At 35.6% G+C, this 288,358-nt stretch overlaps 2 protein-coding genes and 1 non-coding gene across 7 annotated transcripts in view; 2 read left to right on the top strand and 1 right to left on the bottom strand.

Annotated features, from left to right (window-relative positions):
- Positions 1-578: 578 nt before the first annotated feature.
- Vdup1 (arrestin family protein Vdup1) lies at positions 579-217,987 on the bottom strand. Of its 2 annotated transcripts, XM_089094026.1 has the most exons (6): positions 217,772-217,987; positions 163,516-163,632; positions 150,335-150,552; positions 112,296-112,478; positions 43,832-44,017; positions 581-1,166 (listed from the first exon to the last, which is right to left on the bottom strand). In XM_089094026.1, the coding sequence occupies exons 1-6, from the start codon at positions 217,941-217,943 to the stop codon at positions 993-995; spliced, it is 1,050 nt and encodes a 349-aa protein (XP_088950152.1). In that variant the 5' UTR covers positions 217,944-217,987; the 3' UTR covers positions 581-992. The 2 variants fall into 2 exon arrangements, with proteins under 2 accessions (XP_088950153.1, XP_088950152.1); XM_089094027.1 differs by lacking the exon at positions 163,516-163,632 and having other exon boundaries at positions 579-1,166.
- Positions 217,988-228,161: 10,174 nt separating this feature from the next.
- TRNAL-CAA (transfer RNA leucine (anticodon CAA)) lies at positions 228,162-228,244 on the top strand. The gene has a single exon. It is a non-coding gene; the product is annotated as a tRNA-Leu (tRNA).
- A 15,272-nt stretch (positions 228,245-243,516) lies between these two features.
- The window catches only part of Mef2 (myocyte enhancer factor 2), a 192,528-nt gene continuing 147,686 nt past the window's right edge, over positions 243,517-288,358 (top strand). For 3 of the 4 annotated variants that reach the window (XM_089094553.1, XM_089094560.1, XM_089094556.1), the window contains exon 1: positions 243,517-243,556. The gene's annotated coding sequence lies outside the window, so the exon portion shown is untranslated. The remainder of the gene's footprint in view (positions 243,557-288,358) is intronic. The other variant, XM_089094557.1, reaches the window with a different exon arrangement.

A 288,358-nucleotide genomic window follows, 5' to 3' on the forward strand; every position in this document is an offset into this window, starting at 1 on the left:
AAGTGATTATTACCGTAATTCTGATTGTTGCATACAAGATTGGGACTCTTCATTTTTGAATTGAGCAATTTGACCAATTATAGGCTAATTAATTGCTAAAAAATCATCTCCGTTTATTTAGTGATAGAGGCTATATATATATATATATATATATATATATATATATATATATATATATATATATATATATATATATATATATATATATATATATATATATATATATATATATATATATATATATATATATATATATATATATATATATATATATATATTTATATATATATATATATATATATATATATATATATATATATATATATATATATATATGTATATATATATATATATATATATTTATATATATATATATATATATATATATATATATATATATATATATATATATATATATATATATATATATATATATATATATATATATATATATATATATATATATATATATATATATATATATATATATATATATATATATATGTATATATGTATATATTTGATAGAAATACAAATTTCTTTAGATTCTTGTAACAACAGTAAGAAAAGGAATGGAGAAAAAAAAAGTCATTTCGATGAGAATTATTTTGCGGAATGAGGTATTTTCAAATACAAAACAGCAACATCTTCTTATAAGTTTAAAAATATATTATTATAATATGCCTAATTTCAAGAAAAGCAACAGTATAAAAGTTATAAGAATACTAAATGTTAAATGCACGTTATATTAACAAACTGAACAATGTAAATGGAGAAAAAATAACTTTCGCACATCATATGGCTATAAATGCACTGGGATCTGTTCACATCGACTCGTTTTTCTTTATGTGTATTCACTGGTTTTATACATTTTCTAGAAGGATGTTCCTCTACCACTGACGTAAGACAAACATCTTAGCTTCTTTAAACTTATAAGAAAGCCTGTGGCTGCCAATTCTCGTATTATGAGCAGCGTATTTAAACTAAGACAGTCACTCAATAGTTTTTTCTTCTACCCATGGTCGAAAAATGGGGAGGGTTGCTGGATATTGTGCACCTCTTTTCCTCCGTAAAGTTCCATCAGCACCTCTTAAGGGGTAAGTTGCCAACATAATAGGTAGCTGCAATTTAATGGGACGGTCAACTCCTTTGGGTTCAATTTGAAACTAAAAAAGAAAGTAGATTTGAGAAGGCAATTCCAGCTGTACTAGAAAGATGAGTTAATGGTAACCGTGGTAAACCAGCATTTTATCTGCAAATAAACTCTGTAAAGTATTGCCCATGAGATATCTAGTGTGTAGAACTGTACTGAGAAGCAAGGAGTGTCAAGTTGCAGTGAAGGGGAGAGTGAACTTAAAGGCTGTAAGATGACAGATAAGGAGAGTGTCAAAAGTAAAGAAAGTGAAAATGAGAGTACTTAAAAAGTAAATGGCTTAAATTACCATCTTTTAAGCAGTCACTGCTAGGTTGGCGCCGCTAAGCAGTTTTGCATATTTTTGTCTCGACGGATAAGTATTAATTTATGAAGCATACAGTATGTACAAAATCTGCTAAATGTCAATCATTCAATGATTCTTCGAGTTCTGAACTTGCTTCCGCTGTGTTAACATCTAATTGGCGTTTTCACTCTTGGTATTTGCCAGTCGAAATTCTCCGTGTGTAACTTGAACATTTACTGACCGTACATGTCCCTGGACTTTCCTAAGTGATATTAGTGACCTCGGTTCTTGTTAATTTGATAATAGGATTTGTATTATAGTTCAGAACAGTGAAAGAAATCAGAGGTGAGATATTTAGTTCCAAATAGCTCATGTTTGACAAAAAGGAACCTCCTGAAAAAGACATTGATGTCTCACCTTTCCTGCCCTCAAAAAGAAACTTAAATATAACCCCCCCCCCCCGACTCCTATGTCTAAATCAACCACACATATTAAGGGGATATTAGCCCTAAACATCCTTCAAGCTAAAAGTACTGGTGAAACCCTTGGCAAAAAAATAAAAATGATGCAATTAGATCACCCCCTAAAGAACCCCAACCTCAGATTATATCACTCCCTGATGATTTCCCACCAATTGATACACTACCTAGCTCTTTAGATCAGCCATACTAGTACATTGTGACCATCAAGAAAACCAATGGTCAACCCTTTACTAGAGATCAGTTAATGGATACTAGAAAGCCTATATTTCTACTAGCTAACTCAACTTGGGAAGTAGTCTTACTAAATGACGGTTTGATAGTTCTATATTTTACCTTTCACTAGGCCGCGGAGTCAGCCCTTTCAAAATACAGGGAACTAATCGTTGAGGGTTTAAGAATCTTTGTCACTTCAAAAGAAGTAGAAACGTCGTACAGATACATGGTTTATGTTGTTGCCACCAGTATACAAATAGAAGAATCTACAGCTGAACTAATGGATTCTTCAGCTCATCCCGTCCAACCAACAACAGCCACAAGACTCAGCTTGAAAATGATGGTAATCTTATACCCGGTCGCTCTGTGCTCATTGCATGCAAAAACCAGTTGAAAAGAGAAGTTTTTTTTTGTATGGTCCTCTTAAGTGCTATAAAACAAAGCCTCTACAATACACGATTTGCTTAGCCCATGTTCATAGTAAAAATAGACGTAAACAGTCACTCCAATCAAGTCAAAAATGTAGAAAACCTAACCATGTTAAAGAAAATTGCATTAAAACAAACGCTTGCTGTAAAAATTGTAAAAATAAGGGGCACACGGCACTTGAGAAGCAACTTTGTCCGGCCAATGACAAGAGAGCCGAGATCCTCCGAACCTCTGTGAGATTGAACTTGCTCTACTCCGTCGTAGCCACTACAATCCCTAAACAACCAACTCCAAGTCGACCCTTCAATAGCCAAACTGAAGTTTCAAAAAACCAGAGGAAACAGGTCCCACTCCCAATAGATAAAGGCTTCTCATTTACCCAATGTTCCACTCAATTTCCTCTACTTAACGCCAAATCACAGCCTTCCTCTTCCCAACTTCTAGTTTTATCACATCCCCAAGTTAATTATCATTATAATCAAGAATGGCAAAGGTTAGCTATTTATCTCGCAGTTTCCCATCTTATCGAGGTTGGCAGTGAACCGGTTGAACTGAAAAATATCCTTAAAAAAAGGCCATTACTACGCTCCTAGGAGAGGAAACCTTACAAAAAGCTCCGGTCCCACTTTTATCCTTCAAAGAAGGCATGGAATGCCATTCTAACTCAACATATCCTACGATCCCAACTGTTACCAAGTCCCCCAGAAATTCGAAAGAATCCTCTGCACCTGAAACGATGGCAGAAGCCCCAACCCAAACAAAAAAAAAAAAAAAAAAAAAAAAAAAAGCCGACCAACACAGTAAAACAGAAATTGACGACCCCTCACGAAGTCTCTTCGGGCGAGGATGATGTTCAAAGCAAAACCAAGCGATAAGATACCCAACAAGAATACCTGACGACTAATTAATGTGTGATTTTTCGTTTTAACTAATTTATCCCTTTCTAATAACATTGCTTTTAATTATTTCGATATAGAAAGTAACCAGTATGCCAACCCTATAAGCAGCCCCGATGATACCTTAACTCATGCTAATTGTAAATACCTTGATAGTCTCGATCAATTATTCCCTTAATGTTCTTTGTTTCAACATCAGAAGCATCCGGGAGAAGTGGCTCAAGTTTAAAGATTTAATTTCATTCAATGGTGTCTGCCCTTTTGACGTAATAGGATTAACAGAGACATGGCTTTCCGATAATGATGACACTAGTGATTTTTTACCCCCTGGTTACCAAATAATCCATATGCCCAGGAGATTGACTAAGTGTTCTGGGGGCATCTCACTTTACATCCATTCGAATATAAATTTTACCAGGCTGTCAGAGAGCGAATCTATTTTCTCTGCACAAATAAATCTCAGATGTATTTATTCAATAATTGTTAACATAGTTATCGGCCAAAACTCCTATATGCTCTACTTGTTTTATAAACCTCCTCCTTTTCCGACCTCATGTTTTTGTAACCTGTTCGATGATTTCTCTAATTTTATTAGTCTACCCCATAAAAAGGCAATAGTTCTAGGGGACTTTAATTGTAACCTATTCAATGTTGGTAAAAATGTTGAATTTGACACCTTTTTTGAATCAGTAACCGCGAGTGGTCTTCTACCCACAATTTTTTTTTTTTCCCGGTAGAGTTGATCCTGTGAGATCAACTTCAGCATTAATTGATAATATTTTTGTATCTACTTCCCTGGAATATGACCTGTCCTCTAATATAATATTTTCGGATCTGTCAGACCATTTTCCTATTTACTTGTCACTAACTTCGCAACCCCTACCTCTACGCTCTAGAATTAATAAACCAACACCTACTAGAAATTACAGCTCTGCAAATATAACCCATTTTATCGATTGCCTAAAAACCACTGACTGGTCTGATGTTTTAAATTGTCAAGAGGTAAATTCTGCCACAAATGGTTTTGCGCAACGACTAAGTGAGATTATCCATTCAACTTTTCCTAAACCTAACCGGAAAACTATCCCTATATGCCCCTACACACCTATATGCCCCTTTACACCGCGAAGCGAAGAAAAATTGTTATTATACAAAAATTCTCAATTGCAAAGGAAACCTGAAAAAGATTTGATCCACCATTAATGATATACTCTCAAAACAATAGAAAATCCAAGTCTATACCTATTCGCCTTAAAGACACAAATAGCAGATTAATTGACCCTTTACATGCACCTGACGCATTTAATAATTATTTTTCTAATATTCCTATTACTGACTCCCGCTCCTCCTTACAGGCTATACTCCCTTGCTTCAATTCTAGATCCAGGTTTTTCTGCCCAACTGATAGCAATGAGGTACTTCAAATTATCGGTTCTCTCCCTATTAGTTTTACACCTGACTGTCTTGGATTAAGTAATAAGCTCATAAAGACCATATCTTCTTTTGTTTACGAGCCCATCAAGCACATTGCCAACCTATCTTTAATCAACGGAGTTTTCCCCGATTTACTAAAGTCAGCCGTTGTTATTCCAGTTCTTAAAAAGGATGATCCAACTGAGAAAGGTAATTATCGTCCAATCTCAGCTCTTCCCGTTATATCCAAAGTGCTCGAGAGAATTATCTTCAGACGTCTGTCTCCCTTTCTGTTTGGCAGTCAGCACTCCGTTTCCTTGATTTCTCCTCACCAATATGGCTTTTGGGCGAAATTTTCAACTTCTCATGCCCTAATTGACGCCAAACAGTTCATACGCTCACAACTCAACCTTAAAAAAACTGTATTGGGCTTATTTTTGGATCTCTCTAAGGCCTTTGACACGGTCGATCATAGTATTTTAATAAGTAAATTTAATAGTTATGGTATTCGTGGCGTTTCCCTCTCTTGGTTTGATTATTATCTATCTGGAAGGGTACAGAGTGTGAGCTTAGGTGGAGTATCCTCTCAGGGACTCAGCCCTTACCTGTTCGGAGGGGTGTCCCGTAAGGCTCCGTTCTAGGCCCAATTTTATTTCTCCTATGTATCAATGATCTTGTTATGGACCTGGGCCCTTCAGTGTAACCTGTACTATTTGCTGATGACAGCAACTTCTTCATCACTGGCACCAATTTACCATCGGCAATAACCTCTGCCCAAGTCCTTCTGAACAGAGTCCAGGCGTGGTGCCCTTACGAATAACATGACCATTAATAGCAAAAAAAGTCAAGTAGTATTATCCAGGACCCTCTATCACAAACAGGTAATCCAACCTGTTCGTGGTCTCAAGTTCTCCCTTGACATCATCCTGCAAGTGTAAGCTACCATTTTTCTCGTTGTATTTATTGACTTGTGTTTGTTATTCTCTAATCAAATTTCTTATACCACGGTGATAATTTTGAGACAAGTAGTTATGATTAACCGTATAAATTATTTTCTTCCTCCTGGCATCCTAGTTACCCTCTATTATTCCTTTATTTTTCCTTGCCTTTCTTATTGCAGATCAGTTTGGGAAAATAAAAAACAGTTCTTCGCTAAAAAACTCAAATTTGCACAAAACCGTGGCATTAATGCAGTTTTTTGTCTTCCCCGTCTATATCCAACCCGTGATTTGTACTCAGATTTTGGCATAGCTCCACTAGATCAAATCTTACAAAAACTAAACTTATCGCTTGCTTATTCTGCTTTCCACAATAATCTTCCTCCTCAACTACTAACCTATTATAATATTAATAATTCGGAAGCTCACTGTCTCCGTTCATCCATTAGAGCCTTTATAGTTTCCTAAATGCGTTTCTAGTGCGGCCCAGCAAACTTCCATTTACATATCTATTATCCAATGGAACAAAATACCCTCCAGTGCTGAGCTAGCCACAAGTTTCTGCACGCTGTGCAACAATGTAAACAAACTTGATAATATAATTTAATCTTTCAACTTTTAACCAATTTGTTTTAATTACCCATGTTTTATTTTTCTATCTTTTTTTTTCAGTGTCACTTTAATGTTTTCTTTTTTTTGGTCCTTAACAAGTTCTCTTCTAGGATCTTTATTGTTATTGATGTTTGTGTTGTGTTTTTATTCAAATAATAAATTGGAATTGAATTGAAATTACGAACTACTAAGAAACATGAATTATGATATGCCCCAAGAATAGTTAAGGTAAAGTATCAGGTAGTCAAGTGGATTTTATTTAAATAATTTTTCCTTGCAGTTTAAAAGTAATATTTTAAAAACTGAATAATGTATCTAGTTCTAATAGTTTCGAAGTTTACTGTGGGAAAAACCAACAAGTAAAGCTTTGCGCGCTCGATTTAGACATAGAGTCGATGCCCCTTTTCTGCCAAAAAGACCTTTTTCGGGATTTCCATCACCAATTGGGGCCACTGACCCCTTAAAATTGAATAGAGCTCAGATGCTCGACCCTCATACACTTGATGTAATGATGTCACGTTTCCAGTTTTGGGCTATGCTTTTTATCTCTCTTTCTTAGGTTATTTTTCCGGGTTTATATAGCCTATGTCCATTCCCATAATTTCAAAAATTATCCCGCATAAATATCCTAGCTTGATTAGTTTGGCTTATTTTTCAGTGTGCACACAAAACAGTGAACCAACAAATACGCAGTTGATTTTGGATACAGTGGAACTTCAGTGGTCAAAAGACTCTACCGTCAAACAATTCAAACTCTGAAAAACATTTTGAGAAAAAAAATGGTCCTCTGTCTAGACAGATAATCAGAGCTAAAATGCAATAGCCTGGCGCAGTCGACTGCAGCTAGGGTTCGTGTCAATGGCTGGGTAACTGGCGACACTTCGTGCTGAGTGAGCATTTTTCAAGATGCTAAATAACCGTTAAAGAGCGTCTTGCTGCACGTGCCTTACAGTGTTAGTGCGATTGTTTGTGTCCTTTGGGATACTGATACCACTTTATTTCTTAGTCATTATTCTTAAGAGAGTTAGCAATGATTCCATGGGGGGGAAAAGAAAATAATTATAAGAATAGCAATAATTCAAAAAAATCATTTCAAGGTTCAAGAGAAAAACTGCATGTCTCTGATCTGACTACCCAGCATAACATGACGAAGAATTCCCCTTCGGAAAGAGGGATGCCGATCGCTCTAGCCTTCAATCCTCGGCTGAGCTTGGCAGCTTGGGCTTATTGCCCTCGCCAAAGCCGAGCACCGTCAGCCCTCGCAAATGCTGCCTGAAGTCGTCTCCCTCCGCTTGTTTGACTCTCTATAGTCGGAAGCTCGAGTCTTCAACCTTCGCGCTTTTGCTGTCAAGAGATTGCATTTGTTTCCCCTTTTTACTGTTTATTTGTAGTTTGGATTTTTATAGCCTGATTTGAAATCACATAGTTCCAGGATTATCCTGTATCAATATTCACATTTCTTTTATGAATCTTAACGAAAAACTCACTGGGAAAAATAAGTAATACATGAATAAATAGATGAGCTGTCATAAATTTCAACTTATAAACAAAGATGTACGTATATAAAACGGAAGCTTACTCGGATTGGGGAGGGGCGATTTCCTTGGACAAACAATATAGGGGATTCCTTCTATGTGCGGTTTATGTCTGAAACTCAAGAAAAATGTGATATCATGCTTATACCTATCATTTACCTATAATCGACAAAAGATAAACATTGGGACCTTGCAAATTTCATGTTTTTCTTTAAGTTAGGTAATTTTTTCTCCTTGTCGGAAATTTGATTGAAAATTCTCACACTTAAAATGAAAATATAGCTAAACTAACGTAATGACTGATTTTGTCCATTAGCACAGCAATTAGGCTTTACGAAATTTAAAAATGCGACATGTCAAACTGTACCATGAGTAAAATGCGATGTATTTAAAATACCAGATAATTCCGACTTCCTCCAATTAAGCTAAATCGAGTTTCAAAAATGAAAAGTCTTTAATCAGCAAAGAGAAAAAATTACAGTCAGTCTCAGAACGGCGCTAATCAAGCTTTAGATTTCGCTAAGATAGTGGTAATAAAAAAGGTGCCACGCACAATATTTCTAAGGAAGTTTAAACTATAAGAGCCGTGTGAACGTTTGAATCAGCAGAAATAATTAAAACAATCCATTGGACGAAGGGTACAAATCCTTGGTCCACTTGGGCTAATGGTGAGCCAGTTCTTACAGCGCAGGACTGAAGAGCTATGTTTGATAGTGGGGTAGAACTGCGTTTTAAGATTATTAAAAAATCAGAGTCAAAACCACTCAGACAAAATTATTAATTCTTCCATCCTTGTCACCTTTATTGTCATTTGAAGTGACCTATTCCTGTTCCCCTAAATATGTAAGTTTAATAGATCTTTTGCCTTTTTATCTGTGTATATTTCATTTTTATGTTTTTGCATGTCGTCTATCAGTAGGTAATTAGTTAACATGTCTCCAAAGTAAACGCTCCCAGGGAATCGTATCTCCAGATAGCTCGAGAAAAAAAGAGGCCACATTTATATGTCTACATATTCAATTTTCTCCCATTAATTGAGGGCGGCGCTAGCCTAGTTGATACAATCTTTAGCGCTATAAGCGGCACTATCGGAGTACCTTTAAAGTGTAAGTTCACAATTTAAGGTATAATTTTAGACTTGACGCGATCAATCTTCATTACCGCTATCAGGACGGCCAGAAAGCTTTTTATTGCTACAAAGAAAATTTTTATTGCTACAAATGGCACAGTCGGAAATTGGAGGAAAAATTGCGAACTAATTACGCTATAAAATTTGTAATTCGAATTTAATTATTATAGAGACATATAAGACATATACAGACATATAAGTAAAGTGATTAGGCCTATAACCGCTAGGCTACGACAGGAAACCCCTTATATCTCATAGGAGATAATAGCCTCCCCCAAAATAGGTTAAGTAAAAATAAATTTATTTTCAATTGATTCAAAAAAAAATGGACGAATTTAATAACTTATTAATAGTGCAGAAGTTAGTTGCGAAAAATATAGAGATAGCAAAATCTATACCAGAGTACAATGGTCAATCAGATATTGACGAATTTAATATCCAACTGACCCAGTTTGAACTACTAAAACAAACCGACGTTGGAGCGTTAAAAGACATGCTCCTACTACGATTAAAAGGCCAAGACTTAACCTTCCTAAAACAGATTGAACTTACCAAAGGCAATAACGCCAACTTGCCAATAAATACAGTTGATAACTTGTTAAAAGCATTCAAAGAGAGATTTATAGAAACCAGTTCCATAAATAAATTAAAACACGGAACAGTGAGCTTTGACTTTTCACATAACATAAGAGAATACCTTGATAATATACGCATTTCTGTAGAGGCAAAATACGGAAGTTGTTCGGGGCAACTGTATGAAAAAGTCATACTAAATACCTTTTTGCAAGGGCTACCCCCAAAACTATATAGAGTGGTAATATCCAAAAATGTTCAGACGTTGGATCTTGCAGTTCAGGAGGTAGAGCGATTGATCGAAGTTGATACGATGGTTGCTAATCATAGTAAAGCAAAAAAATAGCCTAGGCGATTCAAACGCGAGCCTAATCTTCAAGGGCGATCAGGCATCCCCCAATTTCTTTTCAAGGGATAACTCCCCAGTGCCACAAAGAAATAAAACGCAAGAACCCGCTAGGCAGAAAACAGTACGCTTTCAGCCTATCAAACAATCCAATTACGAAAATAACCCTACAATAATAAGGTGCTATAATTGTAATCGTGTTGGCCATATCGCGAGAGAGTGCCACTGTGTCCCCAATCGCATGCCAAGAATTGCTGTCGGTAATACGCAAAATTACGGCAACCATTTGTTCGGAAGAACAAATTTTAGCACCGGTCGTACAATAGGCTATAGCCAGGGGGGATTGCACCAATCAGAACCTTAAAACACGTACCCACCAAATTTGTATAACCCTCCCCCCAACATACAAATTAATTACCAGTTTGAAAACCCAAATACTCACCAAGGCCAAAATGCGGGAATGCCATATATAAATCATGAAAATTTGCCGATGAGAAATGAAAATTTTGCAAGCCAACGGAATTGGCAGTCAGCGCCAGCAAGCGGCACTGACACGAGACATCCACGTTACCATAATAATACATGGCGAAGACAGACAGACGTAAATCAATTAAATATGCCTACGGAAACTCATATGTCTGAACATCTATTACAGGCACCGACACATGAAATATATCCTCAGGGAAGCATTTCAGGCCCCTCAGAAATATAAATAAAACCCAGAGGGTGCCCGGAATATTTAATAGGTCCAAAACAATGTTGGTGCCGTCTTGTAGTGATATTAATAACAAGTTACCAATATTTAATGATTTTTGTGTAGAAAACATTTACTTTAAGGCTTTAGTTGACAGCGGAGCTACAGTAAACATTATAAGCTCATGCATATTTAATATGTTGCCTCTGCATATTAGGCGACAGAGGAACCCTAATAATCCCAATTTAAGCAGTGTGACAGGCCATAAATTAGACGCAAAAGGTTCAATTTGCCTAAGCGTAAAAAGAGACAATAGGACATTTATGAAAAATTTTTTAATATGCGATAACTTTCCATATGAGGCTATTATAGGCGCAAATTTTCTAAGGTCTAATAGAATACTATTAGACGTAGCAAATGAGAGGCTTGTCTACCCAGCTAAGGTAGGGGAAGAAATTTCTACGCTAAGAAGTCGTAACAGAGGTTACGAAGACAACATAACAGTAAACAGAATTTCTGGTGGTATAATGTCGCAGTATTTTGAACCTCATGTCTCGCAAAGACATGGCATAATTGGAAATTTGTTCAGTTACCCTGAAAGACATTGCAGAAATGAAGTAAATTTAAATAATAAAAGTATTGAATCTGCGAAAACAAAAATAGGAGATATGCGACAGTACAGGTCAAGCGAAATTAAGAAAATAGTGGAATTATGGAAAAACATAGTAAAACCCACCTTGACGCTGCAAGATGCTCCGATGGCGCATCACTGTATCAGTATAAATCTAATAAACAGTGAAAATGAAGAGAAATATTTCGGGTTTATGATAAGGAAAACCAGAGTCCCTCCCAAAGCGATGGGGAAAATTCAAATATCATAGTTGATCAAACCAGTGATTAGCAAATCAGAAATATGGTTGGCGACCCCATCTGAAATACCCGAAAATCTGCTATGCGAGGAACAGATTATATCCTATGACAAAGGAGAAGGTTTTATTTGGGTAACCAATAACCATGAAAATGATACAATTACAATTAAAAAAGGGACGTGTTTAGTTCAAATCCAGGTTTTAACGGAATGATTTAAATGGATGGGAAAATTCTAAAAGAAACCTAGTTAACGGTATTAAAACTTCAAATAACAAATATACTTTAACTAAATCGCAATTTTTAAACAAATTTAATATGGATCATATTACGGACTTGGAACTTAAGAAAAAATTATGCGAATTATTATGGAATTTTAAGGATGTATTCTCTACATCTAAAGATGACATCGGGCTGATACCATTTTATGAACATTCAATTTTAACGACTGGTAATCCCGTAGCAAAACAGCCATATCGTGTGCCATATAAGCACAAAGAATGGTTCAAAAATAAAATTTAGGAATTAGAAAAAAAATGAAATCATACGCCCAAGTATAAGTCCGTATAGTGCACCAGTGATCCTAGTACCAAAAAAGAATGGAGATCTTAGACTCGTAGTAGATTATAGAGCCCTCAACAAACAAGTAGGTAGCGATAAATTCCATCTACCGAGAATAGAGGAAATTCTTAACTCAATTTCAAACAAAAACTAAATTTTTAATTCTTTTGACCTGACCCAAGGCTACCACCAGGTGAAAATAGCCGAAAAGAATGTCCATAAAACTACATTTTCAGCATCCGAATATGGTTCTTATGAATACTTGAGAGTACCATTTGGCCTTAAAACAAGTTCAAGCGCGCTATGTAGACCCCTACTGCACCTGTTAAGAGGATTAAAGAATATAATTCATTTTGTCGACGATATTATATGCGTGGGAGAAAACACTGAACAACACATAGCAACGTTAGCTAAGGTCTTCGAGAAGTTCAGACAAGGTAATTTAAAATGCCGGCCTGAGAAAGTAAATTTATTTCAACCTAAAATTAAATTTTTAGGAGTAGTAATAACCCAAGGAGAAATATCCCCAGACCCTGATAAAATAAAATGTGTTGAAAACCTCAAGCCCCCCAGAATTATGAAAGAATTAAGGGGAATTTTAGGTCTTACTGGCTACTTTAGAAAATTCGAGCGCAATTATGCCCAAATTACGAAACCCCTCACGGAATTAACTAAAGGGAATTCCCATAATGTTACCTGGTCCCAGGAAGCTCAAACTTCCCTAGACCGACTCAAAAAGGCGCTCACTTCTGAACCAATTTTATCACTCCAAGATTTCGAAAACGGAAGATTTGTGGTTACAACTGATGCTAGTTCAAAAGGCATTGGCGCAAATCTTTCGCAAATAATCCCGGTAGAAAACCCTAATCCTCTAGAGGGAACGCCTAAACAAAAACAAATAGAAAAAGTTATATGCTATTCGAGTAGTACTTTATCAAAAGGTAAAATTAGCTACTCCACATCAAACTCAGAATCATTATCTATTATCCACCACTGGGACAAAATTAGACATTATTTAATTGGTAGAAAATGTATAGTACGATCAGACCAAAAGAGGTTGCAGTAACTGCGCACATTTAAAAATCCCAAAGACATTCTAGCTAGATGGATTATGAAAATCCAAGACCTAGATTATGAATCTGAACATCTTAAAGGTAAACAAAACGCAGCTTGTGACTTTTTGAGTAGATACCCAGAAAATATTCCGTCGGAAGCCAAAGAAAATGAAGTTAACGCTATCAATGCTAAGAGCAAACACAAATGTAAAAAAAACAAAGTCAAAGAGACAGTAAAAGAAAATAAGATTAACTATTGTCCCTTGTCTTTGGAAAATATAAAAAGAAAGCAAAAAAGGACGAAATGTGTGTAGCACTAATTGATTATTTTGTGAATGATGATGCGTTACCAGATAAATTCAAAACTCTTAGAAAAGAGATAGATAATTTTTACTATGATCTTCATGAAGAAATACTATGTAAAATCGTGACTGCTGAGACAAATAGAAACCAAACCTCAATAATACCTGTATTACCACAAAACTTAATAGGTAAAAATAAGTAATGCATGAATAAATAGATAAGCTGTCATAAATTTCAACTTATAAACAAAGATGTACGTATATAAAACGGAAGCTTACTCGGATTGGGGAGGGGCGATTTCCTTGGACAAACAATATAGGGGATTCCTTCTATGTGCGGTTTATGTCTGAAACTCAAGAAAAATGTGATATCATGCTTATACCTATCATTTACCTATAATCGACAAAAGATAAACATTGGGACCTTGCAAATTTCATGTTTTTCTTTAAGTTAGGTAATTTTTTCTCCTTGTCGGAAATTTGATTGAAAATTCTCACACTTAAAATGAAAATACAGCTAAACTAACGTAATGACTGATTTTGTCCATTAGCACAGCAATTAGGCTTTACAAAATTTAAAATGCGACATGTCAAACCAACCATGCAGTGGCGCTTTATCTCGCTGAATGTCTACTAGATTTCAGCTGAACGTTTCTTTTTCTATATTTTTAAACAAAACAGAGTAAGCCCTAGGCTTGTTTCGTTTTGACCTAAAAAGTTTAGGATTTAGAGCAAAGACATAACATAACATAGATAATTTCGATATACCACGTGTATTATAGGTGGCATTTCTCCTACCGAATTTCAAGCTTATATGATCTTTCAAATACTGAGGCTTAAGGATGTTCTTAAAAAAAGATTAAATGTATATTCAGTTTTGATTTTTTCCCAATACTTTTTTTTATACTATCTTAGTAGTAAGCTTGTATAAGATTTGAACGATACATTCAACTATACATTCATGCCTACAAGAATATGCTCAAAAGTGTATAAGATTTGAACGATACATTCAACTATACATTCACGCCTACAAGAATATGCTCAAAAGTGTATAAGATTTGAACGATACATTCAACTATACATTCACGCCTACAAGAATATGCTCAAAAGTGTATGAGATTTGAACGATACGTTCAACTATACATTCACACCTACAAGAATAGGGTCAAAAGTGTATACAATATGAACGGTACATTGGAATTGCGCAAGAAAAACCCATGCCTGAGATATTAGACTTACGCGTGAACATTTTAAAAAGATAATCTGCCTTGGAAACAGTTTGATGTGTTCGGGGAAATTACGTTCCTTGGCGTTGATTGACATTTGCAAAAAAGGGGTAATTAGTGATAGGATAATTTTTTAACATGAAATCTCTGAATAAAATATTTTTGGAGCATGTACTTGACGATGGAGAAAAAGGGTTAAGGTGATTAGCAATTACGAGCGGGGATTCCCCACCTGTTCCTACACATTGCAAAAAAGATAGTCAAATTGCGTATTTAGGAATGGTTTTTTAGGGAAAGCTGTCAAACACCCAATTTGCAAATACTTCAATATGTTGTCAATTTAAAATATTTTAGAAATAAAAAAATTTAACAAGAAATGACTGAAAAGTGTTTTGGGGAAGATGGAGTGATTGTGTACTGTATAATATACATGTGATGTTTGGACAGTGTTGTCAATTTAAAATAGTTTAACGTTCCCTTCGTTCCCCCATTTCTGAGGGCCGGGGTGGGGGGGAGGTCAATTTTGGAGGGAAAACTAAAAATACTCAGAATCGAAAATAAATGGGATCTGCCTCAAGGGCAAGGCTCCGAGGCCCTGCGTTCCCCCATTTCTGAGGGCAGGGGGAGGGGGGGTCAATTTTGGAGGGAAAACCAAAAATACTCAGAATCGAAAATAAACGGGATCTGCCTCAAGGGCAAGGCTCAAAGGCCCCTCCTTCCTCCATTTCTGAGGGCAGGGGAGGGGTCAATTTTGGAGAGAAAAACAATAATACTCATAAACGAAAATAAAGGTGATCGGCCGCACGGGCATGGATCAGAGGCCCTTCCTGCCCCCTTTTCTGCGGGCAGGGGTGTGGGGGTCAATTTTTGAGGGAAAACATAAAATGATCAGAATAAAAAATAAAGGGGATCTGCCTCAAGGTGAAGGCTCAGAGGCCCTTCGTTTCCCCATTTCTGAGGGCAGGGGAGGAGGGGGTCAATTTTGGAGGGAAAATCAAAAATGCTCAGAATCGAAAATAAACGGGGTCTGCCTTAAGGGGAAGGCTCAGAGGCCCCTCCTTCCTCCATTTCTGAGGGCAGGGGAGGGGGCGTCAATTTTGGAGTAGTGTTTTGTCGTGGTTTACCTTGTCACAGTTACATTCTCTTGATTTTTCAAAGTTCATTTTGAATTTCTTTGCTTGAAATGCAAGAGTTGGAATATTTCAGTAGTGTTTTGTTGTGCTTTACCTTGTCAAAGTTACATTCTGTTTATTTTCATAGTTCCTTTTTAATTTCTTTCATTGAAATGCAAGAATTGGAATATTTCAGTAGTGTTTTGTTGTGCTTTACCTTGTCACAGTTACATTCTCTTAATTTTTCAAAGTTCATTTTGAATTTCTTTCGTGAAATGCAAGAATTGGAATATTTCAGTAGTGTCTTGTCGGTGTTTACCTTGTCAAAGCTACATTCTCATGATTTTTCAAAGTTCATTTTGGATTTCTTTCGTTGAAATGCAAGAGTTGGAATATTTCAGTAGTGACTTGTTGTGCTTTACCTTGTCACAGTTACATTCTCTTGATTTTTCGAAGTTCATTTTGAATTTCTGTCGTGAAATGCAAGAGTTGGAATATTTCAGTAGTGTTTTGTTGTGCTTTACCTTGTTACAGTTACATTCTGTTGATTTTCCTAGTTCATTTTGAATTTCTTTCAATGAAATGCAAGAGTTGGAATATTTCAGTAGTGTTTTGTTGTGATTTACCTTGTCACAGTTACATTCTCTTAATTTTTCAAAGTTCATTTTGAATTTCTTTCGTGAAATGCATGAATTGGAATATTTCAGTAGTGTCTTGTCGTGGTTTACCTTGTCACAGCTACATTCTCATGATTTTTCAAAGTTCATTTTGAATTTCTGTCGTGAAATGCAAGAGTTGGAATATTTCAGTAGTGACTTGTTGTGCTTTACCTTGTCACAGATACATTCTCTTGATTTTTCGAAGTTCATTTTGAATTTCTGTCGTTAAATGCAAGAGTTGGAATATTTCAGTAGTGTTTTGTTGTGCTTTACCTTGTCACAGTTACATTCTGTTGATTTTCATAGTTCATTTTGAATTTCTTTCATTGAAATGCAAGAGTTGGAATATTTCAGTAGTGTTTTGTTGTGCTTTACCTTGTCACAGTTACATTCTCTTAATTTTTCAAAGTTCATTTTGAATTTCTTTCGTGAAATGCAAGAATTGGAATATTTCAGTAGTGTCTTGTCGTGGTTTACCTTGTCACAGCTACATTCTCATGATTTTTCAAAGTTCCTTTTGGATTTCTTTCGTTGAAATGCAAGAGTTGGAATATTTCAGTAGTGACTTGTTGTGCTTTACCTTGTCACAGTTACATTCTCTTGATTTTTCGAAGTTCATTTTGAATTTCTGTCGTGAAATGCAAGAGTTGGACTATTTCAGTAGTGTTTTGTTGTGCTTTACCTTGTCACAGTTACATTCTGGTGATTTTCATAGTTCATTTTGAATTTCTTTCATTGAAATGCAAGAGTTGGAATATTTCAGTAGTGTTTTGTTGTGCTTTACCTTGTCACAGTTACATTCTCTTAATTTTTCAAAGTTTATTTTGAATTTCTTTCGTGAAATGCAAGAATTGGAATATTTCAGTAGTGTCTTGTCGTAGTTTACCTTGTCACACCTACATTCTCATGATTTTTCAAAGTTCATTTTGAATTTCTAACGTGAAATGCAAGAGTTGGAATATTTCAGTAGTGACTTGTTGTGCTTTACCTTGTCACAGTTATATTCTCTTTATTTTTTGAAGTTCATTTTGAATTTCTGTCTTGACATTCATGAGTTGGAATATTTCAGTAGTTTTTTGTTGTGCTTTATCTTGTCACAGTTACATTCTGTTGATTTTCATAGTTAATTTTGATTTTCTTTTATTGCAATGCAAGAGTTGGAATATTTCAGTTTGTGTTTTGTTGTGCTTTACCTTTTCACAGTTACATTCTGTTGATTTTCATAGTTCATTTTGAATTTCTTTCATTGAAATGCAAGAGTTGGAATATTTCAGTAGTGTTTTGTTGTGCTTTACCTTGTCACGGTTACATTCTGTTGATTTTCATAGTTCATTTTTAATTTCTTTAATTGAAATTTAAGAGTTGTAATATTTCAGTAGTTTTTTCTTGTACTTTAACTTTTAAGAGTTACATTTTCTTAATTCTTTAAAGTTCATTTTCAATTTTTTTCGTGAAATGCAAGAATTGGAATATTTCAGAAGTGTCTTGTCGTGGTTTACCTTGTCACAGCTACATTCTCATGATTTTTTAAAGTTCATTTTGAATTTTTGTCGTTAAATGCAAGAGTTGGAATATTTCAGTAGTGACTTGTTGTGCTTTACCTTGTCACAGTTACATTCTCTTGATTTTTCGAAGTTCATTTTGAATTTCTGTCGTGAAATGCAAGAGTTGGAATATTCCAGTAGTGTTTTGTTGTGCTTTACCTTGTCACAGTTACATTCTGTTGATTTTCATAGTTCATTTTGAATTTCTTTCATTGAAATGCAAGAGTTGGAATATTTCAGTAGTGTTTTGTTGTGCTTTACCTTGTCACAGTTACATTCTCTTAATTTTTCAAAGTTCATTTAGAATTTCTTTCGTGAAATGCAAGAATTGGAATATTTCAGTAGTGTCTTGTCGTGGTTTACCTTGTCACAGCTACATTCTCATGATTTTTCAAAGTTTATTTTGGATTTCTTTCGTTGAAATGCAAGTGTTGGAATATTTCAGTAGTGACTTGTTGTGCTTTACCTTGTCACAGTTACATTCTCTTGATTTTTCGAAGTTCATTTTGAATTTCTGTCGTGAAATGCAAGAGTTGGAATATTTCAGTAGTGTTTTGTTGTTCTTTACCTTGTCACAGATACATTCTGTTGATTTTCATAGTTCAAATTGAATTTCTTTCATTGAAATGCAAGAGTTGGAATATTTCAGTAGTGTTTTGTTGTGCTTTACCTTGTCACAGTTACATTCTCTTAATTTTTCAAAGTTCATTTTGAATTTCTTTCGTGAAATGCAAGAATTGGAATATATCAGTAGTGCCTTGTGGTGGTTTACCTTGTCACAGCTACATTCTCATGGTTTTTCAAAGTTCATTTTGAATTTCTGTCGTGAAATGCAAGAGTTGGAATATTTCAGTAGTGACTTGTTGTGCTTTACCTTGTCACAGTTACATTCTCTTGATTTTTCGAAGTTCATTTTGAATTTCTGTCGTGAAATGCAAGAGTTGGAATATTTCAGTAGTGTTTAGTTGTGCTTTACCTTGTCACAGTTACATTCTGTTGATTTTCATAGTTCATTTTTTATTTATTTAATTTAATTTCAAGAATTTGAATATATAAGTAGTGTGTTGTTGTGCTTTACCTTGCCACAGTTACATTCTCTTAATTTTTCAAAGTTCATTTTGAATTTCTTTCGTGAAATGCAAGAATTGGAATATCGTTTCTTCAACTGAAAGTAAGGAGCAACATCAAAACTTAAAAACGGACAGAAAATAGAGGCTGTTAAAAGCATATTGAGCCTGTTCATGAGACACCAGTAAAAATTGTGTATGATTCAAAATGGAATAATGATTATTCTACTGATTACAAACTAAGAGAAGAAAATAACTTCATTATCAAGAGAGAACATGGTGAACTATTTTATGGAACAGATTCAAAATGTCCAAAGTTAATCATTGATATTAATAATGTATCATAATATATTTTTGTATTAATATTCTACATAGCATTATTTCATTAAAAATATTACATTGTTATGTGTTCATTATTTTTTAGAGTAAGCTATTATATCAAGCGTTTAAAATGTCCATTAAAACATCAGAGATGTAAGAAAAGGAATTTGCGTACATCTATTGTCAGACACACTATTTCCGTAAAATCTAAGCTACTAAGGGTTTTGACCGTAAACTCTAGTTTTTTGTAAGAAAATTATGGAAAATACAATTTTCTGATTCAAATGTGAAACTTAAGTCTATTTTTGGATCGAAAAATAAAACTATTTCCGTAAAATCTGAGCTAATAAGGGTTTTTTGACCGTAAACTCTAGTTTCTTGTAAGAAAATTATGGAAAATACAATTCTAATGCTAAAAAAAAAAAATGTAATTTCCAGACTTCATTTGCATGCAAGAGATACCGAGAGTTCTATGACTCCTCCCCGCAATGAATTCTAAGGGTTTTATGACTCCTCCCCCAAAATGAATTCAGGTGCTTTTAGGAGTCATCCCCCTTAGCCATAACTCCGTTCGATCTTGAGCCAAGGTATAAAAGTTTGATGATGTATTTCTCTTCTTAACAAGTACATTAATACCTTCCAAGATGATAGGACTCTATGACACAGAATTTATCGGTTTGAAAAAATCATCTTGTGGTGTTATATTTGAATGTGCATTTTTATTATTGTCAACGTAACTTGAAGAAATTGACTGTTATCATTGGATAGTGAACTACAACATGTATGAGTATGATAAAAGCTTGTGGAGTACTACATTACTTCGTATAAACAGACTGAGATTCTACGATAGAGTGATTACACCACTTAATAATAGTGGTCAGGAACTGAGAAATGTCCAGGAGGAAGTCAGTGAAATTTGCAGCTTTTTCGGGGTTGAAGCACTCTATGTAAAGGGTAATGCACCTACAGATAAAGTTTTAATTCAAAAGTGTGACCCTAGGATTCCACTTTTCAATTTAGAAGAAGTTAAGTGTCCTAAATTTGAAGGGGTTTATCATCGTCCTGAAGACGAGGCCAGGCTCTTCGCACACTGGATACCTAAGGTCATACCTGATCGTAATAAATGCATTAGACATGGTAAAAACTATTCCATATCATGGGACCATCGTTTCTGGATGTTTAAGAGTGAACGTGTGTATGACTATGTGTCATAATATAATTTTGTATTAATATTCTACATAGCATTATTTCATTAAAAATATATTATGTATTACATTGTTATGTGTTCATTATTTATAGAGTAAGCTAGCATATCAACAGTTTAGACTGTATATTAAAACATCGGAGATTTGATAAAAGGAATTTGCATACATCTATTGTCAGACACATGAGGTAACATTGACAAAATCTAGGTATCAGAATGAATAAATTCTTTATCAACATCCGTTGTTGGATATTTCATTATGTCATTATGAAAAAATTGTAAGTAGGTAAGTAAGTAAGTAACAAACTCTTTCTTGAATTCACCTCTTGGATACACAAAGAAGACATTTCATTCAAGAAAATATGAAAATATTTGTAAATAAGTAACACACTCTTTCTTGAAGTCACCCCTTGGATATACAATACAGATACATTATTCAAGAAATTATGAAAAAATTGCAAGTAAGTAACAAACTCTTTCTTGAATACCCCATTTGGATGCACAATACAGAAATTTAATTCAAAAAATTATGGAAAAAAATATAAGTAACTAAGTAACAAACTCTATGCTTTTTCTGCATCAATTGTCGGATATGTTGAATAAAATATGCAAAGTCGACATAGCTTTATTTCATTTTTTAAGGTTAATTTAGACGAGGTTACGTGCGCGCACGTAACCTCGTAAGTTTGTTACTTACTTACTTACCTACTTACAATTTTTTCATAATGACATAATGACATATCCAACAACGGATGTTCATAAAGAATTTATTCATTCTGATACCTAGATTTTGTCAATGTTACCTCATGTGTCTGACAATAGATGTATGCAAATTCCTTTTCTCAAATCTCCGATGTTTTAATATACAATCTAAACTGTTGATATGCTAGTTTACTCTAAAAATAATGAAAACATAACAATGTAATGCATAATATATTTTTAATGAAATAATGCTATGTAGAATATTAATACAAAATTATATTATGACACATAGTCAAACACACGTTTACTCTTAAACATCCAGAAACGATGGTCCCATGATATAGAATAGTTTTTACCATGTCTAATGCATTTATCACGATCAGGTATGACCTTCGGTATCCAGTGCGTGAAGAACCTGACCTCGTCTTCAGGACGACGATAAACCCCTTCAAATTTAAGACCCTTAAATTCTTCTAGAGTTAAAAGTGGAATCCTAGGGTCACACTTTTGAATTAAAACTTTATTTGTAGGTACATTACCCTTTACATAGAGTGCTTCAACCCCGAAAAAGCTGCAAATTTCACTGACTTCCACCTGGACATTTCTCAGTTCCTGACCACTATTATTAAGTGGTGTAATCACTCTATCGTAGAATCCCAGTCTGTTTATACGAAGTAATGTAGTACTCCACAAGCTTTTATCATACTCATACATGTTGTAGTTCACCATCCAATGATAACAGTCAATTTCTTCAAGTTCCGTTGACAATAATAAAAATGCACATTCAAATATAACACCACAAGATGATTTTTTCAAACCGATCAATTCTGTGTCATAGAGTCCTATCATCTTGGAAGGTATTAATGTACTTGTTAAGAAGAGAAATACATCATCAAACTTTTATACCTTCGCTCAAGGTCGAATGGAGTTATGGCTAAGGGGGATGACTCCTAAAAGCATCGGAATTCATTTTGGGGAGGAGTCATAAAACCCTTAGAATTCATTGCGGGGACGAGTCATAGAACTCTCGGTATCTCTTGCACGCAAATGAAGTCTGGAAATTACATTTTTTTTTTTATAATTTCTATATTGTGTATCCAAGAGGTGAATTCAAGAAAGATATTTTGTCATTTTAAGATATGTACAAAAGAAAAAGATACAAAATAAAAAAAGTTGAATAATTTCGAAGTTAAAAAAAAAATAGTTTGTTTTATGAAAAAAAATTTATTGAATTAACGCTATTAGTTTTAGTCATTATGAGCATCCAAACCGGACATATTGGAATTAATTGAACAATAGGCATTGTATCTCCATAATCTCTGTGAAAAAAACAAGAAATTACTGTCAAGAAACCATTATTTACTAGTTTATCACAGACATAGTTTTAGTTCTCAATCCAAAAATGGAATTAATTTTCAAATTTGGACCAGAGAATTTTATTTTCCATAATTTTATTACAAAAAAATAGAGTTTACGGTCAAAACCCCTTAATAGCTCAGATTCTACGGAAATAGTGTGTCTGACAATAGATGTACGCAAATTCCTTTTCTTACATCTCTGATGTTTTAATGGACATTCTAAACGCTTGATATAATAGCTTACTCTAAAAAATAATGAACACATAACAATGTAATATTTTTAATGAAATAATGCTATGTAGAATATTAATACAAAAATACATTATGATACATTATTAATATCAATGATTAACTTTGGACATTTTGAATCTGTTACATAAAATAGTTCACCATGTTCTCTCTTGATAATGGAGTTATTGTCTTCTCTTAGTTCGTAATCAGCAGAATAATCATTATTCCATTTTGAATCATACACAATTTTTACTGGTGTCTCATGAATGGGCTCAATATGCTTTTAACAGCCTCTATTTTCTGTCCGTTTTTAAGTTTTGATGTTGCTACTTACTTTCAGTTGAATAAACGATATTCCAATTCTTGGATTTCACGAAAGAAATTCAAAATAAACTTTGAAAAATTAAGAGAATGTAACTGTGACAAGGTAAAGCACAACAAAACACTACTGAAATATTCCAACTCTTTCCCTTCGCGAAAGAAAATAAAAATGAACTTAGAAAAATCAAGAGACTGTAACTGTGACAAGGTAAAGCACAACAAGTCACCACTGAAATATTCCAACTCTTGCATTTCACGAAAGAAACTCAAAATGAACTTTGAAAAATCATGAGAATGTAGCAGTGACAAGGTAAACCACGACAAGGCACTACTGATATATTCCAATTCTTGCATTTCACGAAAGAAATTCAAAATGAACTTTGAAAAATTAAGAGAAAGTAACTGTGACAAGGTAAAGCACAACAAAACACTACTGAAATACTCCAACTCTTGCACTTCAATGAAAGAAATTCAAAATAAACTATGAAAATCAACAGAATGTAACTTTGACAAGGTAGAGCACAACAAAACATTACTGAAATATTCCAACTCTTGCATTTCACGACAGAAATTCAAAATGAACTTCGAAAAATCAAAAGAATGTAACTGTGACAAGGTAAAGCACAACAAGTCACAACTGAAATATTCCAACTCTTGCATTTCAACGAAAGAAATCCAAAATGAACTTTGAAAAATCATGAGAATGTAGCTGTGACAAGGTAAACCACGACAAGACACTACTGAAATAGTCCAATTCTTGCATTTCACGAAAGAAATTCAAAATGAACTTCGAAAAATCAAGAGAATGTAACTGTGACAAGGTAAAGCACAGCAAGTCACTACTGAAATATTCCAACTCTTGCATTTCACGACAGAAATTCAACGAAAATCAACAGAATGTAAAGCACAACAAAACACTACTGAAATATTCCAACTCTTGCATTTCACGACAGAAATTCAAAATGAACTTCGAAAAATCAAGATAATGTAACTGTGACAAGGTAAAGCACAACAAGTCACTACTGAAATATTCCAACTCTTGCATTTCACGACAGAAATTCAAAATGAACTTTGAAAAATCTTGAGAATGTAGCTGTGACAAGGTAAACCACGACAAGACACTACTGAAATATTCCAATTCTTGCATTTCACGAAAGAAATTCAAAATGAACTTTGAAAAATTAAGAGAATGTAACTGTGACAAGGTAAAGCACAACAAAACACTATTGAAATATTCCAACTCTTGCATTTCAATGAAAGAAATTCAAAATGACCTATGAAAATCAACAGAATGTAACTGTGACAAGGTAAAGCACAACAAAACACTACTGAAATATTCGAACTCTTGCATTTCACGACAGAAATTCAAAATGAACTTCGAAAAATCAAGAGAATGTAACTGTGAGAAGGTAAAGCACAACAAGTCACTACTGAAATATTCCAACTCTTACATTTCAACGAAAGAAATCCAAAATGAACTTTGAAAAATCATGAGAATGTAGCTGTGACAAGGTAAACCACGACAAGACACTACTGAAATATTCCAATTCTTGCATTTCGCGAAAGAAATTCAAAATGAACTTTGAAAAATCATGAGAATATAACTGTGATAAGGTAAAGCACAACAAAACACTACTGAAATATTCCAACACTTGCATTTCAATGAAAGAAATTCAAAATAAACTATGAAAATCAACAGAATGTAACTGTGACAAGGTAAAGCACAACAAAACACTACTCAAATATTCCAACTCTTGCATTTTACGACAGAAATTCAAAATGAACTTCGAAAAATCAAGAGAATGTAACTGTGACAAGGTAAAGCACAACAAGTCACTACTGAAATATTCCAACTCTTGCATTTCACGACAGAAATTCAAAATGAACTTTTAAAAATCATGAGAATGTAGCTGTGACAAGGTAAACCACAACAAGACACTACTGAAATATTCCAATTCTTGCATTTCTCGAAAAAAATTCAAAATGAACTTTGAAAAATTAAGAGAATGTAACTGTGACAAGGTAAAGCACAACAAAACACTACTGAAATATTCCAACTCTTGCATTTCAATGAAAGAAATACAAAATGAACTATGAAAATCAACAGAATGTAACTGTGACAAGTTAAAGCACAACAAACGGTAATTAAATATTCCAATTCTTGAATTTTGATGAAATAAATTCAAAATGAACTTTGAAAAGTCAAGAGAATGTAACTGTGACAAGGTAAACCATGACAAAACACTACCCCAAAATTGACGCTCCTTCCCTTGCCCTCAGAAATAGCGGAAGGAGGGGCCTCTGAGCCTTGCCCTTGAGGCAGATCCCATTTATTTTTGATTCTGAGCATTTTTGATTTTCCCTCCAAAATTGACCCCCCCCTCCCTTACCCTCAGAAATGGGGGAACGAAGGGCCTCTGAGCCTTCCCCTTGAGGCAGATCCCGTTTATTTTCAATTCTGAGTGATTTTGGTTTTCCCTCCAAAATTGGCCCCCCCCTCCCCAGCCCACAGAAAAGGGGGAACGAAGGGCCTCTGAGCCTTCCCCGTGCGGCAGATCCCATTTATTTTCAATTCTGAGTATTTTTGGTTTTCCCTCCAAAATTGCCCCCCCTCCCCTGCCCTCAGAAATGGAGGAAGGAGGGGTCTCTGAGCCGTGCCTTTGAGGCAGATCCCGTTTATTTTCGATTCTGATTATTTTTGGTTTTCCCTCCAAAATTGACCCCCCCTCCCCTCCCCCTGCCCTCAGAAATGGGGGAACAAAGGGCCTCTGAGCCTTCCCTTGAGGCAGATCCCATTCATTTTCGATTCTGAGTATTTTTGATTTTCCCTCCAAAATTGACCCCCCCTCCCCTGCCCTCAGAAAAGGGGGAACGAAGGGAACGTTAAACAATTTTAAAATTACAACACTGTCCAAACAACACATGTGTATTATACAGTACACAATCACCCCATCTCCCCCAAAACACTTTTCAGGCATTTCTTGTTAAATTTTTTTATTTATAAAATATTTTACATCGACAACACATTGAAGTATTTGCAAATTGGGTGTTTGACAGCTTTCCCTAAAAACCATTCCTAAATACGCAATTTGACTATCTTTTTTGCAATGTTTAGGAACAGGTGGGGAATCGCCGCTCGTAATTGCTAATCACCTTAACCCTTTTTCTCCATCGTCAAGTACATGCTCCAAAAATATTTTACTCAGAGATTTCATGTTAAAAAATTATGCTATCACTAATTACCCCTTTTTTGCAAATGTCAATCAACGCCAAGGAACGTAATTTCCCCGAACACATCAAACTGTTTCCAAGGCAGATTATCTTTTTATAATGTTCACGCGTAAGTCTAATGTCTCAGGCATGGGTTTTTCTTGCGCAATTCCAATGTACCGTTTATATTGTATACACTTTTGACCATATTCTTGTAGGCGTGAATTTATAGTTGAATGTATCGTTCAAATCTTATACACTTTTGAGCATATTCTTGTAGGCGTGAATGTATAGTTGAATGTATCGTTCAAATCTTATACACTTTTGAGCATATTCTTGTAGGCATGAATGTATAGTTGAATGTATCGTTCAAATCTTATACAAGCTTACTACTTATCTTGTTGTCAGCCTTAATTTTAAGTATCTCTGATACCCATTTGACTAGTTCTAATTCTGTAAAGGTACTAAGAACTGCCAGAACAAAATCTGTTTGTTAGAAAAGTTAACTGGAAAACTACAGTAGAAGGGGGGGGGGGTACCAGCGCGACGCGAACCACGTGGTTTATGGTTTTTCTCATTGAGAATGAAAAACCAGGACTTTTTCTCACTTGAAAAACCATGAATTTTCTCACATTTATGTCTGTTTTCATGGATGGTTATGTGTGTTGGTCAATTTATTTGATGTTTTTCATGGATGTCAACAGCAATTCATGTCTGTTTTATGGTTTTTGTCAGTGAGAATGAAAAAATTTGGGATGTGTAGTTTGCTATTTGGACTTTTCAGAGCTTGGATTCTTAGTCTCTCATAGGTGTTTGTTGTCTGAAACTTCTAGTTTGGGATGAGTAGTTTGCTATTTCAGACTTTTATGAGCTAGGCTTTCCTAGTATATCGTAGGTGAATGTTGTCAGAAAATTATGATTTGGGATATGTAAATTACTATTTCGGGCTTTTCTGAGCTAGATTTCTTAGTCCCTCATAGGTGTTTGTTGTCTGAAACTTCTAGTTTGGGATGAGTAGTTTGCTATTTCAAACTTTTATGAGCTAGGATTTCATAGTATATCGTAGGGTGAATGTTGTCATAAAGTTATGATTTGGGATATGTAAATTACTATTTCGGGCTTTTTTGAGCTAGATTTCTTAGTCCCTCATAGGTGTTGGGTGTCTGAAACCTATAGTTTGGGATGAGTAGTTTGCTATTTTTGACTTTCCTGAGCTAGGTTTTTTAGCCTTTCATAGGTGTGTGTTTTCATAAAATTATGATTTGGGATATGTAAATTACTATTTTTGACTTTTCTGAGCTAGATTTCTTAGCCTTTCATAGGTGTTTGTTGTCTGAAACCTATAGGTTGGGATGAATAGTTTGCTTTTGGACTTTTCAGAGCTGGATTTCTTAGCCTTTCGTGGGTGTGTGTTGACTGAAACTTCTGATTTGGGATATGTAAATTACTATTTCGGGCTTTTCTAAGCTAGATTTCTTAGTCTTTCGTTGGTGTGTGTTGTCTGAAACCTTTGATTTGGGATTTGTAGTTTTGCTTTTTGGACTTTTCAGAGCTAGGATTCTTAGTCCCTCATAGGTGTCTGATGTCTGAAACCTATAGTTTGGGATGAGTAGTTTGCTATTTCAGGCTTTTCTGAGCTAAGTTTTCTTAGTATTTCATAGGTGTGTGATGTCTGAAACTTATGACTTGAGGTGTCTAATTTGCTATTTCAGGCCTTTCTGAGCTAAGGTTTCATAGTATTTCGTAGGTGAATGTTGTCTGAAACTTATGATTTGGGATATGTAAATTACTATCTCGGGCTTTTCTGAGGTAGATTTCTTAGTCCTTTGTTGGTGTGTGTTGACTGAAACCTATTATTTGAGATATAAGGCTCTTAGCTTTTCTTTGGTGTGTGTTGTCTGAAACTTATGATTTGGGATTTGTAGTTTGCTTTTTGGACTTTTCAGAGCTAGGATTCATAGTCCCTTATAGGTGTTTGTTGTCTGAAACCTATAGTTTGGCATGAGTAGTTTGCTATTTCAGGCTTTTCTGAGCTAAGGTTTCCTAGTATTTCGTAGGTGTGTGTTGTCTGAAACTTATAATTTGAGGTGTGTAATTTGCTATTTCAGCCTTTTCTGAGCTAAGGTTTCATAGTATTTCGTGGGTGAATGTTGTCTGAAACTTATGATTTGGGATATGTAAATTACTATTTCGGGCTTTTCCAAGCTAGATTTCTTAGTGCTTTGTTGATGTGTGTTGTCTGAAACCAATGATTTGGGATGGGTGGGTTGCTATTTTTGACTTTTCTGAGCTGGATTTCTTAGCCTTTCATAGGTATGTGTTGTCTGAAACCTATGATTTGGGATGCTTAATTTGCTATTTTTGACTTTTCTGAGCTAGGTTTCTTAGCCTTTCATAGGTGTGTGCTGTCAGAAAATTATGATTTGGGATTTACAGTTTGCTTTTTAGACTTTTCAGAGCTAGGATTCTTATTCCCTCATAGGTGTTTGTTGTCTGAAACCTATAGTTTGGGATGAATAGTTTTCTATTTCAAGCTTTTCTGAGCTATGGTTTCTTAGTATTTCATAGGTGTGTGTTGGCTGAAACTTATGATTTGAGGTATGCAATTTGCTATATCCGACTTTTCATAACCAGATTTGTTAGTCTTTCGTTGGTATTTGGTGTCTGAAACCTATGATTTGGGATGTGTGGGTTGTTATTTCTTTACATGTCTGAGCTGGATTTCATAGCCTTTCGTAGGTGTGTGTTGACTGAAACCTATGATTTGGGAATGAGTGGTTTGCTATTTTTGACTTTTCTGAGCTAGATTTCTTAGCATTTCATAGGTGTGTGCTTTCAGAAAATTATGATTTGGGAGGTGTAGTTTGCTTTTTGGACTTTTCAGAGCTAGGATTCTTTTCCCTCATAGGTGTTTGTTGTCTGAAACTTCTAGTTTGGGATGAGTAGTTGGATATTTCAATTTTTTCTGAGCTAAGGTTTCTTAGTATTTCGTAGGTGAAGCTTCCACGTCAGTTTTAAGTTCACCAAGACATAAAAAATTTAAAGTTCAGTTCTAATTTTTCCATAGAAGATAGGAAAAGTTATACTATGATTGCGATTATTTTCTATGAAGATACAAAGTTTCACTTTAATTCTAAATTTTCTTAAATTCAGTTCCGACTTTTCTCAAAGAGATGAAAGAATTTTAAGTTCAAGTTAAAATTTTCACAACGAAGTCAAGGGAGTTAAAGTTTTTCTCTGAATTTTCTCAATGAAAAAGAAATTAGTCATTGATCATTTCTATTTTTCCAAATAATATAAAAATTTTCCACTTTAGTTCAGATCTGTCTCGAAGAGATGAAAAATTTTAAAATACTGTTCCAAATTTTTCACAGAAGATAAAAAGTTCAAGTTCTCTTCAGAATTTTACCAAAGGAAACAATTCAATTCTAATTTCTCCAGAGAAAACAAAAATCTTCCTCTTAAGTTCTTTATTTCACAGATACATAAAGAAATTTAGATTTAAATTCTAAATTTTTCAGTGGAAGATAGAAAAAGTAATACCATACTTGTGAATATTTTCCCGGAAGATAAAAAGTTCTAGTTCAATTTTATATTTTCCAAAAAAGTGAAGAAAAATTCAAGTTCTCTTCTGAATTTTACCAAAGAACACAATTCAATTCTAATTTCACCAGAGAAAATCAAAATCTTCCACTTCAGTTCTTTATTTCACAAAGACATAAAGAAATTTAAAGCTCAATTCTAAATTTTTCGGTGGAAACAAGAAAAAGTAACACCATACTTGTGAATATTTTCCCGGAAGATAAAAAGTTCTAGTTCAATTTAAAATTTTCGCAACGAAGTGAAGAAAAATTCAAGTTCTCTTCTTAATTTTACCAGAGAACAAAATTCAATTCTAAATTAACAATAGAAAATAAAAATCTTCCACTTCAGTTCTATATTTCACAAAGACATAAAGAAATTTAAAGTTCAATTCTAAATTTTTCGGTGGAAGATAGAAAAAGTAATACCATACCTGTGAATTTTTTCTCGAAGAGATGAAAAATTTAAAATACTGTTCCAAATTTTTCGCAGAAGATAAGAAAGTTCATGTTCTCTTCGGAATTTTACCAAAGAACACAATTCAATTCTAATTTCTCCAGAGAAAATAGAAATCTTCCACTTAAGATCCTTATTTCACAAAGACATAAATAAATTTAAAGTTCAATTCTAAATTTTTCGGTGGAAGATAGAAAAAGTAATACTATACTTGTGAATATTTTCCCGGAAGATTAGAAGCTCTAGTTAATATTACAATTTTGTCAACGAAGTGAAGAAAAGTTCAAGTTCTCTTCTGAATTTTACTAAAGAACACAATTCAATTCTATTTTCACCAGAGAAAATAAAAATCTTCCACTTCAGTTCATTATTTCATAAGGACATAAAGAAATTTCAAGTTCAATTCTAAATTTTTCGGTGGAAGATGGAATAAGTAATACCATACTTGTGAATATTTTCACGGAAGATAAAAGTTCTAGTTCAGTTTAAAATTTTCTCAACGAACTAAACAAAAGTTCAAGTTCGCTTCTGAAATTTACTAAAGAAAACACGTCAAGTCCAATTTCTCCATAGAAAATAAATATCTTCAACTTCATTTTTTAGGTCCATAAAGAAATAAAGAAATATGACGTTCTATTCAAAATTTTCGGATGAAAGAAGAAAAAAGTAATGCTCTGATTGTGATTATTTTCAATGAAGATAAAAATTTTTACGTTGTTTATAATTTTTCTTAAATTCAGTTCGGATTTTTCTCAAATAAATGAAAAATTTAAAGTTCTGTTCCAAATTTTTCATAGAATATAGAAAAAGTTATACATTGATTGTGAATATTCAACATGAAGATAAGGAACTCCACTTTAATTTAGAGCTTTCTCGAAGAAGTGCAAAATGTTCAAGTTCTCTTCTGAATTTTCTTAAAGAAGAGAAAAAGTTAACTCAATTCTGAATTTTACCAATGAAAATGAAAAAACCTTCCACCTCAGTTCTTAATTTCTCAAAGACATAAGAAATTTAAAGTTCAGTTCTAAATTTTTCTGTAGAAGATAGGAAAAGTTAGACTATGATTGTGTTTATTTTCCAGTGAAGATAAAAAGTTTCACTTTAATTCTAATTTTCTTAAATTCAGTTCCAATTTTTTGCAAAGAGATGAAAAATTTAAAGTTCAGTGCCAAATTCGTCATAGAAGATAGAAAAGGTTATACATTGATTTTGAATCTTCGACATGAAGATAAGGTGCATCACTTTAATTCTGAGTTTTCTCGAAGAAGTGCAAAATGTTCAAGTTCTCTTCTGAATTTTCTTAAAGAAGAGTAAAAAGTTAGAATAATTCTGAATTTTACCAATGAAAATTAAAAAAGCTACCACTTCAGTTCAGAATTTCTCACAGGCATATAACATTCAAAGTTCTCTTCTAATTTTTCCTTGAAAATAAAAAAGTTACCCATCAGTTCTGTTTTTTTCTCAGAGAAGAAAAATTTTAAGTTCTTTTCTAATTTTAGATTTAATTTTATTTCCTTTGTATTATGGATTTACCCCTCAAATTTTTTAATTAAAAAATGAGTAACTAGTTCTATTATTAAAGACAATAGTTCAAACTTATTCATCTAACCTCCAAAACAATAGGTTAGGTTAGGTATAAATAAATATTAATAAATAAATATAAACATTTCTACATGTTTAAGTTAGGTTAGTTTAACTTATCATGAGCTCTCATTATAAGTTAACCTAAACTTTTTTGTCGGGTATGGTTAGGTTAGGTTTGAATAGATTAAGTTGGGTTAGATTAGGTTAGGTTAGGTTAGGTTAGCCTACGTATGCTTCATGTAGGTTAGCTTAGGTTAGGTGAGAGACATGCAAAAAGTTAGGTGTATGATTAGGTTAGGTTAGATTAAGTTAGGTTAGGTTAAGTTAGGTTAGGCTAGGTCAGCCTACGTACGCGCGCGTACGTAGGCTGACCTAGCCTAACCTAACTTAACCTAATCTAACTTAATCTAACCTAACCTAACCTAATCATAAACCTAACTTTTTGCCTGTCTCTCACCTAACCTAAGCTAACCTAAGTGAAGCGTACGTAGGCTAACCTAACCTAACTTAACCTAACCTAATATAACCTAACTTAATCTAGCCTAACCTAACCCTACCCGACAGAAAAGTTTATTTTAAATTCTAATGATCGCGAATTATAAGTTAACCTAACTTAAACATGGAGAAATGTTTCTATTTATTTATTAATATTTATTTATACCTAACCTATTGTTTTGGAGGTTAGATGAAAGAGTTTGAACGATTGTCTTTAATAATAGAAGGAGTCACTCATTTTCTAATTTAAAAATTTGAGGGTTAAATCCATAAGACAAAGGAGCTAAAATTTAATTTAAAATTATAATAGAACTTTAAATTTTTCATCTCTTTGAGAAAAAACCAGAACTGAAGTGGAACCTTTTTATTTTCTTGGCAAAATTAGAAAAGAACTTTGAATTTTTTATGACTCTGAGAAATCAAGAACTGAAGTGGAAGCTTTTTTCATTTTTTTTGGTAAAATTCAGAATTGAGCTAACATTTATACATTCTTTAAGAAAATTCATAAGAGAACTTGAACATTTTGAACTTATTAGAGAAAACTCAGAATTAAAATGATGAACCTTATCTTCATGTCGAAGATTCAAAATCAATGTATAACTTTTTCTATCTTCTATGAAAAATTTGGAACAGAACTTTAAATTTTTCATCTCTTTGCAAAAAATCGGAACTGAATTTAAGAAAATTAGAATTAAGTGAAACTTTTTATCTTCACTGCAAAATAATCACAATCATAGTATAACTTTTCCTATCTTCTACAGAAGAATTTGGAACTGAACTTTAAATTTTTTATGTCTTTGAGAAATTATGAACTGAAGTGGAAGGTTTTTTCATTTTCATTGGTAAAATTCAGAATTGAGCTAACTTTTTCTCTTCTTTAAGAAAATTCAGAAGAGAACTTGAACATTTTGCACTTCTTTGAGAAAGCTCTGAATTAAAGTGGAGTTCCTTATCTTCATGTTGAATATTCACAATAAATGTATAACTTTTTCTATCGCCTATGAAAAATTTGGAATAGAACTTTAAATTTTTCATTTCTTTGAGAAAAATCAGAACCGAATTAAAGAAAAGTTATAAATAAAGTGAAACTTTTGATCTTCATTGAAAATAATCACAATCATAGTATTACTTTTTCTTTATTTCATCTAAAAATTTAGAATAGAACTTTAAAATTCTTTATTTCATTGTGGAACTTAAAACTGAAGTGGAAGATTTTTATTTTCTCTGGAGAAATTAGAATTGAAGTGTGTTCTTTGGTAAAGTTCAGAAAAGAACTTTAACTTTTCTTCACTTCGTTGAAAAAATTTTAAATTGAACTAGAACTTTTATCTTCCGTTAAATTATTCAAAAGTATGGTATTACTTTTTCTATCTTCCACCGAAAAATTTAGAATTGAACTTGACATTTCTTTATGTCCTTGTGAAATAATGAACTGAAGTGGAAGGTTTTCATTTTCTCTGGTGAAACTAGAATTGAGTTGTGTTGTTTAGTAAAATTCAGAAGAGAACCTAAACTTTTCTTCACTTCGTTGACAAAATTGTAATTTGAACTAGAGCTTTTAATCTTCCGGGAAAATATTCACAAGTATAGTATTACTTTTTATATCTTCCACCGAAAAATCTAGAATTGAACTTTAAATTTCTTTATGTCTTTGTGAAATAAAGAAACTTAAGTGGAAGATTTTTATTTTCTCTGGAGAAATTAGAATTGAATTGTGTTCTTTGGTAAAATTCCGAAGAGAACATGAACTTTTTTATCTTCTGTGAAAAATTTGGAACAGTATTTTAAATTTGTCATCTCTTCGATAAAATATTCACAGGTATGGTATTACTTTTTCTATCTTCCACCGAAAAATTTAGAATTGAACTTTAAATTTCTTTATGTCTTTGTGAACTATAGAACTGAAGTGGAAGATTTTTATTTTCTCTGGTGAAATTAGAATTGCATTGTATTCTCTGGTAAAATTCAGAAGAGAACTTCAATTTTTCTTCACTTCGTTGAGAAAATTTTAAATTGAACTAGAACTTTTTATCTTCCGCGAAAATATTCACAAGTATGGTATTACTATTACTTGTTTCCATCAAAAAATTTAGGAATAAACTTTAAAGTTACTTCTTTCTTTTTTTAATAAAGAACTGAAGCGGAAGATTTTGATTTTATCTTGTGAAATTAGAATTGAATTGTGTTCTTTGGTAAAATTCAGAAGAGAACTTGAATTTTTCTTCACTTCGTTGAGAAAATTTAAAATTGAACTAGAACTTTTTATCTTCTGGGAAAATATTCACAAGTATGGTATTACTTTTTCTATCTTCCACCCAAAAATTTAGAATTGAACTCTAAATTTCTTTTATGTCTTTGTGAGATAAAGAACTGAATTGTAAGATTTTTGTTTTCTCTGGAGAAATTAGAATTGAATTTTGTTCTTTGGTAAAATTCCGAAGAGAACTTGAACTTTTTTATCTTCTGTGAAAAATTTGTAACAATATTTTAAATTTTTAATCTCTTCGAGAAAATATTCACAAGTATGGTATTACTTTTTCTATCTTCCACTAAAAAATTTAGAATTGAACTTTAAATTTCTTTATGTCTTTGTGAAATCAAAAACTTAAGTGGACGTTTTTTATTTTCTCTGGTGACATTAGACTTGACGTGTGTTCTTTGGTAAAATTCAGAAGAGAACTTGAATTCTTCTTCACTTCTTTCAGAAAATTTTGAATTGAACTAGAACTTTTTATCTTCCGGGAAAATATTCAACAGTATGGTATTGCTTTTCCTATCTTCGATAGAAAAATTTAGAAATGAAATCTAAATTTCTTTATGTCTCTGTAAAATAAAGAACTTAAGTATAAGATTTTTGTTTTCTCTGGAGAAGTTTGAATTGAATTGTGTTCTCTGGTAAAATTCAATAGTAAACTTGAACTTTTCTTCACTTCGTTGAGAAAATTTTAAATTGAACTAGAACTTTTTATCTTCCGTGAAAATATTCACACGTATGGTATTACTTTTTCTATCTTCCACCGAAAAATTTAGAATTGAACTTTAAATTTCTTTATGTCATTGTAAAATAAAGAACTGAAGTGGAAGATTTTTATTTTCTCTGGTGAAATTAGAATTAAATTGTGTTCTTTGGTAAAATTCAGAAGAGAACTTGAATTCTTCTTCACTTCGTTGGGAAAATTCTAAATTGAACTAGAACTTTTTATCTTCCGGGAAAATATTCAGAAGTATGGTATTACTTTTTCTATCTTCCACTGAAAAATTTAGAATTGAACTTTAAATTTCTTTATGTCTTTGTTAAATAAAGAACTCAAGTTGAATATATTGATTGTCTCTTGATAAATTAAAATTGAATTGTGTTCTTTTGTAAAATTCATTTATGGGCTTTAACTGTTCTTCACTTCGTTGAGAATATTTTAATTTGAACTAGAAACTCTTATCTTCTAGGAAAATTTTCACAAGTATGGTCTTACTTTTTCTATCTTCCACTGAAAAATTTAGAATTGAACTCTAAATTTCCTTATGTCTTTGTGAAATAAAGAACTGAAGAGGAAGATTTTTGTTTTCTCTGGAGAAATTAGAAATGAATTGTGTTCTTTGGTAAAATTCTGAAGAGAACTTGAACTTTTTATCTTCTGTGAAAAATTTGGAACAGTATTTTAAATTTTTCATCTCTTCGAGACAGATCTGAACTAAAGTGGAAAATTTTTATATTATTTGGAAAAATAGATATGATCAATGACTAATTTCTTTTTAATTGAGAAAATTCAGAAGAGAACTTGAACATTCCTTCACATCGTTGTGAAAATTTTAAATTGAACTTTAAATTTTTTCATCTCTTTGAGAAAAGTCGGAACTGAATTTAAGAAAATTTAGAATTAAAGTGAAACTTTCTATCTTCATAGAAAATAATCACAATCATAGTATAACTTTTACTATCTTCTATTGAAAAATTAGAACTGAACTTTAAATTTTTTATGTCTTTGTGAACTTAAAACTGACGTGGAAGCTTCACCTACGAAATACTAAGAAACCTTAGCTCAGAAAAAATTGAAATATCCAACTATTCATCCCAAACTAGAAGTTTCAGACAACAAACACCTATGAGGGACTAAGAATCCTAGCTCTGAAAAGTCCAAAAAGCAAACTACACCTCCCAAATCATAATTTTCTGAAAGCACACACCTATGAAAGGCTAAGAGATCTAGCTCAGAAAAGTCAAAAATAGCAAACCACTCATTCCCAAATCATAGGTTTCAGTCAACACACACCTACGAAAGGCTATAAAATCCAGCTCAGAAAGGTGAAGAAATAGCAACCCACACATCCCAAATCATAGGTTTCAGACACCAAATACCAACGAAAGACTAACAAATCTGGTTATAAAAAAGTCTGAAATAGCAAATTGCATACCTTAAATCATAAGTTTCAGCCAACTCACACCTCTGGAATACTAAGAAACCATAGCTCAGAAAAGCTTGAAATAGCAAACTATTCATCCCAAACTATAGGTTTCAAACAACAGACACCTATCAGGGACTAAGAATCCTAGCTCTGAAAAGTCTAAAAAGCAAACTATAGACCCCAAATCATAATTTTCTGACAGCACACACCTATGAAAGGCTAAGAAACCTAGCTCAGAAAAGTCAAAAATAGCAAATTAAGCATCCCAAATCATAGGTTTCAGACAACACATACCTATGAAAGGCTAAGAAATCCAGCTCAGAAAAGTCAAAAATAGCAACCCACCAATCCCAAATCATTGGTTTTAGACAACACACATCAACAAAGCACTAAGAAATCTAGCTTGGAAAAGCCCGAAATAGTAATTTACATATCCCAAATCATAAGTTTCAGACAACATTCACCTACGAAATACTATGAAACCTTAGCTCAGAAAAGCATGAAATAGCAAATTACACACCTCAAATCATAAGTTTCGGACAACACACACGCACGAAATATTAGGAAACCTTAACTCAGAAAAGCCTGAAATAGAAAACTACTCATCTCAAACTATAGGTTTCAGACAACAAACATCTATGAGAGACTATGAATCCTAGCTCTGAAAATTCCAAAAAGCAAACTACAAATCCCAAATCATAGGTTTCAGACAACACACACCAACGAAAGACTAAGAACCTTATATCCTAAATAATAGGTTTCAGTCAAAACACACAAACAAAAGACTAAGAAATATAACTTAGAAAAGCCCGAAATAGTAATTTACATATCCCAAATCATAAGTTTCAGACAACATTCACCTACGAAATACTATGAAACCTTAGCTCAGAAAGGTCTGAAATAGCAAATTAGACACCTCAAGTCATAAGTTTCAGACAACACACACCTATGAAATACTAAGAAACCTTAGCTCAGAAAAGCCTGAAATAGAAAACTACTCATCCCAAACTATATGTTTCAGACAAAAAACACCTATGAGGGACTAAGAATCCTAGCTCTGAAAAGTCCAAAAAGCAAAACTACAAATCCCAAATCATAGGTTTCAGACAACACACACCAACGAAAGACTAAGAAATCTAGCTTGGAAAAGCCCGAAATAGTAATTTACATATCCCAAATCATAAGTTTCAGTCAACACACACCCACGAAAGTTTAAGAAATTCAGCTCTGAAAATTCAAAAAGAAAACTATTCATCCCAACCTATATGTTTCAGACAACAAACACCTATGAAAGGCTAAGAAATCTAGCTCAGAAAAGTCAAAAATAGTAATTTATATATCCCAAATCATAAGTTTATGACAACACACACCTATGAAAGGCTAAGAAACCTAGCTCAGAAAAGTCAAAAATAGCAAACTACTCATCCCAAACTATAGGTTTCAGACACCAAACACCTATGAGGGACTAAGAAATCTAGCTCAAAAAAGCCCGAAATAGTAATTTACATATCCCAAATCATAATTTTCTGACAACATTCACCCTACGATATACTAGGAAAGCCTAGCTAATAAAATTCTTAAACAGCAAACTACTCATCCCAAACTAGAAGTTTCAGACAACAAACACCTATGAGTGACTAAGAAAACTGGCTCAGAAAAGCCCGGAATAGTAATTTACATATCACAAATCATAATTTTCTGACAACATTCACCTACAATATACTAGTAAAGCCTAGCTCATAAAAGTCTGAAATAGCAAACTACTCATCCCAAACTAGAAGTTTCAGACAACAAACACCTATGAGAGACTAAGAATCCTGGCTCTGAAAAGTCAAAATAGCAAACTACACATCCCAAATCATAATTTTCTGACAACACACACCTATGAAAGGATATGAAATCCAGCTCAGAATAGTCAAAATAGCAAACCACCCATCCCAAATCATAGGTTTCAGACAACACATACCTATGAAAGACTAATAAATCCAGCTCACAAAAGTCAAAAATAGCAACCCATACACCCCAAAACATCGGTTTCAGACACCATACATCACCGAACGCCGGGGCCCGGGGGGGGCCTTGGTGGGTCGGGGGGGGGGGGTGGGCGCCGGGGTAACGTTGGGGTACCGGGGGGTTCGTTCTGTTTTGGGTTTTGGGGATGGGAACCCTTTGGATCGGGGTAGGGCGATCGGGGCCCTTTGGGGTTGGGGTAGAGGACCTCACGACACTGTTCAAATAGAACTTGTTTACTATAACGACCACACTCAAAACCTCTTCTAAAACCTTTTCTAAAATCATCTTTTAAAATATCTCTAACTGTTTCGCCGAAATAATTCCCTAAAATGTCTAAAACTGTTTCAGCCAAATAATCCCCTAAAAGTAATCTCAGCGTGTTCCTTTTGCTTTTGGCATCTCTGTGCATTCACATTTCAAATTTCTAGGAAACCCTGTCCTAAGTTAATCTCTTCATCTCATAAATTTTCCTAGCTACACTATTAAGGTTTCGTTAGAATATCAATCTATCTCTCCGACTTAAAGCTCAGTGAAGCCGTATTTAAAAATAGAATTTTTATCTCTTTAGACTCTCGTATAATTCCAAGATAACAAGTCATGTCATTTCTAACTCCTGACACTAAACATCAATGAAGCCCTATTTAAAAATAGAATATTAATTTTTCTCTCTGACCTAAAGAACGTTTATCTCTCAGACCTAGGAATAAAGACAGCCATAATGTTTCTTAATTCCCCCATCATGAATCAATATATTCCCCTAGCGATTATGTAAATCAAGTTCTCAAGTTAGGTTAGCCTAAAGATCAAAGAAGCCATGATTGTTTCTTAATTCCCCAGTCGTGGACCAATAATTCCCCAACCGATTATATAAATCAATTTCTCAGGTTAGGTTAGCCAAACAATCTCATAACATTCGCGTCGAGCATGTACATTCTCACTGACAAAAACCATAAAATAGGAACATAAATTGCTGTTGACATCCATAAATGTGAGAAAGTTCCTGTTTTTTCATTCTCACTGACAAAAAGCATAAAACAGACATGAATTGCTGTTGACATCCATGAAAAACATCAAATAAATTGACCAACACACATAACCATCCATGAAAACAGACATAAATGTGAGAAAATTCATGGTTTTTCAAGTGAGAAAATTCCTGTTTTTTCATTCTCAGTGAGAAAACCATAAACCACGTGGTTCGCGTCGCGCTGGTACCCCCCCCCTTCTACTAACTACACAACTATGTATTACCTGACAAAAAAAAGGAAAAATCTGAAATTCAACTTAGTGAGAAATATTTCCATAAGCAATAAGCAGGTACGTAGTTTCTTGATAATAAGGTATCAAATATAGAAAGAGAACGCTAATTTTAGACGACCTGCCCCAAATTTGACCCATGATGAAAGGAGACTTGCTAGAACAATTTTTAGACTCAGAACAGGACATTCGAAAACAAATGCGATCCTCAGAGGGCAAGCACTACACCAAATTGTGATATTTGTGGTGTTTCTGATTATCAAGTTGGGTTCAGAACCAATGTTGGTTGTAGTCAAGCACATAGTTAGCTTAGTCAGCTGTTCGTCTCTGCAAAAATGCGAAAGATGCCAATTTTGTGTGTCTCGATTGATATCTCGGACGCTTTTTGTAACACTAGATAATTACAAGTACTTCGCTGCATAGTTAAAGCAGGAGTTAATTCTATCGTAGTAAAAGTTCAACAATATTGGTATTCCAATTAGTTGGTTCGGTTAAAATGGATGTGTGATATATCCAAACCTATCTCAGTAAAGAAGGGAGTCAGGCAAGGTGATGTGCTGTCTCCACATATTTTCAAAACTGTGCTTGCGGACTGTTTGCGAATGCTGTCTCCTACTGTGTTTTTAGAAAATACTGCTGTTAGTCACATTGCATATGCTGATGATGTACCGCTGGTTAGTCATGCCTCACAAAAAATTTAAATTTTCCCATTAATGCTTTGAGTATAACTTGGCTCTCTATAAATGCTTAAAAATATGAGTTTCTGTATTTTAACACTTCTAAGCTAGATCCTCCTTTACATGTGGGTACAATACTACTCAATTGTGTCTCAAAGATGAAATTGCTTGGGATTAGTTTTTCTGATACACTTTTGACTACATGCCCGTCTCTGGTTACTAGTGCTCTGCAGTGTATTCACTTCTCATATGGTAAAATCTCGCCTAATAGAGGGAGGTACAGCCGCCGAGGCTTATGTAAACTTTACCATAGTTTTTGTTCTCCTACAATTCTTTTCTTTCCTGATTGCAGCCTTTAATGAGCAAAAAAGACCGTCTTCAGCTAAGGAGAGGCTATTTTAAATAATGTAAATTCCTGCTATATTTACCAAGGTGGTACAGAAATCACAAGATTATTTCTCATTTTGGACTTATCGACCCTCTAGTGCTGTTTGACAACATCGCTAAGGACCTGAGGACCAATACTCCAAGGAACCCCCTCCCTTATTTTTTTCCAGATTAGATATTTATAAATATTGTTATGTTATTTATGTTGTGCTTTCTTATTATTTCCTTGTGGATAATATTATTTTGTTTTTTCTTTTTTATTCCGCATTTATTTTATATTGCGGGTTATAAATAAACTTACTTACTTACTTACTGATAATGTTAAGCACATTATTTTTGCTTGTTTAAAGCAAGAATTAGCAAGAGTAAAGTTAAGGGATAAATTTGTTAGGAAATTTAATGCTTTTGCATTAAGATTTATTTTATGACATGCCCGAGCCCCTAAGTGGGCTAGGAAGCCCACTCTGTGAAATATCCAGACCAGTTTATAAAGTAAACAGGTTCCGTTCAATTCTGTGATAAGGATGTGATATATTCATAATTTGACAAAAAAGAATAGTGATTAAAGGTGAAAAAAAAAAAAGAATGATGAGAGATGATATGTGCTTATTGATTTTAGATATATTTTTTATTTTGATGTATTATATTCTGAAATGTTTAGATATTGACGAAGTGGATATTGATAAGAGAAAAAAATATTGTGTAGAAATAACGCAGTTAAGAGACAAACATGTATTTGGTGAATTTAGAAGTGAAAGAAGACAATAGTGGAAATAGTTGCATATCCTCTCAGTACGAGATCTTCTGTCAAACCCGTTTACTACGGCCCTATTTTCTTTACCTTTTTGTTAAAAAGCATAGGAAAGTAACAAAGGATGGAAACCAAATCCATGCAGGGGAGGAATCCTCACTGATGTTGAATATATGAAATTACGAATTCTCTTACCTATTGATGCTTGTTTTGTTTGTACCACCGATACCGAGCAATGTGGAAATTTAAAATCGTTAGTAATATTTCTATTTGTTCTTCCTTTCTCCAACTTGATTATGAGGTTTTCTTAGTGCACTAAAATCACGAAGATGGACAGATGCAAGAAGCTTAAAATGCAAGGATTGCACAAAATCCTGTAAATAAAATACGGTCTGAAGCGGGCCCAAGAAAGGTAACCGATGCATTCGCGGGGATGAGCAGGTACTGCACAAGAAAAGTGTTAATGCTTCATCTACCGCTGGAAAGAGAGGAGAAGGGGTTGAAGGTACTCAACTAGGTGTGGACTTCTCTTACGAAGACACGATTTAATCTTGATTTACAATTGACGTTCTTTTTGTATCTTTTGGTAATTGGACTCTTAGGCAATTAAGTACTGTCTTCAGTACTTTTGCTTTTTTTTACATCCCAACTCTCAAACCCCTTTCTATTTTCATTGAGCGAATCCAGCATTAGATTCCAGAATCTGAATGAAAATGAAGACCATTCAATGAAGACCAATGAAGATGTCAATAAAGGTCTATTGTAAAATCTAGCCCTGCATGAATTGGCAGAAAAGAAAAAAAAGAACCTTGAAAGATAGAGATAGAGTGAAAAAAAAAGATTATTTGGAATTTATACCAATCGATTTTAATATTAAGTGATTACTTTGAATAGCCCTTAGTTTAGAGCATTTCTTAAAATGGCTCGGCTCGAGTGACTAAAATCATATGTCAGAGTTCAGGTCAAATAAAACCTAGAGCCCAAATCTTAGGATTGCGTCCTGCAGTCTCTTCAAGTTGTTCCGAATCTCAGATAGGCTCCACTTAGGTTGATCATATTGAATTCAGAATCCGAAGTTGTAAAACTCTGGCTAAATGTATTGATACAGGTAGTTACGATCATTTCCTGAACATATTTAATGGGCATATGCGCGTTTAAACAAGAGCTTTATGTTAGATGGGTGCCATTTTTGCCCTCACTGAAGTTGGGATAACGACTTATTTGTCTGCCTATAATATAGGTGTGTTTTTTTTTATTGATAAATAACTATTAATCAGATGAGACACCCCTGATTAAAAAGTGTAGATAATGAATCAAAGTGGTGACACCAACGAATTCAGAAGCCGTTTTTGTCTTCGGAGAAGTCTATGAGGACCATACTTTCAGCATAAGGGTGGAAAAATTGATGTATACTGCCTTTTTGAAGGAAACATACTCGACCTTAACTATTACACAAACGAGTTGATTGAAGAAATTAAGAAGGAATGAATTAACGACTTAAGATAAATGCAGGCAATTTTATACAAAGGAAAGCATTGACCTGCCAGGACAGTCCACTAGCACTGATCTATGAAATGATTAAAATTAACCAACAAGACTTAGGTTGCTCGGACTTGAGATTGGAGTATACCACCGATTTCATGGCTAAATGGAGGATTTGAGCCAAATTTTATATGACTTTTAACTTTTAACCGACAATACAAAAGCTTGACTTAGTAATGGACACCAAGAAAATTCGAAGCGAAAGGCATATCCCTAAAAAAACAAAACTGAAACAAAAAATACTTACAAAAATATCATATTGTATCCTAATTAAATGGCACCCTCTTAGATTTGTAGGGGGTAAAGGGGGGACATAAAGCTGCTCGTTCTTCCAGTCGTCCGTTTCATTAGGTTTAATTTTGCCCCGAGTCAGGGCGGCAAGCTCTCTGAGTTCTGTTTGTACAACGCGATTCCTTGCCATGTACTGGATTGTCTAAAAGAGAAAACAATTTTTCTATTGAGATCTTGTATGACCTACTGACGCATTGCACTTTATTTAAATTTGCTTTAAATAAAATTAAGTAACGATCTTGCCGCGCCAATGTGGCGTTTTCGGCCATTTTGTGGCACAACACATCAATTTTGGTCTAGAGGAAGCCAAAATGCTTTGAGGTGAAAATTCTTCGATAGAAAATCAATAGTGATAACGCTACCAAAGATATGAGCAGTCCATACAAATCAAAAGTCAATACAAACTGGTTACTCCGAAGTCAAGAAAAGCTACTAACTTTAAATAAGTATGGCGTCCTTTGATAGCTGTTGTATAACGCTTATTGCAGCACGAGTTTTAAAATGAACCAGAGTAACGAGGCTATCAATCTAGCGTAAGCAAGAGATAATTTGCTGAAAATTGCTCACTTTATAAATATTTGAGAGTAATATCCTTCATTTCAGTTGTTTTAGGCCTATTATTAAATGCTCGTCAGAAGTTCTTAGGTGTTGGATTTTGGATACAAACTTGAGTTAAAACAGGACTATTAATACACATTATGAGATCATCGATCCTAGACGTGTTGTATAATCTTTTTTCTTGGTCCATCCCAGAAATTTTAAGAATCATTTGTCAAGCCAAAAAGAAGCCGGTAAAGGAACCTGACGTAATGATGAAGATTCATCGTGGGCACCGGTCCTTGGAATGTATTTGCCAACTTATTTCGGGTTCAAATAAAAGCAGAATTGCCAATCTTGACTGAATCAGTCTTTTAATACCTCCATGTTTGTTGTTTTAAACTGTTGGCAAACATTTTTGTTCTTGTAGGTAAAGGTAGTCTACTCAGGGTGTCTCACATAAAGTTTTATAAGTCATTACGTGAAAACCATGCATTAGACCAAGAAAATTCCCTTCGAATGTTGATGGGTCTTTGTGGCCTAAGATAAAAATCCGACTCATATTGGGCTAAAATACCCTCTTCACGAGGAAGGGACTGTCATTTTTATCCTAGAGGCGAAAAGCAAGTTTTAGATGTTAAAATGTATGTTGAGATTTATTGAATAAAAAAATCATCACATAAAACCAGCAAACCCCTGACAGTATGGTAAATGAGTGCTAAAATTTTTAGTACTTATGAAGTTAGAGTTAGCACACGGAAAATTACAAATATGATTTTTTATAATTTTTTTTTAAGGGGAAGTACTTAGGGCCTACTGATTTTAGAAAAATTTATCATTAAACCCAGTGGTGTCAATTCATATTTGTGGATTGGTGCGCTGGATTTGGGATTCTTTGTCCGAGAGGGCGAGGGTTCGAATCCTAGTGTATCCAATTATTTGATTTGGGGCGGGGGTCAGTGGTGTGACTCTATAAGCTCAGCCAGAGTCAACCCAGCTCTAAATGGGTACCTGGAGAAATCTGGGGAAGGTAAACAGGAAGGGTGTGTGAAAGTATAGGGTGGTTGGCCCCCAACCCCATTGCACTTCCTGGCTGAAGGTCCAAGAAATGGGAGATCAGCACCCCCGGTAGGGACCGTAAAGTCCAATGCCGTATTCTTTACCTTACCTTTATGATACTTCTTAGCCTAAGAAATGCTATGGACAATTTGAAACAGGTTTCTGTCCACTGGTATTGGCTTATTGGGAAGACTTTTGTTTGGTGCTCTTTCTGAGAAAATCTGTTTTTCTTTTTCTTTTTTTGTCTGGCTAATGGCAACTTTGATCATGGGCGTAATTCTGGCAAAAAGAAATTAAATAAAAACTGTTATAAATTATTGTCTCTCAAATGAATCATTTCAAGATTGAACAGATGCTTCTCTTGTTCAAAGCATTGGCATTTGAAGAATGATCCAATTTCAGAAGCTAATTTGGTGTATCTGAAATGAAATTATTAATTAATCAAAGTAAAAACAGTTTTATTGCTTAAGAAGACTACGAGGATATTACAGCCCTCTAATATCTGAAGAGGGCAAGGACCCTAAGGGGATTAACCTACCAGGCCTGATACAACTTCTATCCTAAGCTTTTTGACAAACAGTTTCTGCCTGTTTTGCTACTTGTTTTATCCTAGAGATCCCTCTGCTCCTTTTTGTAATCCTATACGAAAAAGTGTCCATTTTGAATATTGTCGTTTATTAATAACACATTTATAATCTCTTTCAAAATGTAATTTCTTACAATGTATGCCCGTGCTACCTTTTCTTTCCAGGGTAGTGCACTTATTTTACAAATAAAATTTACAATCAAATTTTTAATTCGAGAAAACCACGAAGCTTTAAATATACCTTTGTATCTTCATCAACGATAATACGCCTTTGTACCTACAAATTTGGGAAGGAACCATAATATACACACACACACACATATATATATATATATATATATATATATATATATATATATATATATATATATATATATATATATATATATATATATATATATATATATATATATATATATATATATATATATATATATATATATATATATATATATATATATATTTATATATACTATCTTTATAAACGAGCAATAATTGTATATATCTTTATGTATTTTTTCTCAAAAACGGCTCCATATTTTTTCGGGATAATTGGTATCTTGGGATATGCTCGCATAAAAAAAGGATCTAGATAGGTTAGAAGTTTGAGCAAATTCGCTAAGAATCAAAACGTTAAGATTCATCAGAACGTGTCAAAATTGAAATGATAGCGATGAAGATTAGGTTTGGGATTTTGACATGGATAAGGTCATCAATGCCTACCATGCGTTTGTTAAAATAACAAAGGTTCGGCGATATGTATTTCATAATGACGAAAGACAAACCGAGGTAAAACGAACCAAACAAATTGAAAATGATAGCGATGATGGTTGGGTTTTGGATTTTAACATGGATAAGGTCATCAATACCTACTATACCTTTGAGAACTAAAAACCTGGACTAGATAGATCGTTGGAAGAAAAATAGATTTTTGTCCCACCACCTGAACGATTAAAAGAAACAAAGGTTTGGCGATATGTCTATCATAATGACATAAGACAAACCGAAGCAAAAGAAGAAGTTTTTGTCTCACCACCTGTACAATTAAAAGAAACAAAGATGGTCATCAATGCCTGCCATACATTTGAAAATCAAAAACCTGGACTAGATAATCATTTTTTTCTAACAGCGCTAGAGGGTGGCCAGATCAGCATAGAGAGGTGTGTAATGGCTCATTCGAAAGAGAATTAAATTTTTAAGTGCCCTTTTTAAGTGACCAAAAATATTGAAGAGAAAATAACCCCCCTCTCCCTACAGGCCCCCTCCCCCAAACTAGTCCTATAAAAATTTTGAGATAGCCATTTTGTTTTATAGTTCAAAGATCCAATATATATGCTTTTGATGATGAAATGGCTCTCCGTAGTCCCTGGGGAAGGGCTGTATATGGTATTGGGCGGACCTATATCGCGCGTATCGGTATCGCGCGTATTAGTATCGCATGTATCGTATCGGGAATATCGGTATCGGTATCCATTGTTTTTTTTTTTTTGTCATTTTCTAGTCTCATTTTAATGTCCCGGCAAGGTATCATTGTTGCAGCAGCAGCTGCAATCTAGTAAAGAGCGAACCACAGCCCATAGTAACCAAAAGTTAAAAAACGCGTTTTGAAAGAAAACTGCTAAGTGAAAAAAAAATTCCCGTTTGACACTGACTCAGGAATGCAACTATTATTTTGGTTCGTCTTAAAAGTAAAGGTTTATTGCGAAAAGAAATTCAAAAGCTATTTCTCATATCTACGTATTTTGTATAAATTCTGCCATCTGCAAGTGCCATATGACACTAAAATGGTACTCTTTGGGCTATTTTTCAAAGTGTGGCACTAGTAGGCTACCGGAATATCGTTGGCAGATCTGTTATAGCTCATATAAAAGATAGTGCAAATATCTACGTCTTTCATATAAATTCCCCATCATCAAGTTCCAAATGACACTAAAAACGGCACTTTTGGTTTCGTGTCTCAAGTGGAAAAGTTGAGGCTATTGGGCTAGCAGAACTTATAAAAGTGATGTTTAATGACTCATTTTAAAGCTGAACACCTGCAAGAACACCTCCTGAAACTTCCTCCTCCAGTCTAGACCCCGAAGCCGCGCCGAAAACTCGGCGGCGCGCCGCCAAAAAAAAGACGGCGGCGCGCCGCTGAGCTTGGATCAGCGGTGGCGTCACTAATACGCCGCCGCTATTTTGTTTTTTCTCTCTTTTTTGGTTATCGATATCGACCTCCGGGCTTCAACCGTTATCCCGGCTAATCTGTTTCTTAAAGATAAATACTTTCATCTTGGGCTCGCCATGTATATTGGTTCGTAGGAAGGAGCAGATGAAATTTTTCTTGAAACAAAAATTCTACCTTCCACTTTAAAATTCTGTTCATTTTTCTTTCTGATTTTTTTCGGATGAAAAGAGGTAGATAAAAGAGCATTAGGCAATTCAGGATGATATCAAAGGCAGTGCAATAGCGCTGCCTAAGTACAGAACAATGTTGGCAAAATGTATTATTTATTTTTCCATACCAGGGCACTTTGTACCGAAGGAGTTGTTGCATAAACTTCGAAAAGGACTCATTTAATTGAAAATTGAAGTAGCTAGTGCCCTTTTTAATAGTCAGAAGTGATTGGAAGGCAGCTAACACCCCTTCCATGCCCACCATTTCCCCAAACACATCCAATCAAAATTTTAAGATAGCCATTTTGTTCAGAGTAACTGATTTCCAAAGAGAAAATATGTTTTTTGAGGAGGTTACTCCCCCAAAACCCTTAGGGCAAGGGTTTTGTAGTTCTGCCCTGGGGGTATATAAGAACGATGTTGGCACAATAGTAGTATCGTATTAATTACCGCGACGCCTACATGCAATCACACATGAATTGCGCAAGGAAAACCCATGCCTGAGACATTAGACTTACGCGTGAACATTTTAAAAAGATAATCTGCCTTGGAAACAGTTTGATGTGTTCGGGGAAATTACGTTCCTTGGTGTTGATTGACATTTGCAAAAAAGGGGTAATTAGTAATAGGATAATTTTTTAACATGAAATCTCTGAATAAAATATTTTTGGAGCATGTACTTGACGATGGAGAAAAAAGGTTAAGGTGATTAGCAATTACGAGCGGGGATTCCCCACCTGTTCCTAAACATTGCAAAAAAGATAGTCAAATTGCGTATTTAGGTATGGTTTTTTAGGGAAAGCTGTCAAACACCCGATTTGCAAATACTTCAATGTGTTGTCAATTTTGGAGGGAAAATCAAAAATACTCAGAATCGAAAATAAATGGGATCTTCCTCAAGGGGAAGGCTGAGAGGCCCTTCGGTCCCCCATTTCAGAGGGCAGAGGGGGGGGGGTCAATTTTGGAGGGAAAACCAAAAATACTCAGAATCGAAAATAAACGGGATCTTCCTCAAGGGCAAGGCTCAGAGGCCCTTCGTCCCCCCATTTCTGAGGGCAGGGGAGGGGGGGGGGGTCAATTTTGTGGGAAAACCAAAAAAACTCAGAATCAAAAATAAATGGGATCTGCCTCAAGGGCAAGGCTCAGAGGCCCTTCGTTCCCCCATTTCTGAGAGCAGGAGAAGGGGGGGGGGTCAATTTTGGAGGGAAAACCAAAAATACTCAGAATCGAAAATAAACGGGATCTGCCTCAAGGGGAAGGCTCAAAGGCCCTTCTTTCCCCCATTTCTGAGAGCAGGGGAGGGGGGTCAATTTTGAAGGGAAAACCGAAAATACTCAGAATCGAAAATAAACGGGATCTACCTCAAGCGCAAGGCTCAGAGGCCCCTCCGTCCTCCATGTCTGAGGGCAGGGGAAGGGGGGTCAATTTTGGAGGGAAAACCAAAAATACTCAGAATCGAAAATAAAAGGGATCTGCCTCAAGGGCAAGGCTCAGTGGTCCCCTCCTTCCCCCATTTCTGAGGGCAGGGGAGGAGGGGTCAATTTTGGAGGGGAAACAAAAATGCTCAGAATCGAAGATAATTTCCATTCGTCTTAGTTTTTAACGATGCTCCTTATTTCTAGTTGAAAATGCTTATTTTTTAATTTAATTGGGAATGAAAAGTCAAAGTCTAACATAAAGAACAAGATATTTCGGAGGGGGTAGCTAACTTCATATACGGGATAATTTCCATTCGTCTTAGTTTTTAACGATGCTCCTTATTTCTAGTTGAAAATGCTTATTTTTTTAAATTTAATTGGGAATGAAAAGTCAAAGTGCCAGCACCAGCCAGAATGGTTGAAATCCACTAGCTCAGAAGTGGGGTCTTAGTCAAGCAGCCTGAATGGTTGAAATGAACTAGCTCCGAATTGGGGTCTAAGTCGACCAGCCTGAATGGTGAAAATTCACTAGCTCTGACGTGGGGTCCAAGTCAACCAGCCTGAATGGTGGAAATACACTCGCTCAGAATTGGGGTCTTAGTCCACCACCCTGAATGGTGGAAATCCACTAGCTCAGTATTGAGGTCTCAGTCCACCAGCCTGAATGGTGGAAATCCACTAGCTCAGAATTGGGGTCTTAGTCCACCAGCCTGAATGGAGGAAATTCACTAGCTCAGAATTGGGGTCTTAGTCCACCAGCCGGAATTGTTGAAATTCACTAGCTCAGAATTGGGATCTTAGTCAGAGTTCAGATTGGAGCGTTGGGGTCCGACTATCTGGGCTTTATTTGTCAAGACTTGAATGCTAAGCGATGGACATGAGCTCGATTGGGACCCCATTGTGAAAACGGAAAACAAAAAACAAAAAATATATTGTTGGTATGTGTGTAGAGCATAGCATGGTTACCGCTAGGGGCAGCAGTCTAACCGTTGACGGTTTTAGGTATCCGTGAATAAGTTCTAAGGCGAGAGTGGAACTTGGGACAAATTTTTGGAGGTGCCCACAATTCACTAGCTCACACATAGAGACGACACACACAAAGAGACGTCACACACACACAGATACGAAACACACATAGAGACAACACACACATAGAGACAACACACACAGAGACAACATCCACACAGAGATGAAACACACACACACACACAGCGACGACACACTCAAAGGGACGACTTACACAGAGAGACGACACACACACACAGACGACACACACAGAGAGAAGACACAGATACAGAGACGAGACACACACAGAGACGACACACACACAGAGACGACACACACAAAGAGACAACTTACACAGACAGACTACGCACACACAGAGACGAAACACACACAGAGACGACAGACACAAAGAGACGAAACACACACAAAGAGCACAAACACACAGAAACGACACAGAGACGACACGAGGTTACGTGCGCGCACGTAACCTCGTCTAAATTAACCTTAAAAAATGAAATAAAGCTATGTCGACTTTGCATATTTTATTCAACATATCCGACAATTGATGCAGAAAGAGCATAGAGTTTGTTACTTACTTACTTACATTTTTTTTTCATAATTTCTTGAATTAAATTCTGTATTGTGCATCCAAATGGGGAATTCAAGAAAAAAAATTAGACGGGGTTACGTGCGCGCAAGTAACACCGACTAAATTTTTTTTTTTTATAATTTACTGAATTAAATTTCTCTAATCTCTAAGCTAAAACTCCAAACTCTTAACTATTACTAAACTAAACTTCAACTCTAGCAAAAACTCTAAGCTAAGACTCTAAGCTAAAACTTTAAACTCTTAACTAAAACTAAACTAGAACTTCAACAAAAACTCTAAGTTAAGACTCTAAGCTAAAAATTCTGAACTCTTAACTAAAACTAAACTAAACTAGAACTCTAACAAAAAGTTGAATAATTTCGAAGTCCAAAAAAAATAATTTGTTAAAAAAGTAGTTTTTTTTCATGAAAAAAATCTTGAATTAGAACCATCAGTCCTCATCAATAGGAGTATGGGTATTGTCCAAAAAATCAGAAAAAACCTTGGGATTTTCACGAACCGTCTTATAAACTCATGTAGTTCACCCATATTTGCCTTTCTAAGCCCCCCATCAACAAAAAATTTCCCTCGCACGTGCCTGGTGATGTCAAACCTACACTCCGACATTTTTTCATCTTAATTGACTTTAGAAATATCATAACTAAACTTCAACTCTAACAAAAACTCTAAGCTAAGACTCTAAGCTAAAACTTTAAACTCTTAACTAAAACTAAACTAAACTAAAACTTCAACAAAAACTCTAAGCTAAGACTCTAAGCTAAAAACTCTAAATTATTAACTAAAACTAAACTAAACTACAACTCTAACAAAAACACTAGGCTAAGACTCTAAGCTAAAACTCTAAAATGTTAACTAAAACTAAACTAAATTAGAACTCTAACTAAAAAAAAAATAGTTTGTTTTCATGAAAAAAATATTGAATTAGAACCATCAGTCCTCATCAATAGGAGTATGGGTATTGTCCAAAAAATCAGAAAAAAACTTGGGATTTTCACGAACCGTCTTATAAACTCATGTAGTTCACCCATTTTTGCCTTTTTAAGCCCCCCACCAACAAAAATTTCCCTCGCACCTGCCTGTTGATGTCAAACCTACACTCCGACATTTCTTCATCTTATTTTACTTTAGAAATATCATAACTAAACTTACACTCTAACAAAAACTCTAAGCTAAGACTCTAAGCTAAAACTCTAAACTCTTAAATAAAACTAAACTAAACTAGAAGTCTAACTAAAAAAATTGTTTTTTTTCATGAAAAAAAATATTGAATAAGAACCGTCAGTTCTCATTAATAGGAGAATGAATATTGTCCGAAAAATCAGAAAAAACCTCGGGATTTTCACGAACCGTCTGACAAACTCATGTAGTTCACCCATTTTTTGCCTTTTTAAGCCCCCCACCAACGACAATTTCCCTCACAAGTGACGGAGGATGTGAAAACTACAATCCGACAGTTCTTCATCTTAATTGACTTGAGAAATATCATAACTAAACTTCAACTCTAACAAAAACTCTAAGCTAAGACTCTAAGCTAAAACTATAAACTCTTAACTAAAACTAAACTAAACTAGAACTTCAACAAAAACTGTAAGCTAAGACTCTAATCTAAAAATTATAAACTATTAACTATAACTAAAATAAATTATAACTCTGACAAAAACTATAAGTTAAGACTATAATCTAAGATTCTAAACTATTAACTAAAACTAAACTAAACTAGAACACTAACAAAAACTCTAAGCTAAGACTCTAAACTCTTAACTAAAAATAAACTAAACTAGATCTCTAACTAAAACTCTAATCTAATACTCTAAGGTAAAAAACAAAACTATTAACTAAAACTAAACTAAACTAGAACTCTAACTGAAACTCAACATTAAAACATCAAACTCTTAACTAAAACTAAACTAAACTAGAACTCTAACAAAAACTCTAAGCTAAGACTCTAAGGTAAAACTATAAACTCTTAACTAAAACTAAACTAAACTAGAACTCTAACAAAAAGTTGAATAATTTCGAAGTCCAAAAAAAAAATTGTTAAAAAAATAGTTTGTTTTCATGAAAAAAATATTGAATTAGAACCATCAGTACTCATCAATAGGAGTATGGGTATTGTCCAAAAAATCAGAAAAAAACTTGGGATTTTCATGAACCGTCTTATAAACTCATGTAGTTCACCCATTTTTGCCTTTTTAAGCCCCCCACCAACAAAAAATTTCCCTCGCACGTGCCTGGTGATGTCAAACATACACTCATACCTTTCTTCATATTAATTGACTTTAGAAATATCATAACTAAACTTCAACTCTAACAAAAACTCTAAGCTAAGACTCTAAGCTAAAAATTTAAACTCTTAACTAAAACTAAACTAAACTATAACTTCAACAAAAACTCTAAGCTAATACTATAAGATAAAAACTATAAACTATTAACTATAACTAAACTAAAATAGAACTCTAAAAAAAACTATAAGCTAAGAATCTAAGCTACAACTATAAAATATTATCGAAAACTAAACTAGAGCTATAACAAAAAATCTAAGCTAAGACTCTAAGCTAAAACTCTAAACTCTTAACTAAAACTAAACTAAACTAGAACTCTAACTAAAACTCTAAGCTAAGACTCTAAGGTAAACACCAAACTATTAACTAAAACGACAATTACATAGGGAACTAAATGAAACTGTTCGGAAGAACATCTAACAAAAAACTAATGCACAGACACAATAGAACAGAGAAAGAACCTTAAATATATTTCTCTAATCTAAAACTAGACTCAATATCATACACAAGCTAAACTATAAATCTAGATCAAAGTATAATAGGTTCGAAGTAAAAAAAAAAAATTTGTATAAAAAAATTGTTTTTTTTCATGAAAAAAATATTTAATTATAACCATCAGTCCTCATCAATAGGAGTATGGGTCTTGTCCAAAAAATCAGAAAAAAATTTGGGATTTTCACGAACCGTCTTATAAACTCATGTAGTTCACCCATTTTTGCCGTTTTAAGCCCCCCCACCAACAAAAAATTTCCCTCCTACTTGCCTGGTGATGTCCAACCTACACTCCGACATTGCTTCATCTTAATTGACTTTAGAAATATCATGCAAAATATACGAGCCAATCAGGTGTTACAATCCTTTTGTTTGTCTGAGTTTAGCATCCGATTTTTTAATTATCACCGACGCATTTCTAACACACTACTCTCAAGTTCAGGCAGATAAACTCATGTAGTTCACCCATTTCTGCCTTTTTAAGCCCCCCGCTGTGTGCGTGTCGTCTCTCTATGTGTGTCGTCTCTGTGTGTTTGTCGTCTCTGTGTGTGTGTCGTCTCTATGTGTAAGTCATCACTTTGAGTGTGTCGTCTCTGTGTGTGTGTGTGTCGTCTCTCTATCTGAGTCGTCTCTGTGTGTGTGTCGACTCTGTGTGTGTGTCGTCTCTATGTGTAAGTCATCACTTTGAGTGTGTAGTCTCTGTGTGTGTGTATGTCGTCTCTGTGTGTATGTTGTCTCTGTGTGTGTGTGTGTTGTCTCTATGTGTGTGTCGTCTCTTTGTGTGTGTCGTATCTGTGTGTGTGTGACGTCTCTTTGTGTGTGTCGTCTCTATGTGTGTTTTGTCATTTCTGTGTGTGTCTCGTCTCTCTGTTTGTGTTGACTCTGTGTGTGTGTATCGTCTCTGTGCATGTGTCGTCTCTATGTGTCGTTTCTGTGTGTTTGAGCAGGAGAAGGGGGGGGGGCGGTCAATTTTGGAGGGGAAACCAAAAATATACTGAATTGATAATAACCAGGATATGCCAACATGGGAAGGTTCAGAGGCCCTACGTTCCACTAATTCTGAAAGCAGGGGAGGGGGGGTCAATTGCTGAGGGATCACAAAAAAAACTAAGGATACAAAATAACTAGAATCTAGCTCCATGGGAAGGCTCAGAGGACCTTCCGTCCCCCAGGTATGAGGGCAGGGGAAGGGGGGTCAATTTTGGAGGAAAAACCAAAAATACTCAGAATCGAAAATAAATGGGATCTGCCTCAAGGGCAAGGCTGAGAGGTCCCCTCCTTCCCCCATTTCTGAGGGCAGGGGAGGAGGGGTCAATTTTGGAGGGGAAACAAAAATGCTCAGAATCGAAGATAATTTCCATTCGTCTTAGTTTTTAACGATGCTCCTTATTTCTAGTTGAAAATGCTTATTTTTTAATTTAATTAGGAATCAAAAGTTAAATTCTAACATAAAGAACAAGGTATTTCAGAGGGGGTAGCTAACTTCATATACGGGATAATTTCCATTCGTCTTAGTTTTTAACGATGCTCCTTATTTCTAGTTGAAAATGCTTATTTTTTAATTTAATTGGGAATGAAAAGTCAAAGTGCCAGAATGGTTGAAATTTACTAGCTCCGAAGTGGGGTCTTAGTCAAGCAGCCAGAATTGTTGTAATCCACTAGGTCAATAGTGGAGTCTAAGTCGACCAGCATGTATGGTGAAATTTCTATCGCTAAGTCTTGGGGTCTCAATCAAACATCCTGTCTTGTCAAAATACACTAGCTCAGAATTGGGGTCTAAATCCAACATCCTGAATGGTTGAAATTAACTAGCTCAAAATTAAGGTCTCAGTCGACCAGTCTCAATGGTTGAAATTCACTAGCTCAGAATTGGGGTCTTAGTCCACCAGCCTGAAGGGAGGAAATTCACTAGCTCAGAATTGGGGTCTTAGTCCACCAGCCGGAATTGTTGAAATTCACTAGCTCAGAATTGGGATCTTAGTCAGTGTTCAGATTGGAGCGTTGGGGTCCGACTATCTGGGCTTTATTTGTCAAGGCCTGAATGCTAAGCGATGGACATGAGCTCGATTGGGACCCCATTGTGAAAACGGAAAACAAAAAACAAAAAATATATTGTTGGTATGTGTGTAGAGCATGGCATGGTTACCGCTAGGGGCAACAGTCTAACCGTTGACGGTTTTAGGTATCCGTGAATAAGTTCTAAGGCGAGAGTGGAACTTGGGACAAATTTTTGGAGGTGCCCACAATTCACAAGCTCACACATAGAGACGACACACACAAAGAGACGTCACACACACACAGATACGAAACACACATAGAGACAACACACACATAGAGACAACACACACAGAGACAACATCCACACAGAGATGAAACACACACACACACACAGCGACGACACACTCAAAGTGACGACTTACATATAGAGACGACACACACACAGAGATGACAAACACACAGAGACGACAAACATAGAGAGACGACACACACACAGAGAGGACAAACACACAGAGACGACAGACACAAAGTGACGACTTACACATAGAGACTACACACACACAGAGACGATAAACACACAGAGACGACAGACACAAAGAGACGAATCACACACAAAGAGCACAAACACACAGAAACGACACAGAGACGACACGAGGTTACGTGCGCGCACGTAACCTCGTCTAAATTAACCTTAAAAAATGAAATAAAGCTATGTCGACTTTGCATGTTTTATTCAACATATCCGACAATTGATGCAGAAAAAGCATAGAGTTTGTTACTTACTTACTTACATTTTTTTTTCATAATTTCTTGAATTAAATTCTGTATTGTGCATCCAAATGGGGAATTCAAGAAAAAAATTTAGACGGGGTTACGTGCGCGCACGTAACACCGACAAAATTTTTTTTTTTTATAATTTCCTGAATTAAATTTCTCTAATCTCTAAGCTAAAACTCCAAACTCTTAACTATTACTAAACTAAACTTCAACTCTAGCAAAAACTCTAAGCTAAGACTCTAAGCTAAAACTTTAAACTCTTAACTAAAACTAAACTAGAACTTCAACAAAAACTCTAAGTTAAGACTCTAAGCTAAAAATTCTGAACTCTTAACTAAAACTAAACTAAACTAGAACTCTAACAAAAAGTTGAATAATTTCGAAGTCCAAAAAAAATAATTTGTTAAAAAAGTAGTTTGTTTTTATGAAAAAAATTTTGAATTAGAACCATCCGTCCTCATCAATAGGAGTATGGGTATTGTCACAAAAATCCGAAAAAACCTTGGGATTTTCACGAACCGTCTTATAAACTCATGTAGTTCACCCATATTTGCCTTTCTAAACCCCCCACAAACAAAAAATTTCCCTCGCACATGCCTGGTGATGTCAAACCTACACTCCGACATTTCTTCATCTTAGTTGACTTTAGAAATATCATAACTAAACTTCAACTCTAACAAAAACTCTAAGCTAAGACTCGAAGCTAAAACTTTAAACTCTTAACTAAAACTAAACTGAACTAGAACTTCAACAAAAACTCTAAGCTAAGACTATAAGATAAAAACTATAAATTATTAACAAAAAATAAACTAAACTAGTACTCTAACAAAAAATCTAAGATAAGACTCTAAGCTAAAACTCTAAACTGTTAACTAAAACTAAACTAAACTAGAACTCTAACTAAAAAAAAAATAGTTTGTTTTCATGAAAAAAATATTGAATTAGAACCATCAGTACTCATCAATAGGAGTATGGGTATTGTCCAAAAAATCAGAAAAAACCTTGGGATTTTAACGAACCGTCTTATAAACTCATGTAGTTCACCCATTTTTTGCCTTTTTAAGCCCCCCACCAACAAAAATTTCCCTCGCACGTGCTTGGTGATGTAAAACCTACCCTCCGACATTTTTTCATCTTAATTGACCTTAGAAATATCATAACTAAACTTCAACTCTAACAAAAACTCTAAGCTAAGACTCTAAGCTAAAACTTTAAACTCTTAAATAAAACTAAACTAAACTAGAAGTCTAACTAAAAAAATAGTTTGTTTTCATGAAAAAAAATATTGAAATAGAACCGTCAGTTCTCATTAATAGGAGTATTAATATTGTCCGAATAATCAGAAAAAACCTTGGGCTTTTCACGAACCGTCTTACGAACTCATGTAGTTCACCCATTTTTTGCCTTTTTAAACCCACCACCAACGACAATTTCCCTCACAAGTGCTGGGGGATGTCAAAACTACACTCCGACATTTCTTCATCTTAATTGACTTTAGAAATATCATAACTAAACTTGAACTCTAACAAAAACTCTAAGCTAAGACTCTAAGCTAAAACTATAAACTCTTAACTAAAACTAAACTAAACTAGAACTTCAACAAAAACTGTAAGCTAAGACTCTAATCTAAAAATTCTAAACTCTTAACTAAAACTAAACTAAACTAGAACTCTAACAAAAACTCTAAGTTAAAACTCTAAGCTAAAACTCTAAACTCTTAACTAAAACTAAACTAAACTAGAACTCTAACAAAAACTCTAATCTAAGACTCTAAACTCTTAACTAAAAATAAACTAAAATATAACTATAACAAAAAATTTAATTTAATACTATAATTTAAAACAAAAAAATATTAAATAAAACTAAACTAAACTATAACTCTAACTTAAACTCAACAGTAAAACATCAAAATCTTAACTAAAACTAAACTAAACTAGAACTCTAACAAAAACTCTAAGCTAAGACTCTAAGGTAAAACTCTAAACTCTTAACTAAAACTAAACTAAACTAGAACTCTAACAAAAAATTGAATAATTTCGAAGTCCAAAAAAAAATTTGTTAAAAAAATAGTTTGTTTTCATGAAAAAAATATTGAATTAGAACCATCAGTAATCATCAATATGAGTATGGGTATTGTCCAAAAAATCAGGAAAAAACTTGGGATTTTCATGAACCGTCTTATAAACTCATGTAGTTCACCCATTTTTGCCTTTTTAAGCTCCCCACCATCAAAAAATTTCCCTCACACGTGCCTGGTGATGTCAAACCTACACTCCGACATTTCTTCATATTAATTGACTTTAGAAATATCATAACTAAACTTCAACTCTAACAAAAACTCTAAGCTAAGACTATAAGCTAAAACTCTTAACTAAAACTAAACTAAACTAAATTAGAACTTCAAGAAAAACTCTAAGCTAAGACTCTAAGCTAAAAACTCTAAACTCTTAAATAAAACTAAACTAAACTAGAACTCTAACAAAAACTCTAAGATAAGAATCTAAGCTAAAACTCTAAACTCTTATCTAAAACTAAACTAGAGCTGTAACAAAAAGTCTAAGCTAAGAATATAAGATAAAATTCTAAACTCTTAACTAAAACTAAACTAAACTAGAACTCTAAGAAAAACTCTAAGATAAGACTCTAAGGTAAAACACCATACTTTTAACTAAAACTAAACTAAACTAAAACTCGAACTAAAACTCTTAGTTAAAACACAAAATTATTAACTAAAAATAAAATAAACTATAACAGTAGCGGAAACTCTAATATAATAATCTAATTTAAAAATCTAAACTCATAATTAAAAACAAGCTAAACAATAATTCTAGAAAACATTATAATAATTTCGAAGTAAAAAAAAAAAATTTGTTTAAAAAAATTTTTTGTTTTCATGAAAAAAATATTGAATTATAACCATCAGTCCTCATCAATAGGAGTATGGATATTGTCCAAAAAATCAGAAAAAAACTTGGGATTTTCACGAACCGTCTTATAAACTCATGTAGTTCACCCATTTTTGCCGTTTTAAGCCCCCCACCAACAAAAAAATTTCCCTCCTACTTGCCTGGTGATGTCAAACCTACACTTCGACATTTCTTCATCTTAATTGACTTTAGAAATATCATGCAAAATATACGAGCCAATCAGGTGTTACAATCCTTTTGTTTGTCTGAGTTTAGCATCCGATTTTTTAATTATCACCGACGCATTTCTAACACACTACTCTCAAGGTAAGGCAGATAAACTCATGTAGTTCACCCATTTTTGCCTTTTTAAGCCCCCCGCTGTGTGCGTTTCGTCTCTCTATGTGTGTCGTCTCTGTGTGTCTGTCGTCTCTGTGTGTGTCGTCTCTATGTGTAAGTTGTCACTTTGAGTGTGTCGTCTCTGTGTGTGTGTGTGTCGTCTCTCTATGTGTGTCGTCTCTGTGTGTTTGTTGTCTCTGTGTGTGTGTCGTCTCTATGTGTAAGTCGTCACTTTGAGTGTGTCGTCTCTTTGTGTGTGTGTGTCGTCTCTGTGTGGATGTTGTCTCTCTGTGTGTGTTTGTTGTCTCTATGTGTGAGTCGTCTCTCTGTGTGATTCGTATCTGTTTGTGTGTGACGTCTCTGTGTGTGTGTCGTCTCTATGTGTGTTTTGTCATTTCTGTGTGTGTCTCGTCTCTCTGTGTGTGTTGACTCTGTGTGTGTGTATCGTCTCTTTGTACGTGTCGTATCTTTCTGTCGTTTCTGTGTGTCTATCCTCTCTGTGTGTGATTCGTCTCTTTGTGTCTGTCGTCTCTGTGTGTTTTTTTTTTATTTTCGGGTCACCTGCCGGAGACTCTGGGCGGGTGGGCGCCTCCAAATATTGTCCCAAAATCTTCTCTCAATTTAGCACTTGTTCACGGATGCCCAGCGTCTCCAATCACTTTCCCAATAGTATCTATTCATTGTCTCAGCTCAGTTTAGAAAATCTGAGCCAATTTCCCCTTTTTCAAATTTAGGGTGACTTGCCTGAGACTCTGAGCTTGTGAATTGTGGGCACCTCCAAAAATTTGTCCCAAGTTCCACTCTCGCCTTAGAACTTATTCACGGATACCTAAAACCGTCAACGGTTAGACTGTTGCCCCTAGCGGTAACCATGCCATGCTCTACACAAATACCAACAATATATTTTTTGTTTTTTGTTTTCCGTTTTCACAATGGGGTCCCAATCGAGCTCATGTCCATCACTTAGCATTCAGACCTTGACATATAAAACCCAGATAGTCGGACCCCAACGCTCCAATCTGAACACTGACTAAGATCCCAATTCTGAGCTAGTGAATTTCAACAATTCCGGCTGGTGGACTAAGACCCCAATTCTGAGCTAGTGCATTTCCTCCATTCAGGCTGGTGGACTAAGACCCCAATTCTGAGCTAGTGAATTTCCACCATTCAGGCTGGTGGACTGAGACCGCAATACTGAGCTAGTGTATTTCCACCATTCAGGCTGGTGGACTAAGACCCGAATACTGAGCTAGTGTATTTCCACCATTCAGGCTGGTGGACTTAGACCACACTTCTGAGCTAGTGGATTTCCACCAGTCAGCCTGGTTGACTAAGACCCCAATACTGAGCTCGTAGATTTCCACCATTCTGGCTGGTGGACTGAGACCCCACTTCTGAGCTAGTAGATTTCAACTATTCTGGCACTTTGAGTTTTCATTCCCAATTAAATCTAAAAAAATAAGCGTTTTCAACTAGAAATAAGGAGTATCGTTAAAAACTAAGACGAATGGAAATTATCCCGTATATGAAGTTAGCTACCCCTTCCGAAATACCTTGTTCTTTATGTTAGACTTTGACTTTTCATTCCCAATCAAATTAAACAATAAGCATTTTCAACTAGAAATAAGGAGCATCGTTAAAAACTAAGACGAATGGATATTATCCCGTATATGAAGTTAGCTACCCCCTCCAAAATATCTTGTTCTTTATGTTAGAGTTTGACTTTTCATTCCTAATTAAATTAAAAAAATAAGCATTTTCAACTAGAAATAAGGAGCATCGTTAAAAAAAACTAAGACGGATGGAAATTATCTTCGATTCTGAGCATTTTTGTTTCCCCTCCAAAATTGACCCCTCCTCTCCTGCCCTCAGAAACGGGGGAAGGAGGGGACCTCTGAGCCTTGCCCTTGAGGCAGATCCCGTTTACTTTCGATTCTGAGTATTTTTGGTTTTCCCTCCAAAATTGACCCCCCCTCCCCTGCCCTCAGAAAAGGGGGAAGGATGGACCTCTGAGCCTTCCACGTGAGGGAGATCCCATTTATTTTCGATCCTGAGTATTTTTGGTTTTCCCTCCAAAATTGACCCCCCCCTCCCCTGCTCTCAGAAATGGGGGAACGAAGGGCCTCTGAGCCTTCCCCTTGAGGCAGATCCCATTTATTTTCGATTCTGAGTATTTTTGGTTTTCCCTCCAAAATTGACAACACATTGAAGTATTTGCAAATTGGGTGTTTGACAGCTTTCCCTAAAAAACCATTCCTAAATACGCAATTTGACTATCTTTTTTGCAATGTTTAGGAACAGGTGGGGAATCCCCGCTCGTAATTGCTAATCACCTTAACCCTTTTTCTCCATCGTCAAGTACATGCTCCAAAAATATTTTATTCAGAGATTTGATGTTAAAAAATTATCCTATCACTAATTACCCCTTTTTTCAAATGTCGATCAACACCAAGGAACGTAATTTCCCCGAACACATCAAACTGTTTCCAAGGCAGATTATCTTTTTAAAATGTTCACGCGTAAGTCTAATGTCTCAGGCATGGGTTTTCCTTGCGCAATTCATGTGTAATTGCATGTAGGCGTCGCGGTAATTAATACGATACTACTCACAATGTATTATTTATTGTTTTTTCCTTTAGACCAGGGCACTTCATATCGAAAAAGTTGTCGTAGAAACTTCGAAAAGGGCTCATTTAATCAGAGATTGGAGTGGCTTGTGCTCTTTTTAATAGTCGAAAAGGATTGGAAGACAACTAACACCCCTTCCACGCCCACCATTTCCCGAAACACATTCAATCGAAATTTTGAGATAGCCATTTTGTTTAACGTAGTTGAAAGTTCTGGAAATTAGGTCTTAGAGGATTACAACCACTCTCACAGCCCTTACGGTAAGGGTTTTAATTTATGCCCTGGGGGCATATAAGGTTTTCATAGAAAGTTTTGTCGTAGAAACTCAAAAAGGGATCATTCGATTGGAAATTGAAAAGCCTAGTGCCCGTTTTAATAATCGAAAGTGATTGGAAGGCTTGACATTTTTATAGTAGAGATCAATGTGGGTATAATGTATCATTTTGTTGTTGTTGTTGTTGTTTAGACCAGGGCACTTCGTATCGAAAGAGTTGTCGTAGGAACTTCGAAAAGGGCTCCTTAGATTGAAAATAGAAAGGGCTGATGTCCTTTTTAATAGTCGAAAGTGATTGGAGGGAAACTAATCCCCCTGCCCCGCCCCCCCTCCCATTTTCCTTTATGTTTAAAAAGTAAATTTTGCCTAAAGATTAAATCAAAATGCACTGTGTTAATGCTAATTCCCAATAAGGCATATCAGCAGTATCCCAAGAACAACTGAGGGTATTATGTTCAAACTTTCGTGGCTACTTCTGCTCTTAAAATCTGACCAAATCAAACTAGCGTAAATGTATCCAAGCTATCAAAGAAAGTAAACAAATTTTTTTGCGAATGTTATCAAGTTTTCCATTTCAGGTCAACTAGAGGAGGTATGAAACTAAATTAAACACTACTATTTGTGTCCAGATTTTATAAATTCTTAAAAAAACGAAAAGATTTAAAGTATTGTTTTTTTTTCCCTGAAAAGACTATGTCAATATAAAACGAACAGAAATTAATTAAAAAACTGCTTCCGCAAAGTAAGTTTTTCAAAGAAAAGTAAAGAACTCCATTAAACAAAAAATGAGCAAAATTAAAATCAAATAATCTACCAAGCGTGAAACTACCACAAATCAGCATCGATAAATAAACGAAACCCAAAACGAACAGAAATTACAATAAATAACTGCGTCAAACTCAAAACGATTGGAAATTAACATAAGTTGGGCTCAAAAACCCTATGCCTTCCCAAGGGCAGAACATAATTTGCACTTTACAGAAAAAATACAAATGAATATGTATTGTCAGTTTAATATACATATACTGATATTTAGTAATCAAAATTTTAATATTATTTGATTTATTAGTTATAAAAGTAAAAACATTTATATTTTTTCAGTAAAGTGAAAATCATGCTCTGGCCTTGGGAAGGCATAGGGGTTTTGAGCCAAACTCATGTTAATTTCTGCTCGTTTTGAGTTTGACTCGATTATTTATAATTTCTGTTCGTTTTGGGTTTCATGTATTGATCGATGCTGATTTGTGGTAGTTTCCCGCTTGGTATATTATCTAGAGCTAGTATAGAAATATATCTATAGAAATGAATTACATTTTTTTGCACAGTTAGCAGAGCACACTGAAGTTGAAGTAGCCTTAAACTTTGACTTGAAACGTTATAATTTCACCACTTCTTTCAGAAAAGAATTTTGGAGGGTTATTCCGTGTTGATAAGAAAAGAGAGTAAAGGTGCAGTTTAGTTCTTCCTGTAGTGTAGGGCACAGGAGCCCTATGGTAAAGGTGCAGGTTTGTTCTCCCTTATAAAAACAACTTATTTCAGCAGATACAAAGAAGAAGCCCATTTGCGGCATTCTTTGGGACCCCAAGGTCCAGTGCTAGTATCAAATCCCGCGAGTGGCAGTTTATGCTCGTCAAGTTCTGACTGTACCAGCCACAAGTGCCCCAGCTAAACGGCTTTTTAGCACAACAGGACTGATAGTGACTCCAAAAAGATCAATGGCTCCAGGCAGAGTGAACAAACTCACTTTTGTTACATCAATTGTAACTGAAGTGATGTAACCACTGATTTAAAATTGTTGGTGTTGTTAAGCCATGGTATCTGACTTGTATACAGTGTTTTTTTGATGTTGTTATTTGTTTTGTTTTTTCATTTCTTTTTCGTATGTATTTGATGAACAGGAGATGTTTGAATTTCAAACTTTGAAAGTTATACACACATTAGCCCGAATAATTAACAAGAAGGAAATGACTAAACACGGGATTTTATAGGAACAATGCGATGTTAAACATAAACACAACAAGTAAGTAAGTCAAGTAAGTCATATTGTTTCTGTATGTTTTTAGCCAACCATTTAAAAATCCTTACTAAAATCAAGGTTGAACGTGCTTGGTGAAGTGGAATTTTATTATTATTTTTAATCAGAAAAATCGGCGCGTCGTGGCGCGCCACCGGTCTAAAATCAGCGGCACGCCGCCAAAATAATTTCGGCGCGCTGAATCGCACATTCGCCGCCGTCATTTTGGCTTGGCGCGGCTTCGGGGACTACTCGAGTCCCCCTTAATAAACTACACAATTAAAGTCCTACAAAGACCAATTTATTAGATTATATTATTAGAGGCGTGGTTCTGTCAGTGCAGCGCTGGACTTCAAATTAGATTATCATGCATTCGATTCCAGCTTGGATTTTTTTTCTATCAGGGTTTGTCACTTCTTATGATTACTTTTCATATAATCCACTATTTTTGTAAGCATGATGCACTCAATTTTTAAGGCATATCCCGGGATGGTAGATTTTAAACCTATTACTCATATTTACGTGCTTTTTATCAATTTTACCATCCAAAAGTGCCATATAGCACTAAAACCGGCACTTTTGGTACCACTTCTTAAGTGGAAGAGTTTGGAAGCATAAAACGGTACCATTGCAATAGTTATGGTCCAAAGCCCTTAACTGAAGGTTTATAAGATCCCCTCACATATACTTCCCCTCCAGACCCCCTTAGTAAGTTTCATAAATCAACTAGTCACATTAAAAGTAAAAGATTATTGCGAAAACAAATTAACTAAAACTAAAAACTTTTCAACTATAAATCTTCCGAAAATTAAGCTTGATTGATCAACATTTTTGAATTGAACCTTCAAACTTCACTATGTGATGAAGCCTGTGTGCTAGTTCTAACGGCGGTAATTGAGGGGAAGGGACGTCCTTGTCCCCTTGGTTTTTGCTCTTGCCTAGGGTTTGAAATAACCTTTTTTGGGTAATTTCATTGGAAAAGGCACTTGTTTCATTTAAAGAAGTTGGGAAAACAACCGAAAGTGACTTTGTGGGAATGTGCTATCAAGTCAAATTTATAAAAAGCGATTAAGTATAAATATAAGCTTTTAAATGAGCCCTTAAACAGCTTTCTTTTGTTATAGTTGCCTTCTACTTTCTGCTAGTTACTAGGTGATTTATAAAGCCATGTCTTCATTATAGCCTTTTCAGGCAAAGTCGGCCGAGTAAAAACAGCTTTTTGCTCATCGAAAAGCAAATCTTCCTGAGAAATATGTATTGCTTTGTTACGCATGGATGATAAACTTAAGGTTACAAACTGAAAGTTTTTCTAATCGGTCAAGACTGTTTGCAGTATTTTTAGAGCTGCCTCATCTGCCCTACATTGGATAATTTAAAATTATATTAAAAATAAGTTTACAACTGAAACTAAGAAGTGACATTAAAACTTCAAACGAACATACATTATTCAGGATAGATAAAAAAGATCATGGCAGCGTTGTTTCTACATTAAATTTCAATCAAAACGAACAAAGATTAATATATATATATATATATATATATATATATATATATATATATATATATATATATATATATATATATATATATATATATATATATATATATATATATATATATATATATATATATATATATATATATATATATATATATATATATATATATATATATATATATATATATATATATATATATATATATATATAGCACTACAATTTAATTTCCATTATGCTTTAACATATCGAACATAGTACACTGAAATTTATTAACTTTGAAAACAATGGATATTTCATTTGTCAATGTGAGTATAGTTTACTGAATTTCTTAGATAAAAAGCATATATTTCCAGAAAAAAAATCTTTTTACCAGTAAATTAAAACTTCAGGGGGACTTAGCCCCCCCCCCCTCCCACAATACAAAACTTTAAAATATGATGAGTTTATTTAATAGAAAACGCATTTTACGCTTTTTTTCCATTATGTAAATTAAATCTCTCTTCCACTGCTATGTTTACAAGTTTTAATTGTTTTGAAACAGTTCTTTTCATTCAAAAATGTCCTTTTCCAATCGTGCGTTTAAGATGTGCTGTCATAAAACCATTTGTGTTTAACCTGTTACCAAGAGGGGATAATTTCAAAACAACATTTGGCAAGCGCATTATCTGAATTAAGAAAAAGGAATGGAAACGTGTAATTCTAAACGCTTTGAAGAGAGTTTGTTTTTTGGCCAAATTAGACAGATATTTTTCAATTGTATTTGATGAAAGCAAATGGATTTCACAGATGATTAAGAGGCTTTTATAAAAATATATGACAGGGAAGGGGGGGGGGAGGGAGGGGTCAATTTTGGAGGGAAAACCTAATATACTCAGAATCGAAAATAAACGGGATCTGCCTCAAGGGCAAGGCTCAGAGGCCCTTCGGTCCCCCATTTCTGAGGGCAGGCGAGGGGGGGGGTAAAATTTGGAGGGAAAACAAACAATACACAGAATATAAAATAAACGGGATCTACCTCAAGGGGAAGGCTCAGAAGCCCTTCGTTCCCCCCATTTCTGAGGGCAGGGGAGGGGGGTAAATTTTTGAGGGAAAACCAAAATACTCAGAATAGAAAATAAAGGGGAACTGCCACCAGGGCAAGGCTCTGAGGCCCGTCGGTCTCCCATTTCTGAGGGCAGGGGAGTCAATTTTGGAGGGAAAACCAAAAATACTCAGAATCGAAAATAAACGGGATCTGTCACAAGGGCAAGGCACAGAGGCCCCTCCGGCCCCCATTTCTGAGGGCAGGGGAGGGGGGGGTCAATGTTTGAGGGGAAATAAAAAATGCTCCGAAACGAAAATAAATGGGATAAGCCTCAAGGGGACGGCTCAGAGGCCCCTCCTTCCCCCATTTCTGAGGGCAGGGGAGGGGGGGTTAACTTTGGAGGGAAAACCAAAAATACTCAGAATCGAAAATAAATGGTATCTGCCACAAGGGCAAGGCTCAGAGGCCCGTTCTTCCACCATTTCTGAGTGCAGGGGCGGGGGGGAGGTCAATTTTGGAGGGGAAACAAAAATGCTCAGAATCGAAGATAATTTCCATTCGTCTTAGTTTTTTTAACGATGCTCCTTATTTCTAGTTGAAAATACTTATTTTTTAATTTAATTGGGAATGAAAAGTCAAAGTCTAACATAAAAAACAAGATATTTTGGAGGGTGTAGCTAACTTCATATAAGGGATATTTTCCATTCGTATTAGTTTTTAACGATGCTCCTTATTTCTAGTTGAAAATGCTTATTTTTTAATTTAATTGGGAATGAAAAGTCAAAGTCTAACATAAAGAACATGGTACTTCAGAGGGGGTAGCTAACTTCATACAAGGGATAATGTACATTCGTCTTATTTTTTAACGACGATCCTTATTTATAGTTTAAAATGATTATTTTTTAATTTCATTTTGACTGTACATTAAAAGTATAAAATCAATAAAAAGTTATTTCGGAGGGGGTCGCTCACTTTATATACGGTGTAATTTCCATTCGTCTTAGTTTTTAACGATACTCCTTATTTCTAGTTGAAAATTCTTATTTTTTAATTTAATTGGGAATGAAAAGTCAAAGTGCCAGAATGGTTGAAATCCACTAGCTCAGAAGTGGGGTCTCAGTCCACCAGCCTGAATGGTGGAAATCCACTAGCTCAGAATTAGGGTCTCAGTGCACCAGTCTGAAAGGTTGAAATACACTAGCTCATAGTTGAGATCTCAGTCGAACAGCCTGAATGGTTTAAATCCAATAGCTCAGAATTGGGGTCTCTGTCCACCAGCCTGAATGGTTGAAATCCACTAGCTCAGTATTGGGGTCTTATTCCACCAGCCTGAATGGTTGAAGTCCACTAGCTCAGAATTGGGGTCTCAGGCAACCAGCCTGAATGGTGGAAATGCACTAGCTCAAAAGTTGGGTCTCAGTCGACCAGCCTGAATTGTTTATAGTCACTAACTCAGAATTGGGGTCTTAGTACAACAGCCTGAATTATGGAAAGTCACTCGCTCAGACTTGGGGTCTCAGTCCTTGTTCAGAGTGGAGCGTTGGGGTCCGACTCTCTGGGCTTTATTTATCAGGGTCTGAATGCTAAGTGATGGACATGAGCTCGATTGGGACCCAATTGTGAAAATGGAAAACAAAAAACAAAATATACTGTTGGCATGTGTGTAGAGCATGGCACGGTTACCGCTAGGGCAACAGTCTAACCGTTGACAGTTTTAGGTATCCGTGAATAAGTTCTAAGGCAAGAGTGGAAGTTGGGACAAATTTTTGGAGGTGCCCACCTCACCTGCCCAGAGTCTCAGGCAAGTGACCCTAAATTTGAAAAAGTGGAAATTGGCTCAGGTTTTCTAAACTGAGCTGAGACAATGAATAGATACTATTGGGAAAGTGATTGGAGATGCTGGGCATCCGTGAACAAGTGCTAAATTAAGAGAGGAATTTGGGACAATATTTGGGGGCGCCCACCCGCCCAGAGTCTCCGGCAGGTGACCCAAAAATTAAAAAAACACACAGAGACGACAGACACAAAGAGACGAATCACACACAGAGAGGACAAACACACAGAAACTACACATAGAGACGACACATGCACAGAGACGATACACACACACCGAGTAAACGCACACAGAGAGACGAGACTCACACACAGACATGACAAACACACATAGAGACGACACACACAAAGAGACGTCACACACACACACACACAGAAACGAACCACACATAGAGACGACACACACATAGAGACAACACACACACACAGAGAAAACAACCACACAGAGACGACACACACACACAGAGACGACACACTCACAGTGACGACTTACACATATAGACGACACACACACAGAGACGACACACATAGAGAGACGACACACACACAGAGACGACACACTCAAAGTGACGACTTACACATAGAGACGACACACACACAGAGACGACACACACACAGAGACGACACACGCACAGAGAAGACAAACACACAGACACGACACACACACATAGAGACAACACAGACACAGAGATGACGGACACACAGAGACGAAACACCCACAGAGACGACACATGCACAGAGACGACACACACACACAGAGTCCACTCACACACAGAGAGGACAAACACACAGAGACGACAGCCACAAAGAGACGAATCACACACAGAGAGGACAAGCACATAGAAACGACACATAGAGACGACACATGCACAGAGACGATACACACACACAGAGTCAACACACACAGAGAGACGAGACACACACACACAGAAATGACAAACACACATAGAGACGACACACACAAAGAGACGTCACACACACACAGATACGAAACAGACATAGAGACAACATCCACACATAGACGACACACACAGAGACGACACACACACACAGACGACACACACAAAGAGACGAATGACACATAGAGACGACACGCACACAGAAACCACAAGCCCACAGAAGCGACACACACACACAGAGACTACAAACACATAGAGACACCACAGACACAGAGACGACAGACACACAGAGACGACAACACATAGAGAGACAACACGCACACAGAGACGACAAACACACAGAGACAACACACACACAGATACGAAACACACACAGAGACGACAAATCCACAGAGACGACACACACACACACACAGAGTCCACTCAAACACAGAGATTAAAAACACACAGAGACGAAAGACAAAAATAGAAGAATCACACACAGAGAGGAAAAACACACACAAACGACACATAGAGACGACACATGCACAGAGACGATACACACACACACAGAGTCAACACACACAGAGAAACGAGACATGGCGTATCTGATGAAATAATTTAGGTCGTATGATCAATTTAATTTTTTTTTTAATACAGTAGTTTTTTTTAGTAAGGACACTCAAGACAACATGCAAACAGAGAGAACACACACACACAGAGATACGAAACACATAAAGAGACAACACATGCAAAGAGACAACACACACACACACACACAGAAAGAGATGACATCCATACAGAGACGACACACACACAGAGACGACAAACTCACAGAGAAGACTAACACATAGAGACGACACACACACACACACACACACACACACACACACACACAGAGAGAGAGACGACAAACACACAGAGACGAGACACAAATAGAGATTACACACACACACACACATAGACGACAAACACACAGAGACAACACACACACACAGAGACGACACACACACACACACAGACAGAGGCGAAACACACACAGAGACTACACACGCACAGAGACGACACACACACACAGAGCCAACTTACGCACAGAGAGGACAAACACACAGAGACGACAGACACAAAAAGACGACTCACACACAGAGAGGACAAACACACATAAACGACACACAGAGAGGACAAACACACAGAGAGACGACACACACACATAGAGACAACACAGACACAGAGACGACACACACACACACAGAGAGAGAGACGAAACACACACACAGATGACACATACACAGAGACGACACACACATAGAGCCGACAAACATACAGAGAAGACACAAAAACAGAGACGACACACTCACATAGAGACGACACGCACATACACACACACACACACACACCCACAAACACACAAAGACAACAAACACAGAGAAGACGACACACACACAGAGACGATAAACATACAGAGAAGACACAAAAACAGAGACGACACACCCACAGAGATGACACACACATTGAGACGACACACGCACAGACACGACACACACAAACAGAGTCATAGTGAGAGAGATATCCAAAAATTTGGGTTGATCTAAGTTCACAGCGAGTGGCGCGGCACTCTATGTGGACCTAGATAAACCCAACTTTTTGGATATCTCTCTCACTCTGACTGTGTTAGTGTGTCGTGTATGTGCGTGTGTCGTCTCAATGTGGGTGTCATCTCTGTGGGTGTGTCTTCTCTGTATGTTTATCGTCTCTGTGTGTGTGTCGTCTTCTATGTGTTTGTTGTCTTTGTGTGTGTGTGGGTATGTGTGTGTGTGTGTGCGTGTCGTCTCTATGTGAGTGTGTCGTCTCTGTTTTTGTGTCTTCTCTGTATGTTTGTCGTCTCTATGTGTGTGTCGCCTCTGTGTATGTGTCGTCTGTGTGTGTGTGTTTCATCTCTGTGTGTGTGTGTCGTCTCTGTGTTTGTGTTGTCTCTATGTGTGTGTCGTATCTGTTTGTGTGTCTTTTCTGTGCGTCTGTCATCTATGTGTGTGAGTCGTCTTTTTGTGTCTGTCGTCTCGGTTTGTTTGTCCTCTCTGTGCGTAAGTTGGCTCTGTGTGTGAGTGTCTTCTCTGTGAGTGTGTCGTCTCTTTGTGTGTTTCGTATCTGTGTGTGTGCGTGTGTGTGTTGTGTCTTTGTGTGTGTGTGTTCTCGGTGTGTGTGTGGTCTGTGTGTGTGTGTGTGTGTCGTCTCTCTATCTGTATCGTCTCAGTGTGTTTGTCGTCTCTCTGTATGTGTGTGTGTGTGTCGTCTCTATGTGTAAGTCGTCACTTTGAGTATTTCTTCTCTGTGTGTGTGTAGTCTCTGTGTGTGTGTCGTCTCTGTGTGTGTGTTGTCTCTATGCCTGTGTCGTCTCTATGTGTGTTTCGTATCTGTGTTCTCTCTGTGTGCTTGTTGTCTTGAGTGTCCTTACTAAAAAAAAACTACTGTATTAAAAAAAATAAATTAAATTGATCATACGACCTAAATTATTTCATCAGATACGCCATGTCTCGTCTCTCTGTGTGTGTTGATTATGTGTGTGTGTGTGTCGTCTCTGTGCATGTGTCGTCTCTATGTTTCGGTTCTGTGTGTTTGTCGTCTCTGTTTGTGAGTCTTCTCTTTGTGTCTGTCGTCTCTGTGTGTTTGTCGTCTCTGTGTGGAAGTGGACTCTGTGTGTGTGTGTGTATCGTCTCTGTGACAGTGTCGTTTCTGTGGGTGTTTCGTATCTGTGTGTGTGTTGTCTCTGTGTGTTTGTCGTCTCTGTGTGCGTGTCGTCTTTCTATGTGTTGTCGTCTCTGTGTATGTGTCGTCTCTGTGTCTGTGTTGTCTCTATGTGTGTCCCGTCTCTGTGTTTGTGTGTATCGTGTCTGTGTGCTTGTCGTCTCTGTGTGTGTGTCGTCTCTATGTGGAAGTCGTCACTTTGTGTGTGTCGTCTCTGTGTGTGTGTGTGTGTCGTCTCTGTGTGGATGTTGTCTCTATGTCTGTTTCGTATCTGTGTGTGTGTGACGTCTCTTTGTGTGTGTCGTCTCTAAGTGTGTTTGTCATTTCTGTGTGTGTGTGTCTCGTCTCTCTGTGTGTGTTGACTCTGTGTGTGTGTATAGTCTCTGTGCATGTGTCGTCTCTATGTGTTGTTACTGTGTGTGTGTGCTCTCTGTGTGTGAGTAGTCTCTTTGTTTGTGTCGTCTCTGAGTTTTTGTCCTCTGTTTGTGTGTGTGGTCTCTGTGTGTGTGTGTGTCGTTTCTGTGCATGTGTCGTCTATGTGGGTGTTTCGTATCTGTGTGTCTGTCATCTCTATATCTGTGTTGTCTCTACGGGTGTGTCGTCTCTGTGTGTGTGTATCGTTTCTGTGTGTTTGTCCTCTCTGTGCGTGTGTCGTCTCTTTGCGTTTTTCGTATCTGTGTGTGTGTTGTCTTTGTGTGTTTGTCGTCTCTGTGTGAGTGTCATCTCTCTATGTGTGTCGTCTCTGTGTGTTTGTCGTCTCTGTGTGTGTGCCTTCTCTATGTGTAAGTCGTCACTTTGAGAGTGTAGTCTCTGTGTGTGTGTCGTCTCTCTATGTGTGTCGTGTCTGTGTGTGTGTGTCGTCTCTATGTGTAAGTCGTCTCTTTGTGTGTGTCGTCTCTCTGTGTGTGTGTTGTCTCTGTGTATGTGTAATCTCTGTTTGGGTGTTGTCTCTGTGTTTGTGTGTTGTATCTATGCGTGTGTCGTCTCTATGTGTGTTTCTGTATCTGTGTGTGTGTGACGTCTCTTTGTGTGTGTCGTCTCTATGTGTGTTTGCCATTTCTGTGTGTGTGTCTCGTCTCTCTGTGTGCGTTGACTCTGTGTGTGTGTATCGTCTCTGTGCATGTGTCGTCTCTATGTGTTGTTTCTGTGTGTTTGTCCTATCTGTGTGTGATTCGTCTCTTTGTGTTTGTCGTCTCTGTGTGTTTTTTAAATTTTTGGGTCACCTGCCTGAGACTCTGGGCGGGTGGGCGCCCCCGAATATTGTCCCAAATTTCTCTCTCAATTTAGCTCTTGTTCACGGATGTCCAGCGTCTCCAATCACTTTCCCAATAGTATCTATTCATTGTCTCAGCTCAGTTTAGCAATCTGAGCCAATTTCCACTTTTTCAAGTTTAGGGTCACTTGCCCGAGACTCTGGGCAGGTGAGGCGGGCACCTCCAAAAATTTGTCCCAACTTCCACTCTTGCCTTAGAACTTATTCACGGATACCTAAAACCGTCAACGGTTAGACTGTTGCCCTAGCGGTAACCATGCCATGCTCTACACACATACCAACAATATATTTTGTTTTTTGTTTTCCATTTTCTCAATGGGGTCCCAATCGAGCTCATGTCCATCGCTTAGCATTCAGGCCTTGACAAATAAAGCCCAGATTGTCGGACCCCAACGCTCCAATCTGAACACTGACTAAGACCCCAATTCTGAGCTAGTGAATTTCAACAATTCAGGCTGGTGGACTAAGACCCCAATTCTGAGCTAGTGAATTTCCACCATTCAGGCTGGTCGACTGAGACCCCAATTCTGAGCTAGTGTATTTCCAGCATTCCGGCTGGTGGACTGAGACCCCAATTCTGAGCTAGTGGATTTTCACCATTCAGGCTGCTTGACTAAGACCCCAATACTGAGTTAGTGCATTTCCACCATTCATGCTGGTGGACTAGGACCCCAATTCTGAGCTAGTGGATTTCAACCATTCAGGCTGGTGGACTAAGACCCCACTTCGGAGCTAGTGGATTTAAACCATTCTGGCTGGTGGACTGAGACCCCACTTCTGAGCTAGTGGATTTCAACCATTCTGGCACTTTGACTTTTCATTCCCAATTAAATTAAAAAATAAGCATTTTCAACTAGCAATAAGGAGTATCGTTAAAAACTAAGACGAATGGAAATTATATCGTATATGAAGTTAGCTACCCCCTCTGAAATACCTGGTTCTTTATGTTAGAATTTGACTTTTCATTCCCAATTAAATTGAAAAATAAGCATTTTGAACTAGAAATAAGGAGCATCGTTAAAAACTAAGACGAGTGGAAATTATCCCGTATATGAGGTGAGCTACCCCCTCCGAAATATCTTGTTCTTTATGTTAGAATTTGACTTTTCATTCCCAATTAAATTGAAAATAAGCATTTTGAACTAAAAATAAGGAGTATCGTTAAAAACTAAGACGAATGGAAATTATCCCGTATATGAAGTTAGCTATCCCCTCCGAAATACCTTGTTCTTTATGTTAGAATTTGACTTTTCATTCCCAATTAAATTAAAAAATAAGCATTTTCAACTAGAAACAAGGAGCATCGTTAGTGTCGTCTCTATGTGTCGTTTCTGTGTGTTTGTACTCTCTATGTTTGATTCGTCTCTTTTTGTCTGCCGTTTCTTTGTGTTTTTTTAATTTTTTGGTCACTTGCCGGAGACTCTGGGCGGGTGGGCACCCCCAAATAGTGTCCCAAATTCCTCTCTCAATTTAGCACTTGTTCACGGATGCCCAGCGTCTCCAATCACTTTCCCAATAGTATCTATTCATTGTCTCAGCTCAGTTTAGAAAATCTGAGCCAATTTCCACTTTTTCAAATTTAGGGTCACTTGCTTGAGACTCTGGGCAGGTGAGGTGGGCACCTCCAAAAATTTGTCCCAACTTCCACTCTAGCCTTAGAACTTATTCACGGATACCTAAAACCGTCAACGGTTAGACTGTTGCTCTAGCGGTAACCATGCCATGCTCTACACACATACCAACAATATATTTTTGTTTTTTGTTTTCCATTTTCAAAATGGGGTCCCAATCGAGCTCATGTCCATCGCTTAGCATTCAGGCCTTGACAAATAAAGCCCAGATAGTCGGATCCAAACGCTCCAATCTGAACACTGACTAATACCCCAATGCTGAGCTAGTGAATTTCAAGCATTCAGGCTGGTCGACTAAGACCCCAATTTTGAGCTAGTGAATTTCCACCATTCAGGCTGGTGGACTAAGACCCCAATTCTGAGCTAGTGGATTTCCACCATTCAGGTTGGTAGACTGAGACCCCAATACTGAGCTAGTGGATTTCCACCATTCAGGCTGGTGGACTAAGACCCCAATACTGAGCTAGTGGATTTCCACCATTCAGGCTGGTGGACTAAGACCCCAATTCTGAGCTAGTGAATTTCCACCAATCAGCCTGGTGGACTGCGACCCCAATTCTGAGCGAGTGGATGTCCACCAGTCTGGCTGGTTGACTAAGACCCCACTTCGGAGCTAGTGTATTTCCACCATTCTGGCTGGTGGACTGAGACCCCACTTCTGAGCTAGTGGATTTCAACCATTCTGGCACTTTGACTTTTCATTACCAATTAAATTAAAAAATAAGCATTTTCAACTAGAAATAAGGAGCATCGTTAAAAACTAAGACGAATGGAAATTATCCCGTATACTAAGTTAGCTACCCCCTCCAAAATACCTTGTTCTTTAAGTTAGACTTTGACTTTTCATTCCCAATTAAATTAAAAAATAAGCATTTTCAACTAGAAATAAGGAGCATCGTTAAAAACTAAGACGAATGGAAATTATCCCGTATATGAAGTGAGCTACCCCCATCCGAAATACCTTGTTCTTTATGTTAGACTTTGGCTTTTCATTCCCAATTAAATTAAAAAATAAGCATTTTCAACTAGAAATAAGGAGCATCGTTAAAAACTAAGACGAATGGAAATTATCCCGTATATGAAGTTAGCTACCTCCTCCGAAATACCTTTTTTTTATGTTAGACTTTGACTTTTCATTCCCAATTAAATTAAAAAATAAGCATTTTCAACTAGAAATAAGGAGCATCGTTAAAAACTAAGACGAATGGAAATTATCCCGTATATGAAGTTAGCAACCCCCTCCTAAATACATTGTTCTTTATGTTAGACTTTGACTTTTCATTCCCAATTAAATTAAAAAATAAGCATTTTCAACTAGAAATAAGGAGCATCGTTAAAAACTAAGACGAATGGAAATTATCCCGTATATGAAGTTAGCTACCCCCTCCCAAATAACTTTTTCTTTATGTTAGAGTTTGACTTTTCATTCCCAATTAAATTAAAAAATAAGCATTTTCAACTAGAAATAATGAGCATCGTTAAAAAAAAATAAGACGAATGGAAAATATCTTCGATTCTGAGCATTTTTGTTTCCCCTCCAAAATTGACCCCCCCCCCGCCCCTTCCCTCAGAAATGGGGGAAGGAGGGGCCTCTGAGCCTTGCCCTTGCGGCAGATCCCGTTTATTTTTGATTCTGACCATTTTTGGTTTTCCCTCCAAAATTGACCCCCCCCTCCCCTGCCCTCAGAATTGGGGGAAGGACGGGCCTCTGAGCCTTCCCCTTGAGGCAGATCCCATTTATTTTCGATTCTGAGTATTTTTGGTTTTCCCTCCAAAATTGACCTCCCCTCCCCTGCCCTCAGAAATGGGGGAAGGAGGGGCCTCGGAGCCTTGCCCTTAAGGTAGATACCATTTTTTTTCTTTTCTTATTAATTTGGTTTGTTTCTAAAAATCCGCCCCCCCCCTCCCCTCCTCTCATTAATGGGTGAACAAGGGGCTTTTGTGCCTTGCCCTTGAGGTCGTACTCGTGTATTTTAGAATGTGAGTGGTTTTGGTTTTCCCTCCCAAATTGACCCCCCTCCCCTGCCCTCAGAAATGGGGGAACGAAGGGCCTCTGAGCCTTCCCCTTGAGGCAGATCCCGTTTATTTTCGATTCTGAGTATTTTAGGTTTTCTCTCTAAAATTGACCCACCCTCCCCCCCCCCCTTCCCTGTCATATATTTTTATAAAAGCTTCTTAATCATCTGTGAAATCCATTTGCTTTCATCAAATATAATTGAAAAATATCTCGTCTAATTTGGCCAAAAACAATCTTTCTTTCTTCAAAGCGTTTAGAATTACACGTTTCCATTCCTTTTTCTTAATTCAGATAATGCGCTTGCCAAATGTTGTTTTGAAATTATCCCCTCTTGGTAACAGGTTAAACACAAATGGTTTTATGACAGCGTATTTTAAACGCTCGATTGGAAAAGGACATTTTTGAACGAAAAGAACTGTTTCAAAACAATTAAAACTTGTAAACATAGCAGTGGATGAGAGATTTTATTTACATAATGGAAAAAAAGCGTAAAATGCGTTTTCTAGCGAATATACTGATCATATTTTAAGGTTTGTATTGTTGGAGGGGGGGGGGGGGAGGCTAAGTCCCCCTGAAATTTGAATTTATCTGGAAAAAAGATTTTTTTATCTGGAAATACATGCTTTTTATCTAAGAAATTCAGTAAACTATATTTAAATTGACAAATGAAATATCCATTGTTTTCAAAGTTAATAAAATTCAGTGTACTATGTTCAATATGTTAAAGCATAATGGAAATTAAATTGTAGTGCATGAACGTTTTATACAGAATTTCAATGACGAATTGTTATGCAAAGGGAAAATCATATGTAAGAAGTTCTCTGATTGGCTGCCTAAAAAACAGGTGTCAGCTCGAAAAAAACACTCTGGTTGAAAAACTTGGGAGATGAAACAAACTTATGGGGGGAATCACCATTCATACTGCTATCTTTTTTGCAATGTTTAGGAACAGGAGGGGAATTCACGCTCGTTTGTAATGGTACCAACGGGACATAAGCACATAACACGTAGTTTCATAACATGTTTAATCACATGTAGAGGTCCCATAGAATAACAATGGAAGGTATATGGCACTATAGAATAGCATGGAAGGGAACATAAGCCCTTAAAATAGCATGGGAGGAAATATAAGCCCTTAGAATCATGGGAGGGAATATAACCTACGCAAATAGCACAGAATGGAACGTAAAGCCCGAGAATAGCATAGGAAGGAAAATAAAGGCAAAGAATAGCATAGGAAGGAACATAAAGGCCGTAAAGTATAACATAGATCCCTACTTACAACATCAGAATCACCCAAATTTACTCTAACAGGGGTTTCAGAACGGTTAAAATTAAGTAATATTACTTGAGACTTAGCCGCATTTAAAGAAAGACCAATCTCATTATAATTCTTAGCAATCTCCCTAAAACTTTTTTCCAAACTAAAACACAGTCCTACTTAGGTTAAGAGCGTCATCCGCATAAAATAAAACAGACACACTATACCGTTCAATATTCAGATACGCGATAAATCCCCTTGGGCTCTTAGGGTCGCGTTATTATACATATTAGGAGAGGCAATGGCCCCTTGTTTAATTCCAATATTCATACGGAGTTCTGAAGGAAGAAGCGAGGATCTAATCTTTAAACGTACACAGATGCCTCTATGAATACAGTAAAGAAATCGAATTATACTAGCAGATACCCCCTTTTTAGTAGCTTCAGCATGGTCTCAGAATGAATATGGGATTTAACAGTATTATTAATGTAATACTCACCATTAGCTAATAGGCTACCTGACCTTTCAACATCCTTTAATACTGTAAATATACACTCCTTAAAGCGTGGTAGCAACCAAGATAAAAAAAAAGAAGTTTTTCCGAGGGAAGTAAAGAGTGAATTTAAAACTTAAAACGGACAAAAATTATTACTTCACAGCCTATTTAATATACATTAATATAATTAGTACAAATAAACCAACTGATTATGTTTCCCCATGCTTTTAGGATCATTCAAAACTAGCGCTTTACTGAAAACACATACGAGTTTTGGTACAGTAAAAGCAAACATATGAAACATATACAGTAAAAGGAAACATATACGGGTTTTGGTACAGTAAAAGCAAACTAATTAAGGACACTTTTTATAGAATCAAAATATTATCAATCCCTTTTAGGATCAATCACTTTTAAGATAAAGCAACAATGCATTTTTGGATTTTCTTTATTTTTTTTTTACGTTTAATTCTGTATCACTTCTTCAAAATGGCTCAATTGAATGTCTGGATTTCGTTTTGGTCCTGAAAAGGACATATTATGATTAGGTTGTACAGTATTTCAAGTTAAGGCAATCTTGATAGTTCAGGACTATAGTCTAAGCTTTAGAATTTATATCATAGCTTGAAATTTACTCTTGTATGGAGAGAAATGATCGGATTTCCAGAGTTCATATTATGTCTCATTTAATCTTCATTTCAAGTGATACTAAAGCATATTTCTTACAATTTAAGACTGTATATTACCCACTATTGGTATTATAGCTGGTGACAGCAAAATACCGCTTGATAAATCAATCCAAAATTTATGTATGCTGTTCAATTACTTCGCAGTTATTAAAAAACAGTTAGTTTTACGCTTATGTTTTTAAGATAGCCTAATTGTAATTGTCACAATAGACAGAATATACCAGTAAGCTTATCGCAGATCATTTCTGGTCTTCGTGAACAAAAAGCTCCTCCCACTGATTTCTGGATTAGCTTGTTTCTGCATTAGCTTTATTTCCGTTTGTTGCAATGCACTTTGATGGAAACAGTCGGAAATAGACTAACCTGCATTCCCGCTAATCTGACTTCGCCTATGTTCTGCAAAAACGTTCTCCGGAGCACTCGCACCCCGGTCCGGGTTTTTATAATGGGTGAGATAGAGAATGATCATACTGGATAATATATGAACTGTGGTAATTGTATACTGAAAATTACTAGTGTCATAACTAGTGTAAGACTATGAAAAGCTTTATAGATTTGTTTAGTATTGTCAGGCTACATACTCACTTTTGACTCTTAAGTCAATAATCCTGTTTTTGTACTTGACTCTTGCGTCTTCCGTAAAGCATTGGGTTTTTATAATCCTAGAAGCATAGGTAAACATAATTAATTGGTTTATTTGAACTAGTTTTATTGATGTATATTAAATAAGCTGTGAAGTAATAATTTTTGTCCGTTTTAAGTTTCAACTTCACTCTTTACTTCCCTTGGAAAAACTTTTTTTTAATTAATCATGATACAAAAAGATGTGATAACTTGGTTGTGGAGATTGAAAATAGTGTGAGATCTGGTTGAAGTATCTTGACCGTTCTGTATGGAATTCGTTTCCTGTGAGTGTTAGGGCGGCTGAGCACCACCCACAAGCTGAAAATAGATTAAAAGAATATTTCTTGGGGAATAAGTAGTTTTTTTTTGGGGGGGGGGGGTAAGGAAATTTGAGTGGGTTATAGGGTTGAAGGGCGGAGTGGGTTGAAGGGATGGGGGTGGGTGAGTTATATTTGGATGGTGGTTGCTACTCTGAAGGTGTTGGAGAGAAGGTGAATGTTCTTATTTATTATCATTATTTTTTATTATTATTATTGTTTTAGTTCGTCTAGGATGCTTTTAGGAATATTTTTCTATGTTTTTTATTTATTATTATTAATTTGGGATGTCTCTAGGAATGTTTATGTAGTTATTCGCTACGCGTTACAAAATCTAAATTTTTGCCTAGCCTAGTGATTTATATTTGTAATAGGTTATATTTATGTTTATTATGTTAAATAAAGTCAAAAATAGCTGAAAATTCTTCTAATGAAGATGACTTAAGACCCATTCAAAATGAGGTTATTCTAATACCAAGAATCAGCTAGTGCTAATTTGAGCCAATCAGATTTTACATGTTATTTTCTAATTGGTCGAAAACTTCTATGAAAAATTATGCTTGTCTCAAATTAGCTCTTGCTAAACCCCGGTATTAGTAAAATCTTATTGTCAATGAGCATTCAGTGGGTTCGATTGCGAGTCAAATTTTAAGTCGGTGAGTCATTAAAGGGGTTTCAGAACAGTCAACCTCAGAAGCATCTTTAATGTTGAACTCTTTGATGGTCAGTTTTGCCAAATTTCACCACTTATTTCGTTTCAAATATGCCCTCGGTGCAGCTTTTGCAGAGGTTTATCATATATTTTACAGGTACTTGCATGATATACTCCCGACCACTCAAGTTATTCATTCATTGACGCATTATAGAACTGTTTTTTTTTTTGTTAGTTTTTTTTCAGCTTAGCGTGAGACAAGACAAACAGAAGTGACAGAACCGATGGAAAATATATGATTTGGGCTATATATTCGCACGTTAAGGTTGAGGGGGGGAGGAGTATTTGAACAGTTTAAGGTTGGAAGACAATTCTTACTACATAATATGCAGAACAATTGTACCTAAAAAATTAGGCATGCATACCCGCTATACTTTACCCCCACCCCTAATGTGCAAATATTTAGCCCAAATTTGTTTCTAAAATATTATATTTTTATCCCACTTGGTATTTTTCATTAGGATTGAGCGTCTGAGAAACATGTTCTGCTTAGATGAAGAATATTAGGTCGGGGGTATATCATACAAGTAACATTATAACAGAAACACGTTCTACTTAGATGAAGAATACTAGGTCGGGGGGATCATACAAGTACCCTTTTACAGAAGAAATTGCACAATCTAGTTTCCTTCAAACATTACTTATTTATGAAAGGACTAAATACGTTGCATCTCATGAACTTCTACTATTAATCAAGACTTCGGAACACTTCAGCCCTCAAAAATTCAACAGATCTACATTACAAAAACATTAAAAACCGGCGGCACACTTTTGTACCAAGCAATTTATCGGATAGACAATATACGAGGTGAAAGCACAACATGGCACAATTGAAAACGATCTTTAATCTAAACCCACGTACTCCATAGGGGTCAGAGTGCTGAAGAATGTTGATATTAAACTGATAAACTGCTTTGGCTGATGTAATCATTCTATTATTAAACAAAAGCTTGGAACTGACATATATTGTGTGGATATTGATGTGAGCAGGGCTTGACCCGAAGTTGAATTTGATTGATGTTCATTACATCTTCTACTTGGGAGCCCGCTTTGTAAGAAACCGACATAAATATAGAACCAAGAAATGACAAAAGAATGGTGCAGTAGAGACAGCAAAATGGGAATCATAAGTCTTGAATTTGCCTTTTAAATAGGATGAATGTTTTTTTGTTTTTTTTTTATTAACGTTTTCAGCTATCGCATATAGTGCAGACGGGTTGCAATTTGCGGTACGCAGTGTTAGACTCTATCTTAGAAAATCTAATGTGACAACGAGTGCCACATGAGTGATTCTCTCTCTCGTTCTCTTTATTTAAAGACTATTTACTGACAATGACAACATTTCATTGAAATTAATTTAAAAAAAACTTTTTCCACAAAATGGGTTTTTCAAAGAAAAGTTGAGAACTCCATTAAACCAAAAATGAGCAAAAATCAAATCAAATAATCTACCAATTGTGAAACTACCACAGCTCAGCATCGATAAATGAAACCCAAAACGAACAGAAATTACAATAAATAACCAAATCAAACTCAAAACGAGCAGAAATTAACTTGAGTAGGGCTCAAAACCCCTATGCCTTCCCAAGGCCTGAACATAATTTGCACTTTACTAAAAAAATTATAAATGTTTTGATTTTTATGACTTTAATAAATCAAATAATGTCAACATTTTGATTAATAAATATTAGTATACGTAGGCCTATATTAAACTGACAATGCACATTCATTTGTGAAAATTTTGATTGGATGTGTTTTGGGAAATGGTGGGCGTGAGAGGGGCGTTAGTTGCTCTCATATGACTTTCAACTACTAAAAAGGGCACTAGCCCCTTCAATTTCCAATCGAATGAGCCCTTTTTGAGCTTCCATGAAAACACTTTCTATAAACACCCTATATGCCCCCAGGGCATAAATTAAAACCCTTACCCTGAGGCATGTGAGGGGGTTGTCGTCCTCAAAGACCTAATTTCCAGAACTTTCAACTACGTTAAACAAAATGACTATCTCAAATTTTTGATTAGATGTGTTTGGGGAAATCGGGGCGTGAGGGGGGCGTTAGTTGCTATCCAATCACTTTCAACTATTAAAAAAGGCACTAGCCCTTTTAATTTCCAATCAAATGAGCCCTTTTGAAGTTTCTACGGCAACGCTTTCAATAAAAACCTTATATGCCCCTTGGGCATAACTTACAACCCTTCCCCTGTGGGCTGGGGGGGAGTGTCCTGCTCAAAGATATAATTCGGACCTTTCAACTACTTTGAACAAAATGGCCCTTGCCCTCAGGGCTGGGGGGGGGGGGTTGTCATCCTCATAGACCTAATTTACAGAACTTTCAACTACGTTGAACAAAATGGCTATCTGAAAATTTTTGATTGGATGTGTTTGGTAAATGGTGGGCGTGAGAGGGGGGTTACTTACCCTCCAATAACTTTCAGCTATTAAAAAAGGCTCTGGCTCTTTCAATTTCCAATCGAATGAGCCCTTTTCAGAGTTTCTACGACAGCGTTTTCTATAAGAACTTATATGCCTCAGGGCATAACTTACAACCCTTGCCCTGAGGGCTGCGAGGGGGGTTTCCTCCTCCCCGACATAATTTCCAGACCTTTCAAATACGTTGAACAAAATGGTTATCTCAAAATTTTATTTGGATGTGTTTGGGGAAATGGTGGGCGTGGAAGAGGTATTACTTGCCTTCCAATAACTTTTAACAATTAAAAGTGGCGTAAGTCACTCCAATTTCCAGTCAAGTGAGTCGTTTTCCAAGTTTATATGTCAGCTTCTTCTATACGAAATTGCCTGGTCTAAAGAAAAACATAATAACAAATAATAAACAATACAGTGTGCCAAAATCGTTCTTTTATTATGCAGCGCGATTGTCTATGCCTATGATGTAGGGGAGGAGGACATAATGTATTTGTTAATATCTAGGGGGGGTGCAATTTTCTATTAACTTTATTATAAAAAAAAAAAGAAGAATTTTCCAATGAAAATGCCTACAAAAGTTGTTATCAAAATCTAAGGGGCGTGGGGCAAATGCCCTTTTCCCCTCCAATTGACGACTCTGCACCCTCATCCGGATTTTGTATTATAAAAAGGAAAAGAAAATTTTAAATATCATTATCTGACTCACTTAAAGCAAACTTAGAACATATTCAAAAACTAAATTGATAAGTTGATCTTGAACTAAAAGGTATTTTTGCAGGATATTCAAATTGAATAATTTAAATTAGGCCCAAAGTATTGAATACGCACGACCACGATTGTGTGCTCCACCTGCATAAACGTTCCATTTAATTATATGTTTCTTTCTGTAGTTAGCTATTCATTGTACACCTATCGGACGCTTCGGAGGAAATTTTGGTACTTGTGTATTATATAAAACACTCGAGAAGTGAAGTTTGGTGAATGCTAATGAAATGAAACAAAATTATGATGAAAATATAATAGTTTAAAAATAAAATTGGGCTCTATATTTGCACATAAGGGGGGAGGGTGGGTGATTAAAGTATAGCATATATTAAATACGTAACCTATACAAACCTATTCTGATCTAACCTAACCTAACTAAAATACCAACTAAATACTTAAATAGAATATAGCTACAATTTATTTTTCAACAGATCCGAAGCAAATTGTCTAGTATAAAGAAGTTGCTTGACCAGTTTCTTGTCTTATGTTCGCATTATTCGCAATCAAAATTCTCGAGTGTGTTTTATATAACACACAAGAACCGAAATTTCCTTTCTTTTGGAAAGGGAATACATTACGTATAACAGCATCAAATCAATTTTATTACACGTTTCTTGATTTATTTCTTGTATTTGAACTACGTTGCAAAAAATAATATTAAGAGACCCTGCAACTGATTTGGTAATCCGATTACTTCATCACTGGACGGACTCCAGGCAAAAACATAAGAATTAATTTAAGCATTAGATTGTTGTTTCACGCTTACCAGAAAATCCACTTTGCAATCTTTTTATAAAACAAGATTTTTTTTTTCTTTTAATGGCAAACGTTTATTATACACGTACAATGAACTTTAAAATATAGCACTTGGACTTAAATGTACACGTTCTTGCTAAATATTTGCTAAAACTAAGATGCTGAACAAGACGAGGGAGATAAAGACATTGACATACAGCATCCATATGTATATATAATGATATTCTGACCATGAATACGTTGGTAATGTTGTTCACTATTTTTCATGATCGTTTTTTTATCTTAGTCTGTTTAAACTTTTTAATGTCGTGTTTTAGACAGGACCTTCATAATAATTAGTAGTTTCATTCCTAAATATTTATTCCCATACATAGATACAGAGATACAAATTCTGTCTCACAGGACAAATCCCTGGTGGTAGAGCCAATAGAACGAAAGAAGTCTTTATTCTCCCTCGAGAAAGGACCCAAAAGTTTGTGGATCCTTTGCTCTCCCCAAGTAATTTTGATAGCAGAGTTTTTTTTTTTTAATACATCAGAAAAACAATTTAAAAAAAAAATACAAATGAATGTGCATTGTCAGTTTAATATACATATACTGATATTTAGCAATAAAAATGTTAATATTATTTTATTTATTAAAGTTATAAAAGTAAAAAAATTATATTTTTTTCAATAAAGTGTAAATTATGTTTTGGCCTTGGGAAGGCATAGGGGTTTTGAGCCCAACTTATGTTAATTTCTGCTCTTTTTTAGTTTGACTCGGTTATTTATTGTAATTTCTGTTCGTGTTGGGTTTTATTTATTTATCGATGCTGATTTGTGGTCGTTCCACGCTTGGTAGATTATCTGATTTTATTTTTGCTCATTTTTGGTTTAATGGAGTTCTTTGCTTTTCTTTGAAAAACTTATTTTGTGGAAAAAGTTCTTTTTAATTAATTACCTTACAATACCAACTACGTCTACAGCATCAAAATCAGAAAATTCGAATCTGATCCAAAGATTGTTGAGTCAACAGAAACTGACGGAGTGCAAGAGGGGATTTAGGGTGCATTTGAAAAAGAAAGACTGTATTTTGACTCAAGGATACAAAGGTTGAAATTGAATTACAAGGGAGAAATAGGAGACCCAACGATGGAGGACAGAGATACAAGTGTCAATGAAAGGGTGACAGAAATTTGGGATAAAATTAGTGTTAAATCAAACAGTTCGTGGTAACGAACTGTAAGTAAGGAGCGACCCGGCTCAATGGTAACCGAAACTCTAGAAAACGGGTTTTTGATGCCAATAGATATATCAAAAGAATCAGATTTCAATGCTGATTTCAAATATATAACTTTCATCAAGTTTAGAGCTACCCATCAAAAGTTACGCGCCTGAGAAAATTTGGCTCATTTTCAAAAAAAGGGGGAAAGACCCCTTAAAAGTTATAGAACCTTAGTGAAAATCACACCATCATATTCAGCGTATCAGAGAACCCTACTGTAGAGGTTTCAAGCTCCTATCAACAAAAATGTGACATTTTCCATTTTTTGGCAGAAGAAAGATCACGGATGCGTGTTTATTTGTTTGTTTGTTTGTTTTTTTTGTTTTTCCCAGGGGTGATCGTATCGACCCAGTTGTCCTAGAATATCGCAAGACGGATCATTCGAATGTCAATCAAAAGTTCTAGGGTCCTTTTTAATTGACGAAAAACATGGAGGGCAAATAGGCCCCCTCCCACGCTCATTTTTCTACCAAAGTCACCCGATCAAAATTTTGAGATAGCCATTTTGTTCAGCATGGTCGAAAATATGATAAATATGTCTTTTGGGATGACTTAATCCCCGAAGTACCCAGAGGGAGGGCTAAAAGATATGAACTTTACCCCATGTTAACATATAGTATTGGTTATTCGGAAGTATACAGAAGTTTTCAGGAGGTTTTTTTTCTGGTAGGGGGAGGGAAGGGTGGGTAGAGGGGTCTGTTGGCCGATCGGTTCATGTAGGAAGGTTTAAAGGGGGAAGGGACATCGCCCTGAAGGGGGCGCCGGACTTGCCAGCATTATTTATTGGTTATTGGGAAGTATACAACCATTTTCAGGAAGGATTTTTTCTGGAGGGGGGCTAGAGGAGGGAGTTACTCTGGAGAATATTTCCGTGGAGGATGTTTCTTTGGGGTAAGGGACATTTCTATGAAGGGGGCGCCGGATTTCCAAGCATTATTTAAAAAACGATCAGAAATTAAATAAAAAAAAACCAAGTTTTTTCAACTGAAATGTAAGAAGGAATATTAGAACTTAAAACGAACAGAAATTATAACGTATGTGAGGGGGTTCTCCTCCAAGTCAATACCTCGCTCTTTAAGCTACAGTTTTTTTTTAGTGCTTTCAAAAGAGCTATCTATTCTAATTAAACGGCCTTTGTGATTCAGGGGTTTGTGAATCAAATTTTTTTTAACTTTTAACGTAAAGAGCTTGGTATTGACTAAGGGCAGAACCCCCTCATATACTTAATAACATATACGTAATAAAAAAAACAATAAAAAAACAAGCGATACGGCTCAATAGTAATCGAAACTTTTAAAAACGGAATTTTGATGTCAATAAATGTATCAAAAGAATGTGTTTATAATGCTGATTCTAAATATATAAATTCTATTAAGTTTAGTATTACTCATCAAAGGCTACAAGCCTGAGGAAATTTACTCGATTTTTTAAAGAGGGGGAAACATCCCCTACAAGTGGAAGAATTTTAATGAAAATCACAACGTCAGATTCAGCGTATCAGAAAACCCTATTACATAGGTTTCAAGCTCATATCTGCAAAAATCTGCAACTTTGAATTTTTGCCAGAAGAAAAATATACGAATATAGAAGTTAGTTACGTAAGTTAATTTGTAAAGACATTCATTTAGCAAAAGAAAAGTAAAATTTTTATGCAAATAAAAGCTGCATTAACTAAAAAACGATCAGAAATTAAATAAAAAAAACAAGTTTTTTAAACTGAAAGTAAGGAGCGACATTAAAACTTAAAACGAACAGAAATTATTCCGTACATGAAAGGGGCTGTCCCCTCCTCAACGCCTCGCTCTTTATTCCGTATATGAAAGGGGCTGTCCCCTCCTCAACGCCTCGCTCTTTACGCTAAAGTTTTTTATTGTTTAAAAAAAAAAAATTGTGAGACAGTCAAACTTTAGCGTAAAGAGCGAGGCGTTGAGGAGGGGACAGCCCCTTTCATATACGGAATAAAGAGCGAGGCGTTGAGGAGGGGACAGCCCCTTTCATGTACGGAATAATTTCTGTTCGTTTTAAGTTTTAATGTCGCTCCTTACTTTCAGTTTAAAAAACTTGTTTTTTTTATTTAATCTACAGAAGAAACGACGAGTGTGCAAGCCGTAAAAGCTGTTTACGTACCTCCCAGTTTGAGAAATAGAAGAAAAAAGGAAGCACCAAATCTTGCAAGTTTACAGTTATTCCCAACTCTTGGAACTGATGAAAGTGAAATCGATTGTACTATAAAGCAGACGAATGAAGAATGTGAAGGATTCACTGAGATAAAATTAGAAGATCAACACTGGCTAATAATAGGCCAGGGACAAAGGGGCGTGCTGTGATATCTGCTTATGTGCCTCCCAGTTTGACTAGAAGTAGAAAAATGGAGAGACCAGATAGATTTGCCAATGATGACTGTAGCATCCAAGGAATACCTGTGAAGCCGATCAATGAAAGGCTGCTATTGATAAGCAGGCAGAATGGCAAACAAACTCCAGCAAAGTCTCATATAAATGAGTGTGCTGGGATATCTGCTAATGTGCCTTCCAGTTTCACGAGAAGTAAAAAAATGGAAAGGCCGGTTAGATTTGCCTATGATGACCGTTGCAGCCGAGAAAAACCGTGGTTGCCAATCAATGAAAGGCTGCTAATGATAAGCAGGCAGAGTAGCAAACACACTGCAGCTAAGTCTCATATAAATAAGTGTGCTGAGTTATCTGCTAATGTGCCTCCCAGTTTGACAAGAAGTAAGAAAATGGAGAAACCGGGTAGATTTACCAATGAAACCCAAAGCAGCCAAGGAAATTATGTACCTCCCACTGTAAGAAACAGGCAAAGTAGCGAACAAACTCCAGCTAAGGCCCATATAAATGAGCGCACTGTTATATCTACCAATGTGCCTCCCATAACGAGAAGTAGAAAAATGGAGAGACCGGGTAGATTTACCGATGAAATCCGTAGCAGCCAAGGAAATTATGTACCTCCCTTTGTAAGAAGAAGCCAGAGTAGCAAACAACCTGTAGCTAAGTCTCATATAAATGACTTTGCTGGGATATCTGCTAATATGCCTCCCAGTTTGACGAGAAGTAGAAAAATGGAAACATCTGTTGATGTACCAGAGGTATTAATTCCAACACCACAAATTGCTAACGTTGAACCAGATGTAAAAGAAGATCTACACCGGATATACTGACAGAACTGGTTTCCAGTCCTTGAAACATCTGTTGCTGCACCAGAGGTATCAATTTGGCTAATACTAGTAAAAAAAATTTCATCTGTTTTAAAAATGGGTGCCTGGAATCCACTTTATAGGATATTCATGGAGTCAAATACAGAGGAGGCAATCTGCTTTGGAGGACCAATTCGTCGATTCTTCAATCAAGTCAACCGATTTGTCGATTTTTCAGAAGATGAAAATGTTTTCTTTCAGAAGAAGATGAACATATTGACTTGTAAATATTTTTGTAGATAGTAAAGTTGTCTATTGTAAATATAAATTGTCAATTGCAAATAGTTTGAAAGTAAATTTTCTGGGTCCCAAGACTCGATCAGAGATGGAAATTTATATTGTTAGATCAACACAAATAATTGACGGTTATTTCCAATCAAACCATTACCATTTACTGTTTAAAAGGTTAGTTAATACGTATTCTATCTTTTAACAATAAATGGAGGGTAGAGGACAACTTTATTGATTCCGGGATTATATCTACTTTGAAAAAAATGACGCATGAAAGAAAAAGATCGATGTTCGTTTTTATCAATTCATTGCATAATTTTTTCTGATCTATAAATTCGATTCTCCAATAAAGGGGAACTTTCCAAAGGAGTGGGTAAAAATTTTCTACTGAAAGGGGAGGGGGGGGGGATTTTCAAATACTTTTAAATTTAAAAATGTGATCGTTACTATCACACAGGGAATTTTCCACGGGAAATTCTCTGGGAGGGCAAACTTTTCTTTAATTTCCTTTCTTCTGAGATCGCAGCAACTTGCAACAGCTAAGAAAAACCATCGTGTAACTGAACCCCAAGCAACAGAACCCGTGTAACTGAACCCACGTGCATCTGAACCTTCATCCAATGGGATTCTCGTGCAACTGAGCCCCCATGCAAATGAAACTCCGTGCAACTGAGCCCTCGTGTAACTGAATCCTCGTGCAACTGAACCCCTGTTCAACTCATACCTCGTGTAATTGAACTACCGTAAGACTGAACCCCAGTGCAACTGCACCCTCGTGTAACTGAATCCCCGTTCAAATGGATCCATGTGGAACTCAGCCGACGTACAATTCATCCCCATTTAACTGAACTCTCGTACAACTAAACCCCCGTTTAGCTGGGCCCCCATGCAGCCTCATTTAACTGAATCTTTGATCAACAAATTAATCTGGCTTTAATGGTTTGTGACATACGATTTTTTTTTCTTTTATTTTTGCGACAACGAAACAGAGCTTTTTTGATGAATGATCTTAACTGGCATTTATTTCATGACTTTAAAAAACATACAGTTACAACAAGATAGAACATGTAAAAATTCTAACTTGTGTTTTAACCCATGATATCGCCTCATATTTGTAGAATATTAAAAAACTAGCGATTTACTGAAAACGAAAAGCGTAACTAAAAGAAACAGGATGTTGCTTTTTGGAGCAAGAAAGTCTTTAATTAGCCTGCACAAAATAAAAAGACTAATCTATGAAGTGCTTATTAGTCATTCACCATCTATAATATTTATTAATTTTCCATAAAACTTAAATTCTCTACAAAACTCAAGTTAAGCCAGTCTTCACACAAACAGCTAGTTTATTTTTTCAGAAATCGCCGAATATAGGGAAATGTCACAAGTCATCTTATTTTTGCTGATTTTGTAGATAGACGTTGCATAAACTGCGAAGTAATGATTTTTATTGTGTCGAAATAAAAATAAAAATAAATAGCCGAAATGGTCTTATGTTTGAAAATGAATTTTTGTCACTCGGTAGGTAGTTTTTTAAAAAGTCTTTTTTTTTTCACTTGAAAAAGGTGACTAGGAAAGGGAGTATTCAAGAAGGGGATTTTAAACAGTATTTTACAGGTTTTGGTCATGGAGATTTCAGTGGTAGACCTTTGTGATTTCAAGCCTTTACACTCCGGGAATGACACTAAAATCGTATTTCGGTACCATGAGGCATTTTATGATAATTATAAGAAAACGTTTGAATGTGAAAGTTAGCTTTCAAATGACCTTAGATAACTCTCTACAATATTTTACTGCCCTATTAGTACTGGACAAGTAACATAGAAAAAGGGAGACTTATCAGGGTTTCCACCTCTTTTTGAAAATTTTCATAAATTTTTTCCGCAATAAACTTTTACTATTAAGATGAATTTAAATAATAGTTACCATTTCTGAACTAGGGGCTAGTTTTCTCTGTACTGGGGTGCAGCTATTGCTGTGACCATGACCGTCAAGTGTGTTCAGGCCCTGGGCATGAAGTTTCAAAAAATTTAAAATATATAGGACAGAACGGTAAATTGTTTTTTTGGAGGGGAGAGTAGTTTTAAGTGAAAAAAAGAATTAACCGATAAATAAAGACCATTTTATTCGAATCAGCTTTAGTCACCTCCGAAAAATGGGCTGAATTATATTGTCTAGTTATATTGTTGATTTGAAGGGTGTTGAGCCGAATGGGTTTTGAATTGAATGGATATTGAGTTGAGTGAGGAATGAGTTGCATTGGGGTTCATCTGAATGAGGGTTCACTTAGATGGGTGTTGAGTTGTACCAGTATTCAGTTAAAAGGGTGTTGAATTGCACGAAGGTTAAGTTTTATGGGGTTCAGTTGAACGGGGTTTCATTTCCTCTTTATGAATATATAACATTCATTTGAATATATTTCCAAAAAAGTGCGTAATTGGGGTCAATGTCTAAACAGACATTTTTATTATGATTTAGAAAAAGACAAAAATGTCCATACGCAAAAGAACATTTTTGTAAAATCTTGAAATTTTAAGCTCTTGATGGCAGACCTGCTCCCAAACTCAGGGGTGTAGCTCCAGTAACTTTTATGAGGTGGCAAAAAAGGTCCACATCCAGAGAATCAAGGGGCATGGGCTGGGCTATATAATGATTTTTCCAATTTGTTGGGGGGGGGGGGGCAAATGCACCCCTTGCCACCCCCAAACGACGCCACTGCCCAAACTTGAACATGGTGTAACACGAAGAAAATTTTTATTGGTTTATGCGTGCAGGGAAAAAGAGAATGAAGCTTCACTTTGATACCTATCCCTTAGAGCACGGACTGATAAACAAATTAGGACTTCTGAGGAAATTAAGCATGGTAGGCTACTCAGGTTTAGCAACTTAAACATGGTGTAACACGAACACAAAATTTGTTGGTTTAGGCGTGCAGGGAAAAAGAGAATGAAGTTTCACTTTGACACCTATCACTTACAGCACAGACCGGTGAACAAATTAGGACTTCTGAGGAAATTAAGCATGATAGGCTACTGAGGTTTAGTTACTTAAACATGGTGTAAGTAGAAGGGCCATATTGACTCGTGTCACGCACCCCTGCTGCCACCTATAACTTTTTTTACATAGTTCATGGATGGTTATGTGTGTCGGTCGATTTATTTGATGTTTTTCATGGATGTTTAATGGTTTTTGTCAGTGAGAATTTGAAAAACAGGAACATTGTCACATTTATGGATGTCAACAGCAATTCATATCTGTTATATGGTTTTCTCAGTGAGAATGAAAAAACAGGAATTTTCTCACTTGGAAAAACAGGAATTTTCTCACATGGAAAACCATAAACCACGTGGTCCTGTCACGAGTAGCACCTGTGAACTTGATTTACATAATCGCTAGGGGAAATTATTGATTCACGAAGGGGAGAATTAAGAAACATTAAGGCTTCTTTAATCTTAGGTCTGAGGGATAAACATTCTTTAGGTCAGAGAGAAAAATTAATATTTTATTTTCAAATAGGGCTTCATTGATCTTTAGTGTCAGGAATTATAATTGACATCACTTGTTATCTTGGAATTATGCGGGAGTCTAAAGAGATAGAAATTCTATTTTTAAATACGGCTTCACGGAGCTTTAAGTCGGAGAGATAAATTAATATTATAACGAAACCCTAATAGTTTAGCTAGGAAAATTTATGAGATGAAGAGATTAACGTAGGAAAGGGTTTCCTAGAAATTTGAAATGCGTTAGCGCAGAGATGCCAAACAAAAGGAACACGCTGAAATTACGTTTAGGGATTATTTGGGCGAAACATTTTTAGACATTTTAGGGGATTATTTCGGCGAAACAGTTAGAGACATTTTGAAAGAAGATTTTAGGAAAGGTTTTAGAAGAGAATTTGAGGGTGAAACTCTGTGGTCGTTATAATACACAAGTTCCATTTGAACAGTGTTGTGAGGTCCTCTACCCCAACCCCAAAGGGTTCCGATCCCCCACCCCAACCCCGAAGGAAGCCCCCCGTACACAAAGGTCCCCCCAGCGCCCCTAGCGCCCCAACCCCCCCAAACGCCCTCCTCAGACCCTCAAAGGCCCTCCTCTGGTCCTCAAAGGGCCCCCGGACCCCCAAAGGACACCCCGGACCCCAAAGGCCCTTCCCCGGTCCTCAAAGGTCCCCCGGGCTCCCAAAGAGCCACCGGCGCCCCCCAAAGGCCCACCCAGACCCCCAAAGGCCATCCCCGGGCCCCCCAAAGGCCCATCGAGCTCCCAAAGGACCAACGGGGTCCCAAAGGCCCTACAGCGGTCCCCAAATGTCCCCCAGACCCCCAACTGTCCCCCCGGACCCCCAAAGGCCCTCCCCCGGCCCCCAAAGGGCCAACCGGCTCCCAAAGGACCAATCGGTCCTCAAGTGTCCCCTAGACTCCCAAAGGCCCCCCCTGTGCCCCAAAGACCCTCCCCCGGTCCCCAAAGGTCCCCCCGGGCCAGAGAAGCGCCGCCGGGATGCGCCGTGGGTCAGGAAAGTGCCGAAGGATGCGCCGCCGGGATGCGCCGCGGGTCAGGAAAGTGCCACGGGGGAATGCGCCGCAGGGAGGCAGCGCAGGAAAGCGCCGCAGGATGCGCCGCAGGGATGCGCCGCAAAAAAAAGTAAAATAGAAAGTAAAAATTTCGAAATGTTATCCCCCAAACTCCCTCCTCAGACCCCCAAAGACCCTCCCCTGGGCCTCAAAGGTCCCCCGGGCTCCCAAAGGACCAACCGGCCCCCCCAGGGTCCCCCAAACACCAGCCCTGGGCCCCCCCAAAGAGTCCCCGCGCCATTTTTTTTAATATTTTTTTATGGCTTTATTATATCTTTTCTGAACAAGTTCCATTCATAATGTCATTCCTAAACCCATTTTCCAACATCAAAGAGTCCCCTCCCCAATTCATAAATACTTTCTTGAATTTTTTAACATGGTATTTTTATAACTTTTTTACGTATCTTAAAATGACATGAAATATGCTTACGGCTCTACCAATCGTACTCTGTGCTTGTTCATGGACACGACGTGGCTTTTCCACTGGTACTCTATGGCAGGTTATCGACACTACCGAGTTTATTGCATGCATTAAATCAGTATTTTTTACGCAGTGGAAGGATCAACACACAATTCATATCTGTAAAAAGTGAAGATGAATTATTCGACGAAAGTATGTGCACATGAAAAAATCATTGTCGTGTTGAACGCTGACAAGGAAAAATACCTGAACTATGAAACAAGTGCAAGCGGTAACACTATTGGAAATGTATGCATGCGTTGTCATGACAGCGAGAAGTTAGATTTCTTTGGACTATCGAAATCATTCAAAATTGCTCAAGGTGGATATGCGAGAGTGAGAGCACCAGAGATGATAGCGCTAAAGGAGAATGCCAACTTAAAAATAATTGTCGATGATCGGGGACAACTTCTAGCTAATGGTTCTGGTAGCACGATACCTATTGATAGATCCTTTTCCCATCGTTCTGGTATTACTATTCAAATGAAAGCAAAGAAGAAAAGAAAGGCCTACTGCTGCACTAGTGTAATAAATCATATCATTTCTACCTGCCAGAACTGCTATCTATGCAAAAATAATGTGAGAATAGACTGTGAAATCGCGGGCAGAATAAAAAGGACATTAGCAGACAATATCATCAATGAATATAAAGATGAATTGACGGAAAGTGAAGCGCAAGTGTACTAATAATGTATAATATTGTATTTAACATATTTTTGTATCAATATTCTACATGTCATTATTTCATTAAAAATATCATATACATTCTTTTGTTAAGTGTTCACTATTTTTAGGGTATGCTAGAACGTCAATCGTTCAGAATATCTATTAAAAATGTCAGAGACGCAAGAAAAAGAATTTTAGAGATAATGATACTACTAGCAGGCTCAATGTTTCATAGAAGATAGAACAGTTCAAGATCTCTTCTGAATTTTACCAAAGAACACAATTCAATTCTAATTTCACCAGAGAAAATAAAAATCTTCCACTTAAGTTCTTTATTTCACAAAGACATTAGTGATTATTTTCTATGAAGATAAAAAATTTCACTTTAATTCTAAATTTTCTTAAATTCAATTCCGAACATTCTCAAAGAGTCAAATTTAAAGTTCTATTCCAAATATTTTCCCCGGAACAAGAAAAGTCCCAAGACATAAAAAATTTAAAGTTCACTTCTAAATTTTTCCGTAGAAGATATGAAAAGTTATACTATGATTGTGATTATTTTCTATGAAGATAAAAAATTTCACTTTAATTCTAAATTTTCTTAAATTCAGTTCTGACCATTCTCAAAGAGATGAAAAAATTTAAAGTTCTATTCCATATATTTCCTTGGAAGAAGAAAAGTTCAACTTCGATTCTGAATTTTCTCAATGAAAATGAAATAAGTTATTGATCAATTCTATTTTCCCAAAATAATATAAAATTTACCACTTCAATTCAGATTTTTCTCAAAGAGATAAAAAAATTTAAAATATTGTTCCAAATTTTTCTTAGAAGATAGAAAAGATCAAGTTCTAATCTGAATTTTACCAAAGAACACAATTCAATTCCAATTTCTCCAGAGGAAATAAAAAGCTTTCACTTCAGTTTTAAGTTTACCAAGACATTAAAAAATTTAAAGTTCAGTTCTAAATTTTTCCTTAGAAGATAGGAATAGTTATACTTTGTTTGTGATTGTTTTCTATGAAGATAAAAAGATTCACTTTAATTCTAAATTTTCTTAAATTCAGTTCTGACCTTTCTCAAAGATATGAAAAAATTTAAAGTTCTTTGCAATATATTTTCTCGGAAGAAGAAAAGTTCAACTTCGATTCTGAATTTTCTCATTTAAAATGAAATAAGTTATTTATCAATTCTATTTTCACAAAATAATATAAAAATTTTCCACTTCAGTTCAGATTTTTCTCGAAGAGATTAAAAATTTAAAATACTATTCCAAATTTTTCATAGAAGATAGAAAAGTTCAAGTTCTCTTCTGAATTTTACCAACAACCAAAATTCAATTCTAATTTCTCCAGATGAAATAAAAAGCTTACACTTCAGTTTTAAGTTCACAATGACATAAAAAATTTAAAGTTCTGTTCTAAATTTTTGTGTAGAAAATAGGAAAAGTTATACTATGTTAGTGTCTATTTTCCATGAAGATAAAAAGTTTCACTTTAATTCTAAATTTTCTTAAATTCAGTTCCGACTTTTCACATAGAGATGAAAAAAATTTAAAGTTCTGTTCCAAATTTTTCATAGAATATTGGAAAAGTTATACTTTGATCAATTCTAAATTTTTCGGTGGGAGATAGAAAAATTAATACCATACTTGTGATTATTTTCACGGAAGATAAAATGTTCTAGTTCAATTTTAAATTTTCTCAATGAAGTGAAGAAAAGTTCATTTTCTTTACTGAATTTAACCAAAGAACACAATTCAATTCTAATTTCTACAGAGAAAATAAAAATTTTCCACTTAAGTTCTTTATTTCACAAAGACATAATGAAATTTAAAGTTCAATTATAAATTTTTCGGTGGAAGATAAAAAAATTAATACCATACTTGTGAATATTTTCCCGGAAGATAAAAAGCTCTAGTTCAACTTAAAATTTTTTCAACGAAGTGAAAAAAAGTTCAAGTTCTCTTCTGAATTTTACTAAAGAACACAATTCATTTCTAATTTCACCAGAGAAAATAAAAATCTTCCACTTCAGTTCTTTATTTCACAAAGGACATAAAGAAATTTAAAGTTCAATTCTAAATTTTTCAGTGGAAGATAGAAAAAGTAATATCATACTTGTGAATATTTTCACGGAAGATAAAAAGTTCTAGTTCAATTTAAAATTTTCTCAACGAAGTGAAGAAAAGTTCAAGTTCTCTTCTGAACTTTACCAAAGAACACACTACAATTCTAATTTCTCCAGAAAAAATAAAAATCTTCCACTTCAGTTTTAAGTTCCCCAAAGAAATAAAGAAATTTAAAGTTCTATTCTAAATTTTTAGATGGAAGATAGAAAAAGTAATACTATGACAGTGATTGTTTTCCATGAAGATCAAAAGTTTCACTTTATTTATAATTTTTCTTAAATTCAGTTCTGATTTTTCTCAAAGAGATGAAAAATTTAAAGTTTATTTCTAAATTTTTCTCTAGAAGATAGGAAAAGTTATACTACGATTTTGATTATTTTTCAGTGAAGATAAAAAGTTTCACTTTAATTATAATTTTCTTAATTTCACTTTCCGATTTTTTTCAAAGAGATGAAAAATTTAAAGTTCTGTTCCAAATTTTTCATAGAAGATAGAAAAAGTTATACATTGATTTGAATATTAGACATGAAGATAAGGACCATCAATTTAATTCTGAGTTTTCTCGAAGAAGTGCAAAATGTTCAAGTTCTCTTCTGAATTTTCTTAAAGAAGTAAAAAAAAGTTAGCTCAATTCTGAATTTTACCAATGAAAATGAAAAAAAGCTTCCACTTCAGTTCTTAATTCCTCAAAGACATAAAAAATTCAAAGTTCTCTTCTGAATTTTACAAAGGAATATAATTCAATTCTAATTTCTCCAGAGAAAATAAAAAGCTTCCACGTCAGTTTTAAGTTCAACAAGACATAAAAAATTTAAAGTTCATTTATAAATTTTTCCATAGAAGATAAGAAAAGTTATACTATGATTTTGATTATTTTCATGAAGATAAAAAGTTTCACTTTAATTCTAAATTCTCTTAAATTCAATTCCGACCTTTCTCAAAGAGATGAAAAAATTTAAAGTTATGTTCCAAATATTTTTCCGGAAGAAGAAAAGTTCAATTTTAATTCTGAATTTTTTCAATGAAAATTAAATAAATTATTGATCAATTATATTTTCCTAAAATATTATAAAATTTTACCCTCCAATTCAGATGTTTCTCAGCGATGTAAAAATTTAAAATATTGTACCAAATTTTTAATAGAAGATGTTAAAAGTTATACTTTGATTGTGAATATTCTTCATTAAGATATGGAACTCCACTTTAATTCTGAGTTTTCTCGAAGAAGTGCAAAATGTACAAGTTCTCTTCTGAATTTTCTTAGAGAAGAGAAAAAAGTTAGCTCAATTCTGAAATTTACCATTGAAAATGAAAAAGCTTCCATTTCAGTTCCTAATTTCTCAAAGACATAAAAAATTTAAAGTTCTATTCTAAATTTTTCCATAGAATATAGTAATGACTATACTATGATTGTGATTATTTACACTGAATATAAAAAGTTTCACTTTATTTCTATTTTTTATTAAATTCAGTTCATTCATCTAACCACCAAAAACAATAGGTTCGGTTAGGGTAGGTATAAATAAATATTACTAATTAATTAGAAACATGTATTCATGTTTAAGTGAGGTTAGGTTAGGTAAACTTATCACGAGCGCTCATGATAAGCTAACCTAACCTAACTTAAACATGGAAAAAAGATTAAATTAGGTTATGTTAGGCTAGATTAAGTTAGGTTAGCTTAAGTTAGGTTAGGTTCGGTTAGCCTACGTACGCGCGCGTACGTAGGCTAACCTAACCTAACTTAACCTAACCTAACTTAACCTAACCTAACTTAATCTAGCCTAACCTAACCTAATTTAATCTTTTTACATTTTACAAAGATTAAAAAAGATTACAAAGATACTTTTTACAAAGATTAAAAAAGATGAAAAATTTGGAACAATGTTTTAAATTTTTTCATCTCTTTGAGAAAAATCTGAATTGAAGTGGAAAATTTTATATTATTTTAGGAAAATGGAATTGATCAATAACTTATTTAATGTTCATTGAGGAAATTCAGTCTTGAAAATGAACTTTTCTTCTCCCAAAAATACATTTTGACTAGAACTATAAAATGTGTAATCTCTGTGAGAAATGTTAGAATTGAACTAAAGAAAATTTTAAATTAAATTGAAAATTTGTATTTTCATGGAAAATAATAACAATCATAGTATAACTTTTACTATATTATATTGAAAAATTTAGAAATGAACTTTAAATTTTTTATGTCTTGGTGAACTTAAAACTGACGTGGAAGCTTTTTATTTTCTCTGGAGAAATTAGAATTGAATTATGTTATTTAGTAAAATTAAGAAGAGAACTTTGAATTTTTTATGTCTTTGAGGAATTAAGAACTGAAGTGGAAGCTTTTTTTAATTTTCATTGGTAAAATTCAGAATTGAGCTAACTTTTTTTACTGCTTTAAGAAAATTTAGGAGAGAACTTTAACATCTTTCACTTATTAGAGAAAACTCAGAATTAAATTTATGGTCCTTATCTTCATGACTAATATTCAAATCAATGTATAACTTTTTCTATCTTCTATGAAAAATTTGGAACAGAACTTTAAATTTTTTATCTTTTTGCAAAAAATCTGAAAGTGAACTTAAGAAAATTAGAATTAAAGTGAAACTTTTTATCTTCACTGAAAAATAATCACAATCGTAGTATAACTTTTCCTATCTTCTAGAGAAAAATTTAGAAATAAACTTTAAATTTTTCATCTCTTTGAGAAAAATCAGAACTGAATTTATGAAAAATTATAAATAAAGTGAAACTTTTGATCTTCATGGAAAACAATCACTGTCATAGTATTACTTTTTCTATCTTACATCTAAAAATTTAGAATAGAACTTTAAATTTCTTTATTTCATTGGGGAACTTAAAACTGTAGTGGAAGATTTTTATTTTTTCTGGAGAAATTAGAATTGAAGTGTGTTCTATGGTAAAGTTCAGAAGAGAACTTGAACTTTTCTTCACTTCGTTGAGAAAATTTTAAATTGAACTAGAACTTTTTATCTTCCGTGAAAATATTCACAAGTATGATATTACTTTTTCGATCTTCCACCGAAAAATTTAGAATTGAACTTTAAATTTCTTTATGTCCTTTGTGAAATAAAGAACTGAAGTGGAAGATTTTTATTTTCTCTGGTGAAATTAGAAATGAATTGTGTTCTTTAGTAAAATTCAGAAGACAAACTTGAACTTTTCTTCACTTCGTTGAGAAAATTTTAAGTTGAACTAGAACTTTTTATCTTCCGGGAAAATATTCACAAGTATGGTATTACTTTTTCTATCTTCCACCGAAAAATTTAGAATTGAACTTTCAATTTCTTTATGTCTTTGTGAAATAAAGAACTTAAGTGGAAGATTTGTATTTTCTCTGTAGAAATTAGAATTGAAATGTGTTCTTTGGTTAAATTCAGTAAAGAAAATGAACTTTTCTTCACTTCATTGAGAAAATTTAAAATTGAACTAGAACATTTTATCTTCCGTGAAAATAATCACAAGTATGGTATTAATTTTTCTATCTCCCACCGAAAAATTTAGAATTGAACTTTAAATTTCTTTATGTCATTGTGAAATAAAGAACTGAAGTGGAAGATTTTTGTTTTCTCTGGAGAAATTAGAATTGAAGTGTGTTCTTTGGTAAAGTTCAGAAGAGAACTTGAACCTCCCTTAACTTCGTTGAGAAATTTTTAAATTGAACTAGAACTTTTTATCTCCCATTAAAATATTCAAATTTTTTTTATAAATTTTAATAACTTCCACCGAAAAATTAGAATTGAACTTTAAATTTCTGTATTTCTTTGTGAAATAAAGAATTAAAGTGGAAGATTTTTGTTTTCTTTGGAGAAATTAGAATTGAAGTGTGTTCTTTGGTAAAGTTCAAAAGAGAACTTGAACTTTTCTTCACTTCGTTGAGAAAATTTTAAATTGAACTAGAACTTTTTATCTTCCAGGAAAATATTCACAAGTATGCTATTACTTTTTCTATCTTCCACCAAAAAATTAGAATTGAACTTTAAATTTTTTTGTGTCTTTGTGAAATAAAGAACTGAAGTGGAAGATTTTTATTTTCTCTGGAGAAATTAGAATTGAAGTGTGTTCTTTGCTAAAATTCCGAAGAGAACTTGAACTTTTTTTATCTTCTGTGAAAAATTTGGAACAGTAGTTAAATTTTTCATCTCTTCGAGACAGATCTGACCTAAAGTGGAAAATTTTTATATTATTTGGAAAAAAATAGAAATGATCAATGACTAATTTCTTTTTCATTGAGAAAATTCAGAAGAGAACTTGAACTTTCCTTGACTTCGTTGAGAAAATTTTAAATTGAACTAGAACTTTTTATCTTCCGTGAAAATATTCACAAGTATGGTATTACTTTTTCCATCTTGCACCGAAAAATTAGAATTGAATTTTAAATTTCTTTATGTCTTTGTGAAATAATGAAGTGAAATGGAAGATTTTTGTTTTCTCTGAAGAAATTAGAATTGAAGTGTGTTCTTTGGTAAAATTCAGAAGAGAACTTGAATATTAAAGATCAAATTATAACTTTCCAATATTCTATGACAAATTTGTATCAGAAATTTAAATTTTTTTCATCTCTATGAGAAAGGTCGGAACTGAATTTAAGAAAATTTAGAATTAAAGTGAAACTTTTTATCTTCATGGACAATAATCACTAACATAGTATATCTTTTCCTATTTTCTACCGAAAAACTTAGAACAGAAATTTAGATTTTTTATGTCATTGTGAACTTAAAACTGACGTGTTAGCTTTTTATCTTCTATGGAGAAATTATAATTGAATTGTGTGTGTGTGTAAAATTCAGAAGAGAACTTGAACTTTTCTATCTTCTATGAAAAATTTGGAATAGTATTTTAAATTTTTCATCTCTTTGAGAAAAATCTGAAGTGAAGTGGAAAATTTGTATATTATTTTGGGAAAATAGAATTGATCAATAACTTATTTCATTTTCAATGAGAAAATTCAGAATCGAAGTTGAACTTTTCTTCTTCCGAGAAAATATATTGAACAGAACTTTAAATTTTTTCATCTCTTTGAGAAAGGTGAGAACTGAATTTAAGAAAATTTAGAATTAAAGTGAAACTTTTTATCTTCATAGAAAATAATCACAAACAAAGTATAACTATTCCTATCTTCTAAGGAAAAATTTAGAACTGAACTTTAAATTTTTTAATGTCTTGGTAAACTTAAAACTGAAGTGAAAGCTTTTTATTTCCTCTGGAGAAATTGGAATTGAATTGTGTTCTTTGGTAAAATTCAGATTAGAACTTGATCTTTTCTATCTTCTAAGAAAAATTTGGAACAATATTTTAAATTTTTTCATCTCTTTGAGAAAAATCTGAATTGAAGTGGTAAATTTTATCTTATTTTGGGAAAATAGAATTGATCAATAACTTATTTCTTTTCATTGAGAAAATTCAGAATCGAAGTTGAACTTTTCTTCGTCCGGGGAAATATATGGAATAGAACTTTAAATTTTTTCATCTCTTTGAGAATGGTCAGAACTGAATTTAAGAAAATTTAAAATTAAAGTGAAATTTTTTATCTTCATAGAAAATAATCACAATCATAGTATAACTTTTCATATCTTCTACGGAAAAATTTAGAAGTGAGCTTTAAATTTTTTATGTCTTGGGACTTTTCTTGTTTCGGGGAAAATATTTGGAATAGAACTTTAAATTTGACTCTTTGAGAAAGGTCAGAACTGAATTTAAGAAAATTTAGAATTAAAGTGAAATTTTTTATCTTCATGGAAAATAATCACAATCATAGTATAACTTTTCCTATCTTCTACGGAAAAATTTAGAAGTGAACTTTAAATTCTTTATGTCTTTGTGAAATAAAGAACTTAAGTGTAAGATTTTTATTTTCTCTGGTGAAATTAGAATTGAATTGTGTTCTTTGGTAAAATTCAGAAGAGATCTTGAACTTTTCTATCTTCTATGAAACATTGACCCTGCTAGTAGTATCATTATCTCTAAAATTCTTTTTCTTACATCTCTGACCTTTTTAATAGATACTCTGAACGTTTGACGTTCTAGCATACCCTAAAAATAGTGAACACTTAACAAAATAATGTATAAGATATTTTTAATGAGATAAGGACATGTAGAATATTGATACAAAAATATGTTAAATACATTATTATACATTATTAGTACACTTGCGCTTCACTTTCCGTCAATTCATCTTTATATTCATTGATGATATTGTTTGCTAATGTCCTTTTTAGTCTGCCCGCAATTTCACTGTCTATTCTCACACTGTGTTTACACAGGTAGCAATTCTGACAGGTGGACATTATACGGTATATTACACTAGTGCAGCAGTAGGCCTTTCCTTTCTTATTTGATTTCATTTGACTGATAATACAAGAACGATGGGAAAAGGATCTATCAATAGGTATCGTGCTACCAGAACCATTAGCTAGAAGTTGTCCCCGATCATCGACAATTATTTTTAAGTTGGCATTCTCCTTCAGCACTATCATCTCTGGTGCTCTCACTCTCGCATATCCACCTTGAGCAATTTTGAATGATTTCGATAGTCCAAAGAAATCTAACTTCTCGCTGTCATGACAACATATGCATACATTTCCAATAGTGTTACCGCTTGCACTCGTTTCATAGTTCAGGTATTTCTCTTTGTCAGCGTTCAACACGACAATGATTTTTTCATGTGCACATACTTTCGTCGAATAATTCATATTCACTTTTTACAGATATGAATTGTGTGTTGATCCTTCCACTGCGTAAAAAATACTGATTTAATGCATGCAATAAACTCGGTAGTGTCGATAACCTGCCATAGAGTACCAGTGGAAAAGCCGCGTCGTGTCCATGAACAAGCACAGAGTACGATTGATAGAGCCGTAATCATATTTCATGTCATTTTAAGATACGTAAAAAGTTTAGAAAAAATACCAGGTTAAGAAATGCAAGAAATTATTTACGAATTAAGGAGAGAGCTCTGTGAGATTGGAAAATGGGTGTAAGACTGACATTATTAATGGAGCTTGTTCAGAAAGGATATAATACAGAAATAAAACTGTATTAAAAAATGGAGAGTGGACTGTTTCTAGAGCCCTGGGAGGGTGTTTGGGGGGCCCTAGGGGGGGGGGGGGGCCGGTTGGCCCTTTGGGAGCCCGGGGGACCATTGAGGACCAGGGGAGGGTCTTTGGGGGTCTGAGGAGGGAGTTTGGGGGATAACATTTCGAAATTTTTACTTTTTAGTTTTTTTTTTTTTTTTATGGCGCATCCCTGCGGCGCATCCTGCGGCGCTTTCCAGCGGTGCCTCCCTGCGGCGCATCCCCCCGCGGCGCTTTCCTGACCCGCGGCGCATCCCTGCGGCACATCCTGCGGCGCTTTCCTGGCCCATGGCGCATCCCGGCAGCGCTTCTCTGGCCCGGGGGGCCTTTGGGGACGGGGGGAGGGCCTTTGGGGCACCGGGGGGGCCTTTGGGAGTCTGGGGGACACTTGCGGACCGATGGGTCCTTTGGGCGCCGGTTGGCTCTTTGGGGGCCGGGGGCGGGCCTTTGGGGGTCCGGGGGGACAGTTGGGGGACATTTGGGGACCGTTGTAGGGCCTTTGGGACCCCGTTGGTCCTTTGGGAGCTCGATGGGCCTTTGGGGGGCCCGGGGATGGCCTTTGGGGGTCTGAGTGGGCCTTTGGGGGGCGCCGGTGGCTCTTTGGGAGCCCGGGGGACCTTTGAGGACCGGGGGAGGGCCTTTGGGGTCCGGGGTGTCCTTTGGGGGTCCGGGGGGCCCTTTGAGGACCAGAGGAGGGCCTTTGAGGGTCTGAGGAGGGCGTTTGGGGGGTTGGGGACTCTATGGGAGCTTGGGGGGACCTTTGAGTACCGGGGGCTTCCTTCGGGGTTGGGGTGGGGGATCGGAACCCTTTGGGGTTGGGGTAGAGGACCTCACAACACTGTTCAAATGGAACTTGTGTATTATAACGACCACAGAGTTTCACCCTCAAATTCTCTTCTAAAACCTTTCCTAAAATCTTCTTTCAAAATGTCTCTAACTGTTTCGCCGAAATAATCCCCTAAAATGTCTAAAAAAGTTTCGCCCAAATAATCCCTAAACGTAATTTCAGCGTGTTCCTTTTGTTTGGCATCTCTGCGCTAACGCATTTCAAATTTCTAGGAAACCCTTTCCTACGTTAATCTCTTCATCTCATAAATTTTCCTAGCTAAACTATTAGGGTTTCGTTATAATATTAATTTATCTCTCCGACTTAAAGCTCCGTGAAGCCGTATTTAAAAATAGAATTTCTATCTCTTTAGACTCCCGCATAATTCCAAGATAACAAGTGATGTCAATTATAATTCCTGACACTAAAGATCAATGAAGCCCTATTTGAAAATAGAATATTAATTTTTCTTAATACCTAATTTTTTCTTAAATTTTTCTTTAACCTAAGATTAAAGAAGCCTTAATGTTTCTTAATTCTCCCCTTCGTGAATCAATAATTTCCCCTAGCGATTATGTAAATCAAGTTCACAGGTGCTACTCGTGACAGGACCACGTGGTTTATGGTTTTCCATGTGAGAAAATTCCTGTTTTTCCAAGTGAGAAAATTCCTGTTTTTTCATTCTCACTGAGAAAACCATATAACAGATATGAATTGCTGTTGACATCCATAAATGTGACAATGTTCCTGTTTTTCAAATTCTCACTGACAAAAACCATTAAACATCCATGAAAAACATCAAATAAATCGACCGACACACATAACCATCCATGAATTATGTAAAAAAAGTTATAGGTGGCAGCAGGGGTGCGCGACACGAGTCAATATGGCCTTTCTACTGGTGTAACACGAAAAGAAAATTTATAGGTTTAGGCGTCCAGGGAAAATAGAATGAAGCTCCACTTTGACACCTATCACTTAGAGCACAGACCGGTGAACAAATTAGGACTTCTGAGGAAATTAAGCATGGTAGGCAACTCAGGTTTAGCGAGATTGTGAAGATTACGAAAGATGGACTCGATACAAATTTTTGTCGAGATGGACTCGGATATTGTAGGCAAGTGCTGTATTTTATGTTTTTTAGGTTGGCAAGGCATGCAGTTTAAGGGTAATAAGACGTGAGCATGGTCAACATCTATAATAAATGGACACCCCTCCTTTCCGAATCCCTTTCTTTTCACACTAAAGTTCAAGGGCTCCGGCAGAAAGTTTTCCTGGGGGGGGGGGGGAAGACACCAAAATAGAATTGGTGGTTGGGTGACAGTTTAGGGGTTTAGGGTACAAACTACGATCTTACCCCGAAGAGGACGAATTTGCAATCAATTTAAAATTCTGAGAAGCTAATTAATTTAAAAGTATCAATAACTATATTTTAGGCTTCCCAATTGTAAAAGAAAGTAATGCAAAAAGGTGGCAGTACTGGATTCAACCAAGTTGATTTGCTTTATTTGTAGTGAAATTATTCTACGTTTGGTAATCTGTAATTACGTATCAGCTATAATGAGGGGTGGGGTGAGTCATTGTTTAGATTCCTACAAAAGTACATTTTAATGGACAAACTGCTTACTCTTAACGAGGCTCCAGATAAATGTTGAAAGAGGTAGGGGGAGTAGGAATTAAAATGTCTCTTTATACAGCTAAAATGTTACATTCCCATATCTACCAGCACATAAGTAGAAAAGACAAGGCAGGTCATCATCAGCCTCACCAGGAAATTTCTTTGGGGTGGCAAATACTGCTAAGAACTTAGTTTTCAGCAATTTTAAATGGCAATATTTTTCTTTTTCAATGGATATGAAGTACTTCACTGTATTTAAACGGATTTGTGTAATTTTTTTACCGATAAGAAAATCCTATTGTAGAGGTTGTGATGGCTTCAGATACGTCGTAGATCAAAAATATCTCAGAGTATCCATCCGTCCAAACAGTAATATTCGTTTTCATCCAATTGAAATTCTTTTGTAGTAATATTAATAAGGACCTTTTACCGCAACTACTATTCTTTGCTAATTTTTCAAGTATATTCAAATATTATCCAAAATTGAAATTGCAAATTTAAACGTAGGGTGGTACTAATCAACGTACAATTATTGATTTACACATTTTAAAGGCAATTAGCCATGGATTTAAGGGACCGGTACCTGAAATTATATCTTGGTTTATGGGTAGGATTTGGAAAATAATCAGGAATTAAATAAAAAAAATCTTTTCAACTAAAAGTAAGGAACATATTTGAAACCTATTTGAACAGAATATTCTTTGTATGAAGCGGGCTGTCTTCTCCTTAGCTCCTTACTCTTTACTGTGAAGTTTAGCCTTTTTCCAAACTTTCAAGAATATATGCAATTGGAAAAAAAGATTTTTCAAAGCACTAAAAGACTGTTTGGATTTTGATGGGTAATCAAACAATTCGTGGTAACGAAATGTAAGTAAGCCACCCGGCTTAATAGTAACCGAAACTCTAAAAAAACGGAATTTTGATACCAATAGATTTATAAAAAATAAGCTTATTATGCTGATTCCAAATATATAAGTTTCATTAAGTTTAGTCTTACCCATCAAAAGCTACGAGCCTAAGAAAATTTGTCTGATCTTCAAAAAAATGGAGAAAGACGCCCTAGAAGTCATAGAATTTTAATGAAAAACGCACCATCACATTCAGCGTGTCTAAGAACCCAACTGTAGAGGTTTCAAGGTCATATCAGCAAAAATGGGGAATTTTATAATTTTTGCCAGAAGGAAGATAACGGATGCGTGTTTATTTGTTGTTGTTTTTTTTTTTTTCCTGAGGTGATCGTATAGACCCAGTGGGCCTAGAATGTCGGGAGAGGGGTCATTCTAGTTCTAGCACCCTTTTTAAGCGAACAAACAAATTGGAGGACAAATAACCCCCACCCCCCCCCGCCCAACGTCACTTTTTTCTGAAGCCCCTGGGGAAAGGGTTTTAAGTTATAAAATTTGCCAGTTCTTTTGTTATTGAAAAGTATGCACATATTTTCGGGTGGGGAGAGGAGGACAAATTTTCTGATGGGAGAATTTTTCATAAAGAGGGAAGTTTCCAGGGGTGAAATTTTCAGGGGAAATTTTACACTGGGGGAATTTGCCAGAATTCCTATACGAGATTTCTTTATGTCTTGCTTTCTCTTTAACGATTCAATTTTAAGTGTGGAGATGTTAAGGATAATTGCCCGTGGTAAATTTTCGCCACAGTTGAATTGTCCAGAGGTTGTTTCTACTACGGAGAGGGGGATTTTTTCGTAAAGGTGGAGCAATGTATCTTGGCGTTACTTAAAAAACGATCAGAAATTAAACAAAAACGATTTTTTCAACTAAAAGTAAGGAGCAACATTAAAACTTCAAACGAACAGAAATTATTACGTATATGAGAGGGTTCGCCCCCTCCTCAACAACTCGCTCTTTACACTAAAGTTTAAATTTTGTCCTAATTCTTTAAAATGACTCCTGAAACGCAAGGGTCGTTTAATTAGAACAATAAGTAACTTTTTTTTTAAGTGCCGAAAAACTGTAGCGTAAGGATCGAGGTGTTGAGGAGGGGGTAACCCCTCTCATATACGTGATAATTTCTATTCGTTTTAAGTTTTAATGTTGCTCCTTATAAACTTGCTTTTCTTTCGTTATTTAATGAAGCTTAGAGGCTAATATTCTTCTAAAGGCAACGGAAAAAGTATGTCAATTAAGGTAAAAGTATATAAAAATGAAAAAACTAAGTAGCCTAATTACAAGAAATACACAAATAATAGCCTACTTACAAAGACTAAGATAAAAACTCCCAGCATTCAGTTTTGTTAAGCAATGCCGAAGCGTTGGATGGATATTTTTTAACAATATCGACAGTTTTGAACTTGGTTATCAAACACCAAAATATTTTATGACGTTAGACTAAAATGTAACGTATAGAAAAGGTAACGTATTATCAAAGTAGTTTGTTCGAAGTAAAACATTAAAACTAAGATTAAGAAAATCAAATAAAAAGTTTTAATTCACTATTTCAATTTAAGTTTAAATACCAAAAACCAAGATATTTGACACCTTTATACTTCATAACTGTAAAAAAATTAAATCTTTTTCAAACTTACAACTAGCTAAATACAGTCACTCCTGGAAAAAAATAAATCATAATAAAACACAAAAAAACGTGCCCGTTAAGGAGAAAATACAGAAATTCTCAGCATTCCGTTCATGGAAAACATTTCTGATTATAGTGACTTCATATATAAGCTCATGGGTACTCTTGCAATGCAAGCAAAAGTTGACGGTATATTTTTACCGAAATTGCCCCTTATTAGATTATTTTCTTTGTGTTTTCTATAATTATACGAACTTTCTTGTGTTCTAATAACTGCAGTAATTACTAATAAACAAATACATATTTAGGATCACCATGAAAAGCTGATTCTTTGATTTAATGTTACGAATAGCTTGGCTCTTATGCTTTCCTTATTGACAAGTGTCGGTGTTTTCTCAACTTTCATTACTATGGAGAATTTGAAATTTTTTGTTGCTCCAACCAAATCACATCGAAAAAATGTGTGTTCAAAACACGATAGGGGTCACTCAGTCACAAGTTACAACTTATATTTTCCTTATTAATGGTCAAAATCTATGGGCAGACAGCCAAAAATGAGGCAACACACATTTTTTCCATCGTTTTTCCCTATTCTGCTCTCTTTCCTTTGGTTTCCTTATAATTACTTTATAGTCCCAAATTTCGAGGGGGGCCATGCCCCGCCAACTCTCCCTGCCAACACCCATACAAAATTTGAACTTGTGCTTAAAAATGAAAATTCCCTTTGAAAAAGGGTAACCCTGAAATTTTTTAGTGGATAGGGGTAAAAAGCAAAAAATCAATGGGAGTTCATTCAGATGTTGATGTATGATTTTTTCAAGAAAGGATAGCATTGGAGAAACATTGCTGCTGGGGATGTCCTCCATCCTTTCCACCTTAGTGCAGCTAAGCTTGTTAATATCATTACTTATTTCAGAGAATATTTTAGGAGATTCCAAGGCTCTGGAGGAAAAGAGATATTAATTTCTTTGAGAGGATTGGAAGAGGAGGCTCAAAATAAGTTTGGAACTTCTTTGTAGTCTTTACAAACTATATTGATAAATGACCCCCTCCTAGTATGCATTCAGGCCTTTGAAATCTAGAAGGATGGATTCAAAAATCGGAAAATCATGTCAGACATACCAGGTTCATTCAAAAAATACGCAGAATGATTTAGTTTTTTTTTATTACGATTGATTTTTCTGCAACCTTGTGGTTCCATCCTAGTGACTTTTGCTTTATACAAACATTTTTAAAATGTTCAGTGATTTAATATGAGTCCTTTTTATTTGGTAACAACATCTAGCATTTTTTTTTCTAACTATATAGTTACACACCTTACAAATCTGAGATAAAAAGGTTAACAGGTGATCACTTTCTTTGGTAATAAAAGAAATTTTCTGTTCGAACAATATATATATTGAAGTGACCTGAGCGGCAGGTCTCAGAGCATTTCATCGATCTGGCTGATTTTGCTCAAACCCTTGAAAGGCATTCTACTTTATGCTATTTGAATAGCTCTTGGGTAAGATTTTCCGCAATATATCGATACCAGTTTCATTTTCTTATTCATTTATTTATTACTTGCCTCTGTAAGTGAAGCCTTGGTCCTTTTGATTGTCGATCTGCTTTGATTCACAACTGAAGCCCAAACAGATATAGTTTCACCAGGAACATAACCTCCACGATCTAGTCGAACTCGGCACGCAACATGACCAGAGGTGAAACAGCCAACTCCAAGCCGATGTTCAATCTCACAATGAAAAGGTTGCTAAAATTTAATTCAACTTTAAAAAAAGATTAATATATATGTAGCCTATATACAGGGCAGTGTGCAGGATTTTGTTTTGGAGGGGGGGGGGGAGAGATTTACAAAAAAAACTTTTAAAAACACATCAAAAATTTGTTTATGTTTATTTTGTTACGTTTTTTGTGAGCCGGACAGACATTTCGGCAGGGGGGGTGGGGGGTTAAACCCCTAACCCCTCCCCCTGGATACAACCTTATATATATATTTATATATATATATATATATATATATATATATATATATATATATATATATATATATATATATATATATATATATATATATATATATATATATATATATATATATATATATATATATATATATATATATATATATATATGTATATATATATATATATATATATATTTATATATATATATATATATATATATATATATATATATATATATATATATATATATATATATATATATATATATATATATATATATATATATATATATATATATATATATATATATATTTATATATTTATATATATATACATATATATATATATATATATATATATATATATATATATATATATATATATATATATATATATATATATATATATATATATATATATATATATATATATATATATATATATATATATATATATATATATATATATATATATATATTGAGGGCTTAGCCCTCCTTGCAGTCCATAGGGACGTTGACATCTGCCCTGACAAGGTCATCGACATTTTTGCAGGGAAGAAAAATCGTCGCCTGGATTTCGTTTTATAGATATTCGCCCTTACTTTTAGCTAAAAAAAAAAAAACTAAAAAATATATAGACTACTTCTAGCCTACTATTTGGCTTCTTTTTGCGCAAAAAAAAGAAAGAAAAAAAGCTTGTAGTATTTAACTGTATGTAAATACTTGTGTTGTTTTTGCGTTACTAAAAAAAAAAAAAAAAAAAAAATGCCCCTCAAAGATACGAAAGTATGCCTAGTGGACGCGTCCTCGTTCGCAAGAGGTGGACTAACGGTCTCGAGCAAACGGAATGTTGCGCGAGGATATTAGACAAAGTCCACGGGAAAAAATCGGGTAACCCCCCCCCCGAACAAAAATCCTGGATACGGCCCTGATATATATATATATACATATATATATATATATATATATATATATATATATATATATATATATATATATATATATATATATATATATATATATATATATATATATATATATATATATATATATATATATATATATATATATATATATATATATATATATATATATATATATATATATATATATATATATATATATATATATATATATATATACTGAAAAATAAAATATACTGAAAATAAAATGAAGATTTTAGTTTTGTTCATTTTTATGTTTTAATGTCGTGCTTTACTTTTCTTTTAAACACTCCTTTTTGGAACACTTTTTTTAATTATTATAAACAAGGGAAATTCAAAGCAATTAAACTTATGTATAAGAATAGACAAAGAAAATGGATGATGAAGAACTAGAAGGAAAAGGTACAAAAAAGAAGAGTAAGAACGAGACAAGATAGAAATAAAGGCAAGTAGGTGGTCACACAGGCTTACACAAATGACTACGAATAGCACAGAATAGCAATGTATCCTTTTGTAGCAAAATAAAGCTCCTTTATTTCAGTTTCATATGCTAACTAGGCTACTTCATTAATAATGGAAATAAATGGATCCATACACAAATAAATTCCCACTACATACAAGGCAGGGCAAATAATTAAGATAGAATCCAATTAAGTAATTTTTGGAAACGTTAACTCTCCTAGGAGCCCGCCGAGTCGTTTAAAAACAGTTACTTTTGAAGTGAACAAATGCAAAAATTGACACCTAAGGCTGCTCTTTCCACGCATTTTTTCGCGCGGAATCTTCAACTATTGAGACATAATAACGACTGTACAAGGTTTCAGGACACAATTAAATTAAAAAAAAAAAAACATTTTTTAACCGAAAGTAAGGAGTAGCCTAACATTAAAACTCAAAACGAAAAGAAATTATTCCGTATATGAGGAGGCTCCCCCCTCCTCAACTCCTCACTCGTTACACGTTTTTTGTGCTGTAAATAAGCTTTTTATTCCAGTTTTTCGGCTCCTAGGTTTCAGCTGACGTTGTCGAAGAATTGGACAAAAAGTCAAACTTTAGTGTAAAGAACAAGGGGCTGAGCAAGGGGTCAGTGTGGTCTTAGTCGTTATTTAAATGTTACCCTCGCCCCTCTACCAGGGTGTAGAACCAACAGTAAAGGCGTAGACCAAAAATATTCCTGAGAATCGAGAGGGATAAGATATCAGTGTCTATCTCCCCCTCCCCAAAACTCATTCTATATTTGATTGAGAGTTCGTTGTGTTAACACCTTGCTTTTGGACATTAATCTTTTAATAAAGTAAGGTTTCAACCTGTGCGATTCCCTACAGAGATTTATAATCGGCTTATTTTATTTACTTGCTATTGACATTTTTGCAGCTTGAACTTAAATTCCCTTGGTATTTAGTGACTTAGTAAGTACTGAGATTCAGATAGAAAGATTTAATTACCTTAGAGGATTGCACTATTTGTGCATAGCAGCGATACTGATAACATATATTAGGCAATAAGAAGAAGAGGAGAGAGTTCCAGCCGCAAGCGCCGTATATACATGCTTGTATTTAGTTACTCTTAAATTGTGGAAAATTGATGATCGGGTCCCGACGCTTCCCTGGTTCCCAAGATTGTGTGATTCGATGGACTTTGGCTGTTTTTGTGTGATAGTGATGACTGCAAAGGTGTTATTCAACCTAGCTTTGAACCTTTTTAGCGGATCACTCACTGAAGGGGCGAAATCTAATTAGATTGTGAAAAGCGCAGTAAACTATTTCGAACATGATACAATCATACAAGCTAAACAGACCCTTCAAAGCGAGTTGGACATTCAAAGCCGGATGGTTTCGTATGCCAAAGATGAGGACAACATTACTGATATGTGCAAGTCGCTAGTCTCTGCGGCAAAAAAAAATGTCCAGATCCCGAAATTTGTGATATTTAGTCCGTGTGAAGTACCTGCCATCGGTGAGGCAGTTCACACTACAGTGGTGTCCAAAGTAAACAAACTCTCCAGAAAATTGGATGGATTTATGCTAAATACTAGCCGCTCTACAGTCACCCTGCCAGATAAATCTCAATTGTCCCAAACTGCACCTCCGAGGCCGCTTTACTATGTGATACTCAAAGACCCTCCAACAGGCTTAAAATGCCCAAACGAACGCAAAGCATTTCTCGACAAATTGTCTTCATGTCCAGACGGCAATATAACTGAGTTACGCCGCTCTAATACCGAGTGGAAACTCGTGGTTCGGTCCAAGAAAACCGCGAGCCAGATAGTGGATGCAGCTAAACGTGCGAAACCGTCGCTCAACATCTACCTCAAGGAACCTGCTTTTTTTAACTGCGATCAAACGAGTGCCAGAGGATTTAGACGAACAGTCTCTTAAACAGCTAATCCCCAAGTGTAATAAAACCCTAGAGTGTGGCATGTCTCGAACATTTAAAGTCTACTTTCCGATACAAAATGACCTCGATACCTTTCTCAAAGTCTCTGAAAATCGGATATGAACGCCTCCCAGTCGAAGAGTTCATGTTCTTGCCTCGGCGCTGCTTTTATTGTCACGCAATCGGTCACCTCGCCGCAGATTGTAAGAACGGTTCATTATGTTCCAAATGCGGCTCCGCCAATCACAAATCTACGTCCGATACCCCGTTTCAGATGGCAGCATTTTGCTTTGTTTGAAATAACCTGGTTATTACTTTCTTTAGTGTTAGGTGTCCGAAAAACCTTAACCCATCGAAATAATGAGCTAGTAAATAACTCTTTTTTGTTTGAAAAAACACGGCTCTTTTATCAATAAACTTCCGGTTCCGGAAAGCCTTTGTTCTGAATTTAGTGTGATTTATCTCCTGGAACATTTTGTTACTAAACATGGTCTGAACAAACTTGAGCTTGAGGATATGTCAACTTATTGTGTGCCCGCTAGACAGCTGAACAATAGAAGCCGACCCTCGGGTGGACTTATTACGTTTGTGAAATCAGCTCTCCGTTCTAGTATCTTCGAAGCAAATGATTATTATCTAGCTGTGAGAGTGGATTGTTCTGTGCGTATTAGTGTGTATCCTCCCACAGACTACAATAATGGCCAGTCCGAACATACACTTGTGCTTTCTTGTGAAAAAACAGCTTCTTGTATAGATAAAATTCGGCACCTAGGTTTACCTTACTTTATAGCTGGTGAATATAAGTTTTGTCTGCCAGAGCCGAATTTTCAAGTTTCACCACGTACAACACTAGTTAAAGACTTATTTAGTGATTTCTTGTGTGTGTTTAGATAAATCATCCGATTTTGCGTATGTTCACACGTCCTCGCGAACCTCCAACCTGGACCACGATTTAGTATCGTCAGATTGGCGAGCGGATACAATTAAGGTTGTGTTTGATTATAAGTTGTCTGATCATCTTTGCGTAACTTGCTCTGTCGGTATGCCATCTTCTGGTCACCAAACCACACCTCTTGCTCCTTCAGCACTTCGACACCGTCGTAACTGGTCAAAAATTGATCAAGCCTTATTCATCGAGTTGGTAGATTCAGTCCTGAATAAAATCAGCGTCCCATTTCATCTCCTTCAGAAGTCACTCCAGTTACCTCAAAAAGAGGTTTCGATTTGTCTAGATATATATTGCGCAAAAATCTGCCATGCTCTGGGCTTCGCAGAAAAACAAGCTGTTCCTTTGCAACGAATTTATAAAGGAATCATTCCCGGGTGGTCGTCAAATCCAGATCTCGTCATTTCATGTAGTCCAGCAAAATTTTGGTTTTCAGTCTGGAAAGAGTGTGGACGTCCGAATATGGGTATTGTGAACAGCATGCTGATTTTAACGATGCGAACGTTTTCTAAGGCCCTGGCTCGGCATCGGAAAAATCTAGTCAATCATTATTCTGCCCGTACCAAACAAGATAGAAATATGATCTTCAAGTTTGTCTTTCGTTCTGCAAAAAATTCTTCTTCACCATCCCCAGTCGACATCCCTGAAGATGAATGGTATGCCCATTGCGAATCGAGTTCTCAGCTCCTGACCACTCCATCGAACAATCTTACGAGGCTGCCTTAGATCAGTCTCTATCTTTTCATCCCGATGAAGATTTTATCGTCAGTCCCCGCTCTGTTGAAGATGCCATCTGCAGACTCAAATGGAAAGGCTCACCGAGCATTGACGAAGTCAGTGCGATCCACTTCAAACACGGAGGTAAACTTCTCGTGGCATATCTCTCTCTGCTTATGCAGAGGATTTTCTCTCGAAGGATTGTTCCTGCCTCTTTCTGCATCGGAAATCTGACTCCCATTTTTAAAAAGGGAAAATCTGAAATTCAATGTAAAGCATTCCGTCCGATAACTGTAGCTACGTCACTGTGCAAGCTCTTCGAGTTACTGTTTATACAGGAACTCGAAAAAGTATGCTACACGCCTCCGCATCAGTTTGGCTTAAAGGGAGGAACTGGATGTGCTGATGCCTTAACAGTCGTTGCTAATGTCTTGATAGATGCCGAATCTTCTGGAGAGAGCCTTTCTTTGGCAGGACACGACATTAGACGTGCATTCGACTTTCTAATCTATGCTGCGATGCTTTTGAAGGTTGGTAAACGTAGGTTGAATCTAGCTGTCATTCGTTCTCTCAGGAATCTGTATTCTAGATTACAGATCCAACTGAAGCTACCTCCTGACAAGGGTTTGACTTCCATTCCGCGCATCCAACTAGTTCCATTCAAAAAGGAGCGCGTCAAGGAGCAGTCACCTCTCCCGACCTTTTCAATAACTATGTCCTCGATGCACAAGATCAATGTCCATCTTCACTGATTCTGTCATCTGCTAACTTGTCTTGTGTATGTTACGCGGACAACATCCTGAATCTTAGCCGAAACCTTCAGCGGGCAATTGATATCTTCGAAATCCTTGAAGCCGAATACCTTAAAGTTGGACTTCAGTTCAACTCTTCAAAATCGGAAATCGTCCTATTCAACTGGAAAACTGATTTTTTTGTTCCTACCATTGCCCTTGGTTCCAGCTTTGTCCAGCCAGTGGATCACCTCATTTATCTAGGTTTACTCGTAGGTTCTTCTATCCATCACACCCGAAAACTTCTCCCCGAACAGCTTAAACGATGAATTTCAGCGTCTTACGCTTCAGTTGTATCGTGCAAACTCCGACTGGACCGGCTGCTTCTAGCAAGCTTGTATAACCCCATTGCTCTTCCTCACATTTTATATGCCACGCCCTTCTGGAAACTTCTCACTAAAACTGACCAGAATATAATCAGAGCGATGTATTTTCGTTTTGCGAAGTATTTGCTTCGTCTACCTCCGTGGTATAGGAATTCACATGTAATTGAAAATTTTAAAGTAGCAGACCCTGACGTCGCCGTCGCTAGACGAATAGCGAAGCATAATAGAAAAATAAACCGAAATCTACACGAATGGTCCCATCTGCTCATTCAGTGATTCGTTTTCTTTGTTGGTTCAGTTTGTTATAGTTTGTGTCTTCAATTTTTTTTTTCGTTTTTCTTTTAAGTGCTCCGTCTTGTTGTATGTTGATTTGACGGGTTTTTCAATAAATAATAATAATAATAATTTGTCTGAAGATTCAATGACAGCTAGGATGATTGGGCATTGAAATGTAATCTTTGAGGTATCTCCCCTCCTAAACAAAATGACCCACCGCCCCTCCTTCGTAGTAACTGATGTGCACTAGCACATCATTGTATATATTTTATAAAATATGAAGCAAATTAATTTAGTTAAATAAAGCTTTAAAATACATGTTCGAAACATTTTTTTGCAATAAGAAGGGAGGTATTACCCCGTAGTATCTTTATTCAGGCATAGCCTATATGAAGGGAGATCAGAGATTAAGGCCTACCCCCCCCCCGTTCATGCCCCTTTCAATATTTATGCGAAGACTCATGGAAAGTTAGACAATTTGTGAGTTGAAGCGCGTTCTTTAGGAATCTGCCCCCCCCCCCCACCTACACAATCACCTTTCGCCCCTCCTTCATAATAGCTGATGCGCATTTATTCATCACTAAATAGGATTCCATGAAAATTCAAATGGATCAATGTAGTTAACACAAACAGTTCGTGGCAACGAACTGCAAGTAAGGAGAGACCCGGCTTAATAGTAACCGAAACTCTAAAAAACGGAATTTTGATACCAACAGATATATTAAAAAAAATCAAATTTTATGCTGACTTAAAATATATAAGTTTCATCAAGTTTAGTTTTACCCATCAAAAGTTACGCGCCTGAGAAAATTTGCCTCATTTTCTAAAAAAGAGGGAAACACCCCCTAAAAGTCATAGAATCTTAGTCATAGTCATAGACCTTGATGAAAATCACACCATCAGATTCAGCGTATCAGAGAACCCTACTATAGAAGTTTCAAGCTCCTATCTGCAAAAATGTGGAATTTTGTATTTTTTGCCAGAAGAAAGATCACGGATGCTTGTTTATTTATTTATTTTTTTGTCAGGGGTGACTGTATCGACCCAGTGGCCTAGAATATTGCGGTAGGGCTCATTTGAACGGAAATTAAAAGTTCCAATGCCCTTTTTAAGCGACCCAAAAAATGGAGGGCAACTAGGCCCCTTCATATGCTCATTTTTTCCCAAAGTCACCCGATCAAAATTTTTAGATAGCCATTTTGTTCAGCATGGTCAAAAAATATAATAACTATGTTTTTCAGGACAACTTAATCCACCACAGTCCCTGGGGGAAGGTCTGTAAGTTTTGAACTTTGCCCAATGTTTACATATAGTATTAGTTATCGGGAAGTATACAGAAGTTTTCAGGGGAGAAATTTTTTCTGGTAGTTGGGGAGGGGATGATCAAGGTTTACGTGGGAGAATCTTTCCATGGAGGAAGTTTTCATGGGGGAAAGGACATTGCTATGAAGGGGGCGCCGGGTTTCCCAGCATTATTTTAAAAAAACGATCAGAAATTAATTTAAAAAATAATTTTTTCAACTGAAAGCAAGGAGCAACATCAAAACTTAAAACGAACAGAAATTATTAAGTATATGATTGGTTTTACCCCCCTAGTCATTACCTCACTCTTTACGCTAAAGTTTTTTGTGTACTTTCATCAGAGCTACTTATTCTAGTTAACGGCCTTTGTGATTAAGGGGTCATTCTTAAAGAACTGGAACAAAATTTTAACTTTAGTGTAAAGAGCGAGGTATTGCCTAGGGGGCGAACGCAAACCCCTTAATATACGTCATAAAAATATACGAATATAGAAGTTCGTTACATTAGCTAAGTCGTAGGTTACGTCAGATCAAAATTTTGAGAAAGCCATTTAGCGAAAAAAAATAAAATTAATATACAAATTTTGTTTTAATTATTCATGTACGGTGAGCCAAAATCAAAGCTGCATTAATTCAAAAATATTCAGAAATTAAATAAAAAAAAAAGTTTTTTTTTAACTGAAAGTAAGGAGCGACATTAATACTTAAAACAAAAAAGAAATTATTCCGTATATGAAAGGGGCTGTTCCCTCCTTAACGCCTCGCTGATTACGCTTAAGTTTTTTATTATTGTTTTAAGAAATAAAGTTGTGAGACAGAGTCAAACTTTAGCGTAAAGAGCGAGGCGTTGAGGAGGGGACAGGCCCTTTCATATACGGAACAATTTCTGTTCGTTTTAAGTTTTAATGTTGCTCCTTACCTTCAGTTAAAAAAAACTAGTTTTTTTTTTTATTTAATCAAGCATAAGGATCCATTTTAACCATTTATCTTGTAGGGACTACGTGACTTTTTAGAACGAAAGTGCCACCGTGCGCATTACTTTCTCTACAACTAGAAAGCTTAATATATACTTATTTATAGTTTGAAATCGAGTGGCTATCTTAGAATATTCAGTCGATAGCAACTTCGTCCTCGTTGCGGCAAAATCTAGCTTGGGGCCACAATGGCAGAAAACCCCACTTTCCCGTGGCACAATCTTTTTGGTATCTGAAAATAGGCACTAGAACTTTTTATTTTAATTTGGATGAGCCCTCTTTCTATATTCTGGGACCATTAGTTTGATGCGATCGCTCCTGGGGAAAATAAAATAAACATATGTCCGTAATCGTTCTTCTTGGATAAATAAAAACGAAGTTCCACATTTTTATAGATAGGAGCTTAAAATCACTACAGTAGGGGTCCTCTGATGCGCTGAATCTAATGGTGTGATTTTCATTAGGATCACTTGTCTTTTTGGGTGTTTTCCTCTTTTCTGAGAATTAAGCAAATTTCCCAGGCTTTTAGTTTTCGATGGATAACACTAAACCCAATTAGTTCTATATATTTGGAATCAGCATAAGAAACCAACTCTTCTGGTGTATTAATTGTTATCAATTTTTTCCCCATAATACTGGAAGCAGTTTAAGTTTTTCTCTCAAAACATTGAATACTAGGGTCAGTTCTCAAATCCTGTGAATAAATTTACAGTACTCGATTAATAAGTAATTTTACTTGACGAATAAGGAGAATACTAAAAAACCTTTAAAAAATATCAGAACTTGGAGGCTATTAGTCCCAAATCATGGAAAACTAGAAAAAATTGATTTTTACCCCTTTTTTAAAGTAAAAAAGTTAATTCTAATAAAGCTTGTCAAAGCGAGAGAGAGATTTTCAAAATCAAGTGGGTATACCCCTAATCTCCGTCAATTGACGCCACTGGTTTTGGTAAAAAAAAAAAACAAAAACGGCGTATTCTTCCTTTCTGAAACTACATCTCTTGCTTCTAACAAAAAAAAGTATCAAGCCCATTTTTAATTGACAACATATCCTTTCCCTGGAGGTCTACCATATAAAGGAAGGAAGGGGGGATTTAACTACTTTTTGGGGGAATGGGAAGAGGATCAACTATGGAAGTAATGTTCTTATCATAGCATAATAAAATAGCAAAATTTGTTTATATTGTTGACAATTGGCAGGGAAGGGGTTATCCTGACCAGGGCTTAGTTCTTTATCCCGACTGTGTTTACGTTCTTCTTTAGATTAGTCTACAGTACCACACGTCCTCCAAAATAAGACCAGAAGGTGCATTTATTTGTTTGTTTTTAATTTAATTATAACAGTATTCATGCAAATATTGGACTATAATTAAACAACGGCATGCATAAGGAAATGTGGTTTTATTATCAAATACTTAATCGCAGATGTTTTGGGCTTTCCGTCGTGCTGCTTGTTTTAGTGGAAGCCGCAAATTTCCAATCGGGATGTCATGGGAAAGTGTTACCAAATTATGATTTTCGATCAAATTCTCATGGTTCGACCTCAGTAGGAAGTAAAGGTCGGGAGCATATAAGAGTCACTCAAAAACTTATAAACGGATAAAGATGACCACTTATGCTCACAATTTGTTTGAATAATGAAATAATAAAAGGCTGTGGCGTGACCCATGCATAAAACGGTGCGTTCGCCTCCTTGATCTTCGTGCGAATTATAAGCTTAGTATCAGAAGGCTATGAAAAGGGGCATTAGTAACTAAAATCAAATGTAAAGTAATTTGAATTATAATAATAGTAGTTTGTATATGAGTATTGGAGTCAGGAGGTGAGCATCGTGACAAGACAATGAAGAAGAAAAAAAAAGGCGCACAACTTGAACAAGAATTGAATTTATTTTCAGCTTAGAAATATTGATACTAGCTGTTTTAAAAGAAGGGGAAAAAAGAGAAAATAAGCACATATTAGAATGGCCAGATGCTTCAGTAGTTATATACTAGATTCAGCAATTAACTGAGAAATCACAAAGACTACCATGGACTGATCCATGGACATGGATTACCTTCAGGCGATCTTTGTACGGACTGCTATCTCATCCAATGAGGGATTTAGAACTTCCCTAAAAGGTCATTGGATGAATCTTTTATCGTCTTAAGAAATATAAACTTTGAAGAGACTTGGACGTCAAAGGTGAATATAGAAAATTAAAAAGCGAAGCAGGTACACTAGATAAAATCAAGGGGTTGCCGGCTCTCAGAAATCATGTACACCAGGTGGCGCGTACTGTGCAAAGGGTGGCGTAACTGTGTGTAAGGGTGACATAAATGTACACCGTCTGGCGCGTGCCAACAGTGCCAAGGGTGGCGCAACTATGTCAAACCTGGCGGAACTGCGCCAAGCGTGGTGGATTTGTGCCAGGCAATGCGGTACTGTGCCAAACGTGGGGGATCTGTGCCAAGCATGGTAGAACTATGCCGCGTGTCGTGGAACAGTGGAAAGCGTTGTGGAACTATGCCAAGCGTGACGGAACTGTGTCAAGCGTGGTGAAACTGTGCCAAGCCTAGTACAAAGTTGCGCGGTTAATCCTCATATCGAATTACGAATTCATATTATACCTTCTTTGAGTTAATCAATATTTAGTAGAGGCTGATGAGGTAGTATCATAATCTAAAGACATAATTATTTGTATAACTTTTATTGTTTCACGTGTACAAAATTATTGATTAAACACTGGGAATATTCAACAGTGCTAAACCTGCCATTTTATGAGTTGGGAAGGATTGGAGGATAACAGGGTCTCTCTCTTGATTTTTTGACATGGGTATATGTCGTTGTAAAACGTGAAGTAAGATTGAATTCTAAAAACCTTCAAATGAAAGGAAGGAAATATCGAAAAACTGTGATTCGGGAGGCAAATTCCTAAGTTAGAAACGAGTATAAAATAAATTAAAATGCAATTTTCTTCAGAGAACAGCATTTAAACTTAAAACAAACAACATTATTCTTAGTATGTTGCACTAAATGTTTACACTATACACTATATGTTACACTTAAAAAAAATCGATCAATGCTTCAACAAAAGAATGATCTCGACACAAGAACAGCTTTATAAAAATCTTTTTGATTTTGTCATAGCCCTTTGGTTTAGGAAAGGTTTTATTTATTCGCATTACTTTAATTAGGACAGTTGTGAGCTTCGATGTGATCAAAGGCAATCTGTAAATAAAACGCTATAAACTAACAACTGGCAACAACTTTGCACTTCAATTTGCTTTCAATTTCAGCCCTAGAAAAAATTAGCGTAAATAGTTTGAGGTTGAGGGGGTGCTGAGAATCCCTGCAATCAGATTTCGCAGTAATATACCCTGTTTCTTGAAGAGGGTTGGGAAAATTATATCTTAATGTTTATTTTGTAAAGTTTGCACAGTCTAGTTTAAAAAAAAAGAAAAAGAAACGGAACGTTTAAAGTTCAAAAACTTTCATTTACACGCATTTCATTCAAAATTAAGGAAAATGAATGAGCTATACGTTTATTCTGCCATTTAAGATATTGCTCCAAATACTGGCCTTTAAACAGGGCGTAATTTAAAGCTTTGACACTTCTAGGCCCAAGCGTTTTCGCCGCTCCGTTTTTTTGCAAGATTTTCGGAGAAATTCCTGAAAATTCAGGGACAGTACAAGCATTGAACAGAACGCAACTGATGAGCCAAAAGTAATGAAAGAGAGAGGTGATATGGAACTCTTAGCTGCCATTCTTGGGAGACATCCGCCCGTTTATAAGTGGCCACGGAATTCCTATGTTGCTTTGAAATCACTTTTCTGTGAATAGGCAGCGCGGTAGCGGAGTGCACCTGACATTTTGGCGATAAATCACATCAGTCCAGTTTTTTTAAGAAAAAAATGACTCAGTGATAATTGATTGTGCCCCCTGGCATTGTGAGCCCTAAGGCCTATTGGTAAATCCGGGCCTGTCTTTAAAAGGTTTGGGGAGATAGAAAAGACACACGGAAAAGGATTTCGTGAATTACTGCCATTAAAGTGTAATATTCATAGACATGAATATTTACTTGCCGTGAATTGCTTGCATTATGTGTGTGGGTTGTGTTTTGTATTATTTATGCTTTTGCTTGTATTATATGGACTCTTGGGTGGAAAAAGTAAGAAAATCAAACTTGCATATCTGCTAATTTGGCATGGTGAAAAAGGACAAGATGTGATCAACACTCAGAGGCTAACAGCTGAGGATAAAGGGAATATTAATGCATACCTTGCCAAATTTGATGACTACTTTAGTCCTACATCTTCTCCCGATATGCATTCTAAAAACACGAACAAAGGGGAGGTGAAACGAAAGAAAAATATGCAACTGAATTAAAAGTCTTAATGCGTGACTGCTCATATGGAGCTACAATTTCTGTAGAAATGGTCCGTGATCGCCTCATCTTTGGAACATAGTCTCAAAAGATCCGTGAAAGACTACTCTAGTCTAGGTCAGACTAGACCCTCTCAGTAACTATCAAAGTAGCAAGAATATACACAGAAGCCCAGGTGCAATTAAAAAGAATGTCAGCAGAGTCAACCAGGTACAGTCAGCAGATAAAACATGAAATTGACCATAGACGTATTTTTAAAATTACTTAAAATTACAAATTTATGAAGTTGACATTGCCAAGAAAAATCAAAACAGGTTGTTGAAACCTAATCATGACCGACTTGAGAACCGCGAATGTTATTTCTCTGGAGAGAAGTAACATTCACTTCTGTTGTGAATGGTGATCCACAACAGAATCGCCAGTTCCCAGCAAAAGGGAATATCTGCAGTGACTGCAGACAATTTAACTACTTTGCACGTGTCTGTCCTAGTAGCAAAAAAAGTGAACATTATTAGTTCAGAGACTCAACAAAGTGATGGACTGTTCATCCATGAACTAGTCATGGCTGAAGCTGATAATCAGCCATATGCTAACCTAAGGATCGCCAGGCAATTCACTGTGATATTGAAGATTGAAGTGGGGGCACAGCCTAGTATCTTTACCAGACACACCATTGAAAGGCTAGACCCCAACTTTTCACATCTATAAACAAAATAGAATGCAATGGCAAATTCTTCAAAACAACGTCCTTTAATAACAGTAAAACATAACTTAAAGTCAAAAATATAATTATTTTAAGAATTACTTTTTCTTTCCTGTAACCTTGATTATTATCACGATTTTCTTTCTGTTGTTACTGATGTTTTAAGTAGTAAAAACCCCAATGGCTAAAATACTCATTGTTTTCATTAAAACACAAAATGGACTCAAATCTTTTAGAAGGTTCGAAAGGTGAGGGACTGCTTCACACTCTCTGAAGTAGCTATTATTTGTAAACAATAACTAGCATTGTAATATTATTTTGTAGTTGTGTTTTCGTTCACGTCATGATAAACAAAAGTCAGGCGCTTAAGGTTTAGGGCCTGACTAGAGTAGACTAAGAAGTACCATATTGCGCAGACATATAGCAGATATCATGTTATTCTAACAGACATATAGGAAATATCATGTTATTCTACGACGCCCCCGTACAAACAGGTTTTTCTGGTAGGTAAACAGGTCATTACACTCGGTCATTACACTCTTTGTCAAGAGGATTTACGCAATTTCAAAGTTCAGTGTCTTTTTTTTAGTGGTAAACCAAAAAACCGATGTCTCTTTTTAGTTGCCAATCGTGTGATTGATTTTTTGGACAATTGCCTTTAGTCAAGACTAGTTTGTTAGGAATGTGTCGTTGCTAAAGCTAACTCTCATTGGAAAAAAGGGGTATAAAGCTTTTTGTTTTTGATAAGAATTGCACAATGAATGTATCGTTTGACGTGGGCATTTTTTATGAGCCAATCAGACGTTGTTTAATATGTGATAACTTGATTTGTGGCTGGGATTTGAATAAAAGAAATAGTTATGTTATTTGCTTGCGTGTATAGGAATTCACAGGTTATTTGCTTGCAGGTATAGATATTCCATTGTTATTTGCTTGCATTTATAGGAATTCCCATGTTATTTTTTTGCGTGTATAGGAATCCACTTGTTATTTTCTTGCATGTATAGAAAATTCCCATGTTATTTGCTTGCGTGTATAGGAATTCTCATGTTATTTGCTTGCATGAATAGGAATTCCCTTGTTATTTGCTTGCTTGTATAGGAATTCCCAAGTTATTTGCTTGCCTGTATAGGAATTCCTATGTTATTTGCTTGCTTGTATAGGAATTCCCATGTTATTTGCTTGCGTGTATAGGAATTCCCTTGTTATTTGCTTGCATGTATAGGAATTCCCAAGTTATTTGCTTGCTTGTATAGGAATTCCCTTTTTATTTACTTGCTTTTATAGAAAGTCCCAGGTTATTTGCTTGCATGTATGGAAATTCCCATGTTATTTTCTTGCGTGTATATGAATTCACATGTTATGTGCTTACGATTATAGTAATTCCAAGGTGTTGTTAGATCCTTTAGTTATACTCAACTTGTAAATTCGATCTGTGTATGGTAATCACATTGTTAATTGCTTCCTTGAAAAGTAATACAAAGGAGATTTGATTGAGTGCATAGTAATTCACATGTTATTTGCTTGCTTTTCTAGGAATTCCCATGTTATTTGCTTGCATGTATAGGAACTCCCATGTTATTTGTTTGCGTGTATAGGAATTCCCAAGTTATTTGCTTGCATGTATAGGAATTCCCATGTTATTTGGTTGAGTGTCTAGTAATTCCCAGGTAATTTGCTTGATTGTATAGTAAATCACATGGTATTTGATTGCATGTATAAGAATTCCTATGTTATTTGCTTGCGAGTATAGGAATTCCCATGTTATTTGCTTGCGTGTATAGGAATTCCCTTGTTATTTGCTTGCATGTATAGGAATTCCCAAGTTATGTGCTTGCGTGTATAGGAATACCCTTGTTATTTGCTTGCTTTTATAGGAATTCCCATGTTATTTGCTTGCTTGTATAGGAATTCCCATGTTATTTGCTTGCATGTATAGGAATTCCCATGTTATTTGCTTGCGTGTATAGGAATACACATGTTATTTGCTTTCATGTATAGGAAATCCCATGTTATTTGCTTGAATCTATAGGAATTGCCACGTTATTTTGCTTGCGTGTATAGGAATTCCCATGTTATTTGCTTGCGTGTATAGGAATTCCCATGTTATTTGCTTGCATGTCTATGTGAGCCTCTTTTGGCTGTTTGTGTCTTTTCGGGCATGGTGTCTCTCTGTTGGATGTGTGTGTCTCTTGTCTCTTTGGGCCGTGTGTCTCTTTGAGCTGTTTGAGTCTTTTTGGTCTGTTTGTGTGTCTCTTTGACCTGTTTGAGTCTTTTTGTTCTGTTTTTGTCTCTTTGGGCTGTTTGGGTCTTTTTGGGGCTGTGTTTGTCTCTTTGGGCTTCTGTCTCTTTGGGCTGTTTGTGTTTCTTTGGGCTATGTGTATCTCTTTGGGCTGTTTGAGTCATTTTGGTCTGTGTGTCTTTCTTTTGGCTGTTTGTGTCTCTTAGGGGTCGTGTATGACTATTTGGGCTATGTGTGTCTCTTTGGGACGTTTGCATCTTTTGATCTATATGGGGCGGTAGGGGCGGTTTTTTTTTTTTGGTCTGTGTGTGTTTCTGTGGGATGTTTGGGTGTCATTTGGCGGTTTAGATTCTTTGTGAGGTTTTTGCCTGTTTATCGTGTTTTTTATATTTTAGCTTTTTTAGTCTTTTTTTGGCAGTGTTTGTCTCTTTGGGCTTCTGTCTCTTTGGGCTGTTTGTGTTTCTCTGGGCTATGTGTGTCTCTTTGGGATGTTTGAGTCATTTTGGTCTTTGTGTGTGTCTCTTTAGTCTGTATGTCTCTTTGGGCAGTTTGAATCTTTTTGGTATGTGTGTGTTTCTTTTGGTTGTTTATGTCTCTTAGAGGCCATTTGTGTCTATTTGGGCTATGTGTGTCTCTTTGGAGGGTTTGAATCTTTTTGGTACGTATGTGTCTGTATGGGCGTTTTTTTGTATCTTTGAGCTGTGTGTGTTTGTATTTGGGGTTTTTGTTTCTATTAGGACGGTGTGTATTTATATTTATACAGTGTGTGTGTAGTTGGGCAGTGTTTGTATCTTTAGGCTGTATATCTCTTTTGGCAGTTTGAATCTTTATGGTCTGTGTGTGCCTCTTTTGGCTGTTTGTGTCGTTTTGGGATTTGTGTATCTCTTTTGGATTTGTTCTTATCTTTGGGCCGTGTACGTATATTTTATCTGTATGTGTCTCTTTGGGCTGTGGGTGTCTCTTTGTTATGTGTGTGTCTATTTAGGCTGTGTGTGTCTCGTTGGACTGTGTGTCTTTTTGGGGTGTCTGAGTCTTTTTGGTCTATGTTTGTCTCTTTGGGCTGTTTGTGTCTCTTTGAGCTGTGTATGTTTCTTTGGGCTTTGTGTGTCTCTTTGAGCTATGTGTCAATAAGTTTAAGCAATAAATATATTTAAGCTTAACCCGTCTTTATTCTTTAGAATAGTTCTATTGTAAGCAAGTAACAAACTCTTTCCTGAAGTCACCTCTTGGATACACAATGCAGAAACTTCATTTAAGAAACTATGAAAAAATTGTAAGTAAGTAACAAATTCTTTCTTGAGGTCACCTCTTGGATACACAATACAGAAATTTCATTAAAGAAATTATGAAAAAATTGTAAGTAAATAGCAAATTCTTTCTTGAATTCACCAGCTGGATAAACAAAGACATTTAGTTCAAGAAATTATGACAACATTCTAAGTAAGTAACAAACTCTTTCTAGAAGTTACCTCATGGATACACAATGCAGAAATTTCATTTAAGAAATTATGAAAAAATTTTAAGCAAGTAACAAACTCTTTCATGAAGTCACCTCGTGGATAGGAAAAAATTGCTAGTAAGTAGCAAATTCTTTTTTGAATTCACCTGCTGGATAAACAAAAAAAGACATTTCGTTCAAGAAACTATGACAAAATTCAAAGTAAGTAACAAACTCTTTATTGTTTTCATGACTTAGATACACGATGTAGAAATTAAATTCAAGAAATTATGAAAAAATTCTCAGTCTAAGTAGCAAATTCTTTCTTGAATTCACCTGTTGGATAAATAAAAAGACATTTCGTTCAAGAAATTATGACAAAATTCTAAGTAAGTAACAAACTCTTTATTGTTTTTGTGAGTTAGATAAACGATGTAGAAATTAATTTAAAGAAATTATGAACAAATTCACAGTAAGTAACTATTTCTTTCTTGAAGTCAACTCGTTAGTAACAATTTCTTTCTTGAAGTCAACTCTTGGATACACAATACGGGAATTTCATTCAAGAAATTATGAAACAATTGTAACTAAGTAGCAAATTCTATCTTGAATTCACTTGTTGAATAAACAAAGAGACATTTCATTCATGAAATTATGACAAAATTCTAAGTAAGTAACACTCTTTATTGTTTTCACGAGTTAGATATACGATGTAGAAATTAAATTCAAGAAATTATGAAAAAATTCTCAGTCTAAGTAGCAAATTCTTTCTTGAATTCACCTGTTGGATAAACGAAAAAGACATTTCGTTAAATAAATTATGACAAAATTCTAAGTAAGTAACAAACTCTTTATTGTTTTCACGAGTTAGATAAACGACGTAGAAATTAATTTCAAGAAATTATGAAAAATTTTCAGTAAGTAACCATTTCTTTCTTGAAGTCAACTCTTGGATACACAGTACGGAAATTTCATTCAAGAAATTATGAAAATATTTTTAAGTAAGAAACAAACTCTTTATTGATTCCACCTCTTGGATATACACTACAGATACTTCATTCAAGAAATTATGAAAAAATCGCAAGTAAGTAACTTTTTTTCTCTTTATCACAAACAATTTTCACTTAGCTACATGATGCAGAAATTTAATTCAAGAAATTATGAAAAAATTCTCAGTAAGTAACAATTTCTTTCTTAAAGTCAACTCTGAGATACACGATACGGGAATTTCATTCAAGAAATTATGAAAAAATTGTAACTAAGTAGCAAATTCTTTCTTGAATTCACTTGTTGAACAAACAAAAAGAAATTTCATTCAAGAAATTATGACAAAATTCTAAGTAAGTAACAAAATCTTTATTGTTTTCACGAGTTAGATATACGATGTAGAAATTAAATTCAAGAAATTATGAAAAAATTCTCAGTCTAAGTAGCAAATTCTTTCTTGATTTCACCCGTGGGATGAATAAAAAGACATTTCGTTCAAGAAATTATGACAAAATTCTAAGTAACTAACAAACTCTTTATTATTTTACGGGTTAGATATACGAAGTAGAAATTAAATTCAAGAAATTATGAAAAAATTCTCAGTCAAAGTAGCAAATTCTTTCTTGAATTCACCTGTTGGATAAACAAAAAGACATTTCGTTTAAGAAATTATGATAAAATTCTAAGTATGTAACAAACTCTTTATGGTTTTCACGAGTTACATAAACGATGTAGAAATTAATTTCAAGAAATTATGAAAAAATTCTCAGTAAGTAACCATTTCTTTCTTGAAGTCAACTCTTGAATACACAGTACAGAAATTTCATTCAAGAAATTATGAAAATATTTGTAAGTAAGTAGCAAACTCTTTATTGATTCCACCTCTTGGATATACAGTACAGATACTTCATTCAAGAAATTATGAAAAAATCGCAAGTAAGTTACTTTTTTTCTCTTTATCACAAACAATTTTCACTTAGCTACATGATGCAGAAATTTAATTCAAGAAATTATGAAAAAATTCTCAGTAAGTAACAATTTCATTCTTGAAGTCAACTCTTAGATACACAATACGGGAATTTCATTCAAGAAATTATGAAAAAATTGTAACTAAGTAGCAAATTCTTTCTCTCAGTCTAAGTAGCAAATTCTTTCTTGAATTCACCTGTTGGATAAACAAAAAGACATTTCGTTCAAGAAATTATGACAAAATTCTAAGTATGTAACAAACTCTTTATGGTTTTCACGAGTTAGATAAACAATGTAGAAATTAATTTCAAGAAATTATGAAAAAATTCTCAGTAAGTAACCATTTCTTTCTTGAAGTCAACTCTTGAATACACAGTACGGAAATTTCATTCAAGAAATTATGAAAATATTTGTAAGTAAGTAACAAACTCTTTATTGATTCCACCTCTTGGATATACAGTACAGATACTTCATTCAAGAAATTATGAAAAAATCGCAAGTAAGTAACTTTTTTCTCTTTATCACAAACAATTTTCACTTCGCTACATGATGCAGAAATTTAATTCAAGAAATTATGAAAAAATTCTCAGTAAGTAACAATTTCATTCTTGAAGTCAACTCTTAGATACACAATACGGGAATTTCATTCAAGAAATTACGAAAAAATTGTAACTAAGTAGCAAATTCTTTCTTGAATTCACTTGTTGAATAAACAAAAAGACATTTCATTCAAGAAATTATGACAAAATTCTAAGTAAGTAACAAACTCTTTATTGTTTTCACGAGTTAGATATACGATGTAGAAATTAAATTCAATAAATTATGAAAAAATTCTCAGTCTAAGTAGCAAATTCTTTCTTGAATTCACCTGTTGGATAAACAAAAAGACATTTCGTTCAAGAAATTATGACAAAATTCTAAGTAAGTAACAAACTCTTTATTGTTTTCACGAGTTATATAAACGATGAAGATATTAATTTCCAGAAATTATGAAAAAAATCTCAGTAAGTAACCATTTCTTTATTTAAGTCAACTGGTGGATACACAGTACGGATATTTCATTCAAGAAATTATGAAAATATTTGTAAGTAACAAACTCTTTATTGATTCTACCTCTTGGATATACAGTACAGATACTTCATTCAAGAAATTATGAAAAAATCGCAAGTAAGTAACTTTTTTTTTCTCTTTATCACAAACAATTTTCACTTAGCTGCATGATGTAGAAATTTAATTCAAGAAATTATGAAAAAATTCTCAGTAAGTAACAATTTCTTTCTTGAAGTCAACTCTTAGATAGACAATACGGAAATTTGATTCAAGAAATTATGAAAGTATTTGTAAGTAAGTAAGTAACAATCTCTTTATTGATTTCACCTCTTGAATATACAGTACAGATACTTCATTCAAGAAACATGATTAAACACGTTTTGAAACTACATGCTATTTGCATGCCTTTCCTTGGCACCTTTCCAAATGAGCAGGGATTCCCCACTGCTTCCTACACATTGCAAAAGTGAGCAGTACGAAAACTCCACGTTTTCAACCAGACTGGTTTTTAGACAACACACCCACAGAGATGACAAACACACATAGAGACGAGACACGCACAGACACGACACACAAACAGAGTCATAGTGAGAGAGATATCCGAAAAGTTGGGTTGATCTAGGTTCACTTAGAGTGGCGCGCCACTCTAAGTGAACCTAGATCAACCCAACTTTTCGGATATCTCTCTCACTATGACTCTGTTTGTGTGTCGTGTCTGTGCGTGTCTCGTCTCTATGTGTGTTTGTCATCTCTGTGGGTGTGTTGTCTAAAAAACCAGTCTGGTTGAAAACGTAGAGTTTTCGTACTGCTCACTTTTTGCAATGTGTAGGAAGCAGTGGGGAATCCCTGCTCAATTGGAAAGGTGCCAAGGAAAGGCATGCAAATAGCATGTAGTTTCAAAACGTGTTTAATCACGTTTCTTGAATGAAGTATCTGTACTGTATATTCAAGAGGTGAAATCAATAAAGAGATTGTTACTTACTTACTTACAAATACTTTCATAATTTCTTGAATCAAATTTCCGTATTGTCTATCTAAGAGTTGACTTCAAGAAAGAAATTGTTACTTACTGAGAATTTTTTCATAATTTCTTGAATTAAATTTCTACATCATGCAGCTAAGTGAAAATTGTTTGTGATAAAGAGAAAAAAAAAGTTACTTACTTGCGATTTTTTCATAATTTCTTGAATGAAGTATCTGTACTGTATATCCAAGAGATAGAATCAATAAAGAGTTTGTTACTTACAAATATTTTCATAATTTCTTGAATGAAATATCTGTACTGTGTATGCAACAGTTGACTTCAAGAAATAAATGGTTACTTGCTGAGAAGTTTTTCATAATTTATTTAAATTAATTTCTACATAGTTTATCTAACTCGTGAAAAAAATAAAGAGTTTGTTACTTACTTAGAATTTTTTCATAATTTATTGAACGAAATGTCTATTTTTTTATCCAACAGGTGAATTCAAGAAAGAAAATTATACTTAGAATGAGAATTTTATAAAAATATATTTAATTAAATTTATAAATAGTATATCTAACTCTTGAAAACAATAAAGAGTTTGTTACTTACTTAGAATTTTGTCATAATTTCTTTAATGAAATATCTTTTTGTTTATTCAACAAGTGAATTCAAGAAATAATTTGCTACTTAATTGCAATTTTTTAATAATTTCTTGAATGAATTTCCAGTATTGTGTATCTAAGAGTTGACTTCAAGAATGAAATTGTTACTTAATGAAAATTTTTTCATAATTTATTGAATTAAATTTCTGTATCATGTAGCTAAGTGAAAATTGTTTGTGATAAAGAGAAAAAAAATTACTTACTTGCGATTTTTTCATAATTTCTTGAATGAAGTATCTGTACTGTATATCCAAGAGGTGGAATCAATAAAGAGATTGTTACTTACTGACAAATATTTTCATAATTTCTTGAATGAAATTTCTGTACTGTGTATTCAAGAGTTGACTTCAAGAAAGAAATGGTTACTTACTGAGAATTTTTTCATAATTTCTTGAAATTAATTTCTACATCGTTTATCTAACTCGTGAAAACCATAGAGTTTGTTACTTCCTTAGAATTTTGTCACAATTTCTTTAACGAAATGTCTTTTTGTTTATCAAACAGGTAAATTCAAGAAAGAATTTGCTACTTAGACTGAGAGAAAGAATTTGCTACTTAGTTACAATTTTTTCATAATTTCTTGAATGAAATTCCCGTATTGTGTATCTAAGAGTTGACTTCAAGAATGAAATTGTTACTTACTGAGAATTTTTTCATAATTGCTTGAATTAAATTTCTGCATCATGTAGCTAAGTAAAAATTGTTTGTGATAAAGAAAAAAAAAGTTACTTACTTGAGATTTTTTCATAATTTCTTGAATGAAGTATCTGTACTGTATATCCAAGATGTGGAATCAATAAAGAGTTTGTTACTTACTTACAAATATTTTCATAATTTCTTGAACGAAATTTCCGTACTGTGTATTCAAGAGTTGACTTCAAGAAAGAAATGGTTACTTACTGAGAATTTTTTCATAATTTCTTGAAATTAATTTCTACATCGTTTATCTAACTCGTGAAAAACATAAAGAGTTTGTTACTTACTTAGAATTTGGTCATAATCTCTTGAACGAAATGTCTTTTTGTTTATCCAACAGGTGAATTCAAGAAAGAATTTGCTACTTAGACTGATAATTTTTTCATAATTTCTTGAATTTAATTTCTACATCTTATATCTAACTCGTGAAAACAATAAAGAGTTTGTTACTTACTTAGAATTTTGTCATAATTTATTGAACGAAATGTCTTTTTGTTTATCCAACAGGTGAATTCAAGAAAGAATTTGCTACTTAGACTGAGAATTTTTTCATAATTTCTTGAATTTAATTTCTACATCGTATATCTAACTCGTGAAAACAATAAAGTTTGTTACTTACTTAGAATTTTGTCATAATTTCTTGAATGAAATGTCTTTGTTTGTTCAACAAGTGAATTCAAGAAAGAATTTGCTACTTAGTTACAATTTTTTCATAATTTCTTGAATGAAATTCCCGTATTGTGTATCTAAGAGTTGACATCAAGAAAGAAATTGTTACTTACTGAGAATTTTTTCATAATTTCTTGAATTAAATTTCTGCATCATGTAGCTATGTGAAAATTGTTTGTGATAAAGAGAAAAAAAGTTACGTACTTGCGATTTTTTCATAATTTCTAGAATGAGGTATCTGTACTGTATATCAAAGAGGTGGAATCAATAAAGAGTTTGTTACTTATTTACAAATATTTTTATAATTTCTTGAATGAAATTTCCGTACTGTGTATCCAAGATTTGCCTTCAAGAAAGAAATGGTTACTTACTGAGAATTTTTCATAATTTCTTGAAATTAATTTCTACATCGTTTATCTGACTCGTGAAAACAATAAAGAGTTTGTTACTTACTTAGAATTTTGTCATAATTTCTTGAACGAAATGTCTTTTTTGTTTATAAAACAGTTGAATTCAAGAAAGAATTTGCTACATAGACTGAGAATTTTTTCATAATTTCTTGAATTTAATTTCTACATAGTATATCTAACTCGTGAAAACAATAAAGAGTTTGTTACTTACTTAGAATTTTGTCATAATTTCATGAATAAAATGTCTTTTTGTTTATTCAACAAGTGAATTCAAGATAGAATTTGCTAATTAGTTACAATTTTTTCATAATTTATTGAATTAAATTACCGAATTGTGTATCCAAGAGTTGACTTCAAGAAAGAAATTGTTACTTACGAGTTGACTTCAAGAACGAAATAGTTACTTACTGTGAATTTTTTCATAATTTCTTGAAATTAATCTCTAACTCGTTTATCGAACTCATAAACACAAAAAAGAGTTTGTTACTTACTTACAATTTTGTCATAATTTCTTGAACGAAATGTCTTTTAGTTTATCCAACAGGTGAATTAAAGAAGGAATTTGCTACTTACACTGAGAATTTTTTCATAATTTCTTGAATTTAATTTCTACATCGTGTATCTAAGTCATGAAAACAATAAAGAGTTTGTTACTTACTTTGAATTTTGTCATAGTTTCTTGAACGAAATGTCTTTTTTTGTTTATCCAGCAGGTGAATTCAAAAAAGAATTTGCTACTTACTAGCAATTTTTTCATATCCACGAGGTGACTTCATGAAAGAGTTTGTTACTTGCTTAAAATTTTTTCATAATTTCTTAAATGAAATTTCTGCATTGTGTATCCATGAGGTAACTTCAAGAAAGAGTTTGTTACTTACTTAGAATTTTGTCATAATTTCTTGAGCTAAATGTCTTTTTGTTTATCCAGCTGGTGAATTCAAGAAAGAATTTGCTATTTACTTACAATTTTTTCATTATTTCTTTAATGAAATTTCTGTATTGTGTATCCAAGAGGTGACCTCAAGAAAGAATTTGTTACTTACTTACAATTTTTTCATAGTTTCTTAAATGAAGTTTTTGCATTGTGTATCCAAGAGGTGACTTCAGGACAGAGTTTGTTACTTGCTTACAATAGAACTATTCTAAAAAATAAAGACGGGTTAAGCTTAAAGATATTTATTGCTTAAACGTATTGACACATAGCTCAAAGAGACACACAAAACCCAAAGAAACATACACAGCTCAAAGAGACACAAACAGCCCAAAGAGACAAACATAGACCAAAAAGACTCAGACACCCCAAAAAGACACACATTCCAACGAGACACACACAGCCTAAAGAGACACACATATCAAAAAGAGACACCCACAGCCAAAATATACAAATACAGATAAAATATACTTACACTGCCCAAATATAAGCACACATCAAACAGAGAGAAAAGAAGCCAAAAACGACACAAACAGCCAAAAGAGGCACACAGAGACCATAAAGATTCAAACTTCCCAAAGAGATATACAGCCTATAGAGACACACACTGCCCAAAGAGAGACACACACAGGCTAAAGAGACATACACACAGTCCGAGTACACACACAAAGCCCAAAGAGACACACACACCGCTCAAAGAGACAAAAAAACGCCCATACAGAGACATACATACCAAAAAGATTCAAACCCTTCAAAGAGACACACATTGCCCAAAGAGACACACATGGCCTCTAAGAGACACAAACAGCCAAAAGAAACACAGACAGACCAAAAAGATTCAAACTGCCCAAAGAGACATACAGCCTAAAGAGACACACACACAGACCAAACTGAATCAAAAAGCCCAAAGAGACACACATATCCAAAAGAAAAACAAACCTCAATCCTCGAAGTTCTCAAGCAGAGAAACAAGAAGCCCAAAAAAGACAAAAACCTCTACTAGAGAATCACACAGATAAAGAGGCAAAAAACTCTACCCCAATACAACCCCAAACCCGATACGACCACAGCCACCAGTCCAAAAACCAGACCAAAAAAAAACCGACACTCTAGAACCCTAACGCCCCACCGAATCCAACGTCCCAAAGAGACCCACATAGCCTAAAGAGACACACACACATAACAATTTGACTCAAACAGCCCAAAGAGACACACATAGCCCAAAGAAAGACAAACAGCCCAAAGAGACAGAAGTCCAAAGAGACAAACACAGCCCAAAAAAGATTCAAACAACTCAAAGAGACAAAACACAGATCAAAAAGAACCAAACAGTTCAACGAGAAACACAAACAGACCAAAAAGACTCAAACAGGTCAAAGAAACACACAAACACACCAAAAAGACTCAAACAGCTCAAAGAGACACACAGCCCAAAGAGACAGGATACGCACACATCCAACAGAGAGACACAAAGCCCGAACAGACACAAACAGCCAAAAGAGGCTCACACAAACATGCAAGCAAATAACAAGGCAACTCCTATACATGCAAGCAAATAACATGGGAATTCCTATACAAGAAAGCAAAATACAGTGACAATTCAAAAAAAACAAAGAAATAAGCATGTCAGTACAAAAAAAGCAAAGAAAGAAAATTTGGAATACCTATACACGCAAGCAAATAACATGGGAATTCCTATACACGCAAGCAAATAACATCTGAATTCCTATACAAGAAAGCAAATAACATGGTAATTACTATACAAGCTATCAAATAACAAGTGAATTCCTAGACACTCTAGAAATTTAGTTGGGATTTCCTATACATGTAAGCAAATAACATGGGAATTCCTATACACGCAAGCAAATAACATGGGAATTCCCATACAAGCAAGCACATAACATAGTAATTAATATAAAATAAAGCAAATACGATGTGACTAACTTTTCAAGATAGCAAATAACCTGTTAATTCCTATACACGCAAGCACATAAAATCGGACTTCCTCTACATTCTCGCAAATCACATGGGACTTCCTATACACGCAAGCAAATAACATTGGAATTCCTATACAGGCAATCAAATAACAAGGGAATTCCTATACATGCAAGCAAATAACATGGGAATTACTATACCCGCAAGTAAATAACCAGTGTATTACTATAAACTACAGCAAAATAACATGTGAAGTCCTATACACGCAATCAAAGATCATCGGACTTCCTATACATGCAAGCAAATAACATGGGAATTCCTATACATGCAAACAAATAACATGGGATTTCCTATACATGTACGCACCTAACAAGGGATTTCCTATACATGCAAGCAAAGAAATTGGGACTTCCTAGACATGAACGCAACTACCATTGGTAGTCCTTTCCACTCAAGAAAACAACTTGTCACTTATTTGACATGTAAGAAAAGGACCAGGGATTTCCTATACATGCAAGAAAATAACTTGGGGATTTCTATGCACCCACGCAAATAATATGGGAATTCTTATAAATTCACGCACAGAAGAAGGGACTTCATTTACAAGAAAGCACAGAACATGGGAATTCCTATTAATGCAAGCAAATAACATGAGAATTCCTATACACGCAAGCATATAACATGGGAATTCCTATACATGCAAGCAAATAACATGTGAATTCCTATACAAGCAAGCAAATAACATTGGAATTCCTATACATGCAAGCAAATAACAATGGAATACCTATACATGAAAGCAAATAACCTGGGAATTCCTATACATTTAAGCAAATAACATAACCATTTCTTTTATTCAAATCCCAGCCACAAATCAAGTTATCGTATACTAAACAACCTCTGAATGGCTCATAAAAAATGCCCACGTCGAACAATACATTCATTGTGCAATTCTTATCAAAAACAAAAAGCTTTATACCCCTTTTTTCCAATGAGAGTTAGCTTTAGCAACGACACATTCCTAACAAACTAGTCTTGACTAAAGGCAATTGTCCAAAAAATCAATCACACTAGGATTGGTACTAAAAAGACACACCGGTTTTTTGGTTTATCACTAAAAAAAAGACACTTAACTTTGAAATTGCGTAAATCCTCTTGGCAAAGGTGTAATGACCAGTAGAAATGTTTACCTACCAGAAAAACCTGTTTGTACGGGGGCGTCGTAGAATAACATGATATTTCCTATATGTCTGTTAGAATAACATGGTATTTGCTATATGTCTGCGCAATATGGTACTTCTTAGTCTACTGACTAGTGGCTAATCAGGACCTAAGCTTTTAGCTTAGGTCCTTACGTGACTTGGGACAGACTTACTTGGGAAAATGGGGAGGGGTGCTAGTGGAAACATGCGAAAAATCTTGGCCCCTATTTTAGGCTATAGATCCAAGTCTACAAGTTTTATTTACCGTCCATTTCCCGAGAGATTTCCGAGGAACGTAAAAATTAAATGAAGATATCTAGGAGTTGATATTTTTTTGTCTTAAAAGCAGGGTAGGGGAGCAGGAGTAGCAGTAAGGGGTTATAGAGTGAGAGGTTTCGAAAAAAATAGAAATAATGAGTAAAAACACGTTTACTAAAATGCCACACTCCATTCAAAAGACATAACTTTTCATGTAAACTACCACAGAAAAAAGTGAATTAAATGTATCGATGGGTAAAACAGTCTTAATTTTCCCCGTTTCAAGAGACATATTTCAATGTACCGCTGGATTGTATTTTAAAAAGCATGAGTTTAAACCACTGAGTTTCACAAGAGCGTCAAAACAACACAATTATCAAAATAACCTAGACCCAAACAGAGTCATTCAGGGGGAGGGGGCAGCTGGAGAAGCTGCCCAGGGTGCCATGGTTTAGGGGCGCCCCAGCTGGGGTTTGCCCACTTAGATCAAATCTTTTGTTTGATTCGAGTTTTTTGCTTATATTTGAGTCTGGAAGGGGGCTGTAATTAATTTTTCCCGGGCCCCACCTGCAGTAGGAACGGCTCTGGACTGAAGGCACGAGTTTCGTACCCCATGAAGTAAGAATATACCATCCAAGCAAAGCGAGGGCCCTTCACGAAAAGGCCGAACGTTTGATGGTCATGAGCCGACGAATGCCTATTTCGCTAGAATAATTAGTAAAGTTATAATTACAAATTTTTTGAGAGGTAAAGTAATAGCAGGAGAAACATTAAGAAAAAATATATTTTCTCGCAGAATAATCTCAAGACCCACACCCTGTTAAAACTTAGTTTCCATAACAACCCTTGTACCACGAATATACGCAATATGCTCATATAAATAGAACACAGTTTGATGAATAGTCGGCACAGTAAAAGTGCCCTTTCATTTCAAGCTCACAGTAAAGGTTATGACCTCCAGTCTAAGCCACATTAAAAATATTTCATGCTATGCTGAGTGGGATCACGCCGTGTTACCGACAAAATAATAAGCGGTGGTTGCCCTACTGGGATATTGAATGATTGCTTTAGTTTCTAAATTTATAAGGGTTAAATCTATTTATGACATGGTCTATTTGATATTTGTATGAAACCCTCCATATTTCAAAATGTGAGTCGCTACATTTGTCGTGGAAAGTTTCCAGGCACAGATAATGAGGAAAACCCGCCCCCACGAAATGTAATGGTTCCCCAGGCTTTCCCAAAGTGTCTAGCAATATTTTTAATTCCTTATTTTTATTGAAATGTTTGATCGTACCTCCGCCAATAATATACCACCCCTTATGAAAAACAATGCTATGTATGTGCCCAAAATGTGTAGCTGTAATTATATCAAGAAACACAAATGTGCACACGCTTGACAAAATTGATCCCCTGGATCGTGCCAGTTCTGATTTGGTCGTTAATTGGGTGCCAAGGCTCCGCACTAAGCCAAAGAACCCAGGCTAAAATCTAAATTTTGAAAGGAACAGTGCATTCCGATCATACTCATTTTTATTCTTAGTCTGGCTTTCCTTTCAAACACATCAGAAATTACAAGCTATGCCTACGTTTCGTTTATTTACTACCAAAAAAGCTTAAAAAGGCTTTTTCTATAGACGAGTCCCTCCCCGTTTGTACCCCACCTAGATAAAAGTCCTAGAAACAACCACCTATGCTGCTAATTTGCTGTCAGGTTAGTCACCGTAAAGCGCATTTTTTTCACCCAAAACATTTTTATAAGACTTGAAAATTGAGCAGTTAAATTCAGCAGATTTGAGCAACCGCGAAAGATCAAAAATTACGAAACAGCTCATTTAATGCTTATTATCATTACATAAAACAAAGCTTTTCAAATGAAAACAAAAAGTGACACTAAAAATTATGGGTAAATATTGAGCAGTTCATATTATTGACCTACAAATAAAGTGAACATACCACTATTTGCAATTTTTCAGCAGATTTAATCTTACAGTCTTTGGAGAAACTATCTCGCCAAGTTGTCATTCTTCCAGGGTCAGCTTTCTCATTGAAATAAAAAAAAATAGTTTTGGAAACTAAAGTTCTCACCAGTAACGAGGCGGTAAGCACAGAATATTTTTCATGTAAGGGACGAAACTATAGCAATTTAAGCAATGTTCAATGCATCAAAATATATTTTTCTGAATAAAATAATCACTTTCCTCATAAATTCAATTTTAAGTCCTTTTAGGACCCTTGAAAATAATAATTTCATTCTATATTTTGTGATATAAAAATGGGTTATAACATTTGTTTCAAACTTACTATTGAATCATAAATCCATTTTGTAAAAGTTGTTTGATTCACAAACATTGATTTGTCAAGTTTAAGTTGAATAAAAAAAACTCAAAATAAATCCGCTATGTTTTCTTCTTATTCTGCTAGGCCACTTAAAAATTGCCGTTTTGCGTGTATGTCGAAAAACATGAAAGTCGACAGAAGATACATGGCAGATGGAGAAATCGAGAAATTGTTTTGAATTGTTTATTCAACTTAATTGTGTCAAATCGATGCTTGCAGATTGTATAACTTTAACAAAATGGGTTTTATAATGAAGTACTAAGTTCAAACCAGTGTTTTAACCCTTTTTATACTAAAAACATAGAAAAAAATTATCATTTCCAAGGGTACGAAAAAGGCTTAAAACTGAATTTGCGATTATCGTATTCAGAAAGAGAATAAAAAATGGCATCTAGTGGTATGTTCACTTTATTTGTGGGTCAATAGTGTGAACTGCTTAATAGGGCGCCAGGCGCCCGGGCTCAGGGTACCCTTTCCTGAGTCCCCCTGCTCTTTACACTAAAGTTTGACTTTTTATAACAATTCTACAAGAACGATTGCTCAGATACAAGGGCCAGTAAACTAGAATAAGAAGTATCTTTAAACCACTATAACATTTTTGCATAAAGGGGGGTTTTGGAGAAGCAGCCCCACTCATTTACGGAGTGATTGAAGGAATTAGAATACACAGAATATAATGCACAGATATATAAGCTCAATTTCCAGTCGTCTCGTTTCGGATTGTTCGCATACTCTTACAACAGCCTGATCTGTTAATAAGACCAGAAACTATTCTTTCTATTTTGTATTTTTTTTAAAGTTTAATTAAAAAAATTATTTCTATTTTGGAACGATTTCAGGCGAAATAACATCTTGTGTTGGCTATAAATTCCCATAATTTAGTTTTCAATTCTTTTTCTGTTTATTCTATCATGGAAATTTATTGAAATTTTATTTATTTATTGATTTTTCTCGCAATGCGTCATTTCAATTTACGCGTGACTCATTTTTCTGTGATAAATTGAAACTGAAAGTGTCACTATTTTTACTTGAAACAAAAATAAAACAGCTTAGTGGTTTTAATTATCAGCTTCATTTATAGAGAAAGTGCTGAAAATGATGCAACATAGGCCGTTGGGCGTCATAATCTTAAATCCCATTATACTCAAAACGCAATGGTATATAATTGTTTATTTAACAATTAGTTGTTACTGTTTTTATGACATTAATAATAAATCAGGCACCAAGAATGTAAACTTTGACACTTTTGTTGCATTCTATTTTGCCCCATTAGGCCCTAAAGGTAAACGTCAAGTTTTACCCCTTAAAAGCATCGTAAATTCTATCAGTCTTATCCCTTAGTCGATGTACGGGTTGGGTTGTAAAATTCCCCTAATATTCAAGGTAATCCATGATCAAAATGTTCTTATCAACAAACACTAAATAAAAAGCGACCATTGTTAATAGAAATTGATGCTCTATAAGAACAAAATTTTGTTTGCAATATAGGTCATAATATTCCACTTTATATACCAATTCCAAACAACCAAAACACACTGATTTTAAGTTTACTAATTTAAATATTTAGCATAAAAAAGTTGCACAGTTTTGAAAGAGGAGGAGCACCACTAAAGGGGAGTAGAACACTAAAACAGAGGTTTGAAGCTACTCTTACCGTTATTGCGCAGTTTTGAAAGAGGAGTAGCATCACTAAAGGGGAGTAGAAAACTAAAACAGAGCTTTGAAGCTACTCTTACCGTTATTGCGCAGTTTTGAAAGAGGAGTAGCATCACTAAAGGGGAGTAGAAAACTAAAACAGAGGTTTGAAGCTACTCTTACCGTTATTGCGCAGTTTTGAAAAAGGAATAGCATCACTAAAGGGGAGTAGAACACTAAAACAGAGGTTTGAAGCTACTCTTACCATTATTTTGACTATTATTATACCACCAACAGAAAAAATCTTCAGATTTTCTTAGCTGGGACCTAGTAAAGAACGAACCAGGTGGTCAATAATAGCTGTGCTACCATAAAAAGCACTTTTTGTCTAAAAATGTGTATCTTGTTCTTGTGCTATCACTTTAGTCACTTGTCAAAATTAGTCATAGTACAGACTACAGAGAATATGGCGAACTTCACGGGATTAGATAACATAGTCAATCAAAAATGACATCATATTCCAGATAAACAACTTTTCAAAAAACATGTGCGTTAGATTATTTTGTCAAAGGATACAGTGTTATATCATTGCATATATGAAGATGCCACTTTTATCAAAAAATTGTTTTTTATTGTAAAATTTTTTTTTTTGTTACTTACAAAAGATACTTGATATAGAAATTAGCTTTCAAATAAGTTCTAAAACACCTCTCTTTAATGTTTCAGTGCTCCACTTCCGGCAAAAAAAAAACAAGAAGAAAAAAAGAAGACATCACTACTGCCCCTGCAAAAATGATTTTATTTGTTGCTTAAGATAGGGGCTACAATGCTCCTACATGAAGTTTCCGGTTTTGGTGTTCCTAACTGTACAGTTTTCAGTCGGTCCAGCACTATTTTCGAGGAGTCTCCGGCTATTTTTGAAGTTTCTATAAATTTGTTTTCTCAATAATTTTTTACCATTAAGATTAAAAAAAATAATAGTTACCATTCCTGGATCAGTTTCAAACGTTGACTTATCCTCACTTGACAGTTTTTTTTCAAAAGGTGGTTTTAAAGTGTTGGTTACTATGGGCTGGAGTTCGTTCTTTACTAGGTTGCATCTGATGTCACAACCATGATTTGTTAGCAGTCTGAGTTAAAAACAATACATAGCATCTGATATCCATACCATACAATAACCTATGCGTAAGCGCCATTTTGGCTAACCTCTCAAATAATAATAAATAAAACAAACAAGAAAAAAAATCTTTGAGGATGACACTCCGCCCCCCAATAGCCCTCAGGGTAAGGGATGTAAGTTTTGCCCTGGGGGCATATAAGGTTTTTATAGAAAGAGTTGTCGTAGAAACTTCAAAAGGTCTCATACGATTGGAAATTGAAAGAGCTAGTGCCCTTTTTCATAGTAGAAAGTGATTGGAGGGCAACTAACCCCCCTCTCACGCGCGCCGTTTCCCCAAACACATATAATCAAATTTTAAGATAACCATTTTTTTTCAACGTAGTTGAAAGTTCAGGAAATTAGGTCTTTGAGGATGAACCTCCCCCCCCCCCTACGGTCCTCAGGGTAGGGGTTGCAAGTTAGGTCACGGGGGCATAAGGTTTTTTATAGAAAGAGTTGTTGTAGAAACTTCAAAAAGGGCTCATTCGATTGGAAATTGAAAGGACTAGTGCCCTTTTTAATAGTCGAAATAGATTGGAGAGCAACTAACCCCCCCCTCCCACCCACCATTTCCCCAAACACATCCGATCAAAATTTTGAGATAGCCATTTCGTTTAACGTAGTTAAAATTTCTGGAAAATAGGTCTTTGAGGATGACAACCCTCCCCCCACAACCCTCAGGGCAAAGGTTGTACGTTATGCCCTAGGGGCATATAAGGTTTTATAGAAAGTGTTATCGTAGAAACTTCAAAAAGGGCTGATTCGATTGGAAATTGAAAGAGATAGTGCCTTTTTTAATAGTCGAAAGTGATTGGAGGGCTACTATCCCCCCTCTCACGCCCACCAATTCCCTGAACGCATTCAATCAAAATTTCAAATAGCCATTTTGTTCAACGTAATTGAAAGGTCCGGAAATTATGTCTTTGAGGATGACAAACCCTCACAGCCCCCAGGGCAAAGGTTGTAAGTTATGCCCTGGGGACATATAAGATTTTTGTAGAAAGCGTTGTCGTAGAAACTTCAAAAAGGGCTCATTCAATTGGGAGCTGAGAGGGATAATGCCCTTATTAATAGTCAAAAGCGATCGGAGGGCAAATCCCCCCCCCACACCCATCATTTCCCAAACACTTCCGATCAACATTTTTGTATAGGCATTTTGATGAACATAGTTGAAGGGTCTGGAAATTATGTCTTTGAGTATGACCCCCCCCCCCCAACCCTAAGGGCGAAGGTTGTAAGTTATGACCTGGGGGCATATAAGGTTTTTATAGAAAGCGTTGTCGTAGAAACTTCAAACAGGGCTCATTCATTTGGAAACTGAAAGAGCTAGTGCCCTTTTTAATAGTCAAGAGTGATTGGACGGCAACTAACCCCTCTCTCACACCCACTATTTCCCCAAACACATCCAATCAAAATTTGAGATAGCAACTTTGTTCAACGTAGTTGAAAAACCTGGAAATTAGGTCTTTTTGGATGTCACCCCCCCCCCCCCACAGCCCTCATTTAAGGGTTGTAAGTTATGCCCTGGGGGCATATAAGGTTTATATAGAAAGCGCTGTCATAGAAACTTCAAAAAGGGCGCATTCAAATGGGAATTGAAAGGGCTAGTGCCCTTATTAATAGTCAAAAGCGATCAGAGGGCAAAGGTCCCCCACGCCCATCATTTCCCAAAACATTTTCGATCAAAATTTTGATATGGCCATTTTGTGGAACGTAGTTGAAAGGTCTGGAATTTATGTCCTTGAGGATGACAACCTTCCCCCCATAGCCCTCCGGACAAGGGTACTAAGTTATGCCCTTGGGGTCTATAACGTTTTTATAGAAAGTTTTGTCGTAGAAACTTCAAAAAGGGCTCATTCGATTGGAAATTGAGAGGACAAGTTCCTTTTGTAGACGAAAGTGAACAGAGGGTTAGTGCCCTCTGGTCACTTCATTTTCTCAAATTTCACGCCCATCAGTTCCCCAAACACTTCCAATCAAAATTTTGAGATAGCCATTTTGTTCACCGTATTTGAGAGGTCTGGAAATTATGTCTTTGAGGATAACAAATCCCCCAACACTCGGGGCAAGGGTTGTAAGTTATGCCCTGGGGGCATATAAGATTTTTATAGAAAGTGTCGTCATATCAACTTCGGAGGGGGTTAATTGGATCGATAATCAGACGCACTAGTGCTCTTTTTAAGAGTCAAAGTGATCGGAGGGAATCTACACCCCCCCCCACACACACACACACGCGCGTCGTATTGTCCCGAAATGCATCTTATAGAAATTTTTAGATAGCCATTCTATTCGAAATAGTCTAAATATCATATAACAAGGCTTTTGGGGTTAAAAAACAAAACAGAGATTGGGGGCAAGGGTTGTAAGTTATACCCAGGGGGTAATTAAGGTTTTTATGGAAGGGATGATTGTTTAACATAAGAGGGGGGTCAATCTTTCTCCAAGAAACCGACTATGCGAATATAAAACGAACAGAAATTAATTAAAAAAAACTTTTTCCGAGAGATAAGCTTTTCAAAAAAAGTAAAGAACATCATTAAACCAAAAATTAACAAAAATAAGAATTAAACAAACCATTAAGCATACAACTACCAAAAATCACTATCAATAAATAAATGAAACCAAAAACAAACAGAAATTAAAATAAATATCAGAGTCAAACTCAAAACGAGCACAAATTAATTCGAGTAGGGTTCTCAACCCCTATGCTTTCTAAAAGCTAGAATATAATTTGTACTGTACTGAAAAACATTCTTCTAAATGTTTTCATTTTTATAACTTTAAGAAATCAAAATTAATTAAGATTTTATTGAATATACTCATATTAATATGAATATTACAACTTATTATTGCTAGTCATATTATTTTCTGCTCGCTTTGAGTTTGGGTCTGTTCTTTATTTTAATTTCTGTTAGTTCTGGGTTTCATTTATTTATTTATACTGATTTATAGTAGTAGTATGCTTGGTAAATCATTTGATTCTATTTTTGTTCATTTTTAGGTTAATGGAGTTCTTTACTTGTTTTGAAAAACTTATTTTGTGGAAAAAGTTTTTTAATTAATATTAATTAAAAAATGAATTGAGTCGGTATTAACTAAGTAGTGAATCGACCGAGTGAGTAAGTTATACAGTGGGTGATGATGAAGTGCGTCAGATAAGGAGGATTTTCGATTTTTTTTTTCTAACGGTTAGTTGTAGCGAACTGTTAGCAAGGAGCGACTTGTGCTAATAGTAGCCAAACTTTGATCATCAAATTTGGGATCAAACTTTAATATTGAGCTCCTCGGTTTCAGAGGCAGTAATGCCGCACCCGAAGGCAGGCATTTCCCCCTGACGCAAAGTTATTGAAAAGGTAAGCGGTATTTTATGCCAAAACATAACTGACAGCCACTGCATATAAATAATATAACAGTAAGATCACAGCTCAGTTATTTTTGGCTACTATATTATCGACCCCTTCAAACAGCTCCTCCCATTTAATCGGCCATCAGCGGTCCAGTGTATATTACCCTTGAACACGTATTTTCGCAGAAACTTTCTCAAAATACCTTTGAAACCAACTCGAGATTTCGAAACCTACTTGTAATTCCTAAAAACATCCAATAATAACATTGTACTGCTAATTACCTATTTTTATATATGTATTGGAATAAATTAATTTAGAACTAGATTCTTTAAAATTTAGTGTTACAAAGGTGAAGCCAAGTTTCGCGTTCAAGAGAATGAGTTGTCTACCCGTGAAAAAACCAAATGTCACTTATGTTTATACTTGTTTAAATGTTCTCCGCAGCACTTGCATCTCTGCCCGGCTTTGTATAATGGTTGAGATAGGGAATGATCATATACCGTATTATATCTATATACAGTGCTGACAGCCAATGAAAATCACTCTTTGTCGGGTAAAATCAAAATTTGACGACCCTTCTGGTTCGAATTTGGCACTTCTGGTAGTTTCTAGTACCTGTCATACATGCGCATACGCATTGACAGTGCGCAAGGGTGCTGGTCCAAAATGGTGATACTTGGGTGTTATGCAAGTGAGAATTGTGAACCAAGGTCGCCACCCTAAATTGGACGGAATCAAAGATGGCTGAAAAATGAATGGTGTGAATATCTTGGCTTGGTCTAATTCACACCTTTAATCACACAATATTAAACTAGATTCGCTAGAACTAATTTGAATGCTGGCTTTATAATGCTGATTGTATAAAATCTATACAGCAAAAAAGCTTTAACAATTATAACTTTTATTCGGAACTTTCAGAAGGTATATGGACTTAATTTGGCCAAATACTTTATGCATAGTTCTAATCTCTAAATTAAAGTCTTTTATTTTCTTTAAATAGTAGAATACTATTTAAAAGTCACACTTACCGCCAAGATTGGAGGTTCCAAATTTAAGTCAATTGGGTTCATGACAATGAAGACCTGCTGATTTTTATGGAGTAATCCATTTGGTTCTCGAAATGCAGCCTTGCAGTAATATTGTACCCATCCATGCTTACCGAGAAATGTTGAAGGTAGTCCCAAGGGTAAGCCCAGTTTGAAAGGAAAACTGTGAATACCTGGGGATAACAGCACTGGAGACTGGCCTGCAAGAAAAAAAAAATCAAAGTCGTTTTTATACGTGAGAGCAGTGAATGACCACCCCAGCTTCGTCCAAAGAGGGAGAGGGCCCAAAAAGAAAGCTGACAAGTATTTTCTAGGGCATATTTTGTTGATAAATAGTGATAACAGTAGTCTAGACATCTAGCAGTATACAATCCTCAGAAAAACGTTTATGGTTCTTTCACTTTAACACAGTTTAAAATATGTGTATTGAATTTCGTTTTAGCAAAACATTTTATTGCGAAAGTCGGAAAGGGATGAAAACAAAACGTATATAGAATATTATAAAATAACCTGAATCTTCAAATTTGGCTGTTATAGAAATAGAGGAGATGTGAGAACTTCCCAGATAGTAAATTTACCCAAAGGACTGTCTCAATCAACATACACTCCGTCATTCACACATGAGCTTTTTTATTCAGCTCTACAATTAAAGTATGATTCTGATGGAAGTTTGCTTTGAAAAAAAAAATCAATCAGCTTTTTTCAAACAACCAAATTTTGGCGCGACATTTCTTGGCTTTGACTTTTGCTGAATTTTTGCTCGCTCTTAATATTATTAAATTAAAAAAAACCAAGAGTTTTTTTCAACTGAAAGGAAATATTAATATCAAAACTTAAAACAGGCAGAAATTATTACGTATATGAGGGGGTTTGCCCCCTCGTCAATACCCTGCTCTTTACACTAAAGTTCAAATTTTGTTCCAATTCTTTAAGAATGATCCCTGAATCGCAAAGACCGTTTAATTAGAATAAATAGCTCTTTTGAAAGTACTAAAACAACTTTAGCGTAAAGAGTGAGGTGTTGACGAGGGGGCGAATTCCCTCGAATAAGTAGTAATTTGAAAATAGCGACGAAGACCACACTGCCTTCCCATAACAAACAACAAGTGCGAAGAACAAAAGGGAAATCTTTTTGTAAGACAGTGGAGATAATTTGAATGAATATTTCGGCCCTATGTCCAAAGGCCGTCCTCAGCAAGACAAAAACATATGAAAGAAAAAGACTCACAACAACATGCGACCAATAAAATCAAAACAGTGGAATTTTTTTCAAAACAATCCTAGCATCATTACTTCAGCGAAGTTCAACCAGAGTCCTGGTTGAACTTCGCTGAAGTAATGATGCTAGGACTGTTTTGAAAAAATTTCCACTTTTTTGGTTTTATTGGTCGCATGTTGTTGTGAGTCTTTTTTCTTTTATATATTTTTGTCTTGCTGAGGACGGCCCTTGGATATAGGGCCGAAATATTCATTCAAATTATCTCCACTGTCTTACAAAAAGATTTCCCTTTTGTTCTTCGTACTTTTGTTGTAAGTAGTAATTTCTGTTCGTTTTAAGTTTTAATGTAGCTTCTTACTTTCAGTTGAAAAAACTTGCTTTTTTTATTTAATTTATGATTGTTTTTTAAATAATGCTGGGAAGTCTGGCACCCCCTTCATGGAAAAATTATCTTCCCCCATGAATTATTCCTCCATGGAAAGATCCTCCCACGTAACAGCTTCTCCTCGATCCCCCCACCAGAACCAATCCCCCCTGAAAACATCAATATACTTCCAATAGCCAATACTATATGTAAACCACTGTATATAAATATAATACAGTATGATAATTCCCTATCTCAACCATTATACAAAGCCGGGCCGAGATGCAAGTACTCCGGAGAACATTTAAACAAAACTAACATAAGCGACATTCGATTTTTTCACGAGTAGACAAATCAGATTTCTCTTTAATGCGAAACTTGGTTTCACCTTTGTAACACTAAATTTTAAAGAATATAATTCTAAATTAATTTACTCCAATACATACATAAAAATCGGTAATTAATAGTGCAACGTTATTATTAGATGTTTTTAGGAATTAATAAAAAAAAACTTTTTGCACAAAACAAGTTTTTCAAAAAACAAGTAAAGAACTCCATTAAACCAAAAGTGAACAAAAATAGAATCAAATAATCTACCAAGTTTTTTAAACTGAAAGTAAGGAGCGACATTAAAACTTAAAACGAACAGAAATTATTCCGTATATGAAAGGGGCTGTTCCCTCCTCAACGCCTCGCTTTTACGCTAAAGTTTGACTTTCTCACAACTCTTATTTTTTTTAAACAATGAAAACCTTATTCCTTATATGAAAGGGGCTGTCGCCTCCTCAACGCCTCGCTCTTTACGCTAAAGTTTGACTTTCTCACAACTCTATTTTTCAAACAATAAAAAACTTTAGCGTAAAGAGCGAGGCGTTGAGGAGGCGACAGCCCCTTTCATATAAGGAATAAGGTTTTCATTGTTTAAAAAAATAAGAGTTGTGAGAAAGTCAAACTTTAGCGTAAACAGCGAGGCGTTGAGGAGGGAACAGCCCCTTTCATATACGGAATAATTTCTGTTCGTTTTAAGTTTTAATGTCTCTCCTTAATTTCACTTTAAAAAACTTGTTTTTTTTATTTAATTTCTGGTAGTTTTTTAGTTAATGAAGCTTTTATTTTGGCTCACCGTCATTGAATAAGTAAACAAAATTTGCATAAAATTTTTACTTTTCTTTTGCTGAATGACTGTCTCTAAATTTGGTTCTGACGTAATTTACAAATTAACTTACGTAACGAACTTCTATATTCGTATATTTTTCTTCTGTCAAAAAATACAAAGTTGCAGATTTTTGCAGATATGAGCTTGAAACCTATGTAATAGGGTTTTCTGATATGCTGAATCTGGAGGTGTGATTTTCATTAAAATTCTTTCACTTGTAGGGGATGTTTCCCCCCTCTTTAAAAAATAAGGTAAATTTTCTCAGGCTCGTAGCCTTTGATGAGTAATACTAAACTTAATAAAATTTATATATTTAGAATCAGCATTATAAGTCCATTCTTTTGATACATTTATTGACATCAAAATTCCGTTTTTAAAAGTTTCGATTACTATTGAGCCGTATCGCTTGTTTTTTTTTACTGTTTTGTTTATTACTTACATGTTATTACGTATATGAGGGGGTTCTCCCCTTCGTCAATATCACGCTCTTTACGTTAAAAGTTAAAAAAAAATTAATTCACAAACCTCTTTTGAAAGCACTAAAAAAAAACTGTAGCGTAAAGAGCGAGGTTTTGAATTGGGGGAGAACCCCTTCATATACGTAATAATTTCTGTTCGTTTTAAGTTCTAATGTTGCTTCTTACTTTCAGTTGAAAAAACTTTTTTTTTTTAATTTAATTTCTGATAGTTTTTTAAATAATGCTTGGAAATCCGGCGCCCCCTTAATAGAAATATCCCTTACCCCAAAGAAACATCCTCCACGGAAAGATTTTCCCGAGTGACCCCCTCCTCCAACCCCCCCCCCCCACCAGAAAAAAATTATTCCTGAAAATGTCTGTATACTTCCCAATAACCAATACAATATGTAAGCAATGGGCAAAGTTCATAACTTGCAGCCCTTTCCCTGGGAACTGTGGGGGATTAAGTCATCCTAAAAGACATATTTATTAGATTTTCGACTATGCTGAACAAAATGGTTATCTCAAAATTTTAATTGTGTGAATTTGAGAAAAAATGAGCGTGGGAGGGGGCCTAGTTGCCCTCGTTTTTTAAACAAAAAAACTTTAGCGTAAAGAGCGAGGCGTTGAGGAGGGGACAGCCCCTTTCATATAAGGAATAATTTCTGTTCGTTTTATAAAAACAACAATCATGAAAAATATATACGCTATCATGTGTATTTGGATACTACATGATACTACATCGGTATGGCACAACTATAAAACTATTAGTTTTAATGTGGACACGGACTTTGCCGAATTATGGCGGTAGGTGCGTTTTGACATAGAAGGCAAGAAAACTGAAGAATATTTTCAAAATCAAGAAATTACAATTATGCAAAATACAAAACATAAAGAGTTCCTAATGTTTTAAAGAGGAAACAAATGAAGAAATATTCTTATATTTTTAATGCGTGTATTAGGCGGGTCACCCCCTAGTCAGGACCTTGCTCTTTAAGCTGAAGTTTGAATTCTATTCCAGCTCTTTAAATATGACCCCTTAATCACTAAGGCCGAAAATTTAAAAAAAAATTTGCATACTAGTTCTACTTTTATTTGGTTAAATGGCTTTCTCGAACCTTGTTTAATTTTATTTACGAACGTTTTTATTAGTAATAAATATACGTAACTTACGAATTAACTTGATTAACGAACTTCTATGTTCATATATTTTTAATAAGTATATTAGGGGGCTCGCCTCCAAGTCAAAATCTTGCTTTTGAAGATTAAGTTCGAATTTTTTACCAATTCTACAAAAATGACCCATAATCACAAAAGCCGTTAATTAGAATAATTATATCGTAATAAATTACTAAAAAATCTTTTGATTAGAGAGAAAGTTATTGACTAGGGGTTTAAGCTAACCACAATTGTAATATTTTCTGTTCGTTTTAAGTTTTGATGTTACTCCTTTTTCTCAGTTGGAAAACTTGTTTTTTTTAATATTTAATTTCTGATCTTTTTTTAAATTATGCTGGGAAATCCGACGCCCCCTTCTTAGCAATATCCCTTCCCCCAGGAAAACTTCCTTCATGAAAAGAGCCTCCCATATAACTCACGACACACCCCCATCCCCCACTACAAAGAAGAAATTCCCCCTGAAAACGTATGTATACTTACCATTAACCAATAATATAATATATTAACATTTGGTAAAGTTCATAACTTTCAGCCCTCACCCTGGGGGCCTCGAGGGATTAAGTCATCCTAAAAGACATATTTATAATATTTTCGACCATGCTGAACAAAATGGCTATCTCAAAATTTTGATCGGTTGACTTTGGGAAAAAAATGAGCGTGTGAGGGGGCCTAGTTACCCTCCATTTTTTTGTCACTTAAAAAGGGCACTAGAACTTTTAATTTCCGTTCCAATGAGCCCTCCCACGATATTCTAGGACCACTGGGTCGATACGATCACCCCTGGCAAAAAAAAAAAAAAAAATTAAAAAATAAGCACGCATCCGAGATCTTTCTTCTGGCAAAAAATGGAAAATTCCGCATTTTTGTAGATAGGAGCTTGAAACCTCTACAGTAGGGTTCTGTGATACGCTGAATATGATAGTGTGATTTTCATTAAGGTTCTATAACTTTTAGGGGGTCTTTTCCCCTTTTTTCGAAAATCAGCCAAATTTTCTCAGGCGCGTAACTTTTGATAGGTAAGATTTAACTTGATGAAACTTATATATTTGAAATCAGAATTACAATCTGATTCTTTTGATGTATCTATTGATATCAAAATTCCGTTTTTTAGAGTTTCGTTTACTATTTAGCCGAGTCGTTCCTTACTTATAGTTCGTTATCACAAACTGTTTGATAATCAATATTGTATTTTTTTTTATTTTTTTTTTACAAATGTGATGCACTTTCCACATCCAGTTTTCCTTAGTGTGATGCTGTGGACAGGCAAATCCGAAGTTGAAATTCGTGTAGGCTACAAATATGTGTTTGTGTCATCTTGTATGATAGCGTGAATACTTAATTTTTGGTCGGACAGGACGAAGATCCACTGCCACTTAGCTTCAATGGTGCTGGAAAGGGAAGAAGGGAGGTTATCAGAGGTTAGCAAGTGACAGTTCTATTGTTTCTCATCTGGAAAGACGAAAAAACTCAATCACTGTGACCAGCCGCAATGATTGAGACGGGTGCGGTTTCCTCTGTGAGAAAAATTGTTAATATAAGTGAAAGATAGCAAAAAAAATATTTGCTGTTCCTAAGAAAGTATCATTTTTATCGATTGCATTTTCGTTAAAAAAGAAATAAAAAATATTAAAAAAATGTTTAACCCCAGATTGTAGGCCAACGCTACCATAAGACTCCAAAGAGAGAGAAGTGGTGAACAACTTTACACCCTTTTGACCCTCTGCATGCACATAGTGTGTTTTGATTTAGTTCAAATCTCTCCTCTATATTCTCTCCAATTTTCACCTTCATACCCTTAGTCTTAATAGCACTAAAATCATAGAAGTAGTATTAGTAATGTTGTATTAGAAGAAGTAGTAACAGTAGTTGCAGTAGTGTTAATAGCAGTAGTAGTATGCCTATGCTGCCATTTGACCAGTTGAACATCCCCCTCATGATGGACTAGAAGTTTCAGCTTGATACAGTAAGCCGTTTCAAAGATTTTCTGATACGCGCTTTTGACAATTTGCATGCACATAGTATGGTTCGATTTGGTTCAACTTTCTCCTCAACATTTTCTCAAATTTTAACTTCAATGCCATCAGCCTTGGTAGTTCTCGCCAAAAAAGCAGTCGTTGCAGTGATAGTAGTATTAGTAATAGTAGCAGGAGTAGTAGCTTGAAAATATTGCCTTTATGGTCCATAGATCACCCCCCTTATCATTTCCTGAAAGTTTCAAATTGATACACTCAGTAATTCCTGAACTATTCTCTTTTGACAATCCGTATGCATATAACGAGTTTTGATTTAGTTCAACACTCCCCTCAACATTCTCTAAAACGTTCATCTGAATGCCCTTCGTCTTTTTGGACGCTAAAGGTCAAACACGCCCAGCTTTCTCAATAACAAATATTATATTAAATAATGGGCTAATCGCATAACTTACAGTCCTTGTCCCAAGGGTTTAGGGGTGGGTGGGTGGTCAGCAACATAGTTACTGGACCTTTCAGCTATGTTGAACAAAATGGCTATCTCAGAATTTTGACTGAATGTTTTGTGGATTTGATGGGCGTAGTAGGGAGCTTTTGCACTCCAATCACTTTTGACTCTTAAAAGGGCACTAGAACTTTCAATTTTCAATCGAATGAGCTCCTTCTGATGTTTCTACGACAACTCCTTCTATACGAACTGCCTTGGTTAAAAAATGTATTATGACGCCATCGCTCTTTACTTAGGCAGCGCTATTGCGGTGCCTATGATAGAGTCCCATCCCTTATGGAAGAAATTTAATTTATGCAAACAGTTTGTGTTGCCCTAAAGCTAATTTAAAGATAAAGCTATGCGGCTTACCAGTAGTCTTTAGACAACGGAGCCGACTACACAAAAATTGCAAAATTGATGAGGTTTGAAAGCAGCTACAAATATCAAAAGACTAGGGATGTAAAAAAATATACCCCCCCCCGCTGCACACAAACACGCGTGGTGCGTTTGACACTCTGAAAGAAATATATAGGCTTATCAGGCAAATATAAGAACAATAGCTCATGTGTCGATGGCATCAGCAGAAGACCTAAGAAGGCACCATTTGATGATAAAGAATGACAAGCTTGTTCCCAGACGAATAACGTTGCCTCTTCCCAAAGTTATTGCTACCATTTACTGTGATGTGATTCTAAATTTAAAGGTGCTATTGAACAAAAATACTTTACTTTCAACATATTTCTTATGGATTAAAAATGTTTTCCTGCGATTTTTTTTATCAAGCTTAAGGACCATAACTGTCAAATATCTAACAGAAACAAAAATACAATTACAAACCTCCTGAAACACTTTCCTAATGGTCATTTACTCCCAAATTTATTTTAAGATATTTTCTTAGGCTACTCGTATGAAGTTTTAAATAAAATGTGTCATTAATTTATTACCCCAAATACAAATCTTATTACTTTTTTGCCTGATTTTAAGTCCTCCTCCGAACTCTTAAACCTTTGTTTCATAGCTAAGAAATGTCACACACCATCAAAGTTGAGAAAAATTAACCTTCCTTTTGATACATTATATGTAATGTTAATTGCAGAAAATATTAAGCTGGCCCGCTCCCTGGCCACTTGCGTCCCCTGGGACAAATCGTTGCCCTTTCAGGATAAAATGCATGTTCTCCAAAGCTATTCTACAAGATAGAATAAAATATAAACTTTACCATCAGCTTGATATGATTGAGAATACTTGCAGCCGGCTATTTAGGATTTTGTATTTTAATCTCCATTATAGTGCATCAAAACTAATATTTAGTATGACAAAGAATAGACAGTGCTTCTACTTTTACAGATTTCTCCATAGATCTATGGCATTTGATGTTTGCCTACGGACAAAAGAACACAGTTACGGAAACTACGGAATACCTACGGAAAAACCGAAATCATACAGAGAATGTCATAGTCCTTCTTTCTTTATAATTAATTAAAACAAACTTTTTCCACAAAATAAGTTTTTCAAAGAAAAGCAAACAAATCCATTAAACAAAAAATGAGCAAAAATAAAATCATATAATCCACGAAGCATGTAGTTGTTGTAGACCATCGTCAACAAATAAATGAAAGTCAGAACGAGCAGTTATAACGATAAATTACAGACTCAAATAGACAACGAAAAAAAACTAACATAAGTAACACTCAAAACCCCTACGTTATCCCTATACCAGGACAAAGTTTGTACTTAACTGAAAAAAATATAAATGTTTTTACTCTTATTACTTTAATAAATCAAATAATATTAACATTTTGATTACTAAATATCAGTAGCCTATATGTATATTAAACTGACAATGCACATTCATTTGTATTTTTTTCAGTAAAGTGCAAATTATGTTCTGGCCTTGGGAAGGCATAGGGGTTATATATGACTGTGGAGGGAGTGTTCTAATCAAAGGAATAATTTCCTGAACTTTAAACTGCATGGAACAAAATGGCTATCTGAAAATTTTGATTGGACGGTTTTGGGGAAATGCTGGGCGTGGAAGGGGTGTTAGCTACCTTCCAATCACTTTTGACTATTCACAACGGCACTAGCAATTTCAATTTCCAATTGAATGAGCCCATTTTAAAGTTTCTATGACAACGCTTTCTATGAAAACCTTATATGCCCCACGGGCATAACTTATAACCCTTGCCCTGAGGGCTGTGGGGGGGGTGGGGTTGCCATCCTCAAAGACCCAATTTATAGAACTTTCAACTACGTTGAACAAATGGCTATCTTAAAATTTTGATTGGATGTGTTTGGGGAAAAGGTGGGCGTGAGAGGGGGTTAGTTTCCTTCAAATCACATTCGACTATTAAAAAGGGCACTAGACCTTTGAATTTCCAATCGAATGAGCCTTTTTTGAAGTTTCTGCAACAACGATTTCTATAAAAAACCTTATATAGCCCCAGGGTATAACTTACGACCCTTGCCGTGAGGGCTGTGGGGAAGTGTCCTCCTCAACCACATAATTTCTATCTGGAAATCAACTACGCTGAACAAAATGGCTATCTAAAAATTTTGATTGGATGTGTTTCGGGAAATGGTGGGGTGGAAGGGGTCCTAGTTGCCTTCCATTCACTTTTGACTATTAAAAAGGGCACAAGACACTCCGATTTTCAAGTGAGTTAGCCCTTTTCGAATTTTCTATGGCAACTTCTTCGATTCGAAGTGCCCTAGTCTAAAGGAAGAAATAATAAACGATAAATTGTGCAAACATCGTTCTTACGTACCCCCAGTACACAGCTTAAAACTCTTGACCTAAGGGTTGTGGGGGAGTGTCCGCCTCATAAATATAATTTCTATCTGTATATCGACTACGCTGAACCAAAATGGATATCTCATAATTCTGATTGAATGTGTTGCGGGGAATGATGGACGTTGGGGGGGGGGGGGGCTAGTTGCTCTCCAATCACTTTCGAAAATAAAAAAGGGTACTATCCAGTCCATGTTCCAAACGAATGAGCCCTTTTCGAAGTTCATACGACAACTCCTTCGATACGAAGTGCCCTGGTCTAAAACCAAGAAAAAAATAAATAATAAATTGTGCTAACATCGTTCTTTACTTAGGCAGCGCTATTGCGCTGCCTATGATATTTACCCCAAATCACCGGAAAATTCTGCTAAAAATTCCAATCTCCAGTTTGATGTCAACGGGTGGTCATACCTAAAGTTTGATGCGATCTGATATATGACTTTTTTCGTCTGTGGTATTGGCTTGTTATAAGGGTCTTGGAAAAAACCCTTAAAAAAAGAGAAAATCTATAGAACCTTATTAGCCACCAAAAGAGAGAAAAGTTTAAAATCTTGGTGAAATTCCAGTCTTGTAACTGTGACAGAAACAGAAAACATGACAGAAAAAAGGTGAGGTGTTTTCGCAGTCATTTACTTGGACCATGAGACTTTTGTGCTACCTAGTGGCTTACGGAAAATTCTACTGAATCCAAAACACGATCTACAGATTTTCAACGGAAAACTTCCGACGGTTAACAGATTCTAAAAAGGAGCTCGCGCAAACACTCACTGAATAGACTATATTACTAGACTATCGTGGAACCTGGAACCCCTTCTTTTGAATACCAGTCAGCTTCCGCGTGCCCTTTTCCTGAGTTTGAATTTTTTAAACGGAAAGAATAAAAATTCAAGCATCTAGACCACCGAAGAAGCACGAAAATGTCTGTTGTAGAGACAGAATCCAAATTCATCAATTGTATCGAATTGACTATGCTTGGTATAAGCCTATGGTTGATTCATCTTTGTCTGTAGGCAATTCCAAGCGAAGGAACACACCTTAGTCAATGAAACAAAGACAGAACAGCTTCGTTAAATTTATTAATTTTAATTTGCAATCGAAACGGTATAAATTATCCACAGCCGTCATAATATGAAGTTTCGTCAAAATCTGATCGTTAATATTGAAGGACTGCCACACAGTTGGTGTCGAATCTAATTATCTATATCTTATAGTGTGCTTTTTCAATTAAGCATAAATTTATGTTTATAGTCTGATGTACATTAAATTTGAAAATATTAACAAAAAGTGTATCCAAGAAAAGTAAAGAGTGACACTAAAACCTAAACCGATCAAAAATAGTCATTTAATAATTAAAACTTGAAACCAGTCAAAATTGCCAAATTTTAGAGTTGGGCTGCTACACATCTATTTAGTGAGTTCAATTTGCAATTTTTAGGTTCCCATAAGAAAAAAGGGCTTAACGGGCCATTGAGCCCTTTGGGAAATTGTTTTTGCTATTGTTATTTATGGAAACAAATGGAACTTGAACTTGAACAAGGCCGTATTGAGGGGAGGGCTGGTGGGTTTGGCCTCCCGCCTACGAAATGTTTGTCTGACTCGTAAAAACGTCATAAAAATGCACAAAAACACATTTTGATGCATTTAAAAAAAAATAATTTTGTACCCCCCCCCCCCCCCCCGAAAAATATCCCACACCGAACAAGAATCCTGATACGGCCCTGGGGCTTAGGCTAGTTTTTTCTTGCATTTGGGACAGTCGTATCGTAGCATTTATGTTTAGGAGTCAAAAGAAGTCAAACATATTCATGTGCGTAAACCTGGGGGTGGAGGACAGGTCGCATCCAGGGTTATTTTTTTGGAGGGTTTCACAAAAAAAAAATCAGTTGTCTGTTATCCAGAACACACTCCAGTAGTGAAGTTTGGTTAATCATAATGAAATATACCAAAATATGATTAAAATATAATACTTTAGTAACAAAATTATGGAAACTACAGCAAAGAATTATAGAAAGCAGGCCGCCCAGAACGTATTATATTAAATACCTAACCTAACCACCTCTATATATTATTTTTTACTTAAAATATGCCTGCATCGTAGCTCATTTCACGAAAGAATAAGCTAATTATAACCGAATGCTAGAGAAGAACCGGTTTACTCAGATCAAAGAAAGCAAACTTCTTGAGTGTTTTCTGGATAACAGACAAGTACCAAAAAACTTTAAAAAACCCATCAAAAATGCTTTTATATTCATTTTTTTGACGTTTTTAGGAGTCGGACGAACATTTCGGTGGGCAGGGTTCTATCCCCTAGCCCAACCCCCCTAAAAACGGCCGAGGTGGAAGATTATTTGAGAGGACAGTCTGACTTTTAGCACACTAACCGTACACGTTTAGAATCATTGCTTGGGTCTGATTTCAACAGAACGTACAACTGATTTTGGAACTCATAAATGGATTAAGAAAAACGGTTGAATAGTTCAGACACATCCGCTCTGGGACTTAACATATTCGTGGGATTTGGAAGGAGGGAGTATGTTCCTCTTACATTGATCGCAATTATATTTGAAATTTAAGACAGCCTTGTTCATTCATTGTTTAGATATTTTCTATGTTTTAGCCCTATAATTTTGGGTGCAAAGCCTCTCAATATATTATTACGGAGTGATTTATTTCCAAGACGCTAAGACTTGATTCAAAGACTAAGTTACTGAAACTAAATTTACTTTCTAAGATCCACAGAATTGGATGGTTTTTAAAGTAACGACATTTTTAGACTGAAGGTTGTCGCATAATAATCAAACATGTTACTACTTCTGACTTCTATACTAGTTTTAATTCAAAACTGTTAACAAAATCAAATGATCTCTGGGTTAAACAATCTTTTATCTCAATGGAGTACTAACAAGTTGTTTTCATAGGGGTCCAGGGCTGTTCATTCACAGGGTATGGCATTTCAATTTCCAGTCCGACTCCAGTCCATCATAAACAGGGGCATAATTTGCTGTGGGGCAGGGGGGTTAACTGCCCCCTCCAGACCCCAGTTTGCTCCCCCCCCCTCCCAGCTGAAAATTAGTTTCTGTAAAAATCTTGTAAAAATAAGATAAACCTGCATATTTGAGGCATCCAGAGAAACAGGTCAGTTTTATTTAGTATATCTTCGCATTTATAGTACTATTTGGCTCATTTTTCATTTTTCACTGTCATTTTCAGTTGATTTGGGAAAATTGGCTCCATATTTATCCCCCCCCTCCCAAATTATGACGAAATTACGCCACTGATAATAACATTTCAAGATTATCATGGTCCTCCTCATATTTTCCGCATACTTGACCTATTTTTGGCTTTTCTCTAGTTTGCGACGCCACCAATCAAATTTATTCCCAAACACGCGTGTACTCGCCGTTTAAGAATCCGAACTAGATTTAACGTTTAAATTTGTTACAATTAGTTTCCTGTTTTCTGTTTTCCTAGACCACCAAACTTGAGGAAATTTTGTATCACTATAAATATAATTTAGAATTCATAGGTCCCCTTACCTGGTTCACCTAAAAGACGCATACGGAAATCGATATAATTCTCTCGGTCTGAGTGTCTTTCTCTTCCTTTTTTAAGTACTCGGACTACGCCCTCACCAACAACATGAAAGAAAAGACCTGCAAAAAAAATAATAATAATATTTGAGGATGCTACAAAGGCAAACGTATTACATGTTGAAGCAAGGCGTAAGCCATTTCTGAACAGCGTTGATTGCGCTAAATCTCAAATTTCTATGACTCCATGAGCTTTGGAAATTTATCACTGAAAATTTGTCCGTGATTATTTTGAATTTGCCCCCTTCTTTGTGCCCCTTTTTATGAGATATTCGAAAAAAGAATATGCTAAGCTTAATCTATAATCATATCGGTAGATATTTCGTAAAAGTATGGTCATATTGCTGGTAGTGGAACGTAATTTGGGGCAAAGTATTTAAATTTGCACCATACTATATTTTAGGTTATAGTTGGTAAATAACAAATAATTTGATTTAGATTCGTAAATAAGAAAAGAAAAAGGAAAAAAGTAAAAATAATCATAGCTCAAAAGAAAAATTCTTATGGATCAGTGAAATGTCATGCAGTTCGTGCATCTACTAGAATGGTTTGTCGGATTTCAATCAGAGCTGGTCGGACGTAAGAGCTAGCTCCCTGGTTGTGCCGCTTTTGGATCTGGACCAGATCCTACCTCTAAAGAGAATGTGGAAGCGGGGGAGGAGATTAAATTTTTATAAGCTGCATATCTAACATAAAGGGTTGTCAGATTTTAACAGAACTCGGTGGAAACTGGATGCTTTGCTCATGTTGCGTTTTTTCAGGGTCCAGACCTAGGCCGACCTATGTAAGAGGAGAAGATCCCTAAATTCGTGTTGTAATGACATGTACCTGATGAAGGGGTTGGATATCAACTTAGGTTGATGAGAGATAATACCTAGTGCCCCAGTTGTGCTTTTCGGGGGTTCAAGACAAGTTCAACTTTGTCAGGACAAAGGGGTTTCTAATTCCTTGTCGTCAGGGTATCTCTAAGGTGCTGTCAGAAGCTTGATCAAAAGCTTGAATAATTTATTTTCAATGGTTGTCTCAATTATATCTTCTCCATCAATTGGCAAAAACTTCATTGTATACATCTCTAAAGTGCAATTAATTTCTAGTTCAAATAAAAACAGAAAATGGTCCAGAATTTAACGACTTGCATTTAAGGCGATGCGATACCTCTATCTCGTCCATTGTCAACTTTTTCAGTTTGTTTGGTTAATCTATTTAGAATTGTTGGGCGGTCTAACCATAACTCTTAGAGCTTGGATAAAAAAATCCTAATAAACGACAGAAAACTAAATACCCATACCTACTTCCCCGGAAATCTTAGAAAAAAACACATTTAATTTCTGCTGTTTTGTACTGAAGATGGTAATATTCCGTTTTTGAATTTTGGGAAGAAACCCAGGATCAATCATTCTTCCTTTCCCAATGGTAAATCCTGCATGTAAAAAATGGGCAAACTATAAGATTTACGTTCCTTGTCCCAGGGGCAGCAGTGGTACTACATACCAGGAGACATAATCAAACGACTTTTTGGCTATTTTAAACAAAACACATTTTTAAAATTTCTATCAGTGTTGAGGGGTGCATCTAATGCTGAGGGGTGCATCTAAAAAGGCCAGGTGGGCTAGCAACTCTCCCATCACTCTTTAACATCCCCCTCAACATGCAATAAAAGTTTCAACATAATACCCTCATCGGTTCTTTAAATATCGTAGATATATCCATATAGTGAGTTTTGATTGTATTCGACATCCTCCTAAACATTTCCTGAAAGTTTCACCTTAATACCCTAACCCTTTTTGGAGACCCAGGATCATACATTTCCCCTTTCCCAATAACAAAAACTTATATGTAAGCAATGGGCAACTTGCAAAACATACAGGGCATGCCGCAGAGGCTATGAGGGGTTATGTCATCCCTGGAGGCATAATTGTTGGAGATTCAGGTTGTTTTGAGCAAAATGGCTGTTTAAAATTTTTGATCGGATCTTATTGGGGGTCACTTTTGACTCTTCAAATGGGCATTAGAACTTTTAATTCCCAATCGTATGACCCCTCTCCGAAGTTTCTACGGCCACCCCTTCCGTATGAAGTGGCTCTTGAACAAGAAATCAAACAGTTCGCGGTAACGAACTGTAAGTAAGGAGTGACCCGGCTCAATGGTAACTGAAACTCTAAAAAACGGAATTTTGATACCAATAGATACAGCAAAAGAATCAGATTTTAATGCTGATTTCAAATATATAAGCTTCATCAAGTTTAGTCTTACCCATCAAAAGTTACGCGCCTGAGAAAATTTGGAAGATTTTAGAAAAAAGGGGGAAAGACCCCCTAAAAGTGATATAACCTTAATGAAAATTACCCCATCATATTCAGCGTATCAGAGAACCCTGCTATAGAGGTTTCAAGCACCTATTAACAAAAATGTGGAATTTTGCATTTTTTGCCAGAAGAAAGCAAACGGATGCGTGTTTTTTTTTTTTTTTTTTTTTTTTTTTTTTTTTTTTTTTTTTTTTTTTTCAGCGGTGATTGCATCAATCCAGTGGTCCTAGAATATCGTGGGAGGGCTCATTGGAACGGAAATCAAAAGTTCTAGTGCCCTTTTTAAGTGACCAAAAAAATGGAGGGCAACTAGGCCCCCACCCACGCTCATTTTTTTCCCAAAGTCACACGATCAAAATTTTGAGATAGCAATTTTGTTCAACGTGGTCGAAAATATGATAACTATGTCTTTTAGAATGACTTTATCCCCCGAAGTCCCCGGGGGAGGGCTGAAAGTTATGAACTTCACCCAATGTTAACATATAGTATTCGTTATTGGGAAGTATACAGACGTCTTCAGGGGGTATTTTTTCTGGTAGGTGGGGGGGGGGTTGGGGGTTACATGGCAGAATCTTTCCATGAAGGAAGTTTTCTTGGGGGAAGGGACATTGCTATGAAGGGGGTGAAGGATTTCCCAGCATTATTGAAGAAAGAGATCAGAAATTAAATAAAAAAAACAAGTTTTTCAACTGAAAGTAAGAGCTACATCAAAACTTAAAACGAACAGAAAATATTATGTATACGATTGGGTTAACCCTCTAGTCAATAGCTCGCTCTTTAAGCCAAAGATTTTTTAGTACTTTCATAAGAGCTATTTATTGTAATTAACAGCCTTTGTAATTAAGGGGTCATTTTTAAAGAGTTGGAACAAAACTCGAACTTTAGCTTAAAGAGCAAGGTATTGACTAGAGGGCGAACCCCCTAATATACGTATTAAAAATATATGAATATAGGAGTTCGTTGCGTAAGTTAATTAGTAAGTTACGTATATCTATTACTAATAAAAACGTTCGTAAACAAAATTAAACAAGTTTCGAGAAAGCCATTTAACCAAACAAAACTGAAATTAATATGAACATTTTTTTTTAGTTATTCATGTACGGTGAGCCAAAATCAAAACCTGCATTAATTCAAAAACGTTCAAAAATTAAATAAAAAAAAACAAGTTTTTTTTTAACTGAATGTCAGGAACGACGTTAAAACTTAAAACGAACAGAAATTATTCCGTCTATGAAAGGGGCTGTCCCCTCCTCAACGCCTCGCTCTTTACGCTAAAGTTTGACTTTCTCACAACTCTATTTTTTTAAACAATAAAAAACTTAATCGTAAAGAGTGAGGCGTTGAGGAGGGGACAGCCCATTTCATATACGGAATAATTATTCCGTTATTTAAATGTGATTTTTAAATTGCTCAGTTTTTTATTTAACTGAATCCGTTATTTAAATGCGCCTTTCATATACGGAAATTAGTCCGTATATGAAAGGGGCTGTCCCCTCCTCAACGCCTCGCTCTTTACGCTAAAGTTTTTTATTGTTAAAAAAAAACTAAATTGCTTTATTTAAAAAAGTTTTTTTATTTAAGTAAGGAGCGACCCGGCTCAACGGCAACCGAAACTCTAAAAAACGGAATTTTTATACCAATAGATGCATCAATAGAATCAGATTTTAATGCCGATTTGAAATATATAAGTTTCATCAAGTTTAATCTTATTCATTAAAAGTTACGCGCCTGAGAAAATTTGGGTGATTTTAGAATAAAGGGGGAAAGACCCCCTAAAAGCTATTGGACCTTAATGAAAATCACACCATTATATTCAGTGTATCAGAGAACCCTACTGTAGAGGTTTCAACTCTACCTATCTACAAAAATGTGGAATTTTGCATTTTTGGCCAGAAGAAAGATCACAGATGCGTGTTTTTTTTTTCCAAGGGGTGATCGTATCGACCCAGTGGTCCTAGAATATCGTGGGAGGGCTCATTGGAACGGAAATTAAAAGTCCTAGTGCCCATTTTAAGTGACCGAAAAAATGGAGGGTAACTAGGCTCCCTCCCACGCTCATTTTTTTCCCAAAGTCCGATCAATATTTTGAGATAGTCATTTTGTTCAGCATGGTCGAAAATATGATAAGTATGTCTTTCAGGATGACTTAATCCCCCGAAGTTCAGCGGGGGAATGACTTAATCCCCCGAATGTCAAATACTTTGACATTCAGCGCCAATTAAACCAATCAACTCATTTATCTTCGTGGAAAGCCAGTCTGTATTTGTGACAACCTATGAGTATGTCATTATTAAATTCATGTGCTCGATATAAATGGTAGTCTTTTTATTGTTACTTATTGATAACCATTGGGATTCCGGGTACTTTTGCATTATATGGTACACACCGCTATAGACTGTACAAGGAAACCAGAAAAACGGATATTTGCTAGATAAACGGAATGCAAAGCGTGATTTTTTATTGCGTTTACAATATTTAGACTGTTGTTTTTGGGGGGTTTAGGGAAGGGGGAAGATACCTAGGTTTGGTTAGGTTACGTATTTAATATATGTTATGTTTTACCCCCACCCCTCTAATGTGCAAATATATAGCCCCAATTTCTTTCGAAACTATTATACATTCATCCTATTTTATTTCATTAGCGTTAACCAAACCTGACTTCTTTCGTGTGTACCATATAATGTACAAGTACCGGATTCCGTTGTATTTTCTCACAATGATCACCATTTTGATGCTGCTTTTTCTGTTCATCGTATTCCCTTTTCTCTTCTATTTCAGCTCCTTTGCAATCATGAGTGAAACCAAATTACGGATAGACCTATCCTTTGTTTTGCCGTACAGAAGCTAAATAAAAAGCAGCAATATCACGATCACTGGGCTCTTCAAATAGGACTTGATTGGTCTTTCCAAGCAGTTACGTACTTACGTTCCTGTGTGAACAGAAAAGGTTGTATTTATCCTTGTATTAGGATCTAGATATTTGATCAGCATTTTTAAGATTGATGGCATTTTGTTTTGAATCAATTTTCACTAGTAGATTTTTGGCTATTAAGATAAACTATCCCAGGAATAAACTAAAATAATTATGCTAAATAGTATTGTTAATAAGATATAATCCTATCATAAAATTAGGAAAATACTTATTTAATTAAAGGTTCTTAATAGATCACTTTAATTATTTAAAAAGTGGCTAATCTTCCGATGCACATTTAATAACTAAAAATGAAAATGTACTGAAATCGTTGAATAAAACGGTAAATCTACCCAGGATAGTATTCGTGGAGGAGGTGTATTGTACAACAATAATAAAGAATGGTATATTGTGGGTGGCGCTTGGCCGTTATCTTGAGAAGGATGCTGAGTTGTCGAGGTCCTTTCTTGAAGATAATTGGTCAAAAACGCAAGAGAGGTGGTCATGGAGAGGCACCATAGTCGCCTTATTCGCCAACTAGTGTGGGAAGACCCAAAACTAAGTAAGTCTAATAATTTGATAAAACATACAAAGAATCTAAAAATACAATTATTATAGTTTAGAAATAAAAATTAACCAAAGCAGATGAATATTTTGCGTCTCTTTGTTTAGTTATAAGGATTATAAAATCCAAGAGTTTAGAAAAATGAAATTCTAAATAGGGGAACACGGGGTGGAACGGGGTAAGGGGCGGAACGGGGTAGGTGATATTTGGATGACAAGGAAGATGCTGCGCCAAGCGGCAATAGCTACAACTACTCCAGCTCGGTACGGCTGAACTGCGGCATCCATGTTGGTTTAGGTTCCGTGTGTTTGATGAGAGAACCAGTTATCGTCTAGTTATTTGCGTTGGATTGCAACTTTTATTGATTATGTAATCAAGGTAAGGTTAACACGCTTCTTTGCATTGCTTCTGTAGCTAGTCATACTTGTAATACATTCAATGGGCTTTGTTTTAGTCACCTTATTGTTTCTTTACTTGAAGTCTTTGCGTGGTCATAACTTCTAAATAATAAGGCGTGTTCCTGGGGTGGAACGGGTGGGGCGGGCGGAATGGGGAAGAACCCCATTCCGCCTCGCACTATTTAAATCTGACCAGTCGTTCAAATTGGGTCAGTAACTTTCCTTAATTGATTTTCCGATGGTCCGTGTCTATAAGAGAAAGACAACCAGACAATCCTGGTCTACTGAGGTGATGAACAATGCTGTTGAAGCGGTTATTTCTGGTCGATTTGGCAGCCTAAATGCTTCTAATGAGTTCCCCAAACTACTCTTGAAAGATATGTTAAGAAAAAAAGGAAAATCCTGAGTATCTGATTGATAAAACTACTGTGAAATTTCAAACCGTTTTTACCCAAGAACAGGAACTTTAGCTTCTGACGTACTTGAAAACTATGGAGGCACGGTTATTTGGTCTGACGATGAAGGACTTACTTACCTTAGCTTACCAATTAGCCAACGAAATGACATAGTTCATATATTTCAAAATGAAATAGCTGGTCATGACTGGGTCAACGGATTTTTTAAGAGAAATCCTACTCTGTCTATTCGTAAGCCAGAGTCAACATCTGGTGCAAGAGCTATGGGATTTCTGTGGATAGTTTTTTTTACTACTCACTCAATTGGTAGACAAGCACAAACTTACAGCGTCGCAGATATTTAATTGTGATGAAACTGGTGTTTCAGTGAACCCTAAGAACTATTCAAAAATAATTGCTTGTAAGGGTAAACGACAAGTTGGTGCAATAACTTCTGCAAAAAGGCGGAAGACCGTAACATGCCTTATTTGCATGTCTCCAAGTGGATCATACGTGCCCCCGATGTTAGTTTTTCCGAGGAAGAAAATGCAGAAGGAGTTTGAGCTGGGACTACCTCCAAGGAGTTGGGCTGAGGTTCACAGCACTGGATGGATTACCGCTGAGCTATTCTTAGTATGGTTTAAAAAAATTGTAGTATTTTCTAAGGCATCAAAGGACTTTCCGGTTCTGCTCATATTAGACGTACATTCCACCCACACCAAGAACCTAGAGGTCATACACTACGCAAGCGATAATAGCGTTTCGTTGCTTTGTTTACCCCCGCATTGTTCTCACAAGTTACAACCGCTTGATGTATCTTTCATGAAGCCTTTGAGCCTTCACTACGCTGACGAGCTTTGAAAGTGGCTCCGTTGCAACTCATGGAAATTCGTGACGCTGTTTCAAATTTCAACGCTCTTCGGATCAGCGTTTATCCAAAGCGCCTCTATGAATACTGCAATTAAGGGGTTTAAACCAACAGGAATTTGGCCACCTAAGCCAGCCATATTCTCTGATTCAAATTTGCTACCAGATGACACTACTGACACCAAACAAGCTGAATCTTCAACCCAAAAAGTCATTGAGGAACCTCGAACGATCGAAAAAGAACAAGTGGGAAAATCTTCCTCTGGCTCATCTGTTGATAAAGAAAATCCCCTCACTTGTAGTGAAACGGGTGAAGATGTTACAGTTTCTAGCCCTACTGTTAGTGTTAATGGCATCCCAGCTAAAAAGGTTCGATTTTATATGGATGACAAGGCTACTCCTGGATGCTCTTGGATGACAACTGATCTGAATGACTCTCCAACTGCATTTATTGTTCCACCCGACAATTTAATTCCTATTCCAAAAGTCAGAGGAAGTACAAAAAGGACGAATCGAAGGAGGGGGAAGACTGCAGTTATAATTGATTCACCATACAAAAATCAGTTGGAGGATGCTATGAAAGCAAAAAAAGAAAAGGAGATTGCCAAGACAGAAAGAGCACTGAAGATACTTTTTAAGAAAGAAACAAAAACAGCAACTTTAAAAACAAAGGGAAAGTGCCTGAATAAGAGTGAAAAAGTACCAAGAAAAAAAAACCAAGAAGATAAAGAAACAACCTGAAACTTACGGCAGTGATTCTGACGAGTTTTTCGACTGTGAAAGTTTATATTGTTGTGTTTTACTCAAGGTCAAATGAGGGTTGGGTTGCCTGTTCCATACGTAAAAAATGGTCTCATAATTCCTGTGCAGGAATTGACAGCGAGGACGATGAAGCTATCCTTGTATCTGAATTTTGTAATTCAGAATGAGATTAATTTCATGAAAGAATATGTTTAAACTAGTTTTGTTGGCTTAAGCAAAATGGAAAAAAAGCCAAATTATAGTTTTATTTTTATTAATCAGATTAATTAATTAATTTAATCAATCCTAATCAGATTAATTCGATGAAAGAATATGTTTAAAATAGAGTCGTTCCCTTAATCAAAAAAAATAAGAGCCAAATAACAGTATTACTTAGTTAGATATGCTGTTTTAACTACCACCCTGTTCTGCCCCGAATACGGGGCAGAACAGGGTATCTGACTTTTTTTATATTTTAATTAAATGAATAATAATTGTGTTCACTTCTTACAATATGAGTGTGAAACTTTGTTTACAACAATACAAGGTACTTTTATGAAAATTTGTAGCCTTTTATATTGACTCCTTCTAATTAATAAAAATCATTTTAAACTTAGTACCCCGTTCCACCCCGTGTTCCCCTATACAATTAAATTAGAAAAGATTGCATTTGGATGCCACTAAATTGCTAAGTAGTTAATATTTCGACACTTATATAAACTTAAAAAATGTAAGTGTTACATTAGCAATCTTTAAGAACTTAAATTTTGTAAATCAACTATTAACTTAACGCTCACGACATAAGATTAATAACCATATATTTAATTTTACCACAATTCTTCAAATCCAAGTCTTGATTTTCTATTGAGTCGTTATTCTATGTGTTCATAAATGAAATGTAATTCCTTTTCTTTAGTATATCTAGCAAATATTAGTCAATTTGATTTCGATAATTATATGTCGAAACAGCCTATGTAATATTGTGATATCTGATGAGATTCCCATGAAGTCTAATGAAAATCCTTGGTACTATTCTATTATCTGTAAGACAAGCGAGGCATCCACTCGACAAAAGCAAGGATCTGACGCTATCTGATGCTGTATAAACAAGTATTCAGGGGCTTCTCACTCTGGGAACTATATTTAAACTTTAGTTTTGGGGGGTTTAGGGGGGAAAAAGTACCTAGGTTAGGTTAGGTTACGTATTTAATATACGTTATGCTTTACAACCATCCCCCTAATGTGCAAATATATAGCCGAAATTTGTTTCTAAACTATTATATTTTTATCCTATTTTGTTTTATTTCATTAGCATTAACCAAACTTCACTTCTCACGTGTTTTAAAGCTAATAGAACAATATCAAACCTTTACATTATCCTCCATAATTCCTTTAATTTTAAATATACTATTTCAAGTTTAATTATATAATGTTCGTATATAGTTTTGTATATAAATTTGCATTTGTGTCTCCTTCTTTTTCTATAACATTTCTGTTTTATGTGGAATTTTACGGCATATAAGAGCGTATTTTACAGTTGAAATCAACAAAATTATCTTATGGCCGCTGACTACGGGTCTGACTTAGCTGATTTAGAGAAGGTTTTAAATATTATTTTGATCCCCTCATGATTTAAACCCCCAGCCCCTTCCTCCCCCTCCCGCCTCTCTCTCTTACACATACGCTAACAGACGTAAGCAAGTGCTTCACTCTGCGCTTTTCTCACTATTAAACATTTACTACCAATCTTTTAATTTCATCTTACATTACAATTGTTCTGGATTAGAACGACAATTGATAGGTGTAATCGCTACAGTCATTTTAAATCATAATAGAAACGCGCCAGTAAAAGAAAAAAGTAGATCAGTTTTAGATAAGATAAGTTTTATTCTTCATTAAATACACATACAATATTACATGTTATTAATCCTTCAAAGGCTCATTGGCCTGTACAAAGAGGGAAGACATATGAATTACATACTCAGAGATAAAAAAAACAAAAGAAAATTTAAAATGATCACTTACTCACATATGAAGGAGAAGAAAAGAAAATATAGATAAAATGGAAACTATAGAAAAAATTAGAATAAATAAACTAAATTAATTAATTATATTAAATAGACTCAAAAAAAAAAAAAAAATATATAATTATTACTATAAGCGAATTCCTATGGTCGAAACAGAATTATATGTATTGTCAGGTAGAACCAACATAATAATAGCTGTTACGATATTATTCATAAATCTTATCCAAGATATTAAAATATCATAACGTAAGCCATTTACAGCCCATTTAAGCTTGTATTTAAAACTATATAAATCCCCGTTCACTCAGCTCTGCTTATTTCTGAGGCTAGGTAGCAAAATTGACGCTTATGGGTTATTTCAGTCATAAGGCTTATAATTATTGGACTGTAATAAAATGGTGCGAAAGCAGTAAAATTTAACCCGTCTTCATGAATGCTACTCCTTAGTGAACTATACAAGTTTCATCAATAAATATTGATAATCATACCTGATGCCTGGGAGTCATAGCGCAGATAAGACCACCATAAAACAGAAATAAACATTCAGGGGACAAAAAAAAAAAAAATTAATTATTAAGTTTGATTATTAAATAAATGGTCCTTAAGAATCCTCTTGAAAGTGCCAAACGAGTGGCATTTCTGTACTGAAGAAGGCAGGGAGTTCCAAACCTGATGACAAGCTGGATCAAGAAAGTGCCTGATCATGTAACACATCTTCTTTAGCATTGATAAGAAATTAAAAGTAATCACCAGTCCATTACGGAGCTTCATTAGTATTCTGAAGCATATCTAAAGGTGACATCTTCATCGAAATTTTCACTGTTCCCTGACTCCAAAAAGGATTTAATGAAATTAGAATCACCAATTTTTTACATCAAACAGTTAGTGGTAACAAAATGTAAGTAAGGAGCAGCACGGCCCAATAGTACCCGAAACTCTAAAAAACCATAACTCCATAACAGTAGGTACACAAAAGAATTTTCTTTTTATGCTGATTCCAAATATATAAAATTCATGAAGTTTAATGTTACCCATTAAAATTTAATAGCCTGAGAAAATTTGCTGAATTTTTTAAAACGGGAAGAAACAGGGAAAATCCTACTGTAGAGGTTTCAACCTATTATCTACAAAAATGTGGAATTTTGTATTTTTGGCCAGAATTTGTGTGTTTGTTTTTGTTTTCCTATGGGGTGATCGCATCAAACCGAAAGTCTGAGATGATCAGGAGAGGACTCATTCAAACGGAAATCAAAAGTCCTAGCGCCCTTATTAAGTGACAGAAAACATGTTTGGAAAATTAGAGGGATGCATGCAAAGAATTGTCTTTTTGAGCTGCTTCCAAATATATACAATTCATTAAGTTGGATGTTAGCCATCAAAAGCTACGAGCCTGAGAAACTTTGACTGAATTTCTAAAAAAGGGGAAACATTCCAAAGAAGTCAAGCAATCTTAAGGAGAATCACACCATCAGATTCAACATATCAGAGCCATCAAAAGCTACAAGCCTGAGAAAATTTGACTGAATTTCTAAAAAAGGGGAAACACTCCAAAGAAGTCAAGCAATCTTAATGAGAATCACACCATCAGATTCAACATATCAGAGAACCCCACTACAGAGGTTCCAAGCTCCTACCTACAAAAATGTGGAATCTTGTATTTTTGCCACAAGAAAGATCCCGGATGCGTGTTTATTTGTTTGTTGTTTTTTCTTTCGAGGGGTGATCGTTTCAAACCAATGGTCCTAGAAGATCAGGAGAGGGATCATTAGTACGGAAACCAAAAGTTCTAATGCCCTGTCCAATTAACCAAAAAGATTGAAGGGCTACAAGTTTTTTCCATGAGATGTGATGTCATTCACATGAAAATCTTTTTTGTTCAAAATTAAGGCTCTAAAACCGTGGCTCCCAACGGATTTCAGAACATGTCCAACCGTTCTGGCATTTCTAAATTATGCCCCTTGTGATGATTAAATTTTATTGTTCAAAATTTTAACATGTATTCACCTGGAGGAAACTTAAAAGGCCGTTGGTATTTGCTAAATTAACGTGGTATTTCTTCAGGTCGTCCACAAGGCATATTTTATGCTAATAAGAAATATTGTCTATATAAAACACCTTTAATACATGTAGTGATTTATGTCCCTCCTACATTTGAATTACTTTTGAAGTTCATGTAGCTCTTCACTCAAAAAAAAAAAAAATGGAAAAAAAGTGTTTTTTAACTGATTTCTACTCGTTTTTAATTGGTGTGATTTTTGTTGGTTAATATAAAGCTTTTTTTACGATTTTCTGCTTAAGTATCAAGATTTTGGCTTTCTGTTTATATTTTGGAAGAAATGTCGCAACAAATTTAAATACTAGCTATACTATAGAACCTTGAATGGAGCCTTGGATGGAACGTGGAATATTATTCAAATAAATGGATAGAAAATGTGCATAGTCTTTGGGCTTCTATAGTGCTGAAGTCAATCTTGACCTCCATTATCTTACAACCTTGAGAATAGACAAAATAATCGACCATTCTCCTCAACATACCCTGGAAGCTTCAACCTAATCTCTTAGCCGTTTCTCATATGTCTCAGATACGCCCTTTTGATATTGCTTAATGAAAATGGTGTCTTTCGATGAAGTTCAGCATTTCCATCAACACGCTCTGAAAGTTTTAACTTAATACCCTTAACAATTCCTAATATATTGCAGATACATCCTTTTGACCATCTTGATGCACATGGTGTCTTGTTATTTAGTTGAAGATCCCCTTCAACATGCCCTAAAAGTCTCATCTGAATATCCTTTAGCCGCTCCTTAGATATTGCAGGTTCACCTTTTTAACCATGTGGATGCAAATATTTTTTTTCAATTTAGTTCACCCCCCCCCCCCGGATACCCTAAAGTTCCGACTTAACACCATTATCCATTCCTGAGATATTGCAGATACGCCCTTTTGACAACCTTGGGTGCACTCTTTTATTCACGCCACTTGTTTATCGTTTGTTGTTAAATTAAAAGGAAGAAAATAGTCGCACTATTGAAAATACAATCAGTATTGGACCATGCATTTGTCTATTAGGGAGAAGGGGGGATAAAGTGAAGCAAAGCGCATTTAGTAATGATACAAGTAAGTATTTTAGAAGGTTTTAAAATAGTTTCCAGAATTTTATAGTGTTTCCTTATGGAAAGTGGAACCCCTAAATATTTACCAAAAACATTTGCGACTTTTAATTTAATTTTAATATTTTCCAAGAGCACATTTTTCATCACAGTTTTTTTATTTGATTTTATTTCCAAAAGTGGGGAAAATTGATTCCTAAATAAAACTTTAAAGACGTCAATTGCTAATTCTTGAAACAGCCTTTTTAGTTTGCTGAAGAGATATTTTGAACTGACGAATCAATAATGACTCATCAGTTGATTTTCTCTGCATTTAACAGGAATATACATTTTTTAAAGTATTGATGAAAATTTAGTGTACATCGGACTAAAGAAAATAAACTGACCATTTGAAACATGCTGATACACATAAAAATTCCTAGGTTAGAACACATGCAATTTTTCAATAGTATAGTAAAAAAGAAAAGAAACACTATTCAAAATATTTTATAGTTTGAGTAAAGCACAGTTGCACTCTAGGTTTTATTGGGTTTTAGGGGGCGGTAGTTCCATCCATATTTGTTGTAATTTCTACCAGTGTTGCCAACTATCATTCTTTCGATTTTGTTGTACTTTTAACCTCCTTTCATTCGATTGACAAGGGAAATCCCTCCGTTTGCCAATCACAAATTGCCAACTTAAACTTATAAAACTTTTTAAAACATATTGCACCAGCCATAAACATTTCTTCCGGATACAGCTCATACTGTCAGAATGACAGAAAAAAGGTAAGTCGGTAAAAGGTAAGTCGCCAAAATGAATTGACATTTTTATAGGTGATGTAAGAGGATATGTGGTATGCAGACCAAAAAGGCAGGAGGAGTAAAAGGGATATAAAGATTTTGTCAGGTCGAAAACCCGAAGTTCCAGAAAACCACAAGTACAAGATGGATTTCCCTAAAAGTACTGAACGAATCTTAGAGCAATAGAATTCGCTCCTCTTACTCTTCAAGAGCCACAGAGAAGATGACTTAGCTGGAGATCGAGGAGTCAAACAAAAGGCTTAAAAATTCTTGCCTTTATGTGTGACCCCTCAGTGAGAGTAAGTTTTTACTTTCTTTCATTTTTCCTACATAAAGTCAATATACTGAACTAACAGTTTTAGGCGGTTGAAACAACAAACTTACTCGTCACTCCCTAAATATTTTATTAAACAAGAAGAAACAACTCGCGCATGAGATCCATTCGAAGTTTGGTTAACCCCAGCTCATTTTGTTGATCTGATTGTATAAAGTTGAGGTAAATGCTCTTTACTACATAAGAAGCCTTCAAAAGAGCGACCTATTGAGCGCTCAGTAAGCTCACCGCATCCAAGTGAGCTGTCCTAACGTTTTCGTAGAGATGTACTCAAAATAAGCAAGCAGATAGACCCTAGAAATTAATTCGACGTTTTAAAATGTTAAATGCTTGTGCCCAAATGCTGTCCCATCTGGATACCCTTGTGCCCCTGCTTCAACCGTTTCCGAAATTGATAGGCAACGGTGAAGTGGAACGTGACAAAATGCGCAATTCAATTGAAAGGTAGTGGTCTGCGCTTCGAGTAAGGAAACAGGAAATTGTGATGATGGTTGGAAAAGAATGTTTACTTTTATTTTAAATACATTTTAAAAACAGTTTAACGGCATTGTTTAAATTTTTAATCGTAATAGAATAAGTTACCGTTATTCCTAAATGAAGTGAGATCGATCAGAAGAGTGAGGGAGGGGGGCTTAAAGCGCGCAAATTTTTTAGCTTCGCTCTTTTTTGGTGTCGATTTTCACTTGCTTGAAACATCGGTAATTGGCAATCATGATTTCAAAACAACCTTGTTACAATAAATTGGGTTATATCCATTTGTGACGACCCAAAAGGGGTCAAAAATTATTTCATCGGATCAGCTTGATACTTTCAGGTAGGCTGGGTCAAGGGGCCTCAGTAAGGACAACACATTTTGGAAGAAAAAAACATGGCGCATCAGTTCGTAACGCAAAAAAACTCAGATTTGTTGTTTCGCCGATCGGCTTGAAACTTACGGAGCATGTAGAAAAAACCGAGAAAAAAAATAAAGACGAAATTTTTTAGAAAATCAAGCCTGGTTGCACAGATTCGTGATATCGAGCATTTTAATTTCAAAAAACAAAACAGAGATCTTCTTATAAACGACTTACACATACATTCATTTAAGACTCCAGGAGTTTCAACAAAGAGAACATGAAAAGACTTTCGTAATAAAACGTAATAAATCAAGATATGTCTATATTCATGGGTGTTAACAGGATAGCCTCAGCTCCAGGATCGCCTCAGGACAGGTGTTAGGATAGCCTCAGTTCCATAGAAGACAACACATTATGAATACTTTCAATCAACATGCTGAACCCCCCCCCCCCCTCTCCATTCAGCTCCGATTTTATCATAAAATGTTACTAAAAAGTTATAGCACAAAACTATGCAGCACTTATTGAATGTTGGACCGACCATTCAAATTTGCTTAAAATTTAAGTCGCAATCCAACAATTTAGTTCTTAGACAGAAAACCTGAAAAATCTTTACAAATACTCCTATCATAAACTCATAATAAAACTATATCAATCAAAAAACGAACAGAAACCAATTTTTTTTAACTCGCAAAAAATATTGTCTTCTTTATTCCTTGTAATCTTCTTATATTCGGAATGTAAAAAGCGAAACCTACAGCCTACAAATGGTACCTGAAACGTTCAACAATCTGCTACTGCAACCTACATTTGTTTTCTTTCGAATCAGAGTAATTCGGGTTCTAAACTATTAAATTTAATCAGCGTCAATTACCAGTTATTCAAACATATTATCAGTTTAATCTATGATTAAGACTATAAATTGAAATAAATTTAATACACAGGAAATTTTAGCAGCAAAAGGAACCCTATGTAAAACTAACCCTAAACTATATGCTGCAAATCTGGCAAATTGTAGCAAAATATACAAATGTAGTGAAATTCATAAATTTAGGGGGTAGCCCCTGGGCCTTCCTCCTTGCATACTTGTCGGTTTCCAGTAGACTGCGGTTGTAGACTGCATAAGCAAAGCCGAAAAAGTAAGGTTATGAGTGGAAAAGGAGTGTATGCCAATGCACAAAGCAGGTTTAGGGGAACATAAATGAAAAAGGAATTTTTGAAATCTTGTTTGAGAACTTGTTGGTAGCCCCTGTTACGGCCCCTACTTGGTAATAGGTCTCGTGAAAAAGAATCAATTTAAAGTTAAAGTTTTGACGGAATGTTTATAATATAAAAATAAAAAGTACTATCGGTTTTAAAGTATGTTATCGATTGTAATAAAGATTTTATAAATCAGGAAAACTTCATATTTAGTATATATAAGGATTGACTCTCGAAACGATGTTTTATTTAGGATTTTTCGGATAGCTAAAAAGATTTTAAAGAAAAATGAATAAATTTATAGACAATTCTGAAACTAAATTGAAGAATTTAAATGCAAACAAAAATGCAATTTTTGAAGAGCTCCAATATAGAGGTGTGGGCGTAAGTCTGCTCTCTATCAATTCGGAGCTCTGACATGATCCAGCTAATCCATGCCTTGATCATCTAATTCGAAATTTAGTATTAGTTAATTCAGCATAATGAGTTATTAAACAAATGGCTGTAAAAAGTGCTGTATCACGGTTTCCAACTCTTTTGTCAATGATTATGTCTCAGTCAGTGATGTCAACTAGGGTTGCAACTCCACCAAAATTATTGGTGCTAATCAGGGTCTCTAAAAAGAACTACCTCCCAAATAATTTGCCACTTGTTGCGCTTCACGGAACATTACTTAAGAAGCACATCTTAGTTACTCTTTGACATTATCATATAAGTCAAATGAGTTAATTTTTTTTTCTCTATGGTTAGTTCTCCTCAACTGACTTCTAACATTACAGAAAATAGTAACTTAAATGGGATGCAACTATATGTAAAAACGTCTCATCTCTGGATGTTCGCTTTCAGCCGCCCTTAGTATTGTAATAACACTGCTTTCAGACTAAGGGATGTCCCCTTAGTGTCCCATTTTCTTAAAAATGGGAAGGAAAACTTGAACCAGTAAAAGCACTCCATTCCATCCCCCCGTAAAATTCAGGTTATATAGCCCAAATTATATAATTCCCTTGAATTTTTTCCATTTACTGATTTTGTCAGCGTTGTTATTAGTAAAGACGGTGGGAGCATTCCACGTTGGGAATCACAACCCTAAAATACAGTCATCTAGAGGGTCCACGTCCTACCTATTCCCCACCAAACAATTGCCATACCCCACCAGTGGGTCCTGCATCCCACGTTGGGAATCACTGCTCTAAAATATAGTCAGCCAGAGGGTCCACGTCCTACCCATTCCCCACCAAAATATTTCTATGCCCCACCAATGGATCCTGCATTCCACGTTGGGAATCACGACTCCAAAATACAGCCAGCTAGAGGGTCCACCTCCTACCCATTACCCACCAAAATATTGCCATGCCCCACCAGTGGGTCATGCATCCCACGTTGGGAATCACGACCCTAAAATACAGTCAGCTAGAGGGTCCACGTCCTACCCATTACCCACCAAAATATTGCCATGCCCCACCAGTGGGTCTTGCATCCCACATTGGGAATCACGACTCTAAAATACAGTCAGCTAGAGACTCCGCGTCCTACCCATTAGCCACCAAAATATTGCCATACCCCACCAGTGGGTCCTGCATCCCATGATGGGAATTACGACTAAAATACAGTCAGCTAAAGGGTCCACGTCCCACTCATTCCCCACCAAAATATTGCCATGCCCCACCAGTGGGGTCTGCACCCCACGTTGGGAATCACGGATCTAGAGGAACTAAGATTTAAGGTAATGTTGGTAGCCCACATTAAGAAGTCTTGTCTATCAACATATAATCAAATGCTTGAATTAATTAATTTTACACACTTGAAAAAACAAAAGATAGAGCCAAAGCCATAGCTCAAATCATAGTTTAATCATCGTACCTCCAGTGTAGAAGGTCACATTGGTCAAAATTATGAATATTTTTGCATCATAACAATTGGTATAAGACATAAGCTATTCCTTTGACTGTGTATGTGATAATTAATTGAGACTATATGAACCATCATTAAACCCACAGGACTAGCAGATGAACGCAAGGTTTCCGGAAAAGGTTACTGATTGTTTGACTTCTTGCCCATCCTCTGTGTTCTTCTATTGTTAACAACGGAAAGTGGGGCAGAAATTGTCTGTGTTACGGCATAATCATAGCCAGCGTATCATAATTATATTTTTCTATTTGTTAGCTAGATGTGGGCCGGTCTGCATCTTTCTCTTCCAAGTGAGAAGAAACATAGAAAGAAGTAAAACGTAATATTTGGAATAACGTAGTGCAAAACTTGAATAACCAAAAGTGCCAATTGGTCCCCCCCCCCTCCTCCTACAGTCAGTAAAACCAACTCCGTTCATGACTTTTTTTTTATCAAGACCGTTGAAGCTCATTCTTTTCTCTTACTTTTGAAAAAAAAAAATTTAAATTTACTCAACCAGTAAATTTCTGCTTGGTAGCTTAGGTGCTGGTAAATATCTTAAGCCAATAAATAGACGAATTGAAGTCCGGAGTAAAATTTTTGAACCGTCAAATAGGTTAACACGGAAAAGGAACCCTTTTCCTGCTTAGCCTACTTTCAACGTTTAAAACCGTAATTAAAGGGTGACCAGTGTCTAACAGTAAAAGCGGAATTTTCATGACATTATATACACCAAAATAATCTGTTGTACATGATGCTGACAAGTGTGGAACATTTTTTAAGCTTAAAATTACCCTTCAAACTAATCCGTTAAATAATAATTCACAATTAAGCTCACTACTATTATAAATAAAAAGAAATGCTATTTAGAAAATGAGCAGAAAATATATTTAGATTATATATCTAGAAACTACATCAAATAGCTTATATGACAAGGTGCCGTAATCTAAAATGAGAAGATATTACTGTGAATGAGGACTTGAAACGGGAAACGAAAGGATGTTACAATTAAAAAGGAACCAAACTTAAAACAAACAGAAATTTCTACAAATAAGTTTTGTGTTGTCAAAATCATGGTTTCGTTACTTTTAAATTCATTCCTTTCAAATGTATAGAAAAACATTTGGCTTAAAAAAAACAAGGCAAGTTATCAATTTAGTTTTTGGTACAGCAAAAATGACATCCTATCCTTTTGGTTGCGGGGGGAGGGGTTAAAGAGTGCAAAGCCACACTTGTTTGGGGCAAAAATATATCATCATGTTTTTTGTTTTTCGTTTTAGGTTTTAATACTTTTCTGTGGATTTTTTTTTGGAAAAACACTTTGAATTTCTAGAAAAATCCCTTAGGTAAAATATTTTCAATTTAAGCAATCTATTTAGTTTTCAGTAAAGTACAAATGATACTTTTGTCTTTCAGGGAGTTTGAGATGCAAAAACGCGATAGTTATTGGGGGGTAATTTCTGTTGGTTTGGCTGGTTGCATTTTTTTTTTTTTTAATATCTGGCCGATTTCCATTCAATTTCTTCATTCACACATTGTGAAAAAATTTCCCTAGAATATAATATTTTATTTGCCAAGCTCGTAAGAACGATTTTTAATGTAAGCATCACAAGGGTCTAAAAGACGATTGCAAAAGAAGATTAACATATTCAAACGATCTGATTCATTGGCTGGAAAATACATCTGGTAAGTCTTCGGGAATCAAAACCGAGAAGAATCTTGACTGGCACGTTGACACCGGTTGATGATCTTGGTGGGCACTCTCTTTTCTTTTTCTTTTTTTTACAGTATATACTAATTTATACATTATTAGGTTTGATAACTTATATAAGCTCATTTCAGTTTCTTTCATATTCGTTTGCTACTTCTCATGGGAAAATTTCATTTCTCAATCGATATTTTTAATCGAAGCCGAAGATCATTTTATTTGCATGATTTAGTCTTTTGTTGATTTTAATCCTTGATGAAACTGATAACTAATATATAACTATACTTAATCATTGATCTGACCAGTTATATATAAATATATATATATATATATATATATATATATATATATATATATATATATATATATATATATATATATATATATATATATATATATATATATATATATATATATATATATATATATATATATATATATATATATATATATATATATATATATATATATATATATATATATATATAGTACCGGGCCCCGGCACTTGGCACTTGGCAGGCTTCTATATATGGATTCTCATTGTTGTTTGTCTTCTAACCGCAGAATGTTTGAGACAATTTGCTGTCTTTTCATACTGAAGTCTTTTCAAAGATATTCTATTATAAAAGCAAATCTGATTTCTAACAACGATATCTACTAACCTTCAAACATTTGGTTTTCTTTTTTAAATTTTTTGAACTGTTGTAATTCCTTGTTAAAATATATAAAAATATTTTTGCAATTACCAGCCGCCGGGTCCAGGGACTTGGCACGCAGCAGGCTTCTACATGCGGATTCTCATTGTCGCTTGTCTTCTAACCACCGGGGCCCGGTTTGGAAATTGGCTACATATATTATTTTTTTTCTTAAAACTGGCACATTGACATTCCTGGCCACAAAAACGATCTAAATAGGTCACAACTTCAAGGAGATATTCGTAGTTTTCCCAAGGTGGTTGTATCGAACCTATGGTCACGACTATAACATCAAGAGGGGGCTCACATTGTCTTCGGTTAGAAGACAAGTGACAATGAGAATCCATAGATAGAAGCCTTCCGCGCAGCCGTGTTGGGGCTCGCCGGTGAAGCCACCGGGCTCATATATACATCTCTGTATAAAACGTAGCAAAATGTATAAAAACAAATTTTTATACGTTTTTAAAGCTTTTTGGAAGCCCCCCCTCCGAAAATAAATCCTGGCTACAGCCCTGATATATACATCAAATGAAATGTATATCAAATGAAAGAAAGGAGGATGTATCCTAATGAAGCAGACCAAAATGAGACATTGTAGATACCAACAGACAATTTTTAAAGGGCATGGATATTCCATCCCGTGACTAGATACACAAGCTTGTAGGTCCGGACGCTGATTTTATACGTCTTCCTGGGGTTAGGATTTTATACCTGGGGTTAGGATTTAAAAAATATGAAAATGCGAGGAAAATTTTGAAAATCATGAGATCCGATGGGGCGGTCCCAAACTCCGGTCCGTAGGTCTCTAGTGTGGGGCCTACAAAAAACAAATTAACATCCTTGAGGCTATTATAATAACAAAGCAAAAAGAATAGGAGCGTGAACTGAACAGAAGTCAAACGCAACTATTTCGATTATTCACCGTGCAACCTTTTTAGATTGATTGTCATTTTTGTTGAGCGGACTAACATTTGTCTACGTTTATAACTGTAATCATCCACTCCCAATTTCAGTTTTGATTGCGTTATTGGCAAAATCACAACGATTTGTTTCTATATTGATCCCACTATCATTAAATCATACTTCAAAAATATATTTGAAAAAGAAACTGAATTACTCTGAGGAGGTTTTAGGCAGCTAACTCGGAATAATAATGGTGTCCGATATTAACACCTTAAACTCAGAGATGGGGTCATTGTCCTTAAGGAAAAAGACAGCTACACTCAAAATGGAAAACTTCAAAACATTTAGCAGCCCATAACACACGTTTGAGGAAAATGAATACAGTATTCTTCATCCTTGCCCTTCCCCCTCCCCCTCGCAGCCAGCGGTATAAAACTGTAATTTTGATTCTGGATGAGACTTAAAATATAATCGTTGCAATTGTTTTATCAAAAATACAGAGTGAGATATAAAGATAGCTAAGCGAGATTGTTAATAGAGAGCTAAGCTAGGTTACATAACGTCTAGCATAAAAATATCGTAACTGCTGATTGAAAGGCAAATTATTTGAAAATCAACCTCGCTTCCATCGCCATTATAAACCTAGATTTTCCTTTATAAATATTATGTCCTATAATATAATATTTTAAGACTACAATTTGTTCCATGAATCATTGGTTTGCGAGATGGGAAAAATTGTAATATTACAGCAGAGCTGTTACGGTAATAGCTGTTAGGGTGTAGAGCTGTTAGGGTAATAACTTGAACGTGGTGCTAAAACTGGTCAACACTGCTTACCACGACTGATGCCAAGTTGGACTAGTTTCAGTCGATTGACTTAACAAATTTTAATTTTGGCTAATAGAACTCCTAAGATTCTACCAGGTGAAAATTTTTATCAAATAAACTAATACATTGACTACTTTAAGGCTGTGTTTTTAAAACACCGGACAAATTTCGATTTGAAGCGGTTTTTTCCAATACCTTCGAACTATATTTATTTCTCTTCTTACCCAGTTGGCTGGCTCAATTTTACATGATTAATTCTAAAAAAAATCGAAATAAATCCAAAAAAGGCTACGACTGATATAAAACCCAACGAATAAATTCGTAAAGAACTAAAGCCATATCATATGGCGTAAAAAAATAAAGCCAATATGGGTTTCGTTTTAAGTCAAGCTTAAAACGAAAAGAAATTACTATGAATCAATGAATAATACCTAAGAAGAATGGAAATTAAAACGAATAACCAAACCAAACGTAAAAGGAACAGAAATAAACACAAACAAGATTTGGGCTACCACCCCCTCAAACCTCTTAAAGGCTAAGGTACCATTTTGCTTTACAGAGAATGATAAGCATTTTGGATCTGATTTTTATTTGTCATTAATTTGCAAAAAAAATCCACAAAAGAAGATATTCAAAGAAAAGTAAAGGGCTATATTAAACTTAAGAAGAACAGAATTAAGCTCAAATAGTAATTCAAGTATCAAACGATCATAAATAAAGTGTAATAACCATCAATAAATAAGTGAAACCTAAAGCGAACATAAATTACAATAAATAACCAAGTAAAACTTAAAACGAAAAGAAACTACCGCATACAGGAGTAGGCCTAAAGACCAGAAAGACCAGAACACAATCTGCGCTTTATTGAAAACAGTTTTTGTTCGAACAGTGTGTTTATATTTGTCATGATATCGAAAAAAAAAAACACAATAACCAATATTATAGAAAAGAACTAGCGACGTGTAGGTTGACAGTTTAACATCTATTGATATCAATTCCTGAAAATCTCACCAATTTTGGATTTATTAACGTTATAAAAGAGAAACGTTTAAAATTCAATTCGTTTTCAGTAAAGCGCAAATGATGTTCTTGTCATTAGGAGACATATGGGCGATAGCACTTCTTCTGTTTGCAGAAGTTTCTGTTCGTTTTAAGTTTAACCTTACTATTTATTGTAATTTCTGTGTATCTTAGGTTGCGTCTCAGGTTTCACCTATTTATTGATAAGTAGTGATTTATGTCCCTTCTGCATTTGAATTACTGTTCAAGTTCATGTAGCTCTTAACTTAAAAAAAAAGGGAAAAAGTGTTTTTTAATTGATTTCTACTCTTTTTTAATTGGTGTGATTTTTGTTGGTTAATATAAAGCGGTTTTTAGGATTTTTTGCTTAAGAATCAAGATTTTGGCTTTCTATTTATATTTTGGAAGAAATGTCGTAACAAATTTTAATACTAGCTATACTATAGAACCTTGAATAGAGCCTTGGATGGAACGTGGAATATTATTCAAATAAATGGATAGAAATTGTGCATAGTCTTTGGGCTTCTATAGGGCTGAAGTCAATCTTGACCTCCATTATCTTACAACCTTGAGAATAGACAAATTAATCGACCATTCTCCTCAATATGCCCTGGAAGTTTCAACCTAATCTCTTAGCCGTTTCTCATATGTCTCAGATACGCCCTTTTGATATTGCTTAATGAAAATGGTGTCTTTCGATGAAGTTCAGCATTTCCATCAACACGCTCTGAAAGTTTTAACTTAATACCCTTAACAATTCCTAATATATTGCAGATACATCCTTTTGACCATCTTGATGCACATGGTGTCTTGTTGATTAGTTGAACATCCCCTTCAACAGACCCTAAAAGTCTCATCTTAATATCCTTTAGCCACTCCTTAGAATTGCAGATTCACCTTTTTAACCATGCGGATGCAAATACTTTTTTTCCGATTTAGTTCACCCCCCCCCCCCGGGTACCCTAAAGTTCCAACTTAACACCATTATCCATTCCTGAGATATTGCAGATACGCCCTTTTGACAAACTTGGGTGCATTCTTTTCGTCCCGCCACTTGTTTATCGTTTGCTGTTAAATTAAAAGGAAGAAAATAGTCGCACTATTGAAAATACAATCAGTATTGGACCACACATTTGTCTATTAGGGAGAAGGGGGGATAAAGTGAAGCAAAGCGCATTTAGGAATAATAGAAGTAAGTATTTTATAATGTTTTAAAGTAATTTCCAGAATTTTATAGTGTTTCCTTATGGAAAGTGGAACCCCTAAATATTTACCAAAAACATTTGCGACTTTTAATTTAATTTTAATATTTTCCAAGAGCACATTTTTCATCACAGTTTTTTTATTTAATTTTATTTCCAAAAGTGGGGAAAATTGATTCCTAAATAAAACTTTTAAGACGTCAATTGCTAATTCTTGAAACAGCCTGTTTAATTTGCTGAAGAGATATTTTGAACTGACGAATCAATAATGACTCATCAGTTGATTTTCTCTGCATTTAACAGGAATATACATTTTTTAAAGTATTGATGAAAATTTAGTGTACATCGGACTAAAGAAAATAAACTGACCATTTAAAATATGCTGATAAACATAAAAATTCCTAGATGTTAGAACTCATGCAATTTTTCAATAGTATAGTAAAAAAGAAAAGAAAAACTATTCAAAATATTTTATAGTTTGAGTAAAGCACAGTTGCACTCTAGGTTTTATTGGGTTTTAGGGGGCGGTAGTTCCATCCATATTTGTTGTAATTTCTACCAGTGTTGCCAACTATCATTCTTTCGATTTTGTTGTACTTTTAACCTCCTTTCATTCGATTGACAAGGAAATCCCTCCGTTTGCCAATCACAAATTGCCAACTTAAACTTATAAAACTTTTTAAAACATATTGCACCAGCCATAAACATTTCTTCCGGATACAGCTCATACTGTCAGAATGACAGAAAAAAGGTAGGTCGGTAAAAAGGTAAGTCGCCAAAATGAATTGACATTTTTATAGGTGATGTTACAGGATATGTGGTAAGCCGACAAAAGAAGCAGGAGTAGCCAAAGGGAAATAAAGATTTTTTCAGGTCGAAAACCCGAAGTTCCAGAAAACCACAAGTACAAGATGGATTTCCCTAAAAGTACTGAACGAATCTTAGAGCAATAGAATTCGCTCCTCTTACTCTTCAAGAGCCACAGAGAAGATGACTTAGCTGGAGATCGAGGAGTCAAACAAAAGGCTTAAAAATTCTTGCCTTTATGTGTGACCCCTCAGTGAGAGTAAGTTTTTACTTTCTTTCATTTTTCCTAAATACATTCTTAGACCACACTGGCTATACATGACAAATGACCCAACTAGCCTATTACTTGATTTGCAGTCTCTCTACATTCTTTCGTGCGCGTCTTTCACTTTTCATCAAATTCACTGTGATGTTCCCACAGCCCTTCAAACTACTCCTTCTTTCGTCACTGATAGGTCTTCGCATCATCTTCGTAATTCAAGGAATATTAATATTTTATTTACTCCATTGGTGGGGTCTGACTTTCATCCATTAACTGCTTGTCATATCGTTTGGATTAGCTTACCTGAGTCAGCTAAAGAATGTCACTCGTTTGGATCTTTCAAAATAATCTTAAGAAATTTTATATAATGTCTTGATTTTTCATGTTTAAATATATTTTTGTTAATTTTTATTATTATTATTGGGGGGGGGGGTGACACTAGCCTGGGTTGGAAACATTTGTTGTGAGAGGTTTTGAGTTTGTATAATATTTTTTTTTGTGGTTTGGTTTCGAATATATATTTGGAATTTGGTTTATTTTATTGGAGTGTCCTACATCTTTTTTTTTTTTTTGGGGGGGGGGGTCTCATAAATCGCTTTTTGTTTGGGTCTTTAATTATTGTTGTTTTTTTTGTGTTTTTGTTTTGTTGTGTGTGTGTGTGTGTTTGTTGAGTCTTTGAAAGGTTGAAATGCAATGCATTATATTGAAAATACTTGTATTTGTTTCATTTTTGTTTCTCCCCTGTTTTTTCCTGGCCATAGAGCCTTACGGGGGAGTTTATATTGAAGTGTATTTTGTTGTGTTTATTAACTGAATAAATTGATTGATTGATTGATTGATTGATTGATTCTGTTTGCAGAAGTTTCTGTTCGTTTTAAGTTTAACCTTATTATCTATTGTAATTTTTGTGCATCTTAGGTTGCATCTCAGGTTTCACTTATTTATTGATAAGTAGTGATTTATGTCCCTTCTACATTTGAATTAAATAAAAAAACAAGTTTTTTTTAACTAAAAGTAAGGAACGACGTTAAAACTTAAAACGAACAGAAATTATTCCTTATATGAAAGGGGCTGTCCCCTCCTCAAAGCCTCGCTCTTTACGCTAAAGTTTTTATTGTTTTAAAAAATAGAGTTGTGAGAAAGTCGAACTTTGGCGTAAAGAGCGCGGCGTTGAGGAGGGGACAGCCCCTTTCATATAAGGAATAATTTCTGTTTATTTTAAGTTTTAACGTCGTTCCTTACTTTTACTTTAAAAAAAACTTCTTTTTTTAATTTAATTTTGAACGTTTTTGAAAAAATGCAGGTTTTGATCTTGGCTCACCGTACATGAATAATTAAAAAAAAATTGCATATTAATTTACTTTTATTTGGTAAAATGGCTTTCTCGAAACTTGTTTAATTTTATTTACGAACGTTTTTATTAGTAATAAATATACGTAACTTACGAATTAACTTACGTAACGAAATTCTATATTCATATATTTTTAATGCGTATATTAGGGGGTTCGCCCCCTAGTCAATACCTTGCTCTTTAAGCTAAAGTTCGAATTTTGTTCCAATTCTTTAAAAATGACCCCTTAATCACAAAGGCCGTTAATTACAATAAATAGCTCTAATGAAAGCACTAAAAAATCTTTGGCTTAACGAGCGAGGTATTGACTAGGGGGTGAACCCAATCATATATGTAACTTTTTCTGTTCGTTTAAAGTTTTGATGTTGCTGCTGTTGCAGTTGAAAAACTTGTTTTTTTATATTTATTTTCTGATCTTTTTTTAAATAATGCTGGGAAGTCCGGTGTCCCCTTCATAGCAATGTCCCTCCCCCATGAAAACTTTCTTCATGGAAAGATCCTCCCACATAACCCCGACCCCCCCCCCCTCCCCACTACCAGCAAATCTCCCCTGAAAACGTTTGTATACTTCCCAATAACCATTACTATATGTTAACATTGGGTAAAGTTCATAACTTTCAGCCCTCCCCCGGGAACTTCGGGGGATTAAGTCATCCTAAAAGATATACTTATAATATTTTCGAACATACTGAACAAAATGGCTATCTCAAAATTTTGATCGGGCGACTTTGTGAAAAGAATGAGCGTGGGAGGGGGCCTAGTTGCCCTCCATTTTTTTGGTCACTTAAAAAGGGCACTAGAACTTTTAATTTCCATTCCAATGAGCCCTCTCAGGATATTCTAGGACCACTGGGTCGATACGATAACTCCTGGAAAAAATAAACAAAAATAAACACGGACCCATGATCTTTCTTCTGGCAAAATAATGCAAAATTCCACAATTTTGTAGATAGTAGCTTGAAACCTTTACAGTAGGGTTTTCTGATACGCTGAATATGATGGTGTGATTTTCATTAAGGTTCTATAGCCTTTAGGGGGTCTTTCCCCCTTTTTTCGAAAATCACCAAAATTTTCTCAGGCGCGTAACTATTGATGGGTAGAAACTTATATATTTGAAATCAGCATTAAAATCTGATTCTTTTGATGTATCTATTTGTATCAAAATACCGCTTTTTAGAGTTTCGGTTACCATTAAGCCGGGTCGCTCCTTACTTACAGTTCGTTTCCACGAACTGTTTGAGTTCATGTAGCTCTTCACTTAAAAAAAAAAAAAAAAATGGAAAAAAGTGTTTTTTAATTGATTTCTGCTCGTTTTTAATTGGTGTGATTTTTTATTGGTTAAAATAAAGCTTTTTTTTGGATTTTCTGCTTAAGAATCAAGATTTTGGCTTTCTATTTATATTTTGGAAGAAATGTCGTAACAAATTGTAATACTAACTATACTATAGAACCTTGAATGGAGCCTTGGATGGAACGTGGAAGATTATTCAAATAAATGGATAGAAAATGTGCACAGTCTTTGGGCTTCTATAGGGCTGAAGTCAATCTTGACCTCCATTATCTAACAACCTTGAGAATAGACAAATTAATCGACCATTCTCCTCAACATGCCCTGGAGGTTTCAAGCTAATCTCTTAGCTGTTTCTCATATGTCTCAGATACGCCCTTTTGATATTGTTTAATGAAAATGGTGTCTTTCGACGAAGTTCAGCATTTCCATCAACACGCTCTGAAAGTTTTAACTTAATACCCTTAACAATTCCTAATATATTGCAGATACATCCTTTTGACCATCTTGATGCACATGGTGTCTTGTTATTTAGTTTAACGGGGTGTTCCCATTTGAGCGCTTTCCCATTTGAGCGCCACGGAATTTTGTTCCATTTGAGCGCCATGGAATTTTGTTCCCATTTGAGCGCCACGGAGTACCATTTGAGCGCCAAACCCAAAATTGTGATTTTGCGGTGGATGAAGCGTGGTTTGCTGCCACATTGACCTGTAGAAATATTTATTGCCACGAAGACAACGAACAAAACTGAGGATTTTATTGGGTCAATGGTTGTGAAAATAACTTCCATTTATAGTATTATAAACTAAGTAAATATATATAGTATTTATGTATACCATATATATTTACTACTAAAGGTATATACAGGTACTTATGCATTATGCGGTATCCACCGCTATATACTGTATGAGGAAAACAGACATGAAGACCCGTCGGTAAATTTTTCGCAGTTGATATTATTGACATAAGAATAAAGTAAACATACCACTCGATACCTTTTTTATGCTCTTTCCAAATAGAATAATCATTTTTTCTGATATGAATTTTACCCCCACCCCTATATATACCAATTCAGGGTATATATTTGCACATTAGGGGGGGGTAAATTTTATTTCTGATGTTAATGGGAGGTAAGTTTAAAATTTACCCCCACCCCCTAATGTGCAAATATATACCCTGGATTGGTATACATAGGGGTGGGGGTAAAATTCATTTCCGACAAAAATGATTATTATATTTGGAAAGAGCCTAAAAAGGCATCGAGTGGTGTGTTTACTTTATTCGTAAGTCAATAATATGATTTGCGAAAAATTTACCTGATCACCTAGCTATATCACCTAACATACACAAAATATTATCTGGCGCTCAAATGGGACACAACTGAACTAATTACAATACGGCGCGCAAATGGGACATTCCCATTTGCGCGCCATGGCGCTCAAATGGGAACGCGCTCAAATGGGATACACCCAATTTAACATCCCCTTCAACATGCCCTAAAAGTCTCATCTTAATATCCTTTAGCCGCTCCTTAGATATTGCAGATTCACTTTTTTAACCATGTGGATGCAAATATTTTTTTTCAATTTAGTTCAACCCCCCCCCCCCGGATACCCTAAAGTTCCGACTTAACACCATTATCCATTCCTGAGATATTGCAGATACGCCCTTTTGACAACCTTGGTTGCACTCTTTTCTTCACACCACTTGTTTATCGTTTGTTGTTAAATTTTAATTTTGATATTTTCCAAGAGTACATTTTTCATCACAGTTTTTTAATTTGATTTTATTTCCAAAAGTGGGGAAAATTGATTCCTAAATAAAACTTTTAAGACGTCCATTGCTAATTCTTGAAACAGCCTATTTAGTTTGCTTAAGAGATATTTTGAACTGACGAATCAACAGTGACTCATCAGTTGATTTTCTCTGCATTTAACCGGAATATACATTTTTTAAATTATTGATGAAAATTTAGTGTACATCGGACTAAAGAAAATAAACTGACCATTTAAAATATGCTGATACACATAAAAATTCCTAGAAGTTAGAACCCATGCAATTTTTCAATAGTATAGTAAAAAAGAAAAGAAAAACTATTCAAAATATTTTATAGTTCGAGTAGAGCACAGTTGCACTCTAAGTTTTATTGGGTTTTAGGGGGCGGTAGTTCCATCCATATTTTTTGTAATATCTACCAGTGTTGCCAACTATCATTCTTTCGATTTTGTTGTACTTTTAACCTCCTTTCATTCGATTGACAAGGGAAATCCCACCGTTTGCCAATCACAAATTGCCAACTTATACTGATAAAACTTTTCAAAACATATTGCACCAGCCATAAACATTTTTTCCGGATACAGCTCATACTGTCAGAATGACAGAAAAAAGGAAAGTCGGTAAAAAGGTAAGTCACCAAAATAAATTGACATTTTTATAGGTGATGTTACAGGATATGTGGTAAGCCGACAAAAGAAGCAGGAGTAGCCAAAGGGAAATAAAGATTTTTTCAGGTCGAAAACCCGAAGTTCCAGAAAACCACAAGTACAAGATGGATTTCCCTAAAAGTACTGAACGAATCTTAGAGCAATAGAATTCGCTCCTCTTACTCTTCAAGAGCCACAGAGAAGATGACTTAGCTGGAGATCGAGGAGTCAAACAAAAGGCTTAAAAATTCTTGCCTTTATGTGTGACCCCTCAGTGAGAGTAAGTTTTTACTTTCTTTCTTTTCAAACAGTTCGTGGTAACGAACTGTAAGTAAGGAGCGACCCGGCTCAATGGTAACCGAAACTCTAGAAAACGGAATTTTGATACCAATAGATACATCAAAAGAATCAGATTTCAATGCTGATTTCAAATAAATAATTTTAATCAAGTTTAATCCTACCCATCAAAAGATTTGGCTGATTTTCGAAAATAGGGGGAAAGGCCCCCTAAAAGTTATAGAACCTTAATGAAAATCACACCATCATATTCCGCGTATCAGAGAACCCTACTGTAGAGGTTTCAAGCTCCCATCTACAAAAATTTGGAATTTTGCATTTTTTGCCAGAAGAAAGATCACGGGTGCGTGTTTATTTGTTTGTTTGTTTTTTGTTTTGTTTTTTCCCAGGTGTGATCGTATCGACCTAGTTGTCCTAGAATATCGTGGGAGGGCTCATTGGAATGGAAATTAAAAGTTCTAGTGCCCTTTTAAAGTGACCAAAAAAATGGAGGGCAACTAGGCCCCCTCCCACGCTCATTTTTTTCCCAAAGCCACCTGATCAAAATTTCGAGATAGCTATTTTGTTCAGCATGTCCGACAATATAATAAGTATGTCTTTTAGTATTACTTAATCCCCCGAAGTTCCCGGGGGGAGGGCTGAAAGTTATGAACTTTACCCAATGTTAAGATATAGTATTGGTTATTTGGAAGTATGCAGACGATTTCAGGGCAGATTTTTCCTGGTAGTGGGGGGGGGGGGTGGTCAGGGCTTATGTGGGAAGATCTTTCCATGAAGTAAGTTTTCATGGGGGAAGGGACATTGCTAAGAAGGGGACGCCGGACTTCCCAGCATTATTTTAAAAAAAGATCAGAAATTTAATATAAAAAAACAAGTATTTCAACTGCATTAGCAGCAACATTGAAACTTTAAACGAACAGAAAATATTACATATATGATTGGGTTCAGCCCGTAGTCAATACCTCGCTCTTTAAGCCAAAGATTTTTTAGTAATTTAATAAGAGCTATTTATTCTAATTAACGTCCTTTGTGATAAAGCGGTCATTTTTAAAGAATTGGAACAAAATTCGAACTTTCGCTTAAAGAGCGAGGTATTGACTAGGGAGTGAACCCCCTAATAAACGTATTAAAAATATATGAATATAGAAGTTCGTTACGTAATTTAATGCGTAAGTTACGTATATTTATTACTAATAAAAACGTTCGTAACTAAAATTAAACAACTTTCGAGAAAGCCATTTAACTAAATAAAAGTAAATTAATATGAAAATTTTGTTTTAATTATTCATGTACGGTGAGCCAATATCAAAACCTGCATTTATTCAAAAACGTTCAAAAATTCAATAAAAAAAAACAAGTTTTTTAAACTGAAAGTAAGGAGCGACATTAAAACTTAAAACTAACAGAAATTATTCCGTATATGAAAGGGACTATCCCCTCCTTAACGCCTTGCTCTTTAGGCTAAAGTTTGACTCTGTCTCACAACTTTATTTTTTAAAACAATAAAAAAATTTAGCGTGAAGAGCGAGGCGTTGAGGAGAGGACAGTCCCTTTCATATACGGAATAATTTCTGTTCGTTTTAATTTTTAATGTCGCTCCTTACTTTCAGTTTAAAAAACTTTTTTTTTTTATTTAATTTCCTACATAAAGTCAATATACTGAACTAACAGTTTTAGGCAGTTGAAACTAGGATACACAGTCTTTTGGAGAGTTTGTGACCGACTTACTCGTCACTCCCTAAATATTTTGAGATCCATTCGAAGTTTGGTTAACCCCAGCTCATTTTGTTGATCTGATTGTATAAAGTTGGGGTAAATGCTCTTTATTACATGAGAAGCCTTCAAAAGAGCGACCTATTGAGCGCTCAGTAAGCTCACCGCATCCAAGTGAGCTGTCCTAACATTTTCGTAGAGATGTACTCAAAATAAGAAAGCAGATAGACCACAGAAATTAATTTGACGTTGTAAAATTTTAAATGCTTGTGCCCAAATGCTGTCCCATCTGGATACCCTTGTGCCCCTGCTTCAACCGTTTCCGAAATTGATAGGCAACAGTGAAGTGGAACGTGACAAAATGCGCAATTCAATTGAAAGGTAGTGGTATGCTCTTCGAGTAAGGAAACAGGAAATTGTGATGATGGTTGGAAAAGAATGTTTACTTTTATTTTAAGTACATTTTAAAAACAGTTTAACGGCATTGTTTAAATTTTTAATCGTAATAGAATAAGTTACCGTTATTCCTAAATGAAGTGAGATCGATCAGAAGAGTGGGAGGGGCCGAAAGCGCGCAAATTTTTTAGCTTCACTCTTTTTTGGTGTCAATTTTCACTTGCTTGAAACATCGGTAATTGGCAATCCTGATTTCAAAACAAACTTGTTACAATAAATTGGGTTATATCCATTTGTGACGACCCAAAAGGGGTCAAAAATTATTTCATCGGATCAGCTTGATACTTTCAGGTAGGCTGGGTCAAGGGGCCTCAATAAGGACAACACATTTTTGAAGAAAAAAACATGGCCTATCAGTTCGTAACGCACAAAAAAACCTAGATTTGTTGTTTCGCCGATCGGCTTGAAACTTACGGAGCATGTAGAAAAAAACGAGAAAAAACAAATAAAGACGAAAATTTTTAGCAAAACAAGTCTGGTTGCACAGATTCGTGATATCAAGCAATTTGATCTCAAAAAATAAAACAGAGATCTTCTTATAAACGACTTACACATACATTCATTTAAGACTCCAGGAGTTTCAACAAAGAGAACATGAAAAGACTTTCGTAATAAAACGGTGAATCAAGATACGTCTATATTCATGGGTGTTAACAGGATAGCCTCAGCTCCAGGATAGACTCAGGACAGGTGTTAGGATAGCCTCAGCTCCATAGAAGACAACACATTATGCGTACTTTCAATCAGCATGCTGAACCCTCCCCCCCCTCTCCATTCAGCTCCGATTTTATCATAAAATGTTACTAAAAAGTTATAGCACAAAACTCTGCAGCACTTATTGAATGCTGGACCGACCATTCAAATTTGCTTAAAATTTAAGTCGCAATCCAACAATTTAGTTCTTAGACAGAAAAACTGAAAAATCTTTACAAATACTCCTATCATAAACTCATAATAAAACTATATCAATCAAAAAACGAACAGAAACTAATTTTTTTTAACTCGCAAAAAATATTGTCTTCTTTATTCCTTGTAATCTTCTTATATTCGGAATGTAAAAAGCGAAAGCTACAGCCAGCAGAAATAAGTCATGCAATAAGCCAAACTTAAAGTGAACAGAAATTATTATGAATGAATAAATGGAACCTAAAACGTTCAACAATCTGCTACTGCAACCTACATTTGTTTTCTTTCGAATCAGAGTAATTCGGGTTCTAAACTATTAAATTTAATCAGCGTCAATTACCAGTTATTCAAACATATTATTAGTTTAATCTATGATTAAGACTATAAATTGAAATAAATTTAATACACAGGAAATTTTAGCAGCAAAAGGAACCCTATGTAAAACTAACCCTAAACTAGGCCTATATGCTGCAAATCTGGCAAACATAACTGAGCCCTGTATTTTCATGAAATATAAAATAGGGCCTGTGATTTTCACATAAGAAATAGAGACAATATACTATTAAAAGGTTGTCTTCGGTGGGAGTCAAACGTCATGCATGGACCTCTAACCGCTGAATTAAGACAGCCAATCAAAAATTCCAAAATAGCCAACTTATTTAACGTAACCTTACCACCCAAAATAATAAATCGGAACGCATTTAATACACAACTAATTCCAAAAGTTATGATGTAGAAAACTCATCAATAATATGGAAATTGTAACAAAATATGCAAATCTAGTGAAATTCACAAATTTAGGGGTAGCCCCTGGGCCTTCCTCCTTGCATACTTGTCGGTTTCCAGTAGACTGCGGTTGTAGACTGCATAAGCAAAGCCGAAAAAGTAAGGTTATGAGTGGAAAAGGAGTGTATGCCAATGCACAAAGCAGGTTTAGGGGAACATAAATGAAAAAGGACTTTTTTGAAATCTTGTTTGAGAACTTGTTGGTAGCCCCTGTTACGGCCCCTACTTGGTAATAGGTCTCGTGAAAAAGAATCAATTTAAAGTTAAAGTTTTGACAGAATGTTTTTACTATAACAATAAAAAGCACTATTGGTTGTAAAGTATGTTATCGATTGTAATAAAGATTTTATGAATCAGGAAAATGTCATATTTAGTATATATAAGGATTGACTCTCGAAACGATGTTTTATTTAGGATTTTTCGGATAGCTAAAAAGATTTTTTTTTAAATGTATAAATTCAAAGACAATTCTGAAACTAGATTGAAGAAAAGAATATCCATATCCTTTCTGATCTCACTACAATTTTTGAAGAGCTCCAATATTGAGGTGTGGGCGAAAGTCTGCCCTCTATCAATTCGGAGTTCTGACATGATCCAGCTAATCAATGCCTTAATCAACTAATTCAAAATTTAGTATTAGTTATATCAGCATAATGAGTAAGGAAAAAAAAATGGCTGTAAAAAGTGCTGTATCAGGGTTGTCAATGATTATGTCTCAGTCAGTGATGTCAACTAGGGTTGCAACTCCACCAAAATTATTGGTGCTAATCAGGGTCTCTAAAAAGAACTACCTCCCAAATAATTTGCCGCGTGTTGCGCTTCGCGGAACATTACTTAAGGAGAACTTCTTAGTTACTCTTTGACATTATCATATAAGACAAAGTTAATTTTTTTTTCTCTATGGTTAGTTCTCCTCAACTGACTTCTAACATGAAAGAAAATTGTAACTTAAATGGGATAAAACTATATGTAAAAACGTCTCATCTCTGGATGTTCGCTTTCAGCTACTCTTTGACATTATCATATAAGTCAGAGTTAATTTTTTATTTCTCTATGGTTAGTTCTCCTCAACTGACTTCTAACATTACGGAAAATAGTAACTTAAATGGGATGCAACTATATGTAAAAATGTCTCATCTCTGGATGTTCGTTTTCAGCCGCCCTTAGTATTGTAATAACACTGCTTTCAGACTAACCATTTTCTTGAAAAATGGGAAGGAAAACTTGAACCAGTAAAAGCACTACATTTTTCCCTCCCCCCGTAAAATTCAGGTTATATAGCCCAAATTATATAATTCCCTTGAATTTTTTCCATTTACTGATTTTGTCAGCGTTGTTATTAGTAAAGACGGTGGGAGCAATGAAGATGCTAAAAGTAGAATAGCCAGGGCTCAGTGTTTTTTCACAGCAAAATATTGTCTTATCTTAATATCAACATTATCAACATCCAACAGAATTTTCTAAATTTATCAATATTATATTTATCATTAGGGTGACCATTTCCACTGTTAGACCTTTTCTTTTTAATTGAACAGAGAAAGCGCAAGTGTAATTAGATAAGTAGATTCGAAAATCGGTCAAATAAACTTTCAGATGGTATATTCATTATAACGTCTTGCGTGAACTAGTTTCCTGATAGAATCAAAATCAAAATCATTTCAGAAAATGTAAAAAATGATTCAAGGCCACTGCCAGGTGGGTGTCTGTTTGCTGATTTTGCTTTGTTTATTTTTATATTCAGTCACGACAGTAGTAACCTAGGTGCTGATTTGAACCATACATTCAACCATACATTCACGCCTACAAGAATATGCTCAAAAGTGTAATAGATACGAACCATACATTCAACCGTAAATTCACGCCTACAAGAATATGCTCAAAAGTGTAATAGATAAGAAGCGTACAAGAAACTGGTTTTTTGTTATTGATAAGAAGTGTACAAGAATGTATCGTTGGACGTACCCATTTTTTAGGAGCCGATCACAGATATTGATGGTTGCTCAATATACGATAACTTGATTGGTGATTGGATATGAATAAAAGGGCTGGTTTTCGTTAAAATTCATATTAGTAAGAGAATTGAATTCAGAGAGAATAGTTTATTTGAGAGGATATTAGTAGATAAAAATGAGTGGTGCATTTACATTATTAGAGATTAATGATGGAGTCGGCAGCAGTAATGATATACGAGTACCAAATGTGGCTGGAGAAATTACCGGAGGTTGTAGAGTATGCCTTAAATCTGGCAATATGTATATTAGACAGGTGATATCATTAAGCAAGTTTAAGCAGGAGGAGCAACAATGTTTTGCTGGAAAAGTGAATATTGTCCATACAAATAAACATCAGGCAGTATTAGATGTCATAACGAATATATGCATTAGAACAAAATGAATCAGTTAATACTATTGTTGTAATTATGCTCAATAAAATTGTTTCTAAATCAAAGGTATTTTTCTTTCTATAGTAGATTAGCGTATATTTTTTAGAGTAGAAAGAATTCTGCTTAGTTTAAAGTTGGTTGTGAAAGTGTTAGGACTCTACAAAATGGATAGATTTGAGGAAGAGCGAATCATGAGGAATCTAGTGTTTATGGAAAAACGTTTGATTCTAGATGACGATTTTCTAGAGTTGTCTATTCAAAGGGAAGATATTTTCTCGGGGTATGCTTGTCGATATAATGAAAACTGATTCTCCATCATTAGACTATTGTATGAAGCTTCTACATCGTGGTCCAAATGCATTTACACAATTTATTGATATATTGATCACAACACGGCAAAATGATATTGTGGATATGCTTTTAAACATTAGTTTAGAAATTTAGGACTTTTTTTCATGAGAAAGACGGCATTCAACGATGATTTACTCCTCTCTCTCTATCCCAGACAATTTTTGTTGATGCCTAGCTCAGTTTCATTGTGGCAGTGAGAGTGTCAACACATGAAAAAATGTTCCATACATGTCCTTTATGTATGTACACACTGGGCAGTTGGTCATCATGTGAGAATTACAAAATGATTGCTGAGCATGATGAAGAGCGTAGATTCTGCAGCCCGTGTAAATTGCATAGATTATATGCTGTACAAATAAAAGATTGTAATTTCTGTCTTGAAGAGGTGGGTGACTCTCATCCTAGAGTATGCCTATGTTCCAATTGTCACTATGATAAATGTAATCAAGAGGATAATATATGTCTCTGCGTGGTTGGAAAGAATCCTAAGCGTGACTTTAGTTTATTACTACGTAATTGGTATCGTCGTGGTTTTAGATTGTTCTGGGAGGAGGAACCGGGTCAGCGATTCAACTGTTGGAACAACAAAAAATATGGTTTCTACGTCATCGTTGTGAAGACAATGGGTGTTATGATTACAAGCCCACTGATTTTTATTTGGCTGTGACGGAATGTGATTCGACACTTGAGGACACTGTTTGTGAAATTGCTTCAAATAAGCAAATTGAAACATGTGAATTCTATAGAATGAATTAGAATAGTATCATTGACTATACAAAGAGATATAACAAGAGTGAAGTTACACTCTACTGTAGAAAATGTGAACCTGACATTGCAGTACATCAGGATCAGTACACGGTGAATTCAGATAATCTACATGCATTAGTTGTTGTCGACAAATACCTATACCTAGTAGAAAATGAAATCTAAAGAGTAGAAAAGTCGTTTTATCATGTATATAAATTTTTATAATTTATTAATAAACAATTTCACATACATTTTTAGAACATTTTATTCGTAGGGCACTAAAATCAATATTAAATACGCTTGTAAGTATATTTTCCACTAGAAAGTCGTTCAATCGAGGTAAGTCAACGTAGATGTCGAGAAACTACTTGTAGGTATATCAACGACATCTGAACATGAAAAAGAGTAGCGCATGAAAGCCACATGTCTTAGTCGTTAAATCCTGTACTCTTCGTTGATTTTGAATAATGGTTTTCCCACTGCTTTCAATAAAGTTGCTGATGTATAGAGTATAGAATTTATACGATAGGCCAAGAGGATCAAAAAATTCAATATTCTTCGCTGTTTGAAAGATGCATAGCCACTGGCCGGTCTTCCAAGTCGATGGCCTACTATTAACAATGATTAGGGTATTGTTAACACTTGGAATTTTTTCAATGAAGTCCGATGTTATGCAATAGGACTTGTACTGGGACATTTATGGATCCATACTAAATGCGTTGATTATTTGGTTTGTGTTCATGGTGCTAGGTGTAGTAGAACACTGCCGTCGGGTGTGATTTCCCAATAGGTTTCAAATTGACTCAGTGATATTAGCGTGATACTCTCAGTCAAAGAATCAGCAAATGTACACTCTAAACTTACATTCCCTGTTCGTACTATGCTCATATCCTGAGTCCCCGACAAGTCCAAAACAATTACCCCATGATTTTTTGAAAACATTGAATCGGTTATTCCATTTTCCAATAGTTGAGAGTCATGATCTAGGGATTGCATGGTCAACTCGTACAGAGTTCTATAGGATTTTTTGTCAAATGATAGAGTGTACAGTGGAATACCATTCACTTTGCACACAAGGCTAGATAGACCAAAAAAATTAAAATCATGGGGGGATTCAGTCGAGGGTCCAACGGCACTGGCACTCTTAACAAAGGCCAAAGCCAATTTTGATGGGATTTCTCCATTTATAAATGATGAATCGCTATAGCTGAGAGAGCCGGTGGCAATGAGAAGTTGATTGGTGATCGTATGGGGGACAAGAATTTTAATGTTGTTACCATTGGCTCTTAGCTTTTCCACTGCCAATGCAACAGAGCTCATAACCTGTTGTTTTTGGACCTGGAAAATTACCAATTTCATAATGACATTTGCATCGGGTTCTGCTGTAAGTGTTTTTCTCAAAATGAAGTTCGATGGGGCCATCTGTAACTTTATGTCAATCTTGACATTTGGGGGTAACCATTGGGATATATTGCATATCCAATTATTTATATTCCAACCAGATGATATTCCTTGCTCACCGCAGCAGTCAACTCACCGTCAGTATCAACACCTGATCGATATTCGTAGCCAAATGATTGACCTCTGAACTCCTTGTACGTATTTGGTGTCATCATGATAAACTATATGTAGCTTGCATAGTTGGATAAGTTGTTGCTAGTGTTCACCAATTTTCTATTAATAAATACATTAATTTGTTTGAACAGATTGTGTAGAATACAGTTCTCGTAGGAGAGACCATCGCCAGCAGTTGGAGTTGTATTATCTGACTTTTTCTTCACCGCAACATTTAAATCAATAAATGTTGATGACAAATCAATTAAATAGTCTTCATCGGAAAATATTTGAAAGTGTATATTTTCCGAGAGGGGTTGTTGGGGGTGAAATTGTTCATAGTAGCCATACGTGACACTGACATCAACATTTTCAGCATTGAATAGATTCAATGAGGAACTAATTGATAGATATGATTCCTTGTGGGGGAGATAAGTCATCTTAAGAGAAGAAGTTCTTCTTTGATCTAACAATCTTTTTCTTTTTCTTCTTCTGCTTCTGATTACTGATCTTACTTGGTTTATTCTTCAAAGTCCTTGTTAACGTCATGCGATTCTCACATGGCTTGACACTCATAAGGGAATAATACACATGCATTTTTCTTATTTTCTCCCCATTATGTCACGATTTTAATTGCTCACCATTAGCTATTTCTGAAGATCTAATATTTTCTTTAACACTCTTCTTGAAATTTCTGCCCGACCCCCAGTTCTGTAGTGTCGAGGCAGCAAAATTTGATGCAGCAGGTACAAGATATCTTCTGGCAAGGGGTAGTGCAGAACGAAATAGCCTAGCAAACCAGCTACCAAGACCATAGCCAGACATTGTAGTACGCCCCGTGTAGTAGTCCAATCCATTGCCTATTTTACGGGGACTCAGAGCACCAACATAACAATCGATATCGGGACAGACAAATGGAATTCTTCTATAATTCATTTTAGGTGATTGTGCTGTCGCTGACAATGGGTCAAAAATGACATTTAATCACTGCTAAGCCTTCTGCTAGTGCTAGAGGATCCCCCAATTCACTTCTTAGTGTTAACTGACAGATTTCCAAATACGAAGTGTTTACAGGAACATACTGATGATGCTTTATATTATAGTGATGAACAAGTTCATGAGTTGTTTTTCGTTCAAGAACACGTAGGAAGGGTACATTTGAATTACCAACTCTCGATGTTTCCACAAAGAATGCATAGAGAAATATGCAAGAGTCCGAGGCGAAACCAGGTGGATAATCAGCAAAAATAACTTGATCCATCCCCTAAACTGTTCCAACGTTTTTCCCTTTGATCTCATTATGTTTAAAGCCAAGAACATCTCTCAGATTGTCATTAAGAATAAATGTTTCACTATCAACAGCTGAGCTAATGTAAATCCTATTGTGTTTCATTGAATAATTAAAATGGAATGTACCATTTCTACGATATGAGATTTTTCTATTTATTGTACGACACAAATCTCTCATCTCATCATATTCAATATATTTCAATTTGGCATGTGGGTATTCGCTAGATTTAAGTGCTTCAACCCATTCATAGTCGACAGAGTGTCCAATCGAATGGTATAACTTTTATATCATACACACGATCCTTTCTCAGGATGTCATAAGTATTTTTGAGAATACAGTCGACAAGAGCCACTTCATACGCACCGTCAAATTTTATGGCGGGTTAGAGTTTCGTCCAAAAATCACTTGTCGTATTCAAGTTATTGTAGAGAGGGTCGGAAATATTGGACATAAAAGTTACAAAGAAATCATTGAGCATTGTCAATATCTTCAACACCGATCCAAGAATCAAAACCAGAGTAGTATCCTAGGCTCCAAACAAGTAACTGTTTCTAACCCCAACGACTGCATGTCTTTAATTTCTTTTCAATTTGATAAATTTCACTATTATTTTTTACTTTTAGTAGTTCATAGTCATAAAACCCACCCAGAATCTCTTCATCTTTGGCATAACGCAAATGATAAGTTATGGGTTTAGTGTCTAGGATTTTTGCCACTTTAAAAAGTTCTGTGGACCACAAGTATTTCCCCTTTCAAAAACATTAGTTGTTTCTATTAACTCAAACGGCATCAACGACAAGGAATTTATTTTTCTTCTTGAAAATCGATTCACTGCAATATTGTTTAAGAGAAGTGTCAATTGTATCACGATAAGACTGATGAATTTCCGGTGGGGTTGAGTTGTACCCTGGTCAAGGAGGTCGTTGATTATAAATCAACATGATTTCATCTAAATCGTGAATAAAAGCCGGTGCATTTTTCAATGTACAATATTTTGAAATTAAAAGTCGAATAGTTCTTATCAATCGTTCGGTCAATGCAGCCTTTATGGGGCTATGACCATGATAGAGCAGTGTACTATATTTCACTAGTACTTTTGCAACATGGGGATTAACAAATTCATTACCGCGATCTATTTGAATTTTTACGAATCCTGTTCGAGAATACTTTCTATAGCCTGAGCAACTTCAACGCCTCTCTTTGTTCGCAATGGAATTGCATATGCATAACGAATATAAACACTGATTGCAAGTAGAATGTACTTGTATGGTGTATTGTAACGTCGTTGAATCTCATCTAGAGTCAGGAGATATGCTTGCATTATATGCAATAGGAAAAAGGCTTTAGTTTTTCGATATTGATTAACACGATGTCTATGATTTCGATGCAGAGTGTATCCTGACTCGTTTTGTAAATAGTCTTGTACAATTTTAGCTTTAACACCAGTGACCTTAGAAAGAGTGGTGGGTGAACTTAAATTCCCCGCCTCGCCAATATCTTAATAAGCACCTTTCAGAACTTCAACGATTTTGAACGTAAACACGTTGTGTAACTCCCGCTACCCTTTTGTATAATAGTTGTGGATGGTGATGGTAACATGATAAGTTTTCGCTTTTTCCTCCCCATCATTGTCCAGTTTACACTAGGTGTGCTAGTATTTTCCAAGATTAATTTAAAATCCTCTTCTTCTTCTTCTTGTTTTAATGGTGTTGTTTATGATGATGATGATGCAAGTTCATTTATTTTTTTAGAACTTGTCTATTGCTAATAAAACTGTTCAGGAAGTTTAATGTTTTTAGAAAGTTGTATAGAATAGCGTCAAATGATAATAGTCCTTTACGATTTGTAACCATATCATAGATTAAATCAAGTAGATTATAGCTCTTGCCCCGAATTATAATCCCTTTCCCATTGCCATCAACTTTAATATGATCTTGACCACTTTCCATGAGATAAGTTAGGAGTCGTGTAAAATTTTAAAGATATGAGTGGGGCATTAGATTTCCAATTTTCAATACAATTGAATCCAATTCCTCCTTCTTTAATTGTGTTCCAGCAGCAGCAGCAGCAGAATCCTGAGGAGATGATTCCTTTTTGTGATCAATACCATTGGGCTTCGTTTGATAGGGCTTATGTTTGTCCACTCGGTGAAGTGCATCTTGAAGTAAAAGCAGTTTTTTATCATCCTCAATATTCTCGTTGTCAATGAATTTACATAGATTCTTCTCAAAGTGTTCCACGGGTGAGAGAGCCAGTTCTATTGGAGTCAATTTATAGGGTTTTGCCATTCTCTCTCTAGAGAAAACTGTTTACAAGTCCTGCAATTATTGGCAGTAAAAGTGTGAAAAAGCTACCGCACGCCTGAAGAAGTCGTTTCTTTTTAAAATTCTTTCCTTTCTTTTTAGAGGCCGATGTACGTACAATGGAACGATGTTGCTTTGCCTGTTGCTTAACTACTTCTGGAAGTTGAACCTTGCCCTCAGTCAAATTCAAATAAAGTTCAGATACTATATTAATGAAATCATTTTCAATACCATGTTTTAGTATGGTTTTCCTAAGCGATGGTTTTGAAGTGCTTAGAACTGAAAACAGATGTCTATTTTCACGTAGTTTCTTCAGTGTCATGATAGCAACTAATAAGTCTTTTTAGTGTTCACGGGGAGATATACTGTAATTTCATCGTCGAAATTATCTGTGACTACACGCAGATCCTCGGGTGTATTTTGATTAAGATCCAATAGGATATAGCCGTAGGGTTTATTAGTTGCCTGATTGTACGCTGAGAGCAGAAATTTAGGGGCGCCGGGTTATATCTGTTTATTGAGAGTTATTAGCGAGCTAGAATCACGAACAACTATGTAGATGATATAGTAGGTGCAGTTCAATGCAAGTGTTTGCATACATTTTCTCTGATGAAAGAGATTGTGTAGAACTAGAATAACGGAAATCTGTTCATGATGAGAGTGAACAGTGAACAGTTGTAGCATTTCCAGGGACCATTGTTCAATAGATTCAGCCAGATCGTCAATATTCAGCCAAGAGTTTGGTTCAATAATGCTGAAAACCTCAAGTCCCTGTATGAATTGTATCTGCACCAATTCCGCCGTGCCAATTGCTTTTATTTTATCGTATGACTCCTACCAAAAATGTAACAATAGTATATTTTTTTCGACTTTTCCACAAACATTTTATCATAATTTTCAATTATTTTAGTTAATAGTGTTTTTTTGCCCGACATTGACGGCCCACACAGAAACGATCTGAATGGTGTTTTAAATTGATACATCTTCCCTTCAATAGTTCACCTAGACAACTAACTGTAGACTATGACTGTCTAATGACTAAATGATTTCCCTACTAGTACTCCTTTCAAGAATAATAATGAGATGAAGACGAATAAAGAATCATATTTTCTTTTATTATACACACACACATAAAAAAGTAACAACACTTAAAAAATACTACATTGAACATGAAAGCACATTAAACATGAAAAAATACATTTTTTTTATTTATTTATAATAAAAAATACAAAATTTACATAGGCACTAGAAAAAACACTTAAATAAATACACACTTTTTTTTGTTTATTTATTTATAGAAAAAATACAACATTTATTAGAATAATGCACTTGAAATAATATAAAACACTTTTATTTACAGCATTTGGTTTGGGATCCCCGACCCCGTATGCTTTCGCAGATTTTACCGAAGGCTGAGTTTAAGATGAGTTTATAGACTTCTTCTTCAACCTTTATTTTCGCTTTTGAACGTTTACTGACAAAGGCGTCAATAAACGTTTTCATGTAGGACTTTTAGTCAAATTGGTGGGCTTTATGAATCTTTGTAACCTTGAAACCATTGGACACCATTCATTTCAATAGCACGTGATGAACAACGATATTCTGTTTCGGGTTTAGGTCGGCAATTAGTTTTTGTTTTGAAGGTACCCAGTGCATACTCCCGTCCTCTACTAAAGATAAATTGTAGGGGCTCAGAGAGTCCCTACCCACCGGTCTATTTATTCACGGAAAAACAAAGTCTTTTACCGAGTCATGGATTTCCATGGGTATTTCACCGTCAATTTCAAAAAACCATCCCTGTGCCCCATTCTCCTCAACACTAGCAATGTCGGGGAAATTCGGAGCACACGGATTGTCAAGCCATTTATAATTGCCATATGGCAAACAGTAGTGAGACATTGCCGATGGGTAAAGAGAATTCATATCCAAAAAAACCGCGTCCGTCTTTTCATCGGTGTGCTGTCCGGTCGGATCAGTTTTCATGATACGGTCCCCGTGAAAAACATAACCACCCCTCATTGATCTCTCTACAAACAGATGCTGATCCACATTGGCAATCAGACCTATTTCTTCTTTGCTGATTTTAAGTATCAAGTCCATCATCAAATTAGGAGGGGAAAAATAATAACCTAAATCCAACCCAAATTCCCCATAGATTTTATCCGTATTTTTGCATAGAATGTCCACAAGAGTGATTAAGTCACTAGCTAAGCAGATTTTACAACAATCCTATCCATTTTTACATCCACTCATAGCCAAAACCTTCTTAGCAAATTCGTAATCGCTAGTGGTGCACTCAATCTCAGTAAGAGAATTATAAAAAACTTTAATGGGCGGTAATGACACCTAATCTGGCCTTGAGCCAGAGTTGTAATAATGGTATGGATATATACCCTTATACGTTAATAAATCATAAATTTCATCATCGGTGACGTGTTTTTTGAGGAGGGGGAAGATATCAAAATTGTCACTTTTCTGTACCTGAATCAATTGACGTAAAGATTTGGGGAAGAAACTGAAAGAGTCTAAAAAACGGATTTTATTCAGGCACTTGTTACCCTTGTCTACTTTTTTCAACATGAATACTAGCAGTAGTAGCTTCTCCGATGATTTGGGTATGATATTATACGAAAAAGAACCATCTATCCATGCGTTATCCACAACTCCTCCCTTGGCAATGCGGGCCAACGCCGGTAAAACAAACTTTAAGTCGTAATTGGAATTGTGTATAAAAACAGGTACGAAATATTGTTGTCTAACGTTTAAATTGCATGACTGATGTGCTACCCCCCTAAAGTTACTCCCTCCCGATGTATTTTCCTGCCACAAATGATCATGGTCGATCACCTTCCACCTCCCCCATTCCCAACACCATCATCAAATTCTCCCTTGTAAACCCAACACATTTTACGATTTTTAATGGCCGGTATGTAATCTGGTGATAGGAGCATATGATAGTTTGTATAACGAAGGCGCAAAATTGCAGCGTTTGCTGTTTTGATTAGACTGACCAATGCTGAGCGCATGCAGTCTTCACTGTCACTCAACATCTCAACTACATCCAGCTCTTGCATGGTATTATTGGAATCTCGTTGTGTATGAGCGTAAGAGACCCCTATGGTTTAATGTATTTTAACAAGATTTGACTTTGACGGATTGCACACGTCTGTCAGTTTAGCTTCGCAGTCTAAAACGATCTTATTGCTCTGCAGGAGCGTGTTTTGGAATTTCTTAAAACGTAAGATCGCTCTATTTCTGCTTACCGTTTCCACAGCCTGGTATCCATGACGTTTACAGTGTTTCATGTGATGCTTTAACTTTAAATCAGAGCGAAATCTTGAGAGGCAAGTTGGACAGTAATAACGTGCCTCATGTTTCTTACCCTCACTTAGAACCCTACTAATATCGGTAATTGGATTAAAATGACCAGTTGAATCGGAGTCTGTGGGTGGAGTGTATAGAAGCAACACCCAATGTTCTACTGATTCAATTGAAGGAGCCCACACTGGAAATAATACCCCCTTCTTATCGGTACGCTGGCCCTCCTCAAATTCTGTTTCATACTGTAACACCGTGACACCAATCTTAAAATATGCACTATCCCACTCGAAAATATCCATTCCTTTTACTGTCACGTGGAATTGACGATTTAAATAATTAAAATCTACTTTGGGGAACATTAAACCCTCCCAACCATTAACTTACATTTTATCCAACTTTTTCCTAGTGACTTCTTTTTGAAGAGGTCTTTATGTGCCAATTAAAAATGCATACTTGAAGTACTGTAGCCTCGTATCGAAAACAGATTCTTTGTACCCCCTGACATCCCTCTAAATCTGAATGATATTTTAATTCAATTGCCCTCTTCCCAGCCCCACCTCTTAAAATAAAATCCTTTCTAAATCTAAAAATATTAACATTTAAACTCGCAATAAATAAAAACACCGACCCACTACCCCCCTCGTTATAATTTTCCCACTTACTTTGAATACTATTAGCCCAATTTAGAAAAACCTCCCCATAATTTGATAAATGCGGGCGAATTGCCCACATCTCTGTGTGCAAGTTTTTTGAATACATCTCACCCGCATTTTCATTAAAAAAATATATTTTTAGTGCTATTGATGCTTTTAAACTGACCCCCACCCCCACACCCCCCGCAGTTGTTCAAGAGTGGCTCGAATCTTATTAGTATATAAATGTGTAATGGCTGAGGGATCTGTTATTATATCCCCCAACACTAGAGAGTTGAATATATCACCAAGATTGGCGCTGTAGATTTTTATGTGGTGTAAGTCAGAGTTGGACAGAAAAAAATAAGAAAGAAGGGTTGTTGGTGTTGTTGCTGTATTACTACTACTAATACTAGCACTATGTGTATCATTAAGCGGAATGGTGGGGGGTGACACGTAATTGTCAATAGCACCACCCCCAGTCTGTTCAATTGCAATGGATGGAGATGGCATGAAGTCCCCTAGGCCTGTTAGTATGTATTCCAGGCTGTTTGGGGATAGCTGATCAAGCCAGCCTGTATGGTCCTGTGATGGAATTTCTTTATTAGGACCCGGTTCAAATGCACTAGTAACATCCCCTAAATGCTCACACATAAATCTATCTGTCCATTCCGGGTCCTCCATCATGTCAATGTCACAAGTTAAATCATCTAGGCTGCTCATGCCTCCAAAACAATAATTGAGGAAACCTCTATGCCATTCCTTATTGTCTAGAACCAATTCAGGTTCGTCTTTGAACTCCAGTGGTGGTGCTAGAATCGGTTCCGGTCCTCTAAATGTTGATGTTTTATGATCCAATGGCGCTGCTATTTCATTAATCTATAGAAAAAAGGTTTATTTTCTATGTGAAATAAGGATTATTTCATAAAGTTGAAAAATCATGTTCATTTCTAGTCGTATGTCTACCCGAATATTTAATAAGTACCATTTTTCCACACCAGCCACAAAACTCAATTCCTCCTAGAATTATTTAAACTAAATACTTACCCCCCGTCTCCCTCAGAAAGTTCATAAAAAAACAATAGCCTTATTTATAGCTGAAGAATTTTTATACTCGTATGTTTACCCGAATATTTAGTATCTACCATTTTTCCGTACCAGCCACAAATCTTAATTCTTCCTAGAATTATCTAAACTAGATACTGACCCCCCATCTCCCTCAGAAAGTTCAGAAAAACACAATAGCCTTATTTATAGTGAAGCATTTTTCTACTCGTATGTTTACCCGAATATTTAACACGTACCATTTTTCCATACCATCCACAAAACTCAATTCCTCCTAGAATTATTTAAACTAAATAGTTACCACCGCCCTAGAAAGTTCAGAAAGATGTAATAGCATTATTTATGTTGAAGCGTTTCTTAGTCGTATGTTTACCCGAATATTCAACACGTACCATTTTTCCATATCAGCCACAAAGCTCAATTTCTCCTATAATTATTTAAAGTAAATAGTTACCCCCCATCTCCCACAGAAAGTTCAGAAAAACACAATACCCTTATTTATAGTTAAGCATTTTTCTACTCGTATGTTTACCTGAATATTTAACACGTACCATTTTTCCCCATCCACAAAACTCAATTCCTCCTAGCATTTTATTTTTAAGTAAATAATCAGGTATGAGGTAGAGGTAAAATACCTACATTTACAAATTCAAACTTCATTTGTATGCCTGAAGCCCCTGGCAAAGCATGAAGGGAGGTTCCCTCACGATCTTGAGTAGACAAGACCGATGCATTATGAGAAAGCATACATTCCCTCTTGAATTTTCTGCCAGGTTATATAGAGGTCTGTGCAGAGCTTACACTGGCACGAGAGGGTCCTGGTTGGTCCAGAGAACTTGTAATGGATGGCCGTGCAGCTTGCATCAATGTGGTATCGTTCCATCTTGGTCTCTTTTCGGGGGGAGAGTAATTGTATGAATTCACCTCCTCCTTAAAAAAGAAGAAAAATTTAGTAAGGAAATAATAACCCCTCTTTTACAGATAAAATGCCCTCTAAAGTTGATTCTGTTATTTGTAGTGCTTTAGAAATATTTCAGTAAAGTTTCCCCCTGACAATTTCAACCCTGGACACCCACCTCCAAAACGACAATTACTAACAGTACAAAAAACATAAAAGATGTAAAAAAAGAAAAATTAAAAAATTTTGATGTTAAAATAATTAAATATTCTATTTAATAATATAAAAGCACACTCATTTTTCAATTTAAAAATTTGAGGAGCAAACCCCTAAGACAAAAGAGCTAAAATTTAATTTAAACGTTAGCTCACGTTTCCGGAAAAAAACTGGTAAAATTTCCCCCTGAAAATTTCATCCCTGGAAACCCCCCTCTTCATGTTAAATTAATCCCCGTACAAAATCCTCCTACTCTGTCAAAACTGCAAAATTCCACATTTTTGCTGATAAAAGCTTGAAAGATTCTCTTTACTAATAGAACAGCACACTCATTTTTCAATTTAAAAATTTGAGGAGCAAATCAATAAGACAAAAGAGCTAAAACTTAATTTAAAAGTTAGCTCACGTTTCCGAAAACAAAAACTGGTAAAATTTCCCCCTGAAAATTTAACCCCTGGAAACCCCCCCTCCTCATGTAAAATTAATCCACGTACCAAATAGTTATTCTCTGTCAACACTATAAAATCCCATTTTTCTTGTGATAAAAGCATGAATGATGGTCTTTAATCATAGAACAGAATAAACATTTTTCAATTTAAAATTTTATGAGCAAACTCCTAGGAAAAAAGAGCTAAAATTTATTTTAAAAGTTAGCTCACGTTTCCGGAAAAAAAACTGGTAAAATTTACCCCTGAAAATTTCATCCCTTGGAAACCCCCCCTCCTCAGGTAAAATTAATCCCCGTACAAAATCCTTCTACTCTGTCAAAAATGCAAAATTCCACATTTTTGATGATAAAAGCTTGAATGATTGTCTTTACTAATAGCACAGCACACTCATTTTTCAATTTAAAAATTTGAGGAGCAAATCCCTAAGACAAAAGAGCTAAAATTTAATCTAAAAGTTAGCTCACGTTTCCGGAAAAAAAAACTGGTAAAATTTCACCCCTGGACACCCCCCTTTTTTACAGAAGAAAAAATTAGTCTGCACAAAGAATTCCCCCCTCCCTCCTCCCTTACTTTCCATGCGATGAAATAGTTGGTTTTTTCACATCGTAAAACCCTCTTAATCATGGAATACAATTGAAAATAGAATATCTTTCGTCTGATTAGGCCAGAATACAATTTCTCTCTTTGTCAAGGAACACCCTTGTTGCTATTTCATAAACATGTGCCATTAATCTATGATAACATGAGCGTGCGAAATTTGGTCCCAAAACTGACTCTTCCTTTGTAACACAGAAGTTTCCATTTAAACAGATAAAGAAAACGCATTTTAATTAGAATGAATGAGGAAACTGTCATTTTTGAAGGAAATAACTAAAACTACAGAGTAGTGGGGGAGGGTTTTTGCTTACATAATAGAAAAAAGAGCGTACTTTGCGTTTTCTAGAGAGTATTCTTATACTATTGTAAGGTTTGTATTGTTGGAGGGGAGGGGGGCCTATGCCCCTGAATTTGAATTTACTGATAAACTGATTTTATCTGGAAATAAATTAAGAAATTTAGTAAACTCTACTCACATTGAAAATTGAAGTATCCATTGCTTTAAAGTTAATAATATTCAGTGTACTATCTATGATACGTTAAATCATAATGAAAATTAAATCGTAAGGTAAGAATATTTTATACAAAATCTCAAGGACGAATAAAAAACCAGTCCTTTTATTTTTAACCAATCACCAATCGAGTTACCGTATATTGAGCAAGCACCAATGTCTCTGATTGGCTCTTAAAAATGGATGTTGGCTCGAAAAACACTGCTTGAGTTATATAATTTCGAGCATACTCCCAAAACATGTTGGACTACTTTATACCATACCAGCTTTAAAAAAAAAAAATGTCCACGTGAAGCTGAAGTGTAATTCCATGCGCAATTGACAACAATAAGGCAATCTTCCAGATAACATGCATGGCCACTCTATACCGTGCCAGCTTTTTAAAATGTCTACGTCAAACGGGACATTCTTGTGCAATTCATATCAATAACAAAAACCTTGCCACCTTATTAAAATCTCCACGCGTATGGTTGTTACCATGCCAGCTTTTTTTTGCAATGTCCATGTCTAAGTATAGTGTCAAAGGCGTGGGTTTTCCATGTATTTTTTCATGTATCGTTCATATTGTATACACTTTTGAGCTTCTTGTATGCGTGAATGTATGGTTGAATGTATGGTTCGTATCTATTACACTTTTGAGCATATTCTTGTAGGCGTGAATGTATGGTTGAATGTATGGTTCAAATCAGCACCTAGGTTACTACTCGCGACATACCATTGATAAATTAAACATATTAATAAGGTAAATGATTTCGAACCCTTGAACTCTTTTTTTATGGTTTTCTTAACTCTATGCATCCGATGCGGTTGCAAAAGAAAAACATATCTGACATTCGGTCAAAATGGGGCGTTTTGCTTAAAAACTGATTTGCATGAATCAAGGAAAATAATGTTCCTTTGTTCAGAACTACTGGCTGTAAAGAATGGAATAAGAATAAATTTGTATATCAAATTAAATTTACGGTTGCAACCCCGTGTGATATACAAGCTTTGAAAAAAAAATATTATCAAGGATTTTGCTTCATAGTTGATCAACTTCTCGCTTCAGTTGCGCTTTTCGAAAAAAGAAATATTTAAGCCAATTGAGAGTTTCACAGCGTCGTTATTTAGTGTTAGTAGAGAGCTTGTGGCACGTAAAGGCAGAGAGGGATTTCAAAAGGGTCAACACTTCTCATTAAAATTAGACAAATTTTGGTTCTTTCGCATTATATGGGCCTCTCTAAAGAAGTCCAACAAGAGATGCTACAGTCAAACGGCAGAGGCGCTTTGAAAAACCCGTTTTTACAAGATGATTCATTGACACCGCTGAGAGAAATACTTCGTCTAGCGTGGTTTTAAGATATTTAAAGTTTTGTTTTTTGGAGTTTAGATGGGGAAAAAGGTACCTAGGTTCGGTTAGGTTACGTATTTAATATATGCAATGCTTTGCCCCCCCCCACCCCCCTAATGTGCAAATATATAGCCCAAATTTGTTTCTAAACTATTATATAGTCATCTTATTATATTTTACTTCATTAGCATTAACCAAACTTGACTTTTTAGAAAGGCCCATATAATGCGAAAGTACCCAAATTTTTAACCGGTAGTAGGTCTTTCATCAAGTTTATGAGGACCTGAAACTTGGTTGTATGTAGTATTATTCCACTAAGCGGATCTGGTAACTTTAAAAAATAATACTTTTCACGGCGGCCTAGTTTCCTAGAAATTTGACCCCCCCCCCCTGACAGGGTACTGACTTTTTATGAGCATGGGGAATTGTACTAGGTGAACAAAACCTTTTCAACCCCATATATCAACACCTGCCCTACTTGTAAAGTTTAAAAGGTTCTATGAAAATTTTTCCCGACTTTATTAATCATACACATGCATTCTCAGTTTGATAAAACACTAGCCTATTATACCCAAAGACTAGTACAGTTTCATTCCCCATTCAACACTTTTTCCTTATTTAAGGATCAATACCTTTGACAATTTTGTCCCAGGCTCCCCTCCCCCATAAGAAATTGAGTCAGATGTAGCCCTAGGCTATATACAAAACTTTGATTTTATTGATTTGCATTATTTTCTGTACTTATTTCTCATTAACAATTGGCTCATAAAGGAAAATAGTGCAAATTTGAACCAAAAAACAAAATCAGGAAGGTTTTATAGATATCCTGGTAAATTTTTCGTTATTCATATTATTAACTTACAAACAAAATAAATATGGCACTTAATGCCTTTTTTATGCTCTTTCCAAATATAATAGTTATTTTTGTCGGGAATGAATTTTACGCCCTCCCCTGTATATTCCAATTCAGGGTATATGTTTGCACATTGGGGGGGGGGGTAAATTTTATTTCTGATGTAAATGAGAGGTAAGTTTAAACTCCCCCCACCCCCTTAATATGCAAATATATACCCTCTATACATACAGCGTCAAATTCAAATTACAATTATTAAAAAACTTAGTTAATTTTGGTTAAATAAACATAGTTTTTCTTACTTTTCTCTTCAACGTCCTTATATTTTTCAATCCGCAGGTTTCAGGTAGAATGAAAGCGTGGCTTTTTATAGATATACGAACCTTGGCTATAGGTTTAGCTATTTGTGTCTTACGAAGCTTGGAATTATCTGACATATGTAGGCTACATGTAAGGTAATTGAAAACAATTTAGGTTTCTTTTCTCTTCAATATTCTTTATATTTGTGCATACTTTGAATGTTTCAGAGATAGAATGAAAGAGAGGCTTTTCCTATATATGCTAACTTAGGCCACATTTTAGCCTAGGCCTATATACATGCTAACTAAGCCAACAAAATAGAATTTTACCGAAACTTATTATCTTAAGACCTATTATATTTGTATTTTGCCTAGCTGATGTGTAACAAAACGTACCTAGCACCGGAGTTTCATCCTCAAGTTCCACAAGCACCCTTCCAGTCAGAAACTGGCCAGGAAAAAACAACAAATTGGTGTTATCAAACAAAATCAGAAATTTTGTCAGTTTTCGACTAGGTGGCACAGACACATTGTCACTAATTCTGCTCATTTTCGTACTGTATTCCATTTTTAATGTATTATTTTAAAGCCTTATTATATCCACGATTGCACGCTAACGATTAGTCATGATGGAACTGAATTTTGAAACCGGGTTTCTGCTGGTATCAGTCAACCTCTTTATTCTTCCTACCATCTACGGAGAGAGCCCTCAGGTAAGATAGTGTCAAAATTCAAGGTAATAAGCCAATTTTATAACAAAAAATTGCAGCAGAGCTGCTTTTATACAATCATAAGAAAAATTTAGTGCTTAGGCCACGCTTCATTGGCTCTTTTAAACCAACTTAAAAAGTGTTTTTTTTTCGATGACAATCAAACAGTTCGTGGTAACGAACTGTAAGTAAGGAGCGACTCGGCTCAATAGTAACCGAAACTCTAAAAAAAAAATTTTCAGAACAATAGATATATCAAAAGAATTGGCATATTATGCTGATATTAAATATGTAAGTTTCATTAAGTTTAGCCTTACCGATTAAAGGCTACGAGCCTGAGAAAATTTCCCTGACTTTCGAAAAAAGGAGGAAACACCCCCTAAAAGTATTAGAATATTACACGCCATCAGATTAAGCGTATCAGAAATCCCTACGGTAGTGGTTTCAAGGTCCTATCTGCGAAAATGTGGAATTTTGTATTTTTGCCAGGAAAAAGATTATGGACGCATGTTTGTTTGTTCGTTTGTTGTTTTTTTTTTTTTTTTTTTGTATTTCCCAGGGGTGATCGTATCGACCCCGTGGTACTAGAATATCATGATAGGGCTCATTCCAAAATTAATTAAAAGTTCTAGTGCCCTTTTTAAGTGACCAAAAAGATTGGAGGGCAACTTTGCCCCACCCCTTTTTTCCAAAAGTCGTCTGATCAAAATTTTGAGATAGCCATTCTGCTCATCACAGTTGAAAGGCCCAATAGTTGAAGTACACCTCTGGATATAATATGACCACTCCACAGTCCCAGGGGAAAATTCTTTAAGTCATAAAATATGCCCATTTTTACACATAGTATTTGTTATTGGGAAGTATGTATACATTTTTGAGTGGGGGGGGGGTGAATTTTTTGTTGGGGGTTTTTCCAAGGGGTAATTTTATATGGGGAGGGAAGTTTTCAAAGGGTGAACTTGTCAGGGGAAATTATACACTGGGAGAATTTGTCAGAATTCCTATACAAAATTATTTTTAAATGTCTTGCTTTCTCTTTCCAGTCTCAATTTTACGCGTGGAGTTGTTAAGGGTAATTGTCAAAGGTAAATTTTCCCCGGGATTGAATTGCCTAGAGGATATTTCCGTGGGGAAGGGGGTTTCTCCGTGGAGGTAGGGCCAGATTTCCTGGCATTACTTAGAAACGATCAGAAATTAAATTTATAAAAATAAGTTTATTCAACTGAAAGTAAGGAGCAACATTAAAACTTAAAGCCAACAGAAATTATTACGTATATGATTGGGTTCACTCCCTTGTCAATACCTCGCTCTTTAAGCCAAAGATTTTTTAGTAATTTCATAAGAGATATTTATTCTAATTAAACGGTTAAAATTGACAATTTTAAGTCAAAACATTCAACAACCAACAATTCAAGTAACTCATTCTGGTCTCTTCTGACGAATTATATTTTGTCTAGGCCAATCAAATAATAAGGTTTCTAGGATTATTTTTAAGCTAATCAGAATTTGTTTTCAAGTTTTTTATTGTGCATCGGGGTCAGAAAACGGGAGGATCGGGGTCAGAAAACGGGAGGGGCTCCTAATTCTTGCCATAGGATTTCTTACAGAAGAGGTTGTCAGATCTCAAAACAAACTTAGTGTAAATAGGAATATGCGCCCTAGTAGGGTTTCAATTGGTAGGGGTATTTGCCCCCTCCCTAGATTTTGATAAAATCTTTTTTTGGTATTTTCATTGAAAAATACCTTTTTGGTATTTTCATTGAAAACATTGACCATCCCCCCTTAGAATTTGAAAATACATGTAGCTCTTCGCTCCCTGCATTTTCATGAATTGACTCCACCTCGTCCTAGTTGTACTTTTGGGGAAATTGTTGCTGATATGATTTCTTTTGGGGAACAAGGTTTAATTACGAGAATTAGGGTATCTTTAAATAGTTTTCATAAGCACATTTAATACAAGGAGGTATCAGAACCCAGCAAAACATGGTGGGAACTAAGATATCGGTTTACAGTAATGCCATTCTGTGACCTACGAATGATCCAGGCTCTATGGTATCAAAATGCATTCTTGCTAAATTGGTTGCAAGATGTGATTCAACAAAGCCAAGTCCGCAGTTAGCTATGGTATCAAGTGCTTATATTCGATTTGTCCTTTGTGAGGGAAGTGTAACGTTTATATCATCTGCATCCATAAGAATGGTAGATGGGATCTTAATAAAAGAATGTTTTTTAAGCATAAGTTGAGAAAATAAAGAGGGCCAAGATTCACCTGACTTTATGTCTTCCCCAAGAACAAAGAGATGTAAAACGAGGCATCTAGCGGGCAAACACCATTGTTTAAGCATATAGACAGGGCGTTTAAGGAAATTTTTGTTTGTTTTTGAAAGTGATGAGAGGTTACCATAAAGAAAAAGATATAAGACTGCTAAGAGTACTGCAAATAATATTTACAGTCTTTGAACTTTGCTTCATATTTGAACCTTGTCCTTTTCAAACCTAAATAAACTTTGAACTTTGAATCTGAATCATAGGCAGCGCAATCGCGCTGCCTAAGTAAAGGACGATGTTGGCACAATGTATTATTTATTTTTGTTTTTTGTTTTTCATACCAGGGCGCTTCGTATCAAAGGAGCTGTCGTGGAAACTTCGAAAAGGGCTCATTCGATTGGCAATTGCAGTGGCTAGTGCCCTTTTTAATACTCGAAAGTGATTGGAGGCCAACTAGCCCCCCCCCCCCCGCCCATCATTCCCCCAAACACATCCAATCAAAATTTTGAGATAGTCATTTTGTTCAGCGTAGTTGATTTCCAGATAGAAAATATGTTTTTGAGGAGGATACTCGCCCACAGCCCTCAGGGCAAGGGTTTTACGTTATGCTCTGGGGGTATATAAAAACGATGTTGACACAATGTATTATTTATTAAGTTTTTCCTTTACAATATGGCAGATCGTATCGAAGAGGTTGTCGTAAAAAATTCGAAAAGCGCACATTCAATTGGAAATTGGAGTGGCTTGTGCCCTTTTTAATAGTCAAAAGTGATTGGAAGGCGACTAACACCCCTTCCACGCCCACCATTTCCCGAAACACATCCAATCAAAATTTTGAGATGGCCATTTTGTTCGGCGTAGTTGATTTCCTCATAGAAATTATGTTTTTGAGGAGGACACTCCCCTACCCATCAAAAGTTACGCGCCTGAGAAAATTCGGCTGATTTTCGAAAAAAGGAGGAAAGACCCCCTAAAAGCTATAGAACCTTAATGAAAATCACACCATCATATTCAGCGTATCAGAGAACCCTACTGTAGAGGTTTCAAGCTCCTATCTACAAAAATGTGGAATTTTTCATTTTTTGCCAGAAGAAAGATCACGGATGCGTGTTTATTTGTTTTTTTGTTTTTTTTGTCTTTTCCCCAGCGGTAATAGTATTGACCCAGTGGTTCTAGAATATCATAAAATGGCTTATTAGAACAGAAATTAAAAGTTCCAGTGCCCTTTTTAAGTGACTAAAAAAATGGAGGTCAAATACCACCCTTTCCACGCTCATTTTTTCTCACAGTCCCCCGATTAAAATTTTGAGATAGCCATTTTGTTCAACACAGTCGAAAATTTAATAAATATGTCTTTTAGGATGACTTAATCCCCCACAGTTCCCAGGGGAAGGGATACAAGTTATGAACTTTGCCCATTGCTTACATATTGTATTGGTTATTGGGAAGTATACAGACATTTTCAGGAAGGATTTTTTTCTGGTGGGGGGGGGGTAGAGGAGAGGGTTACTCAGGATAATCTTTCCGTGGAGGATGCTTCTTTGGGGTAAGGGACATTTCTATGAAGGGGGTGCCGGATTTCCCAGCATTATTTAAAAAAAGATCAGAAATTAAATTTAAAAAAAAAAGTTTTTTCAACTGAAAGTAAAAAGCAATATTAGAACATAAAACAAACAGAAATTATAACGTATTCGAAGGGGGTCACCCCCAAGTCAATATCACGCACTTTACGCTACAGTTTTTGTTAGCGCTTTCAAAAGAGCTATCTATTCTAATTAAACTGCCGATGTGATTCAGGGGTTTGTTAATTAAATTTTTTTTTAAATTTTAACGTAAAGAGCGTTGTATTGAATAAGGGGAGACCCCCATCATATGATTAATAAAATATACGTAATAAAAAAAAAACAATAAAAAAAAAACAAGCACTGCGTCTCAACAGTAATCGAAAATGATAAAAACCAGACTTTGATGTTAATAAATGTATCAAAAGAATGGGCTTATAATGATGGTTCTAAATATATACATTTTATTAAGTTTAGTATTATTCATCAAAGGCTACGAGCCTGAGAAAACTCCCCTTATTTTTGAAAGAGGGAGGAAAAGCCCCCTACAAGTGAATGAACTTTAATGAAAATAACACTGTTAGATTAAGCGTATCTGAAAACTCTGTTACATAGATTTCAAGATCGTATCCTCCAAAACCTGCAACTTTGTATTTTTTGCTAGAAGAAAAATCTACGAATAGCCTATAGAAGTTCGTTACCTAAGTTAATTTGTAAATTACGTCAGAACCAAATTTAGAGACAGTCATTTAGCAAAAGAAAAGTAAAATTTTTATGCAAATTTTGTTTACTTATTCAATGGCCTTTGAGCCAAAATAAAAGCTGCATTAACTAAAAAACGATAAGAAATTAAATAAAAAAAAACAAGTTTTTTAAACTGAAAGTAAGGAGCGACATTAAAAATTAAAACGAACAGAAATTATTCCGTATATGAAAGGGGCTTGCCCCTCCTCAACCCCTTGCGCTTTACGCTAACGTTTGACTCTGTCTCACAACTTTATTTTTTAAAACAATAAAAAACTTTAGCGTAAAGAGCGAGGCGTTGAGGAAGGGACAGTCCCTTTCGTATACGGAATAATTTCTGTTCTTTTAAGTTTTAATGTCGCTCCTTACTTTCAGTTTAAAAAACTGGTTTTTTTTTATTTAATTTTTAAAACGAGTCGGAGCGTATTTTATTTTGATCCGAGTCAGAATTCTTTTTTGCACTTGTTCTCACACGCGGTTTGAAAACGGGCTAATTCCTACCACATTGCTAAAAAAGTAGGATAAAAAAAAAACGTTAACTGCTAAATCTTAGCAAAAATGAGCCAAGTCCTAACTTGGCTCAAACTTAAAAAAAAAACTTACCCCTACTAGTTGCCAAAACGGTTAAAGTTTAAAGTTCATAATTTTCGTTAAGCAGTTAAAAAAGAGGCAAGTATTGACTTGTCCGAGCTACGTACTGAGTCAGCACCAAAACGAGGTAAGCCCTGAGTAGGTAAAAAAACGATCTAAGGTTTGAAACAGTACTAAAACTTATAATTCCAGACTCAATGGAAAAACAGACCAAGTCCTTTTTTGCAAAAAGCCAAATCCACACCCGATCAGAAAACGAGAAAGGTCCTTATTTGGTACAAAAAAGAGGAAATAAGTTATGTTGTGCTGCTAGAAGGAACACGGTTTCCTCCGTCTGCAAAAAAGACCAAGGTTCTTGCCTACTCTAAAAAGATTTCAATCCGGAGTTTCTGTGACATGGTATGAAAACCAGTTAAGTTCTGATTTAATATGCCAAAACGAGCATGCTGCAGGATTTTAATAGCATGGTACAAAACTAGCTAGCTCCAAACTAAAAACAAGCTAGGTCTAAGGTTCGGTCTGAGTCAGTGAAAAAAAACGGGATAAGCTATGATTGTGTGTGAATATGGGCCAATTGGGCAAGACGAGCTAAGCCCAGCCTACAGAATGACTCGATATGAATGCGAACTAACCCAGAAACACACTAAGTCCGACTAAGGGAACAAAACTAAGCACAAACTACAGAATGTCTGTTATGCGCTATGAAAACAAGCTAATTTTCCATAATCAGAGCAGAATGAACTTAGAAACTGGAGAAAAAAGCCTGAGCGGTAAGATCAAAGTATTACTGCTCAGTCTTACCTTTTAACATCTGAGAGCTACCTTTTAAGATTTATCTTAAAAAATCATTTGTTGTCAAAAGGTGCAAGATCTTAGCAGAATGATTAGCCAAAAACATCCCTAAAATGATTGCAAACGCTCAATTTGCCTTCCAAAATGAAAACGTTTTGCAGATGTTACATACTGTTGGAAGATGCAGCAAAAATAGCATGATGGAACATAGAGCCACTTGTGGGAATATTTGTAGATTATGAAAGAGTCTTTGGTCATATCATAGCCTAAAGAAAAAGCTGTGCAAAATAATAGATCAACTCCAATTTTCAAAAAAAAGAAGAATAGAACGTATTACAGCTTTTTAACGTATCATCATTTTAAGGCTATAATAAATGGATTCTAAGCAAGTAAAGAGATGTCTTGACAAAACTATGCAAGGGTAGGCCTTCCACGAGGATAATAGCTGGTCCTAAAATCTTCAACTATTTTAATGAGCAGTTTACCATTGTCAAGACCCTATGTTGCAAGCTTTTTTCCAGGCGAATCGTTATTTTTTGGGGAAGGGGGGGGGGGAGTAAATTTTTTAATCAAGTAACTATTATCGGAAAAATAAAACAATCTTATTTTTTGTCAACTAATCAATAGGAAAAACACAAAGTTTGTTCAAGTTCGTCGAAGGTTAGTGCCCTCAAGAGGGGGAAGGGGTAGAGATAGATATTTTAAGACATCTTCTTTGAGTATAGTTTAGGCTCTGAATAAATTCTGAAAATTTTATTCACCTAGCTCAACTGCTGTCCAAGGTGGCAAAACGACCCTCGGCTACATTTTACCAGGAACCTTATATCATCAATAGTAACAATAAACACGAAGAGTATTGAATTTTGGTAACTGCGTTTCCAGGATCTCATTTGGACCTCAGCACTTTAATAATAAAAGAGGGTAAAGGTAGGGTAAAGGGCAGAGATTAGAAAAAAATAAATATAACATTAGATTCTCCATTTAATGCTCTTTCAAAATATAATAATTGTTACCATCGCAATTGTATCCCTGTTTGCCTTCCCCTATTGGTAATGGGGTGAAATATAGCCCTAGGCTACATACATAAGTTTGACAATTTTGTGGCTTTGCCATTATCTTTTGTACTTATATCTCAGTTAAAAATTGATTCATAATCATAGACAGCGCAATAGCGCTGCCTATGTAAAGAACGATGTTGATTGTTGGCACAATGTATTATTTGTTTGTTTTTTTTTTAGACCCGGGCACTTCGCATAAAAGGAGTTGTCGTAGAAACTTCGAACAGGGCTCGTTCGATTGGAAATTGAAAGGGCTAGTGCTCTTTTTTATAGTTAAAAGTGATTTAAGGGCAACCAATCCCCTCCCACGCCCATAATTTTTCCAAACAAATCCAGTCAAATTTTTTTAGATAGCCATTTTGTTCAACGTAGTTGAAGGGTCTGGAAATTATGTCTTTGAGGACGACCAGCCCCTACAGCCCTCAGGGCAAGGGTTGTAAGTTATGCCCTTGGGCACATTAGGTTTTTATAGAAAGGGTGGTCGTATAAACTTCCGAAGGGGCTCATTGGATTGTTAATCAGAAGTTATTGTGCCCTTTTTAAGAATAAAAGTGATCGGAGGGCAGCTACACCCCCCCCCCCCACACACAAACTCACGTCGTATTTTACCGAAATGCATCCAATTGAAATTTTGAGATAGTCATTTTGTTCAAAATAGTCTAAAGATCATATAGCAAGGCTTTTGGGGTGAAAAGTAAGTAGAGTAGTAAGTTATACTTCTAGGAGACATATAGCAATTTCTACGTTATTCTATAGAAGCTCTTCACCTTTTCAAAGAGAGTGAGTATCCTCTCACATGACATTATACTTCTAGCAGACATATAGCAATTTCTACGTTATTCTATAGAAGCTCTTAAACCAGTGGTAAACCCGTATCAGAAAACCTGCGTGACTTGTTTAGCTGCCAATATATATCAATTATTTTTTTGTATATATTCAGGTTTCGGCCCCAATTACTTGAAAATTTACATTGAATTACACGTGGATATGTGTGTGGATTTTCAAGTAATTGGGTTACCAGGGCCAGTTACCTATTACTATGAACGATACTTACCTTACCAGACGGGTTTTCTGAGGTAACACCCATTTTTGGAGGTCAAACAGAGAGAGAGCTGGCGGTCACACTAACTTGATTAGTAGTTGGAATCGGAAAAGTTTTAACGGACAAGTTTTTCTGACACAATTTACAGACCAGATTTCTAGTTCATATATTTTTTGATAACTTGATAGGTGATTTGAATAAAAGGAATTCAAATATTTTGTCTATGAAATAGAAGCTAACTCAATTTGCGAAAAGGTATTTCCATTTGCACAACTCTGATCTGATTGAATTGTTGCCGACAATGAGATTTAATCACTGCTAAGCCTATTGTTATTGCGAGAGAGTTACCCAATTTACAGCTTAGTGTTAACTGACAGAGTTCCAAATACGAACATTTTGAAAAGTAGACAAAAAATCGGACATTATAATCAGAATTATTTGATTAACATTTAAAAAGGAGTAATGAGATATATGATCTGTATAATACACAAGTGATGTTTGATAAGTATTGTCAATTTAAAATATGATCTAACGTTCCCTTCGCCCCCTTCGTTCCCTTCGTTCCCTTTCTGTTAAATAAATAATTCTTATATTTTTTCCGTTCAATAAATAGTTCTTATATTTTTTCCGTTCAATTGAAAAATTGAAAAATTCAATTGATTTTTTCTTTACATGGTGTTCGTTCAAAAAGCGAGGATTTCTGTTAAATAAATAATTCTTATATTTTTTCCGTTCAATTGAAAGCGAGGATTTCTGTTAAATAAATAATTGTTATACCTTTTAAAATAGCTTTACGGGGTTTGAAGGACTCTGTTGTTTTATTCCGTGTGATTTTTTCTTTACATGGTGTTCGTTCAAAAAGCGAGGATTTCTGTTAAATAAATAATTGTTATACCGTTTAAAATAGCTTTACGGGGTTTGAGGGACTTTGTCGTTTTATTCCGCGTGATTTTTTCTTTACATGGTGTTCGTTCAAAAAGCGAGGATTTCAGTTAAATAAACAATTCTTATATTTTTTACGTTCAATTGAAAACTAGGATTTCTGTTAAATAAATAATTGTTATACCTTTTAAAATAGCTTTACGGGGTTTGAGGGGATCTGTCGTTTTATTCCGTGTGATTTTTTCTTTACATGGTGTTCGTTAAAAAAGCGAGGATTTCTGTTAAATAAATAATTCTTATATTTTTTTCCGTTCGATTGAAAGCGAGGATTTCTGTTAAATAAATAATTGTTATACCTTTTAAAATAGCTTTACGGGGTTTGAGGGACTCTGTCGTTTTATTCCGTATGATTTTTTTATTAACATGGTGTTCCTTCAAAAAGCGAGGATTTCTGTTAAATAAATAATTCTTATATTTTTTCCGTTCAATTGAAAGCGAGGATTTCTGTTAAATAAATAATTGTTATACCTTTTGAAATAGCTTTACGGGGTTTGAGGGGCTCTGTCGTTTTATTCCGTGTGATTTTTTCTTTACATGGTGTTCGTTCAAAAAGTGAGGATTTCTGTTCAATAAATAATTCTTATATTTTTTCCGTTCAATTGAAAGCGAGGATTTCTGTTAAATAAATAATTGTTATATTAATTTAGACGAGGTTACGTGCGCGCACGTAACCTCGTCTAAATTAACCTTAAAAAAATGAAATAAAGCTATGTCGACTTTGCATATTTTATTCAACATAACCGAGAAAGCGCTGGAGGGGAGCATTCCTGTCGACTTTTGGGGGATGTTTCCCCCATTTTTCGATAATCATGCAATTTTCTCAAGCTCTTTTCTCAAGGTCATAGCTTTTGACTGACAACACTAACATCAAAACTTGACTTGGTGTGCTTTACCTTGTCACAGTTACATTCTGTTGATTTTCATAGTTCATTTTGAATTTCTTTCATTGAAATACAAGAGTTTTTTGAAGTTCATGAGAGAGAGACGACAAACACACAGAGACAACACACACAAAGAGACGACACACACAGAATGAAACTGAATTACAATATGAACATCATCAGGAATTGTTTACAAGTCAGGTTGGCCGAGTGGTTAAGGCGCTAGACTCAAGATCTGGTCCCCATACGGGGTCGTGGGTTCGAACCCCACACCTGACAATTTTTTTTCTTATTTAATTTTTTTATTTAATCATTTCTTGTGATTTCACTAAATAGCTTCTGTAAAAGGATTTATGCAGAACCTAAATTTTTAGGGCCTTTAATAGATTAAATTAAATAAAAAACTAGAAAAGTGCAAAATTTTCAAACTCTATTATGAATATTTTTAAGGCAGAGAAAAAAGTAAGCTCTCGTTTGAGATTTACAAGTTACACTTAATGACAACATTACTCTGACCAATAACTGCTCACATGTCGGTCTGTACGCGTGGTTAAGGTGATAGACTTAAGATCTGGTCTCCATATGGGATCATGGGTTCGAGTCCCACACCTGACAATTTTTTTTCTTATTCTAATTCTTTGGAAACAGCCTCTATTTCTGACCGTTTAAGTTTTGATGTTAGTGTTGTCAGTCAAAAGTTATGACTTTGAGAACAGAGCTTGAGAAAATTGCCTGATTATTGAAAAATGAGGCAACATCCTCCAAAAGTCAACAGGAATGCACCCCTCCAGCGATTTGTCGGATATGTTGAATAAAATATGCAACGTCGACAAAGCTTTATTTCATTTTTTTAAGGTTAATTTAGACGAGGTTCTGAATTTTCTTAGAGAAGAGAAAAAAGTTAGCTCAATTCTAAACTTTACCAATGAAACTGAATTACAATATGAATATGATCAAGAATTGTTTACAAGTCAGGTTGGCCGAGTGGTTAAGGCACTAGACTTAAGATCTGGTCCCCATATGGGGTCGTGGGTTCGAGTCCCACACCTGACAATTTTTTTCTTATTCTAAATCTTTGGAAACAGCCTCTATTTCTGACCAAGAGCTTGAGAAAATTGCCTGATTATCGATAAGTGGGGAAACATCCTCGAATCGTTACTGATATGATATTAGTGCGTAAGCTAAAACTTACAAAAATATCCAGAACTTTTTTTTCTTATAGACTTGACATTGAAGACATTGTCGCCCTCCACTATAACTTCACTAATAAATCCTTCTGCGAATCAAAAAATCTCCCCAAAAACACGTGTCAGTCATTTCTTGTTAAATTTTTTTTATTTCAACTAACTCATACGGGTTTTTTCTGAATTTAAACCAGAGAATGTAACTAAGTTTCAGATTTGAACAATAGAATTGTATTTTCCATAATTTTCTTATAGGAAACTAGAGTTTATGGTCAAAAATCACAAACACACACACACAGAAAATTACACAGACACATAAAAACTTACACACACACACACACAAAAAATTACACACACACACACACAAAAACTTACACAAACACAAAAACATACACACACACAATAACATACCCACGCACACAAAAAAACTTACATGCACACAAAAAATTACACACACATAAATTCTTACACACACACACACAAAAACTTACACACACACAAAAAAAAAAACTTACACACACACACAAGAAAAACTTACACACACACATAAAAACTCACACACACACACCAAAAAAAAATTTACACACACAAAAAAAACTTACACACACAAAAAAAAAATTTACACACACACACACACAACTTACACAAACAAAAAAACAACATTACACAAAAAAAAAAAACTTCTCTGAGTGTTTAAAATTATTTCCCGAAATTATTTTAGTTTTTTTTTTCTTGTCCAAAACTATTTTTTTTATAATTAACCAATTATAAACCAATTTGATCAACATAGAGAAAGTTCAAACATAATCATTAATGATATTGATATTAGTGCGTAAACTACAAACCGACAAAAATATTCGGAACTTTTTTTTCTTATAGCCTTGACTTTGACGACATTGTCGCCCCCCACTATAACTTCGCTAATACATCCTTCTGAAAATCAAGCCATCTCCTCCAAAACACTTTTCAGTCATTTCTTGTTAAAAAAAAATTTATTTCAACTCACTCACACGGGTTTTTCTACATTTGAACCAGAGAATAACACTTTTCAGTCATTTCTTGTTAATTTTTTTTTTTCAACTCACCCACACGGGTTTTTCTACATTTGAACCAGAGAATGGAACTAAGTTTCACATTTGAACGATAGAATTGTATTTTCCATAGATGACTTCAAGAAAGAAATTGTTACTTACTGAGAATTTTTTCATAATTTCTTGAATTAAATTTCTACATCGTGTATCTAAATCATGTAAACAATAAAGAGTTTGTTACTTACTTAGAATTTTGTCATAATTTCTTGAACGAAATGTCTTTGTTTATCCAGCAGGTGAAGTCAAGAAAGAATTTGCTACTTACTTACAATTTTTTCATAATTTCTTTAATGAAATTTCTGTATTGTGTATCCAAGAGGTGACTTCAAGAAAGAATTTGTTACTTACTTACTCACATTTTTTCAAATAACTTCTTATATGAAGTTTCTGAAAGGTGTATCAAAGAGTTGACTTCAGTATAGAGTTTGTTAATTGCTTACAATATAGCTATTATAAAGAATAAAGACGGGTTAAGCTTAAAGATATTTATTGCTTAAACGTATTAACAGATTTTATTTTGAGAAAAAAAAACACAACAAATGTTTACATAAAAATAGTACTTAGAGTTCACTCTTAAACATCAAGAAACGAAGGTCCCATAATATAGAATAGTTTAAAACATGTGTTATTGATTTATCACAATGAGATATGTTCTTACATATCCACTCTGCGAAGAAACTAACCTCATCTTCAGGACTGTGATAACCCCCTTCAAATTTAGGACATTTAAACTCTTCTAGATTGAACAGTGGAATCCTAGGGTCACACTTTTGAATTAAAACTTTATCGGTAGGTAAATTGCCCTTTACTTAGAGAGCGCTTCAACCCCAAAAAAGCTAGAAATTTCACTGACTTCCTCCTGAACATTTCTCAGTTCCCGACCAGCATTATTAAGTGGTGTAATTACTCTATCGTAGAATCCCAGTCTGTTTATACGACGTAATGTAGTACTCCACAAGCTTTTATCATACTCAAACATATTATAGTTCACTATCAAATGATAACAGTCAATTTCTTCGAGTTCCATAGACAATAATGAAAATGCACATTCAAATATAACACCACAAGATGATTTTTTCAAGCTGATAAATTCTGTGTCATACAGTCCTATCATCTTAGAAGCTATTAATGTAGTTGTTAAGTAGAAAAATACTTCATCAAACTTTTATATCTTCGCTCAAGGTTGAATGGAGTTATTGCTAGGGGGGATGAGTCCTAAAACCATCTGAATTCATTGGAGGGAGGAGTCATAAAACCCTCCAGGAACCTAACACCCATGAACATCTAAAAAACTATGTCTGAAAACCCAAACAGCTAATTAAATATTCTAATTCATGATTTCAGGCATGTAAGGCTCAATAGTAGCCGAAACTGTATTCCTACAAGTTAGGTTATAATAAAAGAATGAGGTAATTATATCAGCTTACACTGAAAGTAATTGAACAGAAAAAATGAAACTCAGATAAATATTTAAACAGAGTCTCTCAAACCCCCCGTAAAGCTCTTTTAAAAGTACAAGAATTATTTATTTAACAGAAATCATCGCTTTTTGAACGAACACTAAGTAAAGAAAAAATCACACGGAATAAAACGATAGAGCCCCTCAAGCCCCGTAAAGCTATTTTAAAAGGTATAACAATTATTTTTTTAACAGAAATCCTCACTTTCAATTGAACGGAAAAAATATAAGAATTATTTATTTAACAGAAATCCTCGCTTTTTGAACAACCCCCATTTAAAGAAAAAAACACAAGGAAAAAAACGACAGAGCCCCCTCAAACCCCGTAAAGGTATTTTAAAAGCTATAACAATTATTTATTTAAATTAAATCCTTGTTTTAAAGTGAACGGAAAAAAAATAAGAATTATTTATTTAACAGAAATCCTCGGTTTTTGAACGAACCCCATGTTAAGAAAAAAATAATACGGAGTAAAAAGACAGAGTCCCTCAAACCCCGTAAAGCTATTTTAAAAGGTACAACAAGTATTTATTTAACAGAAATCCTCGCTTTCAATTGAACGGAAAAAAATATAAGAATTATTTATTTAACAGAAATCCTTGCTGTTTGAACGAACACCATGTAAAGAAAAAATCACACGGAATAAAACGAGAGAGACCCTCAAACCCCGTAAAGCTATTTTAAAAGGTATAACAATTATTTATTTAACAGAAATCCTCGTTTTCAATTGAACGGAAAAAATATAAGAATTATTTATTTAACATAAATCCTCGCTTTTTGAACGAACACCATGTAAAGAAAAAATCACGCGGAATAAAACGACAGAGCCCCTCAAACCCCGTAAAGCTATTTGAAAAGGTATAACAATTATTTATTTAACAGAAATCCTCGCTTTTTGAACGAACACCATGTAAAGAAAAAAATAAAACTGAATGAAACAAAAGAGTACAACAAACACCGTACAGCTATTTTCAACGGTATATCAATTATATATTTAAAAGAAATCCTCACTTTCAATTGAACGGAAAAAATATAAGAATTATTTATTTAACAAAAAGCTTCGCTTTTTGAACAAACACTATGTAAAGAAAAAATCACACGAAATAAAACGAAAGAGCCTCTCAATCCCCGTAAAGCTATTTTAAAAGGTATAAAAATTATTTATTTAATATATATCATCGATTTAATTCTAAAGGAAAAAATTTAAGATTTTTTTATTTAACTTAATTCCTCGATTTTCGAATGAAAGCATGGTAAAGAAAAAATAAAATTGACTAACACGACAGAGTCCTTTGAAACCCGAACATATATTTTAAAGGTAGGGCAATTATTTATTTTTCGGAAATCCTTGCTTTCACTAGACCGGAAAAAAATAAAATAATTAATTATTTAACAGAAATCCTCGCTTTTTGAACGAACACCATGTAAAGAAAAAATCACACGGAATAAAACGACAGAGCCCCTCAAACCCCGTAAAGCTATTTTAAAAGGTATAACAATTATTTATTTAGCAGAAATCCTCGTTTTCAATTGAACGGAAAAAATATAAGAATTATTTATTGAACGGAAAAAATATAAGAATTATTTATTTAACAGAAAGGGAACGAAGGGAACGAAGGGGGCGAAGGGAACGTTAGATCCTATTTTAAATTGACAATACTTATCAAACATCACTTGTGTATTATACAGATCATATATCTCATTACCCCTTTTTAAATGTTAATCAAATAACTCTGATTATAATGTCTGATTTTTTGTCTACTTTTCAAAATGTTCGTATTTGGAACTCTGTCAGTTAACACTAAGCTGTAAATTGGGTAACCCTTTCGCAATAACAATAGGCTTAGCAGTGATTAAATCTCATTGTCGGCGACAATTCAATCAGATCAGAATTGTGTAAATGGAAATACCTTTTCGCAAATTGAGTTAGCTTCTATTTCATAGACAAAATATTTGAATTCCTTTTATTCAAATCACCTATCAAGTTATCAAAAAATATATGAACTAGAAATCTGGTCTGTAAATTGTGACAGAAAAACTTGTCCGTTAAAACTTTTCCGAATCCAACTACTAATCAAGTTAGTGTGACCGCCAGCTCTCTCTCTGTTTGACCTCCAAAAAATGCGTGTTACATTAGAAAACCCGTCTGGTAGGGTAAGTATCGTTCGTTGTAATAGGTAACTGGCCCTGGTAACCCAATTACTTGAAAATCCACACACATATCCACGTGTAATTCAATGTAAATTTTCAAGTAATTGGGGCCGAAACCTGAATATATACAAAAAAATAATTGATATATATTGGCAGCTAAACAAGTCACGCAGGTTTTCTGATACGGGTTTACCACTGGTTTAAGAGCTTCTATAGAATAACGTAGAAATTGCTATATGTCTCCTAGAAGTATAATGCCATGTGAGAGGATACTCACTCTCTTTGAAAAGGTGAAGAGCTTCTATAGAATAACGTAGAAATTGCTATATGTCTCCTAGAAGTATAACTTACTACTCTACTAAAGTAACCCCCAGAGCCTGGGGGTAAGGGTTGTAAGTTATGCATCGGGGGCATTTAAGGTTTTAATTGAAGGGATGGTTGTATAAACTTCAGAAGAGCCTCATTTAGTTGAAAATTGAAAGCTCTAGTTCTCTTCTAAGAGTCAAAAGTGATAAAGGGCAACTAGCCCCCCTCCCATCCCCCACTACCTTTCTTTTCGCCAAACGTATTTAATTGGAAATTTGAGACAGCTATTTTGTCCAAAAAAGTCCAAAGTACACATAAAAATTCCAATAGGGTTTCCAAAACCCCCAAGAGCCCTGGGACAAGGGTTATAAGTTATACCTTCGAGCATATAGGTTTTTATGGAATGGCTGGTCGTATAAACTTCAGATGGAGCTAATTTGATTTGAAATTGGAAGTCATAGTGCCCTCTTTAAGAGTCAAATGTAATTTGAGAGCAACCAGCCACCCCCCCCTCCTCTCCAAGCCCATCATTTCTCCTAATACATACTATCAAAATTTTCAAATAGCAATTTTGTTCAGCGTAGTTGAAAAGTCTGGAAATTGTGTCTTTGAGGATGACAACCACGCCACAGCCCTCAGGGCATGGGTTGTAAGTTATGCCCTAGGGGCATATGAGTTTTTTTTATAGAAATTGGGGTCGTATATACTTCGGAGGGGTCTCATTGGATTGGTAATCAGAAGTTTTAGTGCCCTTTTTTAAGATTCAAAGTGATCGGAGGGCAGCTACTACCCCCCCCCTACACACACACACGTCGTGTTTTCCCCAAATAAATCCAATAGAAATTTTGAGAAAGGCAATTTATTCAAAATTGTCCAAAGATCATATAACAAGGCTTTTGGGGTTGTTACAAGCCACCAGAGCCTGGGTGCAAGGTTTGTAAGTTATGTCCCCCGGGGGACAATTAAGGTTTTTATGGAAGAGGTGGTTGTATAAACTTTAGAAGTGGCCCATGTGCTTGAAAATTGGAAGCTCTAGTTCCATTTTAAGAGTCAAAAGTGATCAAGGTCACCTCGCCCCTCCTCCTAACTACCTTTCTATTCATGAAACGCATCTGATTGAAATTGTGAGATATCCATTTTAAAACAAATTAGTCGAAAGAACATTTAATAATGCCTCCAGGGTTGACACCCCCCTCAGAGACCTGGGAAAAGGGCTATAAGTTATGTCCTTGGGCATATAAAGTCTTTATGGAATGGATTGTCATATAAATTTCAGACGGGGCGCACTTGATTTGAAATTGGAAGTTACACTGCCCTTTTTAAGAGTCAAAGGTTATTTAAGAGTAATCAGCCCCCCCCCCCCCCCGACACCCATCATTTCCCAAAAACAAACATCCAAAAGAAGTTTTGAGACATCCATCTTTTTCAGCATTGTTCAAAGTTTTAGTAATTGTGCGTTTGGGGATGTCAACCCCCCCCCCTTAGGCCTCAGGGCAACGGCTGTAAGTTAGGAATTATATTATTGTTTACATATAGTATGAAGGGCATTACGGTAGGTCTTTAGAGGAATTAATTGAAAAAGACTTTCCGAAAAAGAAGTTTTTCAAAGAAAAGTAAAGGCTATTTTAAACTTAAAATCAGCAGATACAAATACCTTTTAAAATTCAAAATCGAAACGACCAGAAATTACTATTAAAGAATAAATGAAACCCAAATGAACAGAAATTAAATAAACAATCGTAGCAAAAAAAAATACAACAAGTAATAATATAAATGAATAAATACATCTTAAAAACGAATAATGCTTAAATTGAATATGCAAATCAAGCTTAAAACGAAAAAAAATATTTTGCTGTTGAATTATAAATGAAACCCCAAAACGAACAGAAATTAAATAAGCAATCATAGCAAACAAACATAAAACAAGTACTATTACAAATGAATAAATACATCTTGAAACGAGTGAAACTTAAATTGAATATCCAAATCAAGCTTGAAACGAACAAAAATCACAACAAACAAGAGTTTGGGTATCGCCTCCTTCTCTCACTGTAAAAGTCTAAAACCTACTGCGTCATTGGCGCTTTACTGAAAACGAATTATATTACAAATATTTAATTTGTACTTAATATTGAAAATAAATACTAAAATTACAGAAAATTTTTGAACTGATGAGCTTTCAGCAATTAATATCATTATACATGAAGTATTCAGTTTAATTTATTAGTACTTTCTAAAATTGTTCAAGACAAATATAGTGTCACTACAAACAAGAGTTTGGATACTGCCCCCTTCTTTAACTGTAAAAACCTAAGGCCTACTCCATCATTGGAGCTTCACTGAAAACGAATTATATTACAAATATTTACTTTTCCAAGTTTTTACCGAATTGAAAATGAAAATAAAATTACAGTGAAATAAAATTCTTGAACTGAGTGAACTTAAAATCTTGAATCAGAGAACTGCGTCTCTAATCCATGAGTCTCTTTCGACAATTAATAACATTATATATCAAATATTCAGTTTGATTTTGTTTATACTTTTCAACACTGGTCAAGACACATATGGTTTTGAGTAAAGTGCCAATGACGCAGTAAATTTAGACTTTTATCGTGAGAGAAGGAGGCGATACCTAAACTCTTGTTTGTAGTGATTTTTGTTCATTTTAGGATTGTTATGCATACTCAGTTTTAGTGTTACTCAATCTAAGGACCACTTATTAATTTACGTTGGTATCTATTTTGTGTTTGATCACATAGATTGTTTATTTAGTTTCTGTTCATTTTGGGTTTCATTCATACTTCAATAGCAAAATTTGTTTTCGTTTTAAGCTTGATTTGCATATTCAATTTAAGCATTACTCGCTTTTAAGATTTATTTATTCATTTTTATTATTACTTGTTGTATGTTTTTTTGCTATGATTTTTTATTTAATTTCTGTTGGTTTTGGGTTTCATTTATTCTTTAATAGTATTTCTAGTCGTTTTGACTTAAAATTTTAGCAGGTATTTGTATCTGCTAATCTCAAGTTTAAAATGGCCTTTACTTTTCTTTGAAAAACTTCTTTTTCGGAAAGTTTTTTTTAATTAAATTATGTTCGTTTTTTACTGCAAAAACTTTAAAGTATTTAACATTTCTTTATTACAAATTAAAACTTTTTTTTCAACATCAAATATTCATTAAAGCATCAAAACTAGTATCAAGGTAACAATATGAAAGTAAAAAAAGGGTTTGTGTCAGCCTCGGAGTTTTTATTATCTGATGTTTGAACTATTTTTAACGAAATGGTTATCTCAAAATTTTTATCGCAAGGGTTCGGGGAAAAAAGGACGTAGGGGGAGTGGGGAGGGGGCTAATTGCCCTTCAATCTCTTTTGACTCTTTAAAAGTAAACAAGAACTTTCGATTTTCAATCAAATGAGCCGTCTCTGAAGTTTATACGAGCATCCCATCTATAAGAACCATATATGCCCATAGGGAATAACTTACAACGCCTGTCCCCGGGGGGGGTTATGTCGACCCTGGAGTTTTAATATCTGATTTTTGAACTATTTAAAAAAAATGGTTATCTCAAAACTTGTTTCGGATGAATTTGGGGAAAAAAGGGCGAAGGGCTAGTTGCCCTTCGATCTCTTTTGACTCTTAAAAACTGAACTAGAACTTACAATTTTCAATCAAATGAGCCCTCTCTGAAATGAATACGAGTATCCTTTCCATAACAACTATATATGTCCGCCGGGCATAACTTACAACGTCTACCCCGGGCCCTGAAGGATTTTGTCGACCCTGGAGTTTTCGTTATATGATCTTTGAACCATTTTGAAAAAATGGCTCTCTCAAAGTTTTTATACGGATGGGTTTGAGGAAGAAGGGCGTGAAGGGGGGGGGGGGAGTTGCCCTCCAAGCTCTTTTCACTCTTAAAAAGTGAACTATAGCTTTCAATTTCAAATCAAATGAGCCCTCTCCAAAGTTTATACGAGCATCCCTTCCATAAGAACCACATATGCCCCAAGAGCGTTACTTACGACGCCTGCTTTCGGGCCCTGGGGGGTTGCGTCGACACAGGAGTTTTTCTTATCTGAACTTTGAACTATGTTTAACAATATGGTTATCTCAAATTTTTTTATCGGATAGGTTTTGGGGAAAAAAGGGTGTGGTGGGGGGCTAGTTGCCCTCTTTTGACTCTGAAAAAGTGAACTAGAACATTTAATTTCCAATCAAATGAGCCCTCTCTGAAGTTTACACGAACATCCCTTTCATAAGAACCATAAACAACACTTACAACGCCTACCCCCCGGGCCCTGGGGGGTTATGTCGACAATGGAGTTTTGGTTGTCTAATTTTTGAACTATTTTGAAAAAAAGGCTATCTCAAAATTTGTAGCGGATGGGTTTGGGGGAAAGGGTGGGGCGGGGAGGGGCTAGTTGCCCCCGATCTCTTGACTCTTAAAAACTGAACTAGAACTTTCAATTTCCAATCAAATTAGCCCTCTATAAAATTTTGTACGAGCATCCTTGTCATATATACCCCCAGGGCATAATTTAGAACGCCTGCCCCCGAGCCCTGGGGGGTTGTATTGACACCGGAGTTTTTCTTACCCGACCTATGAACTATTTTTAACAAAACGGTTATGTCAAAATTTTCATCGGATGGGTTTGGGAAAAAGGCGTGGGGGAGGGGCTAGTTGCGCTCGGACCTCTCTTGACTCTTAAAAAGTGAACTCGAACTTTCAACTTCCAATCAAATGAGCCCTCTCTGAAGTCCTTCCATAAGAACCATATATGCCCCCAGGGCATAACTTACAACGTCTTCCCTCGGGCCCTAGAGGGCTATTTTGACCCCAGAGTTTTCGTTATATGACCTTTGAACTTAAAAAAAAATGCTTATCTCAAAGTTCTTATCGGATGAGTTTTTGGGGAAAAGGGCGTGGAAGGGGGAGGGCTAGTTGCCCTCCAATCTCTTTTGGCAATCAAATGAGCCCTCTTTACACTTTATACCAGCATCCCTTCCATAAGAACCAAATATGCCCCTAGTGCATAACTTACAACGCCTTCCCCTGGGCCCTGGGGGGTTGTGTCGACACCGGATTTTTGTTATGATCTTTGAACTATTTTTAACAAAATGGCTATCTCAAAATTTTTATCAGATGTATTTGGGACAAAAGGTGTGGGGGCTAGTTCCCTTCGGATCACTTTTGACTCTTAAAAAGGGCACTAGAACTCTCGATTTCCAATCGAAAGAGCCCTCTCTGAAATTTATACGAGCATTCCTTCCATATGAACCATGTATGTCCCCAGGGCATAACTTACAACGCCCATTCCCAGGCCCTGGGGGGCTGTGTCGACACCTGAGTTTTTTTATATGATCTTTGAACTATTTTTACCAAAACAGCTATCTCAAAATTTTTATTGGATGCATTTGGGAAAATAATGGCGTGGGGGGAGGGGCTGGTTACCCTCCGATCTCTTTTGACTTAAAAAGTTAACTAGAACTCTCAATTTCCAATCAAATGAGCCCTCTCTCAAGTTTATACTAGCATTTTATCCATAAGAACCATATATGCCCCCAGGGCATAACTTACAATGCCTGCCCCCGGGCCCTGGGGGGCTGTGTCGACACCGGAGTTTTTGTTAGATGATTTTTTATCTATTTTGAACAAAATAGCCATCTCAAAATTTTTATCAGATACATTTGAGAAAAATCGCGTGGGGGGGGCCAAGGTGAAACTTCCGAGTCATCATGAAAGGGATGTTCAACTGATCAAAAGACAATATTTATATGCTACTACCGCTATTAATACTACTGTTACTACTACTAATAATACAGCACTAACACTCCAACTACTTCTCCTGCTACCACCGCAACTACTGTGATACTAGTCCTATTAAGGATAAGTCTTTGAAGGCACAATTTGAGAGAACATTAATGGCAAATTCAAACTAACAAAAGACACCTATGTGCATTTAGATTGTCAAAACAGCGCATCTTAAAATTTGATTTGTGCATTAAGTTGGAATAATCGTGAGTTGACGGGTGGTGTTAAAAAAAAAACAAAGGTAATATGTGCAGACTGCTACTAATGCTACTACAATTATTGCTTATACAAAATCTAAGGGTATTAAGGTGAAGCTTTCAGGGAATAATCAGGTAGATGTTGAAAGAAATCAAAACGAACTATGATCATGTAGATTGTCAAAAGGGTGACTAAGCAATATTACAATAATGGCTTACATTATTAAGTTAGACCTTTCAGGGTAAGTTGTGGCGGATTTTGAACTAGCCAGAAGATCCTGTATCTATACTTTTAATACTACTTCTACTCTATTTATCTTTTATTTCTATGGTCCCAACTAATGGTGCCTCATTTTGTAGACAAGCATAATTAAGGATTTCAATATCTTGTGGGAATAATAATTTGTTGTAGTGTTACTACTACTATTACTACTAACAACTCACCGCAGCACCAAGCCGCCTGAAGCCAACATAGCTACGCACACTCTTCCTCCATCCCAATCTATTCAAAGCCTCCCTCTTTACACCCTCCGAGGAAGCCCCTTTTCCTTAAATCTTTCTTTATGACATCCTCCCACCCAAACCGCTGATGACCTGCTTTCCGTTTAGCCCTAGACGGTTGGCTGAAAAGGACAATCTTCGACAATCAGTCATCGTTCATCCGCAGAACTTGCTCTAGTCATCTCAACCTTTCTCTCATTATAGCCCTAGAAAGTGTGATTGAACCACGCTTTTCGTACAGCCTTCTGTTTGAAATACGGTCAGTCAGCTGAGTACCCAGAACAATACGTTAGCAATTTCTCTGGAAAACATCTAGCAAATCTTCATCCACTTTTTGGAGCGCCCATACTTCAGAACAATACTTGACCACTGTCATCATTGTGGCTTCAAATATTTATAATCTTGGTTTTCAGAGTAATCTTTCTATTCTTCCAAGCTTTTTTTAACTGTGAAAAAACACCCTGAGCCTTCGCTATTCTACTTTCAACATCTTCACTGCTCCCATCGTCTTTACTAACAATACTACCAAGGTATTTGAAGCTGTCCACCTGATCAAAATTTTTGTTACCCAACGTCACCTTTTCATCTTCACTTAGTCCTAGCCTTAGTGACTTAGTCTTCTTAGCATTAATTTTCAAACCTATTCTAGCACCCTGAACTCGCAAAACTTCTAAAAGCTCATTAAATTTCCTCTTACTTTCATCTAGGATGCTTAAATCATCAACATAATCTAAGTTCAGGAAAAGTTTTCTTCCCAGTTTGATTCCGTGTTCTTCCATTGCCTTCCCTGGTGGCCGGCGTTTACCCCTCCCCGGCGATTACCCCCCGGAAAATACCCCCCCCCCCCGAAAAGACCCCCTCTGAAAATACCCCTCCGGAAAATACCCCCCAGAAAATACCCCATCCCCCGCGGAAAATACCCCCGGAAAATCCCCCCCCAACGTAGAAAATTAGGCTTTCCAAATTTGAGAAATTTTTTAGTTATTTTTTTTCGTCGGGGGGAAGGAATTTTGGTATTTGTGTATTATGTGCCACTCACTCAAGTTTACGCTGCGTAAAACTCGAGGACAAACCGGTTTCTTCGATAGTTTCTTTCATCTTAGCATGAGACAAGACAAAAGACAAGTGACAGAATAAATAGGAAATATATTATTTGGGCTATATATTTGCACATAGGGGGGGGGGGGTGAAATATTTGAACAGTTTGGAGTCAGGAAACAATTCCTTCTAAGTATAGCCATTAAAAAGTACACAAGAATAGCGAGGTATCTGGAAAATTTGTTAACTAAAAAAAAAATACATATAAAAAAAATCCCCGTATAAAGTAAATGTAATGTTTCATTTAAGTGTTTTTTTCCAAGTGTTAAGTTTTTTTTTTTCAATGAATGATTTTCCAAGTATTAAGTACTATTATTAGATTAACGTAGTATTCCATTTAAGTGTTTTATGATGATCGCTGATCAAAGTTTATTTTATTTGTGCCTTTCATTTATGTTATTTTAATATGTTCATGGCCGTATAGTTTGGCTTTAAGATAACCTTCTCTATCTATCTATCTAATATGCAGAATACTTGTACCAAACAAATTTTGCATGCAGATCTGCTATACTTTACCCCCCTCCCCCTAATGTGCAAATCTATAGCCCAAATTTATTTCTAAAGTAACAAAAAAAATGGTGTGTTCTCGAATTTTAGTACCAAAATTCGTTCCCCCTACGGAAGTAAAAAAAAAACAAAAACTCAAATAAAATTCTCAAATTTGGAAAGCCTTAATTTCCATGGGGGGATATTTTCCGGGGAGGGGTATTTCCAAGTGGGGGTATTTTCCGGGGGGGGGGGGCGGGTTTTTTTCGGGGGTATTTTCCGCGGGGAGGGGTATTTTCCGGGCGGGGTATTTTCTGGGGGGGGGGGGGTAATCGCCGGAGGAGTAAACGCCTAGAACCGCCTTTCCTATGCTCCTTAAGGGAAAGTACATCAAAATAATCCATATTAAGGGGGATAGAACAGAACCCTACTTAACTCCTGATTTAATACGAAGTAACTGTAACCTCATTTCCTACCCTAACCATAATAGTGTTATTCTTGTACATAGCACTAACTGCCTTAATGTATTTGTCTAGTATACCATACAAGGATAAGACCACTATAAAACAGAGGACCAAAGGTGTTTGATAACTCAGGCCTTTTTCAATTGTTGAAGTATTGAACGATTCAAATATATGTATTGAAAACTTTAATCATTAAATCTCTTCTGTATAGATTTTATTAAATATAGTTGAAGGTGTTACGCCAAAGCTGCATTATTACCATATGCTTTATCCAAAAGTGGAGCTTACCTAGTACCATGGACTGTAAGACAAATGAATGAGATGCACTAGCTATTTTTTGTACCTACTTATTTAACGTTCTTTGATGTTTATCATTTTTCCTTTGAAAAGTTTTTTTAAGTAATTTAGTTGCTCTTATAGAAGCGTCACTTTCCTTCGGCCGAGAAATTGAAAGCAACCTAAAGGACGTTGGCTCATACTTGAATTCCTTCTGAAGTCAATTATGATTCTATGAATTAGAAAAATTGCTATAAATTCCTGGAATCTCAAAAATCCTGAATGGAATTCTCCCGTGGTCCAAAATTCTTTAATTTCAGCAGAAATTCAGAAACATAGAAACACTGATTATTGGAGGATTTTACTTCCGCCTTTTTAGGAATTAACATCATTTGTTAATCTTCTTTGAAATACTTTTTTATGAGAAGCTGATTAAGCCAATTTCTAGAATTTTAATTTAAGATTTTATGCTAGATGGCGATGGCAAGAACAACTGCAACGCCATCGCCTATATATATTATTTCAATTTTGTTTACAAACAGAAAATAAAAAACGAAAAAGAAGGTATAGTTTTTTTCACTTCTTTTTTTTTATTGTTAATTATTCTAAGATTAATGCTTAAGTATACCTAGTTAAATAATTGACAGATAATTCTGCTCTAAGCTGCTTATACGCTAGGCTAGTCCAGCCTATTTCATGTAGACTAGCCTATGCTTAAATTAACTGCTGTGGAAGAAACCTTGCTACTAGTAAATCTCCAAATAAAAATTACATTATGGTTATATAAAAGCTTCTTGTTCTAAGAATTCAATTCAAAGGTTTAAAGTTAGGCAATAGCCTATTAAATACCAAAATGTGGCCCATGTTTAGCTAAAGCAAATAATCCCAATATGGGATCCCACCTATGGGTACTTCTGGTAGATTATAAAGGATCTGATGGATGACAGTGTATGTTTTTAAAATGTTATGCTGTAAAGTCTCTTTCTTATGGCAGTGTATGTTTTTAAAATGTCTTGGTTAATACTTTTACCAAGAATATCAGTTTGGATCATGTTTTATGGTTATTAAATCTGGTATTTTTGCTCAATTTTTGTCTAAAGGCCTATGCCTAAGTACAAAAACTAGAAAAGCCATAAACTCACATTGTATTCTCTTATTATTTGCCTGTCTTTTGGCAGCTTCCAAAACATGCCATCTTGCCGGTTTGCTGTTTACATTTTTATCCTGTGGGATGGTAAATTCCTATGTTTGGCCACAATACCCAAGATAGGTTCAGCATGCCATACCAAGGTGTCCAAAAGTGGACTATGCTTGTAAAAGCTGTGTAAACAGCACATTTTAAGTCTGAAGGCAAGCTCAAAACACAAAACCTAATTCTGGTGTTGTTTAACCCGGTCAGACCAGTAGGTGAACTGAAATTCTATTGTTTCCTGTTAAATTTCATTCAAGATAAAATGCTTAAAAATAAAACAGAGGAAAAAAGAAAGATAGGGGACTGGGATCCACAAGAAAAAAAGGCAGTTTTTTTCTGTCTTACTTCACAAAATGCTGGTTGGATTCTCTGCAAGTGCCATGGGTGTCCCAAGATAAATACTGCAGGGCTACATGAAAAAAGTTGAGAAGCTGAATATCCCTCTACAAAGTCTGTACCTGAGTTTCTTTATACCCTGTTACAACACATACTGTAATAAATATCTGCAGAGGAACAAGAAAAAGGAATAAAAACATGCTTAAAAATGAAAGCTGCTCTGCATTTTGACTGTTTTCCCCTAGAAGCACATGAACTTGCATACACTTATGCCATTACTAAGAGTATAAAAGGACCTGATAACAGGAAATGCAAAGGAAGTTGAGACAGTGGAGGAATTGCAAGTAAAAATTGGTACCCTGGTTTTATGGATAGCTTCAAAACTCTATTGGTAAGAATGCCAGAAGGTACAAGCTTAGGACAGGCAACTACTTTCAACCGTCACACTGTAGGAGTTTTTTTTGACAACTTGGAGCAAGGTCTAGATAAACACATGTTCAAACCACAAGACATTTGGAATGTTGACAATGTGAGTCTGAATAACGTTTACAAGCATGGTAAGATCATTGCACAGTGAGGCCAGAAGTAATTAGGGAAGCTCATATCAGCAGAAAGAGGTCAGTTGACCATGATTTGTGCTGGTGTTAATGCATTGGGAATACAGTCCCTCCTCTACTTATATCTCTAGGAAAACAGTGCCTGGACTGGAAATTTTACTCAAGGGAGCTTTACTAGGAGATATCATGATCAACTCAGAAAGTACTTCTGGCTGGAAGACTGCCTCCCATTTTTTGCTTAACTAGTTAACTTACAGCAGTTTATCAATCAAGTCAAACCCTCCAAATAGTCACTTGTACTTCTGAAAATAGATGACCAGTGCCTTATACAATTGCATGCACACTCTAGGATGCTGGGTTTAGATTGTCCTTTTGGTAATTACCTTAATTACCTTAAATTACCTTAAATCACAGCTTGGAGTGAAATAAGGACTTTCGATCCTGTTGAATCACTCCTTATGATGACTGTTGTAGTTGGTTAAGTTCTGGTGGAAGATTCTGGTGCTTCCCAATCAAACTTCCATGGTGTATCTTTCCACTCAGCATCCAGATGGCGTTTGAAAGCATCTGTTGATTCAGCAGCCACCGTGTCCTCCTTGAGGTTATTCCAGAGGTTCTCAATCCGATTCGAGAAGAAATTGCATCTTGCTCCAGTTGCAGCGTGATGTTTGCGGATTCGTCTAAGGTGTCCTCGTGTTTTGTGGGAGGTGTCGATCTCCAGGATCTCATTTTCTCGATTGGTTGAGAGGAGTTTGTGCGCCTGGATCATGTCTCCCCGTTTCCGTCTATATACTAAGGAGGGGAGGTTGAGTTCCTTCAGCCGTTCACTGTATGTCTTGTTTTCCATGCCGACAATCATCTTAGTGGCCCTTCGTTGGATTTGCTCAAGAACTGCCTTGTCCTTTTTGAATCGAGGGGTGGCCAGTATCATCCCCACCTCCAGTCTAGGTCTTACTAATCCCTTATAGAGTTTGGTGATTACGTGTTTACTCCTACTGGTGATGCTGTGTTTGATGATGCCTAGGGCTCTACTAGCATTGGCTGAGATTTCTGTGAGTGGGAGCTGAATTTCAACTGGGAGTCAACAATGATGCAAAGGTCACTCTCCTCTTGGACAGGCTCGATTGTGTGGTGAATTCCAGAATTTTGGGTCATGAGGTACTGATGTTTGGGGTTTTTATGTCCGAAGTGTATGACCTTGCATTTTTCTGCGTTGAATTCCAGCAGCCATCTTTTGACCCAGGAGCACATGTGGTTGAGATCAGTTTGGAGGGATTGGATGGAAGAAGAGGTGTTGGCAGGACCTATGAGTTTTGAATCATCCGCATAGAGGGTGGTTCTGTTGCTGGTGATGAGGGGTAGCTCATTTATGTAGATGTTAAACAGGGTGGGGCCCAGGACGCTGCCCTGGGGAACCCCACTAGTGACTTTGATTTCGTCAGAAAGGACATGGCTGTTTGGTCCGGTTATCACTTTCACTTGCTGTGTTCTGTCCCTCAGAAAGTCCTCTGTCCAACTGACCACTTGTGGACTAACAGATAGAGTAAGTAGCCTGTGAATGAGGTATCGGTGACAAACCTTGTCAAATGCTTTGGCTAAGTCTAACAATATAATATCCACAGGTAATCCTCTCTCTAGTAGGTCAGTTACAAGACTATATGACTCAAGAAGGTTTGTGTCCACCGATCTCTTTGAGCGAAAACCATGCTGACTACTGCTGATAAGTGAGTTGGCCTCAAGATGATTAATGATACGCTTGTTTATGATTCTCTCCATGACCTTGCATGCCACACATGTAAGGCTGATAGGTCTGTAATTTGCTACAGAAGTTTTGCTACCCTTCTTGTGAATTGGGATGACTATTCCCTTCTTCCAGTCCCCAGGAAGCTTTCCTTGTGCAAGCGACAGATTAAATAGTTTTACCAGTGGGGCTGATATTACAGGGCTTAATTCCTTCATCAGTCGTGGGCTGAGACCATCAGGTCCCGTCAATTTATTGGGATCGAGGTCCTTAAGCTGTTTGGTTACTTCTTCGATTGTGACTGGTGAGTGTACCATCGGGAGGGGAGTGTGAGCCTGTTCTGCTGGTGGGGGGGTTGATTGGGGGTCATCCATGGAGAACACTGAGGCAAACTGCTGATTAAGCAGGTTTGCTTTTTCAGAGGGGCAAGAGGATATAGAGTTGTTGTTAACCAGGTCTGGTACGGTGTGTCTGCCTGGCTTCTTATGGGAGATGTATTTCCAGAATAATTTTGGGTTTTCCTTGACGTTTTTGGCCAGTCGTTCTTCGTAGTTTGAGGTCAGTTTTCTAGTTTCTTTTTTGAGGAGGTTCCTTGCAGTTTTGTACTGCTCGTACAAAGCTGTAGTCTTTTGTTTCATGTACTTCTCCCAAAGTTTTTTCCTCCTGTTGCCTAGTTTCTTGATTTTTGGGGTGATGAAAGGTAGAGTTTTGGGTTTCTTTTTCCATGATACGCTAGTGTGTTTGGCTTGGCTCTCTAGTAAGGTCTTTTTTAGAGTTAGCCATGAGGCTTTGACATCTTCTGATATAAGTGTTTCCAGGTTAGCATCTAACAGCTCTTCCACCATCATCTTGTAATTTGTAAAGGATTGCTTGGTATATTTTGATGGTTTGGAGTTGAGTTGAATAGATGAGAGAACTGGCATGTGGTCACTTGAGCCAATTGGACTGAGAGTGTGTGTGTTGTTCACCTTTTCTGGGTCATTTGTTATGACTAGGTCCAGTATGGAGGGATTTTGTCCTGGGCGCATTCTTGTGGGCATAGTTACTGTTTGGTATAGAAAGTTGTCGGAGAGGGCTTGTACTAATGGGTTTTGTTCAAGGCTTGACTTGGTCATACCTTGGCCATCTACCCAAGACACGTTTGGGAGGTTGAAGGCCCCTGTCATGAGCAGGGTTGCCTTTGGGTAATTGCATAGTATGAATTGCGTCATTTCGGCAATTGCTGTTTCAGAGGACAGCTGGCAAGGGCTGCTGGGGCTCCTGTAAATTGAGCTTAGGACAAACATTTCATTAGGTAGGGACAGGGAGACCCATGTAGCTTCAACCCAAGGTAAGTAATAATTTGGGACAGAAATTTCTTTTACCTGGAATTCCTTGGAAGCTAAAACAGCCACTCCTCTTCTGCAGTTTGGATCAGACAGATTGCTGAAGATGTTGTATCCAGAGGGGCAGATTGAGTCTTCTGTCATTTGAAATCTTGAGTTCTTGGGGCAAATTTCTGTCAGAGTTGCAATGTCTATCTGACTTAGTTGGAGCACTGTTGCCAGTTCTGGCATCTTGTTGGTAATAACATCAACATTTGCCATCATAATGTTCACAAGTTTTTGGGTGTGTCTGGGCGATTTTTTATTTTGCTCTCTAATATTCTCGCTTTCGGTTGAAGTGGGTGAATTGCAGCTTAGGTACACAGAGCTGCTAATGAGGGACGAGGCAGAATGGCATGGGGACGTAACTGTTAATTCACTGTTTATACATTTACACAAACTTGCGTTTACAACGTTATTATCACTCACACATGAACTATTTACAAGAGGGACGAGACGGTTGGAGATAGTGGTTATTTTTGCATGCTCGAGCATCTCTCCATCGGAATTGCTTGAGTTTGGCCGTTTTTTGTGATTTTGCCGTTTCTTATTACTAGGTCTGTTTTTCCGTTTGCCTGTCTTTTCTTCATCTCTTCCAACAAGGCTTTTCTAGCGTTGCGATCTTCTTTGGAGCTGTCGCCATAGAATCGAATCGGGTCTTTACGCTGGTAGGACGCATCCAGGATATGCTTCTTGTCTATGAAGCTGGCTACCGTGAACAGGACTGGTGGGTGTCGCAGTGGTTGTCCGGCCGTGGGGGCCGAGGCTGTTAGTCTTTTCACGTTGAAGACTTTGGTCGCTAGTTTGTAGTTGTCCTTGAAATATTTAGCAAGGAAGTCTTCGTCACTTGCTTGGATCGGAATCCCGTATCCGACGACATTAAGTTTGCGTCTCTGCCTGTCTTGCTCACTTCTGACTGTACCGCGTATATGTTCGTCAAGTGCTTCTGGTGCAAGCCCCGTCACTTGAGCAGTAATTGCCGATTCAACAATTGCTTTCACCTCGAGAACATTGCATTTTGTGGCAAGTTCATCGTGAATCTCTCTGAGACCCTTGTTGACTGTGGTCGTTATGCTAGCAATGTCCTCTCGCACCTCTGATTTGAAAGATTCGATGGCTTTGGTTAGGGTGTCGGCGTCGCGCACAGGCTTGTTCAAGATGCACCGGGGACAGCTCCATTCACATTTCATAGTACGATTCATTTTCTCTAGCAGGACGTACTGTTCATCACTTAATCCTAGGCACTCAATACAAAACCAGTTAGGACATTTGTTGCAGTTGATGGCTTGCGAGTTCTTGTCCAGGCCTTTTGCACATCCCGGGTACTTATCTTGTCCTTTTACGGGGCTCTCACTTTGTCTCTTTTTTGGTGCCATTATTGCCTTGACAATTTTCGAGGTAGACAGAATGTGGGAAGTGCAATACTCAAATCACCTATTCCCAGCAGTTTAAGGAATAAAATCCCGCTGGTACCAATTCGGCCTCTTGTTTGTTTGCTATTGCTCCCTTCTGCACAAATTATCCACCAAAAATACGCCAAAAAACGGACGAGCCAACGCAATCAATGGTAATTTAGTATTTAGCGTATTTGGCAGTATTTTAGTATTTGGCAACTGCGCTTTAATACTGGCTACAAATTCAGAAGAAGAAGAAGGACACTGAATTCAGCCTGGCTTTATTTACAAACAGATAATCAGCTGTTTATCAGCAGACAAAGGACAAGTCCCTTTTGAATAGAAAATAAAAATTTTCTAACATCAAAATCAGGTAAATAAAGTGAAACACCAGGGAAAACCACTTAAAATGAAACTTAATATCAAGTATAAGGAGATATGGTAAAAAATGGGTAGAAATAAATGTTCTTTCTCACAAATTTGGTTAACAATCCTTTATTCAATTTCACACCTCCCAGTTGCTGTTGCTGTTGATACTGCACTTGCAAGTAATTGCAAGTAACTGCACTTGTAATGGCAAGGAATTGAGAGGCAGATGATAACACAGTCTTGGTATGGATGCAGAAATTTTATCTGTCATCAACAATGACCCCATGATCTCTTTCTTCAGAAACTGCCAAGAGAAGACTGGCTTTAAGGAAATACTACTGGTGTTGATTGTTTTTGCTTTTGATTGCTGATTGTTTTTGTTTTTTACCAATAATAAAGGCAAGGAGCCATTTATCACCCCCAATTTCCAAGACTGTCAAGATCAATCTGGATAGATTGCAAATCAGAAGCTATGGTAGCTTTACCCACTAATTTAGAGTCCTCTGTATACAGAGTTAGAAGATTTGGAGCATCATAGGTATAGAAGTTGAGGAGGCTTGGTCCAAAAATAGTACCCTGAGGGACACCACTTAAATCTATTATAAAGGAGAAAAATGAGGAACACCAACATAACCAAAAATTCTGACAACTTGGGTTCTATCTCATAGAAATTCATGTAAGCTGTAACCATTTTGTAACAGAAAGGTCTATAGCTGCAGTTTTCAACTTTGTGACAAGGAACTCATGGCATACTTTATCTAAAGCTATTTCTAGGCCAAGGAGGATCATGCAGACAGGAGAATTTTTGTAAAGTAGTGCTGTAACATAATCATTCTCAAAATGCTGGATTTAAGCTTGATTCACAAACCCTTCAAACACTTAGACAATGGTTGAAGTTATGCTGACGGGATTGTAATTTTCAGTACAGTCATTCAATTATTTTTGTAGATAGGAGAGATGTGTGACATTTTTACTCAGAAGGTAGTTTCTGCTTTTGGAGAAACAGCTGAAAGAGGTTGCATATAAGAGAGCTGAGGAAACAATCCCTGTCTCATCCTTTAGACTTATTGACATCAAATTTATCAAAAATAGCAAGAACCATTTGTTCATTAATTAACAATATAGGTATTGGACTAGTTATAGGATATGATGGCATTGCAGGAACAGATACATAATTAGGACTCCTAGCTGAAACATGTTTTCTGAAAGATTTGGGATTTTCTTTAATATCAGAGGCAATATTTTCCTCATAATGGGATTTCAGTTTCCTAATGACATTAGAAACAAGATTTTGAGCCTTTTTGTGTTTTAACAAGTTGTTCTGGGTCTATTTGTTTTTTTTCCTGGGTTTGGCTTTCTTATTGATCAGTCTTTTGACTTTTCTTTTAGGAAATGGGAGCATTTTGGGTTGCTTTTGAAAGGGGATCCAAGAGTGCTTTTTATTTGGAGATAAGATAACTTCATTGAAGTTCAACTATGGTTCATTTATATCATTTGTAATGAATTCTGGCCAATTAATTATGCAAGTTTCTGTTCTATAGCTTGGTAGCTAACAAAATTTCAGTACAGGGCAGAGATTGTGAACAACTATTCAGAGACATTACATACAGGACAACTAAATGGTCACTTTTGCCAATAGGATTGAGAAACTCATTTTTAATAAGGGATTCAGGGTCACCTAAAATTACAAGGTCCAACAAGGATGGATCCTGGTCACCTGGCCTGGATCCTGGTCATGAGGATAGGCCATTCCCTGGTCACCAGAAAATTATTAAATAAACAGGTCACAAAAGGTGAATCTGCAGTGATAGTTGCAGAATGACCAAGGCATTAATCCTCTGTATAAGGGGGAATCTTAAGTCACTTGCAATTATTTAATCAATATGATTATTTAGTAATGCTGAGGAGACCATTTTATCAATGATGTTTATGAGAGCCAATTCATATTCTTCAAAATCAGGTGCACAGGCATGGGGGTAGGGAAAGGGGGCAGGGGAGGGCAGCTGCCCCCCCCTAGAACTTCAAATTTATGCTAGATATTAATGAGAACTTTTCGTATGTTGGAATTTTTTGTTGGATGTTACCTGGTAGATGGTTAAAAAAGCTGGAAACAAACAGAATTTTCCAAATATCGTTTGTGATATCAACATTTACGTTTTGATCTTCAATATTGATTTTCAGTCCAATATATAGATATGAGACTGGCCCATGATTGGCTGATTTTGACTTTGTTTAAAAATCTCTATGAGTTGATTCAAGCAATAAGAAGTTGCTGAGCATGCCAAAGCAAAAGTAACTCATTCAATACCATCCTTTAAAAAGACAATTAGAAATACTCCGCCATTTTTCCACCTCCTCAGTTAGCGCAAAGTCTCTTGCTCCAGTCTCCTTCCAAAAGTGCACTTTAAGTTCTTCAGTTGCTACTTTTTGATAATGATAGTATTGTGAACAGAATTCCCTTCTTGCTCTTCTGCTCAATCAGAATGTAATCACCAGCCTTGACCTTCTCAGTGTCAAATTGGAAGTTGCTGGTTGGGGGCATATCTTCGACGTCCATACTCGAGTCTGAAGACTTGTTGTATACAAGCTCATCTACGTCAGAATCGTCACTCGAACTGTAGCTCTTGCTGCAAGAGACATGCCTTTTGCTTTTTAGTCGTTTCACTTGTCTGACTTTCTTCCATTCCAGGACTAGGGCTTTTTGGCAGATACAGCTTTTATCCTAGCAGTAATACGTTCTTTCATGGGGGTGTCTGTGAGCACTTCTGACTCTGTCATATTTTTTTCCTGCTCATATTTCGTGTTGAGCCTTTTGGACAGGGGTTTGCATGGACGATCTCTTTAACGATTCATCTGTTGACCTTTGCTTCTCATTTAGAGACAGAACCTATGCTGCGTCTGTTTCAGGGTTTATGTTAAAGGAGTCTAAATGTTGCACAGGACTTGTACTGAGCATAGAAACTTCTCTTGCAAGTGTTTCACTAGATATGGTTGGCATTCTGTCTGAGACATATGACAGGAAGAACTGATAATCCTTGAAAACATCTCTAATTGTGGGGTAGACACCACTTGCTATGATTCCACTGATTACATTCTCAGGAGTGAAAACCTTTAGGTATGCTTTCTCAAGAAGCTCAACAATGTTTTACAATAATACAATTTCACGTTTAAGGGCAGTCATAAAACTTGCGGCTTTCTGTGTGCAGTAGGCCGTTAGGCGCCCCATGACTTACATTTCTAGAGGTTGTAATTTGTGAGTAGTATAGGGAAGAACAGTTAAAAGGATAACACTATTCTACTTACTTCTGGCCTTGCTGTGCAATGATTTTACCAGGCTTCTGGATGTTTTCAGACCTGATTCGTCAAAATTTCAAATGTCTTGTGGTCTGAACATGGGTTTATATAGGCCTTGCTCCAGGTGGTTAAAGAAAGCTCCAACACTGTGACGGTTGAAAGCAGTTGTCTGTCATAGGCTTGTACTTTCTGGCGTTCTTACTGATTGAGTTTTAAGGCAATCAATAAAACCACAGTACCTATATTTACCTGTAATTCCTCCACTGTCTCCACTGCCTTTGCAGTTCTGTTATCCAGTACTTTTATAGTCTTAATAATGGCATAAGTGTATGCAAATTTACACGCTTCTAGGGAAATACAGTCAAAAGCATATCAGCTATCGTTTTCAAGTAAGTTTTCAGTCGTTTTTCTTGTTCCTCTGTAAATATTTATCATGTGTTGTAACAGGGTGTAAGGAAACTTAGGTCCAGACTTAGGTCCAATCCAACTGACTTCTTGTAGAATAAGACAAAAAAAATTGCTGTTTAATTTTCTTCTGGATCACAGCAACCTTTGTTTCTTTTCTCTTCTGTTTTACTTTTAAGCATTTTATCTTGAATGAAATTTAACAGGAAAAAATGGAACTTGAGTTCACCTACTGTTCTGACAGGATTAAACAACGCCAGAATTGACACAGTAGTGGGTTTTGAACTTGCCTTCACCCTCTAACTATGCTGTTGATATAGCTTTTACAAGCATAGCCTACTTTTGGACACCTTGGTACAGCAGGCTGAATTTACCCCAGGTATTGTGGCCAAACATGGGAGTTCACTATCCCGCAGGATGAAAAAATACTAACAGCAAACTGGTGAAGATGGCACGTCTCAGAAGCTACCAAAAACAGGCAAATAATAAGAGAGTATAATGTGAGTTTACAACGCAAGTTTTCTAGTATTCGTAATTAGGCGTAGGCTTTCAGACAAAATTGAACAAAATTCCAGAGTTAATCCCCTTAAAACCTGATCCAATCTGATATTTTTGGTAAAAGTATTAGTTTAGGACAGACATTTTAAAAACATACACTGCCATCTGTCAGAGTTTTTAAAATCCACCAGAAGCCCCATAGGTTCTTATATTGAAACTGTTTGCTTTGACTAAACGTGGGCTGGTCTCCCCTATACCAATTTTGATATTTAATTTTGCCCAACTGTAAACTTTTGAATCAAATTCTTAGAAGAAGCTGTTATCTAACCATAATGTGATTTGTGTCAAATTGCTTTTGTGGTGTTTATGTTTTCTGGAAATTAGAAGTTGGATAGTGAGTCTCTTATATTATACTGTTGCAGGAAAAGTAGAGCATGGAAAATGTTAAAGGCCAAGTTTTAGCAAAATATAGAATGACTATTTTCTTAAGACCTATATTCAAAGGACCTCGGGAAGTATTAGTAAGACCCCTCCCCCCTCCATCACAAAAGCGGCTGCCCCCCTCTACACAAGATGCTGCCTACGCCTATGTGCACAGGGACTTCTATAAATGCATCCAGTACATATATTTTTGTCTGAAAACACAATATCAAGTCATACAGATTCAATCCAAGGTACATAGAACCAAGGGAGATTGAGAATGCCAACATATGTAAACAAATGAAAATATAGAAAAACAGGCATAATCAAACAGTTTGTGGTAACAAACTGTAAGTAAGGAGCGATCCGGCTCAATAGTAACCGAAACTAAAAAACGGTATTTTGACACCAGCAAATACATCAAACGAATTGGATTTTTATTTTGATTTTAAAAGTATAATTTTCATTAAGCTTAGTCTTACCCATCAAAAGCTACGAGCCTGAGAAAATTTGCATTTTTTTTCAAAATAAGGGGAAAACACCGCTTAAAAATCATAAAATCTTAATGAAAATCACACCATCAAATTCAGCCTATCAGAGAACCCTATAATAGAAGTTTCAAGCTCCTATCTGAAAAATATGGAGTTTTGTATTTTTTGCCAGAAGAAAGATCATGGATGGGTGCTTATTGTTTTTTTTTCTCCAGGGGTGATCTTATTGATCCAGTAGTCCTAGAATATCCCGGGAGGGCTCATTTGAATGGAAATTAAAAGTTCTATTGACCTTTTTAAGTGACAAAAAAATGGAGGGCAACTAGGCCCCCTTCCACGCTCATTTTTTCTCCAAAGCCATCCGATCAAAATTTTGAGATAGCTATTTTGTTCAGCATGGTCAAAAATATAATAACTATATCTTTGAGGATGACTTAATCCCCCACAGTCACTGGGGCTGCAAGTTATAATCTTTGCACAATGTTAACATATAATATTGATTGTTGAGAAGTATTCAGAAATTTTCAGGGGGGATGTTTTCTGGTAGTGGGGTGGGGGTGGGTGGGTTGGGGGTTACGTTTGAGGATGTTTCCTTGGGGGAAGGGAAATTGCTATGAAGGGGGCGCCAGGTTTCCCAGCATTATTAAAAAAAAACGATCAGGAATTAAATTAAAAAAACAAGTTTTTCAACTGAAAGTAAGGAGCAACATCAAAACTTAAAATGAACAGAAATTATTACATATATGATTGGGTTGGCCCCCTAGTCAATACCTCACTCTTTGTGATAATTTTTTTTGTACTTTCATAAGAGCTATTTATTCTAATTAACAGCCTTTGTGATTAAGGGGTCATTATGAAAGAATTGGACCAAAATTCGAACTTTAGAGTAAAGAGCGAGGTATTGACTAGGGGGCAAACCCCGTAATATACGTACTAAAAATATATGAATATAGAAGTTCGTTATGTAAGTTACATATATTTATCACTAATAAAAACGTTCTTAAATAAATTAAACAACTTTCAAGAAAGCCATTTAACCAAAAAAGTAAAATTAATATGCAAATTTTTGTTTTAATTATTCATGTACGGTGAGCCAAAATCAAAACCTGCATTAGTTCAAAAACCTTCAGTAATTAAATAAAAAAAACAAGTTCTTTTTAACTGAAAGTAAGGAGCAACATTAAAACTTAAAACAAACAGAAATTATTCCGTATATGCAAGGGGCTATCCCCTCCTCAACGCCTTGCTCTTTCCGCTAAAATTTGACTCTTTCTCACAACTCTATTTTTTAAAACAATAAAAAACTTTAGAGTATAGAGTGAGACATTGAGGAAGAGACAGCCCCTTTCATATACGGAATAATTTCTGTTCGTTTTAAAGTTTAATGTTACTCCTTACTTTCAGTTAAAAAACTTCTTTTTTATTTAATAAGGACAAGGAAAATGGACAAAAAGAATAAAACACTTTTAATAATAAAAATAATCTGAATATTTCGGCTTCACATCTGAAAGCCTTTATCAACAGGAAACAATATTCATATAAAAAATAAAAGAAACTAGCCTAAGAAGAACATGAAAAAACAAAGATAACAACACAAATGCTATACAAAAGAGAAACACATTTAAATAGAAATCCAAAAACATGTCACAAAGCACAATACCTGGATGTTTGCTATGTTAAACATAAATATATATCTCAAGTAATCTTCTAAGAGGAACTATTTAAATTAAAATCCAAGATCACATAACAAAGCACACGACCAGGATTTCTGTTTTTGTACATATATGTCTCAAATTACCTTGTGAATGGGACCCTAGCAATGACACGGGCTATTCATTTTTTTAAAAATCACATAGCCTATGACCAATGTTTGAATTTAGAAGGTTATAATAGAATAAATGAAAGGTTATAATTGGACACAGGTCAACATTATTTATTACAAAATAGAATGGCTCTTTCATTTGCTAATCTAGCAGGAGCACATTGGCTCTTTCCATTAATTTCATCCTAATCTTTATTTATAAGGCTGACACTTTTTTGGAGCTTATTATGCAAAATGTCACTGTTTAAAGTATTTGAGGTTTTGACCTGTCTTTTAATTAAGTTATTGTAAATTGGATTAAATCTGTATTTCTCTTTATCTCTGTTGATACTAATTACCCCATAAATAGTTTTTTTTTTTTAATTTCTATTATTTGGTGGAAACTTTATAAAAGTTCAACAGAAGTGACAATTATTTTTTTTTTCCAGTAAAATAGTGTAGCCTACTGTGGTGTGGAAGGTCAAACAATTGTTCTGCCCCTACTTATTCCAAAGTTTGTGGTTTTTGTATTATATTTTAAAGAAAAATCTATTGTATTTTTATGCTGTTGTAATCTATTTTCTAAATTTTGGTTTATTCTTTCCACATAAAATTAAGTTGAAGTTCAAATGTCTTCAATAATAGGGAATGTAGTATTTTCTTGCAGGATCCTAATTAATCCAGCAATATCTGTTGATGTTTTCTTTTTTTGAAAAACAGTTGGGATTCAAGAAGCTTGCTATAAAGTGAATCAACATTGGTGGAGACAATGCACATAATATCATTTTCCCGGGAAAGATGTCTCATGCCATCTAGCAAATACAGGGGGAAATATAGGTGGCATGAAGGCAGGCCCAGAAACTGCACTGGCAAAACGAGTCATTTCAACTGGGATTGTTGCATGATTGATAAAGTTCATTAGTTGACACATGAGAAATATCTGATAAAGAAACAGAAGAAGAAACTATGGTATTTATAAGAGGTGAGGAACAAACTGGTAGATCTCCATTGTGGAAGTATTTGGGGCTGGCTTTGGAGCTTTCCAACTGTAAAGAATAGTAGAATTGAAGAATTACTGACCTTCAACCCTACTTAGGCTCTTTGACTGAAAAATATCTATGGATTTGAGAATTGTGGCTGAAGATTGCCACATCTCAGCTTTGTAAAGCATTCCAGAGCCAACAAGGGCATTAAAAATTGGCGGTTTTGTTGTATAGCTGTTTTTAGCTTATCAGAAGTAACAGTTCAGCCCGCCCTTGGCAGAGGCCTTGGATATTCTTTCTTGTAGTTTAGAGAGAAACAAGCTATCATGTGAACTTTGGACTAATTTTAATGCTAGTGGCGTTGTCTAGGTTAACTTAAGGGTCACCATCAGGAGAGAACAAGAAATGCCACGATTTTGTTAGAAGTGTCAACAGGTGGATTCAGAGTCAAACGTTCCAAGTGGCTATTCAAAGCCCTATTTGATCCCCTAGATTTAGTCTGCTTGTCTTCCTGATATTGCATTGTTCAGATCTTGAAGGGAAGTCTAGATTTTAAGCTAAATCATCGCCATTTGTAGCACTTATTTGTTGGTGAAGAATCACTAACCCAACTGACCCTAGGCCTAGGATCTGATTAGAAAGCTTGACAAAACCTAGATTATGAGATACCCTGAGGTGAGCTTCACCCATCACACTAGGTTGTGTCTTCCCTAATTAGAGTGTTTGGTTAGAGTGACCCCATATCCATAGTAACATGATCAGAAGACAGAGTCTGCCTCATTCTGCACAAACTCCAATGCTCTCCCCCCCCCACCTCCCATTGGCACCAAGGTTGGAAAGACCATTGAATGGATAATCAAATGTTACGTTTATTTCTTTTCTATCGTACTTCTGCCCTTTACTATACCTTTACTCTCTCTTGTTATTATAGTGCTTAGTTCAGAATGGGAATGCTGGAATACAATTACCGAAACTTCTGCACTTATCCTGTGTAGTGTCGTCATTGGTTGTATTATTCTTGGAATATCACTAGAATTATGCTTTTGAAACCCAGATTAAAAAAAAAAACTGACTCCAATCCAAATTAGAGAAAACATATTTTTTGTTTGTATTGTTAAGAATATCATAGGCTTGTGTTTAATTTTCCAATGTAAATACCAGTAAAGGTATCTTTTAACTCTAGGGCGGAGGCTAATGCACTCCATCTCACATGAATGGAAATAAAATATTATCAAAGAATGGAGATCAAATATATATATGGGTTAGTTGAATTAAACTTGCAGGAATGTTTTCAGAGTTTGAACTATATTTTAGCTTTTAAATTATAAGTATCAATTTTTAAACAAACATGGATAAGAGAAAAGATTTTAATAACGGGTTTCAAACAACCAATGACTAAATTAAGCGGTCAATCTCTGAGAAATGTAATAAAAATCGAAGGTATTCACTCTCTTGGCTGAAACCATCGCCGAAGAATCAGTCAACTGTAAATAATTAATCACCTGTAAAGAAATAAATATTTTAGATTTTTTTTAATTACAAAACAATAGGCTTCAAATTTGTTTCTGATTTCATCTAAAATTAGAGATAGAAAAGTAGCAGTAATTCTGGCGGGAAATCTAACTACCTGAGCAATACATTGTGGTTTCGGTGGATTTTCATGAAATCTTGCAGTCCAATGCAAAAAAAGAAATTTTTATCATTATTATTAATAACAATATTCAGTTTTTAAAATAGTATTTTATTTGAATTTTCAATTAAAATATTATCTAAATGGATTTTTCATATGTCTATGATGTAAGTACTCCTTTGATAAAATATCACAATAGAACTGGCAGATTATAACAAAATTGTTACTAGCCGTATCTACTGATATAGTCCAAATTTGTTATGTAAATTAGTGATCACGTGTTATATATTAGCATCATGAAAAATGAATTCTTGTTAATAGCATTTTAATTAGTATATGTTATTATGTACTCGCGTCATAACAAGTTTCTTCTACTTTTGAAATCTATTTTTTTTATTTTCGTTTTCTTTTTTATTCCACTTGTTAAGAAAATTATACAGATCAGCTTCTAAAACATTTAAAATATTTGATGGTTTTTAAATGATTCTTGATATTCTCATTAATAAAGGATGTGAACCATCGGTGCATTTTCACCCATTTTCAGGGGCCTGTCATTTGATTTTTTTTTGTAAGTGTAGAAAAAATAATAACAATAATTAAAAAACCGATTGAATTCTGAAGCTCATTTCTAGTCGATCATTTCGTATGTCTTTTTGTATTTATTTAACATAGGTAACAGTATTGGCCATTATCATGCAATTTTATAGAGCACCACAGGCTAAAGTTTTTTTTTAGACTATGTTGCAAAAGTGAAGCTAAATACACATATGAGCAAAGGACGTCTTTTAAAAGTACAATCTGTTATTTTACTTTTGTTTCGCTTTTAATGAACGTCAAATATGTTTTGCACCTTTTTTAATCGAATGTTACGATTGTTTTGATTAGTATTCAGAATCCTTATCAAAGAATGAAAGAAAGAAAAGAGGGGTTATAGAAATCAGAAAGCCCTTTATTTGTATCGCTCAAAATTCTCAGGAGAATTTCCTGGTCATTTTCAATCTCTTTGGATGGTTCCAGGACTCATTATACATATTACTGGTAAATCTGCTTAACATGGCGGGCATAGGATCGAGGTTTTTCCTGCACCTACTCTGGCAGTTTAGTCAGAGCCGAGTGGTTATGGTAGAGTTTAGTATTTTCAGCTGCATCCTGCTTAGAATTTTGTGCTTGATGACATTCGTGGCCGAAAATGTTCTTTTGACGAAGACATTGGTGATCAGCAAGTTGAAGATTGAAAGAGTTACTTGGACAAGGTCTTAGACCTATAAAGGTCTAGTATTCATAATGTCTTTGTAATTGCTAACATTAAGCCAGAACAGTTGTGCAGTTTTACGCAAGATCCACCTCAATAAGTTAAGCGTCAAAGATTCCAGCTCTTGTTGCAGATAAACAGGATCAGCAGAAGTTTTTTGGAAGAGGAAGCTGGTTTTCTGAAACTCACTTAGGATCGGCTCCGAAAACAGCAAATATAGCTTACTTGATTTGTCTTTGTACACACTGTTGAAGACTTTGGTCTCGTAAAAATGCTAAGTGATACTTTCTTGCTCAAAATGTGCCAATAAGAGCGAATTGCTAAGACTTAGATTTGTTTGACTAGTTGTGTATTATAAAATACTTAATAGGAAAGCTATTTAGCTGAATATTTTTATATTATAATTTCATTGTCGATAGGATTCTGTATTTACCTATTTGTATATCATCATTGAATTGCTTAGACATGTTTCTTTATGTGCTATATCCACTTTATTGGACAGATTCTAAAATTTGGATAGGCTTTGTCATCCACCTAGTAAGATTGATTATTTTTCTTCTTACAGCCTCAGTTATCTGGTACCTACCTCTTGGCCCTATTGGGCACTACCTCTCTGCCGTTTACTGCAGGGTCCCTAATCTGCATTTATGTCCAGTAGTGTGGTTACCAACAGGCTCTAGCGTAGCAGTAGGTCTGCCAGCAGAGCTGATCTGCAGTTTGACCGGAGTTGAATGTGCTCTTAAAAAGCCATGCGATTCAAACAGATTAGCAGCATTCGTTTTTGCCGTTTATCTCGCTGCTCATCTTCGTCGCGCATAGCCTTTCTTTTTTACTTTCCTGAGCAAAACATCTAACCTCTTCGTTTTCTTTGTTTTCCTTTTCAATCTGTTGTTTTCCTATCTCAGTTTTTATCAAAATAGCAAAACGAGAAATCGACGATGAAATTCTGTTTTGCTTTCTGTCAGTCTTTTAGGGTGCAATTTTACTGCTTTTTGTAGATTGATTTTAGACCTTTTTATTTTGGCATTTGAAACAATAATGGAAGATGGATGGCTGCAGACATTCCTTGGTTTACTTTATGGAATGCAGTAGGTGTGTTGGAAAGTTTTGTTGATTTATGTTACAATTCTTTGCAGTAGTATGAATATTAAAGAGCTACCACTTTGCGTTTTTATTTTATCGTTCGTGAATAACTGTTTTGGGGATGGCGAAAAAAGTTTATCCCTGCAATTCAAGCTAAATGGTTAAAGACCTAGTGTCTGGAATTTGCCCGGATTTTCTGTCACCGGTATTGTGCGAAGCCTGGAAGGGTGGGAAAAAGTAGGGGTTGATGAAGAAAAATGTCAAGTCAAAATAGCTTAAGAATCGGAGTTAAATACGGCTGCACATAGTTTCAAAGTAAAATACTTCTAATTTTTCGAGCTTCTAGCTGCTTCCGAAGCTCTCTATGAAACTGAATCCCCTAACATAAAAATTGATTGACGAAATCACGCTTTTCTTTTCGGATCCGTGTCTGGCTCCTGTAGTAGGGTTGCCAACTTTTTCGTCAATGAATATGTCCCTTGAGCATCTAAAAATCCAAAAAGTGTCATTTTCAGTTAAATTGTGTCCATATTTTGTCTATAATATGTCCGTCGTGAAATCTCAGAAACTAGTTTTATTTATGACAGTTAAGCCTCTTTCAAAGTGGTCAGTTATCGTCAAGTATAATGAAAACGAGAAAAAAAAATCATTTAGTACATCGATACAGAATGAACTAGTGCGAAAGCGTAAAAGTCATAAAAACATGTAAACAGTAAAAACCTACTTATGGGAGCTTAAGACTCATCTTCCTACGAGAGTTCCCCTTCACCGGTATGTTCGGCGTGAGGGTCAGCATTTTCCCTTCTTTGGGTAGCTTTTTGCCAATCAGAGTACTTCTTGCGCTTGTCATAAGGTACAATCCAGGAGTAAGGTACAATCCTAGATAAGCTGTGTTGCCCTTGAAATCATTTTTGACTCTTGAAAAGAGCACTAGAACTTTCAAGTTTCAGTCTAATGAGCTCATTTTGAAGTTTCTACGACAACTTCTATGCGAAGTGCTTTGGTCAAAAAAAAAAAAATTATAATAATATATTGTCCCCACGTCGCTCTTGACTTCAGCAGTGCTAATGCGCTACCTATGATTTCTGGTCTTTTTGAGTTTTAATTATTATAGGAATTTACTTCTGCTGAATTTGCCCTTAGATTGTTGTATTTTCTTTGGACTATTTTGAACAAAAGGGCAGCCTCACAAGAGGGGAAATAGAACTTCCAATTTCAAATCAAATGAACCCCATCTAAAGTTTAGAGACCCCCCATTGCATAAAAAACTTATACGGCCCGGAGCACAACTTACAACCCTTGTCCCAGGGCTCTGGGGGCTATTTCAACCCTGGAGGTGTTACTATATGTTCTTTGGACTATTTTTAACAAAATGGCTATCTTTAATTTTCTGTCGGATGCATCTAGGGGAAAGAGGATATGGGGGGAGGGTGTCTAGTTGCCTTCTGACGGCTTCTCACCTTTGAAAAGAGCACTAGAACCTCTGTCACAGGGCATATTATTTGTAAACAATGAAAGAATTGCCTAGCTTACAGTCCCTATCCCATCGGAAGTTTATACGACTACCCATTTCATAAAAACCATGTATGCCCCCGGGGCATAACTTACATTCCTTGTCCCAGGGCTCTGAGGGGTTGTGTAAACGCTGAAGGCATTGTTATATGTTCTTTGGACCATTTTCAACAAATGACTTTCTCGAAATTTCTGTTGGCTGCATCTAGGGAAAAGGGTACGCGGGTGGATAGTTGCCCTCTGACCACATCTGACTCTTAAAAATGAAGCTAGAACTTCTGATTTCCAATCCAATGAGCCCCCTCCAAAGTATATACGACCATCCCTTCCATAAAAAATCTTATATTTTAATAATGGGGAACTAGTATAACTCGTAGCCCTACCCCTGAAAGCTTTTGTGGGGGGTGTCATCCACAAAAATATAATCACTGGACCTTTCAAATATGCTGAACAAGATGGCAATCTCAAAGTTTGGATTGGATATGTTTGGAGAAATGACGGGAGGGGGGGGGCGTTCGCCCTCCAATCACTTTTGATTCTTAGAAAAGGTATTATAAATTTCAATTTCCAATTGAGCCGCTTTCGAAGTTTCAACGACAATCCTTTCTACACGAAGTACCTTGATCAGAAGTAAAAAATTGTAACCTTATTGCTCTTTACTTCATTAAATTTAAAAAAAAAGTTTTTTCTACTTAAAGTGAGGAGTAACATTAAAACTTAAGATAAAGAGAAATTATTCTGTACATGGGGGGCTGCCCCTTTCTCAATACCCCTTTCTTCACGCTAATATTTTTTTATGATCTTTTAAAAAGGGTTTTGATTCAATTACATGGCCCTTGTGTTTCAAGAATCGTTCTTGAAGAAATGAGACAAAAAGTCGAACATTAGCGTAGAGAGGGTATATTGAGGAAGGAGTAGCCCCTGTCTTGTATGGAATAATTTCTGTTTGTTTAAAATTTTAATTTCGTTCCTTAATTTCAGTAGAAACAACTTGTTTTTTTTTTATTTATATATAATCTTTTTTCAGAAAATCTCAGTTCCTCCCATGTAAAATTCTTCCGCCGGGAAATTACCCAGATTTTTTTGTGCTTACGATTCTGCCTGAAAAATACTCCTTAGCATACTTTTATTTGAAGAAAGACTTGTTTTTATTTACTTTCTGATACTTTTTAAGGTTATTGGGGAATATCCCTGTGTGGAAAATTCCCCCCCCCCCACCATTGGAAAATTTCTCCCGCAGAAATTTCTCCTGGTGATAATTCCCCCATAGAAAATTTCTCCTGGTGATAATTCTCCCATGGAAAATTTCTCCCGTGGAAAATCCCCCCATAAAGAACCCCCAGAGAACCACAACTCAGTTGAAAACTTCCCCCTGACAATTCCCTCAAAGTGTCTCCACATGTACAATGGGATCAACAACGAGAAAGTAAGACATAAAAATTCTTTTATATGAATTCTGCCAAATTCCCCCCATGAAAATTTCCCCTGAAAATGTCGCCCCCGGAAACTTCCATCCCAATGGGAAATTTTCCCCGTAGAAAATCCATCCCTAGGAAATCTCCTTCCCTTGGAAAATGTCGATATGCTTCCCTATAAAAAATACTATATGTAAACAATGGGCAAATTTCATATCTTACGGCCCTCCCTCTGGTGGTTCTAAGGGATTACTTTATCTCCAAAGATATATCCATTGTACGTTTCAACTATACTGAACAAAATGGATATCTCAAAATTTTGATCAGACGACTTTCAGGAAAAAAGGGTGTAGAATGGGGGTTAGTTTTCCTCAAATTTTTGGGTAACTTAAAAAAGACGCTAAATCCTTTAGTTTTCATTTGAACAAGCCCCCTCGCGATATTCTAGTGCCATTGGTTTGATACGGTCACCCCTGGAAAAAGCAACAACAACAAATAAACACGAATCCCTGATCCTTCTTCTGGCAAAAACTATATATATTCACATTTTTATAGATAGGAGCTTGGAACCTTTACAGTAGGGTTCTCTTATACGTTAAATCTGATGGTATGATTTCCATTAAGATTCTTTTACTTTTAGGGGGTGTTTCACCCCTTTTTCGAAAATAAGTTATATTTTCTCAGGCTCGTAGCCATTGATGGGTAACACTAAACTGAATAAATATTATATATTTGGAATCAGCACAATAAGCTAAGTCTTTTGATACATCTATTGATATCAAAATTGATTCCAGATCATCAAGAATCCAAATTTTTTCTTTTGTTAACTTTTCATTTTCAGTTCGTAATACTTGATAAATAGATTAGCCTGACTATTGGAAGCTGGAAGCGATTGTTAACGAAAAGGGGCCTGCTTGCCTATTATCTTGACTGTAGTGTAAAAGGAAGGAGAAATAAAATCGTTTGTAGAGGAAAGAATACAAACTTGTAAAGAATTTCAAGAATATACGCTGGTAGTTGTTTTCGGGAAAGAGTAAGCCATTCCGAAAAATACAGTATACAATCTAAAAAATTAGTAGAAAGTAAGTAGTTAAGTAAATTCAGTGCTAGATAAGTAGTTTCAACACTACTTTGGTGAAAAATTATTTTTTTTTACAAAAATATTCTGGTTTATGTCATAAATTTGCAAAATACTTCCCTTTTATGTCCCAGATTTCTAAAATATGTCCTTTGGACATAAAATATGTCCAGTTGGCAACCCTGTCCTGTAGATCTGCTCTCTGAACCTTTAGAATGCGGTATTTTTTTCGCACATCGCTCAAACACCTCCGAAATCGCAATACAAAATGAAAAAAAGTCGTACCGCAACTACCGAACCACGAAAGGCATCGATTGATTTTCTACCGACATCACCGAAATTTTACAGATTGTTTGGAAAGAAAAGTGGAAGTACTGAGCGTAAGTGTTCTATCTGGGAATTGTAGCTTCTTCAGTTTTGCTTCGTTCCTTCGGCGCAGCACCTAAAATCAGCAAATTGAGTCCTTAGCGTGGACTTGCACACAAGACAGTATGCTGAATTGCAGTCATATTTCACAGGTATTAATTAAAAAACTTTTTCCTCAAATAAGTTTTTCAAAGAAAAGTAAAGAACCCTATTAAACCAAAAATGAGCAAAAATCAAATCAAAAATCTACCAAGCGTGAAACTATACCACAAATCAGCATCGATAAATAAATGAAACCCAAAACGAATATAAATTACAATAAATAACCGAGTCAACTCAAAACGAGCAGAAATTAACATGAGTAAGGGTCAAAACCCATATGCCATCCCAAGGCCAGAACATAATTTGCACTTTACTGAAAAAATATAAATGTTTTTACTTTTATAACTTTAATAAATCAAATCATATTAACATTTTGATTACTAAATATCAGTATATGTATATTAAACTGACAATGCACATTCATCTGTATTTTTTTCATCCTCAAAAACATAATTTCCAGGCTTTTTAACTACGTCGAACAAAATGGATGTCTCAAAATTTTGATTGGATGTGTTTGGGGAAACGGTGGGTTATCCTCCAATCACTTTTGACTATTAAAAAGGGCACAATTCCTTCTAATTTGCAGTCGAATGAGCCCTTTTTGAAGTTGCTACAAGATCACTATCTATAAAACCCTTATATGCCTCCAGGGCATAACTTACAACCCTTGCCCCGAGCCTTACGAGCCTTGTACAACCCTTGGCCTATCATCCTCAAAGGCCTAATTTCTAAAACTTTTAAATACGTTGAACAAATTGTTATCTAAAAATTTTGATTAGATGTGTTTGAGGAAAAGGTGGGCGTGAAAGGTGGGTTAGTTGCCCTTAAATCACTTTCGACTATTAATAAGGGCAATTTCCGGGCCTTTCAACTACTTTGAACAAAATGGCGATCTCAACATTTTGATTGGATGCGTCTGGATAAATGGTGGGCGTGGAAGGGGTGTTTGTCGCCTTCCAATCACTTTCGACTATTTAAAAGGTCACTAGCTATTTCAATTTCCAATCAAATGAGCCCTTTTTGAAGTTTCTACGACAACGCTTTCTATAAAAAAAAACAACCTTATATGCCCCCAGGGCATCACTTACAACCCTTGCTCTGAGGGACGTTGGGGGGCGGGGGTTGTCATCCTCAAAGACCTAATTTCCAAAACTTCCAACTACGTTGAACAAAATGGCTATCTCAAAATTTTGATTGGATGTGTTTGAGGAAAAGGTTGCGTGAGAGGGGGTTTAGTTGCCCTCCAATCACTTTTGACTTAAAAAGGGCCCTAGCCCTTTGAATTTCCAATCGAACGAGCCTTTTTTGAAGTTTTTACGACAACGCTCTATAAAATTCTTATCTGGAAATCAACAACGCTGAACAAAATGGCTATCTCAAAAATTTGATTGGATGTGTTTGGAGATACGGGGGGTGTGGAAGGAGGGTTAATTGCCTTCCAATCACTATCGATTATTAAAAATGGCACAAGCCACTCAGATTTCCAATCGAATGAGCCCTTTTCGAAGTTTCTACGACAACTCCTTCGATACAAAGTGCCCTGGTCTAAGACCAAGAACAAAAAAAAACAACAACAAATTAATACATTGTGCCAACATCGTTCTTTACTTAGGCAGCGGTGTTGCACTGCCTATGATAGGTCTGACTTGGCCCAGTCAGCCTGACTAGCTGGCTGGGCAAGCTAGTCTTTCAGTTCTTCCAGCTTTTATCTTTCCTATACATTCTATTTTGCTAAGTTTCCATTTTTTGCTTTACGTACTGATTTTAGAGTTAGCTTTACACTAATTGACCATCGTTGTCATATTAATATTTGCGTTAGTTGCCATTTGGGCTCTTTGCATTTTTTTTTAAATTCACCATGAGGATTTTTTTATTCTCATGATGCTATAATTTTTAATTGTTACGTGACATTTCCGACCTGGATCTTGAATTTAAAATCGTTACATGGTCTTAAAATTCCTTAAGCCTAATTTTCATTGACAAATTCTGATGTAAGATTCCGAAATCTGATAGGTCCCTATTAGTTTATTTTATGCTCAGTTTTTTTAATACTGAATTTGCCCAATTTACTCGATATATTTTTCAAATTTACCAAAATGGCACAATCAATGCAGAACTGTCTAAAAACGCCCAAATGGCGTAAATGTGCCCCACCAGGCAACTCTGTAGTGCAATAAGAAATCTTCCTGATTTGATTCAAAATACGATATAAAAGGATCGCGACATATAACCCCTGGGGTTTGTCCAGACAACCCACCCTAATCGCCGAGGGTTTCTTCTGACCCATGTTATAGATGTTACTGCTTTGAACTCAGTGCAGTAAAAAAGCTGCCCATTTGTTGTTTTGTAAATGACTTTGTTGATAGAAAGACAGGGATATTTCTTGGATATATTGTTTGAAGGTAATTGACTTTTGTATTTTGAAATTTAATTCGTGTCATTTTGCTCTTGTTCAGTATCTGAACAAGAGTATCTTTGTCCTGTTTCAATCGTACCACTAACACCAGATCTGCGTTTGACGGAACCAACGATATTCTGCCCAAAAAGCAAACTGTTCAATTTTTTTTTTTTCAGTGTTAAATAAAATATGGATTGGGATTGGACTAAATTAGAAACTGCTTTTGTGCCACAAAATTAACAGGAAAAACACCTAACATAATGGATCTACGGGGTGGTTTTTGGAACACCTGCACCCCATGGGCGTAATTTGATATGGGGCAGGGGGCAAATGTCCCTCCCAAACTCCAGTTTGCCTCCAGACCCCAGTTTGCCCGCCCCATAGCTAAAATTGAGTTTCTTCAAAAATCTTGTCAAAACTAAGATAATTCAAGCATCCACAGAAACAGGTCAGTTTTCTTTAGTACATATTTACCTTTATGGTACTATATGGCTCATATTTCAGTTTTTATTGTAATTTAACTTGATTTTGCAAAATTTGCTCTATCCTTGCCCCCACCCCCTCAGGATTTTGAAGAAAGTACGCCACTGCTGGACCCCTTCTCAGGAGGTCGAAAGTGCACTGATTAAAGCACAGTATATAGATAATAGAGTATATAAATAATCATATTATCTTTATACAGTGGATTAAAGGGATGAGGGGAGAAAATACCAATCGGGGAGCCCAAGTTTCGTCGATGCCCTTTTCTTCAACATAAATTCCGTATCCCCCCCTGCCTAACGTTGATAGAAGACAAATGGTTCAAAATTCTGTGCCTTCTATTGAAGGAAAGACAATGTGTTTTTTTTTCATGGTATTTATCATAGAAATTTCCACACGGCATTTTTCATGTAATTGTTATCTGTCATCTTAGCTACACCAATTTTTTTTTTTTTTTTTTTATTTATCTTTAAATACCTCCTAATGTTATTTCTACTTTAAGAATTATCATTTATTTGAAGTATTACTTTACTTTTAAAGTAACTACCAACGAGTGGTTTCGTACTATTGTAATTCTACGAAATATATTTCACTTACAAAAATAAACCATACCGCAAAGAGGACATCCTCCTGTCCCAGGAAGTCCTTGCTTATTTTGGCTAACTTATTATACATTTTTTTTCTCTTCCAATAATAAAAAAAGAAAATTGTCAACATATTTGTCTCCCCCCTCCCTCCCAGAATAATAAATAAACTATCAGTTCAGCTTATGTTAAAATCATTAAGAACAACCTACACTTACTATTTACATACAATCGTGTCAAATAAACTGAAATGACCAAACATTTAAAATAATTAACATTATAGAATCATTATCAAAATTATTTTCAGTTTGGCTCTCAAAAATCCAAAACACAAAAAATAATTTTTAGAAACGTAAGTTTTTCTGTGTAATTTTTAAGGTACTCCTCTTTGAGGTAATCCAAAATTTATTTTGTACCTTTCAAAACAAAATCTAACTTTCACACTACTTACAAATTGAAAATAAAACTATTCTGAGTAAATTTTCCGATTAACTCACTAATGAGACAGCTAAAAAATAGATATACCTTTAGAATCAGAAATTCAGTCCAAATCCAAATATAACATTCATTTGCATTGGAAATGAATTTTACCCCACCCAACCCTTAAGGTGCAAATATATACACTTAGTTGTATATACACAATGAAATGTTCATTATTTGACAAACTTTTAAATCAAATTGAAGAAAAGAATGACTTACGCAGAATTCAGTGCATATATACAACTCAGGCTATATATTTGCAAATTATGGGGGTGGGGGCGAAGTTAATTTCCGTCGCAAACGAAAATTGTGTTTGGATTCAGGATGCAATTATTATTCTAACGACATGTCTCCTTGTTAGCTATCTCATTAGTGAGTTAATAGGAAATTTTACCTTATTCTTTTTCAAAAAGTTTCCTGAAAACTTCTCGGTCAAATTTTCTCACCTATTCATCCCCCCCCCCCCCGAAGTCAAGGTCACCATTTTATTCATTGACAATGTGAAACCGCAAATATATCTTACTTTCATTTTTTGTCTCTTCTAGATGTGGACACGCAGCTTTACTACAACAAAACATACCGATATTTTTTTTTTAAAGGGCTATGTGGGTTTTTATTCCGGTGGGAAATTATTCTGTATATGAGGGAGGCTGCCTCCTCCTGAATACTCCGCTGTTTACGTTAAATTTATACATTTTGTACAAATTGTTAAAGAATGAATCTTTAAACACACGGCCCGTTTAATTAGAATAACTAACTTTTTTAAAATTGCTTCAAAATTTAGCGTGAAAAGCGGGGTATTGAGGAGGAGGCAGCCCCCCTTACACGGAACAATTTCTGTTAATTTTTAGTTTTGATGTTGCCTTTTACTTTCAGTTGAGAAACTTGTTTTTTTGTTGTTGTTGATAAAACTAAGGAACATAATTGGGTACTTATTAAGAATCCGGTACACACGCGAAAAAGACTGCATTGAAATCTCAAAGATGCTATCTGAAAAACAGGTTTTTGCTGCCTTGTGAGGTATTGCTCACTCCGTGACAAATGTTTGAACTTTAGTTTTTTGGGGTTGAAGGGGCAGAAAAATGTACCTAGGTTAGGTTACGTAGTGAGGAGAGGTTACAATAAGTATTAATGAATTGCATAGTTCATCGGGGATGGAAGTTAGTTTCTGAAGAAAGGGATTGCACCTAACTGGGGTAAGACATGTATGGACGGGGCCTTGGGGCTTGGGCCAACAGAAAACTTATGATTTTGATATGCTCTCCTGTATTGAATTTGTATTTAATTTGTATCCTGCTTGTCAAATTACTAGCTTAATTAGGGTTGGTTCTGCTTATCTTAAAAAGCAATATAGTTAGCCCTACCTCGTGAGGTGAAAAATACTATAAGAAATAGCCCTGACTGAATAAAAATACGTAAAAGAGTGAATGTTCTAACTGAGGTGTAACATACTGACACGCAAAAAAGTGGTTTAGCTAGAGGGACAAGGGGGCACACTTGGTCCCAGGCACAACATCCGCTGGGGTACCAAACAATTTGTAGTTCTAACAGCATGCTTTCTATTGTTCCTGGTATACCAATAAAAAAACACGCACTGAGTGCTTACCTTATTGGGTGAAAATAAAAATGGGACGTAACGAATGAACTCAACCAAATTTTTTTCCCTAATCTATTGTCTTAAGTGAGGTTCATTGATCCTGAAATTTTGATTTAGGTGCCAATATGGCCTGAAATATTAAAACAGATCAGTGTAAAATAAAATTCGAATGTTTTGCACTAAGCATCGATATAATTACAATATTTTTTTTTTTCAAAATTTATGATCTTCATTAAGGTCCTCGTGGTCCAGTTAACTCGCCTTGAAAGTTACACGCCGATCGCAGATAGAGAATGCTATGCCCGTTTTAAGTGTCACAAATCGATACAACATATTTTCTTCAAAATATATTTTTCCTCTTAGATTCGTTTGGCCCAGTATAGCCAGAAACAAAACAAATTCGAGCCTATTTTGTGTGTCACAACTCAATTCTACATCCTCCCTGTTACTTTTGTCTTCGTCCTCATTTCTCTGTTTACATGCCGTGTGAGTTTAAGCCAATCTGAGAAACCAACATTTGTTGGCCCTCACTCGGGTGTCATAATCATGCCGATACAACCTCTTTTCGAAATATTTGTTTTTTCATTGGTCTCTCCTTGGCCCTATCTACATGCTCTGTAAGTTATAGGCCTTTCAGAGACGAAAAACACAAAGTTGGGTCTATATTTGGGTATCGTATACTGATACTACAACCAAAATTAGCTTCATTTTTTTTTGTATGGGGTGCATTTGGTCCACCTGGCCTAGAAAGTTATAAAATGAAGCTAATTGCAAACCACTTGGCCGGCTCACCAAGTTTCTTTCTGCTTTCGCAATTACGAATAATACAATTTCGAACCATATCTCATTGATTGACGCATTGAGCAGTTTGTACGCACCGAGAATGAAGAGCCAGAAATCATCTGCGGTGAACTTACTGTTATATTTTCTTTATACAGTGGCTAGAAGCAACGGCAAAATTGAACCATGATGATATAATTGCAGTTACTGAAGTCCAGCCACAAAATCCAGATCTCCTTAAAAGGACTGGTTTTCAGGAGTTTATTAAGCTACGCCCGGTAGACCACACACTTGGGAAAAAAGGAGGAGGAGTAATGATTTTCGCAAAGGGTTGCCTATCTGCGACAAAGGTGCCAATAATTGACCAAATTGACATATTTATTCTAGAAAAAGAGCGAAAATAAAACAAGGAAAGAGAGCGCCATAAAATTTCTTGGGGGGACCTGGAGTCCACCTGGTCCACCTGGCATTTGGTCCACCTGGCCTAGAAAGTTATAAAATACATTGGCAAGCTGATTTGAGACCCGGAACACGAGACTCCATTTTTGTTCTTCTCAAATCTTCTCGTGTTCCGGTCTGATTGCGCTATTTCAATAACCCGGTTGGACATTTTCTTTCATTTTACCTCTGTCCCTCCCCCAAGTCAAAATTCGTGGTCCACCTGGTCCCCAAGCATCCCCTGACATTTTAATTCAATTGCCCAAACTGTTAGGTGAGATAATGTAGATAGGATATTTTCATAACCTAAGTACACATGATTTCTTTCCATCTGCATCACCACTGCACCGAGAATAGATTCTAGTCCAAGAGGAGCTCAAATTGCCAAACATTTTAGACGGATAGGAAATCTAACCTTTTCGAAAATATCCCTCTGCTCCCTCCCCCAAGCTGATATTCGAGGCACACTACTCTCTAAACTAATCTCCTCACAAGTATTCCCTATAAGTTCGAACTTGATCCCCAAAGCTGTTCCCCGCATATTGCACATACGCTGTTTTGATTACCTGGTAACATAGTATCTTTTGATTTACCTTGGTGCTTACTTTGCTTGGATTATACGTACCATTCAAAAAAGTTTTTGGTGGACCAGGGTTAAAATTTGTTCAGCCACTCTCCCCCCACCACAAAATTTGAGGTTTCCTTGCCCCCTTCTTTTCCCAAAAGTACCCGTAAGTTTCAATTTCAGCCCCGAAGCTGTCTCTGATACATTGCGAAAAGTCCGTATTATCTCGATGACATAGATACACATAATATTTTTCTATTTACCTGTCCCCCTCTCTCAAATCAAAATCTAAGGTCCACTTAATCGCCCTTCACCCTCCCTGAAATTTTCAAATCGATTCCCCTGGGTTTTGTAGATACTTTGGAAACTCGGGTGCATATAGCGTCTTTTGATTTAATCAGGAACGGGCGTCGTTTCCAGAGTAACCCCATGGGAAAATTCTGAAATTTTAGCTTAGTGAATGTTCCCCAAGAGCTGTTAGCTGATCGGACAACCGAAAGCAAACATGGCCACCTTTCTACTGAAGCGTATCTGTGAATTTGCACAATTAAGGGCCGTTGCCGTTAGGGATGTGGGGGTAATGTCGACCGCAGATGCATACTTATAAGACCTTTCGACGTTACTAAAGCCGATAAGTTTCAAATCGATCGGTAAAAAGTTTGTTCGCCGTTTTTGGGCCTATTTTTAGGGGGGGGGCCAGGCCCTGGAATTTTTTTTTACATGAAGTTCCTCTTGGCCTAAGGACAAACGGCTGTTGGTTTTCAAACTGAGCAGGACAAAAGTTTTTTGGTCTATTTCTAAGCCCCCCTCCTCTTCTTTTGAAAAAGGGTTCTACCCTTTGGATCCCGTGAACAATCATGGTTGCAGCGTTAGCTGCAACCTATTAAAGAGCAAACAACAGCTCATAGTAACCAAAAGTTGAAAAACGCATTTAGAAAAAAACTGCCTGGTAAAAAAAAAAAAAAAAATGCCATCTTACGCTAATTCAGGAATAATAATTTTCATTTCCGTTCGTGTTAAAAATAAAAGTTTATTTCGAAAAGAAATTTATGGTAATTTCGAAAAAAAACCTGAAACCCGTCGAAAATAGCGTCAAATCAGAACGAAAATTGTACCATTGGAATCAGCACAGTCGAAGACCTTTTTCATGGAAAATACAGTCTCCAACCTTGAACAACAAGGAAAATCACTTTTTTGCATGGGTAGCACTGATCTGTCTCCCTTTTTTTCTTTTTTCCAGGGCTAGAGGTTTACCTGAACATCATAGAGGAATGTTTAATAGCTCATTCAAAAGCTATTTATCACATCTACGTGCTTTTCTTAAATCCCACTATCTACTAGTGCCATATTCCACAAAAATGCCCCATTCTGTGTCATTTCTCAAGGGGTGGGGCTAGCGGGCTACAAAAGACAGATGTTTAATAGCTCACATAAAAGTTATTTCTCATATCTAAATTTTCTTTATAAACTCCTCTACCTGCAAGTGCTAAATAGGACTATTGATGCCATCTCTCAAGTGGAAAAGGTAGGGGCTAGTGGGGTGCCAGAACTTCTTAGAGAGATGTTTAATGGCTGATTTGAAAGATATTGCTCGTATCTACGTGCTTTTAGTCAGTTTTGCCATCCGTAAGTGCCAAATAGCACAAAAAAAACGGTACCTTTTGTCCCACCTCTTCACTTGAAATGTTTCGAAGTATAAAGCGGTACCATTGTAACAATTATGGTCGAAAACCATTATCTGGAGATTTCCAAGAACCCCTCCCGTATACTTTTCAAGGACCACATGGCACTGAAATTGGCACTTTTTGTGACATTTCTTAAAGGTTGGGGCTATCAGGCTACAAGAACATCGTAGAACGATATTTAATAGCTAATATCACTCATGTCTACGTTCTTCTTATAAATTCCACCATCTGCAAGTGCCAAATGGCACTTTTGGTGACATGTCTAAAGTGCAAAGGCTGCAGCACGTGGGCTACGAGAACTTTTTATAGAGGTGTTTAATAAAGCTATTTTAAAGCTATTATTCATATCTACGTGCTTTTACCAATTCTAACATCCGTAAGTGCGATATAGCACTAAAAAAAGGACTTTTGGTGCCACTTCTTAAGTGGAAAAACTTGGAATCATAAAACGGTACTATCGTGATAATTATGTTCCAAAACTCTTCCCTAGAGATTTACAAGAAGCCCTCCCGTTAACCTCCCCGCCCCTCCCCATTAATCATGGCTGCAGCAGTAGCTGCAACCAGCTTTTTCCCTCCCCCCCCAAAGTCATCCAATCACAATTTTGAGATAGCCATTGTCTCCAGTATGATTTAAAAGTTAAAAATTTTTCGTATTGATGAGGCTGTGACACTCCTTATTCCCTGAGGAAGAGGACGAACACAGTGTCGGAATCGGACATATTAATATCCGGCGTATTGATATTGCATCTTGCTATTGGGCGTATTTGTATCAATGGTGTCTAAACAGACGGTTTGTAGCTCATGTAAGAAATGTTACTTATATATGCGCCCTTCCTATAAATTCAACTATCAGCAAGTTCCAAATGGCACTAAAAACGGCACTTTTGGTGTCATTTCTCAAGTGGAAAAGCTGGGGCTAGTGGGCTACCAGTATTTTTTAGAGTGACGTTTAATGGCTCATTAGAAATCTGTTGGTCATATCTACGTGATGTGTATCAATTCTGTGATAGCACTAAAGTGTGATATAGCACTAAAAACAATATTTTGATGTCACTTCTTAAGTAGGAAAGCTTGGAAGTATAAAACGAAATCATCGTTGTCATAATTATGGTCCGACAACCGTAACGGGAGGTTTACAAGACCACCTCTCGTATGTTCCTCCTCCAAGGCCCCTTAATAAGCTACTCAATTAAGGTAACACCACTAACATATCAAATCCGATTATTAGAGGCGTGGACCTGCGGGTATAGCGTTCAACTTTGAAATGGAGTGTCTTGCGTTCGATTCCTGCTTGGGTGTTTTTTTTTCGATTATGTTTTCTCCCTTCTATACAATCATTTTCAGATAATTTCACTGTTTTTGTAAATATGATGTACTCATTTTATTTAAGCTTGTCCCAGTAAGGTATTTGGTCAAGCATTTTGATTCAAAACGGAATATAAGTCATCCAGTTCATGGTTTGCAACGACATTCTGAGTAGATCTTTAAATCCGTACCCCATCGAATGGCGTATTTTTGTCAAAATCCTGTGGGGGGGGGGGTCAAAGGTTGAGCCAATTTTCCTAAATCAAGTGAATATGACAGAGAAAACTGAAAAAGTACCCGTATAGTAATAGTTTTTGTTATATGATCTTTGAACTATTTTTAACAAAATAGCTATCTCAAAAATTTTATCGGATGCATTTGGGAAAAAAGGGTGTGAGGGGGGGGGGCTGGTTACCCTCCGATATCTTTTGACGCTTAAAAAGTGAACTAGAACTTTCAATTTCTAATCAAATGAGCCCTCTCTGAAGTTTATACGAGCATTCTTTCAAACATAACTTATAACCCTTGCGATGAAGACTGTGGAGGGAGTGAGTGTCCTGCTCAAAGATATAATTTCCAGAACGTTCAACTACGTTGAACAAAATGGCTATCTCAAAATTTTGACTGGATGTGTTTGGGGAAATGGTGGGCGTGTAAGGGGTGTTAGTTGCCTTCCAATCACTTTTGACTATTAAAAAGGGTACCTGCCATTTCAATTTCCAATCGAATGAGCCCTTTTTGAAGTTTTTACGACAACGCATTCTATAAAAACCTTATATGCCCCAAGGGCATAACTTACAACCCTTGCTCTAAGGACTGTGGGATGGGGGGTTGTCATCCTCAAATCCCTAATTTCCAGAATTTTCAACCACGTTGAACAAAATTGCTATATCAAAATTTTGATTTGATGTGTTTGGGGAAAAGGTGGGCGTGAGAGGGGGGTTATTTGTCCTCCAATCACTTTCGACTATGAAAAAGGGCACTAGCCCTTTGATTTGCCAATCGGATGAGCCTTTTTGAAGTTTCTACGACAAAGCTTTCTATAAAAAGCTTATATGCCCCCAGGGTATAACTTACAACCCTTGCCCTGAGGGCTGTGGGGGGAATATCCTCCTCAAAAACGTAATTTCTATCTGGAAATCAACTACTTAGAACAAAATGGATATCTTAAAATTTTGATTGGATATGTTTGGGGTAATGGTGGGCATGGAAGGGGTGTTCGTTGCCTTCCAATCGCTTTTGACCCTTTAAAAGGGCACTAGAATTCTCGATTTCCAATCGAATGATTCCCCTTTAAAGTTTTTACGACGACACCTTCCATATGAATTGCCTCTGGGGAAAAAAAAATTAAATAAATAATAATCAAACATTGGAGCCGTATGGCCTTTACTATAGGCAACGCTATAGCGTTGCCTCTGATAGGCTGTGATGTAATAATTTTTGTTCGTTTTAAGTTTCAACTTCGCTCTTTAGTTCCCTCGCAAAAACTTAGTTTAAAAAAAATTAATATCTGAAAGTTTCGAATCAGTCGCATACCCAACATCAAACAAGCCCTTCTTTTTCCATTATGAAATCTATATGCACATTATTTACGGCCATTCCTTCAGGTCTCTGGAGGCATATTTTTTGGACCTTTCAACTATTTTAAACAAAATGGCTATCTCAAACTTTTAATTGGATGTCTTGGGGGTTACGGAGGGGCGGGGGAAAGCAAAAGGGTAGGGGATACCATTGCCGTACAATCACTTTTGAATCTTTAAAGGGAACTTGAATCTTTGAATTTCCAATCAAATGAAGCCCCCGCCCAAGTTTCTAGTTCCAATCCCTCCATACGAAGCGGGAGGGGAAATAAATAAGATAGGCTAATACATTGAAGGCATATTGCTCTTTACTTAGGCAGCACTTGAACACTGACTCTGATTTCTGCCTCCAACTGCTTTAAAGCCAGATATCAATCTGAAATGCAAGGGGTTGCTTACTTTCTAAAATCGTGCATATAAAGTGGCGCGCGCCACGCGTGGCTGAAGTATGCTTTGCGTTTATGTATATTTTATGTTTTTGGAAGATGTACTTTGATTAAATTATATTTATCAAACAGTTCGTGGTAACGAACTGTAAGTAAGGAGCGACACGGCTCAATAGTAACCGAAACTCTAAAAATTGGAGTTTTGATACCAATAGATATATAAAATAAATTGGCTTATAATGTTGATTCCAAATATGTAAGTTTTATTAAGTTTAGTCTTACCTATCAAAGGCTACGAACCTGAAAAAAATTGCCTAATTTTCGAAAAAAGGGGGGAAACACCCCATAAAAGTCATCAAATGTTAATGAAAATCAACCATCAGATTCAGCGTATCAAAAAACCCTACTATAGAGGTTCCAAGCTCCTATCTGCAAAAATATGGAATTTTGTGTTTCGAAAGATCACGGATTTGTGTTTATTTGGTTTTTTTTTCCAGGGGCTATCGTAGCGAAGCAGTGGTTTTAGAGTATCGGATGAGGGCTCATTTGAACGGAAATTAAAAGTTCTAGTGCCTTTTTATAATGAAAAAAAGATTGGAGGGCAACTAGGCGCTCACCCACGCCCCTTTTTTTCTCAAATTCGTCCGATAAAATTTTTTAGATAGCCATTTTGTTCAGCATAGTTGAAAGGCTGAATAACTATGTATTTGGAGATAACGCGACCCCCCCCCCCTACAGCCCCTGGGAAAGGTCTTTAAGTTATAAAATTTGCCCATTGTTTCCGTATTGTATTTTTATTGGGAAGTAGGCATACATTTTTCATTTGGGGTGGGGGGGGGGGCAAATTTTCTGCCGGGGGGATTTTCCACTGGGAAAATTTTCCATGGGAGGGAAGTTTCTAGGGTGTGAATTTTGCAGGGGAAATTTTACACTGGGGGAATTTGCCATAATTCCTATACGAAATTCTTCCTATGTCTTGCTTTCTCTTTGCCGACTAAAATTTACGCGTAAAGATGTTAAGGGTAATTGTTAGTAATAAATTTTCACCGGGATTGAATTATCTAGAGGATATATCCTTGGGGAGGAGGGATTTTTTCGCGGAGGTGGAGCCAAATTTCCTGTCATTGTTTAAAAACGGTCATAAATTAAATAAAAAAAAAAGAAAGTTTTTTCAACTGAAAGTAAGGAGCAGCATTAAAACTTAAAGCGAACAAAAATTATTACTAATATGAGGGGATTGCCCCCTCTTCAACACCTCGCTCTTTACGCTAAAGTTCGAAGTTTGTCCAAATTCTTTAAGAACGACTCCTGAAACACAAGATTCGTTTAATTAGAACAATAAGAAGCTTTTTAAAACTACTAAAAAAAACTTTAACGTAAAGAGCGAGGTGTTGAGGAGGGGTTACCCCCTCATATAAATAATAATTTTTGTTCGTTTTAACTTTTAATGCTGCTCCTTACTTTCAGTTGAAAAAACTTGTTTTTTTGTTTAATTTCGTTTAAAAGTAAAACGAAGTTTTATTTACTCGAAATAAGCCAAGGAAAAATCTCGCAGATTCATTTTAAATGTTGGAATTTTTAGAAATACCGAATACATTTAGTCTTTCTTTAGTAATATTCTTTTTACGTTGATGTTCTTTTCTTCAGAAAGAGCTTCGTAACGTGCAAGCAGCGAAGGCATGCTTTTTTTATTGAGTAAATAGACATATCACAGTGATAATTAAGTATGGCGAAAAAAAGAACCATAGTTAACCTAAAAATCGTCCTAGGATTCATTTTAAACTGGTTTTATGGTTAAACGTTGCAAAGACTTGTTATTATTCCATATAAAATCCATTTTATTACTTGGGTTAATCTAACCGACTGATGGTAACAAAGTATTCATCTAGTACTGAAAACCCTTGGTGGACTATAAATCAAATTTTATAGCCGAAACCGGCATTAGTACATTGCAATAGTTTATGATCCCTCGTCCTAACTGGGAATTTGGTGTGCAAAACGAGTTTTTTCCCTTTTTGCGAAAATTAAGATATGGGAAAAATATTTGTAGTCTTTGTTTAGGGCTGTACTTGGATGTGTTACACTGTGAAGTTTTTGGCAAGTGTTTTTGCTTCATTTCTGCTTTATCGAGCCATATGTATATTCTGGCTGTTTATAGTAAGTTGTCTTTATGTTAGTGATGAGAAAATGGACAAATTTTTTCAATTCCGATCCTAATCCTGATTCCATCTCGTTGTCTAGATTCGGATTCAAAGGATTTTTTTTCTCTCTACGGTATCGATTGCAACTACGAGACTAGGTGGTCATATCACCTAATCAATTTTGGTATTAGACATGTTTATGATGCAACAACAATCGACTGTTAATCAGTCGCTGTGTCTGAATTTCATTCTTGAACACTAGTAACGAAAAACAAATCCGAAAGTAATTTGCGTGCCAGAAGGTTAGTTCGTTTTCGTTAGTGGTAGACAATAGCTAGGAAGGCCACAAAAAGGATCTGTAACCCCTCTTGAGGGCTACATTTTTGGCTTTTATTTTTCCATTTGTTTTCTTCCGTAAAAGTAAACCCAAAAGAAACTTGTTCACTTTGGCAAAAGGGTAAAAATGAAAAAAAAGAAAGATTCAATAGTTCTACCTTAGTACAGTTTTTTTTGTAAATATAGAACGTAGAATTTTCTTAATAATAGCTTACTCTCTTCTATATCTGATGTATTAATGCAATAAAACTTACATTTTGCATATTTATAGTTAATCAGGGAGTGTATGAAGGTAAAGGGATGTTCAGTCCCATGGCTCCGTAATATTCCTGCAATTTTTCTGCAATATCATATATTTTCATTTAATGGTTTTTTTTTCGGAGTTTTACCTCTCCTAAATGTTAACCACCTTTATGGTAAACTACTGGGCACGTACATGGTTTTAACTTAAAAATGTTTACGTATATGTATACGGATTCCCAAAGAGAGAAAAAATTAATTAGATATGAAAGGTTGCTACAAAACTGGATAAAAACATTTACTAACCTTTATTGATGAATTGAGGAAACAGCTTTCTCAAATAAGCTAAAGGGAAAAAATTACTTGGAAACAATTGTTCCAGAACCCGCTTCATGAGGTTAAGTACTACCCTTGCATGGAAGTTGGTGTATACTAATTTATTCATTCTGTCATTTGATCATTCATTCAAAGAAAAGTAGATTCTAGAAAACCTACTTGATTACGATTCAGATTTTTTGAAAGGATTCTGATCCACCACCCCATCACTACTGTATGTGCAGATAGATCTATTCGCCTGCGATATTACTAGATACTCTCCGAAACGTCAGGGGTGGCATCTAACACGCTGACAAACCCCTATTACATCTCATCATTATGTTTACTCTATTCTGATATGTACGTTCTGCTCACCCCCACCTTGCTTGTCACTCGGAAAACAGTTCGTTGGATTAGTCCTTTGTGTATCTTGTGGCCAGATCTAAGTCATCGAGTGAGTTCTTTCATAATATTAAATAAAAAAAAACAAGTTTTTTAAGCTGAAAGTAAGGAGCGACATTAAAACTTAAAACGAACAGAAATTATTCCGTATCTGAAAAGGGCTGTCCCCTCCTCAACGCCTCGCTCTTTATGCTAAAGTTTTTTATTGTTTTGAAAAATAAAGTTGTGAGACAGTCAAACTTTAGCGTAAAGAGCGAGGCGTTGAGGAGGGGGCAGTCCCTTTCATATACGGAATAATTTATGTTCGTTTTAAGTTTTAATGTCGCTCCTTACTTTCAGCTTAAAAAACTTGTTTTTTTTTATTTAATTTCTGATCGTTTTTTAGTTAATGCAGCTTTTATTTTGGCTCACCGTCATTGAATAAGTAGATAAAATTTTCATAAAAATTTTACTTTTCTTTTGCTAAATGGCTGTCTCTAAATTTGGTTCTGACGTAATTTACAAATTAACATACGTAACCAACTTCTATATTCGTATATTTTTCTTCTGTCGAAAAATACAAAGTTGCAGATTTTTGCAGATATGAGCTTGAAACCTATGTAATAGGGTGTTCTGATACGCTGAATCTGACGGTATGATTTTCATTAAAATTCTTTCACTTGTAGGGGATGTTTCCCCCCTCTTTAAAAAATCAGGTAAATTTTCTCAGGCTCGTAGCCTTTGATGAGTAATACTAAACTTAATTAAATCAGCATTATAAGCCAATTCTTTTGATATATTTATTGACATCAAAATTCCGTTTTTAAAAGTTTCGATTACTATTGAGCCGTATCGCTTGTTTTTGTATTGTTTTTTTTTTATTACGTATACGTTATTACCTATATAAGGGGGTTCTCCCCTTAGTCAATACCACGCTCTTTACGTTACAAGTTAAAATTTGTTTTATTCACAAACCCCTGAATCACAAAGGCCGTTTAATTAGAATAGATAGCTCTTTTGAAAGCACTAAAAAAAACTGTTGCGTAAAGAGCGAGGTATTAACTTGGGGGAGAACCCCCTCATATACGTAATAATTTCTGTTCGTTTTAAGTTCTAATGTTGCTCCTTGCTTTCAGTTGAAAAAACTTGTTTTTTTTTATTTTAATTTCTGATTGTTTTTTAAATAATGTTTGGAAATCCGGCGCCCCCTTCATAGAAATGTCCCTTACCCCAAAGAAACATTCTCCACGGAAAGATTCTTCCTAAAAGACATATTTATTAGATTTTCGACTATGCTGAACAAAATGGCTATCTCAAAAATTTAATTGGGTGACTTTGAGAAAAAAATGAGCGTGGGAGGGGGCCTAGTTGGCCTCCATTTTTTTGCCACTTAAAAAGGGCACTAGAACTTTTAATTTTCGTTCCAATGAGCCCTCCTACGATATTCTAGGACCACTGGGTCAATACGATTACCCCTTAAAAAAAAAAAAAAAAAAAAAAAAAAAGAAAAATAAACACGCATCCGTGATCATTCTTCTGGCAAAAAATGGAAAATTCCACATTTTTGTAGATAGGAGCTTGAAACCTCTACAGTAGGGTTCTCTGATACGCGGAATATGATGGTGTAATTTTCATTAAGGTTCTATAACTTTTAGGGGGTCTTTCCCCCTTTTTCGAAAATCAGCCAAATTTTTCTCAGGCGCTTAACTTTTGATGGGTAGGATTAAACTTGATGAAACTTACATATTTGAAATTAGAATTAAAATCTGATTCTTTTGATGTATCTATTGGTATCAAAATTCCGTTTTTTGGAGTTTCGGTTACCATTGAGCCGGATCGCTCCTTACTTACAGTTCGTTACCACGAACTGTTTTATAGCCTATACTGAGAGTAGTCCCCATTAGTCCAAGAATAGCGCATGCTCAGAAATGCTACATTCAAGACTTTCGCATATCTGACTTTTTCGGAATAAGATTTTAGAAGTCCGATTAAATTTCAGACCATTATTTAGTTCTGGTATATCCTTTTTAGCTAGTATAAGTAAAAAAGGTATTAAGTACATCTATGCTTGTTCAGATTTTTTATTTACTTATATTTTTGCTCATTATCGCGTTAATTGTTTGATATTCAAACAAAATTGTTTCTTTTTTACTTTTGGAAAATATTCTATGCTTATAATTTATGTCAAACCATTGGCTTTCTGAAAAAGTGTGAATCAAGAATGGTGGCCTTTCTTCCGTTTGGGATTTTTTTTCCTGTATTTGTGTTCTTTTTTTGGAACTGTTGATTTTTTTAAATGCACTATGTCTTAATAAGCATACTCTGTTTTCACTCATTAGACGGTGTACGAAAGACCAAACCGTCAATTTAGCGCGACAGAAGTACATTTCTGAGGTTACCTCGAACAGTGCCAGAACTCCTAATGTAGAATTTGTAGCGAGATTTCGTAGTAAAATTACGTCCAAATGCTTATTTGCTTAGGACAGGAATTATCAAAGTTATTATCAAAGAATTATCAAAATTTGCGCCGTCGGCGCTAATTTTACCGAATGCCAAAAAAGCTGGGGGGGGGGCCCTCGTCCCCCCCGCTCGAGACGCCCCTGTGCGGATCAGTCTCTACCGATTATTATATGCCATCGATTACTTGTATTTTGTAGACACCAAGTCAAGTTCTGAGCTTCTTAGTCAACATCCAAGATATATACATTGTTGCGGAGAGGATCCTAGTATTGAAGAATCGGAGTTTAAGTTTTAGAAAGATTTGTCCCTTTCTCCGTATGTTCGTTCTTTATTCTATCGAATACTCTTCCTGTGTGTGCAATACGCATGGGAACTTCACGCTGAAGGTTTCAGCCAGATTTAATGACACTCCCACAGCGTTTTGACTCTTCAACCTTCTTCAGGACATCAGTTCCAATAAGTGGCTGACCTGGCAGCTCATACATGTTCAGGTGGATAATTTTTTTGGCGTAATGATTGGCACACCGGTGCTTCTTGCTGTGTATGGGAGCTTTGTTTTATTCTGATGCAAGTTGCATCCTCCAACACCTCTCTTAAGTTACTGCAACTTCTCACTGTACAGTACAGTCGAGGGGTAACAACTGGGCATTTTGAGGGACACCTGGAGGCATGCCTCCGGAGGCACGCCGGAGGCATATTCCAAAGGGCACAATATGTAAATATATACAGCTTGCCTGTTATTCGGTATCTGTCGAATATATCAGCACCTTCAAAAGAGATCTTTTAAAACTTGGAAAAAATCATTTACGGGTTTATTTGGCAACGAAAAGAACCCCCAAGACTGAAAACAACTGATATGTACCTAAAGAAGAAGAACGGAGGACAGCAAGTTTTTGATATCCATGCAAAAACTAGGTAACCCTACGATGGCACTGATGGTGTCACTTTTTCCTATTACACATGCAGCGTTGCCACCAGCTCAAAAATAAAATTCTTATTTTTATTCAAAAAAAAAAATCCCGAAATTTCAAAAAAAGTTCCGGAAGACGGTTTTTAAGTTATACAACATAGGGCTGCGCGGTAATAACGTAAAAAGCAAGGTGCGAAATTCAAAGTACCGTGAAACGTGGTTTCTAGTTGTAACTAACAACTGATTGTCAATATTCCTAGTATTATTTCGACGTGAAAACGTTCTGGTGGATTAGTAGGATCTACGACAAATATTTTAGGCCAAAATAATTCGCCAAAGTTCCGAAAAAAACGTGTCTACGCATCCACGTATCATTGTTATTTGAATATCCCGTTATTTGAAGTGACGTCACGCTTCGCAGCCCTATTCAATATGGCTTGGCCAGCGGTAAAAGTTGCCCTTTATAACGTCTTCACACGTCCCTTTCCCTTTTATCATACCTGCTTTTCTGTTTAGTGGATGTGCCATGACGCACCCTTGGATCTCGGATTCTTAATTGTACTAAAAAAAAAAAAAAAAAAAAAATCTGCTGCTTTGACACGAAAGAATCCGGAAGAAAAAAATAACCCTTTTTCCCGAATGTACTTAGAATCCAAATTTCTTGGTATTAAACCCAGGCCTTTTGGTATTTGAAGAGAAAACTGTAAAGCAACAGTCAGAAAAACTGTTACTACCGAGTTATTAGTAAAAATTGCTAAGTAAAGCAACCAACTAAAAAAAATAACTAGTTTCTCAGTTATTTATTGGTACGGTTCAGTAATCATTTCGATAATCGCAGCTCAAATGACAACCCTAAGAAACTGGACAAATGAACTTCAGTAAATCAAACTAAGCTCGGTTAGCACAAGTATAAACACTAAGTCTTCTACTACTAAGTCTTCTACTGAGCATAACAAGTTTTCCGATGGTATTCATCGCTTCCGCTGCCCTAAATCTCGGAATGTATCCGAGACTCATAAAACTATATCAAGAACTCAAGCGAATGTGTGACGAGGGGCACACGCAGTTGAGCTGGAAGGACCAGCCCCGCCGTGGGTGGCCTCCTCGTCCGTAGGAGACATGGTTCAAGATTCTGTTCAGTTCTGTGCCCTCATGCACGTCGGTTTTAAGGTTATTTTTTGTTTTTTGTTGATGGGTTTGTTGTATTTCGTTTTTTTTTTTGATTAAGTTTGGTCGTAATAATGGCTGAAAAAAAAAGAAAAAAAAAAGGAAAAAATTGACACCGCAAGAATGGGTTTCTTGTGGACGAAGGATGCCTAGTCTATAGGAGAGCAAATAGTTTTTTTCGTGTTAAAAATTTTTAAAGTTGTAAGAGTAAGCCTTTTGGAAGACCACCTTTAAAATTTGAATTCATATTAGTCAAAATTGAAGGATAGGAATTTTAAGAAATTGAAGTAAAAATGCCACCGGAAAAGCGTCTCCTAGAGGGGGAGGGACACCCTGAAACGGGGGGAGTGATAGATATTTGGCAAGAAAAAAGTTAAATGATTGCGTGCCTTCATGTCCACTAATACATTGACTGGTATATAATAAATTTAATTTTTTTTTTGAAGTTTAGGTGATATGATAATGTATAAAGTTGTAAGATTTATATGTTTTTGTATTAAAATATCACCGAGTGGAGAGGAGGAGGGGAGGGAAAAAAATAGCAACTACCTCTGAAAAATGTTAAACAAAATTCCTTTTGTTGACTCACTGAACGTAGTAATGACGGTGGTTATGGTCTTGAAGTCAGTTTTATACTTATGTGCCATTTTTAACAAGATGATTGCGATGCTGAAGAGCCATAAAAAAAGTAAAACTCTTTCTTCTGCTTAAATGAATCCAGCTTTGTGAATACGTCTTAGCCAAAGCCGAAGACAATGTTGGTGCCAATTTCCATAGAAACGGGTTCTGCTGAATGCATGATATACAGGCTGGAGTCACAGTAACCCTGGTCTACCAATGCGGCAGTTAATGTGAGATCAGCTTTCAGCCGGAACCACTGGCACAGAATTCCTATGTTGTCAGGGAACGGCTTTGCCATATTCTGCGTGTCAACAGAGTGGCATCTTCGCCCAGACATGTAGCCAAACTGTATGACCCGCCCAACTAATACTTTCTTTCCCCTGCTAACCGGTCTGTAAACGCACCATTCACCGATACGCAATTCCGATTTCACACCGACCTCTGCATTGGTTTGTGGCGACACACGTAGTCCTACTCGTCGGCCCTGGACCATCACGCGTTTTAATCGATGACTGCTCAGCTTCTCAGAGCTTTCCCTCAGAAGCCACAACAGCGTGGATTTTTTTTATTGGTGTTATGTAGCCGTCAGAAGTCTTGACGAGACAAAACCTAGAATACTTCATGTTCATCAAAGGCTCACAAGCCCAATTTTTATCAACTTAGTGTTTCACTCAGTGAGCAACCTCTGGTAAATCTTCAAAGGTACCGTCACTTTCCGAGCCCGATTCAGTTTCAGTCGTGGAAGCCTTTTCCTGCTTATCGGAAAGAGTATTTACCTCTGAGTCATCGTCTGAGTCACTGTCGTGAAGTACAGAAAGACGAACATTCGATACTTTGTGACCGAAAGCAGAAAGTACGTCGTCGGGTATCAAGGCTTTCATTATTCGCTGGCTTTCAATACGAGCTCGCCCTAGCTCGAGCTTGATTTCATCGTCCCCGGGCAAAGAAAAATCGGACGGAACTGACAGATACAAGACCAATTGATCTAACTCGCTGAGCCTTGGACAACGACAAATGTTCATTAGAATATTGAGCTTCAAAATCTATTATATTTTCATATCGACGAATTCGACGTAGAAGTTGGAGGAACAAAGAGTTTACTACAGTACTGTAAGTGCAGGTTTGAGACCACATCTTCCTAAAAAATCTTCGCACGGCTGGCTATTCATGTCGGAGAGTTTAAAAAGACGTTAGAGCCCAAGCCGTTTGAATCGACGAATGAGAAGCACTAG

The sequence above is a fragment of the Artemia sp. Qi Xiang Cuo genome, chromosome 9 (assembly GCF_049724085.1).
Source record: "Artemia sp. Qi Xiang Cuo chromosome 9, ASM4972408v1, whole genome shotgun sequence".
NCBI lineage: Eukaryota > Metazoa > Arthropoda > Branchiopoda > Anostraca > Artemiidae > Artemia > Artemia sp. Qi Xiang Cuo.

What these genes read in the sequence shown, in the direction of transcription:
- Vdup1 (XM_089094026.1), bottom strand. Translation starts at nt 217,943, where the DNA reads ATGGAATACAGTACGAAAATGAGCAGAATTAGTGACAATGTGTCTGTG. An exon ending in GGATGAAACTCCGGTGCTAG is followed by an intron (nt 163,633 to 217,771) that starts GTACGTTTTGTT and finishes TTTTTTTTGCAG; the next exon opens with GTCTTTTCTTTCATGTTGTT. An exon ending in GCGTCTTTTAGGTGAACCAG is followed by an intron (nt 150,553 to 163,515) that starts GTAAGGGGACCT and finishes TTTTTCTTGCAG; the next exon opens with GCCAGTCTCCAGTGCTGTTA.